The sequence below is a fragment of the Macaca nemestrina genome, chromosome 13, assembly GCF_043159975.1.
Source record: "Macaca nemestrina isolate mMacNem1 chromosome 13, mMacNem.hap1, whole genome shotgun sequence".
NCBI classification, from domain to species: Eukaryota; Metazoa; Chordata; class Mammalia; order Primates; family Cercopithecidae; genus Macaca; species Macaca nemestrina.
Genome location: NC_092137.1, coordinates 93,073,201 through 93,361,558, shown reverse-complemented (window position 1 = coordinate 93,361,558; position 288,358 = coordinate 93,073,201).

The window sequence follows — 288,358 nt, the reverse complement described above, 5'->3', positions numbered from 1 at the left end:
GCCCTACAGTCTTCCAAGGGATCCGAAATCTCTGTTCTCAGATTCCACAGAAATAAGGCTAGCAAAGAGATCCACGAAATACAGATGTAACTCTGTGAGTTGAATTAACAGAACACTAAGCAGTTTCTCAGAAAGCTTCTTTCCAGATTTCATCTGAGGATATTTCCTTTTTCACCATAGCTTTCTATGGGCTTCCAAATATCACTTTGCCAATTCCACAAGAACTGTCTTAGCGAACGGCTTCTTGAGGGGAAAGCTGTAACTCTGTGAGATGATTTCACAGAACACAAAGAAGTTTCTCAGAAAGCTTCTTTCTCTTTGTTATCGGAGGATATTTCCTTTGGCCCTATATTCTTCCAAGGGATCCGAAATATCTGTTCTCAGATTCCACAGAAATAAGGCTAGCAAAGAGATCCACGAAATACAGATGTAACTCTGTGAGATGAATTAACAGAACACTAAGCAGTTTCTCAGAAAGCTTCTTTCCGGATTTCAACTGAGGATATTTCCTTTTTCACCATAGCCCTCTACGGGCTTCCAAATATCACTTTGCCAATTCCACAAGAACTGTCTTAACGAAAGGCTTCTTGAGGGGAGAGCTGTAACACTGTGAGATGATTTCACAGAACACAAAGAAGTTTCTCAGAAAGCTTCTTTCTCTTTGTTATCGGAGGATATTTCTTTGACCCTACAGTCTTCCAAGGGATCCGAAATATCTGTTCTCAGATTCCACAGAAATAAGGCTAGCAAAGAGATCCACGAAATACAGATGTAACTCTGTGAGTTGAATTAACAGAACACTAAGCAGTTTCTCAGAAAGCTTCTTTCCAGATTTCATCTGAGGATATTTCCTTTTTCACCATAGCCCTCTATGGGCTTCCAAATATCACTTTGCCAATTCCACAAGAACTGTCTTAGCGAACGGCTTCTTGAGGGGAAAGCTGTAACTCTGTGAGATGATTTCACAGAACACAAAGAAGTTTCTCAGAAAGCTTCTTTCTCTTTGTTATCGGAGGATATTTCCTTTGGCCCTATAGTCTTCCAAGGGATCCGAAATATCTGTTCTCAGATTCCACAGAAATAAGGCTAGCAAAGAGATCCACGAAATACAGATGTAACTCTGTGAGATGAATTAACAGAACACTAAGCAGTTTCTCAGAAAGCTTCTTTCCGGATTTCAACTGAGGATACTTCCTTTTTCACCATAGCCCTCTATGGGCTTCCAAATATCACTTTGCCAATTCCACAAGAACTGTCTTAGCGAAAGGCTTCTTGAGGGGAGAGCTGTAACTCTGTGAGATGATTTCACAGAACACAAAGAAGTTTCTCAGAAAGCTTCTTTCTCTTTGTTATCGGAGGATATTTCTTTGGCCCTACAGTCTTCCAAGGGATCCGAAATATCTGTTCTCAGATTCCACAGAAATAAGGCTAGCAAAGAGATCCACGAAATACAGATGTAACTCTGTGAGATGAATTAACAGAACACTAAGCAGTTTCTCAGAAAGCTTCTTTCCGGATTTCAACTGAGGATGCTTCCTTTTTCACCATAGCCCTCTATGGGCTTCCAAATATCACTTTGCCAATTCCACAAGAACTGTCTTAGCGAAAGGCTTCTTGAGGGGAAAACTGTAACTCTGTGAGATGATTTCACAGAACACAAAGAAGTTTCTCAGAAAGCTTCTTTCTCTTTGTTATCGGAGGATATTTCCTTTGGCCCTATAGTCTTCCAAGGGATCCGAAATATCTGTTCTCAGATTTCACAGAAATAAGGCTAGCAAAGAGTTCCACGAAATACAGATGTAAATCTGTGAGATGAATTAACGGAACACTAAGCAGTTTCTCAGAAAGCTTCTTTCCAGATTTCATCTGAGGATATTTCGTTTTTCACCATAGCCCTCTATGGGCTTCCAAATATCACTTTGCCAATTCCACAAGAACTGTCATAGCGAAAGGCTTCTTGAGGGGAATGCTGTAACTCTGTGAGATGATTTCACAGAACACAAAGAAGTTTCTCAGAAAGCTTCTTTCTATTTGTTATCCGAGGATATTCCCTTTGGCCCTATAGTCTTCCAAGGGATCCGAAATATCTATTCTCAGATTCCACAGAAATAAGGCTAGCAAAGAGATCCACGAAATACAGATGTAACTCAGTGAGATGAATTAACAGAACACTAAGCAGTTTCTCAGAAAGCTTCTTTCCAGATTTCATCTGAGGATATTTCCTTTTTCACCATAGCTTTCTATGGGCTTCCAAATATCACTTTGCCAATTCCACAAGAACTGTCTTAGCGAACGGCTTCTTGAGGGGAAAGCTGTAACTCTGTGAGATGATTTCACAGAACACAAAGAAGTTTCTCAGAAAGCTTCTTTCTCTTTGTTATCGGAGGATATTTCCTTTGGCCCTATAGTCTTACAAGCCATCCGAAATATCTGTTCTCAGATTCCACAGAAATAAGGCTAGCAAAGAGATCCACGAAATACAGATGTAACTCTGTGAGATGAATTAACAGAACACTAAGCAGTTTCTCAGAAAGCTTCTTTCCGGATTTCAACTGAGGATATTTCCTTTTTCACCATAGCCCTCTATGGGCTTCCAAATATCACTTTGCCAATTCCACAAGAACTGTCTTAACGAAAGGCTTCTTGAGGGGAGAGCTGTAACACTGTGAGATGATTTCACAGAACACAAAGGAGTTTCTCAGAAAGCTTCTTTCTCTTTGTTATCGGAGGATATTTCTTTGGCCCTACAGTCTTCCAAGGGATCCGAAATATCTGTTCTCAGATTCCACAGAAATAAGGCTAGCAAAGAGATCCACGAAATACAGATGTAACTCTGTGAGTTGAATTAACAGAACACTAAGCAGTTTCTCAGAAAGATTCTTTCCAGATTTCATCTGAGGATATTTCCTTTTTCACCATAGCCCTCTATGGGCTTCCAAATATCACTTTGCCAATTCCACAAGAACTGTCTTAGCGAAAGGCTTCTTGAGGGGAACACTGTAACTCTGTGAGATGATTTCAAAGTACACAAAGAAGTTTCTCAGAAAGCTTCTTTCTCTTTGTTATCGGAGGATATTTCCTTTGGCCCTATAGTCTTCCAAGGGATCCGAAATATCTGTTCTCAGATTCCCCAGAAATAAGGCTAGCAAAGAGATCCACGAAATACAGATGTAACTCTGTGAGATGAATTAACAGAACACTAAGCAGTTTCTCAGAAAGCTTCTTTCCAGATTTCATCTGAGGATATTTCCTTTTTCACCATAGCCCTCTATGGGCTTCCAAGTATCACTTTGCCAATTCCACAAGAACTGTCTTAGCGAAAGGCTTCTTGAGGGGAAAGCTGTAACTCTGTGAGATGATTTCAGGGAACACAAAGAAGATTCTCAGAAAGCTTCTTTCTCTTTATTATCGGAGGATATTTCCTTTGGCCCTTAGTCTTCCAAGGGATCCGAAATATCTGTTCTCAGATTCCACAGAAATAAGGCTAGCAAAGAGATCCAAGAAATACACATGTAACTCTGTGAGATGAATTAACAGAACACTAAGCAGTTTCTCAGAAAGCTTCTTTCCGAATTTCATCTAAGGATATTTCCTTTTTCACCATAGCCATCTATGGGCTTCCAAATATCACTTTGCCAATTCCACAAGAACTGTCTTAGCGAAAGGCTTCTTGAGGGGAAAGCTGTAACTCTGTGAGATGATTTCACAGAACACAAAGAAGTTTCTCAGAAAGCTTCTTTCTCTTTGTTATCGGAGGATATTTCCTTTGGCCCTATATTCTTCCAAGGGATCCGAAATATCTGTTCTCAGATTCCACAGAAATGAGGCTAGCAAAGAGATCCAAGAAACACAGATGTAACTCTGTGAGATGAATTAACAGAACACTAAGCAGTTTGTCAGAAAGCTTCTTTCCAGATTTCATCTGAGTATATTTCCTTTTTCACCATAGCCCTCTATGGGCTTCCAAATAACTTTGCCAATTCCACAAGAACTGTCTTAGCGAAAGGCTTCTTGAGGGGAAAGTTGTAACTCTGTGAGATGATTTCACAGAACACAAAGAAGTTTCTCAGAAAGCTTCTTTCTCTTTGTTATCGGAGGATATTTCCTTTGGCCCTATAGTCTTCCAAGGGATCCGAAATATCTGTTCTCAGATTCCACAGAAATAAGGCTAGCAAAGAGATCCACGAAATACAGATGTAACTCTGTGAGATGAATTAACAGAACACTAAGCAGTTTCTCAGAAAGCTTCTTTCCGGATTTCAACTGAGGATATTTCCTTTTTCACCATAGCCCTCTATGGGCTTCCAAATATCACTTTGCCAATTCCACAAGAACTGTCTTAACGAAAGGTTTCTTGAGGAGAGAGCTGTAACTCTGTGAGATGATTTCACAGAACACAAAGAAGTTTCTCGGAAAGCTTCTTTCTCTTTGTTATCGGAGGATATTTCTTTGGCCCTACAGTCTTCCAAGGGATCCGAAATATCTGTTCTCAGATTCCACAGAAATAAGGCTAGCAAAGAGATCCACGAAATACAGATGTAACTCTGTGAGTTGAATTAACAGAACACTAAGCAGTTTCTCAGAAAGCTTCTTTCCAGATTTCATCTGAGGATATTTCGTTTTTCACCATAGCCCTCTCTGGGATTCCAAATATCACTTTGCCAATTCCACAAGAACTGTCTTAGCGAACGGCTTCTTGAGGGGAAAGCTGTAACTCTGTGAGATGATTTCACAGAACACAAAGAAGTTTCTCAGAAAGCTTCTTTCTCTTTGTTATCGGAGGATATTTCCTTTGGCCCTATAGTCTTCCAAGGGATCCGAAATATCTGTTCTCAGATTCCACAGAAATAAGGCTAGCAAAGAGATCCACGAAATACAGATGTAACTCTGTGAGATGAATTAACAGAACACTAAGCAGTTTCTCAGAAAGCTTCTTTCCGGATTTCAACTGAGGATACTTCCTTTTTCACCATAGCCCTCTATGGGCTTCCAAATATCACTTTGCCAATTCCACAAGAACTGTCTTAGCGAAAGGCTTCTTGAGGGGAGAGCTGTAACTCTGTGAGATGATTTCACAGAACACAAAGAAGTTTCTCAGAAAGCTTCTTTCTATTTGTTATCCGAGGATATTCCCTTTGGCCCTATAGTCTTCCAAGGGATCCGAAATATCTATTCTCAGATTCCACAGAAATAAGGCTAGCAAAGAGATCCACGAAATACAGATGTAACTCAGTGAGATGAATTAACAGAACACTAAGCAGTTTCTCAGAAAGCTTCTTTCCAGATTTCATCTGAGGATATTTCCTTTTTCACCATAGCTTTCTATGGGCTTCCAAATATCACTTTGCCAATTCCACAAGAACTGTCTTAGCGAACGGCTTCTTGAGGGGAAAGCTGTAACTCTGTGAGATGATTTCACAGAACACAAAGAAGTTTCTCAGAAAGCTTCTTTCTCTTTGTTATCGGAGGATATTTCCTTTGGCCCTATAGTCTTCCAAGGGATCCGAAATATCTGTTCTCAGATTCCACAGAAATAAGGCTAGCAAAGAGATCCACGAAATACAGATGTAACTCTGTGAGATGAATTAACAGAACACTAAGCAGTTTCTCAGAAAGCTTCTTTCCGGATTTCAACTGAGGATATTTCCTTTTTCACCATAGCCCACTATGGGCTTCCAAATATCACTTTGCCAATTCCACAAGAACTGTCTTAACGAAAAGCTTCTTGAGGGGAGAGCTGTAACACTGTGAGATGATTTCACAGAACACAAAGAAGTTTCTCAGAAAGCTTCTTTCTCTTTGTTATCAGAGGATATTTCTTTGGCCCTACAGTCTTCCAAGGGATCCGAAATATCTGTTCTCAGATTCCACAGAAATAAGGCTAGCAAAGAGATCCACGAAATACAGATGTAACTCTGTGAGTTGAATTAACAGAACACTAAGCAGTTTCTCAGAAAGCTTCTTTCCAGATTTCATCTGAGGATATTTCCTTTTTCACCATAGCCCTCTATGGGCTTCCAAATATCACTTTGCCAATTCCACAAGAACTGTCGTAGCGAACGGCTTCTTGAGGGGAAAGCTGTAACTCTGTGAGATGATTTCACAGAACACAAAGAAGTTTCTCAGAAAGCTTCTTTCTATTTGTTATCCGAGGATATTCCCTTTGGCCCTATAGTCTTCCAAGGGATCCGAAATATCTATTCTCAGATTCCACAGAAATAAGGCTAGCAAAGAGATCCACGAAATACAGATGTAACTCAGTGAGATGAATTAACAGAACACTAAGCAGTTTCTCAGAAAGCTTCTTTCCAGATTTCATCTGAGGATATTTCCTTTTTCACCATAGCTTTCTATGGGCTTCCAAATATCACTTTGCCAATTCCACAAGAACTGTCTTAGCGAACGGCTTCTTGAGGGGAAAGCTGTAACTCTGTGAGATGATTTCACAGAACACAAAGAAGTTTCTCAGAAAGCTTCTTTCTCTTTGTTATCGGAGGATATTTCCTTTGGCCCTATAGTCTTACAAGCCATCCGAAATATCTGTTCTCAGATTCCACAGAAATAAGGCTAGCAAAGAGATCCACGAAATACAGATGTAACTCTGTGAGATGAATTAACAGAACACTAAGCAGTTTCTCAGAAAGCTTCTTTCCGGATTTCAACTGAGGATATTTCCTTTTTCACCATAGCCCTCTATAGGCTTCCAAATATCACTTTGCCAATTCCACAAGAACTGTCTTAACGAAAGGCTTCTTGAGGGGAGAGCTGTAACACTGTGAGATGATTTCACAGAACACAAAGAAGTTTCTCAGAAAGCTTCTTTCTCTTTGTTATCGGAGGATATTTCTTTGGCCCTACAGTCTTCCAAGGGATCCGAAATATCTGTTCTCAGATTCCACAGAAATAAGGCTAGCAAAGAGATCCACGAAATACAGATGTAACTCTGTGAGTTGAATTAACAGAACACTAAGCAGTTTCTCAGAAAGATTCTTTCCAGATTTCATCTGAGGATATTTCCTTTTTCACCATAGCCCTCTATGGGCTTCCAAATATCACTTTGCCAATTCCACAAGAACTGTCTTAGCGAAAGGCTTCTTGAGGGGAACACTGTAACTCTGTGAGATGATTTCAAAGAACACAAAGAAGTTTCTCAGAAAGCTTCTTTCTCTTTGTTATCGGAGGATATTTCCTTTGGCCCTATAGTCTTCCAAGGGATCCGAAATATCTGTTCTCAGATTCCCCAGAAATAAGGCTAGCAAAGAGATCCACGAAATACAGATGTAACTCTGTGAGATGAATTAACAGAACACTAAGCAGTTTCTCAGAAAGCTTCTTTCCAGATTTCATCTGAGGATATTTCCTTTTTCACCATAGCCTTCTATGGGCTTCCAAGTATCACTTTGCCAATTCCACAAGAACTGTCTTAGCGAAAGGCTTCTTGAGGGGAAAGCTGTAACTCTGTGAGATGATTTCAGGGAACACAAAGAAGATTCTCAGAAAGCTTCTTTCTCTTTATTATCGGAGGATATTTCCTTTGGCCCTTAGTCTTCCAAGGGATCCGAAATATCTGTTCTCAGATTCCACAGAAATAAGGCTAGCAAGGAGATCCACGAAATACAGATGTAACTCTGTGAGATGAATTAACAGAACACTAAGCAGTTTCTCAGAAAGCTTCTTTCCGAATTTCATCTAAGGATATTTCCTTTTTCACCATAGCCATCTATGGGCTTCCAAATATCACTTTGCCAATTCCACAAGAACTGTCTTAGCGAAAGGCTTCTTGAGGGGAAAGCTGTAACTCTGTGAGATGATTTCACAGAACACAAAGAAGTTTCTCAGAAAGCTTCTTTCTCTTTGTTATCGGAGGATATTTCCTTTGGCCCTATAGTCTTCCAAGGGATCCGAAATATCTGTTCTCAGATTCCACAGAAATGAGGCTAGCAAAGAGATCCAAGAAACACAGATGTAACTCTGTGAGGTGAATTAACAGAACACTAAGCAGTTTGACAGAAAGCTTCTTTCCAGATTTCATCTGAGTATATTTCCTTTTTCAGCATAGCCCTCTATGGGCTTCCAAATAACTTTGCCAATTCCACAAGAACTGTCTTAGCGAAAGGCTTCTTGAGGGGAAAGTTGTAACTCTGTGAGATGATTTCACAGAACACAAAGAAGTTTCTCAGAAAGCTTCTTTCTCTTTGTTATCGGAGGATATTTCCTTTGGCCCTATAGTCAACCAAGGGATCCAAAATATCTGTTCTCAGATTCCACAGAAATAAGGCTAGCAAAGAGATCCACGAAATACAGATGTAACTCTGTGAGATGAATTAACAGAACACTAAGCAGTTTCTCAGAAAGCTTCTTTCCAGATTTCATCTGAGGATATTTCCTTTTTCACCATAGCCCTCTAAGGGCTTCCAAATATCAATTTGCCAATTCCACAAGAACTGTCTTAGCGAAAGGCTTCTTGAGGGGAAAGCTGTAACTCTGTGAGATGATTTCACAGAACACAAAGAAGTTTCTCAGAAAGCTTCTTTCTCTTTGTTATCGGAGGATATTTCCTTTAGCCCTATAGTCTTCCAAGGGATCCGAAATATCTGTTCTCAGATTCCACAGAAAAAAGGCTAGCAAAGAGATCCACGAAATACAGATGTAACTCTGTGAGATGAATTAACAGAACACTAAGCAGTTTCTCAGAAAGCTTCTTTCCAGATTTCATCTGAGGATATTTCCTTTTTCACCGTAGCCCTCTATGGGCTTCCAAATATCACTTTGCCAATTCCACAAGAACTGTCTTAGCGAAAGGCTTCTTGAGGGAAAAGCTGTAACTCTTTGAGATGATTTCACAGAACACAAAGAAGTTTCCCAGAAAGCTTCTTTCTCTTTGTTATCGGAGGATATTTCCTTTGGCCCTATAGTCTTCCAAAGGATCCGAAATATCTGTTCTCAGATTCCACAGAAATAAGGCTAGCAAAGAGATCCAAGAAATACAGATCTAACTCTGTGACGTGAATTAACAGAACACTAAGCAGTTTCTCAGAAAGCTTCTTTCCGAATTTCATTAGAGGATATTTCCTTTTTCACCATGGCCCTCTATGGGCTTCCAAATATCACTTTGCCAATTCCACAAGAACTGTCTTAGCGAAAGGCTTCTTGAGGGGAAAGCTGTAACTCTGTGAGATGATTTCACAGAACACAAAGAAGTTTCTCAGAAAGCTTCTTTCTCTTTGTTATCGGAGGATATTTCCTTTGGCCCTATAGTCTTCCAAGGGATCCGAAATATCTGTTCTCAGATTCCACAGAAAAAAGGCTAGCAAAGAGATCCACGAAATACAGATGTAACTCTGTGACGTGAATTAACAGAACACTAAGCAGTTTCTCAGAAATCTTCTTTCCAGATTTCATCTGAGGATATTTCGTTTTTCACCATAGCCCTCTACGGGCTTCCAAATATCACTTTGCCAATTCCAGAAGAACTGTCTTAGCGAAAGGCTTCTTGAGGGGAAAGCTGTAACTCTGTGAGATGATTTCACAGAACACAAAGAAGTTTCTCAGAAAGCTTCTTTCTCTTTGTTATCGGAGGATATTTCCTTTGGCCCTATAGTCTTCCAAGGGATCCGAAATATCTGTTCTCAGATTCCACAGAAATAAGGCTAGCAAAGAGATCCACGAAATACAGATGTAACTCTGTGAGATGAATTAACAGAACACTAAGCAGTTTCTCAGAAAGCTTCTTTCCGAATTTCATCTGAGGATATTTCGTTTTTCACCATAGCCCACTATGGGCTTCCAAATATCACTTTGCCAATTCCACAAGAACTGTCTTAGCGAAAGGCTTCTTGAGGGGAAAGCTGTAACTCAGTTTGATGATTTCACAGAACACAAAGATGTTTCTCAGAAAGCTTCTTTCTCTTTGTTATCGGAGGATATTTCCTTTGGCCCTATAGTCTTCCAAGGGATCCGAAATATCTGTTCTCAGATTCCACAGAAATAAGGCTAGCAAAGAGATCCACGAAATACAGATGTAACTCTGTGAGATGAATTAACAGAACACTAAGCAGTTTCTCAGAAAGCTTCTTTCCAGATTTCATCTGAGGATATTTCCTTTTTCACCATAGTTCTCTATGGGCTTCCAAATATCACTTTGCCAATTCCACAAGAACTGTCTTACCGAAAGGCTTCTTGAGGGGAAAACTGTAACTCTGTGAGATGATTTCACAAAACACAAAGAAGTTTCTCAGAATGCTTCTTTCTCTTTGTTATAGGAGGATATTTCCTTTGGCCCTATAGTCTTCCAAGGGATCCGAAATATCTGTTCTCAGATTCCACAGAAATAAGGCTAGCAAAGAGATCCACGAAATACAGATGTAACCCTGTGAGGTGAATTAACAGAACACTAAGCAGTTTCTCAGAAAGCTTCTTTCCAGATTTCATCTGAGGATATTTCCTTTTTCACCATAGCCCTCTATGGGCTTCCAAATATCACTTTGCCAATTCCACAAGAACTGTCTTAGCGAAAGGCTTCTTGAGTGGAAAACTGTAACTCTTTGAGATGATTTCACAGAACACAAAGAAGTTTCTCAGAAAGCTTCTTTCTCTTTGTTATCGGAGGATATTTCCTTTGGCCCTATAGTCTTCCAAGGTATCCGAAATATCTGTTCTCAGATTCCACAGAAATAAGGCTAGCAAAGAGATCCACGAAATACAGATGTAACTCTGTGAGATGAATTAACAGAACACTAAGCAGTTTCTAAGAAAGCTTCTTTCCAGATTTCATCTGAGGATATTTCCTTTTTCACCATAGCCCTCTATGGGCTTCCAAATGTCCCTTTGCCAATTCCACAAGAACTGTCTTGGCGAAAGTCTTCTTGAGGGCAAAGCTGTAACTCTGTGAAATGATTTCACAGAACACAAAGAAGTTTCTCAGAAAGCTTCTTTCTCTTTGTTATCGGAGGATATTTCCTTTGGCCCTATAGTCTTCCAAGGGATCCGAAATATCTGTTCTCAGATTCCACAGAAATAAGGCTAGCAAAGAGATCCACGAAATACAGATGTAACTCTGTGAGATGAATTAACAGAACACTAAGCAGTTTCTCAGAAAGCTTCTTTCCAGATTTCATCTGAGGATATTTCCTTTTTCACAATAGCCCTCTTTGGGCTTCCAAATATCACTTTGCCAATTCCACAAAAACTATCTTAGCGAAAGGCTTCTTGAGGGGAATGCTGTAACTCTGTGAGATGATTTCACAGAACACAAAGAAGTTTCTCAGGAAGCTTCTTTCTCTTTGTTATCAGAGGATATTTCCTTTGGCCCTATAGTCTTCCAAAGGATCCGAAATATCTGTTCTCAGATTCCACAGAAATAAGGCTAGCAAAGAGATCCACGAAATACAGATGTAACTCTGTGAGATGACTTAACAGAACACTAAGCAGTTTCTCAGAAAGCTTCTTTCCAGATTTCATCTGAGGATATTTCCTTTGTCACCATAGCCCTCTATGGGCTTCCAAATATCACTTTGCCAATTCCACAGCAACTGTCTTAGCGAAAGGCTTCTTGAGGGGAAAGCTGTAACTCTGTGAGATGGTTTCACAGAACACAAAGAAGTTTCTCAGAAAGCTTCTTTCTCTTTGTTATCGGAGGATATTTCCTTTGGCCCTAAAGTCTTCCAAGGGATCCGAAATATCTGTTCTCAGATTCCACTGAAATAAGGCTAGCAAAGAGATCCACGAAATACAGATGTAACTCTGTGAGATGAATTAACAGAACACTAAGCAGTTTCTCAGAAAGCTTCTTTCCAGATTTCATCTGAGGATATTTCCTTTTTCACCATAGCCCTCTATGGGCTTCCAAATATCACTTTGCCAATTCCACAAGAACTGTCTTAGCGAAAAGCTTCTTGAGGGGAATGCTGTAACACTGTGAGATGATTTCACAGAACACAAAGAAGTTTCTCAGAAAGCTTCTTTCTCTTTGTTATCGGAGGATATATCCTTTGGCCCTATAGCCTTCCAAGGGATCCGAAATATCTATTCTCAGATTCCACAGAAATAAGGCTAGCAAAGAGATCCACGAAATACAGATGTAACTCTGTGAGATGAATTAACAGAACACTAAGCAGTTTCTCAGAAAGCTTCTTTCCAGATTTCATCTGAGGATAATTCCTTTGTCACCATAGCCCTCTAAGGGCTTCCAAATATCACTTTGCCTATACCACAGCAACTGTCTTAGCGAAAGGCTTCTTGAGGGGAAAGCTGTAACTCTGTGAGATGATTTCACAGAACACAAAGAAGTTCTCAGAAAGCTTCTTTCTCTTTGTTATCGGAGGATATTTCCTTTGGCCCTATAGTCTTCCAAGGGATCCGAAATATCTGTTCTCAGATTCCACAGAAATAAGGCTAGCAAAGAGATCCACGAAATACAGATGTAACTCTGTGAGATGAATTAACAGAACACTAATCAGTTTCTAAGAAAGCTTCTTTCCAGATTTCATCTGAGGATATTTCCTTTTTCACCATAGCCCTTTATGGGCTTCCAAATGTCCCTTTGCTAATTCCACAAGAACTTCTTGGCGAAAGGCTTCTTGAGGGGAGAGCTGTAACTCTGTGAGATGATTTCACAGAACACAAAGAAGTTTCTCAGAAAGCTTCTTTCTCTTTGTTATCGGAGGATATTTCCTTTGGCCTTATAGTCTTCCAAGGGATCCGAAATATCTGTTCTCAGATTCCATAGAAATAAGGCTAGCAAAGAGATCCACGAAATACAGATGTAACTCTGTGAGATGAATTAACAGAACACTAAGCAGTTTCTCAGAAAGCTTCTTTCCAGATTTCATCTGAGGATATTTCCTTTTTCACCATAGCCCTCTATGGGCTTCCAAATGTCCCTTTGCCAATTCCACAAGAACTGTCTTAGCGAAAGGCTTCTTGAGGGGAGAGCCTTAACTCTGTGAGATGATTTCACAGAACACAAAGAAGTTTCTCAGAAAGCTTCTTTCTCTTTGTTATCGGAGGATATTTCCTTTGGCCCTATAGTCTTCCAAGGGATCCGAAATATCTGTTCTCAGATTCCACAGAAATAAGTCTAGCAAAGATATCCACGAAACACAGATGTAACTCTGTGAGATGAATTAAGAGAACACTAAGGAGTTTCTCAGAAAGCTTCTTTCCAGATTTCATCTGAGGATAATTCCTTTGTCACCATAGCCCTCTAAGGGCTTCCAAATATCACTTTGCCTATTCCACAGCAACTGTCTTAGCGAAAGGCTTCTTGAGGGGAAAGCTGTAACTCTGTGAGATGATTTCACAGAACACAAAGAAGTTCTCAGAAAGCTTCTTTCTCTTTGTTATCGGAGGATATTTCCTTTGGCCCTATAGTCTTCCAAGGGATCCGAAATATCTGTTCTCAGATTCCACAGAAATAAGGCTAGCAAAGAGATCCACGAAATACAGATGTAACTCAGTGAGATGAATTAACAGAACACTAATCAGTTTCTAAGAAACCTTCTTTCCAGATTTCATCTGAGGATATTTCCTTTTTCACCATAGCCCTTTATGTGCTTCCAAATGTCCCTTTGCTAATTCCACAAGAACTTCTTGGCGAAAGGCTTCTTGAGGGGAGAGCTGTAACTCTGTGAGATGATTTCACAGAACACAAAGAAGTTTCTCAGAAAGCTTCTTTCTCTTTGTTATCAGAGGATATTTCCTTTGGCCCTATAGTCTTCCAAGGGATCCGAAATATCTGTTCTCAGATTCCATAGAAATAAGGCTAGCAAAGAGATCCACGAAATACAGATGTAACTCTGTGAGATGAATTAACAGAACACTAAGCAGTTTCTCAGAAAGCTCCTTTCCAGATTTCATCTGAGGATATTTCCTTTTTCACCATAGCCCTCTATGGGCTTCCAAATATCACTTTTCCAATTCCACAAGAACTGTCTTAGCGAAAGGCTTCTTGAGGTGAATGCTGTAACTCCGTGAGATGATTTCACAGAACACAAAGAAGTTTCTCAGAAAGCTTCTTTCTCTTTGTTATCGGAGGATATTTCCTTTGGCCCTATAGTCTTCCAAGGGATCCGAAATATCTGTTCTCAGAATCCACAGAAATAAGGCTAGCAAAGATATTCACGAAACACAGATGTAACTCTGTGAGATGAATTAACAGAACACTAAGGAGTTTCTCAGAAAGCTTCTTTCCAGATTTCATCTGAGGATAATTCCTTTGTCACCATAGCCCTCTAAGGGCTTCCAAATATCACTTTGCCTATTCCACAGCAACTGTCTTAGCGAAAGGCTTCTTGAGGGGAAAGCTGTAACTCTGTGAGATGATTTCACAGAACACAAAGAAGTTCTCAGAAAGCTTCTTTCTCTTTGTTATCGGAGGATATTTCCTTTGGCCCTATAGTCTTCCAAGGGATCCGAAAAATCTGTTCTCAGATTCCACAGAAATAAGGCTAGCAAAGAGATCCACGAAATACAGATGTAACTCTGTGAGATGAATTAACAGAACCCTAAGCAGTTTCTCAGAAAGCTTCTTTCCAGATTTCATCTGAGGATATTTCCTTTTTCACCATAGCCCTCTATGGGCTTCCAAATATCACTTTGCCAATTCCACAAGAAATGTCTTAGCGAAAGGCTTCTTGAGAGGAAAACTGTAACTCTGTGAGATGATTTCACAGAACACAAAGAAGTTTCTCAGAAAGCTTCTTTCTCTTTGTTATCGGAGGATATTTCCTTTGGCCCTATAGTCTTCCATGGGATCCGAAATATCTGTTCTCAGATTCCACAGAAATAAGGCTAGCAAAGAGATCCACGAAATACAGATGTAACTCTGTGAGATGAATTAACAGAACACTAAGCAGTTTCTAAGAAAGCTTCTTTCCAGATTTCATCTGAGGATATTTCCTTTTTCACCATAGCCCTTTATGGGCTTCCAAATGTCCCTTTGCTAATTCCACAAGAACTTCTTGGCGAAAGGCTTCTTGAGGGGAGAGCTGTAACTCTGTGAGATGATTTCACAGAACACAAGGAAGTTTCTCAGAAAGCTTCTTTCTCTTTGTTCTCGGAGGATATTTCCTTTGGCCCTATAGTCTTCCAAGGGATCCGAAATATCTGTTCTCAGATTCCACAGAAATAAGGCTAGCAAAGAGATCCACGAAATACAGATGTAACTCTGTGAGATGAATTAACAGAACACTAAGCAGTTTCTAAGAAAGCTTCTTTCCAGATTTCATCTGAGGATATTTCCTTTTTCACCATAGCCCTCTATGGGCTTCCAAATGTCCCTTTGCCAATTCCACAAGAACTGTCTTAGCAGAAGGCTTCTTGTGGGGAGAGCTGTAACTCTGTGAGATGATTTCACAGAACACAAAGAAGTTTCTCAGAAAGCTTCTTTCTCTTTGTTATCGGAGGATATTTCCTTTGGCCCTATAGTCTTCCAAGGGATCCGAAATATCTGTTCTCAGATTCCACAGAAATAAGGCTAGCAAAGAGATCCACGAAATACAGATGTAACTCTGTGAGATGAATTAACAGAACACTAAGCAGTTTCTCAGAAAGCTTCTTTCCAGATTTCATCTGAGGATATTTCCTTTTTCACCATAGCCCTCTATGGGCTTCCAAATATCACTTTTCCAATTCCACAAGAACTGTCTTAGCGAAAGGCTTCTTGAGGGGAAAGCTGTAACTCCGTGAGATGATTTCACAGAACACAAAGAAGTTTCTCAGAAAGCTTCTTTCTCTTTGTTATCGGAGGATATTTCCTTTGGCCCTATAGTCTTCCAAGGGATCCGAATTATCTGTTCTCAGATTCCACAGAAATAAGGCTAGCAAAGAGATACACGAAATACAGATGTAACTCTGTGAGATGAATTAACAGAACACTAAGGAGTTTCTCAGGAAGCTTCTTTCCAGATTTCATCTGAGGATATTTCCTTTGTCACCATAGCCCTCTAAGGGCTTCCAAATATCACTTTGCCAATTCCACAGCAACTGTCTTAGCGAAAGGCTTCTTGAGGGGAGAGCCTTAACTCTGTGAGATGATTTCACAGAACACAAAGAAGTTTCTCAGAAAGCTTCTTTCTCTTTGTTATCGGAGGATATTTCCTTTGGCCCTATAGTCTTCCAAGGGATCCGAAATATCTGTTCTCAGATTCCACAGAAATAAGGCTAGCAAAGAGATCCACGAAATACAGATGTAACTCTGTGAGATGAATTAACAGAACACTAAGCAGTTTCTCAGAAAGCTCCTTTCCAGATTTCATCTGAGGATATTTCCTTTTTCACCATAGCCCTCTATGGGCTTCCAAATATCACTTTTCCAATTCCACAAGAACTGTCTTAGCGAAAGGCTTCTTGAGGGGAAAGCTGTAACTCCGTGAGATGATTTCACAGAACACAAAGAAGTTTCTCAGAAAGCTTCTTTCTCTTTGTTATCGGAGGATATTTCCTTTGGCCCTATAGTCTTCCAAGGGATCCGAAATATCTGTTCTCAGATTCCACAGAAATAAGGCTAGCAAAGATATCCACGAAACACAGATGTAACTCTGTGAGATGAATTAAGAGAACACTAAGGAGTTTCTCAGAAAGCTTCTTTCCAGATTTCATCTGAGGATAATTCCTTTGTCACCATAGCCCTCTAAGGGCTTCCAAATATCACTTTGCCTATACCACAGCAACTGTCTTAGCGAAAGGCTTCTTGAGGGGAAAGCTGTAACTCTGTGAGATGATTTCACAGAACACAAAGAAGTTCTCAGAAAGCTTCTTTCTCTTTGTTATCGGAGGATATTTCCTTTGGCCCTATAGTCTTCCAAGGGATCCGAAATATCTGTTCTCAGATTCCACAGAAATAAGGCTAGCAAAGAGATCCACGAAATACAGATGTAACTCTGTGAGATGAATTAACAGAACACTAATCAGTTTCTAAGAAAGCTTCTTTCCAGATTTCATCTGAGGATATTTCCTTTTTCACCATAGCCCTTTATGGCCTTCCAAATGTCCCTTTGCTAATTCCACAAGAACTTCTTGGCGAAAGGCTTCTTGAGGGGAGAGCTGTAACTCTGTGAGATGATTTCACAGAACACAAAGAAGTTTCTCAGAAAGCTTCTTTCTCTTTGTTATCGGAGGATATTTCCTTTGGCCCTATAGTCTTCCAAGGGATCCGAAATATCTGTTCTCAGATTCCATAGAAATAAGGCTAGCAAAGAGATCCACGAAATACAGATGTAACTCTGTGAGATGAATTAACAGAACACTAAGCAGTTTCTCAGAAAGCTTCTTTCCAGATTTCATCTGAGGATATTTCCTTTTTCACCATAGCCCTCTATGGGCTTCCAAATGTCCCTTTGCCAATTCCACAAGAACTGTCTTAGCGAAAGGCTTCTTGAGGGGAGAGCCTTAACTCTGTGAGATGATTTCACAGAACACAAAGAAGTTTCTCAGAAAGCTTCTTTCTCTTTGTTATCGGAGGATATTTCCTTTGGCCCTATAGTCTTCCAAGGGATCCGAAATATCTGTTCTCAGATTCCACAGAAATAAGGCTAGCAAAGAGATCCACGAAATACAGATGTAACTCTGTGAGATGAATTAACAGAACACTAAGCAGTTTCTCAGAAAGCTCCTTTCCAGATTTCATCTGAGGATATTTCCTTTTTCACCATAGCCCTCTATGGGCTTCCAAATATCACTTTTCCAATTCCACAAGAACTGTCTTAGCGAAAGGCTTCTTGAGGGGAAAGTTGTAACTCCGTGAGATGATTTCACAGAACACAAAGAAGTTTCTCAGAAAGCTTCTTTCTCTTTGTTATCGGAGGATATTTCCTTTGGCCCTATAGTCTTCCAAGGGATCCGAAATATCTGTTCTCAGATTCCACAGAAATAAGGCTAGCAAAGATATCCACGAAACACAGATGTAACTCTGTGAGATGAATTAAGAGAACACTAAGGAGTTTCTCAGAAAGCTTCTTTCCAGATTTCATCTGAGGATAATTCCTTTGTCACCATAGCCCTCTAAGGGCTTCCAAATATCACTTTGCCTATTCCACAGCAACTGTCTTACCGAAAGGCTTCTTGAGGGGAAAGCTGTAACTCTGTGAGATGATTTCACAGAACACAAAGAAGTTCTCAGAAAGCTTCTTTCTCTTTGTTATCGGAGGATATTTCCTTTGGCCCTATAGTCTTCCAAGGGATCCGAAATATCTGTTCTCAGATTCCACAGAAATAAGGCAAGCAAAGAGATCCACGAAATACAGATGTAACTCAGTGAGATGAATTAACAGAACACTAATCAGTTTCTAAGAAACCTTCTTTCCAGATTTCATCTGAGGATATTTCCTTTTTCACCATAGCCCTTTATGTGCTTCCAAATGTCCCTTTGCTAATTCCACAAGAACTTCTTGGCGAAAGGCTTCTTGAGGGGAGAGCTGTAACTCTGTGAGATGATTTCACAGAACACAAAGAAGTTTCTCAGAAAGCTTCTTTCTCTTTGTTATCAGAGGATATTTCCTTTGGCCCTATAGTCTTCCAAGGGATCCGAAATATCTGTTCTCAGATTCCATAGAAATAAGGCTAGCAAAGAGATCCACGAAATACAGATGTAACTCTGTGAGATGAATTAACAGAACACTAAGCAGTTTCTCAGAAAGCTCCTTTCCAGATTTCATCTGAGGATATTTCCTTTTTCACCATAGCCCTCTATGGGCTTCCAAATATCACTTTTCCAATTCCACAAGAACTGTCTTAGCGAAAGGCTTCTTGAGGTGAATGCTGTAACTCCGTGAGATGATTTCACAGAACACAAAGAAGTTTCTCAGAAAGCTTCTTTCTCTTTGTTATCGGAGGATACTTCCTTTGGCCCTATAGTCTTCCAAGGGATCCGAAATATCTGTTCTCAGAATCCACAGAAATAAGGCTAGCAAAGATATCCACGAAACACAGATGTAACTCTGTGAGATGAATTAACAGAACACTAAGGAGTTTCTCAGAAAGCTTCTTTCCAGATTTCATCTGAGGATAATTCCTTTGTCACCATAGCCCTCTAAGGGCTTCCAAATATCACTTTGCCTATTCCACAGCAACTGTCTTAGCGAAAGGCTTCTTGAGGGGAAAGCTGTAACTCTGTGAGATGATTTCACAGAACACAAAGAAGTTCTCAGAAAGCTTCTTTCTCTTTGTTATCGGAGGATATTTCCTTTGGCCCTATAGTCTTCCAAGGGATCCGAAAAATCTGTTCTCAGATTCCACAGAAATAAGGCTAGCAAAGAGATCCACGAAATACAGATGTAACTCTGTGAGATGAATTAACAGAACCCTAAGCAGTTTCTCAGAAAGCTTCTTTCCAGATTTCATCTGAGGATATTTCCTTTTTCACCATAGCCCTCTATGGGCTTCCAAATATCACTTTGCCAATTCCACAAGAAATGTCTTAGCGAAAGGCTTCTTGAGAGGAAAACTGTAACTCTGTGAGATGATTTCACAGAACACAAAGAAGTTTCTCAGAAAGCTTCTTTCTCTTTGTTATCGGAGGATATTTCCTTTGGCCCTATAGTCTTCCATGGGATCCGAAATATCTGTTCTCAGATTCCACAGAAATAAGGCTAGCAAAGAGATCCACGAAATACAGATGTAACTCTGTGAGATGAATTAACAGAACACTAAGCAGTTTCTCAGAAAGCTCCTTTCCAGATTTCATCTGAGGATATTTCCTTTTTCACCATAGCCCTCTATGGGCTTCCAAATATCACTTTTCCAATTCCACAAGAACTGTCTTAGCGAAAGGCTTCTTGAGGTGAATGCTGTAACTCCGTGAGATGATTTCACAGAACACAAAGAAGTTTCTCAGAAAGCTTCTTTCTCTTTGTTATCGGAGGATACTTCCTTTGGCCCTATAGTCTTCCAAGGGATCCGAAATATCTGTTCTCAGAATCCACAGAAATAAGGCTAGCAAAGATATCCACGAAACACAGATGTAACTCTGTGAGATGAATTAACAGAACACTAAGGAGTTTCTCAGAAAGCTTCTTTCCAGATTTCATCTGAGGATAATTCCTTTGTCACCATAGCCCTCTAAGGGCTTCCAAATATCACTTTGCCTATTCCACAGCAACTGTCTTAGCGAAAGGCTTCTTGAGGGGAAAGCTGTAACTCTGTGAGATGATTTCACAGAACACAAAGAAGTTCTCAGAAAGCTTCTTTCTCTTTGTTATCGGAGGATATTTCCTTTGGCCCTATAGTCTTCCAAGGGATCCGAAAAATCTGTTCTCAGATTCCACAGAAATAAGGCTAGCAAAGAGATCCACGAAATACAGATGTAACTCTGTGAGATGAATTAACAGAACCCTAAGCAGTTTCTCAGAAAGCTTCTTTCCAGATTTCATCTGAGGATATTTCCTTTTTCACCATAGCCCTCTATGGGCTTCCAAATATCACTTTGCCAATTCCACAAGAAATGTCTTAGCGAAAGGCTTCTTGAGAGGAAAACTGTAACTCTGTGAGATGATTTCACAGAACACAAAGAAGTTTCTCAGAAAGCTTCTTTCTCTTTGTTATCGGAGGATATTTCCTTTGGCCCTATAGTCTTCCATGGGATCCGAAATATCTGTTCTCAGATTCCACAGAAATAAGGCTAGCAAAGAGATCCACGAAATACAGATGTAACTCTGTGAGATGAATTAACAGAACACTAAGCAGTTTCTAAGAAAGCTTCTTTCCAGATTTCATCTGAGGATATTTCCTTTTTCACCATAGCCCTTTATGGGCTTCCAAATGTCCCTTTGCTAATTCCACAAGAACTTCTTGGCGAAAGGCTTCTTGAGGGGAGAGCTGTAACTCTGTGAGATGATTTCACAGAACACAAGGAAGTTTCTCAGAAAGCTTCTTTCTCTTTGTTCTCGGAGGATATTTCCTTTGGCCCTATAGTCTTCCAAGGGATCCGAAATATCTGTTCTCAGATTCCACAGAAATAAGGCTAGCAAAGAGATCCACGAAATACAGATGTAACTCTGTGAGATGAATTAACAGAACACTAAGCAGTTTCTAAGAAAGCTTCTTTCCAGATTTCATCTGAGGATATTTCCTTTTTCACCATAGCCCTCTATGGGCTTCCAAATGTCCCTTTGCCAATTCCACAAGAACTGTCTTAGCAGAAGGCTTCTTGTGGGGAGAGCTGTAACTCTGTGAGATGATTTCACAGAACACAAAGAAGTTTCTCAGAAAGCTTCTTTCTCTTTGTTATCGGAGGATATTTCCTTTGGCCCTATAGTCTTCCAAGGGATCCGAAATATCTGTTCTCAGATTCCACAGAAATAAGGCTAGCAAAGAGATCCACGAAATACAGATGTAACTCTGTGAGATGAATTAACAGAACACTAAGCAGTTTCTCAGAAAGCTTCTTTCCAGATTTCATCTGAGGATATTTCCTTTTTCACCATAGCCCTCTATGGGCTTCCAAATATCACTTTTCCAATTCCACAAGAACTGTCTTAGCGAAAGGCTTCTTGAGGGGAAAGCTGTAACTCCGTGAGATGATTTCACAGAACACAAAGAAGTTTCTCAGAAAGCTTCTTTCTCTTTGTTATCGGAGGATATTTCCTTTGGCCCTATAGTCTTCCAAGGGATCCGAATTATCTGTTCTCAGATTCCACAGAAATAAGGCTAGCAAAGAGATACACGAAATACAGATGTAACTCTGTGAGATGAATTAACAGAACACTAAGGAGTTTCTCAGGAAGCTTCTTTCCAGATTTCATCTGAGGATATTTCCTTTGTCACCATAGCCCTCTAAGGGCTTCCAAATATCACTTTGCCAATTCCACAGCAACTGTCTTAGCGAAAGGCTTCTTGAGGGGAGAGCCTTAACTCTGTGAGATGATTTCACAGAACACAAAGAAGTTTCTCAGAAAGCTTCTTTCTCTTTGTTATCGGAGGATATTTCCTTTGGCCCTATAGTCTTCCAAGGGATCCGAAATATCTGTTCTCAGATTCCACAGAAATAAGGCTAGCAAAGAGATCCACGAAATACAGATGTAACTCTGTGAGATGAATTAACAGAACACTAAGCAGTTTCTCAGAAAGCTCCTTTCCAGATTTCATCTGAGGATATTTCCTTTTTCACCATAGCCCTCTATGGGCTTCCAAATATCACTTTTCCAATTCCACAAGAACTGTCTTAGCGAAAGGCTTCTTGAGGGGAAAGCTGTAACTCCGTGAGATGATTTCACAGAACACAAAGAAGTTTCTCAGAAAGCTTCTTTCTCTTTGTTATCGGAGGATATTTCCTTTGGCCCTATAGTCTTCCAAGGGATCCGAAATATCTGTTCTCAGATTCCACAGAAATAAGGCTAGCAAAGATATCCACGAAACACAGATGTAACTCTGTGAGATGAATTAAGAGAACACTAAGGAGTTTCTCAGAAAGCTTCTTTCCAGATTTCATCTGAGGATAATTCCTTTGTCACCATAGCCCTCTAAGGGCTTCCAAATATCACTTTGCCTATACCACAGCAACTGTCTTAGCGAAAGGCTTCTTGAGGGGAAAGCTGTAACTCTGTGAGATGATTTCACAGAACACAAAGAAGTTCTCAGAAAGCTTCTTTCTCTTTGTTATCGGAGGATATTTCCTTTGGCCCTATAGTCTTCCAAGGGATCCGAAATATCTGTTCTCAGATTCCACAGAAATAAGGCTAGCAAAGAGATCCACGAAATACAGATGTAACTCTGTGAGATGAATTAACAGAACACTAATCAGTTTCTAAGAAAGCTTCTTTCCAGATTTCATCTGAGGATATTTCCTTTTTCACCATAGCCCTTTATGGCCTTCCAAATGTCCCTTTGCTAATTCCACAAGAACTTCTTGGCGAAAGGCTTCTTGAGGGGAGAGCTGTAACTCTGTGAGATGATTTCACAGAACACAAAGAAGTTTCTCAGAAAGCTTCTTTCTCTTTGTTATCGGAGGATATTTCCTTTGGCCCTATAGTCTTCCAAGGGATCCGAAATATCTGTTCTCAGATTCCATAGAAATAAGGCTAGCAAAGAGATCCACGAAATACAGATGTAACTCTGTGAGATGAATTAACAGAACACTAAGCAGTTTCTCAGAAAGCTTCTTTCCAGATTTCATCTGAGGATATTTCCTTTTTCACCATAGCCCTCTATGGGCTTCCAAATGTCCCTTTGCCAATTCCACAAGAACTGTCTTAGCGAAAGGCTTCTTGAGGGGAGAGCCTTAACTCTGTGAGATGATTTCACAGAACACAAAGAAGTTTCTCAGAAAGCTTCTTTCTCTTTGTTATCGGAGGATATTTCCTTTGGCCCTATAGTCTTCCAAGGGATCCGAAATATCTGTTCTCAGATTCCACAGAAATAAGGCTAGCAAAGAGATCCACGAAATACAGATGTAACTCTGTGAGATGAATTAACAGAACACTAAGCAGTTTCTCAGAAAGCTCCTTTCCAGATTTCATCTGAGGATATTTCCTTTTTCACCATAGCCCTCTACGGGCTTCCAAATATCACTTTTCCAATTCCACAAGAACTGTCTTAGCGAAAGGCTTCTTGAGGGGAAAGTTGTAACTCCGTGAGATGATTTCACAGAACACAAAGAAGTTTCTCAGAAAGCTTCTTTCTCTTTGTTATCGGAGGATATTTCCTTTGGCCCTATAGTCTTCCAAGGGATCCGAAATATCTGTTCTCAGATTCCACAGAAATAAGGCTAGCAAAGATATCCACGAAACACAGATGTAACTCTGTGAGATGAATTAAGAGAACACTAAGGAGTTTCTCAGAAAGCTTCTTTCCAGATTTCATCTGAGGATAATTCCTTTGTCACCATAGCCCTCTAAGGGCTTCCAAATATCACTTTGCCTATTCCACAGCAACTGTCTTACCGAAAGGCTTCTTGAGGGGAAAGCTGTAACTCTGTGAGATGATTTCACAGAACACAAAGAAGTTCTCAGAAAGCTTCTTTCTCTTTGTTATCGGAGGATATTTCCTTTGGCCCTATAGTCTTCCAAGGGATCCGAAATATCTGTTCTCAGATTCCACAGAAATAAGGCAAGCAAAGAGATCCACGAAATACAGATGTAACTCAGTGAGATGAATTAACAGAACACTAATCAGTTTCTAAGAAACCTTCTTTCCAGATTTCATCTGAGGATATTTCCTTTTTCACCATAGCCCTTTATGTGCTTCCAAATGTCCCTTTGCTAATTCCACAAGAACTTCTTGGCGAAAGGCTTCTTGAGGGGAGAGCTGTAACTCTGTGAGATGATTTCACAGAACACAAAGAAGTTTCTCAGAAAGCTTCTTTCTCTTTGTTATCAGAGGATATTTCCTTTGGCCCTATAGTCTTCCAAGGGATCCGAAATATCTGTTCTCAGATTCCATAGAAATAAGGCTAGCAAAGAGATCCACGAAATACAGATGTAACTCTGTGAGATGAATTAACAGAACACTAAGCAGTTTCTCAGAAAGCTCCTTTCCAGATTTCATCTGAGGATATTTCCTTTTTCACCATAGCCCTCTATGGGCTTCCAAATATCACTTTTCCAATTCCACAAGAACTGTCTTAGCGAAAGGCTTCTTGAGGTGAATGCTGTAACTCCGTGAGATGATTTCACAGAACACAAAGAAGTTTCTCAGAAAGCTTCTTTCTCTTTGTTATCGGAGGATACTTCCTTTGGCCCTATAGTCTTCCAAGGGATCCGAAATATCTGTTCTCAGAATCCACAGAAATAAGGCTAGCAAAGATATCCACGAAACACAGATGTAACTCTGTGAGATGAATTAACAGAACACTAAGGAGTTTCTCAGAAAGCTTCTTTCCAGATTTCATCTGAGGATAATTCCTTTGTCACCATAGCCCTCTAAGGGCTTCCAAATATCACTTTGCCTATTCCACAGCAACTGTCTTAGCGAAAGGCTTCTTGAGGGGAAAGCTGTAACTCTGTGAGATGATTTCACAGAACACAAAGAAGTTCTCAGAAAGCTTCTTTCTCTTTGTTATCGGAGGATATTTCCTTTGGCCCTATAGTCTTCCAAGGGATCCGAAAAATCTGTTCTCAGATTCCACAGAAATAAGGCTAGAAAAGAGATCCACGAAATACAGATGTAACTCTGTGAGATGAATTAACAGAACCCTAAGCAGTTTCTCAGAAAGCTTCTTTCCAGATTTCATCTGAGGATATTTCCTTTTTCACCATAGCCCTCTATGGGCTTCCAAATATCACTTTGCCAATTCCACAAGAAATGTCTTAGCGAAAGGCTTCTTGAGAGGAAAACTGTAACTCTGTGAGATGATTTCACAGAACACAAAGAAGTTTCTCAGAAAGCTTCTTTCTCTTTGTTATCGGAGGATATTTCCTTTGGCCCTATAGTCTTCCATGGGATCCGAAATATCTGTTCTCAGATTCCACAGAAATAAGGCTAGCAAAGAGATCCACGAAATACAGATGTAACTCTGTGAGATGAATTAACAGAACACTAAGCAGTTTCTCAGAAAGCTCCTTTCCAGATTTCATCTGAGGATATTTCCTTTTTCACCATAGCCCTCTATGGGCTTCCAAATATCACTTTTCCAATTCCACAAGAACTGTCTTAGCGAAAGGCTTCTTGAGGTGAATGCTGTAACTCCGTGAGATGATTTCACAGAACACAAAGAAGTTTCTCAGAAAGCTTCTTTCTCTTTGTTATCGGAGGATACTTCCTTTGGCCCTATAGTCTTCCAAGGGATCCGAAATATCTGTTCTCAGAATCCACAGAAATAAGGCTAGCAAAGATATCCACGAAACACAGATGTAACTCTGTGAGATGAATTAACAGAACACTAAGGAGTTTCTCAGAAAGCTTCTTTCCAGATTTCATCTGAGGATAATTCCTTTGTCACCATAGCCCTCTAAGGGCTTCCAAATATCACTTTGCCTATTCCACAGCAACTGTCTTAGCGAAAGGCTTCTTGAGGGGAAAGCTGTAACTCTGTGAGATGATTTCACAGAACACAAAGAAGTTCTCAGAAAGCTTCTTTCTCTTTGTTATCGGAGGATATTTCCTTTGGCCCTATAGTCTTCCAAGGGATCCGAAAAATCTGTTCTCAGATTCCACAGAAATAAGGCTAGCAAAGAGATCCACGAAATACAGATGTAACTCTGTGAGATGAATTAACAGAACCCTAAGCAGTTTCTCAGAAAGCTTCTTTCCAGATTTCATCTGAGGATATTTCCTTTTTCACCATAGCCCTCTATGGGCTTCCAAATATCACTTTGCCAATTCCACAAGAAATGTCTTAGCGAAAGGCTTCTTGAGAGGAAAACTGTAACTCTGTGAGATGATTTCACAGAACACAAAGAAGTTTCTCAGAAAGCTTCTTTCTCTTTGTTATCGGAGGATATTTCCTTTGGCCCTATAGTCTTCCATGGGATCCGAAATATCTGTTCTCAGATTCCACAGAAATAAGGCTAGCAAAGAGATCCACGAAATACAGATGTAACTCTGTGAGATGAATTAACAGAACACTAAGCAGTTTCTAAGAAAGCTTCTTTCCAGATTTCATCTGAGGATATTTCCTTTTTCACCATAGCACTTTATGGGCTTCCAAATGTCCCTTTGCTAATTCCACAAGAACTTCTTGGCGAAAGGCTTCCTGAGGGGAGAGCTGTAATTCTGTGAGATGATTTCACAGAACACAAAGAAGTTTCTCAGAGAGCTTCTTTCTCTTTGTTATCGGAGGATATTTCCTTTGGCCCTATAGTCTTCCAAGGGATCCGAAATATCTGTTCTCAGACTCCATAGAAATAAGGCTAGCAAAGAGATCCACGAAATACAGATGTAACTCTGTGAGATGAATTAACAGAACACTAAGCAGTTTCTAAGAAAGCTTCTTTCCAGATTTCATCTGAGGATATTTCCTTTTTCACCATAGCCCTCTATGGGCTTCCAAATGTCCCTTTGCCAATTCCACAAGAACTGTCTTAGCGAAAGGCTTCTTGAGGGGAGAGGTTTAACTCTGTGAGATGATTTCACAGAACACAAAGAAGTTTCTCAGAAAGCTTCTTTCTCTTTGTTATCGGAGGATATTTCCTTTGGCCCTATAGTCTTCCAAGGGATCCGAAATATCTGTTCTCAGATTCCACAGAAATAAGGCTAGCAAAGAGATCCACGAAATACAGATGTAACTCTGTGAGATGAATTAACAGAACACTAAGGAGTTTCTCAGAAAGCTTCTTTCCAGATTTCATCTGAGGTTATTTCCTTTGTCACCATAGCCCTCTAAGGGCTTCCAAATATCACTTTGCCAATACCACAGCAACTGTCTTAGCGAAAGGCTTCTTGAGGGGAAAGCTGTAACTCTGTGAGATGATTTCACAGAACACAAAGAAGTTCTCAGAAAGCTTCTTTCTCTTTGTTATCGGAGGATATTTCCTTTGGCCCTATAGTCTTCCAAGGGATCCGAAATATCTGTTCTCAGATTCCACAGAAATAAGGATAGCAAAGAGATCCACGAAATACAGATGTAACTCTGTGAGATGAATTAACAGAACACTGAGCAGTTTCTCAGAAAGCTTCTTTCCAGATTTCATCTGAGGATATATCCTTTCTCACCATAGCCCTCTGTGGGCTTCCAAATATCACTTTTCCAATTCCACAAGAACTGTCTTAGCGAAAGGCTTCTTGCGGGGAAAGCTGTAACTCCGTGAGATGATTTCACAGAACACAAAGAAGCTTCTCAGAAAGCTTCTTTCTCTTTGTTATCGGAGAATATTTCCTTTGGCCCTATAGTCTTCCAAGGGATCCGAAATATCTGTTCTCAGATTCCACAGAAATAAGGCTAGCAAAGATATCCACGAAATACAGATGTAACTCTGTGAGATGAATTAACTGAACACTAAGGAGTTTCTCAGAAAGCTTCTTTCCAGATTTCATCTGAGGATATTTCCTTTGTCACCATAGCCCTCTATGGGCTTCCAAATATCACTTTGCCAATTCCACAGCAACTGTCTTAGCGAAAGGCTTCTTGAGGCGAAAGCTGTAACTCTGGGAGATGATTTCACAGAACACAAAGAAGTTTCTCAGAAAGCTTCTTTCTCTTTGTTATCGGAGGATATTTCCTTTGGCCCTATAGTCTTCCAAGGGATCCGAGAAATCTGTTCTCAGATTCCACAGAAATAAGGCTAGCAAAGAGATTCACGAAATACAGATGTAACTCTGTGAGATGAATTAACAGAACACTAAGCAGTTTCTCAGAAAGCTTCTTTCCAGATTTCATCTGAGGATATTTCGTTTTTCACCATAGCCCTCTATGGGCTTCCAAATATCACTTTGCCAATTCCACAAGAACTGTCTTAGCGAAAGGCTTCTTGAGGGGAATGCTGTAATTCTGTGAGATGACTTCACAGAACACAAAGAAGTTTCTCAGAAAGCTTCTTTCTATTTTTTATCCGAGGATATTTCCTTTGGCCCAATAGTCTTCCAAGGGATCCGAAATATCTGATCTCAGATTCCACAGAAATAAGGCTAGCAAAGAGATCCACGAAATACAGATGTAACTCTGTGAGATGAATTAACAGAACACTAAGCAGTTTCTCAGAAAGCTTCTTTCCAGATTTCATCTGAGGATATTTCCTTTTTCACCATAGCCCTCTAAGGGCTTCCAAATATTACTTTGCCAATTCCACAAGAACTGTCTTAGCGAAAAGCTTCTTGAGGGGAATGCTGTAACTCTGTGAGATACTTTCACAGAACACAAAGAAGTTTCTCAGAAAGCTTCTTTCTCTTTGTTATCGGAGCATATTTCCTTTGGCCCTATACTCTTCCAAGGGATCCGAAATATCTGTACTCAGATTCCACAGAAATAAGGCTAGCAAAGAGATCCACGAAACACAGATGTAACTCTGTGAGATGAATTAACAGATCACTAAGCAGTTTCTCAGAAAGCTTCTTTCCAGATTTCATCTGGGGATATTTCGTGTTTCACCAAAGCCCTCTATGGGCTTCCAAATATCACTTTGCCAATTCCACACGAACTGTCTTAGCGAAAGGCTTCTTGACGGGAATGCTGTAACTCTGTGAGACGATTTCACAGAATACAAAGAAGTTTCTCAGAAAGCTTCTTTCTCTTTGTTATCGGAGCATATTTCCTTTGGCCCTATAGTCTTCCAAGGGATCCGAAATATCTGTTCTCAGATTCCTCAGAAATAAGGCTAGCAAAGAGATCCACGAAATACAGATGTAACTCTGTGAGATGAATTAACAGAACACTAAGCAGTTTCTCAGAAAGCTTCTTTCCAGATTTCATCTGAGGATATTTCCGTTTTCACCATAGCCCTCTATGGGCTTCCAAATATCACTTTGCCAATTCCACAAGAACTGTCTTAGCGAAAGGCTTCTTGAGGGGAAAGCTGTAACTCTGTGAGATGATTTCACAGAACACAAAGAAGTTTCTCAGAAAGCTTCTTTCTATTTGTTATCCGAGGATATTTCCTTTGGCCCTATACTCTTCCAGGGGATCCGAAATATCTGTTCTCAGATTCCACAGAAATAAGGCTAGTAAAGAGATCCACGAAATACAGATGTAACTCTGTAAGATGAATTAACAGAACACTAAGCAGTTTGTCAGAAAGCTTCTTTCCAGATTTCATCTGAGGATATTTCCTTTTCCACCATAGCCCTCTAAGGGCTTCCAAATATCACTTTGCCAATTCCACAAGAACTGTCTTAGCGAAAGGCTTCTTGAGGGGAAAGCTGTAACTCTGTGAGATGATTTCACAGAACACAAAGAAGTTTCTCAGAAAGCTTCTTTCTCTTTGTTATCGGAGGATATTTCCTTTGGCCCTATAGTCTTCCAAGGGATCCGAAATATTTGTTCTCCGATTCCACAGAAATAAGGCTAGCAAAGAGATCCACGAAATACAGATGTAACACTGTGAGGTGAATTAACAGAACACTAAGCAGTTTCTCAGAAAGCTTCTTTCCAGATTTCATCTGAGGATATTTCCTTTTTCACCATAGCCCTCTATGGGCTTCCAAATATCACTTTGCCAATTCCACAAGAACTGTCTTAGCGAAAGGCTTCTTGAGGGGAAAACTGTAACTCTGTTTGATGATTTCACCGAACACAAAGAAGTTTCTCAGAAAGCTTCTTTCTCTTTGTTATCGGAGGATATTTCCTTTGTCCCTATACTCTTCCAAGGGATCCGAAATATCTGTTCTCAGATTCCACAGAAATAAGGCTAGCAAAGAGATCCACGAAATACAGATGTAACTCTGTGAGATGAACTAATAGAACACTAAGCAGTTTCTCAGAAAGCTTCTTTCCAGATTTCATCTGGGGATATTTCGTTTTTCACCATAGCCCTCTATGGGCTTCCAAATATCACTTTGCCAATTCCACAAGAACTGTCTTAGCGAAAGGGTTCTTGAAGGGAATGCTGTAACTCTGTGAGATGATTTCACAGAACACAAAGAAGTTTCTCAGAAAGCTTCTTTCTCTTTGTTATCCGAGGGTATTTCCTTTGGCCCTATATTCTTCCAGGGGATCCGAAATATCTGTTCTCAGATTCCACAGAAATAAGTCTAGTAAAGAGATCCACGAAATACAGATGTAACTCTGTGAGATGAATTATAAGAACACTAAGCAGTTTCTCAGAAAGCTTCTTTCCAGATTTCATCTGAGGATATTTCCTTTTCCACCATAGACCTCTAAGGGCTTCCAAATATCACTTTGCCAGTTCCACAAGAACTGTCTTAGCGAAAGGCTTCTTGAGGGGAAAGCTCTAACTCTGTGAGATGATTCCACAGAACACAAAGTAGTTTCTCAGAAAGCTTCTTTCTGTTTGTTATCGGAGGATATTTCCTTTGGCCCTATAGTCTTCCAAGGCATCCGAAATATCTGTTCTCAGATTCCACAGAAATAAGGCTAGCAAAGAGATCCACGAAATACAGATGTAACTATGTGAGATGAATTAACAGAACACTAAGCAGTTTCTCAGAAAGCTTCTTTCCAGATTTCATCTGAGGATATTTCCTTTTTCACCATAGCCCTCAATGGGCTTCCAAATATCACTTTGCCAATTACACAAGAACTGTCTTGGCGAAAGGCTTCTTGAGGAGAAAGCTGTAACTCTGAGAGATGATTTCACAGAACACAAAGAAGTTTCTCAGAAAGCTTCTTTCTCTTTGTTATCGGAGGATATTTCCTTTGGCCCTATAGTCTTCCAAGGGATCCGAAATATCTGTTCTCAGATTCCACAGAAATAAGGCTAGCAATGAGATCCACGAAATACAGATGTAACTCTCTGAGGTGAATTAACAGAACACTAAGCAGTTTCTCAGAAAGCTTCTTTCCAGATTTCATCTGAGGATATTTCCTTTTTCACCATAGCCCTCTATGGGCTTCCAAATATCACTTTGCCAATTCCACATGAACTGTCTTAGCGAAAGTCTTCTTGAGGGGAAAGCTGTAACTCTGTGAGATGATTTCACAGAACACAAAGAAGTTTCTCAGAAAGCTTCTTTCTCTTTGTTATCGGAGGATATTTCCTTTGGCCCTATAGTCTTCCAAGGGATCCGAAATATCTGTTCTCAGATTCCACAGAAATAAGGCTAGCAAAGAGATCCACGAAATACAGATGTAATCTGTGAGATGAATTAACAGAACACTAAGCAGTTTCTCAGAAAGCTTCTTTCCAGATTTCATCTGTGGATATTTCCTTTTTCACCATAGCCCTCTATGGGCTTCCAAATATCACTTTGCCAATTCCACAAGAACTGTCTTAGCGAAAGGCTACTTGAGGGGAAAGCTGTAACTCTGTGAGATGATTTCACAGAACACAAAGAAGTTTCTCAGAAAGCTTCTTTCTCTTTGTTATCGGAGGATATTTCCTTTGGCCCTATAGTCTTCCAAGGGATCCGAAATATCTGTTCTCAGATTCCACAGAAATAAGGCTAGCAAAGAGATCCACGAAATACAGATGTAACTCTGTGAGATGAATTAACAGAACACTAAGCAGTTTCTCAGAAAGCTTCTTTCCAGGTTTCATCTGAGGATATTTCGTTTTTCACCATAGCCCTCTATGGGCTTCCAAATATCACTTTGCCAATTCCACAAGAACTCTCTTAGCGAAAGGCTTCTTGATGGGAATGCTGTAACTCTGTGAGATGATTTCACAGAACACAAAGAAGTTTCTCAGGAAGCTTCTTTCTATTTGTTATCCGAGGATATTTCCTTTGGCCCTATACTCTTCCAGGGGATCCGAAATATCTGTTCTCAGATTCCACAGAAATAAGGCTAGCAAAGAGATCCACGAAATACAGATGTAACTCTGTGAAATGAATTAACAGAACACTAAGCAGTTTCTCAGAAAGCTTCTTTCCAGATTTCATCTGAGGATATTTCCTTTTTCACCATAGCCCTCTATGGGCTTCCAAATATCACTTTGCCAATTCCACAAGAACTGTCTTAGCGAAAGGCTTCTTGAGGGGAAAGCTGTAACTCTGTTTGATGATTTCACAGAACACAAAGAAGTTTCTCAGAAAGCTTCTTTCTCTTTGTTATCGGAGGATATTTCCTTTGGCCCTATTGTCTTCCAAGGGATCCGAAATATCTGTTCTCAGATTCCACAGAAATAAGGCTAGCAAAGAGATCCACGAAATACAGATGTAACTCTGTGAGATGAATTAACAGAACACTAAGCAGTTTCTCAGAAAGCTTCTTTCCAGATTTCATCTGAGGATATTTCCTTATTCACCACAGTCCTCTATGGGCTTCCAAATATCACTTTGCCAATTCCACAAGAACTGTCTTAGCGAAAGGCTTCTTGAGGGGAAAACTGTAACTCTGTGAGATGACTTCACAGAACACAAAGAAGTTTCTCAGAAAGCTTCTTTCTCTTTGTTATAAGAGGATATTTCCTTTGGCCCTGTAGTCTTCCAAGGGATCCAAATATCTGTTCTCAGATTCCACAGAAATAAGGCTAGCAAAGAGATCCACGAAATACAGATGTAACCCTGTGAGGTCAATTAACAGAACACTAAGCAGTTTCTCAGAAAGCTTCTTTCCAGATTTCATCTGAGGATATTTCCTTTTTCACCATAGCCCTCTATGGGTTTCCAAATATCACTTTGCCAATTCCACAAGAACTGTCTTAGCGAAAGGCTTCTTGAGAGGAATACTGAAACTCTGTGAGATGAATTCACAGAACACCAAGAAGTTTCTCAGAAAGCTTCTTTCTCTTTGTTATCGGAGGATATTTCCTTTGGCCCTATAGTCTTCCAAGGGATCCGAAATATCTGTTCTCAGATTCCACAGAAATAAGGCTAGCAAAGAGATCCACGAAATACAGATGTAACTCTGTGAGATGAATTAACAGAACACTAAGCAGTTTCTAAGAAAGCTTCTTTACAGATTTCATCTGAGGATATTTCCTTTTTCACCATAGCCCTTTATGGGCTTCCAAATGTCCCTTTGCTAATTCCACAAGAACTTCTTGGCGAAAGGCTTCTTGAGGGGAGAGCTGTAACTCTGTGAGATGATTTCACAGAACACAAAGAAGTTTCTCAGAAAGCTTCTTTCTCTTTGTTATCGGAGGATATTTCCTTTGGCCCTATAGCCTTCCAAGGGATCCGAAATATCTGTTCTCAGATTCCACAGAAATAAGGCTAGCAAAGAGATCCACGAAATACAGATGTAACTCTGTGAGATGAATTAACAGAAAACTAAGCAGTTTCTCAGAAAGCTTCTTTCCAGATTTCATCTGAGGATATTTCCTTTTTCACCGTAGCCCTCTATGGGCTTCCAAATATCACTTTGCCAATTCCACAAGAACTGTCTTAGCGAAAGGCTTCTTGAGGGGAAACCTGTAACTCTGTGAGATGATTTCACAGAACACAAAGAAGTTTCTCAGAAAGCTTCTTTCTCTTTGTTATCGGAGGATATTTCCTTTGGCCCTATAGTCTTCCAAGGGATCCGAAATATCTGTTCTCAGATTCCACAGAAAAAAGGCTAGCAAAGAGATCCAGGAAATACAGATGTAACTCTGTGAGATGAATTAACAGAACACTAAGCAGTTTCTCAGAAAGCTTCTTTCCAGATTTCATCTGAGGATATTTCCTTTTTCACCATAGCCCTCTATGGGCTTCCAAATATCACTTTGCCAATTCCACAAGAACTGTCTTAGCGAAAGACTTCTTGAGGGGAAAGTTGTAACTCTGTGAGATGATTTCACAGAACACAAAGAAGTTTCTCAGAAAGCTTCTTTCTCTTTGTTATCGGAGGATATTTCCTTTGGCCCTATAGTCTTCCAAGGGATCCGAAATATATGTTCTCAGATTCCACAGAAATAAGGCTAGCAAAGAGATCCACGAAATACAGATGTAACTCTGTGAGATGAATTAACAGAACACTAAGCAGTTTCTCAGAAAGCTTCTTTCCAGATTTCATCTGAGGATATTTCCTTTTTCACCATAGCCCTCTATGGGCTTCCAAATATCACTTGGCCAATTCCACAAGAACTGTCTTGGCGAAAGGCTTCTTGAGGAGAAAGCTGTAACTCTGAGAGATGATTTCACAGAACACAAAGAAGTTTCTCAGAAAGCTTCTTTCTCTTTGTTATCGGAGGATATTTCCTTTGGCCCTATAGTCTTCCAAGGGATCCGAAATATCTGTTCTCAGATTCCACAGAAATAAGGCTAGCAAAGAGATCCACGAAATACAGATGTAACTCTCTGAGGTGAATTAACAGAACACTAAGCAGTTTCTCAGAAAGCTTCTTTCCAGATTTCATCTGAGGATATTTCCTTTTTCACCATAGCCCTCTATGGGCTTCCAAATATCACTTTGACAATTCCACAAGAACTGTCTTAGCGAAAGTCTTCTTGAGGGGAAAGCTGTAACTCTGTGAGATGATTTCACAGAACACAAAGAAGTTTCTCAGAAAGCTTCTTTCTCTTTGTTATCGGAGGATATTTCCTTTGGCCCTATAGTCTTCCAAGGGATCCGAAATATCTGTTCTCAGATTCCACAGAAATAAGGCTAGCAAAGAGATCCACGAAATACAGATGTAACACTGTGAGATGAATTAACAGAACACTAAGCAGTTTCTCAGAAATCTTCTTTCCAGATTTCATCTGAAGATATTTCCTTTTTCACCATAGCCCTCTATGGGCTTCCAAATATCACTTTGCCAATTCCACAAGAACTGTCTTAGCGAAAGGCTACTTGAGGGGAAAGCTGTAACTCTGTGAGATGATTTCACAGAACACAAAGAAGTTTCTCAGAAAGCTTCTTTCTCTTTGTTATCGGAGGATATTTCCTTTGGCCCTATAGTCTTCCAAGGGATCCGAAATATCTGTTCTCAGATTCCACAGAAATAAGGCTAGCAAAGAGATCCACGAAATACAGATGTAACTCTGTGAGATGAATTAACAGAACACTAAGCAGTTTCTCAGAAAGCTTCTTTCCAGGTTTCATCTGAGGATATTTCGTTTTTCACCATAGCCCTCTATGGGCTTCCAAATATCACTTTGCAAATTCCACAAGAACTCTCTTAGCGAAAGGCTTCTTGATGGGAATGTTGTAACTCTGTGAGATGATTTCACAGAACACAAAGAAGTTTCTCAGAAAGCTTCTTTCTATTTGTTATCCGAGGATATTTCCTTTGGCCCTGTACTCTTCCAGGGGATCCGAAATATCTGTTCTCAGATTCCACAGAAATAAGGCTAGCAAAGAGATCCACGAAATACAGATGTAACTCTGTGAAATGAATTAACAGAACACTAAGCAGTTTCTCAGAAAGCTTCTTTCCAGATTTCAACTGAGGATATTTCCTTTTTCACCATAGCCCTCTATGGGCTTCCAAATATCACTTTGCCAATTCCACAAGAACTGTCTTAGCGAAAGGCTTCTTGAGGGGAAAGCTGTAACTCTGTTTGATGATTTCACAGAACACAAAGAAGTTTCTCAGAAAGCTTCTTTCTCTTTGTTATCGGAGGATATTTCCTTTGGCCCTATAGTCTTCCAAGGGATCCGAAATATCTGTTCTCAGATTCCACAGAAATAAGGCTAGCAAAGAGATCCACGAAATACAGATGTAACTCTCTGAGTTGAATTAACAGAACACTAAGCAGTTTCTCAGAAAGCTTCTTTCCAGATTTCATCTGAGGATATTTCCTTTTTCACCGTAGCCCTCTATGGGCTTCCAAATATCACTTTGCCAATTCCACAAGAACTGTCTTAGCGAAAGGCTTCTTGAGGGGAAAGCTGTAACTCTGTGAGATGATTTCACAGAACACAAAGAAGTTTCTCAGAAAGCTTCTTTCTCTTTGTTATCGGAGGATATTTCCTTTGGCCCTATAGTCTTCCAAGGGATCCGAAATATCTGTTCTCAGATTCCACAGAAATAAGGCTAGCAAAGAGATCCCCGAAATACAGATGTAACTCTGTGAGATGAATTAACAGAACACTAAGCAGTTTCCCAGAAAGCTTCTTTCCAGATTTCATCTGTGGATATTTCCTTTTTCACCATAGCCCTCTATGGGCTTCCAAATATCACTTTGCCAATTCCACAAGAACTGTCTTAGCGAAAGGCTACTTGAGGGGAAAGCTGTAACTCTGTGAGATGATTTCACAGAACACAAAGAAGTTTCTCAGAAAGCTTCTTTCTCTTTGTTATCGGAGGATATTTCCTTTGGCCCTATAGTCTTCCAAGGGATCCGAAATATCTGTTCTCAGATTCCACAGAAATAAGGCTAGCAAAGAGATCCACGAAATACAGATGTAACACTGTGAGATGAATTAACAGAACACTAAGCAGTTTCTCAGAAAGCTTCTTTCCAGGTTTCATCTGAGGATATTTCGTTTTTCACCATAGCCCTCTATGGGCTTCCAAATATCACTTTGCCAATTCCACAAGAACTCTCTTAGCGAAAGGCTTCTTGATGGGAATGCTGTAACTCTGTGAGATGATTTCACAGAACACAAAGAAGTTTCTCAGAAAGCTTCTTTCTATTTGTTATCCGAGGATATTTCCTTTGGCCCTATACTCTTCCAGGGGATCCGAAATATCTGTTCTCAGATTCCACAGAAATAAGGCTAGCAAAGAGATCCACGAAATACAGATGTAACTCTGTGAAATGAATTAACAGAACACTAAGCAGTTTCTCAGAAAGCTTCTTTCCAGATTTCATCTGAGGATATTTCCTTTTTCACCATAGCCCTCTATGGGCTTCCAAATATCACTTTGCCAATTCCACAAGAACTGTCTTAGAGAAAGGCTTCTTGAGGGGAAAGCTTTAACTCTGTTTGATGATTTCACAGAACACAAAGAAGTTTCTCAGAAAGCTTCTTTCTCTTTGTTATCGGAGGATATTTCCTTTGGCCCTATAGTCTTCCAAGGGATCCGAAATATCTGTTCTCAGATTCCACAGAAATAAGGCTAGCAAAGAGATCCACGAAATACAGATGTAACTCTGTGAGATGAATTAACAGAACACTAAGCAGTTTCTAAGAAAGCTTCTTTCCAGATTTCATCTGAGGATATTTCCTTTTTCACCATAGCCCTTTATGGGCTTCCAAATGTGCCTTTGCTAATTCCACAAGAACTTCTTTGCGAAAGGCTTCTTGAGGGGAGAGCTGTAACTCTGTGAGATGATTTCACAGAACACAAAGAAGTTTCTCAGAAAGCTTCTTTCTCTTTGTTATCGGAGGATATTTCCTTTGGCCCTATAGTCTTCCAAGGGATCCGAAATATCTGTTCTCAGATTCCACAGAAATAAGGCTAGCAAAGAGATCCACGAAATACAGATGTAACTCTGTGAGATGAATTAACAGAACACTAAGCAGTTTCTCAGAAAGCTTCTTTCCAGATTTCATCTGGGGATACTTCGTTTTTCACCATAGCCCTCTATGGGCTTCCAAATATCACTTTGCCAATTCCACAAGAACTGTCTTAGCGAAAGGCTTCTTGAGGGGAATGCTGTAACTCTGTGAGATGATTTCACAGAACACAAAGAAGTTTCTCAGAAAGCTTCTTTCTATTTGTTATCCGAGGATATTTCCTTTGGCCCTATACTCTTCCAGGGGATCCGAAATATCTGTTCTCAGATTCCACAGAAATAAGGCTAGTAAAGAGATCCACGAAATACAGATGTAACTCTGTGAGATGAATTAACAGAACACTAAGCAGTTTGTCAGAAAGCTTCTTTCCAGATTTCATCTGAGGATATTTCCTTTTCCACCATAGCCCTCTAAGCGCTTCCAAATATCACTTTGCCAATTCCACAAGAACTGTCTTAGCGAAAGGCTTCTTGAGGGGAAAGCTGTAACTCTGTGAGATGATTTCACAGAACACAAAGAAGTTTCTCAGAAAGCTTCTTTCTCTTTGATATCGGAGGATATTTCCTTTGGCCCTATAGTCTTCCAAGGGATCCGAAATATCTGTTCTCCGATTCCACAGAAATAAGGCTAGCAAAGAGATCCACGAAATACAGATGTAACACTGTGAGGTGAATTAACAGAACACTAAGCAAATTCTCAGAAAGCTTCTTTTCAGATTTCATCTGAGGATATTTCCTTTTTCACCATAGCCCTCTATGGGCTTCCAAATATCACTTTGCCAATTCCACAAGAACTGTCTTAGCGAAAGGCTTCTTGAGGGGAAAACTGTAACTCTGTTTGATGATTTCACAGAACACAAAGAAGTTTCTCAGAAAGCTTCTTTCTCTTTGTTATCGGAGGATATTTCCTTTGTCCCTATACTCTTCCAAGGGATCCGAAATATCTGTTCTCAGATTAAACAGAAATAAGGCTAGCAAAGAGATCCACGAAATACAGATGTAACTCTGTGAGATGAATTAACAGAACACTAAGCAGTTTCTCAGAAAGCTTCTTTCCAGATTTCATCTGAGGATATTTCCTTTTTCACCATAGCCCTCTATGGGCTTCCAAATATCACTTTGCCAATTCCACAAGAACTGTCTTAGCGAAAGGGTTCTTGAGGGGAAAGCTGTAACTCTGTGAGATGATTTCACAGAACACAAAGAAGTTTCTCAGAAAGCTTCTTTCTCTTTGTTATCGGAGGATATTTCCTTTGGCCCTATAGTCTTCCAAGGGATCCGAAATATCTTTTCTCAGATTCCACAGAAATAAGGCTAGCAAAGAGATCCACGAAATACAGATGTAACTATGTGAGATGAATTAACAGAACACTAAGCAGTTTCTCAGAAAGCTTCTTTCCACATTTCATCTGAGGATATTTCCTTTTTCACCATAGCCCTCTATGGGCTTCCAAATATCACTTTGCCAATTCCACAAGAACTGTCTTAGCGAAAGGCTTCTTGAGGGGAATGCTGTAACTCTGTGGTATGATTTCACAGAACACAAAGTAGTTTCTCAGAAAGCTTCTTTCTCTTGTTATCGGAGGATATTTCCTTCGGCCCTATAGTCTTCCAAGGGATCCGAAATATCTGTTTTCAGATTCCACAGAAATAAGGCTAGCAAAGAGATCCACGAAATACTGATGTAACTCTGTGAGATGAATTAACAGAACACTAAGCAGTTTCTCAGAAAGCTTCTTTGCGAATTTCATCTGAGGATATTTCCTTTTTCACCATAGCCATCTATGGGCTTCCAAATATCACTTTGCCAATTCCACAAGAACTGTCTTAGCGAAAGGCTTCTTGAGGGGAAAGCTGTAACTCTGTGAGATGATTTCACAGAACACAAAGAAGTTTCTCAGAAAGCTTCTATCTCTTTGTCATCGTGGGATATTTCCTTTGGCCCTATAGTCTTCCAAGGGATCCGAAATATCTGTTCTCAGATTCCACAGAAATAAGGCTAGCGAAGAGATCCACGAAATACAGATGTAACCCTGTGAGGTCAATTAACAGAACACTAAGCAGTTTCTCAGAAATCTTCTTTCCAGATTTCATCTGAGGATATTTCCTTTTTCACCATAGCCCTCTATGGGTTTCCAAATATCACTTTGCCAATTTCACAAGAACTATCTTAGAGAAAGGCTTCTTGAGAGGAATGTTGTAACTCTGTGAGATGAATTCACAGAACACAAAGAAGTTTCTCAGAAAGCTTCTTTCTCTTTGTCATCGGAGGATATTTCCTTTGGCCCTATAGTCTTCCAAGGGATCCGAAATATCTGTTCTCAGATTCCACAGAAATAAGGCTAGCAAAGAGATCCACGAAATACAGATGTAACTCTGTGAGATGAATTAACAGAACACTAAGCATTTTCTAAGAAAGCTTCTTTCCAGATTTCATCTGAGGATATTTCCTTTTTCACCATAGCCCTTTATGGGCTTCCAAATGTCCCTTTGCTAATTCCACAAGAACTTCTTGGCGAAAGGCTTCTTGAAGGGAGAGCTGTAACTCTGTGAGATGATTTCACAGAACACAAAGAAGTTTCTCAGAAAGCTTCTTTCTCTTTGTTATCGGAGGATATTTCCTTTGGCCCTAAAGTCTTCCAAGGGATCCGAAATATCTGTTCTCAGATTCCACAGAAATAAGGCTAGCAAAGAGATCCACGAAATACAGATGTAACTCTGTGAGATGAATAAACAGAACACTAAGCAGTTTCTAAGAAAGCTTCTTTCCAGATTTCATCTGAGGATATTTCCTTTTTCACCATAGCCCTCTAGGGGCTTCCAAATGTCCCTTTGCCAATTCCACAAGAACAGTCTTAGCGAAAGGCTTCTTGAGGGGAGAGCTGTAACTCTGTGAGATGATTTCACAGAACACAAAGAAGTTTCTCAGAAAGCTTCTTTCTCTTTGTTATCGGAGGATATTTCCTTTGGCCCTATAGTCTTCCAAGGGATCCGAAATATCTGTTCTCAGATTCCACAGAAATAAGGCTAGCAAAGAGATCCACGAAATACAGATGTAACTCTGTGAGATGAATTAACAGAACACTAAGCAGTTTCTCAGAAAGCTTCTTTCCAGATTTCATCTGAGGATATTTCCTTTTTCACCATAGCCCTCTATGGGCTTCCAAATATCACTTTGCCAATTCCACAAGAACTGTCTTAGCGAAAGGCTTCTTGAGGGGAAAGCTGTAACTCCGTGAGATGATTTCACAGAACACAAAGAAGTTTCTCAGAAAGCTTCTTTCTCTTTGTTATCGGAGGATATTTCCTTTGGCTCTGTAGTCTTCCAAGGGATCAGAAATATCTGTTCTCAGATTCCACAGAAATAAGGCTAGCAAAGAGATCCACGAAATACAGATGTAACTCTGTGAGATGAATTAACAGAACACTAAGGAGTTTCTCAGAAAGCTTCTTTCCAGATTTCATCTGAGGATATTTCCTTTGTCACCATAGCCCTATAGCCTTCCAAATATCACTTTGCCAATTCCACAGCAACTGTCGTAGCGAAAGGCTTCTTGAGGGGAAAGCTGTAACTCTGTGAGATGATTTCACAGAACACAAAGAAGTTTCTCAGAAAGTTTCTTTCCCTTTCTTATCGGAGGATATTTCCTTTGGCCCTATAGTCTTCCAAGGGATAAGAAAAATCTGTTCTCAGATTCCACAGAAATAAGGCTAGCAAAGAGATCCACGAAATACAGATGTAACTCTGTGAGATGAATTAACAGAACACTAAGCAGTTTCTCAGAAAGCTTTATTCCAGATTTCATCTGAGGATATTTCCTTTTTCACCGTAGTCCTCTATGGGCTTCCAAATATCACTTTGCCAATTCCACAAGAACTGTCTTAGCGAAAGGCTTCTTGAGGGGAAAACTGTAACTCTGTGAGATGATTTCACAGAACACAAAGAAGTTTCTCAGAAAGCTTCTTTCTCTTTGTTATCAGAGGATATTTCCTTTGGCCCTGTAGTCTTCCAAGGGATCCAAATATCTGTTCTCAGATTCCACAGAAATAAGGCTAGCAAAGAGATCCACGAAATACAGATGTAACTCTCTGAGGTGAATTAACAGAACACTAAGCAGTTTCTCAGAAAGCTTCTTTCCAGATTTCATCTGAAGATATTTCCTTTTTCACCATAGCCCTCTATGGGCTTCCAAATGTCCCTTTGCCAATTCCACAAGAACTGTCTTAGCGAAAGGCTTCTTGAGGGCAGAGCTGTAACTCTGTGAGATGATTTCACAGAACACAAAGAAGTTTCTCAGAAAGCTTCTTTCTCTTTGTTATCGGAGGATATTTCCTTTGGCCCTATAGTCTTCCAAGGGATCCGAAATATCTGTTCTCAGATTCCACAGAAATAAGGCTAGCAAAGAGATCCACGAAATACAGATGTAACTCTGTGAGATGAATTAACAGAACACTAAGCAGTTTCTAAGAAAGCTTCTTTCCAGATTTCATCTGAGGATATTTCCTTTTTCACCATAGCCCTTTATGGGCTTCCAAATGTCCCTTTGCTAATTCCACAAGAACTTCTTGGCGAAAGGCTTCTTGAGGGGAGAGCTGTAACTCTGTGAGATGATTTCACAGAACACAAAGAAGTTTCTCAGAAAGCTTCTTTCTCTTTGTTATCGGAGGATATTTCCTTTGGCCCTATAATCTTCCAAGGGATCCGAAATATCTGTTCTCAGATTCCACAGAAATAAGGCTAGCAAAGAGATCCACGAAATACAGATGTAACTCTGTGAGATGAATTAACAGAACACTAAGCAGTTTCTAAGAAAGCTTCTTTCCAGATTTCATCTGAAGATATTTCCTTTTTCACCATAGCCCTCTAAGGGCTTCCAAATGTCCCTTTGCCAATTACACAAGAACTGTCTTAGCGAAAGGCTTCTTGAGGGGAGAGCTGTAACTCTGTGAGATGATTTCACAGAACACAAAGAAGTTTCTCAGAAAGCTTCTTTCTCTTTGTTATCGGAGGATATTTCCTTTGGCCCTATAGTCTTCCAAGGGATCCGAAATATCTGTTCTCAGATTCCACAGAAATAAGGCTAGCAAAGAGATCCACGAAATACAGATGTAACTCTGTGAGATGAATTAACAGAACACTAAGCAGTTTCTCAGAAAGCTTCTTTCCAGATTTCATCTGAGGATATTTCCTTTTTCACCATAGCCCTATATGGGCTTCCAAATATCACTTTTCCAATTCCACAAGAACTGTCTTAGCGAAAGGCTTCTTGAGGGGAAAGCTGTAACTCCGTGAGATGATTTCACAGAACACAAAGAAGTTTCTCAGAAAGCTTCTTTCTCTTTGTTATCGGAGGATATTTCCTTTGGCTCTATAGTCTTCCAAGGGATCCGAAATATCTGTTCTCAGATTCCACAGAAATAAGGCTAGCAAAGAGATCCACGAAATACAGATGTAACTCTGTGAGATGAATTAACAGAACACTAAGGAGTTTCTCAGAAAGCTTCTTTCCAGATTTCATCTGAGGATATTTCCTTTGTCACCATAGCCCTATAGGCTTCCAAATATCACTTTGCCAATTCCACAGCAACTGTCGTAGCGAAAGGCTTCTTGAGGGGAAAGCTGTAACTCTGTGAGATGATTTCACAGAACACAAAGAAGTTTCTCAGAAAGCTTCTTTCTCTTTGTTATCGGAGGATATTTCCTTTGGCCCTATAGTCTTCGAAGGGATAAGAAAAATCTGTTCTCAGATTCCACAGAAATAAGGCTAGCAAAGAGATCCACGAAATACAGATGTAACTCTGTGAGATGAATTAACAGAACACTAATCAGTTTCTCAGAAAGCTTTTTTCCAGATTTCATCTGGGGATATTTCCTTTTTCAACGTAGTCCTCTATGGGCTTCCAAATATCACTTTGCCAATTCCACAAGAACTGTCTTAGCGAAAGGCTTCTTGAGGGGAAAACTGTAACTCTGTGAGATGATTTCACAGAACACAAAGAAGTTTCTCAGAAAGCTTCTTTCTCTTTGTTATCAGAGGATATTTCCTTTGGCCCTGTAGTCTTCCAAGGGATCCAAATATCTGTTCTCAGATTCCACAGAAATAAGGCTAGCAAAGAGATCCACGAAATACAGATGTAACCCTGTGAGGTCAATTAACAGAACACTAAGCAGTTTCTCAGAAAGCTTCTTTCCAGATTTCATCTGAGGATATTTCCTTTTTCACCTTAGCCCTCTATGGGTTTCCAAATATCACTTTGCCAATTCCACAAGAACTGTCTTAGCGAAAGGCTTCTTGAGAGGAATACTGTAACTCTGTGAGATGAATTCACAGAACACAAAGAAGTTTCTCAGAAAGCTTCTTTCTCTTTGTTATCGGAGGATATTTCCTTTGGCCCTATAGTCTTTCAAGGGATCCAAAATATCTGTTCTCAGATTCCACAGAAATAAGGCTAGCAAAGAGATCCACGAAATACAGATGTAACTCTGTGAGGTGAATTAAAAGAACACTAAGCAGTTTCTAAGAAAGCTTCTTTCCAGATTTCATCTGAGGATATTTCCTTTTTCACCATAGCCCTTTATGTGCTTCCAAATGTCCCTTTGCTAATTCCACAAGAACTTCTTGGCGAAAGGCTTCTTGAGGGGAGAGCTGTAACTCTGTGAGATGATTTCACAGAACACAAAGAAGTTTCTCAGAAAGCTTCTTTCTCTTTGTTATCGGAGGATATTTCCTTTGGCCCTATAATCTTCCAAGGGATCCGAAATATCTGTTCTCAGATTCCACAGAAATAAGGCTAGCAAAGAGATCCACGAAATACAGATGTAACTCTGTGAGATGAATTAACAGAACACTAAGCAGTTTCTAAGAAAGCTTCTTTCCAGATTTCATCTGAAGATATTTCCTTTTTCACCATAGCCCTCTATGGGCTTCCAAATGTCCCTTTGCCAATTCCAGAAGAACTGTCTTAGCGAAAGGCTTCTTGAGGGGAGAGCTGTAACTCTGTGAGATGATTTCACAGAACACAAAGAAGTTTCTCAGAAAGCTTCTTTCTCTTTGTTATCGGAGGATATTTCCTTTGGCCCTATAGTCTTCCAAGGGATCCGAAATATCTGTTCTCAGATTCCACAGAAATAAGGCTAGCAAAGAGATCCACGAAATACAGATGTAACTCTGTGAGATGAATTAACAGAACACTAAGCAGTTTCTCAGAAAGCTTCTTTCCAGATTTCATCTGAGGATATTTCCTTTGTCACCATAGCCCTATAGGCTTCCAAATATCACTTTGCCAATTCCACAGCAACTGTCGTAGCGAAAGGCTTCTTGAGGGGAAAGCTGTAACTCTGTGAGATGATTTCACAGAACACAAAGAAGTTTCTCAGAAAGCTTCTTTCTCTTTGTTATCGGAGGATATTTCCTTTGGCCCTATAGTCTTCCAAGGGATAAGAAAAATCTGTTCTCAGATTCCACAGAAATAAGGCTAGCAAAGAGATCCACGAAATACAGATGTAACTCTGTGAGATGAATTAACAGAACACTAAGCAGTATCTCAGAAAGCTTCTTTCCAGATTTCATCTGAGGATATTTCGTTTTTCACCATAGCCCTCTATGGGCTTCCAAATATCACTTTGCCAATTCCACAAGAAGTGTCTTAGCGAAAGGCTTCTTGAGGGGAATGCTGTAACTCTGTGAGATGACTTCACAGAACACAAAGAAGTTTCTCAGAAAGCTTCTTTCTATTTGTTATCGGAGGATATTTCCTTTGGCCCAAAGTCTTCCAAGGGATCCGAAATATCTGTTCTCAGATTCCACAGAAATAAGTCTAGCAAAGAGATCCACGAAATACAGATGTACCTCTGTGAGATGAATTAACAGAACACTAAGCAGTTTCTCAGAAAGCTTCTTTCCAGATTTCATCTGAGGATATTTCCTTTTTCACCATAGCCCTCTATGGGCTTCCAAATATCACTTTGCCAATTCCACAAGAACTGTCTTAGCGAAAGGCTTCTTGAGGGGAAAGCTGTAACTCTGTGAGATGATTTCACAGAACACAAAGAAGTTTCTCAGAAAGCTTCTTTCTCTTTGTTATCGGAGGATATTTCCTTTGGCCCTATAGTCTTCCAAGGGATCCGAATTATCTGTTCTCCGATTCCACAGAAATAAGGCTAGCAAAGAGATCCACGAAATACAGATGTAACACTGTGAGGTGAATTAACAGAACACTAAGCAGTTTGTCAGAAAGCTTCTTTCCAGATTTCATCTGAGGATATTTCCTTTTCCACCATAGCCCTCTAAGCGCTTCCAAATATCACTTTGCCAATTCCACAAGAACTGTCTTAGCGAAAGGCTTCTTGAGGGGAAAGCTGTAACTCTGTGAGATGATTTCACAGAACACAAAGAAGTTTCTCAGAAAGCTTCTTTCTCTTTGTTATCGGAGGATATTTCCTTTGGCCCTATAGTCTTCCAAGGGATCCGAAATATCTGTTCTCCGATTCCACAGAAATAAGGCTAGCAAAGAGATCCACGAAATACAGATGTAACACTGTGAGGTGAATTAACAGAACACTAAGCAATTTCTCAGAAAGCTTCTTTCCAGATTTCATCTGAGGATATTTCCTTTTTCACCATAGCCCTCTATGGGCTTCCAAATATCACTTTGCCAATTCCACAAGAACTGTCTTAGCAAAAGGCTTCTTGAGGGGAAAACTGTAACTCTGTTTGGTGATTTCACAGAACACAAAGAAGTTTCTCAGAAAGCTTCTTTCTCTTTGTTATCGGAGGATATTTCCTTTGGCCCTATAGTCTTCCAAGGGATAAGAAAAATCTGTTCTCAGATTCCACAGAAATAAGGCTAGCAAAGAGATCCACGAAATACAGATGTTACTCTGTGAGATGAATTAACAGAACACTAAGCAGTTTCTCAGAAAGCTTCTTTCCAGATTTCATCTGGGGATATTTCGTTTTTCACCATAGCCCTCTATGGGCTTCCAAATATCACTTTGCCAATTCCACAAGAACTGTCTTAGCGAAAGGGTTCTTGAGGGGAATGCTGTAACTCTGTGAGATGATTTCACAGAACACAAAAAAGTTTCTCAGAAAGCTTCTTTCTCTTTGTTATCTGAGGATATTTCCTTTGGCCCTATACTCTTCCAGGGGATCCGAAATATCTGTTCTCAGATTCCACAGAAATAAGGCTAGTAAAGAGATCCACGAAATACAGATGTAACTCTGTGAGATGAATTAACAGAACACTAAGCAGTTTCTAAGAAAGCTTCTTTCCAGATTTCATCTGAAGATATTTCCTTTTTCACCATAGCCCTCTATGGGCTTCCAAATGTCCCTTTGCCAATTCCAGAAGAACTGTCTTAGCGAAAGGCTTCTTGAGGGGAGAGCTGTAACTCTGTGAGATGATTTCACAGAACACAAAGAAGTTTCTCAGAAAGCTTCTTTCTCTTTGTTATCGGAGGATATTTCCTTTGGCCCTATAGTCTTCCAAGGGATCCGAAATATCTGTTCTCAGATTCCACAGAAATAAGGCTAGCAAAGAGATCCACGAAATACAGATGTAACTCTGTGAGATGAATTAACAGAACACTAAGCAGTTTCTCAGAAAGCTTCTTTCCAGATTTCATCTGAGGATATTTCCTTTGTCACCATAGCCCTATAGGCTTCCAAATATCACTTTGCCAATTCCACAGCAACTGTCGTAGCGAAATGCTTCTTGAGGGGAAAGCTGTAACTCTGTGAGATGATTTCACAGAACACAAAGAAGTTTCTCAGAAAGCTTCTTTCTCTTTGTTATCGGAGGATATTTCCTTTGGCCCTATAGTCTTCCAAGGGATAAGAAAAATCTGTTCTCAGATTCCACAGAAATAAGGCTAGCAAAGAGATCCACGAAATACAGATGTAACTCTGTGAGATGAATTAACAGAACACTAAGCAGTTTCTCAGAAAGCTTCTTTCCAGATTTCATCTGAGGATATTTCGTTTTTCACCATAGCCCTCTATGGGCTTCCAAATATCACTTTGCCAATTCCACAAGAAGTGTCTTAGCGAAAGGCTTCTTGAGGGGAATGCTGTAACTCTGTGAGATGACTTCACAGAACACAAAGAAGTTTCTCAGAAAGCTTCTTTCTATTTGTTATCGGAGGATATTTCCTTTGGCCCAAAGTCTTCCAAGGGATCCGAAATATATGTTCTCAGATTCCACAGAAATAAGTCTAGCAAAGAGATCCACGAAATACAGATGTACCTCTGTGAGATGAATTAACAGAACACTAAGCAGTTTCTCAGAAAGCTTCTTTCCAGATTTCATCTGAGGATATTTCCTTTTTCACCATAGCCCTCTATGGGCTTCCAAATATCACTTTGCCAATTCCACAAGAACTGTCTTAGCGAAAGGCTTCTTGAGGGGAAAGCTGTAACTCTGTGAGATGATTTCACAGAACACAAAGAAGTTTCTCAGAAAGCTTCTTTCTCTTTGTTATCGGAGGATATTTCCTTTGGCCCTATAGTCTTCCAAGGGATCCGAAATATCTGTTCTCCGATTCCACAGAAATAAGGCTAGCAAAGAGATCTACGAAATACAGATGTAACACTGTGAGGTGAATTAACAGAACACTAAGCAGTTTGTCAGAAAGCTTCTTTCCAGATTTCATCTGAAGATATTTCCTTTTCCACCATAGCCCTCTAAGCGCTTCCAAATATCACTTTGCCAATTCCACAAGAACTGTCTTAGCGAAAGGCTTCTTGAGGGGAAAGCTGTAACTCTGTGAGATTATTTCACAGAACAGAAAGAAGTTTCTCAGAAAGCTTCTATCTCTTTGTCATCGTGGGATATTTCCTTTGGCCCTATAGTCTTCCAAGGGATCCGAAATATCTGTTCTCAGATTCCACAGAAATAAGGCTAGCAAAGAGATCCACGAAACACAGATGTAACTCTGTGAGATGAATTAACAGATCACTAAGCAGTTTCTCAGAAAGCTTCTTTCCAGATTTCATCTGGGGATATTTCGTTTTTCGCCATAGCCCTCTATGGGCTTCCAAATATCACTTTGCCAATTCCACAAGAACTGTCTTAGCGAAAGGCTTCTTGACGGGAATGCTGTAACTCTGTGAGATGATTTCACAGAATACAAAGAAGTTTCTCAGAAAGCTTCTTTCTCTTTGTTATCGGAGCATATTTCCTTTGGCCCTATAGTCTTCCAAGGGATCAGAAATATCTGTTCTCAGATTCCACAGAAATAAGGCTAGCAAAGAGATCCACGAAATACAGATGTAACTCTGTGAGATGAATTAACAGAACACTAAGCAGTTTCTCAGAAAGCTTCTTTCCAGATTTCATCTGAGGATATTTCGTTTTTCACCATAGCCCTCTATGGGCTTCCAAATATCACTTTGCCAATTCCACAAGAACTGTCTTAGCGAAAGGCTTCTTGAGGGGAATGCTGTAACTCTGTGAGATGACTTCACAGAACACAAAGAATTTTCTCAGAAAGCTTCTTTCTCTTTGTTATCCGAGGATATTTCCTTTGGCCCAAAGTCTTCCAAGGGATCCGAAATATCTGTTCTCAGATTCCACAGAAATAAGTCTAGCAAAGAGATCCACGAAATACAGATGTAACTCTGTGAGATGAATTAACAGAACACTAAGCAGTTTCTCAGAAAGCTTCTTTCCAGATTTCATCTGAGGATAATTCCTTTTTCACCATAGCCCTCTATGGGCTTCCAAATATCACTTTGCCAATTCCACAAGAACTGTCTTAGCGAAAGGCTTCTTGAGGGGAAAGCTGTAACTCTGTGAGATGATTTCACAGAACACAAAGAAGTTTCTCAGAAAGCTTCTTTCTCTTTGTTATCGGAGGATATTTCCTTTGGCCCTATAATCTTCCAAGGGATCCGAAATATCTGTTCTCAGATTCCACAGAAATAAGGCTAGCAAAGAGATCCACGAAATACAGATGTAACTCTGTGAGATGAATTAACAGAACACTAAGCAGTTTCTAAGAAAGCTTCTTTCCAGATTTCATCTGAAGATATTTCCTTTTTCACCATAGCCCTCTATGGGCTTCCAAATGTCCCTTTGCCAATTCCAGAAGAACTGTCTTAGCGAAAGGCTTCTTGAGGGGAGAGCTGTAACTCTGTGAGATGATTTCACAGAACACAAAGAAGTTTCTCAGAAAGCTTCTTTCTCTTTGTTATCGGAGGATATTTCCTTTGGCCCTATAGTCTTCCAAGGGATCCGAAATATCTGTTCTCAGATTCCACAGAAATAAGGCTAGCAAAGAGATCCACGAAATACAGATGTAACTCTGTGAGATGAATTAACAGAACACTAAGCAGTTTCTCAGAAAGCTTCTTTCCAGATTTCATCTGAGGATATTTCCTTTGTCACCATAGCCCTATAGGCTTCCAAATATCACTTTGCCAATTCCACAGCAACTGTCGTAGCGAAATGCTTCTTGAGGGGAAAGCTGTAACTCTGTGAGATGATTTCACAGAACACAAAGAAGTTTCTCAGAAAGCTTCTTTCTCTTTGTTATCGGAGGATATTTCCTTTGGCCCTATAGTCTTCCAAGGGATAAGAAAAATCTGTTCTCAGATTCCACAGAAATAAGGCTAGCAAAGAGATCCACGAAATACAGATGTAACTCTGTGAGATGAATTAACAGAACACTAAGCAGTTTCTCAGAAAGCTTCTTTCCAGATTTCATCTGAGGATATTTCGTTTTTCACCATAGCCCTCTATGGGCTTCCAAATATCACTTTGCCAATTCCACAAGAAGTGTCTTAGCGAAAGGCTTCTTGAGGGGAATGCTGTAACTCTGTGAGATGACTTCACAGAACACAAAGAAGTTTCTCAGAAAGCTTCTTTCTATTTGTTATCGGAGGATATTTCCTTTGGCCCAAAGTCTTCCAAGGGATCCGAAATATATGTTCTCAGATTCCACAGAAATAAGTCTAGCAAAGAGATCCACGAAATACAGATGTACCTCTGTGAGATGAATTAACAGAACACTAAGCAGTTTCTCAGAAAGCTTCTTTCCAGATTTCATCTGAGGATATTTCCTTTTTCACCATAGCCCTCTATGGGCTTCCAAATATCACTTTGCCAATTCCACAAGAACTGTCTTAGCGAAAGGCTTCTTGAGGGGAAAGCTGTAACTCTGTGAGATGATTTCACAGAACACAAAGAAGTTTCTCAGAAAGCTTCTTTCTCTTTGTTATCGGAGGATATTTCCTTTGGCCCTATAGTCTTCCAAGGGATCCGAAATATCTGTTCTCCGATTCCACAGAAATAAGGCTAGCAAAGAGATCTACGAAATACAGATGTAACACTGTGAGGTGAATTAACAGAACACTAAGCAGTTTGTCAGAAAGCTTCTTTCCAGATTTCATCTGAAGATATTTCCTTTTCCACCATAGCCCTCTAAGCGCTTCCAAATATCACTTTGCCAATTCCACAAGAACTGTCTTAGCGAAAGGCTTCTTGAGGGGAAAGCTGTAACTCTGTGAGATTATTTCACAGAACAGAAAGAAGTTTCTCAGAAAGCTTCTATCTCTTTGTCATCGTGGGATATTTCCTTTGGCCCTATAGTCTTCCAAGGGATCCGAAATATCTGTTCTCAGATTCCACAGAAATAAGGCTAGCAAAGAGATCCACGAAACACAGATGTAACTCTGTGAGATGAATTAACAGATCACTAAGCAGTTTCTCAGAAAGCTTCTTTCCAGATTTCATCTGGGGATATTTCGTTTTTCGCCATAGCCCTCTATGGGCTTCCAAATATCACTTTGCCAATTCCACAAGAACTGTCTTAGCGAAAGGCTTCTTGACGGGAATGCTGTAACTCTGTGAGATGATTTCACAGAATACAAAGAAGTTTCTCAGAAAGCTTCTTTCTCTTTGTTATCGGAGCATATTTCCTTTGGCCCTATAGTCTTCCAAGGGATCAGAAATATCTGTTCTCAGATTCCACAGAAATAAGGCTAGCAAAGAGATCCACGAAATACAGATGTAACTCTGAGAGATGAATTAACAGAACACTAAGCAGTTTCTCAGAAAGCTTCTTTCCAGATTTCATCTGAGGATATTTCCTTTTTCACCATAGCCCTCTATGGGCTTCCAAATATCACTTTGCCAATTCCACAAGAACTGTCTTAGCAAAAGGCTTCTTGAGGGGAAAACTGTAACTCTGTTTGGTGATTTCACAGAACACAAAGAAGTTTCTCAGAAAGCTTCTTTCTCTTTGTTATCGGAGGATATTTCCTTTGGCCCTATAGTCTTCCAAGGGATAAGAAAAATCTGTTCTCAGATTCCACAGAAATAAGGCTAGCAAAGAGATCCACGAAATACAGATGTTACTCTGTGAGATGAATTAACAGAACACTAAGCAGTTTCTCAGAAAGCTTCTTTCCAGATTTCATCTGGGGATATTTCGTTTTTCACCATAGCCCTCTATGGGCTTCCAAATATCACTTTGCCAATTCCACAAGAACTGTCTTAGCGAAAGGGTTCTTGAGGGGAATGCTGTAACTCTGTGAGATGATTTCACAGAACACAAAAAAGTTTCTCAGAAAGCTTCTTTCTCTTTGTTATCTGAGGATATTTCCTTTGGCCCTATACTCTTCCAGGGGATCCGAAATATCTGTTCTCAGATTCCACAGAAATAAGGCTAGTAAAGAGATCCACGAAATACAGATGTAACTCTGTGAGATGAATTAACAGAACACTAAGCAGTTTCTCAGAAAGCTTCTTTCTAGATTTCATCTGAGGATATTTCCTTTTCCACCATAGCCCTCTAAGGGCTTCCAAATATCACTTTGCCAATTCCACAAGAACTGTCTTAGCGAAAGACTTCTTGAGGGGAAAGCTGTAACTCTGTGAGATGATTTCACAGAACACAGAGAAGTTTCTCAGAAAGCTTCTTTCTCTTTGTTATCGGAGGATATTTCCTTTGGCCCTATAGTCTTCCAAGGGATCCGAAATATCTGTTCTCCGATTCCACAGAAATAAGGCTAGCAAAGAGATCCACGAAATACAGATGTAACACTGTGAGGTGAATTAACAGAACACTAAGCAGTTTCTCAGAAAGCTTCTTTCCAGCTTTCATCTGAGGATATTTCCTTTTTCACCATACCCCTCTATGGGCTTCCAAATATCACTTTGCCAATTCCACAAGAACTGTCTTAGCGAAAGGCTTCTTGAGGGGAATGCTGTAACTCTGTGAGATGACTTCACAGAACACAAAGAAGTTTCTCAGAAAGCTTCTTTCTCTTTGTTATCCGAGGATATTTCCTTTGGCCTAAAGTCTTCCAAGGGATCCGAAATATCTGTTCTCAGATTCCACAGAAATAAGTCTAGCAAAGAGATCCACGAAATACAGATGTAACTCTGTGAGATGAATTAACAGAACACTAAGCAGTTTCTCAGAAAGCTTCTTTCCAGATTTCATCTGAGGATATTTCCTTTTTCACCATAGCCCTCTATGGGCTTCCAAATATCACTTTGCCAATTCCACAAGAACTGTCTTAGCGAAAGGCTTCTTGAGGGGAATGCTGTAACTCTGTGAGATGATTTCACAGAACACAAAGAAGTTTCTCAGAAAGCTTCTTTCTCTTTGTTATCGGAGGATATTTCCTTTGGCCCTATAGTCTTCCAAGGGATCCGAAATATCTGTTCTCCGATTCCACAGAAATAAGGCTAGCAAAGAGATACACGAAGTAAAGATGTAACACTGTGAGGTGAATTAACAGAACACTAAGCAGTTTCTCAGAAAGCTTCTTTCCAGATTTCATCTGAGGATATTTCCTTTTTCACCATAGCCCTCTCTGGGCTTCCAAATATCACTTTGCCAATTCCACAAGAACTGTCTTAGCGAAAGGCTTCTTGAGGGGAAAACTGTAACTCTGTTTGATGATTTCACAGAACACAAAGAAGTTTCTCAGAAAGCTTCTTTCTCTTTGTTATCAGAGGATATTTCCTTTGTCCCTATACTCTTCCAAGGGATCCGAAATATCTGTTCTCAGATTCCACAGAAATAAGGCTAGCAAAGAGATCCACGAAATACAGATGTAACTCTGTGAGATGAATTAACAGAACACTAAGCAGTTTCTCAGAAAGCTTCTTTCCAGATTTCATCTGGGGATATTTCGTTTTTCACCATAGCCCTCTATGGGCTTCCAAATATCACTTTGCCAATTCCACAAGAACTGTCTTAGCGAAAGGGTTCTTGAGGGGAATGCTGTAACTCTGTGAGATGATTTCACAGAACCCAAAGAAGTTTCTCAGAAAGCTTCTTTCTCTTTGTTATCCGAGGATATTTCCTTTGGCCCTATACTCTTCCAGGGGATCCGAAATATCTGTTCTCAGATTCCACAGAAATAAGGCTAGTAAAGAGATCCACGAAATACAGATGTAACTCTGTGAGATGAATTAACAGAACACTAAGCAGTTTGTCAGAAAGCTTCTTTCCAGATCATCTGAGGATATTTCCTTTTCCACCATAGCCCTCTATGGGCTTCCAAATATCTCTTTGCCAATTCCACAAGAACTGTCTTAGAGAAAAGCTTCTTGAGGGGAAAGCTGTAACTCTGTGAGATGATTTCACAGAACACAAAGAAGTTTCTCAGAAAGCTTCTTTCTCTTTTTTATCGGAGGATATTTCCTTTGGCTCTATAGTCTTCCAAGGGATCCGAAATATCTGTTCTCCGATTCCACAGAAATAAGACTAGCAAAGAGATCCACGAACTACAGATGTAACACTGTGAGGTGAATTAACAGAACACTAAGGAGTTTCTCAGAAAGCTTCTTTCCAGATTTCATCTGAGGATATTTCCTTTTTCACCATAGCCCTCTATGGGCTTCCAAATATCACTTTGCCAATTCCACAAGAACTGTCTTAGCGAAAGGCTTCTTGAGGGAAAAACTGTAACTCTGTGAGATGATTTCACAGAACAAAAAGAAGTTTCTCAGAAAGCTTCTTTCTCTTTGTTATCGGAGGATATTTCCTTTGTCCCTATACTCTTCCAAGGGATCCGAAATATCTGTTCTCAGATTAAAAAGAAATAAGGCTAGCAAAGAGATCCACGAAATACAGATGTAACTCTGTGAGATGAATTAACAGAACACTAAGCAGTTTCTCAGAAAGCTTCTTTCCAGATTTCATCTGGGGATATTTCGTTTTTCACCATAGCCCTCTATGGGCTTCCAAATATCACTTTGCCAATTCCACAAGAACTGTCTTAGCGAAAGGCTTCTTGAGGGGAAAACTGTAACTCTGTTTGGTGATTTCACAGAACACAAAGAAGTTTCTCAGAAAGCTTCTTTCTCTTTGTTATCGGAGGATATTTCCTTTGGCCCTATAGTCTTCCAAGGGATAAGAAAAATCTGTTCTCAGATTCCACAGAAATAAGGCTAGCAAAGAGATCCACGAAATACAGATGTTACTCTGTGAGATGAATTAACAGAACACTAAGCAGTTTCTCAGAAAGCTTCTTTCCAGATTTCATCTGGGGATATTTCGTTTTTCACCATAGCCCTCTATGGGCTTCCAAATATCACTTTGCCAATTCCACAAGAACTGTCTTAGCGAAAGGGTTCTTGAGGGGAATGCTGTAACTCTGTGAGATGATTTCACAGAACACAAAAAAGTTTCTCAGAAAGCTTCTTTCTCTTTGTTATCTGAGGATATTTCCTTTGGCCCTATACTCTTCCAGGGGATCCGAAATATCTGTTCTCAGATTCCACAGAAATAAGGCTAGTAAAGAGATCCACGAAATACAGATGTAACTCTGTGAGATGAATTAACAGAACACTAAGCAGTTTCTCAGAAAGCTTCTTTCCAGATTTCATCTGAGGATATTTCCTTTTCCACCATAGCCCTCTAAGGGCTTCCAAATATCACTTTGCCAATTCCACAAGAACTGTCTTAGCGAAAGACTTCTTGAGGGGAAAGCTGTAACTCTGTGAGATGATTTCACAGAACACAGAGAAGTTTCTCAGAAAGCTTCTTTCTCTTTGTTATCGGAGGATATTTCCTTTGGCCCTATAGTCTTCCAAGGGATCCGAAATATCTGTTCTCCGATTCCACAGAAATAAGGCTAGCAAAGAGATCCACGAAATACAGATGTAACACTGTGAGGTGAATTAACAGAACACTAAGCAGTTTCTCAGAAAGCTTCTTTCCAGCTTTCATCTGAGGATATTTCCTTTTTCATCATACCCCTCTATGGGCTTCCAAATATCACTTTGCCAATTCCACAAGAACTGTCTTAGCGAAAGGCTTCTTGAGGGGAATGCTGTAACTCTGTGATATGATTTCACAGAACACAAAGTAGTTTCTCAGAAAGCTTCTTTCTCTTGTTATCGGAGGATATTTCCTTTGGCCCTATAGTCTTCCAAGGGATCCGAAATATCTGTTTTCAGATTCCACAGAAATAAGGCTAGCAAAGAGATCCACGAAATACAGATGTAACTCTGTGAGATGAATTAACAGAACACTAAGCAGTTTCTCAGAAAGCTTCTTTCCAGATTTCATCTGAGGATATTTCGTTTTTCACCATAGCCCTCAATGGGCTTCCAAATATCACGTTGCCAATTCCACAAGAACTGTCTTAGCGAAAGGCTTCTTGAGGGGAATGCTGTAACTCTGTGAGATGACTTCACAGAACACAAAGAATTTTCTCAGAAAGCTTCTTTCTCTTTGTTATCCGAGGATATTTCCTTTGGCCCAAAGACTTCCAAGGGATCCGAAATATCTGTTCTCAGATTCCACAGAAATAAGTCTAGCAAAGAGATCCACGAAATACAGATGTAACTCTGTGAGATGAATTAACAGAACACTAAGCAGTTTCTCAGAAAGCTTCTTTCCAGATTTCATCTGAGGATATTTCCTTTTTCACCATAGCCCTCTATGGGCTTCCAAATATCACTTTGCCAATTCCACAAGAACTGTCTTAGCGAAAGGCTTCTTGAGGGGAAAGCTGTAACTCTGTGAGATGATTTCACAGAACACAAAGAAGTTTCTCAGAAAGCTTCTTTCTCTTTGTTATCGGAGGATATTTCCTTTGGCCCTATAGTCTTCCAAGGGATCCGAAATATCTGTTCTCCGATTCCACAGAAATAAGGCTAGCAAAGAGATACACGAAGTAAAGATGTAACACTGTGAGGTGAATTAACAGAACACTAAGCAGTTTCTCAGAAAGCTTCTTTCCAGATTTCATCTGAGGATATTTCCTTTTTCACCATAGCCCTCTCTGGGCTTCCAAATATCACTTTGCCAATTCCACAAGAACTGTCTTAGCGAAAGGCTTCTTGAGGGGAAAACTGTAACTCTGTTTGATGATTTCACAGAACACAAAGAAGTTTCTCAGAAAGCTTCTTTCTCTTTGTTATCGTAGGATATTTCCTTTGTCCCTATACTCTTCCAAGGGATCCGAAATATCTGTTCTCAGATTCCACAGAAATAAGGCTAGCAAAGAGATCCACGAAATACAGATGTAACTCTGTGAGATGAATTAACAGAACACTAAGCAGTTTCTCAGAAAGCTTCTTTCCAGATTTCATCTGGGGATATTTCGTTTTTCACCATAGCCCTCTATGGGCTTCCAAATATCACTTTGCCAATTCCACAAGAACTGTCTTAGCGAAAGGGTTCTTGAGGGGAATGCTGTAACTCTGTGAGATGATTTCACAGAACACAAAGAAGTTTCTCAGAAAGCTTCTTTCTCTTTGTTACCCGAGGATATTTCCTTTGGCCCTATACTCTTCCAGGGGATCCGAAATATCTGTTCTCAGATTCCACAGAAATAAGGCTAGTAAAGAGATCCACGAAATACAGATGTAACTCTGTGAGATGAATTAACAGAACACTAAGCAGTTTGTCAGAAAGCTTCTTTCCAGATCATCTGAGGATATTTCCTTTTCCACCATAGCCCTCTATGGGCTTCCAAATATCACTTTGCCAATTCCACAAGAACTGTCTTAGAGAAAAGCTTCTTGAGGGGAAAGCTGTAACTCTGTGAGATGATTTCACAGAACACAAAGAAGTTTCTCAGAAAGCTTCTTTCTCTTTTTTATCGGAGGATATTTCCTTTGGCCCTATAGTCTTCCAAGGGATCCGAAATATCTGTTCTCCGATTCCATAGAAATAAGACTAGCAAAGAGATCCACGAACTACAGATGTAACACTGTGAGGTGAATTAACAGAACACTAAGGAGTTTCTCAGAAAGCTTCTTTCCAGATTTCATCTGAGGATATTTACTTTTCCACCACAGCCCTCTAAGGGCTTCCAAATATCACTTTTCCAATTCCACAAGAACTGTCTTAGCGAAAGGCTTCTTGAGGGGAAAGCTGTAACTCTGTGAGATGATTTCACAGAACACAAAGAAGTTTCTCAGAAAGCTTCTTTCTCTTTGTTATCGGAGGATATTTCCTTTGTCCCTATACTCTTCCAAGGGATCCGAAATATCTGTTCTCAGATTAAAAAGAAATAAGGCTAGCAAAGAGATCCACGAAATACAGATGTAACTCTGTGAGATGAATTAACAGAACACTAAGCAGTTTCTCAGAAAGCTTCTTTCCAGATTTCATCTGGGGATATTTCGTTTTTCACCATAGCCCTCTATGGGCTTCCAAATATCACTTTGCCAATTCCACAAGAACTGTCTTAGCGAAAGGCTTCTTGAGGGGAAAACTGTAACTCTGTTTGGTGATTTCACAGAACACAAAGAAGTTTCTCAGAAAGCTTCTTTCTCTTTGTTATCGGAGGATATTTCCTTTGGCCCTATAGTCTTCCAAGGGATAAGAAAAATCTGTTCTCAGATTCCACAGAAATAAGGCTAGCAAAGAGATCCACGAAATACAGATGTTACTCTGTGAGATGAATTAACAGAACACTAAGCAGTTTCTCAGAAAGCTTCTTTCCAGATTTCATCTGGGGATATTTCGTTTTTCACCATAGCCCTCTATGGGCTTCCAAATATCACTTTGCCAATTCCACAAGAACTCTCTTAGCGAAAGGGTTCTTGAGGGGAATGCTGTAACTCTGTGAGATGATTTCACAGAACACAAAAAAGTTTCTCAGAAAGCTTCTTTCTCTTTGTTATCTGAGGATATTTCCTTTGGCCCTATACTCTTCCAGGGGATCCGAAATATCTGTTCTCAGATTCCACAGAAATAAGGCTAGTAAAGAGATCCACGAAATACAGATGTAACTCTGTGAGATGAATTAACAGAACACTAAGCAGTTTCTCAGAAAGCTTCTTTCCAGATTTCATCTGAGGATATTTCCTTTTCCACCATAGCCCTCTAAGGGCTTCCAAATATCACTTTGCCAATTCCACAAGAACTGTCTTAGCGAAAGACTTCTTGAGGGGAAAGCTGTAACTCTGTGAGATGATTTCACAGAACACAGAGAAGTTTCTCAGAAAGCTTCTTTCTCTTTGTTATCGGAGGATATTTCCTTTGGCCCTATAGTCTTCCAAGGGATCCGAAATATCTGTTCTCCGATTCCACAGAAATAAGGCTAGCAAAGAGATCCACGAAATACAGATGTAACACTGTGAGGTGAATTAACAGAACACTAAGCAGTTTCTCAGAAAGCTTCTTTCCAGCTTTCATCTGAGGATATTTCCTTTTTCACCATACCCCTCTATGGGCTTCCAAATATCACTTTGCCAATTCCACAAGAACTGTTTTAGCGAAAGGCTTCTTGAGGGGAATGCTGTAACTCTGTGATATGATTTCACAGAACACAAAGTAGTTTCTCAGAAAACTTCTTTCTCTTGTTATCGGAGGATATTTCCTTTGGCCCTATAGTCTTCCAAGGGATCCGAAATATCTGTTTTCAGATTCCACAGAAATAAGGCTAGCAAAGAGATCCACGAAATACAGATGTAACTCTGTGAGATGAATTAACAGAACACTAAGCAGTTTCTCAGAAAGCTTCTTTCCAGATTTCATCTGAGGATATTTCGTTTTTCACCATAGCCCTCAATGGGCTTCCAAATATCACGTTGCCAATTCCACAAGAACTGTCTTAGCGAAAGGCTTCTTGAGGGGAATGCTGTAACTCTGTGAGATGACTTCACAGAACACAAAGAATTTTCTCAGAAAGCTTCTTTCTCTTTGTTATCCGAGGATATTTCCTTTGGCCCAAAGTCTTCCAAGGGATCCGAAATATCTGTTCTCAGATTCCACAGAAATAAGTCTAGCAAAGAGATCCACGAAATACAGATGTAACTCTGTGAGATGAATTAACAGAACACTAAGCAGTTTCTCAGAAAGCTTCTTTCCAGATTTCATCTGAGGATATTTCCTTTTTCACCATAGCCCTCTATGGGCTTCCAAATATCACTTTGCCAATTCCACAAGAACTGTCTTAGCGAAAGGCTTCTTGAGGGGAAAGCTGTAACTCTGTGAGATGATTTCACAGAACACAAAGAAGTTTCTCAGAAAGCTTCTTTCTCTTTGTTATCGGAGGATATTTCCTTTGGCCCTATAGTCTTCCAAGGGATCCGAAATATCTGTTCTCCGATTCCACAGAAATAAGGCTAGCAAAGAGATACACGAAGTAAAGATGTAACACTGTGAGGTGAATTAACAGAACACTAAGCAGTTTCTCAGAAAGCTTCTTTCCAGATTTCATCTGAGGATATTTCCTTTTTCACCATAGCCCTCTCTGGGCTTCCAAATATCACTTTGCCAATTCCACAAGAACTGTCTTAGCGAAAGGCTTCTTGAGGGGAAAACTGTAACTCTGTTTGATGATTTCACAGAACACAAAGAAGTTTCTCAGAAAGCTTCTTTCTCTTTGTTATCGTAGGATATTTCCTTTGTCCCTATACTCTTCCAAGGGATCCGAAATATCTGTTCTCAGATTCCACAGAAATAAGGCTAGCAAAGAGATCCACGAAATACAGATGTAACTCTGTGAGATGAATTAACAGAACACTAAGCAGTTTCTCAGAAAGCTTCTTTCCAGATTTCATCTGGGGATATTTCGTTTTTCACCATAGCCCTCTATGGGCTTCCAAATATCACTTTGCCAATTCCACAAGAACTGTCTTAGCGAAAGGGTTCTTGAGGGGAATGCTGTAACTCTGTGAGATGATTTCACAGAACACAAAGAAGTTTCTCAGAAAGCTTCTTTCTCTTTGTTATCCGAGGATATTTCCTTTGGCCCTATACTCTTCCAGGGGATCCGAAATATCTGTTCTCAGATTCCACAGAAATAAGGCTAGTAAAGAGATCCACGAAATACAGATGTAACTCTGTGAGATGAATTAACAGAACACTAAGCAGTTTGTCAGAAAGCTTCTTTCCAGATCATCTGAGGATATTTCCTTTTCCACCATAGCCCTCTATGGGCTTCCAAATATCACTTTGCCAATTCCACAAGAACTGTCTTAGAGAAAAGCTTCTTGAGGGGAAAGCTGTAACTCTGTGAGATGATTTCACAGAACACAAAGAAGTTTCTCAGAAAGCTTCTTTCTCTTTTTTATCGGAGGATATTTCCTTTGGCCCTATAGTCTTCCAAGGGATCCGAAATATCTGTTCTCCGATTCCATAGAAATAAGACTAGCAAAGAGATCCACGAACTACAGATGTAACACTGTGAGGTGAATTAACAGAACACTAAGGAGTTTCTCAGAAAGCTTCTTTCCAGATTTCATCTGAGGATATTTACTTTTCCACCACAGCCCTCTAAGGGCTTCCAAATATCACTTTTCCAATTCCACAAGAACTGTCTTAGCGAAAGGCTTCTTGAGGGGAAAGCTGTAACTCTGTGAGATGATTTCACAGAACACAAAGAAGTTTCTCAGAAAGCTTCTTTCTCTTTGTTATCGGAGGATATTTCCTTTGTCCCTATACTCTTCCAAGGGATCCGAAATATCTGTTCTCAGATTAAAAAGAAATAAGGCTAGCAAAGAGATCCACGAAATACAGATGTAACTCTGTGAGATGAATTAACAGAACACTAAGCAGTTTCTCAGAAAGCTTCTTTCCAGATTTCATCTGGGGATATTTCGTTTTTCACCATAGCCCTCTATGGGCTTCCAAATATCACTTTGCCAATTCCACAAGAACTGTCTTAGCGAAAGGCTTCTTGAGGGGAAAACTGTAACTCTGTTTGGTGATTTCACAGAACACAAAGAAGTTTCTCAGAAAGCTTCTTTCTCTTTGTTATCGGAGGATATTTCCTTTGGCCCTATAGTCTTCCAAGGGATAAGAAAAATCTGTTCTCAGATTCCACAGAAATAAGGCTAGCAAAGAGATCCACGAAATACAGATGTTACTCTGTGAGATGAATTAACAGAACACTAAGCAGTTTCTCAGAAAGCTTCTTTCCAGATTTCATCTGGGGATATTTCGTTTTTCACCATAGCCCTCTATGGGCTTCCAAATATCACTTTGACAATTCCACAAGAACTCTCTTAGCGAAAGGGTTCTTGAGGGGAATGCTGTAACTCTGTGAGATGATTTCACAGAACACAAAAAAGTTTCTCAGAAAGCTTCTTTCTCTTTGTTATCTGAGGATATTTCCTTTGGCCCTATACACTTCCAGGGGATCCGAAATATCTGTTCTCAGATTCCACAGAAATAAGGCTAGTAAAGAGATCCACGAAATACAGATGTAACTCTGTGAGATGAATTAACAGAACACTAAGCAGTTTCTCAGAAAGCTTCTTTCCAGATTTCATCTGAGGATATTTCCTTTTCCACCATAGTCCTCTAAGGGCTTCCAAATATCACTTTGCCAATTCCACAAGAACTGTCTTAGCGAAAGACTTCTTGAGGGGAAAGCTGTAACTCTGTGAGATGATTTCACAGAACACAGAGAAGTTTCTCAGAAAGCTTCTTTCTCTTTGTTATCGGAGGATATTTCCTTTGGCCCTATAGTCTTCCAAGGGATCCGAAATATCTGTTCTCCGATTCCACAGAAATAAGGCTAGCAAAGAGATCCACGAAATACAGATGTAACACTGTGAGGTGAATTAACAGAACACTAAGCAGTTTCTCAGAAAGCTTCTTTCCAGCTTTCATCTGAGGATATTTCCTTTTTCACCATACCCCTCTATGGGCTTCCAAATATCACTTTGCCAATTCCACAAGAACTGTCTTAGCGAAAGGCTTCTTGAGGGGAATGCTGTAACTCTGTGATATGATTTCACAGAACACAAAGTAGTTTCTCAGAAAGCTTCTTTCTCTTGTTATCGGAGGATATTTCCTTTGGCCCTATAGTCTTCCAAGGGATCCGAAATATCTGTTTTCAGATTCCACAGAAATAAGGCTAGCAAAGAGATCCACGAAATACAGATGTAACTCTGTGAGATGAATTAACAGAACACTAAGCAGTTTCTCAGAAAGCTTCTTTCCAGATTTCATCTGAGGATATTTCCTTTTTCACCATAGCCCTCTATGGGCTTCCAAATATCACTTTGCCAATTCCACAAGAACTGTCTTAGCGAAAGGCTTCTTGAGGGGAATGCTGTAACTCTGTGAGATGACTTCACAGAACACAAAGAATTTTCTCAGAAAGCTTCTTTCTCTTTGTTATCCGAGGATATTTCCTTTGGCCCAAAGTCTTCCAAGGGATCCGAAATATCTGTTCTCAGATTCCACAGAAATAAGTCTAGCAAAGAGATCCACGAAATACAGATGTAACTCTGTGAGATGAATTAACAGAACACTAAGCAGTTTCTCAGAAAGCTTCTTTCCAGATTTCATCTGAGGATATTTCCTTTTTCACCATAGCCCTCTATGGGCTTCCAAATATCACTTTGCCAATTCCACAAGAACTGTCTTAGCGAAAGGCTTCTTGAGGGGAAAGCTGTAACTCTGTGAGATGATTTCACAGAACACAAAGAAGTTTCTCAGAAAGCTTCTTTCTCTTTGTTATCGGAGGATATTTCCTTTGGCCCTATAGTCTTCCAAGGGATCCGAAATATCTGTTCTCCGATTCCACAGAAATAAGGCTAGCAAAGAGATACACGAAGTAAAGATGTAACACTGTGAGGTGAATTAACAGAACACTAAGCAGTTTCTCAGAAAGCTTCTTTCCAGATTTCATCTGAGGATATTTCCTTTTTCACCATAGCCCTCTCTGGGCTTCCAAATATCACTTTGCCAATTCCACAAGAACTGTCTTAGCGAAAGGCTTCTTGAGGGGAAAACTGTAACTCTGTTTGATGATTTCACAGAACACAAAGAAGTTTCTCAGAAAGCTTCTTTCTCTTTGTTATCGGAGGATATTTCCTTTGTCCCTATACTCTTCCAAGGGATCCGAAATATCTGTTCTCAGATTCCACAGAAATAAGGCTAGCAAAGAGATCCACGAAATACAGATGTAAATCTGTGATATGAATTAACAGAACACTAAACAGTTTCTCAGAAAGCTTCTTTCCAGATTTCATCTGGGGATATTTCGTTTTTCACCATAGCCCTCTATGGGCTTCCAAATATCACTTTGCCAATTCCACAAGAACTGTCTTAGCGAAAGGGTTCTTGAGGGGAATGCTGTAACTCTGTGAGATGATTTCACAGAACACAAAGAAATTTCTCAGAAAGCTTCTTTCTCTTTGTTATCCGAGGATATTTCCTTTGGCCCTATACTCTTCCAGGGGATCCGAAATATCTGTTCTCAGATTCCACAGAAATAAGGCTAGTAAAGAGATCCACGAAATACAGATGTAACTCTGTGAGATGAATTAACAGAACACTAAGCAGTTTGTCAGAAAGCTTCTTACCAGATCATCTGAGGATATTTCCTTTTCCACCATAGCCCTCTATGGGCTTCCAAATATCACTTTGCCAATTCCACAAGAACTGTCTTAGAGAAAAGCTTCTTGAGGGGAAAGCTGTAACTCTGTGAGATGATTTCACAGAACACAAAGAAGTTTCTCAGAAAGCTTCTTTCTCTTTTTTATCGGAGGATATTTCCTTTGGCCCTATAGTCTTCCAAGGGATCCGAAATATCTGTTCTCCGATTCCACAGAAATAAGACTAGCAAAGAGATCCACGAACTACAGATGTAACACTGTGAGGTGAATTAACAGAACACTAAGGAGTTTCTCAGAAAGCTTCTTTCCAGATTTCATCTGAGGATATTTCCTTTTTCACCATAGCCCTCTATGGGCTTCCAAATATCACTTTGCCAATTCCACAAGAACTGTCTTAGCGAAAGGCTTCTTGAGGGAAAAACTGTAACTCTGTTTGATGATTTCACAGAACAAAAAGAAGTTTCTCAGAAAGCTTCTTTCTCTTTGTTATCGGAGGATATTTCCTTTGTCCCTATACTCTTCCAAGGGATCCGAAATATCTGTTCTCAGATTAAAAAGAAATAAGGCTTGCAAAGAGATCCACGAAATACAGATGTAACACTGTGAGATGAATTAACAGAACACTAAGCAGTTTCTCAGAAAGCTTCTTTCCAGATTTCATCTGGGGATATTTCGTTTTTCACCATAGCCCTCTATGGGCTTCCAAATATCACTTTGCCAATTCCACAAGAACTGTCTTAGCGAAAGGGTTCTTGATGGGAATGCTGTAACTCTGTGAGATGATTTCACAGAACACAAAGAAGTTTCTCAGAAAGCTTCTTTCTATTTGTTATCCGAGGGTATTTCCTTTGGCCCTATACTCTTCCAGGGGATCCGAAATATCTGTTCTCAGATTCCACAGAAATAAGGCTAGAAAAGAGATCCACGAAATACAGATGTAACTCTGTGAGATGAATTAACAGAACACTAAGCAGTTTCTAAGAAAGCTTCTTTCCAGATTTCATCTGAGGATATTTCCTTTTCCACCACAGCCCTCTAAGGGCTTCCAAATATCACTTTTCCAATTCCACAAGAACTGTCTTAGCGAAAGGCTTCTTGAGGGGAAAGCTGTAACTCTGTGAGATGATTTCACAGAACACAAAGAAGTTTCTCAGAAAGCTTCTTTCTCTTTGTTATCGGAGGATATTTCCTTTGGCCCTATAGTCTTCCAAGGGATCCGAAATATCTGTTCTCAGATTCCACAGAAATAAGGCTAGCAAAGAGATCCACGAAACACAGATGTAACTCTGTGAGATGAATTAACAGATCACTAAGCAGTTTCTCAGAAAGCTTCTTTCCAGATTTCATCTGGGGATATTTCGCTTTTCACCATAGCCCTCTATGGGCTTCCAAATATCACTTTGCCAATTCCACAAGAACTGTCTTAGCGAAAGGCTTCTTGACGGGAATGCTGTAACTCTGTGAGATGATTTCACAGAATACAAAGAAGTTTCTCAGAAAGCTTCTTTCTCTTTTTTATCAGAGCATATTTCCTTTGGCCCTATAGTCTTCCAAGGGATCCGAAATATCTGTTCTCAGATTCCACAGAAATAAGGCTAGCAAAGAGATCCACGAAATACAGATGTAACTCTGAGAAATGAATTAAGAGAACACTAAGCAGTTTCTCAGAAAGCTTCTTTCCAGATTTCATCTGAGGATATTTCCTTTTTCACCGTAGCCCTCTATGGGCTTCCAAATATCACTTTGCCAATTCCACAAGAACTGCCTCAGCGAAAGGCTTCTTGAGGAGAAAGCTGTAACTTTGTGAGATGATTTCACAGAACACAAAGAAGTTTCTCAGAAATCTTCTTTCTCTTTGCTATCAGAGGATATTTCCTTTGGCCCTGTAGTCTTTCAAGGGATCCGAAATATCTGTTCTCAGATTCCACAGAAATAAGGCTAGCAAAGAGATCCACGAAATACAGTTGTAACTCTGTGAGATGAATTAACAGAACACTAAGCAGTTTCTCAGAAAGCTTCTTTCCAGATTTCATGTGAGGATATTTCGTTTTTCACCATGGCCCTCTAAGGGCTTCCAAATATCACTTTGCCAATTCCACAAGAACTGTCTTAGTGAAAGGCTTCTTGAGGGGAAAGCTGTAACTCTGTGAGATGATTTCACAGAACACAAAGAAGTTTCTCAGAAAGCTTCTTTCTATTTGTTATCCGAGGATATTTCCTTTGGCCCTATACTCTTCCAGGGGATCCGAAATATCTGTTCTCAGATTCCACAGAAATAAGGCTAGCAAAGAGATCCACGAAATACAGATGTAACTCTGTGAGATGAATTAACAGAACACTAAGCAGTTTGTCAGAAAGCTTCTTTCCAGATTTCATCTGAGGATATTTCCTTTTCCACCATAGCCCTCTAAGGGCTTCCAAATATCACTTTTCCAATTCCACAAGAACTGTCTTAGCGAAAGGCTTCTTGAGGGGAAAGCTGTAACTCTGTGAGATGATTTCACATAACACAAAGAAGTTTCTCAGAAAGCTTCTTTCTCTTTGTTATCGGAGGATATTTCCTTTGGCCCTATAGTCTTCCAAGGGATCCGAAATATCTGTTCTCAGATTCCACAGAAATAAGGCTAGCAAAGAGATCCACGAAATACAGATGTAACTATGTGAGATGAATTAACAGAACACTAAGCAGTTTCTCAGAAAGCTTCTTTCCAGATTTCATCTGAGGATATTTCCTTTTTCACCATAGCCCTCTATGGGCTTCCAAATATCACTTTGCCAATTCCACAAGAACTGTCTTAGCGAAAGGCTTCTTGAGGGGAATGCTGTAACTCTGTGATATGATTTCACAGAACACAAAGTACTTTCTCAGAAAGCTTCTTTCTCTTGTTATCGGAGGATATTTCCTTTGGCCCTATAGTCTTCCAAGGGATCCGAAATATCTGTTTTCAGATTCCACAGAAATAAGGCTAGCAAAGAGATCCACGAAATACAGATGTAACTCTGTGAGATGAATTAACAGAACACTAAGCAGTTTCTCAGAAAGCTTCTTTCCAGATTTCATCTGAGGATATTTCGTTTTTCACGATAGCCCTCTATGGGCTTCCAAATATCACTTTGCCAATTCCACAAGAACTGTCTTAGCGAAAGGCTTCTTGAGGGGAATGCTGTAACTCTGTGAGATGACTTCACAGAACACAAAGAAGTTTCTCAGAAAGCTTCTTTCTCTTTGTTATCCGAGGATATTTCCTTTGGCCCAAAGTCTTCCAAGGGATCCGAAATATCTGTTCTCAGATTCCACAGAAATAAGGCTAGCAAAGAGATCCACGAAATACAGATGTAACTCTGTGAGATGAATTAACAGAACACTAAGCAGTTTCTCAGAAAGCTTCTTTCCAGATTTCATCTGAGGATATTTCCTTTTCCACCATAGCCCTCTAAGGGCTTCCAAATATCACTTTGCCAATTCCACAAGAACTGTCTTAGCGAAAGGCTTCTTGAGGGGAAAGCTGTAACTCTGTGAGATGATTTCACAGAACACAAAGAAGTTTCTCAGAAAGCTTCTTTCTCTTTGTTATCGGAGGATATTTCCTTTGGCCCTATAGTCTTCCAAGGGATCCGAAATATCTGTTCTCCGATTCCACAGAAATAAGACTAGCAAAGAGATCCACGAAATACAGATGTAACACTGTGAGGTGAATTAACAGAACACTAAGCAGTTTCTCAGAAAGCTTCTTTCCAGATTTCATCTGAGGATATTTCCTTTTTTACCATAGCCCTCTATGGGCTTCCAAATATCACTTTGCCAATTCCACAAGAACTGTCTTAGCGAAAGGCTTCTTGAGGGGAAAACTGTAACTCTGTTTGATGATTTCACAGAACACAAAGAAGTTTCTCAGAAAGCTTCTTTCTCTTTGTTATCGGAGGATATTTCCTTTGGCCCTATACTCTTCCAGGGGATCCGAAATATCTGTTCTCAGATTCCACAGAAATAAGGCTAGTAAAGAGATCCACGAAATACAGATGTAACTCTGTGAGATGAATTAACAGAACACTAAGCAGTTTGTCAGAAAGCTTCTTTCCAGATTTCATCTGAGGATATTTCCTTTTCCACCATAGCCCTCTATGGGCTTCCAAATATCACTTTGCCAATTCCACAAGAACTGTCTTAGAGAAAGGCTTCTTGAGGGGAAAGCTGTAACTCTGTGAGATGATTTCACAGAACACAAAGAAGTTTCTCAGAAAGCTTCTTTCTCTTTGTTATCGGAGGATATTTCCTTTGGTCCTATAGTCTTCCAAGGGATCCGAAATATCTGTTCTCCGATTCCACAGAAATAAGACTAGCAAAGAGATCCACGAACTACAGATGTAACACTGTGAGGTGAATTAACAGAACACTAAGGAGTTTCTCAGAAAGCTTCTTTCCAGATTTCATCTGAGGATATTTCCTTTTTCACCATAGCCCTCTATGGGCTTCCAAATATCACTTTGCCAATTCCACAAGAACTGTCTTAGCGAAAGGCTTCTTGAGGGAAAAACTGTAACTCTGTTTGATGATTTCACAGAACAAAAAGAAGTTTCTCAGAAAGCTTCTTTCTCTTTGTTATCGGAGGATATTTCCTTTGTCCCTATACTCTTCCAAGGGATCCGAAATATCTGTTCTCAGATTAAAAAGAAATAAGGCTAGCAAAGAGATCCACGAAATACAGATGTAACACTGTGAGATGAATTAACAGAACACTAAGCAGTTTCTCAGAAAGCTTCTTTCCAGATTTCATCTGGGGATATTTCGTTTTTCACCATAGCCCTCTATGGGCTTCCTAATATCACTTTGCCAATTCCACAAGAACTGTCTTAGCGAAAGGGTTCTTGAGGGGAATGCTGTAACTCTGTGAGATGATTTCACAGAACACAAAGAAGTTTCTCAGAAAGCTTCTTTCTATTTGTTATCCGAGGGTATTTCCTTTGGCCCTATACTCTTCCAGGGGATCCGCAATATCTGTTCTCAGATTCCACAGAAATAAGGCTAGAAAAGAGATCCACGAAATACAGATATAACTCTGTGAGATGAATTAACAGAACACTAAGCAGTTTGTCAGAAAGCTTCTTTCCAGATTTCATCTGAGGATATTTCCTTTTCCACCATAGCCCTCTAAGGGCTTCAAAATATCACTTTGCCAATTCCACAAGAACTGTCTTAGCGAAAGTCTTCTTGAGGGGAAAGCTGTAACTCTGTGAGATGATTTCACAGAACACAAAGAAGTTTCACAGAAAGCTTCTTTCTCTTTGTTATCGGAGGATATTTCCTTTGGCCCTAAAGTCTTCCAAGGGATCCGAAATATCTGTTCTCTGATTCCACAGAAATAAGGCTAGCAAAGAGATCCACGAAATACAGATGTAACACTGTGAGGTGAATTAACAGAACACTAAGCAGTTTCTCAGAAAGCTTCTTTCCAGATTTCATCTGAGGATATTTCCTTTTTCACCATAGCCCTCTATGGGCTTCCAAATATCACTTTGCCAATTCCACAAGAACTGTCTTAGCGAAAGGCTTCTTGAGGGGAAAACTGTAACTCTGTTTGATGATTTCACAGAACACAAAGAAGTTTCTCAGAAAGCTTCTTTCTCTTTGTTATCGGAGGATATTTCCTTTGTCCCTATACTCTTCCAAGGGATCCGAAATATCTGTTCTCAGATTCCACAGAAATAAGGCTAGCAAAGAGATCCACGAAATACAGATGTAACTCTGTGAGATGAATTAACAGAACACTAAGCAGTTTCTAAGAAAGCTTCTTTCCAGATTTCATCTGAGGATATTTACTTTTCCACCACAGCCCTCTAAGGGCTTCCAAATATCACTTTTCCAATTCCACAAGAACTGTCTTAGCGAAAGGCTTCTTGAGGGGAAAGCTGTAACTCTGTGAGATGATTTCACAGAACACAAAGAAGTTTCTCAGAACGCTTCTTTCTCTTTGTTATCGGAGGATATTTCCTTTGGCCCTATAGTCTTCCAAGGGATCCGAAATATCTGTTCTCAGATTCCACAGAAATGAGGCTAGCAAAGAGATCCACGAAACACAGATGTAACTCTGTGAGATGAATTAACAGATCACTAAGCAGTTTCTCAGAAAGCTTCTTTCCAGATTTCATCTGGGGATATTTCGCTTTTCACCGTAGCCCTCTATGGGCTTCCAAATATCACTTTGCCAATTCCACAAGAACTGTCTTAGCGAAAGGCTTCTTGACGGGAATGCTGTAACTCTGTGAGATGATTTCACAGAATACAAAGAATTTTCTCAGAAAGCTTCTTTCTCTTTTTTATCGGAGCATATTTCCTTTGGCCCTATAGTCTTCCAAGGGAACCGAAATATCTGTTCTCAGATTCCACAGAAATAAGGCTAGCAAAAAGATCCAAGAAATACAGATGTAACTCTGAGAAATGAATTAAGAGAACACTAAGCAGTTTCTCAGAAAGCTTCTTTCCAGATTTCATCTGAGGATATTTCCTTTTTCACCGTAGCCCTCTATGGGCTTCCAAATATCACTTTGCCAATTCCACAAGAACTGCCTCAGCGAAAGGCTTCTTGAGGAGAAAGCTGTAACTTTGTGAGATGATTTCACAGAACACAAAGAAGTTTCTCAGAAAGCTTCTTTCTCTTTGCTATCAGAGGATATTTCCTTTGGCACTGTAGTCTTTCAAGGGATCCGAAATATCTGTTCTCAGATTCCACAGAAATAAGGCGAGCAAAGAGATCCACGAAATACAGATGTAACTCTGTGAGATGAATTAACAGAACACTAAGCAGTTTCTCAGAAAGCTTCTTTCCAGATTTCATATGAGGATATTTCGTTTTTCACCATAGCCCTCTAACGGCTTCCAAATATCACTTTGCCAATTCCACAAGAACTGTCTTAGTGAAAGGCTTCTTGAGGGGAAAGCTGTAACTCTGTGAGATGATTTCACAGAACACAAAGAAGTTTCTCAGAAAGCTTCTTTCTATTTGTTATCCGAGGATATTTCCTTTGGCCCTATACTCTTCCAGGGGATCCGAAATATCTGTTCTCAGATTCCACAGAAATAAGGCTAGCAAAGAGATCCACGAAATACAGATGTAACTCTGTGAGATGAATTAACAGAACACTAAGCAGTTTGTCAGAAAGCTTCTTTCCAGATTTCATCTGAGGATATTTCCTTTTCCACCATAGCCCTCTAAGGGCTTCCAAATATCACTTTTCCAATTCCACAAGAACTGTCTTAGCGAAAGGCTTCTTGAGGGGAAAGCTGTAACTCTGTGAGATGATTTCACAGAACACAAAGAAGTTTCTCAGAAAGCTTCTTTCTCTTTGTTATCGGAGGATATTTCCTTTGGCCCTATAGTCTTCCAAGGGATCCGAAATATCTGTTCTCAGATTCCACAGAAATAAGGCTAGCAAAGAGATCCACGAAATACAGATGTAACTATGTGAGATGAATTAACAGAACACTAAGCAGTTTCTCAGAAAGCTTCTTTCCAGATTTCATCTGATGATATTTCCTTTTTCACCATAGCCCTCTATGGGCTTCCAAATATCACTTTGCCAATTCCACAAGAACTGTCTTAGCGAAAGGCTTCTTGAGGGGAATGCTGTAACTCTGTGATATGATTTCACAGAACACAAAGTAGTTTCTCAGAAAGCTTCTTTCTCTTGTTATCGGAGGATATTTCCTTTGGCCCTATAGTCTTCCAAGGGATCCGAAATATCTGTTTTCAGATTCCACAGAAATAAGGCTAGCAAAGAGATCCACGAAATACAGATGAAACTCTGTGAGATGAATTAACAGAACACTAAGCAGTTTCTCAGAAAGCTTCTTTCCAGATTTCATCTGAGGATATTTCGTTTTTCACGATAGCCCTCTATGGGCTTCCAAATATCACTTTGCCAATTCCACAAGAACTGTCTTAGCGAAAGGCTTCTTGAGGGGAATGCTGTAACTCTGTGAGATGACTTCACAGAACACAAAGAAGTTTCTCAGAAAGCTTCTTTCTCTTTGTTATCCGAGGATATTTCCTTTGGCCCAAAGTCTTCCAAGGGATCCGAAATATCTGTTCTCAGATTCCACAGAAATAAGGCTAGCAAAGAGATCCACGAAATACAGATGTAACTCTGTGAGATGAATTAACAGAACACTAAGCAGTTTCTCAGACAGCTTCTTTCCAGATTTCATCTGAGGATATTTCCTTTTCCACCATAGCCCTCTAAGGGCTTCCAAATATCACTTTGCCAATTCCACAAGAACTGTCTTAGCGAAAGGCTTCTTGAGGGGAAAGCTGTAACTCTGTGAGATGATTTCACAGAACACAAAGAAGTTTCTCAGAAAGCTTCTTTCTCTTTGTTATCGGAGGATATTTCCTTTGGCCCTATAGTCTTCCAAGGGATCCGAAATATCTGTTCTCCGATTCCACAGAAATAAGACTAGCAAAGAGATCCACGAAATACAGATGTAACACTGTGAGGTGAATTAACAGAACACTAAGCAGTTTCTCAGAAAGCTTCTTTCCAGATTTCATCTGAGGATATTTCCTTTTTTACCATAGCCCTCTATGGGCTTCCAAATATCACTTTGCCAATTCCACAAGAACTGTCTTAGCGAAAGGCTTCTTGAGGGGAAAACTGTAACTCTGTTTGATGATTTCACAGAACACAAAGAAGTTTCTCAGAAAGCTTCTTTCTCTTTGTTATCGGAGGATATTTCCTTTGTCCCTATACTCTTCCAAGGGATCCGAAATATCTGTTCTCAGATTCCACAGAAATAAGGCTAGCAAAGAGATCCACGAAATACAGATGTAACTCTGTGAGATGAATTAACAGAACACTAAGCAGTTTCTCAGAAAGCTTCTTTCCAGATTTCATCTGTGGATATTTCGTTTTTCACCGTAGCCCTCTATGGGCTTCCAAATATCACTTTGCCAATTCCACAAGAACTGTCTTAGCGAAAGGGTTCTTGAGGGGAATGCTGTAACTCTGTGAGATGATTTCACAGAACACAAAGAAGTTTCTCAGAAAGCTTCTTTCTCTTTGTTATCCGAGGATATTTCCTTTGGCCCTATACTCTTCCAGGGGATCCGAAATATCTGTTCTCAGATTCCACAGAAATAAGGCTAGTAAAGAGATCCACGAAATACTGATGTAACTCTGTGAGATGAATTAACAGAACACTGAGCAGTTTGTCAGAAAGCTTCTTACCAGATTTCATCTGAGGATATTTCCTTTTCCACCATAGCCCTCTAAGGGCTTCCAAATATCACTTTGCCAATTCCACAAGAACTGTCTTAGCGAAAGGCTTCTTGAGGGGAAAGCTGTAACTCTGTGAGATGATTTCACAGAACACAAAGAAGTTTCTCAGAAATCTTCTTTCTCTTTGTTATCGGAGGATATTTCCTTTGGCCCTATAGTCTTCCAAGGGATCCGAAATATCTGTTCTCAGATTCCACAGAAATAAGGCTAGCAAAGAGATCCACGAAATACAGATGTAACTATGTGAGATGAATTAACAGAACACTAAGCAGTTTCTCAGAAAGCTTCTTTCCAGATTTCATCTGAGGATATTTCCTTTTTCACCATAGCCCTCTATGGGCTTCCAAATATCACTTTGCCAATTCCACAAGAACTGTCTTAGCGAAAGGCTTCTTGAGGGGAATGCTGTAACTCTGTGATATGATTTCACAGAACACAAAGTACTTTCTCAGAAAGCTTCTTTCTCTTGTTATCGGAGGATATTTCCTTTGGCCCTATAGTCTTCCAAGGGATCCGAAATATCTGTTTTCAGATTCCACAGAAATAAGGCTAGCAAAGAGATCCACGAAATACAGATGTAACTCTGTGAGATGAATTAACAGAACACTAAGCAGTTTCTCAGAAAGCTTCTTTCCAGATTTCATCTGAGGATATTTCGTTTTTCACGATAGCCCTCTATGGGCTTCCAAATATCACTTTGCCAATTCCACAAGAACTGTCTTAGCGAAAGGCTTCTTGAGGGGAATGCTGTAACTCTGTGAGATGACTTCACAGAACACAAAGAAGTTTCTCAGAAAGCTTCTTTCTCTTTGTTATCCGAGGATATTTCCTTTGGCCCAAAGTCTTCCAAGGGATCCGAAATATCTGTTCTCAGATTCCACAGAAATAAGGCTAGCAAAGAGATCCACGAAATACAGATGTAACTCTGTGAGATGAATTAACAGAACACTAAGCAGTTTCTCAGACAGCTTCTTTCCAGATTTCATCTGAGGATATTTCCTTTTCCACCATAGCCCTCTAAGGGCTTCCAAATATCACTTTGCCAATTCCACAAGAACTGTCTTAGCGAAAGGCTTCTTGAGGGGAAAGCTGTAACTCTGTGAGATGATTTCACAGAACACAAAGAAGTTTCTCAGAAAGCTTCTTTCTCTTTGTTATCGGAGGATATTTCCTTTGGCCCTATAGTCTTCCAAGGGATCCGAAATATCTGTTCTCCGATTCCACAGAAATAAGACTAGCAAAGAGATCCACGAAATACAGATGTAACACTGTGAGGTGAATTAACAGAACACTAAGCAGTTTCTCAGAAAGCTTCTTTCCAGATTTCATCTGAGGATATTTCCTTTTCCACCATAGCCCTCTAAGGGCTTCCAAATATCACTTTGCCAATTCCACAAGAACTGTCTTAGCGAAAGGCTTCTTGAGGGGAAAGCTGTAACTCTGTGAGATGATTTCACAGAACACAAAGAAGTTTCTCAGAAATCTTCTTTCTCTTTGTTATCGGAGGATATTTCCTTTGGCCCTATAGTCTTCCAAGGGATCCGAAATATCTGTTCTCAGATTCCACAGAAATAAGGCTAGCAAAGAGATCCACGAAATACAGATGTAACTATGTGAGATGAATTAACAGAACACTAAGCAGTTTCTCAGAAAGCTTCTTTCCAGATTTCATCTGAGGATATTTCCTTTTTCACCATAGCCCTCTATGGGCTTCCAAATATCACTTTGCCAATTCCACAAGAACTGTCTTAGCGAAAGGCTTCTTGAGGGGAATGCTGTAACTCTGTGAGATGACTTCACAGAACACAAAGAAGTTTCTCAGAAAGCTTCTTTCTCTTTGTTATCCGAGGATATTTCCTTTGGCCCAAAGTCTTCCAAGGGATCCGAAATATCTGTTCTCAGATTCCACAGAAATAAGGCTAGCAAAGGGATCCACGAAATACAGATGTAACTCTGTGAGATGAATTAACAGAACACTAAGCAGTTTCTCAGAAAGCTTCTTTCCAGATTTCATCTGAGGATATTTCCTTTTCCACCATAGCCCTCTAAGGGCTTCCAAATATCACTTTGCCAATTCCACAAGAACTGTCTTAGCGAAAGGCTTCTTGAGGGGAAAGCTGTAACTCTGTGAGATGATTTCACAGAACACAAAGAAGTTTCTCAGAAATCTTCTTTCTCTTTGTTATCGGAGGATATTTCCTTTGGCCCTATAGTCTTCCAAGGGATCCGAAATATCTGTTCTCAGATTCCACAGAAATAAGGCTAGCAAAGAGATTCACGAAATACAGATGTAACTATGTGAGATGAATTAACAGAACACTAAGCAGTTTCTCAGAAAGCTTCTTTCCAGATTTCATCTGAGGATATTTCCTTTTTCACCATAGCCCTCTATGGGCTTCCAAATATCACTTTGCCAATTCCACAAGAACTGTCTTAGCGAAAGGCTTCTTGAGGGGAATGCTGTAACTCTGTGATATGATTTCACAGAACACAAAGTACTTTCTCAGAAAGCTTCTTTCTCTTGTTATCGGAGGATATTTCCTTTGGCCCTATAGTCTTCCAAGGGATCCGAAATATCTGTTTTCAGATTCCACAGAAATAAGGCTAGCAAAGAGATCCACGAAATACAGATGTAACTCTGTGAGATGAATTAACAGAACACTAAGGAGTTTCTCAGAAAGCTTCTTTCCAGATTTCATCTGAGGATATTTCGTTTTTCACGATAGCCCTCTATGGGCTTCCAAATATCACTTTGCCAATTCCACAAGAACTGTCTTAGCGAAAGGCTTCTTGAGGGGAATGCTGTAACTCTGTGAGATGATTTCACAGAACACAAAGAAGTTTCTCAGAAAGCTTCTTTCTCTTTGTTATCCGAGGATATTTCCTTTGGCCCAAAGTCTTCCAAGGGATCCGAAATATCTGTTCTCAGATTCCACAGAAATAAGGCTAGCAAAGAGATCCACGAAATACAGATGTAACTCTGTGAGATGAATTAACAGAACACTAAGCAGTTTCTCAGAAAGCTTCTTTCCAGATTTCATCTGAGGATATTTCCTTTTTCACCATAGCCCTCTTTGGGCTTCCAAATATCACTTTGCCAATTCCACAAGAACTGTCTTAGCGAAAGGCTTCTTGAGGGGAAAGCTGTAACTCTGTGAGATGATTTCACAGAACACAAAGAAGTTTCTCAGAAAGCTTCTTTCTCTTTGTTATCGGAGGATATTTCCTTTGGCCCTATAGTCTTCCAAGGGATCCGAAATATCTGTTCTCCGATTCCACAGAAATAAGGCTAGCAAAGAGATCCACGAAATACAGATGTAACACTGTGAGGTGAATTAACAGAACACTAAGCAGTTTCTCAGAAAGCTTCTTTCCAGATTTCATCTGAGGATATTTCCTTTTTCACGATAGCCCTCTATGGGCTTCCAAATATCACTTTGCCAATTCCACAAGAACTGTCTTAGCGAAAGGCTTCTTGAGGGGAAAACTGTAACTCTGTTTGATGATTTCACAGAACACAAAGAAGTTTCTCAGAAAGCTTCTTTCTCTTTGTTATCGGAGGATATTTCCTTTGTCCCTATACTCTTCCAAGGGATCCGAAATATCTGTTCTCAGATTAAACAGAAATAAGGCTAGCAAAGAGATACACGAAATACAGATGTAACTCTGTGAGATGAATTAACAGAACACTAAGCAGTTTCTCAGAAAGCTTCTTTCTATATTTCATCTGGGGATATTTCGTTTTTCACCATAGCCCTCTATGGGCTTCCAAATATCACTTTGCCAATTCCACAAGAACTGTCTTAGCGAAAGGGTTCTTGAGGGGAATGCTGTAACTCTGTGAGATGATTTCACAGAACACAAAGAAGTTTCTCAGAAAGCTTCTTTCTATTTGTTATCCGAGGGTATTTTCTTTGGCCCTATACTCTTCCAGGGGATCCGAAATATCTGTTCTCAGATTCCACAGATATAAGGCTAGCAAAGAGATCCACGAAATACAGATGTAACTCTGTGAGATGAATTAACAGAACACTAAGCAGTTTGTCAGAAAGCTTCTTTCCAGATTTCATCTGAGGATATTTCCTTTTCCACCATAGCCCTCTAAGGGCTTCCAAATATCACTTTGCCAATTCCACAAGAACTGTCTTAGCGAAAGTCTTCTTGAGGGGAAAGCTATAACTCTGTGAGATGATTTCACAGAACACAAAGAAGTTTCTCAGAAAGCTTCTTTCTCTTTGTTATCGGAGGATATTTCCTTTGGCCCTATAGTCTTCCAAGGGATCCGAAATATCTGTTCTCCGATTCCACAGAAATAAGGCTAGCAAAGAGATCCACGAAATACAGATGTAACACTGTGAGGTGAATTAACAGAACACTAAGCAGTTTCTCAGAAAGCTTCTTTCCAGATTTCATCTGAGGATATTTCCTTTTTCAACATAGCCCTCTAAGGGCTTCCAAATATCACTTTGCCAATTCCACAAGAACTGTCTTAGCGAAAGGCTTCTTGAGGGGAAAACTGTAACTCTGTTTGATGATTTCACAGAACACAAAGAAGTTTCTCAGAAAGCTTCTTTCTCTTTGTTATCGGAGGATATTTCCTTTGTCCCTATACTCTTCCAAGGGATCCGAAATATCTGTTCTCAGATTCCAGAGAAATAAGGCTAGCAAAGAGATCCACGAAATACAGATGTAACTCTGTGAGATGAATTAACAGAACACTAAGCAGTTCCTCAGAAAGCTTCTTTCCATATTTCATCTGGGGATATTTCGTTTTTCACCATAGCCCTCTATGGGCTTCCAAATATCACTTTGCCAATTCCACAAGAACTGTCTTAGCGAAAGGGTTTTTGAGGGGAATGGTGTAACTCTGTGAGATGATTTCACAGAACACAAAGAAGTTTCTCAGAAAGCTTCTTTCTATTTGTTATCCGAGGGTATTTCCTTTGGCCCTATACTCTTCCAGGGGATCCGAAATATCTGTTCTCAGATTCCACAGAAATAAGGCTAGCAAAGAGATCCACGAAATACAGATGTAACTCTGTGAGATGAATTAACAGAACACTAAGCAGTTTCTCAGAAAGCTTCTTTCCAGATTTCATCTGAGGATATTTCCTTTTCCACCATAGCCCTCTAAGGGCTTCCAAATATCACTTTGCCAATTCCACAAGAACTGTCTTAGCGAAAGACTTCTTGAGGGGAAAGCTGTAACTCTGTGAGATGATTTCACAGAACACAGAGAAGTTTCTCAGAAAGCTTCTTTCTCTTTGTTATCGGAGGATATTTCCTTTGGCCCTATAGTCTTCCAAGGGATCCGAAATATCTGTTCTCCGATTCCACAGAAATAAGGCTAGCAAAGAGATCCACGAAATACAGATGTAACACTGTGAGGTGAATTAACAGAACACTAAGCAGTTTCTCAGAAAGCTTCTTTCCAGCTTTCATCTGAGGATATTTCCTTTTTCACCATACCCCTCTATGGGCTTCCAAATATCACTTTGCCAATTCCACAAGAACTGTCTTAGCGAAAGGCTTCTTGAGGGGAATGCTGTAACTCTGTGATATGATTTCACAGAACACAAAGTAGTTTCTCAGAAAGCTTCTTTCTCTTGTTATCGGAGGATATTTCCTTTGGCCCTATAGTCTTCCAAGGGATCCGAAATATCTGTTTTCAGATTCCACAGAAATAAGGCTAGCAAAGAGATCCACGAAATACAGATGTAACACTGTGAGATGAATTAACAGAACACTAAGCAGTTTCTCAGAAAGCTTCTTTCCAGATTTCATCTGAGGATATTTCGTTTTTCACCATAGCCCTCTATGGGCTTCCAAATATCACGTTGCCAATTCCACAAGAACTGTCTTAGCGAAAGGCTTCTTGAGGGGAATGCTGTAACTCTGTGAGATGACTTCACAGAACACAAAGAATTTTCTCAGAAAGCTTCTTTCTCTTTGTTATCCGAGGATATTTCCTTTGGCCCAAAGTCTTCCAAGGGATCCGAAATATCTGTTCTCAGATTCCACAGAAATAAGTCTAGCAAAGAGATCCACGAAATACAGATGTAACTCTGTGAGATGAATTAACAGAACACTAAGCAGTTTCTCAGAAAGCTTCTTTCCAGATTTCATCTGAGGATATTTCCTTTTTCACCATAGCCCTCTATGGGCTTCCAAATATCACTTTGCCAATTCCACAAGAACTGTCTTAGCGAAAGGCTTCTTGAGGGGAAAGCTGTAACTCTGTGAGATGATTTCACAGAACACAAAGAAGTTTCTCAGAAAGCTTCTTTCTCTTTGTTATCGGAGGATATTTCCTTTGGCCCTATAGTCTTCCAAGGGATCCGAAATATCTGTTCTCCGATTCCACAGAAATAAGGCTAGCAAAGAGATACACGAAGTAAAGATGTAACACTGTGAGGTGAATTAACAGAACACTAAGCAGTTTCTCAGAAAGCTTCTTTCCAGATTTCATCTGAGGATATTTCCTTTTTCACCATAGCCCTCTCTGGGCTTCCAAATATCACTTTGCCAATTCCACAAGAACTGTCTTAGCGAAAGCCTTCTTGAGGGGAAAACTGTAACTCTGTTTGATGATTTCACAGAACACAAAGAAGTTTCTCAGAAAGTTTCTTTCTCTTTGTTATCGTAGGATATTTCCTTTGTCCCTATACTCTTCCAAGGGATCCGAAATATCTGTTCTCAGATTCCACAGAAATAAGGCTAGCAAAGAGATCCACGAAATACAGATGTAACTCTGTGAGATGAATTAACAGAACACTAAGCAGTTTCTCAGAAAGCTTCTTTCCAGATTTCATCTGGGGATATTTCGTTTTTCACCATAGCCCTCTATGGGCTTCCAAATATCACTTTGCCAATTCCACAAGAACTGTCTTAGCGAAAGGGTTCTTGAGGGGAATGCTGTAACTCTGTGAGATGATTTCACAGAACACAAAGAAGTTTCTCAGAAAGCTTCTTTCTCTTTGTTATCCGAGGATATTTCCTTTGGCCCTATACTCTTCCAGGGGATCCGAAATATCTGTTCTCAGATTCCACAGAAATAAGGCTAGTAAAGAGATCCACGAAATACAGATGTAACTCTGTGAGATGAATTAACAGAACACTAAGCAGTTTCTCAGAAAGCTTCTTTCCAGATCATCTGAGGATATTTCCTTTTCCACCATAGCCCTCTATGGGCTTCCAAATATCACTTTGCCAATTCCACAAGAACTGTCTTAGAGAAAAGCTTCTTGAGGGGAAAGCTGTAACTCTGTGAGATGATTTCACAGAACACAAAGAAGTTTCTCAGAAAGCTTCTTTCTCTTTGTTATCGGAGGATATTTCCTTTGGCCCTATAGTCTTCCAAGGGATCCGAAATATCTGTTCTCCGATTCCACAGAAATAAGACTAGCAAAGAGATCCACGAACTACAGATATAACACTGTGAGGTGAATTAACAGAACACTAAGGAGTTTCTCAGAAAGCTTCTTTCCAGATTTCATCTGAGGATATTTACTTTTCCACCACAGCCCTCTAAGGGCTTCCAAATATCACTTTTCCAATTCCACAAGAACTGTCTTAGCGAAAGGCTTCTTGAGGGGAAAGCTGTAACTCTGTGAGATGATTTCACAGAACACAAAGAAGTTTCTCAGAAAGCTTCTTTCTCTTTGTTATCGGAGGATATTTCCTTTGTCCCTATACTCTTCCAAGGGATCCGAAATATCTGTTCTCAGATTAAAAAGAAATAAGGCTAGCAAAGAGATCCACGAAATACAGATGTAACTCTGTGAGATGAATTAACAGAACACTAAGCAGTTTCTCAGAAAGCTTCTTTCCATATTTCATCTGGGGATATTTCGTTTTTCACCATAGCCCTCTATGGGCTTCCAAATATCACTTTGCCAATTCCACAAGAACTGTCTTAGCGAAAGGCTTCTTGAGGGGAAAACTGTAACTCTGTTTGGTGATTTCACAGAACACAAAGAAGTTTCTCAGAAAGCTTCTTTCTCTTTGTTATCGGAGGATATTTCCTTTGGCCCTATAGTCTTCCAAGGGATAAGAAAAATCTGTTCTCAGATTCCACAGAAATAAGGCTAGCAAAGAGATCCACGAAATACAGATGTTACTCTGTGAGATGAATTAACAGAACACTAAGCAGTTTCTCAGAAAGCTTCTTTCCAGATTTCATCTGGGGATATTTCGTTTTTCACCATAGCCCTCTATGGGCTTCCAAATATCACTTTGCCAATTCCACAAGAACTGTCTTAGCGAAAGGGTTCTTGAGGGGAATGCTGTAACTCTGTGAGATGATTTCAAAGAACACAAAAAAGTTTCTCAGAAAGCTTCTTTCTCTTTGTTATCTGAGGATATTTCCTTTGGCCCTATACTCTTCCAGGGGATCCGAAATATCTGTTCTCAGATTCCACAGAAATAAGGCTAGTAAAGAGATCCACGAAATACAGATGTAACTCTGTGAGATGAATTAACAGAACACTAAGCAGTTTCTCAGAAAGCTTCTTTCCAGATTTCATCTGAGGATATTTCCTTTTCCACCATAGCCCTCTAAGGGCTTCCAAATATCACTTTGCCAATTCCACAAGAACTGTCTTAGCGAAAGACTTCTTGAGGGGAAAGCTGTAACTCTGTGAGATGATTTCACAGAACACAGAGAAGTTTCTCAGAAAGCTTCTTTCTCTTTGTTATCGGAGGATATTTCCTTTGGCCCTATAGTCTTCCAAGGGATCCGAAATATCTGTTCTCCGATTCCACAGAAATAAGGCTAGCAAAGAGATCCACGAAATACAGATGTAACTCTGTGAGATGAATTAACAGAACACTAAGCAGTTTCTCAGAAAGCTTCTTTCCAGATCATCTGAGGATATTTCCTTTTCCACCATAGCCCTCTATGGGCTTCCAAATATCACTTTGCCAATTCCACAAGAACTGTCTTAGAGAAAAGCTTCTTGAGGGGAAAGCTGTAACTCTGTGAGATGATTTCACAGAACACAAAGAAGTTTCTCAGAAAGCTTCTTTCTCTTTGTTATCGGAGGATATTTCCTTTGGCCCTATAGTCTTCCAAGGGATCCGAAATATCTGTTCTCCGATTCCACAGAAATAAGACTAGCAAAGAGATCCACGAACTACAGATATAACACTGTGAGGTGAATTAACAGAACACTAAGGAGTTTCTCAGAAAGCTTCTTTCCAGATTTCATCTGAGGATATTTACTTTTCCACCACAGCCCTCTAAGGGCTTCCAAATATCACTTTTCCAATTCCACAAGAACTGTCTTAGCGAAAGGCTTCTTGAGGGGAAAGCTGTAACTCTGTGAGATGATTTCACAGAACACAAAGAAGTTTCTCAGAAAGCTTCTTTCTCTTTGTTATCGGAGGATATTTCCTTTGTCCCTATACTCTTCCAAGGGATCCGAAATATCTGTTCTCAGATTAAAAAGAAATAAGGCTAGCAAAGAGATCCACGAAATACAGATGTAACTCTGTGAGATGAATTAACAGAACACTAAGCAGTTTCTCAGAAAGCTTCTTTCCATATTTCATCTGGGGATATTTCGTTTTTCACCATAGCCCTCTATGGGCTTCCAAATATCACTTTGCCAATTCCACAAGAACTGTCTTAGCGAAAGGCTTCTTGAGGGGAAAACTGTAACTCTGTTTGGTGATTTCACAGAACACAAAGAAGTTTCTCAGAAAGCTTCTTTCTCTTTGTTATCGGAGGATATTTCCTTTGGCCCTATAGTCTTCCAAGGGATAAGAAAAATCTGTTCTCAGATTCCACAGAAATAAGGCTAGCAAAGAGATCCACGAAATACAGATGTTACTCTGTGAGATGAATTAACAGAACACTAAGCAGTTTCTCAGAAAGCTTCTTTCCAGATTTCATCTGGGGATATTTCGTTTTTCACCATAGCCCTCTATGGGCTTCCAAATATCACTTTGCCAATTCCACAAGAACTGTCTTAGCGAAAGGGTTCTTGAGGGGAATGCTGTAACTCTGTGAGATGATTTCACAGAACACAAAAAAGTTTCTCAGAAAGCTTCTTTCTCTTTGTTATCTGAGGATATTTCCTTTGGCCCTATACTCTTCCAGGGGATCCGAAATATCTGTTCTCAGATTCCACAGAAATAAGGCTAGTAAAGAGATCCACGAAATACAGATGTAACTCTGTGAGATGAATTAACAGAACACTAAGCAGTTTCTCAGAAAGCTTCTTTCCAGATTTCATCTGAGGATATTTCCTTTTCCACCATAGCCCTCTAAGGGCTTCCAAATATCACTTTGCCAATTCCACAAGAACTGTCTTAGCGAAAGACTTCTTGAGGGGAAAGCTGTAACTCTGTGAGATGATTTCACAGAACACAGAGAAGTTTCTCAGAAAGCTTCTTTCTCTTTGTTATCGGAGGATATTTCCTTTGGCCCTATAGTCTTCCAAGGGATCCGAAATATCTGTTCTCCGATTCCACAGAAATAAGGCTAGCAAAGAGATCCACGAAATACAGATGTAACACTGTGAGGTGAATTAACAGAACACTAAGCAGTTTCTCAGAAAGCTTCTTTCCAGCTTTCATCTGAGGATATTTCCTTTTTCACCATACCCCTCTATGGGCTTCCAAATATCACTTTGCCAATTCCACAAGAACTGTCTTAGCGAAAGGCTTCTTGAGGGGAATGCTGTAACTCTGTGATATGATTTCACAGAACACAAAGTAGTTTCTCAGAAAGCTTCTTTCTCTTGTTATCGGAGGATATTTCCTTTGGCCCTATAGTCTTCCAAGGGATCCGAAATATCTGTTTTCAGATTCCACAGAAATAAGGCTAGCAAAGAGATCCACGAAATACAGATGTAACTCTGTGAGATGAATTAACAGAACACTAAGCAGTTTCTCAGAAAGCTTCTTTCCAGATTTCATCTGAGGATATTTCGTTTTTCACCATAGCCCTCTATGGGCTTCCAAATATCACTTTGCCAATTCCACAAGAACTGTCTTAGCGAAAGGCTTCTTGAGGGGAAAACTGTAACTCTGTTTGATGATTTCACAGAACACAAAGAAGTTTCTCAGAAAGCTTCTTTCTCTTTGTTATCGGAGGATATTTCCTTTGTCCCTATACTCTTCCAAGGGATCCGAAATATCTGTTCTCAGATTCCACAGAAATAAGGCTAGCAAAGAGATCCACGAAATACAGATGTAACTCTGTGAGATGAATTAACAGAACACTAAGCAGTTTCTCAGAAAGCTTCTTTCCAGATTTCATCTGGGGATATTTCGTTTTTCACCATAGCCCTCTATGGGCTTCCAAATATCACTTTGCCAATTCCACAAGAACTGTCTTAGCGAAAGGGTTCTTGAGGGGAATGCTGTAACTCGGTGAGATGATTTCACAGAACACAAAGAAGTTTCTCAGAAAGCTTCTTTCTCTTTGTTATCCGAGGATATTTCCTTTGGCCCTATACTCTTCCAGGGGATCCGAAATATCTGTTCTCAGATTCCACAGAAATAAGGCTAGTAAAGAGATCCACGAAATACAGATGTAACTCTGTGAGATGAATTAACAGAACACTAAGCAGTTTGTCAGAAAGCTTCTTACCAGATCATCTGAGGATATTTCCTTTTCCACCATAGCCCTCTATGGGCTTCCAAATATCACTTTGCCAATTCCACAAGAACTGTCTTAGAGAAAAGCTTCTTGAGGGGAAAGCTGTAACTCTGTGAGATGATTTCACAGAACACAAAGAAGTTTCTCAGAAAGCTTCTTTCTCTTTTTTATCGGAGGATATTTCCTTTGGCCCTATAGTCTTCCAAGGGATCCGAAATATCTGTTCTCCGATTCCACAGAAATAAGACTAGCAAAGAGATCCACGAACTACAGATGTAACACTGTGAGGTGAATTAACAGAACACTAAGGAGTTTCTCAGAAAGCTTCTTTCCAGATTTCATCTGAGGATATTTCCTTTTTCACCATAGCCCTCTATGGGCTTCCAAATATCACTTTGCCAATTCCACAAGAACTGTCTTAGCGAAAGGCTTCTTGAGGGAAAAACTGTAACTCTGTTTGATGATTTCACAGAACAAAAAGAGGTTTCTCAGAAAGCTTCTTTCTCTTTGTTATCGGAGGATATTTCCTTTGTCCCTATACTCTTCCAAGGGATCCGAAATATCTGTTCTCAGATTAAAAAGAAATAAGGCTTGCAAAGAGATCCACGAAATACAGATGTAACTCTGTGAGATGAATTAACAGAACACTAAGCAGTTTCTCAGAAAGCTTCTTTCCAGATTTCATCTGGGGATATTTCGTTTTTCACCATAGCCCTCTATGGGCTTCCAAATATCACTTTGCCAATTCCACAAGAACTGTCTTAGCGAAAGGGTTCTTGATGGGAATGCTGTAACTCTGTGAGATGATTTCACAGAACACAGAGAAGTTTCTCAGAAAGCTTCTTTCTATTTGTTATCCGAGGGTATTTCCTTTGGCCCTATACTCTTCCAGGGGATCCGAAATATCTGTTCTCAGATTCCACAGAAATAAGGCTAGAAAAGAGATCCACGAAATACAGATGTAACTCTGTGAGATGAATTAACAGAACACTAAGCAGTTTCTAAGAAAGCTTCTTTCCAGATTTCATCTGAGGATATTTACTTTTCCACCACAGCCCTCTAAGGGCTTCCAAATATCACTTTTCCAATTCCACAAGAACTGTCTTAGCGAAAGGCTTCTTGAGGGGAAAGCTGTAACTCTGTGAGATGATTTCACAGAATACAAAGAAGTTTCTCAGAAAGCTTCTTTCTCTTTTTTATCAGAGCATATTTCCTTTGGCCCTATAGTCTTCCAAGGGATCCGAAATATCTGTTCTCAGATTCCACAGAAATAAGGCTAGCAAAGAGATCCACGAAATACAGATGTAACTCTGAGAAATGAATTAAGAGAACACTAAGCAGTTTCTCAGAAAGCTTCTTTCCAGATTTCATCTGAGGATATTTCCTTTTTCACCGTAGCCCTCTATGGGCTTCCAAATATCACTTTGCCAATTCCACAAGAACTGCCTCAGCGAAAGGCTTCTTGAGGAGAAAGCTGTAACTTTGTGAGATGATTTCACAGAACACAAAGAAGTTTCTCAGAAATCTTCTTTCTCTTTGCTATCAGAGGATATTTCCTTTGGCCCTGTAGTCTTTCAAGGGATCCGAAATATCTGTTCTCAGATTCCACAGAAATAAGGCTAGCAAAGAGATCCACGAAATACAGTTGTAACTCTGTGAGATGAATTAACAGAACACTAAGCAGTTTCTCAGAAAGCTTCTTTCCAGATTTCATCTGAGGATATTTCGTTTTTCACCGTAGCCCTCTAAGGGCTTCCAAATATCACTTTGCCAATTCCACAAGAACTGTCTTAGTGAAAGGCTTCTTGAGGGGAAAGCTGTAACTCTGTGAGATGATTTCACAGAACACAAAGAAGTTTCTCAGAAAGCTTCTTTCTATTTGTTATCCGAGGATATTTCCTTTGGCCCTATACTCTTCCAGGGGATCCGAAATATCTGTTCTCAGATTCCACAGAAATAAGGCTAGCAAAGAGATCCACGAAATACAGATGTAACTCTGTGAGATGAATTAACAGAACACTAAGCAGTTTGTCAGAAAGCTTCTTTCCAGATTTCATCTGAGGATATTTCCTTTTCCACCATAGCCCTCTAAGGGCTTCCAAATATCACTTTTCCAATTCCACAAGAACTGTCTTAGCGAAAGGCTTCTTGAGGGGAATGCTGTAACTCTGTGAGATGATTTCACATAACACAAAGAAGTTTCTCAGAAAGCTTCTTTCTCTTTGTTATCGGAGGATATTTCCTTTGGCCCTATAGTCTTCCAAGGGATCCGAAATATCTGTTCTCAGATTCCACAGAAATAAGGCTAGCAAAGAGATCCACGAAATACAGATGTAACTATGTGAGATGAATTAACAGAACACTAAGCAGTTTCTCAGAAAGCTTCTTTCCAGATTTCATCTGAGGATATTTCCTTTTTCACCATAGCCCTCTATGGGCTTCCAAATATCACTTTGCCAATTCCACAAGAACTGTCTTAGCGAAAGGCTTCTTGAGGGGAATGCTGTAACTCTGTGATATGATTTCACAGAACACAAAGTACTTTCTCAGAAAGCTTCTTTCTCTTGTTATCGGAGGATATTTCCTTTGGCCCTATAGTCTTCCAAGGGATCCGAAATATCTGTTTTCAGATTCCACAGAAATAAGGCTAGCAAAGAGATCCACGAAATACAGATGTAACTCTGTGAGATGAATTAACAGAACACTAAGCAGTTTCTCAGAAAGCTTCTTTCCAGATTTCATCTGAGGATATTTCGTTTTTCACGATAGCCCTCTATGGGCTTCCAAATATCACTTTGCCAATTCCACAAGAACTGTCTTAGCGAAAGGCTTCTTGAGGGGAATGCTGTAACTCTGTGAGATGACTTCACAGAACACAAAGAAGTTTCTCAGAAAGCTTCTTTCTCTTTGTTATCCGAGGATATTTCCTTTGGCCCAAAGTCTTCCAAGGGATCCGAAATATCTGTTCTCAGATTCCACAGAAATAAGGCTAGCAAAGAGATCCACGAAATACAGATGTAACTCTGTGAGATGAATTAACAGAACACTAAGCAGTTTGTCAGAAAGCTTCTTTCCAGATTTCATCTGAGGATATTTCCTTTTTTACCATAGCCCTCTAGGGGCTTCCAAATATCACTTTGCCAATTCCACAAGAACTGTCTTAGCGAAAGGCTTCTTGAGGGGAAAACTGTAACTCTGTTTGATGATTTCACAGAACACAAAGAAGTTTCTCAGAAAGCTTCTTTCTCTTTGTTATCGGAGGATATTTCCTTTGTCCCTATACTCTTCCAAGGGATCCGAAATATCTGTTCTCAGATTCCACAGAAATAAGGCTAGCAAAGAGATCCACGAAATACAGATGTAACTCTGTGAGATGAATTAACAGAACACTAAGCAGTTTCTCAGAAAGCTTCTTTCCAGATTTCATCTGGGGATATTTCGTTTTTCACCATAGCCCTCTAAGGGCTTCCAAATATCACTTTGCCAATTCCACAAGAACTGTCTTAGCGAAAGGGTTCTTGAGGGGAATGCTGTAACTCTGTGAGATGATTTCACAGAACACAAAGAAGTTTCTCAGAAAGCTTCTTTCTCTTTGTTATCCGAGGATTTTTCCTTTGGCCCTATACTCTTCCAGGGGATCCGAAATATCTGTTCTCAGATTCCACAGAAATAAGGCTAGTAAAGAGATCCACGAAATACAGATGTAACTCTGTGAGATGAATTAACAGAACACTAAGCAGTTTGTCAGAAAGCTTCTTTCCAGATTTCATCTGAGGATATTTCCTTTTCCACCATAGCCCTCTATGGGCTTCCAAATATCACTTTGCCAATTCCACAAGAACTGTCTTAGAGAAAGGCTTCTTGAGGGGAAAGCTGTAACTCTGTGAGATGATTTCACAGAACACAAAGAAGTTTCTCAGAAAGCTTCTTTCTCTTTGTTATCGGAGGATATTTCCTTTGGTCCTATAGTCTTCCAAGGGATCCGAAATATCTGTTCTCCGATTCCACAGAAATAAGACTAGCAAAGAGATCCACGAACTACAGATGTAACACTGTGAGGTGAATTAACAGAACACTAAGGAGTTTCTCAGAAAGCTTCTTTCCAGATTTCATCTGAGGATATTTCCTTTTTCACCATAGCCCTCTATGGGCTTCCAAATATCACTTTGCCAATTCCACAAGAACTGTCTTAGCGAAAGGCTTCTTGAGGGAAAAACTGTAACTCTGTTTGATGATTTCACAGAACAAAAAGAAGTTTCTCAGAAAGCTTCTTTCTCTTTGTTATCGGAGGATATTTCCTTTGTCCCTATACTCTTCCAAGGGATCCGAAATATCTGTTCTCAGATTAAAAAGAAATAAGGCTAGCAAAGAGATCCACGAAATACAGATGTAACACTGTGAGATGAATTAACAGAACACTAAGCAGTTTCTCAGAAAGCTTCTTTCCAGATTTCATCTGGGGATATTTCGTTTTTCACCATAGCCCTCTATGGGCTTCCTAATATCACTTTGCCAATTCCACAAGAACTGTGTTAGCGAAAGGGTTCTTGAGGGGAATGCTGTAACTCTGTGAGATGATTTCACAGAACACAAAGAAGTTTCTCAGAAAGCTTCTTTCTATTTGTTATCCGAGGGTATTTCCTTTGGCCCTATACTCTTCCAGGGGATCCGAAATATCTGTTCTCAGATTCCACAGAAATAAGGCTAGAAAAGAGATCCACGAAATACAGATGTAACTCTGTGAGATGAATTAACAGAACACTAAGCAGTTTGTCAGAAAGCTTCTTTCCAGATTTCATCTGAGGATATTTCCTTTTCCACCATAGACCTCTAAGGGCTTCAAAATATCACTTTGCCAATTCCACAAGAACTGTCTTAGCGAAAGTCTTCTTGAGGGGAAAGCTGTAACTCTGTGAGATGATTTCACAGAACACAAAGAAGTTTCACAGAAAGCTTCTTTCTCTTTGTTATCGGAGGATATTTCCTTTGGCCCTATAGTCTTCCAAGGGATCCGAAATATCTGTTCTCTGATTCCACAGAAATAAGGCTAGCAAAGAGATCCACGAAATACAGATGTAACACTGTGAGGTGAATTAACAGAACACTAAGCAGTTTCTCAGAAAGCTTCTTTCCAGATTTCATCTGAGGATATTTCCTTTTTCACCATAGCCCTCTATGGGCTTCCAAATATCACTTTGCCAATTCCACAAGAACTGTCTTAGCGAAAGGCTTCTTGAGGGGAACACTGTAACTCTGTTTGATGATTTCACAGAACACAAAGAAGTTTCTCAGAAAGCTTCTTTCTCTTTGTTATCGGAGGATATTTCCTTTGTCCCTATACTCTTCCAAGGGATCCGAAATATCTGTTCTCAGATTCCACAGAAATAAGGCTAGCAAAGAGATCCACGAAATACAGATGTAACTCTGTGAGATGAATTAACAGAACACTAAGCAGTTTCTAAGAAAGCTTCTTTCCAGATTTCATCTGAGGATATTTACTTTTCCACCACAGCCCTCTAAGGGCTTCCAAATATCACTTTTCCAATTCCACAAGAACTGTCTTAGCGAAAGGCTTCTTGAGGGGAAAGCTGTAACTCTGTGAGATGATTTCACAGAACACAAAGAAGTTTCTCAGAAAGCTTCTTTCTCTTTGTTATCGGAGGATATTTCCTTTGGCCCTATAGTCTTCCAAGGGATCCGAAATATCTGTTCTCAGATTCCACAGAAATAAGGCTAGCAAAGAGATCCACGAAACACAGATGTAACTCTGTGAGATGAATTAACAGATCACTAAGCAGTTTCTCAGAAAGCTTCTTTCCAGATTTCATCTGGGGATATTTCGCTTTTCACCGTAGCCCTCTATGGGCTTCCAAATATCACTTTGCCAATTCCACAAGAACTGTCTTAGCGAAAGGCTTCTTGACGGGAATGCTGTAACTCTGTGAGATGATTTCACAGAATACAAAGAAGTTTCTCAGAAAGCTTCTTTCTCTTTTTTATCGGAGCATATTTCCTTTGGCCCTATAGTCTTCCAAGGGATCCGAAATATCTGTTCTCAGATTCCACAGAAATAAGGCTAGCAAAAAGATCCAAGAAATACAGATGTAACTCTGAGAAATGAATTAAGAGAACACTAAGCAGTTTCTCAGAAAGCTTCTTTCCAGATTTCATCTGAGGATATTTCCTTTTTCACCGTAGCCCTCTATGGGCTTCCAAATATCACTTTGCCAATTCCACAAGAACTGCCTCAGCGAAAGGCTTCTTGAGGAGAAAGCTGTAACTTTGTGAGATGATTTCACAGAACACAAAGAAGTTTCTCAGAAAGCTTCTTTCTCTTTGCTATCAGAGGATATTTCCTTTGGCACTGTAGTCTTTCAAGGGATCCGAAATATCTGTTCTCAGATTCCACAGAAATAAGGCGAGCAAAGAGATCCACGAAATACAGATGTAACTCTGTGAGATGAATTAACAGAACACTAAGCAGTTTCTCAGAAAGCTTCTTTCCAGATTTCATCTTTGGATATTTCGTTTTTCACCATAGCCCTCTAACGGCTTCCAAATATCACTTTGCCAATTCCACAAGAACTGTCTTAGTGAAAGGCTTCTTGAGGGGAAAGCTGTAACTCTGTGAGATGATTTCACAGAACACAAAGAAGTTTCTCAGAAAGCTTCTTTCTATTTGTTATCCGAGGATATTTCCTTTGGCCCTATACTCTTCCAGGGGATCCAAAATATCTGTTCTCAGATTCCACAGAAATAAGGCTAGCAAAGAGATCCACGAAATACAGATGTAACTCTGTGAGATGAATTAACAGAACACTAAGCAGTTTGTCAGAAAGCTTCTTTCCAGATTTCATCTGAGGATATTTCCTTTTCCACCATAGCCCTCTAAGGGCTTCCAAATATCACTTTTCCAATTCCACAAGAACTGTCTTAGCGAAAGGCTTCTTGAGGGGAAAGCTGTAACTCTGTGAGATGATTTCACAGAACACAAAGAAGTTTCTCAGAAAGCTTCTTTCTCTTTGTTATCGGAGGATATTTCCTTTGGCCCTATAGTCTTCCAAGGGATCCGAAATATCTGTTCTCAGATTCCACAGAAATAAGGCTAGCAAAGAGATCCACGAAATACAGATGTAACTATGTGAGATGAATTAACAGAACACTAAGCAGTTTCTCAGAAAGCTTCTTTCCAGATTTCATCTGATGATATTTCCTTTTTCACCATAGCCCTCTATGGGCTTCCAAATATCACTTTGCCAATTCCACAAGAACTGTCTTAGCGAAAGGCTTCTTGAGGGGAATGCTGTAACTCTGTGATATGATTTCACAGAACACAAAGTAGTTTCTCAGAAAGCTTCTTTCTCTTGTTATCGGAGGATATTTCCTTTGGCCCTATAGTCTTCCAAGGGATCCGAAATATCTGTTTTCAGATTCCACAGAAATAAGGCTAGCAAAGAGATCCACGAAATACAGATGTAACTCTGTGAGATGAATTAACAGAACACTAAGCAGTTTCTCAGAAAGCTTCTTTCCAGATTTCATCTGAGGATATTTCGTTTTTCACGATAGCCCTCTATGGGCTTCCAAATATCACTTTGCCAATTCCACAAGAACTGTCTTAGCGAAAGGCTTCTTGAGGGGAATGCTGTAACTCTGTGAGATGACTTCACAGAACACAAAGAAGTTTCTCAGAAAGCTTCTTTCTCTTTGTTATCCGAGGATATTTCCTTTGGCCCAAAGTCTTCCAAGGGATCCGAAATATCTGTTCTCAGATTCCACAGAAATAAGGCTAGCAAAGAGATCCACGAAATACAGATGTAACTCTGTGAGATGAATTAACAGAACACTAAGCAGTTTCTCAGAAAGCTTCTTTCCAGATTTCATCTGAGGATATTTCCTTTTCCACCATAGCCCTCTAAGGGCTTCCAAATATCACTTTGCCAATTCCACAAGAACTGTCTTAGCGAAAGGCTTCTTGAGGGGAAAGCTGTAACTCTGTGAGATGATTTCACAGAACACAAAGAAGTTTCTCAGAAAGCTTCTTTCTCTTTGTTATCGGAGGATATTTCCTTTGGCCCTATAGTCTTCCAAGGGATCCGAAATATCTGTTCTCCGATTCCACAGAAATAAGACTAGCAAAGAGATCCACGAAATACAGATGTAACACTGTGAGGTGAATTAACAGAACACTAAGCAGGTTCTCAGAAAGCTTCTTTCCAGATTTCATCTGAGGATATTTCCTTTTTTACCATAGCCCTCTATGGGCTTCCAAATATCACTTTGCCAATTCCACAAGAACTGTCTTAGCGAAAGGCTTCTTGAGGGGAAAACTGTAACTCTGTTTGATGATTTCACAGAACACAAAGAAGTTTCTCAGAAAGCTTCTTTCTCTTTGTTATCGGAGGATATTTCCTTTGTCCCTATACTCTTCCAAGGGATCCGAAATATCTGTTCTCAGATTCCACAGAAATAAGGCTAGCAAAGAGATCCACGAAATACAGATGTAACTCTGTGAGATGAATTAACAGAACACTAAGCAGTTTCTCAGAAAGCTTCTTTCCAGATTTCATCTTTGGATATTTCGTTTTTCACCGTAGCCCTCTATGGGCTTCCAAATATCACTTTGCCAATTCCACAAGAACTGTCTTAGCGAAAGGGTTCTTGAGGGGAATGCTGTAACTCTGTGAGATGATTTCACAGAACACAAAGAAGTTTCTCAGAAAGCTTCTTTCTCTTTGTTATCCGAGGATATTTCCTTTGGCCCTATACTCTTCCAGGGGATCCGAAATATCTGTTCTCAGATTCCACAGAAATAAGGGTAGTAAAGAGATCCACGAAATACTGATGTAACTCTGTGAGATGAATTAACAGAACACTAAGCAGTTTGTCAGAAAGCTTCTTTCCAGATTTCATCTGAGGATATTTCCTTTTCCACCATAGCCCTCTAAGGGCTTCCAAATATCACTTTGCCAATTCCACAAGAACTGTCTTAGCGAAAGGCTTCTTGAGGGGAAAGCTGTAACTCTGTGAGATGATTTCACAGAACACAAAGAAGTTTCTCAGAAATCTTCTTTCTCTTTGTTATCGGAGGATATTTCCTTTGGCCCTATAGTCTTCCAAGGGATCCGAAATATCTGTTCTCAGATTCCACAGAAATAAGGCTAGCAAAGAGATCCACGAAATACAGATGTAACTATGTGAGATGAATTAACAGAACACTAAGCAGTTTCTCAGAAAGCTTCTTTCCAGATTTCATCTGAGGATATTTCCTTTTTCACCATAGCCCTCTATGGGCTTCCAAATATCACTTTGCCAATTCCACAAGAACTGTCTTAGCGAAAGGCTTCTTGAGGGGAATGCTGTAACTCTGTGATATGATTTCACAGATCACAAAGTAGTTTCTCAGAAAGCTTCTTTCTCTTGTTATCGGAGGATATTTCCTTTGGCCCTATAGTCTTCCAAGGGATCCGAAATATCTGTTTTCAGATTCCACAGAAATAAGGCTAGCAAAGAGATCCACGAAATACAGATGTAACTCTGTGAGATGAATTAACAGAACACTAAGCAGTTTCTCAGAAAGCTTCTTTCCAGATTTCATCTGAGGATATTTCGTTTTTCACGATAGCCCTCTATGGGCTTCCAAATATCACTTTGCCAATTCCACAAGAACTGTCTTAGCGAAAGGCTTCTTGAGGGGAATGCTGTAACTCTGTGAGATGACTTCACAGAACACAAAGAAGTTTCTCAGAAAGCTTCTTTCTCTTTGTTATCCGAGGATATTTCCTTTGGCCCAAAGTCTTCCAAGGGATCCGAAATATCTGTTCTCAGATTCCACAGAAATAAGGCTAGCAAAGAGATCCACGAAATACAGATGTAACTCTGTGAGATGAATTAACAGAACACTAAGCAGTTTGTCAGAAAGCTTCTTTCCAGATTTCATCTGAGGATATTTCCTTTTCCACCATAGCCCTCTAAGGGCTTCCAAATATCACTTTGCCAATTCCACAAGAACTGTCTTAGCGAAAGGCTTCTTGAGGGGAAAGTTGTAACTCTGTGAGATGATTTCACAGAACACAAAGAAGTTTCTCAGAAAGCTTCTTTCTCTTTGTTATCGGAGGATATTTCCTTTGGCCCTATAGTCTTCCAAGGGATCCGAAATATCTGTTCTCAGATTCCACAGAAATAAGGCTAGCAAAGAGATCCACGAAATACAGATGTAACTATGGGAGATGAATTAACAGAACACTAAGCAGTTTCTCAGAAAGCTTCTTTCCAGATTTCATCTGAGGATATTTCCTTTTTCACCATAGCCCTCTATGGGCTTCCAAATATCACTTTGCCAATTCCACAAGAACTGTCTTAGCGAAAGGCTTCTTTAGGGGAATGCTGTAACTCTGTGATATGATTTCACAGAACACAAACAAGTTTCTCAGAAAGCTTCTTTCTCTTGTTATCGGAGGATATTTCCTTTGGCCCTATAGTCTTCCAAGGGATCCGAAATATCTGTTTTCAGATTCCACAGAAATAAGGCTAGCAAAGAGATCCACGAAATACAGATGTAACTCTGTGAGATGAATTAACAGAACACTAAGCAGTTTCTCAGAAAGCTTCTTTCCAGATTTCATCTGAGGATATTTCGTTTTTCACGATAGCCCTCTATGGGCTTCCAAATATCACTTTGCCAATTCCACAAGAACTGTCTTAGCGAAAGGCTTCTTGAGGGGAATGCTGTAACTTTGTGAGATGACTTCACAGAACACAAAGAAGTTTCTCAGAAAGCTTCTTTCTCTTTGTTATCCGAGGATATTTCCTTTGGCCCAAAGTCTTCCAAGGGATCCGAAATATCTGTTCTCAGATTCCACAGAAATAAGGCTAGCAAAGGGATCCACGAAATACAGATGTAACTCTGTGAGATGAATTAACAGAACACTAAGCAGTTTCTCAGAAAGCTTCTTTCCAGATTTCATCTGAGGATATTTCCTTTTCCACCATAGCCCTCTAAGGGCTTCCAAATATCACTTTGCCAATTCCACAAGAACTGTTTTAGCGAAAGGCTTCTTGAGGGGAAAGCTGTAACTCTGTGAGATGATTTCACAGAACACAAAGAAGTTTCTCAGAAATCTTCTTTCTCTTTGTTATCGGAGGATATTTCCTTTGGCCCTATAGTCTTCCAAGGGATCCGAAATATCTGTTCTCAGATTCCACAGAAATAAGGCTAGCAAAGAGATTCACGAAATACAGATGTAACTATGTGAGATGAATTAACAGAACACTAAGCAGTTTCTCAGAAAGCTTCTTTCCAGATTTCATCTGAGGATATTTCCTTTTTCACCATAGCCCTCTATGGGCTTCCAAATATCACTTTGCCAATTCCACAAGAACTGTCTTAGCGAAAGGCTTCTTGAGGGGAATGCTGTAACTCTGTGATATGATTTCACAGAACACAAAGTAGTTTCTCAGAAAGCTTCTTTCTCTTGTTATCGGAGGATATTTCCTTTGGCCCTATAGTCTTCCAAGGGATCCGAAATATCTGTTTTCAGATTCCACAGAAATAAGGCTAGCAAAGAGATCCACGAAATACAGATGTAACTCTGTGAGATGAATTAACAGAACACTAAGCAGTTTCTCAGAAAGCTTCTTTCCAGATTTCATCTGAGGATATTTCGTTTTTCACGATAGCCCTCTATGGGCTTCCAAATATCACTTTGCCAATTCCACAAGAACTGTCTTAGCGAAAGGCTTCTTGAGGGGAATGCTGTAACTCTGTGAGATGACTTCACAGAACACAAAGAAGTTTCTCAGAAAGCTTCTTTCTCTTTGTTATCCGAGGATATTTCCTTTGGCCCAAAGTCTTCCAAGGGATCCGAAATATCTGTTCTCAGATTCCACAGAAATAAGGCTAGCAAAGAGATCCACGAAATACAGATGTAACTCTGTGAGATGAATTAACAGAACACTAAGCAGTTTCTCAGAAAGCTTCTTTCCAGATTTCATCTGAGGATATTTACTTTTCCACCATAGCCCTCTAAGGGCTTCCAAATATCACTTTTCCAATTCCACAAGAACTGTCTTAGCGAAAGGCTTCCTGAGGGGAAAGCTGTAACTCTGTGAGATGATTTCACAGAACACAAAGAAGTTTCTCAGAAAGCTTCTTTCTCTTTGTTATCGGAGGATATTTCCTTTGGCCCTATAGTCTTCCAAGGGATCCGAAATATCTGTTCTCCGATTCCACAGAAATAAGGCTAGCAAAGAGATCCACGAAATACAGATGTAACACTGTGAGGTGAATTAACAGAACACTAAGCAGTTTCTCAGAAAGCTTCTTTCCAGATTTCATCTGAGGATATTTCCTTTTTCACCATAGCCCTCTATGGGCTTCCAAATATCACTTTGCCAATTCCACAAGAACTGTCTTAGCGAAAGGCTTCTTGAGGGGAAAACTGTAACTCTGTTTGATGATTTCACAGAACACAAAGAAGTTTCTCAGAAAGCTTCTTTCTCTTTGTTATCGGAGGATATTTCCTTTGTCCCTATACTCTTCCAAGGGATCCGAAATATCTGTTCTCAGATTCCACAGAAATAAGGCTAGCAAAGAGATCCACGAAATACAGATGTAACTCTGTGAGATGAATTAAAAGAACACTAAGCAGTTTCTAAGAAAGCTTCTTTCCAGATTTCATCTGAGGATATTTCCTTTTCCACCATAGCCCTCTAAGGGCTTCCAAATATCACTTTTCCAATTCCACAAGAACTGTCTTAGCGAAAGGCTTCTTGAGGGGAAAGCTGTAACTCTGTGAGATGATTTCACAGAACACAAAGAAGTTTCTCAGAAAGCTTCTTTCTCTTTGTTATCGGAGGATATTTCCTTTGGCCCTATAGTCTTCCAAGGGATCCGAAATATCTGTTCTCAGATTCCACAGAAATAAGGCTAGCAAAGAGATCCACGAAACACAGATGTAACTCTGTGACATGAATTAACAGATCGCTAAGCAGTTTCTCAGGAAGCTTCTTTCCAGATTTCATCTGGGGATATTTCATTTTTCACCATAGCCCTATATGGGCTTCCAAATATCACTTTGCCAATTCCACAAGAACTGTCTTAGCGAAAGGGTTCTTGAGGGGAATGCTGTAACTCTGTGAGATGATTTCACAGAACACAAAGAAGTTTCTCAGAAAGCTTCTTTCTATTTGTTATCCGAGGATATTTCCTTTGGCCCTATACTCTTCCAAGGGATCCGAAATATCTGTTCTCAGATTCCACAGAAATAAGGCTAGCAAAGAGATCCACGAAATACAGATGTAACTCTGTGAGATGAATTAACAGAACACTAAGCAGTTTTTCAGAAAGCTTCTTTCCAGATTTCATCTGATGATATTTCCTTTTCCACCATAGCCCTCTAAGGGCTTCCAAATATCACTTTTCCAATTCCACAAGAACTGTCTTAGCGAAAGGCTTCTTGAGGGGAAAGCTGTAACTCTGTGAGATGATTTCACAGAACACGAAGAAGTTTCTCAGAAAGCTTCTTTCTCTTTGTTATCGGAGGATATTTCCTTTGGCCCTATAGTCTTCCAAGGGATCCGAAATATCTGTTCTCAGATTCCACAGAAATAAGGCTAGCAAAGAGATCCACGAAATACAGATGTAACTATGTGAGATGAATTAACAGAACACTAAGCAGTTTCTCAGAAAGCTTCTTTCCAGATTTCATCTGAGGATATTTCCTTTTTCAACATAGCCCTCTATGGGCTTCCAAATATCACTTTGCCAATTCCACAAGAACTGTCTTAGCGAAAGGCTTCTTGAGGGGAATGCTGTAACTCTGTGATATAATTTCACAGAACACAAAGTAGTTTCTCAGAAAGCTTCTTTCTCTTGTTATCGGAGGATATTTCCTTTGGCCCTATAGTCTTCCAAGGGATTCGAAATATCGGTTTTCAGATTCCACAGAAATAAGGCTAGCAAAGAGATCCAAGAAATACAGATGTAACTCTGTGAGATGAATTAACAGAACACTAAGCAGTTTCTCAGAAAGCTTCTTTCCAGATTTCATCTGAGGATATTTCGTTTTTCACCATAGCCCTCTATGGGCTTCCAAATATCACTTTGCCAATTCCACAAGAACTGTCTTAGCGAAAGGCTTCTTGAGGGGAATGCTGTAACTCTGTGAGATGACTTCACAGAACACAAAGAAGTTTCTCAGAAAGCTTCTTTCTCTTTGTTATCCGAGGATATTTCCTTTGGCCCAAAGTCTTCCAAGGGATCCGAAATATCTGTTCTCAGATTCCACAGAAATAAGGCTAGCAAAGAGATCCACGAAATACAGATGTAACTCTGTGAGATGAATTAACAGAACACTAAGCAGTTTCTCAGAAAGCTTCTTTCCAGATTTCATCTGAGGATATTTCCTTTTTCACCATAGCCCTCTATGGGCTTCCAAATATCACTTTGCCAATTCCACAAGAACTGTCTTAGCGAAAGGCTTCTAGAGGGAAAAACTGTAACTCTGTTTGATGATTTCACAGAACACAAAGAAGTTTCTCAGAAAGCTTCTTTCTCTTTGTTATCGGAGGATATTTCCTTTGGCCCTATACTCTTCCAAGGGATCCGAAATATCTGTTCTCAGATTCCACAGAAATAAGGCTAGCAAAGAGATCCACGAAATACAGATGTAACTCTGTGAGATGAATTAACAGAACACTAAGCAGTTTCTAAGAAAGCTTCTTTCCAGATTTCATCTGAGGATATTTCCTTTTCCACCATAGCCCTCTAAGGGCTTCCAAATATCACTTTTCCAATTCCACAAGAACTGTCTTAGCGAAAGGCTTCTTGAGGGGAAAGCTGTAATTCTGGGAGCTGATTTCACAGAACACAAAGAAGTTTCTCAGAAAGCTTCTTTCTCTTTGTTATCGGAGGATATTTCCTTTGTCCCTATACTCTTCCAAGGGATCCGAAATATCTGTTCTCAGATTCCACAGAAATAAGGCTAGCAAAGAGATCCACGAAATACAGATGTAACTCTGTGAGATGAATTAACAGAACACTAAGCAGTTTCTCAGAAAGCTTCTTTCCAGATTTCATCTGAGGATATTTCCTTTTTCACCATAGCCCTCTATGGGCTTCCAAATATCACTTTGCCAATTCCACAAGAACTGTCTTAGCGAAAGGCTTCTTGAGGGGAATGCTGTAACTCTGTGATATGATTTCACAGAACACAAAGTAGTTTCTCAGAAAGCTTCTTTCTCTTCTTATCGGAGGATATTTCCTTTGGCCCTATAGTCTTCCAAGGGATCCGAAATATCTGTTTTCAGATTCCACAGAAATAAGGCTAGCAAAGAGATCCACGAAATACAGATGTAACTCTGTGAGATGAATTAACAGAACACTAAGCAGATTCTAAGAAAGCTTCTTTCCAGATTTCATCTGAGGATATTTCCTTTTCCACCATAGCCCTCTAAGGGCTTCCAAATATCACTTTTCCAATTCCACAAGAACTGTCTTAGCGAAAGGCTTCTTGAGGGGAAAGCTGTAACTCTGTGAGATGATTTCACAGAACACAAAGAAGTTTCTCAGAAAGCTTCTTTCTCTTTGTTATCGGAGGATATTTCCTTTGGCCCTATAGTCTTCCAAGGGATCCGAAATATCTGTTCTCAGATTCCACAGAAATAAGGCTAGCAAAGAGATCCACGAAACACAGATGTAACTCTGTGAGATGAATTAACAGATCACTAAGCAGTTTCTCAGGAAGCTTCTTTCCAGATTTCATCTGGGGATATTTCGTTTTTCACCATAGCCCTCTATGGGCTTCCAAATATCACTTTGCCAATTCCACAAGAACTGTCTTAGCGAAAGGGTTCTTGAGGGGAATGCTGTAACTCTGTGAGATGATTTCACAGAACACAAAGAAGTTTCTCAGAAAGCTTCTTTCTATTTGTTATCCGAGGATATTTCCTTTGGCCCTATAGTCTTCCAAAGGATCCGAAATATCTGTTCTCAGATTCCACAGAAATAAGGCTAGCAAAGAGATCCACGAAATACAGATGTAACTCTGTGAGATGAATTAACAGAACACTAAGCAGTTTGTCAGAAAGCTTCTTTCCAGATTTCATCTGATGATATTTCCTTTTCCACCATAGCCCTCTAAGGGCTTCCAAATATCACTTTTCCAATTCCACAAGAACTGTCTTAGCGAAAGGCTTCTTGAGGGGAAAGCTGTAACTCTGTGAGATGATTTCACAGAACGCAAAGAAGTTTCTCAGAAAGCTTCTTTCTCTTTGTTATCGGAGGATATTTCCTTTGGCCCTATAGTCTTCCAAGGGATCCGAAATATCTGTTCTCAGATTCCACAGAAATAAGGCTAGCAAAGAGATCCACGAAATACAGATGTAACACTGTGAGGTGAATTAACAGAACACTAAGCAGTTTTTCAGAAAGCTTCTTTCCAGATTTCATCTGAGGATATTTCCTTTTTCACCATAGCCCTCTATGGGCTTCCAAATATCACTTTGCCTATTCCACAAGAACTGTCTTAGCGAAAGGGTTCTTGAGGGGAATGCTGTAACTCTGTGAGATGATTTCACAGAACACAAAGAAGTTTCTCAGAAAGCTTCTTTCTATTTGTTATCCGAGGATATTTCCTTTGGCCCTATACTCTTCCAGGGGATCCGAAATATCTGTTCTCAGATTCCACAGAAATAAGGCTAGCAAAGAGATCCACGAAATACAGATGTAACTATGTGAGATGAATTAACAGAACACTAAGCAGTTTCTCAGAAAGCTTCTTTCCAGATTTCATCTGAGGATATTTCCTTTTTCACCATAGCCCTCTATGGGCTTCCAAATATCACTTTGCCAATTCCACAAGAACTGTCTTAGCGAAAGGCTTCTTGAGGGGAATGCTGTAACTCTGTGATATGATTTCACAGAACACAAAGTAGTTTCTCAGAAAGCTTCTTTCTCTTGTTATCGGAGGATATTTCCTTTGGCCCTATAGTCTTAAAAGGGATCCGAAATATCTGTTTTCAGATTCCACAGAAATAAGGCTAGCAAAGAGATCCACGAAATACAGATGTAACTCTGTGAGATGAATTAACAGAACACTAAGCAGTTTCTAAGAAAGCTTCTTTCCAGATTTCATCTGAGGATATTTCCTTTTCCACCATAGCCCTCTAAGGGCTTCCAAATATCACTTTTCCAATTCCACAAGAACTGTCTTAGCGAAAGGCTTCTTGAGGGGAAAGATGTAACTCTGTGAGATGATTTCACAGAACACAAAGAAGTTTCTCTGAAAGCTTCTTTCTCGTTGTTATCGGAGGATATTTCCTTTGGCCCTATAGTCTTCCAAGGGATCCGAAATATCTGTTCTCAGATTCCACAGAAATAAGGCTAGCAAAGAGATCCACGAAACACAGATGTAACTCTGTGAGATGAATTAACAGATCACTAAGCAGTTTCTCAGGAAGCTTCTTTCCAGATTTCATCTGGGGATATTTCGTTTTTCACCATAGCCCTCTATGGGCTTCCAAATATCACTTTGCCAATTCCACAAGAACTGTCTTAGCGAAAGGGTTCTTGAGGGGAATGCTGTAACTCTGTGAGATGATTTCACAGAACACAAAGAAGTTTCTCAGAAAGCTTCTTTCTATTTGTTATCCGAGGATATTTCCTTTGGCCCTATAGTCTTCCAAAGGATCCGAAATATCTGTTCTCAGATTCCACAGAAATAAGGCTAGCAAAGAGATCCACGAAATACAGATGTAACTCTGTGAGATGAATTAACAGAACACTAAGCAGTTTGTCAGAAAGCTTCTTTCCAGATTTCATCTGATGATATTTCCTTTTCCACCACAGCCCTCTAAGGGCTTCCAAATATCACTTTTCCAATTCCACAAGAACTGTCTTAGCGAAAGGCTTCTTGAGGGGAAAGCTGTAACTCTGTGAGATGATTTCACAGAACGCAAAGAAGTTTCTCAGAAAGCTTCTTTCTCTTTGTTATCGGAGGGTATTTCCTTTGGCCCTATAGTCTTCCAAGGGATCCGAAATATCTGTTCTCAGATTCCACAGAAATAAGGCTAGCAAAGAGATCCACGAAATACAGATGTAACTATGTGAGATGAATTAACAGAACACTAAGCAGTTTCTCAGAAAGCTTCTTTCCAGATTTCATCTGAGGATATTTCCTTTTTCAACATAGCCCTCTATGGGCTTCCAAATATCACTTTGCCAATTCCACAAGAACTGTCTTAGCGAAAGGCTTCTTGAGGGGAATGCTGTAACTCTGTGATATGATTTCACAGAACACAAAGTAGTTTCTCAGAAAGCTTCTTTCTCTTGTTATCGGAGGATATTTCCTTTGGCCCTATAGTCTTCCAAGGGTTCCGAAATATCTGTTTTCAGATTCCACAGAAATAAGGCTAGCAAAGAGATCCACGAAATACAGATGTAACTCTGTGAGATGAATTAACAGAACACTAAGCAGTTTCTCAGAAAGCTTCTTTCCAGATTTCATCTGAGGATATTTCGTTTTTCACCATAGCCCTCTATGGGCTTCCAAATATCACTTTGCCAATTCCACAAGAACTGTCTTAGCGAAAGGGTTCTTGAGGGGAATGCTGTAAATCTGTGAGATGACTTCACAGAACACAAAGAAGTTTCTCAGAAAGCTTCTTTCTCTTTGTTATCCGAGGATATTTCCTTTGGTCCAAAGTCTTCCAAAGGATCCGAAATATCTGTTCTCAGATTCCACAGAAATAAGGCTAGCAAAGAGATCCACGAAATACAGATGTAACTCTGTGAGATGAATTAACAGAACACTAAGCAGTTTCTCAGAAAGCTTCTTTCCAGATTTCATCTGAGGATATTTCCTTTTTCACCATAGCCCTCTATGGGCTTCCAAATATCACTTTGCCAATTCCACAAGAACTGTCTTAGCGAAAGGCTTCTTGAGGGGAAAGCTGTAACTCTGTGAGATGATTTCACAGAACACAAAGAAGTTTCTCAGAAAGCTTCTTTCTCTTTGTTATCGGAGGATATTTCCTTTGGCCCTATAGTCTTCCAAGGGATCTGAAATATCTGTTATCCGATTCCACAGAAATAAGGCTAGCAAAGAGATCCACGAAATACAGATGTAACACTGTGAGGTGAATTAACAGAACACTAAGCAGTTTCTCAGAAAGCTTCTTTCCAGATTTCATCTGAGGATATTTCCTTTTTCACCATAGCCCTCTATGGGCTTCCAAATATCACTTTGCCAATTCCACAAGAACTGTCTTAGCGAAAGGCTTCTTGAGGGGAAAACTGTAACTCTGTTTGATGATTTCACAGAACACAAAGAAGTTTCTCAGAAAGCTACTTTCTCTTTGTTATCGGAGGATATTTCCTTTGTCCCTATACTCTTCCAAGGGATCCGAAATATCTGTTCTCAGATTCCACAGAAATAAGGCTAGCAAAGAGATCCACGAAATACAGATGTAACTCTGTGAGATGAATTAACAGAAAACTAAGCAGTTTCTCAGAAAGCTTCTTTCCAGATTTCATCTGGGGATATTTCGTTTTTCACCATAGCCCTCTATGGGCTTCCAAATATCACTTTGCCAATTCCACAAGAACTGTCTTAGCGAAAGGGTTCTTGAGGGGAATGCTGTAACTCTGTGAGATGATTTCACAGAACACAAAGAAGTTTCTCAGAAAGCTTCTTTCTCTTTGTTATCCGAGGATATTTCCTTTGGCCCTATACTCTTCCAGGGGATCCGAAATATCTGTTCTCAGATTCCACAGAAATAAGGCTAGTAAAGAGATCCACGAAATACAGATGTAACTCTGTGAGATGAATTAACAGAACACTAAGCAGTTTGTCAGAAAGCTTCTTTCCAGATTTCATCTGAGGATATTTCCTTTTCCACCATAGCCCTCTAAGGGCTTCCAAATATCACTTTTCCAATTCCACAAGAACTGTCTTAGCGAAAGGCTTCTTGAGGGGAAAGCTGTAACTCTGTGAGATGATTTCACAGAACACAAAGAAGTTTCTCAGAAAGCTTCTTTCTCTTTGTTATCTTAGGATATTTCCATTGGCCCTATAGTCTTCCAAGTGATCCGAAATATCTGTTATCAGATTCCACAGAAATAAGGCTAGCAAAGAGATCCACGAAATACAGATGTAACTATGTGAGATGAATTAACATAACACTAAGCAGTTTCTCAGAAAGCTTCTTTCCAGATTTCATCTGAGGATATTTCCTTTTTCACCATAGCCCTCTATGGGCTTCCAAATATCACTTTGCCAATTCCACAAGAACTGTCTTAGCGAAAGGCTTCTTGAGGGGAATGCTGTAACTCTGTGATATGATTTCACAGAACACAAAGTAGTTTCTCAGAAAGCTTCTTTCTCTTGTTATCGGAGGATATTTCCTTTGGCCCTATAGTCTTCCAAGGGATCCGAAATATCTGTTTTCAGATTCCACAGAAATAAGGCTAGCAAAGAGATCCACGAAATACAGATGTAACTCTGTGAGATGAATTAACAGAACACTAAGCAGTTTCTAAGAAAGCTTCTTTCCAGATTTCATCTGAGGATATTTCCTTTTCCACCATAGCCCTCTAAGGGCTTCCAAATATCACTTTTCCAATTCCACAAGAACTGTCTTAGCGAAAGGCTTCTTGAGGGGAAAGATGTAACTCTGTGAGATGATTTCACAGAACACAAAGAAGTTTCTCAGAAAGCTTCTTTCTCTTTGTTATCGGAGGATATTTCCTTTGGCCCTATAGTCTTCCAAGGGATCCGAAATATCTGTTCTCAGATTCCACAGAAATAAGGCTAGCAAAGAGATCCACGAAACACAGATGTAACTCTGTGAGATGAATTAACAGATCACTAAGCAGTTTCTCAGGAAGCTTCTTTCCAGATTTCATCTGGGGATATTTCGTTTTTCACCATAGCCCTCTATGGGCTTCCAAATATCACTTTGCCAATTCCACAAGAACTGTCTTAGCGAAAGGCTTCTTGAGGGGAATGCTGTAACTCTGTGAGATGATTTCACAGAATACAAAGAAGTTTCTCAGAAAGCTTCTTTCTCTTTGTTATCCGAGGATATTTCCTTTGGCCCTATAGTCTTCCAAGGGATCCGAAATATCTGTTCTCCGATTCCACAGAAATAAGGCTAGCAAAGAGATCCACGAAATACAGATGTAACACTGTGAGTTGAATTAACAGAACACTAAGCAGTTTCTCAGAAAGCTTCTTTCCAGATTTCATCTGAGGATATTTCCTTTTTCACCATAGCCCTCTATGGGCTTCCAAATATCACTTTGCCAATTCCACAAGAACTGTCTTAGCGAAAGGCTTCTTGAGCGGAAAACTGTAACTCTGTTTGATGATTTCACAGAACACAAAGAAGTTTCTCAGAAAGCTTCTTTCTCTTTGTTATCGGAGGATATTTCCTTTGTCCCTATACTCTTCCAAGGGATCCGAAATATCTGTTCTCAGATTCCACAGAAATAAGGCTAGCAAAGAGATCCACGAAATACAGATGTAACTCTGTGAGATGAATTAACAGAACACTAAGCAGTTTCTCAGAAAGCTTCTTTCCAGATTTCATCTGGGGATATTTCGTTTTTCACCATAGCCCTCTACGGGCTTCCAAATATCACTTTGCCAATTCCACAAGAACTGTCTTAGCGAAAGGGTTCTTGAGGGGAATGCTGTAACTCTGTGAGATGATTTCACAGAACACAAAGAAGTTTCTCAGAAAGCTTCTTTCTATTTGTTATCTGAGGATAGTTCCTTTGGCCCTATACTCTTCCAGGGGATCCGAAATATCTGTTCTCAGATTCCACAGAAATAAGGCTAGTAAAGAGATCCACGAAATACAGATGTAACTCTGTGAGATGAATTAACAGAACACTAAGCAGTTTGTCAGAAAGCTTCTTTCCAGATTTCATCTGAGGATATTTCCTTTTCCACCATAGCCCTCTAAGGGCTTCCAAATATCACTTTGCCAATTCCACAAGAACTGTCTTAGCGAAAGGCTTCTTGAGGGGAAAGCTGTAACTCTGTGAGATGATTTCACAGAACACAAAGAAGTTTCTCAGAACGCTTCTTTCTCTTTGTTATCGGAGGATATTTCCTTTGGCCCTATAGTCTTCCTAGGGATCCGAAATATCTGTTCTCCGATTCCACAGAAATAAGGCTAGCAAAGAGATCCACGAAATACAGATGTAACACTGTGAGGTGAATTAACAGAACACTAAGCAGTTTCTCAGAAAGCTTCTTTCCAGATTTCATCTGAGGATATTTCCTTTTTCACGATAGCCCTCTATGGGCTTCCAAATATCTCTTTGCCAATTCCACAAGAACTGTCTTAGCGAAAGGCTTCTTGAGGGGAAAACTGTAACTCTGTTTGATGATTTTACAGAACACAAAGAAGTTTCTCAGAAAGCTTCTTTCTCTTTGTTATCGGAGGATATTTCCTTTGTCCCTATACTCTTCCAAGGGATCCGAAATATCTGTTCTCAGATTAAACAGAAATAAGGCTAGCAAAGAGATCCACGAAATACAGATGTAACTCTGTGAGATGAATTAACAGAACACTAAGCAGTTTCTCAGAGAGCTTCTTTCCATATTTCATCTGAGGATATTTCCTTTTTCACCATAGCCCTCTATGGGCTTCCAAATATCACTTTGCCAATTCCACAAGAACTGTCTTAGCGAAAGGCTTCTTGAGGGGAATGCTGTAACTCTGTGATATGATTTCACAGAACACAAAGTAGTTTCTCAGAAAGCTTCTTTCTCTTGTTATCGGAGGATATTTCCTTTGGCCCTATAGTCTTCCAAGGGATCCGAAATATCTGTTTTCAGATTCCACAGAAATAAGGCTAGCAAAGAGATCCACGAAATTCAGATGTAACTCTGTGAGATGAATTAACAGAACACTAAGCAGTTTCTCAGAAAGCTTCTTTCCAGATTTCATCTGAGGATATTTCGTTTTTCACCATAGCCCTCTATGGGCTTCCAAATATCACTTTGCCAATTCCACAAGAACTGTCTTAGCGAAAGGCTTCTTGAGGGGAATGCTGTAACTCTGTGAGATGACTTCACAGAACACAAAGAAGTTTCTCAGAAAGCTTCTTTCTATTTGTTATCCGAGGATATTTCCTTTGGCCCAAAGTCTTCCAAGGGATCCGAAATATCTGTTCTCAGATTCCACAGAAATAAGTCTAGCAAAGAGATCCACGAAATACAGATGTAACTCTGTGAGATGAATTAACAGAACACTAAGCAGTTTCTCAGAAAGCTTCTTTCCAGATTTCATCTGAGGATATTTCCTTTTTCACCATAGCCCTCTATGGGCTTCCAAATATCACTTTGCCAATTCCACAAGAACTGTCTTAGCGAAAGGCTTCTTGAGGGGAAAGCTGTAACTCTGTGAGATGATTTCACAGAACACAAAGAAGTTTCTCAGAAAGCTTCTTTCTCTTTGTTATCGGAGGATATTTCCTTTGGCCCTATAGTCTTCCAAGGGATCCGAAATATCTGTTCTCCGATTCCACAGAAATAAGGCTAGCAAAGAGATCCACGAAATACAGATGTAACACTGTGAGGTGAATTAACAGAACACTAAGCAGTTTCTCAGAAAGCTTCTTTCCAGATTTCATCTGAGGATATTTCCTTTTTCACCATAGCCCTCTATGGGCTTCCAAATATCACTTTGCCAATTCCACAAGAACTGTCTTAGCGAAATGCTTCTTGAGGGGAAAACTTTAACTCTGTTTGTTGATTTCACAGAACACAAAGAAGTTTCTCAGAAAGCTTCTTTCTCTTTGTTATCGGAGGATATTTCCTTTGTCCCTATACTCTTCCAAGGGATCCGAAATATCTGTTCTCAGATTCCACAGAAATAAGGCTAGCAAAGAGATACACGAAATACAGATGTAACTCTGTGAGATGAATTAACAGAACACTAAGAAGTTTCTCAGAAAGCTTCTTTTCAGATTTCATCTTGGGATATTTCGTTTTTCACCATAGCCCTCTATGGGCTTCCAAATATCACTTTGCCAATTCCACAAGAACTGTCTTAGCGAAAGGGTTCTTGAGGGGAATGCTGCAACTCTGTGAGATGATTTCACAGAACACAAAGAAGTTTCTCAGAAAGCTTCTTTCTATTTGTTATCCGAGGATATTTCCTTTGGCCCTATACTCTTCCAGGGGATCCGAAATATCTGTTCTCAGATTCCACAGAAATAAGGCTAGTAAAGAGATCCACGAAATACAGATGTAACTCTGTGAGATGAATTAACAGAACACTAAGCAGTTTCTCTGAAAGCTTCTTTCCAGATTTCATCTGAGGATATTTCCTTTTCCACCATAGCCCTCTAAGGGCTTCCAAATATCACTTTGCCAATTCCACAAGAACTGTCTTAGCGAAAGGCTTCTTGAGGGGAAAGCTGTAACTCTGTGAGATGATTTCACAGAACACAAAGAAGTTTCTCAGAAAGCTTCTTTCTCTTTGTTATCGGAGGATATTTCCTTTGGCCCTATAGTCTTCCAAGGGATCCGAAATATCTGTTCTCCGATTCCACAGAAATAAGGCTAGCAAAGAGATCCACGAAATACAGATGTAACTCTGTGAGATGAAATAACAGAACACTAAGCAGATTCTATGAAAGCTTCTTTCCAGATTTCATCTGAGGATATTTCCTTTTCCACCATAGCCCTCTAAGGGCTTCCAAATATCACTTTTCCAATTCCACAAGAACTGTCTTAGCGAAAGGCTTCTTGAGGGGAAAGCTGTAACTCTGTGAGATGATTTCACAGAACACAAAGAAGTTTCTCAGAAAGCTTCTTTCTCTTTGTTATCGGAGGATATTTCCTTTGGCCCTATAGTCTTCCAAGGGATCCGAAATATCTGTTCTCAGATTCCACAGAAATAAGGCTAGCAAAGAGATCCACGAAACACAGATGTAACTCTGTGAGATGAATTAACATATCACTAAGCAGTTTCTCAGGAAGCTTCTTTCCAGATTTCATCTGGGGATATTTCGTTTTTCACCATAGCCCTCTATGGGCTTCCAAATATCACTTTGCCAATTCCACAAGAACTGTCTTAGCGAAAGGGTTCTTGAGGGGAATGCTGTAACTCTCTGAGATGATTTCACAGAACACAAAGAAGTTTCTCAGAAAGCTTCTTTCTATTTGTTATCCGAGGATATTTCCTTTGGCCCTATAGTCTTCCAAAGGATCCGAAATATCTGTTCTCAGATTCCACAGAAATAAGGCTAGCAAAGAGATCCACGAAATACAGATGTAACTCTGTGAGATGAATTAACAGAACACTAAGCAGTTTGTCAGAAAGCTTCTTTCCAGATTTCATCTGATGATATTTCCTTTTCCACCATAGCGCTCTAAGGGCTTCCAAATATCACTTTTCCAATTCCACAAGAACTGTCTTAGCGAAAGGCTTCTTGAGGGGAAAGCTGTAACTCTGTGAGATGATTTCACAGAACGCAAAGAAGTTTCTCAGAAAGCTTCTTTCTCTTTGTTATCGGAGGATATTTCCTTTGGCCCTATAGTCTTCCAAGGGATCCGAAATATCTGTTCTCAGATTCCACAGAAATAAGGCTAGCAAAGAGATCCACAAAATACAGATGTAACTATGTGAGATGAATTAACAGAACACTAAGCAGTTTCTCAGAAAGCTTCTTTCCAGATTTCATCTGAGGATATTTCCTTTTTCAACATAGCCCTCTATGGGCTTCCAAATATCACTTTGCCAATTCCACAAGAACTGTCTTAGCGAAAGGCTTCTTGAGGGGAAAGCTGTAACTCTGTGATATGATTTCACAGAACACAAAGTAGTTTCTCAGAAAGCTTCTTTCTCTTGTTATCGGAGGATATTTCCTTTGGCCCTATAGTCTTCCAAGGGATCCGAAATATCTGTTTTCAGATTCCACAGAAATAAGGCTAGCAAAGAGATCCACGAAATACAGATGTAACTCTGTGAGATGAATTAACAGAACACTAAGCAGTTTCTCAGAAAGCTTCTTTCCAGATTTCATCTGAGGATATTTCGTTTTTCACCATAGCCCTCTATGGGCTTCCAAATATCACTTTGCCAATTCCACAAGAACTGTCTTAGCGAAAGGCTTCTTGAGGGGAATGCTGTAACTCTGTGAGATGACTTCACAGAACACAAAGAAGTTTCTCAGAAAGCTTCTTTCTCTTTGTTATCCGAGGATATTTCCTTTGGTCCAAAGTCTTCCAAGGGATCCGAAATATCTGTTCTCCGATTCCACAGAAATAAGGCTAGCAAAGAGATCCACGAAATACAGATGTAACACTGTGAGGTGAATTAACAGAACACTAAGCAGTTTTTCAGAAAGCTTCTTTCCAGATTTCATCTGAGGATATTTCCTTTTTCACCATAGCCCTCTATGGGCTTCCAAATATCACTTTGCCAATTCCACAAGAACTGTGTTAGCGAAAGGGTTCTTGAGGGGAATGCTGTAACTCTGTGAGATGATTTCACAGAACACAAAGAAGTTTCTCAGAAAGCTTCTTTCTATTTGTTATCCGAGGATATTTCCTTTGGCCCTATACTCTTCCAGGGGATCCGAAATATCTGTTCTCAGATTCCACAGAAATAAGGCTAGTAAAGAGATCCACGAAATAGAGATGTAACTCTGTGAGATGAATTAACAGAACACTAAGCAGTTTGTCAGAAAGCTTCTTTCCAGATTTCATCTGAGGATATTTCCTTTTCCACCATAGCCCTCTAAGGGCTTCCAAATATCACTTTGCCAATTCCACAAGAACTGTCTTAGCTAAAGGCTTCTTGAGGGGAAAGCTGTAACTCTGTGAGATGATTTCACAGAACACAAAGAAGTTTCTCAGAAAGCTTCTTTCTCTTTGTTATCGGAGGATATTTCCTTTGGCCCTATAGTCTTCCAAGGGATCCGAAATATCTGTTCTCCGATTCCACAGAAATAAGGCTAGCAAAGAGATCCACGAAATACAGATGTAACACTGTGAGGTGAATTAACAGAACACTAAGCAGTTTCTCAGAAAGCTTCTTTCAAGATTTCATCTGAGGATATTTCCTTTTTCACCATAGCCCTCTATGGGCTTCCAAATATCACTTTGCCAATTCCACAAGAACTGTCTTAGCGAAAGGCTTCTTGAGGGGAATGCTGTAACTCTGTGATATGATTTCACAGAACACAAAGTAGTTTCTCAGAAAGCTTCTTTCTCTTGTTATCGGAGGATATTTCCTTTGGCCCTATAGTCTTCCAAGGGATCCGAAATATCTGTTTTCAGATTCCACAGAAATAAGGCTAGCAAAGAGATCCACGAAATACAGATGTAACTCTGTGAGATGAATTAACAGAACACTAAGCAGTTTCTAAGAAAGCTTCTTTCCAGATTTCATCTGAGGATATTTCCTTTTCCACCATAGCCCTCTAAGGGCTTCCAAATATCACTTTTCCAATTCCACAAGAACTGTCTTAGCGAAAGGCTTCTTGAGGGGAAAGATGTAACTCTGTGAGATGATTTCACAGAACACAAAGAAGTTTCTCAGAAAGCTTCTTTCTCTTTGTTATCGGAGGATATTTCCTTTGGCCCTATAGTCTTCCAAGGGATCCGAAATATCTGTTCTCAGATTCCACAGAAATAAGGCTAGCAAAGAGATCCACGAAACACAGATGTAACTCTGTGAGATGAATTAACAGATCACTAAGCAGTTTCTCAGGAAGATTCTTTCCAGATTTCATCTGGGGATATTTCGTTTTTCACCATAGCCCTCTATGGGCTTCCAAATATCACTTTGCCAATTCCACAAGAACTGTCTTAGCGAAAGGGTTCTTGAGGGGAATGCTGTAACTCTGTGAGATGATTTCACAGAACACAAAGAAGTTTCTCAGAAAGCTTCTTTCTATTTGTTATCCGAGGATATTTCCTTTGGCCCTATAGTCTTCCAAAGGATCCGAAATATCTGTTCTCAGATTCCACAGAAATAAGGCTAGCAAAGAGATCCACGAAATACAGATGTAACTCTGTGAGATGAATTAACAGAACACTAAGCAGTTTGTCAGAAAGCTTCTTTCCAGATTTCATCTGATGATATTTCCTTTTCCACCACAGCCCTCTAAGGGCTTCCAAATATCACTTTTCCAATTCCACAAGAACTGTCTTAGCGAAAGGCTTCTTGAGGGGAAAGCTGTAACTCTGTGATATGATTTCACAGAACGCAAAGAAGTTTCTCAGAAAGCTTCTTTCTCTTTGTTATCGGAGGATATTTCCTTTGGCCCTATAGTCTTCCAAGGGATCCGAAATATCTGTTCTCAGATTCCACAGAAATAAGGCTAGCAAAGAGATCCACGAAATACAGATGTAACTATGTGAGATGAATTAACAGAACACTAAGCAGTTTCTCAGAAAGCTTCTTTCCAGATTTCATCTGAGGATATTTCCTTTTTCAACATAGCCCTCTATGGGCTTCCAAATATCACTTTGCCAATTCCACAAGAACTGTCTTAGCGAAAGGCTTCTTGAGGGGAATGCTGTAACTCTGTGAGATGATTTCACAGAACACAAAGTAGTTTCTCAGAAAGCTTCTTTCTCTTGTTATCGGAGGATATTTCCTTTGGCCCTATAGTCTTCCAAGGGATCCGAAATATCTGTTTTCAGATTCCACAGAAATAAGGCTAGCAAAGAGATCCACGACATACAGATGTAACTCTGTGAGATGAATTAACAGAACACTAAGCAGTTTGTCAGAAAGCTTCTTTCCAGATTTCATCTGATGATATTTCCTTTTCCACCACAGCCCTCTAAGGGCTTCCAAATATCACTTTTCCAATTCCACAAGAACTGTCTTAGCGAAAGGCTTCTTGAGGGGAAAGCTGTAACTCTGTGAGATGATTTCACAGAACGCAAAGAAGTTTCTCAGAAAGCTTCTTTCTCTTTGTTATCGGAGGGTATTTCCTTTGGCCCTATAGTCTTCCAAGGGATCCGAAATATCTGTTCTCAGATTCCACAGAAATAAGGCTAGCAAAGAGATCCACGAAATACAGATGTAACTATGTGAGATGAATTAACAGAACACTAAGCAGTTTCTCAGAAAGCTGCTTTCCAGATTTCATCTGAGGATATTTCCTTTTTCAACATAGCCCTCTATGGGCTTCCAAATATCACTTTGCCAATTCCACAAGAACTGTCTTAGCGAAAGGCTTCTTGAGGGGAATGCTGTAACTCTGTGATATGATTTCACAGAACACAAAGTAGTTTCTCAGAAAGCTTCTTTCTCTTGTTATCGGAGGATATTTCCTTTGGCCCTATAGTCTTCCAAGGGATCCGAAATATCTGTTTTCAGATTCCACAGAAATAAGGCTAGCAAAGAGATCCACGAAATACAGATGTAACTCTGTGAGATGAATTAACAGAACACTAAGCAGTTTCTCAGAAAGCTTCTTTCCAGATTTCATCTGAGGATATTTCGTTTTTCACCATAGCCCTCTATGGGCTTCCAAATATCACTTTGCCAATTCCACAAGAACTGTCTTAGCGAAAGGGTTCTTGAGGGGAATGCTGTAAATCTGTGAGATGACTTCACAGAACACAAAGAAGTTTCTCAGAAAGCTTCTTTCTCTTTGTTATCCGAGGATATTTCCTTTGGTCCAAAGTCTTCCAAGGGATCCGAAATATCTGTTCTCAGATTCCACAGAAATAAGGCTAGCAAAGAGATCCACGAAATACAGATGTAACTCTGTGAGATGAATTAACAGAACACTAAGCAGTTTCTCAGAAAGCTTCTTTCCAGATTTCATCTGAGGATATTTCCTTTTTCACCATAGCCCTCTATGGGCTTCCAAATATCACTTTGCCAATTCCACAAGAACTGTCTTAGCGAAAGGCTTCTTGAGGGGAAAGCTGTAACTCTGTGAGATGATTTCACAGAACACAAAGAAGTTTCTCAGAAAGCTTCTTTCTCTTTGTTATCGGAGGATTTTCCTTTGGCCCTATAGTCTTCCAAGGGATCCGAAATATCTGTTATCCGATTCCACAGAAATAAGGCTAGCAAAGAGATCCACGAAATACAGATGTAACACTGTGAGGTGAATTAACAGAACACTAAGCAGTTTCTCAGAAAGCTTCTTTCCAGATTTCATCTGAGGATATTTCCTTTTTCACCATAGCCCTCTATGGGCTTCCAAATATCACTTTGCCAATTCCACAAGAACTGTCTTAGCGAAAGGCTTCTTGAGGGGAAAACTGTAACTCTGTTTGATGATTTCACAGAACACAAAGAAGTTTCTCAGAAAGCTACTTTCTCTTTGTTATCGGAGGATATTTCCTTTGTCCCTATACTCTTCCAAGGGATCCGAAATATCTGTTCTCAGATTCCACAGAAATAAGGCTAGCAAAGAGATCCACGAAATACAGATGTAACTCTGTGAGATGAATTAACAGAAAACTAAGCAGTTTCTCAGAAAGCTTCTTTCCAGATTTCATCTGGGGATATTTCGTTTTTCACCATAGCCCTCTATGGGCTTCCAAATATCACTTTGCCAATTCCACAAGAACTGTCTTAGCGAAAGGGTTCTTGAGGGGAATGCTGTAACTCTGTGAGATGATTTCACAGAACACAAAGAAGTTTCTCAGAAAGCTTCTTTCTCTTTGTTATCCGAGGATATTTCCTTTGGCCCTATACTCTTCCAGGGGATCCGAAATATCTGTTCTCAGATTCCACAGAAATAAAGCTAGTAAAGAGATCCACGAAATACAGATGTAACTCTGTGAGATGAATTAACAGAACACTAAGCAGTTTGTCAGAAAGCTTCTTTCCAGATTTCATCTGAGGATATTTCCTTTTCCACCATAGCCCTCTAAGGGCTTCCAAATATCACTTTGCCAATTCCACAAGAACTGTCTTAGCGAAAGGCTTCTTGAGGGGAAAGCTGTAACTCTGTGAGATGATTTCACAGAACACAAAGAAGTTTCTCAGAAAGCTTCTTTCTCTTTGTTATCTTAGGATATTTCCGTTGGCCCTATAGTCTTCCAAGTGATCCGAAATATCTGTTCTCAGATTCCACAGAAATAAGGCTAGCAAAGAGATCCACGAAATACAGATGTAACTATGTGAGATGAATTAACATAACACTAAGCAGTTTCTCAGAAAGCTTCTTTCCAGATTTCATCTGAGGATATTTCCTTTTTCACCATAGCCCTCTATGGGCTTCCAAATATCACTTTGCCAATTCCACAAGAACTGTCTTAGCGAAAGGCTACTTGAGGGGAATGCTGTAACTCTGTGATATGATTTCACAGAACACAAAGTAGTTTCTCAGAAAGCTTCTTTCTCTTGTTATCGGAGGATATTTCCTTTGGCCCTATAGTCTTCCAAGGGATCCGAAATATCTGTTTTCAGATTCCACAGAAATAAGGCTAGCAAAGAGATCCACGAAATACAGATGTAACTCTGTGAGATGAATTAACAGAACACTAAGCAGTTTCTAAGAAAGCTTCTTTCCAGATTTCATCTGAGGATATTTCCTTTTCCACCATAGCCCTCTAAGGGCTTCCAAATATCACTTTTCCAATTCCACAAGAACTGTCTTAGCGAAAGGCTTCTTGAGGGGAAAGATGTAACTCTGTGAGATGATTTCACAGAACACAAAGAAGTTTCTCAGAAAGCTTCTTTCTCTTTGTTATCGGAGGATATTTCCTTTGGCCCTATAGTCTTCCAAGGGATCCGAAATATCTGTTCTCAGATTCCACAGAAATAAGGCTAGCAAAGAGATCCACGAAACACAGATGTAACTCTGTGAGATGAATTAACAGATCACTAAGCAGTTTCTCAGGAAGCTTCTTTCCAGATTTCATCTGGGGATATTTCGTTTTTCACCATAGCCCTCTATGGGCTTCCAAATATCACTTTGCCAATTCCACAAGAACTGTCTTAGCGAAAGGGTTCTTGAGGGGAATGCTGTAACTCTGTGAGATGATTTCACAGAACACAAAGAAGTTTCTCAGAAAGCTTCTTTCTATTTGTTATCCGAGGATATTTCCTTTGGCCCTATAGTCTTCCAAGGGATCCGAAATATCTGTTCTCCGATTCCACAGAAATAAGGCTAGCAAAGAGATCCACGAAATACAGATGTAACACTGTGAGTTGAATTAACAGAACACTAAGCAGTTTCTCAGAAAGCTTCTTTCCAGATTTCATCTGAGGATATTTCCTTTTTCACCATAGCCCTCTATGGGCTTCCAAATATCACTTTGCCAATTCCACAAGAACTGTCTTAGCGAAAGGCTTCTTGAGCGGAAAACTGTAACTCTGTTTGATGATTTCACAGAACACAAAGAAGTTTCTCAGAAAGCTTCTTTCTCTTTGTTATCGGAGGATATTTCCTTTGGCCCTATAGTCTTCCAAGGGATCCGAAATATCTGTTCTCAGATTCCACAGAAATAAGGCTAGCAAAGAGATCCACGAAATACAGATGTAACTCTGTGAGATGAATTAACAGAACACTAAGCAGTTTCTCAGAAAGCTTCTTTCCAGATTTCATCTGAGGATATTTCGTTTTTCACCATAGCCCTCTACGGGCTTCCAAATATCACTTTGCCAATTCCACAAGAACTGTCTTAGCGAAAGGGTTCTTGAGGGGAATGCTGTAACTCTGTGAGATGATTTCACAGAACACAAAGAAGTTTCTCAGAAAGCTTCTTTCTATTTGTTATCCGAGGATAGTTCCTTTGGCCCTATACTCTTCCAGGGGATCCGAAATATCTGTTCTCAGATTCCACAGAAATAAGGCTAGTAAAGAGATCCACGAAATACAGATGTAACTCTGTGAGATGAATTAACAGAACACTAAGCAGTTTGTCAGAAAGCTTCTTTCCAGATTTCATCTGAGGATATTTCCTTTTCCACCATAGCCCTCTAAGGGCTTCCAAATATCACTTTGCCCATTCCACAACAACTGTCTTAGCGAAAGGCTTCTTGAGGGGAAAGCTGTAACTCTGTGAGATGATTTCACAGAACACAAAGAAGTTTCTCAGAAAGCTTCTTTCTCTTTGTTATCGGAGGATATTCCCTTTGGCCCTATAGCCTTCCAAGGGATCCGAAATATCTGTTCTCAGATTCCACAGAAATAAGGCTAGCAAAGAGATCCACGAAATACAGATGTAACTCTCTGAGATGAATTAACAAAACACTAAGCAGTTTCTCAGAAAGCTTCTTTCCAGATTTCATCTGAGGATATTTCCTTTTTCAGCATAGCCCTCTATGGGCTTCCAAATATCACTTTTCCATTTCCACAAGAACTGTCTTAGCGAAAGGCTTCTTGAGGGGAAAGCTGTAACTCTGTGAGATGTTTTCACAGAACACAAAGAAGTTTCTCAGAAAGCTTCTTTCTCTTTGTTATCGGAGGATATTTCCTTTGGCCCTACAGTCTTCCAAGGGATCCGAAATATCTGTTCTCAGATTCCACAGAAATAAGGCTAGCAAAGAGATCCACGAAATACAGATGTAACTCTGTGAGATGAATTAACAGAACACTAAGCAGTTTCTCAGAAAGCTTCTTTCCAGATTTCATCTGAGGATATTTCCTTTTTCACCATAGCCCTCTATGGGCTTTCAAATATCACTTTGCCAATTCCACAAGAACTGTCTTAGCGAAAGGCTTCTTGAGGGGAAAGCTGTAACTCTGTGAGATGATTTCACAGAACACAAAGAAGTTTCTCAGAAAGCTTCTTTCTCCTTGTTATCGGAGGATATTTCCTTTGGCCCTATAGTCTTCCAAGGGATCCGAAATATCTGTTCTCTGATTCCACAGAAATAAGGCTAGCAAAGAGATCCACGAAATACAGATGTAACTCTGTGAGATGAATTAACAGAACACTAAGCAGTTTCTCAGAAAGCTTCTTTCCAGGTTTCATCTGAGGATATTTCCTTTTTCACCATAGTCCTCTATGGGCTTCCAAATATCACTTTGCCAATTCCACAAGAACTGTCTTAGCGAATGGCTTCTTGAGGCGAATGCTGTAACTCTGTGAGATGATTTCACAGAACACAAAGAAGTTTCTCAGAAAGCTTCTTTCTCTTTGTTATCGGAGGATATTTCCTTTGGCCCTATAGTCTTCCAAGGGATCCGAAATATCTGTTCTCAGATTCCACAGAAATAAGGCTAGCAAAGAGATCCACGAAATACAGATGTAACTCTGTGAGATGAATTAACAGAATACTAAGCAGTTTCTCAGAAAGCTTCTTTCCAGATTTCATCTGAGGATATTTCCTTTTTCACCATAGCCCTCTATGGGCTTCCAAATGTCACTTTGCCAATTCCACAAGAACTCTCTTGGGGAAAGGCTTCTTGACGGGAAAGCTGTAACTCTGTGAGATGATTTCACAGAACACAAAGAAGTTTCTCAGAAAGCTTCTTTCTCTTTGTTATCGGAGGATATTTCCATTGGCCCTATAGTCTTTCAAGGGATCCGAAATATCTGTTCTCAGATTCCACAGAAATAAGGCTAGCAAAGAGATCCACGAAATACAGATGTAACTCTGTGAGATGAATTAACAGAACACTAAGCAGTTTCTCAGAAAGCTTCTTTCCAGATTTCATCTTAGGATATTTGCTTTTTCAGCATAGCCCTCTATGGGATTCCAAATATCACTTTTCCAATTCCACAGGAACTGTCTTATCGAAAGGCTTCTTGGGGGGAAAGCTGTAACTCTGTGAGATGATTTAACAGAACACAAAGAAGTTTCTCAGAAAGCTTCTTTCTCTTTGTTATCGGAGGATATTTCCTTTGGCCCTATAGTCTTCCAAGGGATCCGAAATATCTGTTCTCAGATTCCACAGAAATAAGGCTAGCAAAGAGATTCGCGAAATACGGTTGTAACTCTGTGAGATGAATTAACAGAACACTAAGCAGTTTCTCAGAAAGCTTCTTTCCAGATTTCATGTGAGGATATTTCCTTTTTCACCATAGCCCTCTATGGGCTTCCAAATATCACTTTGCCAATTCCACAAGAACTGTCTTAGCGAAAGGCTTCTTGAGGGGAAAGCTGTAACTCTGTGAGATGATTTCACAGAACACAAAGAAGTTTCTCAGAAAGCTTCTTTCTGTTTGTTATCGGAGGATATTTCCTTTGGCCCTATAGTCTTCCAAGGGATCCGAAATATCTGTTCTCAGATTCCACAGAAATAAGGCTAGCAAAGAGATCCACGAAATACAGATGTAACTCTGTGAGATGAATTAACAGAACACTAAGCAGTTTCTCAGAAAGCTTCTTTCCACATTTCATCTGAGGATATTTCCTTTTTCACCATAGCCCTCTATGGGCTTCCAAATATCACTTTGCCAATTCCACAAGAACTGTCTTAGCGAAAGGCTTCTTGAGGGGAAAACTGTAACTCTGTGAGATGATTTCACAGAACACAAAGAACTTTCTCAGAAAGCTTCTTTCTCTTTGTTATCGGAGGATATTTCCTTTGGCCCTATAGTCTTCCAAGGGATCCGAAATATCTGTTCTCAGATTTCACAGAAATAAGGCTAGCAAAGAGTTCCACGAAATACAGATGTAAATCTGTGAGATGAATTAACGGAACACTAAGCAGTTTCTCAGAAAGCTTCTTTCCAGATTTCATCTGAGGATATTTCGTTTTTCACCTTAGCCCTCTATGGGCTTCCAAATATCACTTTGCCAATTCCACAAGAACTGTCTTAGCGAAAGGCTTCTTGAGGGGAATGCTGTAACTCTGTGAGATGATTTCACAGAACACAAAGAAGTTTCTCAGAAAGCTTCTTTCTATTTGTTATCCGAGGATATTCCCTTTGGCCCTATAGTCTTCCAAGGGATCCGAAATATCTATTCTCAGATTCCACAGAAATAAGGCTAGCAAAGAGATCCACGAAACACAGATGTAACTCAGTGAGATGAATTAACAGAACACTAAGCAGTTTCTCAGAAAGCTTCTTTCCAGATTTCATCTGAGGATATTTCCTTTTTCACCATAGCTTTCTATGGGCTTCCAAATATCACTTTGCCAATTCCACAAGAACTGTCTTAGCGAACGGCTTCTTGAGGGGAAAGCTGTAACTCTGTGAGATGATTTCACAGAACACAAAGAAGTTTCTCAGAAAGCTTCTTTCTCTTTTTTATCGGAGGATATTTCCTTTGGCCCTATAGTCTTCCAAGGGATCCGAAATATCTGTTCTCAGATTCCACAGAAATAAGGCTAGCAAAGAGATCCACGAAATACAGATGTAACTCTGTGAGATGAATTAACAGAACACTAAGCAGTTTCTCAGAAAGCTTCTTTCCGGATTTCAACTGAGGATATTTCCTTTTTCACCATAGCCCTCAACGGGCTTCCAAATATCACTTTGCCAATTCCACAAGAACTGTCTTAACGAAAGGCTTCTTGAGGGGAGAGCTGTAACACTGTGAGATGATTTCACAGAACACAAAGAAGTTTCTCAGAAAGCTTCTTTCTCTTTGTTATCGGAGGATATTTCTTTGGCCCTACAGTCTTCCAAGGGATCCGAAATCTCTGTTCTCAGATTCCACAGAAATAAGGCTAGCAAAGAGATCCACGAAATACAGATGTAACTCTGTGAGTTGAATTAACAGAACACTAAGCAGTTTCTCAGAAAGCTTCTTTCCAGATTTCATCTGAGGATATTTCCTTTTTCACCATAGCTTTCTATGGGCTTCCAAATATCACTTTGCCAATTCCACAAGAACTGTCTTAGCGAACGGCTTCTTGAGGGGAAAGCTGTAACTCTGTGAGATGATTTCACAGAACACAAAGAAGTTTCTCAGAAAGCTTCTTTCTCTTTGTTATCGGAGGATATTTCCTTTGGCCCTATATTCTTCCAAGGGATCCGAAATATCTGTTATCAGATTCCACAGAAATAAGGCTAGCAAAGAGATCCACGAAATACAGATGTAACTCTGTGAGATGAATTAACGGAACACTAAGCAGTTTCTCAGAAAGCTTCTTTCCAGATTTCATCTGAGGATATTTCCTTTTTCACCATAGCACTCTATGGGCTTCCAAATATCACTTTGCCAATTCCACAAGAACTGTCTTAGCGAAAGGCTTCTTGAGGGGAAAGCTGTAACTCTGTGAGATGATTTCACAGAACACAAAGAAGTTTCTCAGAAAGCTTCCTTCTCTTTGTTATCGGAGGATACTTCCTTTGGCCCTACAGTCTTCCTACGGATCCGAAATATCTGTTCTCAGATTCCACAGAAATAAGGCTAGCAAAGAGATCCACGAAATACAGATGTAACTCTGTGAGATGAATTAACAGAACACTAAGCAGTTTCTCAGAAAGATTCTTTCCAGATTTCATCTGAGGATATTTCCTTTTTCACCATAGCCCTATATGGGCTTCCAAATATCACTTTGCCAATTCCACAAGAACTGTCTTAGCGAAAGGCTTCTTGAGGGGAAACCTGTAACTCTGTGAGATGATTTCACAGAACACAAAGAAGTTTCTCAGAAAGCTTCTTTCTCTTTGTTATCGGAGGATATTTCCTTTGGCCCTATAGTTTTCCAAGGGATCCGAAATATCTGTTCTCAGATTTCACAGAAAGAAGGCTAGCAAAGAGTTCCACGAAATACAGATGTAAATCTGTGAGATAAATTAACGGAACACTAAGCAGTTTCTCAGAAAGCTTCTTTCCAGATTTCATCTGAGGATATTTCGTTTTTCACCATAGCCCTCTATGGGCTTCCAAATATCACTTTGCCAATTCCACAAGAACTGTCTTAGCGAAAGGCTTCTTGAGGGGAATGCTGTAACTCTGTGAGATGATTTCACAGAACACAAAGAAGTTTCTCAGAAAGCTTCTTTCTATTTGTTATCCGAGGATATTTCCTTTGGCCCTATAGTCTTCCAAGGGATCCGAAATATCTATTCTCAGATTCCACAGAAATAAGGCTAGCAAAGAGATACACGAAATACAGATGTAACTCAGTGAGATGAATTAACAGAACACTAAGCAGTTTCTCAGAAAGCTTCTTTCCAGATTTCATCTGAGGATATTTCCTTTTTCACCATAGCCCTCTATGGGCTTCCAAATATCACTTTGCCAATTCCACAAGAACTGTCTTAGCGAACGGCTTCTTGAGGGGAAAGCTGTTACTCTGTGAGATGATTTCACAGAACACAAAGAAGTTTCTCAGAAAGCTTCTTTCTCTTTGTTATCGGAGGATATTTCCTTTGGCCCTATACTCTTCCAAGGGATCCGAAATATCTGTTCTCAGATTCCACAGAAATAAGGCTAGCAAAGTGATCCACGAAATACAGATGTATCTCTGTGAGATGAATTAACAGAACACTAAGCAGTTTCTCAGAAAGCTTCTTTCCAGATTTCATCTGAGGATATTTCCTTTTTCACCATAGCCCTCTATGGGCTTCCAAATATCACTTTGCCAATTCCACAACAACTGTCTTAGCGAAAGGCTTCTTGAGGGAAAAGCTGTACCTCAGTGAGATGATTTCACAGAACACAAAGAAGTTTCTCAGAAAGTTTCTTTCTCTTTGTTATCGGGGGATATTTCCTTTGGCCCTATACTCTTCCAAGGGATCCGAAATATCTGTTCTCAGATTCCACAGAAATAAGGCGAGCAAAGAGATCCACGAAATACAGATGTAACTCTGTGAGATGAATTAACAGAACACTAAGCAGTTTCTCAGAAAGCTTCTTTCCAGATTTCATCTGAGGATTTTTCCTTTTTCAGCATAGTCCTCTATGGGCTTCCAAATATCACTTTGCCAATTCCACAAGAAATGTCTTAGCGAAAGGCTTCTTGAGGGGAAAGCTGTAACTCTCTTAGATGATTTCACAGAACACAAAGAAGTTTCTCAGAAAGCTTCTTTCTCTTTGTTATCGGAGGATATTTCCTTTGGCCCTATATTCTTCCAAGGATCCGAAATATCTGTTCTCAGATTCCACAGAAATAAGGCTAGCAAAGAGATCCACGAAATACAGATGTAACTCTGTGAGATGAATTAACAGAACACTAAGCAGTTTCTCAGAAAGCTTCTTTCCAGATTTCATCTGAGGATATTTCCTTTTTCACTTTAGCCCTCTATGGGCTTCCAAATATCACTTTGCCAATTCCACAAGAACTGTCTTAGCAAAAGGCTTCTTGAGGGGAAAGCTGTAACTCTGTGAGATGATTTCACAGAACACAAAGAAGTTTCTCAGAAAGCTTCTTTCTCTTTGTTATGGGAGGATATTTCCTTTGGCCCTATAGTCTTCCAAGGGATCCGAAATATCTGTTCTCAGATTCCACAGAAATAAGGCTAGCTAAGAGATCCAAGAAATACTGATGTAACTCTGTGAGATGAATTAACAGAACACTAAGCAGTTTCTCAGAAAGCTTCTTTCCAGATTTCATGTGAGGATATTTCCTTTTTCACCGTAGCCCTCTATGGGCTTCCAAATATCACTTTGCCAATTCCACAAGAACTGTCTTCGCGAAAGGCTTCTTGAGGGGAAAGCTGTAACTCTGTGAGATGATTTCACAGAAAACAAAGAAGTTTCTGAGAAAGCTTCTTTCTCTTTGTTATCGGAGGATATTTCCTTTGTCCCTATACTCTTCCAAGGAATCCGAAATATCTGTTCTCAGATTCCACAGAAATAAGGCTAGCAAAGAGATCCACGAAATACAGATGTAACTCTGTGAGATGAATTACCAGAACACTAAGCAGTTTCTCAGAAAGATTCTTTCCAGGTTTCATCTGTGGATATTTCTTTTTCACCATAGCCCTCTATGGGCTTCCAAATGTCACTTTGCCAATTTTACAAGAACTCTCTTAGCGAAAGGCTTCTTGAGTGGAAAGCTGTAAGTCTGTGAGATGATTTCAAAGAACACAAAGAAGAAGTTTCTCAGAAAGCTTCTTGCTCTTTTTCATCGGAGGATATTTCCTTTGGTCCCATAGTCTTCCAAGGGATCCGAAATATCTGTTCTCATATTACACAGAAATAAGGCTAGCAAAGAGATCCACGAAATCCAGATGTAACTCTGTGAGATGAATTAAAAGAACACTAAGCAGTTTCTCAGAAAGCTTCTTTCCAGATTTCATCTGAGGATATTTCCTTTTTCAGCATAGCCCTCTATGGGCTTCCAAATATCACTTTGCCAATGCCACAAGAACTGTCTTAGCGAAAGGCTTCCTGAGGGGAAAGCTGTAACTCTGTGAGATGATTTCACAGAACACAAAGAAGTTTCTCAGAAAGCTTCTTTCTCTTTGTTATGGGAGGATATTTCCTTTGGCCCTATCGTCTTCCAGGGGATCCGAAATATCTGTTCTCAGATTCCACAGAAATAAGGCTAGCAAAGAGATCCACGAAATACAGATGTAACTCTGTGAGATGAATTAACAGATCACTAAGCAGTTTCTCAGAAAGCGTCTATTCCAGATTTCATCTGAGGATATTTCCTTTTTCACCATAGCCCTCTATGGACTTCCAAATATCACTTTGACAATTCCACTAGAACTGTCTTACCGAAAGGCTTCTGGAGGGGAAAGCTGTAACTCTGTGAGATGATTTCACAGAACACAAAGAAGTTTCTCAGAAAGCTTCTTTCTCTTTGTTATCGGAGGATATTTACTTTGGCCCTATAGTCTTCCAAGGGATCCGAAATATCTGTTCTCAGATTCCACAGAAATAAGGCTAGCAAAGAGATCCACGAAATACAGATGTAACTCTGTGAGATGAATTAACAGAACACTAAGCAGTTTCTCAGAAAGCTTCTTTCCAGATTTCATCTGTGGATATTTCCTTTTCACCATAGCCCTCTATGGGCTTCCAAATATCACTTTGCCAATTCCACAAGAACTGTCTTAGCGAAAGGCTTCTTGAGTGGAAAGCTGTAACTCTGTGAGATGATTTCAAAGAACACAAAAAGAAGTTTCTCAGAAAGCTTCTTTCTCTTTGTTATCGGAGGATATTTCCTTTGGTCCCATAGTCTTCCAAGGGATCCGAAATATCTGTTCTCAGATTCCACAGAAATAAGGCTAGCAAAGAGATCCACGAAATACCGATGTAACTCTGTTAGATAAATTAAAAGAACACTAAGCAGTTTCTCAGAAAGCTTCTTTCCAGATTTCATCTGAGGATATTTCCTTTTTCACCATAGCCCTCTATGGGCTTCCAAATATCACTTTGACAATTCCACAAGAACTGTCTTAGCGAAAGGCTTCTTGAGGGGAAAGCTGTAACTCTGTGAGATGATTTCACAGAACACATAGAAGTTTCTCAGAAAGCTTCTTTCTCTTTGTTATCGGAGGATATTTCCTATGGCCCTATAGTCTTCCAAGGGATCCGAAATATCTGTTCTCAGATTCCACAGAAATAAGGCTAGCAAAGAGATCCACGAAATACAGATGTAACTCTGTGAGATGAATTAACAGAACACTAAGCAGTTTCTCAGAAAGCTTCTTTCCAGATTTCATCTGAGGATATTTCCTTTTTCACCATAGCCCTCTATGGGCTTCCAAATATCACTTTGCCAATTCCACAACAACTGTCTTAGCAAAAGGCTTCTTGAGGGGAAAGCTGTAACTCTGTGAGATGATTTCACAGAACACATAGAAGTTTCTCAGAAAGCTTCTTTCTCTTTGTTATGGGAGGATATTTCCTTTGGACCTATAGTCTTCCAAGGGATCCGAAATATCTGTTCTCAGATTCCACAAAATAAGGCTAGCAAAGAGATCCACGAAATACAGATGTAACTCTCTGAGATGAATTAACAGAACACTAAGCATTTTCTCAGAAAGCTTCTTTCCAGATTTCATCTGAGGATATTTCCTTTTTCACCATAGCCCTCTATGGGCTCCAAATGTCACTTTGCCAAATCCGCAAGAACTGTCTTGGCGAAACGCTTCTTGAGGGGAAAGCTGTAACTCTGTGAGATGTTTTTACAGAACACAAAGAAATTTCTCAGAAAGCTTCTTTCTCTTTGTTATCGGAGGATATTTCCTTTGGCCCTATAGTCTTCCAAGGGATCCGAAATATCTGTTCTCAGATTCCACAGAAATAAGGCTAGCAAAGAGATCCACGAAATACAGATGTAACTCTGTGAGATGAATTAACAGAACACTAAGCAGTTTCTCAGAAAGCTTCTTTCCAGATTTCATCTGAGGATATTTCCTTTTTCAGCATAGCCCTCTATGGGCTTCCAAATATCACCTTGCCAATTCCACCAGAAATGTCTTAGCGAAAGGCTTCTTGAGGGGAAAGCTGTAACTCTCTGAGATGATTTCACAGAACACAAAGAAGTTTCTCAGAAATCTTCTTTCTCTTTGTTATCGGAGGATATTTCCTTTGGCCCTATAGTCTTCCAAGGATCCGAAATATCTGTTCTCAGATTCCACAGAAATAAGGCTAGCAAAGAGATCCACGAAATACAGATGTAACTCTGTGAGATGAATTAACAGAACACTAAGAAGTTTCTCAGAAAGCTTCTTTCCAGATTTCATCTGAGGATATTTCCTTTTTCACCATAGCCCTCTATGGGCTTCCAAATATCACTTTGCCAATTCCACAAGAACTGTCTTACCAAAAGGCTTCTTGAGGGGAAAGCTGTAACTCTGTGAGATGATTTCACAGAACACAAAGAAGTTTCTCAGAAAACTTCTTTCTCTTTGTTATGGGAGGATATTTCCTTTGGCCCTATAGTCTTCCAAGGGATCCGAAATATCTGTTCTCAGATTCCACAGAAATAAGGCTAGCAAAGTGATCCACGAAATACAGATGTATCTCTGTGAGATGAATTAACAGAACACTAAGCAGTTTCTCAGAAAGCTTCTTTCCAGATTTCATCTGAGGATATTTCCTTTTTCACCATAGCCCTCTATGGGCTTCCAAATATCACTTTGCCAATTCCACAACAACTGTCTTAGCGAAAGGCTTCTTGAGGGAAAAGCTGTACCTCAGTGAGATGATTTCACAGAACACAAAGAAGTTTCTCAGAAAGTTTCTTTCTCTTTGTTATCGGGGGATATTTCCTTTGGCCCTATACTCTTCCAAGGGATCCGAAATATCTGTTCTCAGATTCCACAGAAATAAGGCTAGCAAAGAGATCCACGAAATACAGATGTAACTCTGTGAGATGAATTAACAGAACACTAAGCAGTTTCTCAGAAAGCTTCTTTCCAGATTTCATCTGAGGATTTTTCCTTTTTCAGCATAGCCCTCTATGGGCTTCCAAATATCACTTTGCCAATTCCACAAGAAATGTCTTAGCGAAAGGCTTCTTGAGGGGAAAGCTGTAACTCTCTTAGATGATTTCACAGAACACAAAGAAGTTTCTCAGAAAGCTTCTTTCTCTTTGTTATCGGAGGATATTTCCTTTGGCCCTATATTCTTCCAAGGATCCGAAATATCTGTTCTCAGATTCCACAAAATAAGGCTAGCAAAGAGATCCACGAAATACAGATGTAACTCTCTGAGATGAATTAACAGAACACTAAGCATTTTCTCAGAAAGCTTCTTTCCAGATTTCATCTGAGGATATTTCCTTTTTCACCATAGCCCTCTATGGGCTCCAAATGTCACTTTGCCAAATCCGCAAGAACTGTCTTGGCGAAACGCTTCTTGAGGGGAAAGCTGTAACTCTGTGAGATGTTTTTACAGAACACAAAGAAATTTCTCAGAAAGCTTCTTTCTCTTTGTTATCGGAGGATATTTCCTTTGGCCCTATAGTCTTCCAAGGGATCCGAAATATCTGTTCTCAGATTCCACAGAAATAAGGCTAGCAAAGAGATCCACGAAATACAGATGTAACTCTGTGAGATGAATTAACAGAACACTAAGCAGTTTCTCAGAAAGCTTCTTTCCAGATTTCATCTGAGGATATTTCCTTTTTCAGCATAGCCCTCTATGGGCTTCCAAATATCACCTTGCCAATTCCACCAGAAATGTCTTAGCGAAAGGCTTCTTGAGGGGAAAGCTGTAACTCTCTGAGATGATTTCACAGAACACAAAGAAGTTTCTCAGAAATCTTCTTTCTCTTTGTTATCGTAGGATATTTCCTTTGGCCCTATAGTCTTCCAAGGATCCGAAATATCTGTTCTCAGATTCCACAGAAATAAGGCTAGCAAAGAGATCCACGAAATACAGATGTAACTCTGTGAGATGAATTAACAGAACACTAAGAAGTTTCTCAGAAAGCTTCTTTCCAGATTTCATCTGAGGATATTTCCTTTTTCACCATAGCCCTCTATGGGCTTCCAAATATCACTTTGCCAATTCCACAAGAACTGTCTTACCAAAAGGCTTCTTGAGGGGAAAGCTGTAACTCTGTGAGATGATTTCACAGAACACAAAGAAGTTTCTCAGAAAACTTCTTTCTCTTTGTTATGGGAGGATATTTCCTTTGGCCCTATAGTCTTCCAAGGGATCCGAAATATCTGTTCTCAGATTCCACAGAAATAAGGCTAGCAAAGTGATCCACGAAATACAGATGTATCTCTGTGAGATGAATTAACAGAACACTAAGCAGTTTCTCAGAAAGCTTCTTTCCAGATTTCATCTGAGGATATTTCCTTTTTCACCATAGCCCTCTATGGGCTTCCAAATATCACTTTGCCAATTCCACAACAACTGTCTTAGCGAAAGGCTTCTTGAGGGAAAAGCTGTACCTCAGTGAGATGATTTCACAGAACACAAAGAAGTTTCTCAGAAAGTTTCTTTCTCTTTGTTATCGGGGGATATTTCCTTTGGCCCTATACTCTTCCAAGGGATCCGAAATATCTGTTCTCAGATTCCACAGAAATAAGGCTAGCAAAGAGATCCACGAAATACAGATGTAACTCTGTGAGATGAATTAACAGAACACTAAGCAGTTTCTCAGAAAGCTTCTTTCCAGATTTCATCTGAGGATTTTTCCTTTTTCAGCATAGCCCTCTATGGGCTTCCAAATATCACTTTGCCAATTCCACAAGAAATGTCTTAGCGAAAGGCTTCTTGAGGGGAAAGCTGTAACTCTCTTAGATGATTTCACAGAACACAAAGAAGTTTCTCAGAAAGCTTCTTTCTCTTTGTTATCGGAGGATATTTCCTTTGGCCCTATATTCTTCCAAGGATCCGAAATATCTGTTCTCAGATTCCACAGAAATAAGGCTAGCAAAGAGATCCACGAAATACAGATGTAACTCTGTGAGATGAATTAACAGAACACTAAGCAGTTTCTCAGAAAGCTTCTTTCCAGATTTCATCTGAGGATATTTCCTTTTTCACTTTAGCCCTCTATGGGCTTCCAAATATCACTTTGCCAATTCCACAAGAACTGTCTTAGCAAAAGGCTTCTTGAGGGGAAAGCTGTAACTCTGTGAGATGATTTCACAGAACACAAAGAAGTTTCTCAGAAAGCTTCTTTCTCTTTGTTATGGGAGGATATTTCCTTTGGCCCTATAGTCTTCCAAGGGATCCGAAATATCTGTTCTCAGATTCCACAGAAATAAGGCTAGCAAAGAGATCCACGAAATACAGGTGTAACTCTGTGAGATGAATTAACAGAACACTAAGCAGTTTCTCAGAAAGCTTCTTTCCAGATTTCATCTGAGGATATTTCCTTTTTCACCATAGCCCTTTATGGGCTTCCAAATGTCACTTTGCCAATTCCACAAGAACTCTCTTGGGGAAAGGCTTCTTGAGGGGAAAGCTGTAACTCTGTGAGATGATTTCACAGAACACAAAGAAGTTTTACAGAAAGCTTCTTTCTCTTTGTTATCGGAGGATATTTCCTTTGGCCCTATAGTCTTCCAAGGGATCCGAAATATCTGTTTTCATTCCACAGAAATAAGGCTAGGAATGAGATCCACGAAATACAGATGTAACTCTGTGAGATGAATTAACAAAACACTAAGCAGTTTCTCAGAAAGCTTCTTTCCAGATTTCATCTGAGGATATTTCCTTTTTCACCATACCCCTCTATGGGCTTCCAAATATCACTTGCCAATTCCACAAGAAATGTCTTAGCGAAAGGCTTACTGAGGGGAAAGGTGTACCTCTGTGAGATGATTTCACAGAACACAAAGAAGTTTCTCAGAAAGCTTCTTTCTCTTTGTTATCGGAAGATATTTCCTTTGGCCGTATAGTCTTCCAAGGGATCCGAAATATCTGTTCTCAGATTACACAGAAATAAGGCTAGCAAAGAGATCCACGAAATACAGATGTAACTCTGTGAGTTGAATTAACAGAACACTAAGCAGTTTCTCAGAAAGCTTCTTTCCAGATTTCACCTGAGGATATTTCCTTTTTCACCATAGCCCTCTATTGGCTTCCAAATATCACTTTGCCCATTCCACAACAACTGTCTTAGCGAAAGGCTTCTTGAGGGGAAAGCTGTAACTCTGTGAGATGATTTCACAGAACACAAAGAAGTTTCTCAGAAAGCTTCTTTCTCTTTGTTATCGGAGGATATTCCCTTTGGCCCTATAGCCTTCCAAGGGATCCGAAATATCTGTTCTCAGATTCCACAGAAATAAGGCTAGCAAAGAGATCCACGAAATACAGATGTAACTCTCTGAGATGAATTAACAAAACACTAAGCAGTTTCTCAGAAAGCTTCTTTCCAGATTTCATCTGAGGATATTTCCTTTTTCAGCATAGCCCTCTATGGGCTTCCAAATATCACTTTTCCATTTCCACAAGAACTGTCTTAGCGAAAGGCTTCTTGAGGGGAAAGCTGTAACTCTGTGAGATGTTTTCACAGAACACAAAGAAGTTTCTCAGAAAGCTTCTTTCTCTTTGTTATCGGAGGATATTTCCTTTGGCCCTACAGTCTTCCAAGGGATCCGAAATATCTGTTCTCAGATTCCACAGAAATAAGGCTAGCAAAGAGATCCACGAAATACAGATGTAACTCTGTGAGATGAATTAACAGAACACTAAGCAGTTTCTCAGAAAGCTTCTTTCCAGATTTCATCTGAGGATATTTCCTTTTTCACCATAGCCCTCTATGGGCTTTCAAATATCACTTTGCCAATTCCACAAGAACTGTCTTAGCGAAAGGCTTCTTGAGGGGAAAGCTGTAACTCTGTGAGATGATTTCACAGAACACAAAGAAGTTTCTCAGAAAGCTTCTTTCTCCTTGTTATCGGAGGATATTTCCTTTGGCCCTATAGTCTTCCAAGGGATCCGAAATATCTGTTCTCTGATTCCACAGAAATAAGGCTAGCAAAGAGATCCACGAAATACAGATGTAACTCTGTGAGATGAATTAACAGAACACTAAGCAGTTTCTCAGAAAGCTTCTTTCCAGGTTTCATCTGAGGATATTTCCTTTTTCACCATAGTCCTCTATGGGCTTCCAAATATCACTTTGCCAATTCCACAAGAACTGTCTTAGCGAATGGCTTCTTGAGGCGAATGCTGTAACTCTGTGAGATGATTTCACAGAACACAAAGAAGTTTCTCAGAAAGCTTCTTTCTCTTTGTTATCGGAGGATATTTCCTTTGGCCCTATAGTCTTCCAAGGGATCCGAAATATCTGTTCTCAGATTCCACAGAAATAAGGCTAGCAAAGAGATCCACGAAATACAGATGTAACTCTGTGAGATGAATTAACAGAATACTAAGCAGTTTCTCAGAAAGCTTCTTTCCAGATTTCATCTGAGGATATTTCCTTTTTCACCATAGCCCTCTATGGGCTTCCAAATGTCACTTTGCCAATTCCACAAGAACTCTCTTGGGGAAAGGCTTCTTGACGGGAAAGCTGTAACTCTGTGAGATGATTTCACAGAACACAAAGAAGTTTCTCAGAAAGCTTCTTTCTCTTTGTTATCGGAGGATATTTCCATTGGCCCTATAGTCTTCCAAGGGATCCGAAATATCTGTTCTCAGATTCCACAGAAATAAGGCTAGCAAAGAGATCCACGAAATACAGATGTAACTCTGTGAGTTGAATTAACAGAACACTAAGCAGTTTCTCAGAAAGATTCTTTCCAGATTTCATCTGAGGATATTTCGTTTTTAACCATAGCCCTCTATGGGCTTCCAAATATCACTTTGCCAATTCCACAAGAACTGACTTAGCGAAAGGCTTCTAGAGGGAAAAGCTGTAACTCTGTGAGATGATTTCACAGAACACAAAGAAATTTCTCAGAAAGCTTCTTTCTCTTTGTTATCGGAGGATATTTCCTTTGGCCCTATAGTCTTCCAAGGGATCCGAAATATCTGTTCTCAGATTCCACAGAAATAAGGCTAGCAAAGAGATCCACGAAATACAGATGTAACTCTGTGAGATGAATTAACAGAACACTAAGCAGTTTCTCAGAAAGCTTCTTTCCGGATTTCAACTGAGGATATTTCCTTTTTCACCATAGCCCTCTATGGGCTTCCAAATATCACTTTGCCAATTCCACAAGAACTGTCTTAGCGAAAGGCTTCTTGAGGGGAAAGCTGTAACTCTGTGAGATGATTTCACAGAACACAAAGAAGTTTCTCAGAAAGCTTCTTTCTCTTTGTTATCGGAGGATATTTCCCTTGGCCCTATAGTCTTCCAAGGGATCCGAAATATCTGTTCTCAGATTCCACAGAAATAAGGCTAGCAAAGAGATCCAAGAAATACAGATGTAACTCTGTGAGGTGAATTAACAGAACACTAAGCAGTTTCTCTGAAAGCTTCTTTCCAGATTTCATCTGAGGATATTTCCTTTTTCACCATAGCCCTCTATGGGCTTCCTAATATCACTTTGCCAATTCCACAAGAACTGTCTTAGCGAAAGTTTTCTTGAGGGGAATGCTGTAACTGTGTGAGATGATTTCACAGAACACAAAGAAGTTTCTAAGAAAGCTTCTTTCTATTTGTTATCCGAGGATATTTCCTTTGGCCCTATATTCTTCCAAGGGATCCGAAATATCTGTTCTCAGATTCCACAGAAATAAGGCTAGCAAAGAGATCCACGAAATACAGATGTAACTCTGTGAGATGAATTAACAGAACACTAAGCAGTTTCTCAGAAAGCTTCTTTCCAGATTTCATCTGAGGATATTTCCTTTTTCACCATAGCACTCTATGGGCTTCCAAATATCACTTTGCCAATTCCACAAGAACTGTCTTAGCGAAAGGCTTCTTGAGGGGAAAGCTGTAACTCTGTGAGATGATTTCACAGAACACAAAGAAGTTTCTCAAAAAGCTTATTTCTATTTGTTATCCGAGGATATTTCCTTTGGCCCTATAGTCTTCCAAGGGATCCGAAATATCTATTCTCAGATTCCACAGAAATAAGGCTAGCAAAGAGATACACGAAATACAGATGTAACTCAGTGAGATGAATTAACAGAACACTAAGCAGTTTCTCAGAAAGCTTCTTTCCAGATTTCATCTGAGGATATTTCCTTTTTCACCATAGCCCTCTATGGGCTTCCAAATATCACTTTGCCAATTCCACAAGAACTGTCTTAGCGAACGGCTTCTTGAGGGGAAAGCTGTAACTCTGTGAGATGATTTCACAGAACACAAAGAAGTTTCTCAGAAAGCTTCTTTCTCTTTGTTATCGGAGGATATTTCCTTTGGCCCTATAGTCTTCCAAGGGATCCGAAATATCTGTTCTCAGATTCCACAGAAATAAGGCTAGCAAAGAGATCCACGAAATACAGATGTAACTCTGTGAGGTGAATTAACAGAACACTAAGCAGTTTCTCAGAAAGCTTCTTTCCGGATTTCAACTGAGGATACTTCCTTTTTCACCATAGCCCTCTATGGGCTTCCAAATATCACTTTGCCAATTCCACAAGAACTGTCTTAGCGAAAGGCTTCTTGAGGGGAGAGCTGTAACTCTGTGAGATGATTTCACAGAACACAAAGAAGTTTCTCAGAAAGCTTCTTTCTCTTTCTTATCGGAGGATATTTCTTTGGCCCTACAGTTTTCCAAGGGATCCGAAATATCTGTTCTCAGATTCCACAGAAATAAGGCTAGCAAAGAGATCCACGAAATACAGATGTAACTCTGTGAGTTGAATTAACAGAACACTAAGCAGTTTCTCAGAAAGATTCTTTCCAGATTTCATCTGAGGATATTTCGTTTTTAACCATAGCCCTCTATGGGCTTCCAAATATCACTTTGCCAATTCCACAAGAACTGTCTTAGCGAAAGGCTTCTTGAGGGGAAAACTGTAACTCTGTGAGATGATTTCACAGAACACAAAGAAGTTTCTCAGAAAGCTTCTTTCTCTTTGTTATCGGAGGATATTTCCTTTGGCCCTATAGTCTTCCAAGGGATCCGAAATATCTGTTCTCAGATTTCACAGAAATAAGGCTAGCAAAGAGTTCCACGAAATACAGATGTAAATCTGTGAGATGAATTAACGGAACACTAAGCAGTTTCTCAGAAAGCTTCTTTCCAGATTTCATCTGAGGATATTTCGTTTTTCACCATAGCCCTCTATGGGCTTCCAAATATCACTTTGCCAATTCCACAAGAACTGTCTTAGCGAAAGGCTTCTTGAGGGGAATGCTGTAACTCTCTGAGATGATTTCACAGAACACAAAGAAGTTTCTCAGAAAGCTTCTTTCTATTTGTTATCCGAGGATATTCCCTTTGGCCCTATAGTCTTCCAAGGGATCCGAAATATCTATTCTCAGATTCCACAGAAATAAGGCTAGCAAAGAGATCCACGAAACACAGATGTAACTCAGTGAGATGAATTAACAGAACACTAAGCAGTTTCTCAGAAAGCTTCTTTCCAGATTTCATCTGAGGATATTTCCTTTTTCACCATAGCTTTCTATGGGCTTCCAAATATCACTTTGCCAATTCCACAAGAACTGTCTTAGCGAACGGCTTCTTGAGGGGAAAGCTGTAACTCTGTGAGATGATTTCACAGAACACAAAGAAGTTTCTCAGAAAGCTTCTTTCTCTTTTTTATCGGAGGATATTTCCTTTGGCCCTATAGTCTTCCAAGGGATCCGAAATATCTGTTCTCAGATTCCACAGAAATAAGGCTAGCAAAGAGATCCACGAAATACAGATGTAACTCTGTGAGATGAATTAACAGAACACTAAGCAGTTTCTCAGAAAGCTTCTTTCCGGATTTCAACTGAGGATATTTCCTTTTTCACCATAGCCCTCAACGGGCTTCCAAATATCACTTTGCCAATTCCACAAGAACTGTCTTAACGAAAGGCTTCTTGAGGGGAGAGCTGTAACACTGTGAGATGATTTCACAGAACACAAAGAAGTTTCTCAGAAAGCTTCTTTCTCTTTGTTATCGGAGGATATTTCTTTGGCCCTACAGTCTTCCAAGGGATCCGAAATATCTGTTCTCAGATTCCACAGAAATAAGGCTAGCAAAGAGATCCACGAAATACAGATGTAACTCTGTGAGTTGAATTAACAGAACACTAAGCAGTTTCTCAGAAAGCTTCTTTCCAGATTTCATCTGAGGATATTTCCTTTTTCACCATAGCTTTCTATGGGCTTCCAAATATCACTTTGCCAATTCCACAAGAACTGTCTTAGCGAACGGCTTCTTGAGGGGAAAGCTGTAACTCTGTGAGATGATTTCACAGAACACAAAGAAGTTTCTCAGAAAGCTTCTTTCTCTTTGTTATCGGAGGATATTTCCTTTGGCCCTGTAGTCTTCCAAGGGATCCGAAATATCTGTTCTCAGATTCCACAGAAATAAGGCTAGCAAAGAGATCCACGAAATACAGATGTAACGCTGTGAGATGAATTAACAGAACACTAAGCAGTTTCTCAGAAAGCTTCTTTCCGGATTTCAACTGAGGATATTTCCTTTTTCACCATAGCCCTCTACGGGCTTCCAAATATCACTTTGCCAATTCCACAAGAACTGTCTTAACGAAAGGCTTCTTGAGGGGAGAGCTGTAACACTGTGAGATGATTTCACAGAACACAAAGAAGTTTCTCAGAAAGCTTCTTTCTCTTTGTTATCGGAGGATATTTCCTTTGGCCCTATACTCTTCCAAGGGATCCGAAATATCTGTTCTCAGATTCCACAGAAATAAGGCTAGCAAAGAGATCCACGAAATACAGATGTAACTCTGTGAGATGAATTAACAGAACACTAAGCAGTTTCTCAGAAAGCTTCTTTCCGGATTTCAACTGAGGATGCTTCCTTTTTCACCATAGCCCTCTATGGGCTTCCAAATATCACTTTGCCAATTCCACAAGAACTGTCTTAGCGAAAGGCTTCTTGAGGGGAGAGCTGTAACTCTGTGAGATGATTTCACAGAACACAAAGAAGTTTCTCAGAAAGCTTCTTTCTCTTTGTTATCGGAGGATATTTCTTTGGCCCTACAGTCTTCCAAGGGATCCGAAATATCTGTTCTCAGATTTCACAGAAATAAGGCTAGCAAAGAGTTCCACGAAATACAGATGTAAATCTGTGAGATGAATTAACGGAACACTAAGCAGTTTCTCAGAAAGCTTCTTTCCAGATTTCATCTGAGGATATTTCGTTTTTCACCATAGCCCTCTATGGGCTTCCAAATATCACTTTGCCAATTCCACAAGAACTGTCTTAGCGAAAGGCTTCTTGAGGGGAATGCTGTAACTCTGTGAGATGATTTCACAGAACACAAAGAAGTTTCTCAGAAAGCTTCTTTCTATTTGTTATCCGAGGATATTCCCTTTGGTCCTATAGTCTTCCAAGGGATCCGAAATATCTATTCTCAGATTCCACAGAAATAAGGCTAGCAAAGAGATCCACGAAATACAGATGTACCTCTCTGAGATGAATTAACAGAACACTAAGCAGTTTCTCAGAAAGCTTCTTTACAGATTTCATCTGAGGATATTTCCTTTTTCACCATAGCTTTCTAAGGGCTTCCAAATATCACTTTGCCAATTCCACAAGAACTGTCTTAGCGAACGGCTTCTTGAGGGGAAAGCTGTAACTCTGTGAGATGATTTCACAGAACACAAAGAAGTTTCTCAGAAAGCTTCTTTCTCTTTGTTATCGGAGGATATTTCCTTTGGCCCTATAGTCTTCCAAGGGATCCGAAATATCTGTTCTCAGATTCCACAGAAATAAGGCTAGCAAAGAGATCCACGAAATACAGATGTAACTCTGTGAGATGAATTAACAGAACACTAAGCAGTTTCTCAGAAAGCTTCTTTCCGGATTTCAACTGAGGATATTTCCTTTTTCACCATAGCCCTCTATGGGCTTCCAAATATCACTTTGCCAATTCCACAAGAACTGTCTTAACGAAAGGCTTCTTGAGGGTAGAGCTGTAACACTGTGAGATGATTTCACAGAACACAAAGAAGTTTCTCAGAAAGCTTCTTTCTCTTTGTTATCGGAGGATATTTCTTTGGCCCTACAGTCTTCCAAGGGATCCGAAATATCTGTTCTCAGATTCCACAGAAATAAGGCTAGCAAAGAGATCCACGAAATACAGATGTAACTCTGTGAGTTGAATTAACAGAACACTAAGCAGTTTCTCAGAAAGCTTCTTTCCAGATTTCATCTGAGGATATTTCCTTTTTCACCATAGCCCTCTATGGGCTTCCAAATATCACTTTGGCAATTCCACAAGAACTGTCTTAGCGAACGGCTTCTTGAGGGGAAAGCTGTAACTCTGTGAGATGATTTCACAGAACACAAAGAAGTTTCTCAGAAAGCTTCTTTCTCTTTGTTATCGGAGGATATTTCCTTTGGCCCTATAGTCTTCCAAGGGATCCGAAATATCTGTTCTCAGATTCCACAGAAATAAGGCTAGCAAAGAGATCCACGAAATACAGATGTAACTCTGTGAGATGAATTAACAGAACACTAAGCAGTTTCTCAGAAAGCTTCTTTCCGGATTTCAACTGAGGATACTTCCTTTTTCACCATAGCCCTCTATGGGCATCAAATATAACTTTGCCAATTCCACAAGAACTGTCTTAGCGAAAGGCTTCTTGAGGGGAGAGCTGTAACTCTGTGAGATGATTTCACAGAACAAAAAGAAGTTTCTCAGAAAGCTTCTTTCTCTTTGTTATCGGAGGATATTTCCTTTGGCCCTATAGTCTTCCAAGGGATCCGAAATATCTGTTCTCAGATACCACAGAAATAAGGCTAGCAAAGAGATCCACGAAATACAGATGTAACTCTGTGAGATGAATTAACAGAACACTAAGCAGTTTCTCAGAAAGCTTCTTTCCAGATTTCATCTGGGGATATTTCGTTTATCACCATAGCCCTCTATGGGCTTCCAAATATCACTTTGCCAATTCCACAAGAACTGTCTTAGCGAAAGGCTTCTTTAGGGGAATGCTGTAACTCTGTGAGATGATTTCACAGAACACAAAGAAGTTTCTCAGAAAGCTTCTTTCTATTTGTTATCCGAGGTAATTTCCTTTGGCCCTATACTCTTCCAGGGGATCCGAAATATCTGTTCTCAGATTCCACAGAAAAAAGGCTAGCAAAGAGATCCACGAAATACAGATGTAACTCTGTGAGATGAATTAACAGAACACTATGCAGTTTCTCAGAAAGCTTCTTTCCAGATTTCATCTGGGGATATTTCGTTTTTCACCATAGACCTCTATGGGCTTCCAAATATCACTTTTCCAATTCCACAAGAACTGTCTTAGCAAAACGATTCTTGAGGGGAATGCTGTAACTCTGTGAGATGATTTCACAGAACACAAAGAAGTTTCTCAGAAAGCTTCTTTCTATTTGTTATCCGAGGATATTTCCTTTGGCCCTATAGTCTTCCAAGGGATCTGCAATATCTGTTCTCAGATTCCACAGAAATAAGGCTAGCAAAGAGATACACGAAATACAGTTGTAACTCTGTGAGATGAATTAACAGAACACTAAGCAGTTTCTCAGAAAGCTTCTTTCCGAATTTCATCTGAGGATATTTCCTTTTTCACCATAGCCCTCTATGGGCTTCCAAATATCACTTTGCCAATTCCACAAGAACTGTCTTAGCGAAAGGCTTCTTGAGGGGAAAGCTGTAACTCTGTGAGATGATTTCACAGAACACAAAGAAGTTTCTCAGAAAGCTTCTTTCTGTTTTTTATCGGAGGATATTTCCTTTGGCCCTATAATCTTCCAAGGGATCCGAAATATCTGTTCTCAGATTCCACAGAAATAAGCCTACCAAAGAGATCCACGAAATACAGATGTAATTCTGTGAGATGAATTAACGGATCACTAATCAGTTTCTCAGAAAGCTTCTTTCCAGATTTCATCTGGGGATATTTCGTTTTTCACCATAGCCCTCTATGGGCTTCCAAATATCACTTTGCCAATTCCACAAGAACTGTCTTAGCGAAAGGCTTCTTGAGGGGAAAGCTGTAACTCTGTGAGATGATTTCACAGAACACAAAGAAGTTTCTCAGAAAGCTTCCTTCTCTTTGTTATCGGAGGATACTTCCTTTGGCCCTACAGTCTTCCTACGGATCCGAAATATCTGTTCTCAGATTCCACAGAAATAAGGCTAGCAAAGAGATCCACGAAATACAGATGTAACTCTGTGAGATGAATTAACAGAACACTAAGCAGTTTCTCAGAAAGATTCTTTCCAGATTTCATCTGAGGATATTTCCTTTTTCACCATAGCCCTATATGGGCTTCCAAATATCACTTTGCCAATTCCACAAGAACTGTCTTAGCGAAAGGCTTCTTGAGGGGAAAGCTGTAACTCTGTGAGATGATTTCACAGAACACAAAGAAGTTTCTCAGAAAGCTTCTTTCTCTTTGTTATCGGAGGATATTTCCTTTGGCCCTATAGTCTTCCAAGGGATCCGAAATATCTGTTCTCAGATACCACAGAAATAAGGCTAGCAAAGAGATCCACGAAATACAGATGTAACTCTGTGAGATGAATTAACAGAACACTAAGCAGTTTCTCAGAAAGCTTCTTTCCAGATTTCATCTGGGGATATTTCGTTTATCACCATAGCCCTCTATGGGCTTCCAAATATCACTTTGCCAATTCCACAAGAACTGTCTTAGCGAAAGGCTTCTTTAGGGGAATGCTGTAACTCTGTGAGATGATTTCACAGAACACAAAGAAGTTTCTCAGAAAGCTTCTTTCTATTTGTTATCCGAGGTAATTTCCTTTGGCCCTATACTCTTCCAGGGGATCCGAAATATCTGTTCTCAGATTCCACAGAAAAAAGGCTAGCAAAGAGATCCACGAAATACAGATGTAACTCTGTGAGATGAATTAACAGAACACTATGCAGTTTCTCAGAAAGCTTCTTTCCAGATTTCATCTGGGGATATTTCGTTTTTCACCATAGACCTCTATGGGCTTCCAAATATCACTTTTCCAATTCCACAAGAACTGTCTTAGCAAAACGATTCTTGAGGGGAATGCTGTAACTCTGTGAGATGATTTCACAGAACACAAAGAAGTTTCTCAGAAAGCTTCTTTCTATTTGTTATCCGAGGATATTTCCTTTGGCCCTATAGTCTTCCAAGGGATCTGCAATATCTGTTCTCAGATTCCACAGAAATAAGGCTAGCAAAGAGATACACGAAATACAGTTGTAACTCTGTGAGATGAATTAACAGAACACTAAGCAGTTTCTCAGAAAGCTTCTTTCCGAATTTCATCTGAGGATATTTCCTTTTTCACCATAGCCCTCTATGGGCTTCCAAATATCACTTTGCCAATTCCACAAGAACTGTCTTAGCGAAAGGCTTCTTGAGGGGAAAACTGTAACTCTGTTTGATGATTTTACAGAACACAAAGAAGTTTCTCAGAAAGCTTCTTTCTCTTTGTTATCGGAGGATATTTCCTTTGTCCCTATACTCTTCCAAGGGATCCGAAATATCTGTTCTCAGATTAAACAGAAATAAGGCTAGCAAAGAGATCCACGAAATACAGATGTAACTCTGTGAGATGAATTAACAGAACACTAAGCAGTTTCTCAGAGAGATTCTTTCCATATTTCATCTGGGGATATTCCGTTTTTCACCATAGCCCTCTATGGGCTTCCAAATATCACTTTGCCAATTCCACAAGAACTGTCTTAGCGAAAGGGTTCTTGAGGGGAATGCTGTAACTCTGTGAGATGATTTCACAGAACACAAAGAAGTTTCTCAGAAAGCTTCTTTCTATTTGTTATCCGAGGGTATTTCCTTTGGCCCTATACTCTTCCAGGGGATCCGAAATATCTGTTCTCAGATTACACAGAAATAAGGCTAGCAAAGAGATCCACGAAATACAGATGTAACTCTGTGAGATGAATTAACAGAACACTAAGCAGTTTGTCAGAAAGCTTCTTTCCAGATTTCATCTGAGGATATTTCCTTTTCCACCATAGCCCTCTAAGGGCTTCCAAATATCACTTTGCCAATTCCACAAGAACTGTCTTAGCGAAAGGCTTCTTGAGGGGAAAGCTGTAACTCTGTGAGATGATTTCACAGAACACAAAGAAGTTTCTCAGAAAGCTTCTTTCTCTTTGTTATCGGAGGATATTTCCTTTGGCCCTATAGTATTCCAAGGGATGCGAAATATCTGTTCTCCCATTCCACAGAAATAAGGCTAGCAAAGAGATCCACGAAATACAGATGTAACTATGTGAGATGAATTAACAGAACACTAAGCAGTTTCTCAGAAAGCTTCTTTCCAGATTTCATCTGAGGATATTTCCTTTTTCACCATAGCCCTCTATGGGCTTCCAAATATCACTTTGCCAATTCCACAAGAACTGTCTTAGCGAAAGGCTTCTTGAGGGGAATGCTGTAACTCTGTGATATGATTTCACAGAACACAAAGTAGTTTCTCAGAAAGCTTCTTTCTCTTGTTATCGGAGGATATTTCCTTTGGCCCTATAGTCTTCCAAGGGATCCGAAATATCTGTTTTCAGATTCCACAGAAATAAGGCTAGCAAAGAGATCCACGAAATTCAGATGTAACTCTGTGAGATGAATTAACAGAACACTAAGAAGTTTCTCAGAAAGCTTCTTTCCAGATTTCATCTGAGGATATTTCGTTTTTCACCATAGCCCTCTATGGGCTTCCAAATATCACTTTGCCAATTCCACAAGAACTGTCTTAGCGAAAGGCTTCTTGAGGGGAATGCTGTAACTCTGTGAGATGACTTCACAGAACACAAAGAAGTTTTTCAGAAAGCTTCTTTCTATTTGTTATCCGAGGATATTTCCTTTGGCCCAAAGTCTTCCAAGGGATCCGAAATATCTGTTCTCAGATTCCACAGAAATAAGTCTAGCAAAGAGATCCACGAAATACAGATGTAACTCTGTGAGATGAATTAACAGAACACTAAGCAGTTTCTCAGAAAGCTTCTTTCCAGATTTCATCTGAGGATATTTCCTTTTTCACCATAGCCATCTATGGGCTTCCAAATATCACTTTGCCAATTCCACAAGAACTGTCTTAGCGAAAGGCTTCTTGAGGGGAAACTGTAACTCTGTTTGATGATTTTACAGAACACAAAGAAGTTTCTCAGAAAGCTTCTTTCTCTTTGTTATCGGAGGATATTTCCTTTGTCCCTATACTCTTCCAAGGGATCCGAAATATCTGTTCTCAGATTAAACAGAAATAAGGCTAGCAAAGAGATCCACGAAATACAGATGTAACTCTGTGAGATGAATTAACAGAACACTAAGCAGTTTCTCAGAGAGCTTCTTTCCATATTTCATCTGGGGATATTTCGTTTTTCACCATAGCCCTCTATGGGCTTCCAAATATCACTTTGCCAATTCCACAAGAACTGTCTTAGCGAAAGGGTTCTTGAGGGGAATGCTGTAACTCTCTGAGATGATTTCACAGAACACAAAGCAGTTTCTCAGAAAGCTTCTTTCTATTTGTTATCCGAGGGTATTTCCTTTGGCCCTATACTCTTCCAGGGGATCCGAAATATCTGTTCTCAGATTCCACAGAAATAAGGCTAGCAAAGAGATCCACGAAATACAGATGTAACTCTGTGAGATGAATTAACAGAACACTAAGCAGTTTGTCAGAAAGCTTCTTTCCAGATTTCATCTGAGGATATTTCCTTTTCCACCATAGCCCTCTAAGGGCTTCCAAATATCACTTTGCCAATTCCACAAGAACTGTCTTAGCGAAAGGCTTCTTGAGGGGAAAGCTGTAACTCTGTGAGATGATTTCACAGAACACAAAGAAGTTTCTCAGAAAGCTTCTTTCTCTTTGTTATCGGAGGATATTTCCTTTGGCCCTACAGTATTCCAAGGGATCCGAAATATCTGTTCTCCCATTCCACAGAAATAAGGCTAGCAAAGAGATCCACGAAATACAGATGTAACACTGTGAGGTGAATTAACAGAACACTAAGCAGTTTCCCAGAAAGCTTCTTTCCAGATTTCATCTGAGGATATTTCCTTTTTCACCATAGCCCTCTATGGGCTTCCAAATATCACTTTGCCAATTCCACAAGAACTGTCTTAGCGAAAGGCTTCTTGAGGGGAAAACTGGAACTCTGTTTGGTGATTTCACAGAACACAAAGAAGTTTCTCAGAAAGCTTCTTTCTCTTTGTTATCGGAGGATATTTCCTTTGTCCCTATACTCTTCCAAGGGATCCGAAATATCTGTTCTCAGATTCCACAGAAATAAGGCTAGCAAAGAGATCCACGAAATGCAGATGTAACTCTGTGAGATGAATTAACAGAACACTAAGCAGTTTCTAAGAAAGCTTCCTTCCAGATTTCATCTGAGGATATTTCCTTTTCCACCATAGCCCTCTAAGGGCTTCCAAATATCACTTTTCCAATTCCACAAGAACTGTCTTAGCGAAAGGCTTCTTGAGGGGAAAGCTGTAACTCTGTGAGATGATTTCACAGAACACAAAGAAGTTTCTCAGAAAGCTTCTTTCTCTTTGTTATCGGAGGATATTTCCTTTGGCCCTATAGTCTTCCAAGGGATCCGAAATATCTGTTCTCAGATTCCACAGAAATAAGGCTAGCAAAGAGATCCACGAAATACAGATGTAACTATGTGAGATGAATTAACAGAACACTAAGCAGTTTCTCAGAAAGCTTCTTTCCAGATTTCATCTGAGGATATTTCCTTTTTCACCATAGCCCTCTATGGGCTTCCAAATATCACTTTGCCAATTCCACAAGAACTGTCTTAGCGAAAGGCTTCTTGAGGGGAATGCTGTAACTCTGTGATATGATTTCACAGAACACAAAGAAGTTTCTCAGAAAGCTTCTTTCTCTTGTTATCAGAGGATATTTCCTTTGGCCCTATAGTCTTCCAAGGGATCCGAAATATCTGTTTTCAGATTCCACAGAAATAAGGCTAGAAAAGAGATCCACGAAATACAGATGTAACTCTGTGAGATGAATTAACAGAACACTAAGCAGTTTCTCAGAAAGCTTCTTTCCAGATTTCATCTGAGGATATTTCGTTTTTCACCATAGCCCTCTATGGGCTTCCAAATATCACTTTGCCAATTCCACAAGAACTGTCTTAGGGAAAGGCTTCTTGAGGGGAAAGTTGTAATTCTGTGAGATGATTTCACAGAACACAAAGAAGTTTCTCAGAAAGCTTCTTTCTCTTTGTTATCGGAGGATATTTCCTTTGGCCCTATAGTCTTCCAAGGGATCCGAAATATCTGTTCTCCGATTCCACAGAAATAAGGCTAGCAAAGAGATCCACGAAATACAGATGTAACACTGTGAGGTGAATTAACAGAACACTAAGCAGTTTCTCAGAAAGCTTCTTTCCAGATTTCATCTGAGGATATTTCCTTTTTCACCATAGCCCTCTATGGGCTTCCAAATATCACTTTGCCAATTCCACAAGAACTGTCTTAGCGAAAGGCTTCTTGAGGGGAAAACTGTAACTCTGTTTGATGATTTTACAGAACACAAAGAAGTTTCTCAGAAAGCTTCTTTCTCTTTGTTATCGGAGGATATTTCCTTTGTCCCTATACTCTTCCAAGGGATCCGAAATATCTGTTCTCAGATTAAACAGAAATAAGGCTAGCAAAGAGATCCACGAAATACAGATGTAACTCTGTGAGATGAATTAACAGAACACTAAGCAGTTTCTCAGAGAGCTTCTTTCCATATTTCATCTGGGGATATTTCGTTTTTCACCATAGCCCTCTATGGGCTTCCAAATATCACTTTGCCAATTCCACAAGAACTGTCTTAGCGAAAGGGTTCTTGAGGGGAATGCTGTAACTCTGTGAGATGATTTCACAGAACACAAAGAAGTTTCTCAGAAAGCTTCTTTCTATTTGTTATCCGAGGGTATTTCCTTTGGCCCTATACTCTTCCAGGGGATCCGAAATATCTGTTCTCAGATTCCACAGAAATAAGGCTAGCAAAGAGATCCACGAAATACAGATGTAACTCTGTGAGATGAATTAACAGAACACTAAGCAGTTTGTCAGAAAGCTTCTTTCCAGATTTCATCTGAGGATATTTCCTTTTCCACCATAGCCCTCTAAGGGCTTCCAAATATCACTTTGCCAATTCCACAAGAACTGTCTTAGCGAAAGGCTTCTTGAGGGGAAAGCTGTAACTCTGTGAGATGATTTCACAGAACACAAAGAAGTTTCTCAAAAAGCTTCTTTCTCTTTGTTATAGGAGGATATTTCCTTTGGCCCTATAGTCTTCCAAGGGATCCGAAATATCTGTTCTCCGATTCCACAGAAATAAGGCTAGCAAAGAGATCCACGAAATACAGATGTAACACTGTGAGGTGAATTAACAGAACACTAAGCAGTTTCTCAGAAAGCTTCTTTCCAGATTTCATCTGAGGATATTTCCTTTTTCACCATAGCCATCTATGGGCTTCCAAATATCACTTTGCCAATTCCACAAGAACTGTCTTAGCGAAAGGCTTCTTGAGGGGAAACTGTAACTCTGTTTGATGATTTTACAGAACACAAAGAAGTTTCTCAGAAAGCTTCTTTCTCTTTGTTATCGGAGGATATTTCCTTTGTCCCTATACTCTTCCAAGGGATCCGAAATATCTGTTCTCAGATTAAACAGAAATAAGGCTAGCAAAGAGATCCACGAAATACAGATGTAACTCTGTGAGATGAATTAACAGAACACTAAGCAGTTTCTCAGAGAGCTTCTTTCCATATTTCATCTGGGGATATTTCGTTTTTCACCATAGCCCTCTATGGGCTTCCAAATATCACTTTGCCAATTCCACAAGAACTGTCTTAGCGAAAGGGTTCTTGAGGGGAATGCTGTAACTCTCTGAGATGATTTCACAGAACACAAAGAAGTTTCTCAGAAAGCTTCTTTCTATTTGTTATCCGAGGGTATTTCCTTTGGCCCTATACTCTTCCAGGGGATCCGAAATATCTGTTCTCAGATTCCACAGAAATAAGGCTAGCAAAGAGATCCACGAAATACAGATGTAACTCTGTGAGATGAATTAACAGAACACTAAGCAGTTTGTCAGAAAGCTTCTTTCCAGATTTCATCTGAGGATATTTCCTTTTCCACCATAGCCCTCTAAGGGCTTCCAAATATCACTTTGCCAATTCCACAAGAACTGTCTTAGCGAAAGGCTTCTTGAGGGGAAAGCTGTAACTCTGTGAGATGATTTCACAGAACACAAAGAAGTTTCTCAGAAAGCTTCTTTCTCTTTGTTATCGGAGGATATTTCCTTTGGCCCTACAGTATTCCAAGGGATCCGAAATATCTGTTCTCCCATTCCACAGAAATAAGGCTAGCAAAGAGATCCACGAAATACAGATGTAACACTGTGAGGTGAATTAACAGAACACTAAGCAGTTTCCCAGAAAGCTTCTTTCCAGATTTCATCTGAGGATATTTCCTTTTTCACCATAGCCCTCTATGGGCTTCCAAATATCACTTTGCCAATTCCACAAGAACTGTCTTAGCGAAAGGCTTCTTGAGGGGAAAACTGGAACTCTGTTTGGTGATTTCACAGAACACAAAGAAGTTTCTCAGAAAGCTTCTTTCTCTTTGTTATCGGAGGATATTTCCTTTGTCCCTATACACTTCCAAGGGATCCGAAATATCTGTTCTCAGATTCCACAGAAATAAGGCTAGCAAAGAGATCCACGAAATGCAGATGTAACTCTGTGAGATGAATTAACAGAACACTAAGCAGATTCTAAGAAAGCTTCCTTCCAGATTTCATCTGAGGATATTTCCTTTTCCACCATAGCCCTCTAAGGGCTTCCAAATATCACTTTTCCAATTCCACAAGAACTGTCTTAGCGAAAGGCTTCTTGAGGGGAAAGCTGTAACTCTGTGAGATGATTTCACAGAACACAAAGAAGTTTCTCAGAAAGCTTCTTTCTCTTTGTTATCGGAGGATATTTCCTTTGGCCCTATAGTCTTCCAAGGGATCCGAAATATCTGTTCTCAGATTCCACAGAAATAAGGCTAGCAAAGAGATCCACGAAATACAGATGTAACTATGTGAGATGAATTAACAGAACACTAAGCAGTTTCTCAGAAAGCTTCTTTCCAGATTTCATCTGAGGATATTTCCTTTTTCACCATAGCCCTCTATGGGCTTCCAAATATCACTTTGCCAATTCCACAAGAACTGTCTTAGCGAAAGGCTTCTTGAGGGGAATGCTGTAACTCTGTGATATGATTTCACAGAACACAAAGAAGTTTCTCAGAAAGCTTCTTTCTCTTGTTATCAGAGGATATTTCCTTTGGCCCTATAGTCTTCCAAGGGATCCGAAATATCTGTTTTCAGATTCCACAGAAATAAGGCTAGAAAAGAGATCCACGAAATACAGATGTAACTCTGTGAGATGAATTAACAGAACACTAAGCAGTTTCTCAGAAAGCTTCTTTCCAGATTTCATCTGAGGATATTTCGTTTTTCACCATAGCCCTCTATGGGCTTCCAAATATCACTTTGCCAATTCCACAAGAACTGTCTTAGCGAAAGGCTTCTTGAGGGGAAAGTTGTAATTCTGTGAGATGATTTCACAGAACACAAAGAAGTTTCTCAGAAAGCTTCTTTCTCTTTGTTATCGGAGGATATTTCCTTTGGCCCTATAGTCTTCCAAGGGATCCGAAATATCTGTTCTCCGATTCCACAGAAATAAGGCTAGCAAAGAGATCCACGAAATACAGATGTAACACTGTGAGGTGAATTAACAGAACACTAAGCAGTTTCTCAGAAAGCTTCTTTCCAGATTTCATCTGAGGATATTTCCTTTTTCACCATAGCCCTCTATGGGCTTCCAAATATCACTTTGCCAATTCCACAAGAACTGTCTTAGCGAAAGGCTTCTTGAGGGGAAAACTGTAACTCTGTTTGATGATTTTACAGAACACAAAGAAGTTTCTCAGAAAGCTTCTTTCTCTTTGTTATCGGAGGATATTTCCTTTGTCCCTATACTCTTCCAAGGGATCCGAAATATCTGTTCTCAGATTAAACAGAAATAAGGCTAGCAAAGAGATCCACGAAATACAGATGTAACTCTGTGAGATGAATTAACAGAACACTAAGCAGTTTCTCAGAGAGCTTCTTTCCATATTTCATCTGGGGATATTTCGTTTTTCACCATAGCCCTCTATGGGCTTCCAAATATCACTTTGCCAATTCCACAAGAACTGTCTTAGCGAAAGGGTTCTTGAGGGGAATGCTGTAACTCTGTGAGATGATTTCACAGAACACAAAGAAGTTTCTCAGAAAGCTTCTTTCTATTTGTTATCCGAGGGTATTTCCTTTGGCCCTATACTCTTCCAGGGGATCCGAAATATCTGTTCTCAGATTCCACAGAAATAAGGCTAGCAAAGAGATCCACGAAATACAGATGTAACTCTGTGAGATGAATTAACAGAACACTAAGCAGTTTGTCAGAAAGCTTCTTTCCAGATTTCATCTGAGGATATTTCCTTTTCCACCATAGCCCTCTAAGGGCTTCCAAATATCACTTTGCCAATTCCACAAGAACTGTCTTAGCGAAAGGCTTCTTGAGGGGAAAGCTGTAACTCTGTGAGATGATTTCACAGAACACAAAGAAGTTTCTCAGAAAGCTTCTTTCTCTTTGTTATTGGAGGATATTTCCTTTGGCCCTATAGTATTCCAAGGGATCCGAAATATCTGTTCTCCCATTCCACAGAAATAAGGCTAGCAAAGAGATCCACGAAATACAGATGTAACACTGTGAGGTGAATTAACAGAACACTAAGCAGTTTCTCAGAAAGCTTCTTTCCAGATTTCATCTGAGGATATTTCCTTTTTCACCATAGCCCTCTATGGGCTTCCAAATATCACTTTGCCAATTCCACAAGAACTGTCTTAGCGAAAGGTTTCTTGAGGGGAATGCTGTAACTCTGTGAGATGATTTCACAGAACACAAAGAAGTTTCTCAGAAAGCTTCTTTCTATTTGTTATCCGAGGGTATTTCCTTTGGCCCTATACTCTTCCAGGGGATCCGAAATATCTGTTCTCAGATTCCACAGAAATAAGGCTAGCAAAGAGATCCACGAAATACACATGTAACTCTGTGAGATGAATTAACAGAACACTAAGCAGTTTGTCAGAAAGCTTCTTTCCAGATTTCATCTGAGGATATTTCCTTTTCCACCATAGCCCTCTAAGGGCTTCCAAATATCACTTTGCCAATTCCACAAGAACTGTCTTAGCGAAAGGCTTCTTGAGGGGAAAGCTGTAACTCTGTGAGATGATTTCAGAGAACACAAAGAAGTTTCTCAGAAAGCTTCTTTCTCTTTGTTATCGGAGGATATTTCCTTTGGCCCTATAGTATTCCAAGGGATCCGAAATATCTGTTCTCCCATTCCACAGAAATAAGGCTAGCAAAGAGATCCACGAAATACAGATGTAACACTGTGAGGTGAATTAACAGAACACTAAGCAGTTTCTCAGAAAGCTTCTTTCCAGATTTCATCTGAGGATATTTCCTTTTCCACCATAGCCCTCTAAGGGCTTCCAAATATCACTTTTCCAATTCCACAAGAACTGTCTTAGCGAAAGGCTTCTTGAGGGGAAAGCTGTAACTCTGTGAGATGATTTCACAGAACACAAAGAAGTTTCTCAGAAAGCTTCTTTCTCTTTGTTATCGGAGGATATTTCCTTTGGCCCTATAGTCTTCCAAGGGATCCGAAATATCTGTTCTCAGATTCCACAGAAATAAGGCTAGCAAAGAGATCCATGAAATACAGATGTAACTCTGTGAGATGAATTAACAGAACACTAAGCAGTTTGTCAGAAAGCTTCTTTCCAGATTTCATCTGAGGATATTTCCTTTTCCACCATAGCCCTCTAAGGGCTTCCAAATATCACTTTGCCAATTCCACAAGAACTGTCTTAGCGAAAGGCTTCTTGAGGGGAAAGCTGTAACTCTGTGAGATGATTTCACAGAACACAAAGAAGTTTCTCAGAAAGCTTCTTTCTCTTTGTTATCGGAGGATATTTCCTTTGGCCCTATAGTATTCCAAGGGATCCGAAATATCTGTTCTCCCATTCCACAGAAATAAGGCTAGCAAAGAGATCCACGAAATACAGATGTAACACTGTGAGATGAATTAACAGAACACTAAGCAGTTTCCCAGAAAGCTTCTTTCCAGATTTCATCTGAGGACATTTCCTTTTTCACCATAGCCCTCTATGGGCTTCCAAATATCACTTTGCCAATTCCACAAGAACTGTCTTAGCGAAAGGCTTCTTGAGGGGAAAACTGGAACTCAGTTTGGTGATTTCACAGAACACAAAGAAGTTTCTCAGAAAGCTTCTTTCTCTTTGTTATCGGAGGATATTTCCTTTGTCCCTATACTCTTCCAAGGGATCCGAAATATCTGTTCTCAGATTCCACAGAAATAAGGCTAGCAAAGAGATTCACGAAATACAGATGTAACTCTGTGAGATGAATTAACAGAACACTAAGCAGTTTCTAAGAAAGCTTCCTTCCAGATTTCATCTGAGGATATTTCCTTTTCCACCATAGCCCTCTAAGGGCTTCCAAATATCACTTTTCCAATTCCACAAGAACTGTCTTAGCGAAAGGCTTCTTGAGGGGAAAGCTGTAACTCTGTGAGATGATTTCACAGAACACAAAGAAGTTTCTCAGAAAGCTTCTTTCTCTTTGTTATCGGAGGATATTTCCTTTGGCCCTATAGTCTTCCAAGGGATCCGAAATATCTGTTCTCAGATTCCACAGAAATAAGGCTAGCAAAGAGATCCACGAAATACAGATGTAACTATGTGAGATGAATTAACAGAACACTAAGCAGTTTCTCAGAAAGCTTCTTTCCAGATTTCATCTGAGGATATTTCCTTTTTCACCATAGCCCTCTATGGGCTTCCAAATATCACTTTGCCAATTCCACAAGAACTGTCTTAGCGAAAGGCTTCTTGAGGGGAATGCTGTAACTCTGTGATATGATTTCACAGAACACAAAGAAGTTTCTCAGAAAGCTTCTTTCTCTTGTTATCAGAGGATATTTCCTTTGGCCCTATAGTCTTCCAAGGGATCCGAAATATCTGTTTTCAGATTCCACAGAAATAAGGCTAGAAAAGAGATCCACGAAATACAGATGTAACTCTGTGAGATGAATTAACAGAACACTAAGCAGTTTCTCAGAAAGCTTCTTTCCAGATTTCATCTGAGGATATTTCGTTTTTCACCATAGCCCTCTATGGGCTTCCAAATATCACTTTGCCAATTCCACAAGAACTGTCTTAGGGAAAGGCTTCTTGAGGGGAAAGTTGTAATTCTGTGAGATGATTTCACAGAACACAAAGAAGTTTCTCAGAAAGCTTCTTTCTCTTTGTTATCGGAGGATATTTCCTTTGGCCCTATAGTCTTCCAAGGGATCCGAAATATCTGTTCTCCGATTCCACAGAAATAAGGCTAGCAAAGAGATCCACGAAATACAGATGTAACACTGTGAGGTGAATTAACAGAACACTAAGCAGTTTCTCAGAAAGCTTCTTTCCAGATTTCATCTGAGGATATTTCCTTTTTCACCATAGCCCTCTATGGGCTTCCAAATATCACTTTGCCAATTCCACAAGAACTGTCTTAGCGAAAGGCTTCTTGAGGGGAAAACTGTAACTCTGTTTGATGATTTTACAGAACACAAAGAAGTTTCTCAGAAAGCTTCTTTCTCTTTGTTATCGGAGGATATTTCCTTTGTCCCTATACTCTTCCAAGGGATCCGAAATATCTGTTCTCAGATTAAACAGAAATAAGGCTAGCAAAGAGATCCACGAAATACAGATGTAACTCTGTGAGATGAATTAACAGAACACTAAGCAGTTTCTCAGAGAGCTTCTTTCCATATTTCATCTGGGGATGTTTCGTTTTTCACCATAGCCCTCTATGGGCTTCCAAATATCACTTTGCCAATTCCACAAGAACTGTCTTAGCGAAAGGGTTCTTGAGGGGAATGCTGTAACTCTGTGAGATGATTTCACAGAACACAAAGAAGTTTCTCAGAAAGCTTCTTTCTATTTGTTATCCGAGGGTATTTCCTTTGGCCCTATACTCTTCCAGGGGATCCGAAATATCTGTTCTCAGATTCCACAGAAATAAGGCTAGCAAAGAGATCCACGAAATACAGATGTAACTCTGTGAGATGAATTAACAGAACACTAAGCAGTTTGTCAGAAAGCTTCTTTCCAGATTTCATCTGAGGATATTTCCTTTTCCACCATAGCCCTCTAAGGGCTTCCAAATATCACTTTGCCAATTCCACAAGAACTGTCTTAGCGAAAGGCTTCTTGAGGGGAAAGGTGTAACTCTGTGAGATGATTTCACAGAACACAAAGAAGTTTCTCAGAAAGCTTCTTTCTCTTTGTTATCGGAGGATATTTCCTTTGGCCCTATAGTCTTCCAAGGGATCCGAAATATCTGTTCTCCGATTCCACAGAAATAAGGCTAGCAAAGAGATCCACGAAATACAGATGTAACACTGTGAGGTGAATTAAAAGAACACTAAGCAGTTTCTCAGAAAGCTTCTTTCCAGATTTCATCTGAGGATATTTCCTTTTTCACCATAGCCCTCTATGGGCTTCCAAATATCACTTTGCCAATTCCACAAGAACTGTCTTAGCGAAAGGCTTCTTGAGGGGAAAACTGGAACTCTGTTTGGTGATTTCACAGAACACAAAGAAGTTTCTCAGAAAGCTTCTTTCTCTTTGTTATCGGAGGATATTTCCTTTGTCCCTATACTCTTCCAAGGGATCCGAAATATCTGTTCTCAGATTCCACAGAAATAAGGCTAGCAAAGAGATCCACGAAATACAGATGTAACTCTGTGAGATGAATTAACAGAACACTAAGCAGTTTCTAAGAAAGCTTCCTTCCAGATTTCATCTGAGGATATTTCCTTTTCCACCATAGCCCTCTAAGGGCTTCCAAATATCACTTTTCCAATTCCACAAGAACTGTCTTAGCGAAAGGCTTCTTGAGGGGAAAGCTGTAACTCTGTGAGATGATTTCACAGAACACAAAGAAGTTTCTCAGAAAGCTTCTTTCTCTTTGTTATCGGAGGATATTTCCTTTGGCCCTATAGTCTTCCAAGGGATCCGAAATATCTGTTCTCAGATTCCACAGAAATAAGGCTAGCAAAGAGATCCACGAAATACAGATGTAACTATGTGAGATGAATTAATAGAAGACTAAGCAGTTTCTCAGAAAACTTCTTTCCAGATTTCATCTGAGGATATTTCCTTTTTCACCATAGCCCTCTATGGGCTTCCAAATATCACTTTGCCAATTCCACAAGAACTGTCTTAGCGAAAGGCTTCTTGAGGGGAATGCTGTAACTCTGTGAGATGATTTCACAGAACACAAAGTAGTTTCTCAGAAAGCTTCTTTCTCTTGTTATCAGAGGATATTTCCTTTGGCCCTATACTCTTCCAGGGGATCCGAAATATCTGTTCTCAGATTCCACAGAAATAAGGCTAGCAAAGAGATCCACGAAATACAGATGTAACTCTGTGAGATGAATTAACAGAACACTAAGCAGTTTCTCAGAAAGCTTCTTTCCAGATTTCATCTGAGGATATTTCGTTTTTCACCATAGCCCTCTATGGGCTTCCAAATATCACTTTGCCAATTCCACAAGAACTGTCTTAGCGAAAGGCTTCTTGAGGGGAATGCTGTAACTCTGTGAGATGACTTCACAGAACACAAAGAAGTTTCTCAGAAAGCTTCTTTCTATTTGTTATCCGAGGATATTTCCTTTGGCCCAAAGTCTTCCAAGGGATCCGAAATATCTGTTCTCAGATTCCACAGAAATAAGTCTAGCAAAGAGATCCACGAAATACAGATGTAACTCTGTGAGATGAATTAACAGAACACTAAGCAGTTTCTCAGAAAGCTTCTTTCCAGATTTCATCTGGGGATATTTCCTTTTTCACCATAGCCCTCTATGGGCTTCCAAATATCACTTTGCCAATTCCACAAGAACTGTCTTAGCGAAAGGCTTCTTGAGGGGAAAGCTGTAACTCTGTGAGATGATTTCACAGAACACAAAGAAGTTTCTCAGAAAGCTTCTTTCTCTTTGTTATCGGAGGATATTTCCTTTGGCCCTATAGTCTTCCAAGGGATCCGAAATATCTGTTCTCCGATTCCACAGAAATAAGGCTATCAAAGAGATCCACGAAATACAGATGTAACACTGTGAGGTGAATTAACAGAACACTAAGCAGTTTCTCAGAAAGCTTCTTTCCAGATTTCATCTGAGGATATTTCCTTTTTCACCATAGCCCTCTATGGGCTTCCAAATATCACTTTGCCAATTCCACAAGAACTGTCTTAGCGAAAGGCTTCTTGAGGGGAAAACTTTAACTCTGTTTGTTGATTTCACAGAACACAAAGAAGTTTCTCAGAAAGCTTCTTTCTCTTTGTTATCGGAGGATATTTCCTTTGTCCCTATACTCTTCCAAGGGATCCGAAATATCTGTTCTCAGATTCCACAGAAATAAGACTAGCAAAGAGATCCACGAAATACAGATGTAACTCTGTGAGATGAATTAACAGAACACTAAGAAGTTTCTCAGAAAGCTTCTTTCCAGATTTCATCTTGGGATATTTCGTTTTTCACCATAGCCCTCTATGGGCTTCCAAATATCACTTTGCCAATTCCACAAGAACTGTCTTAGCGAAAGGGTTCTTGAGGGGAATGCTGCAACTCTGTGAGATGATTTCACAGAACACAAAGAAGTTTCTCAGAAAGCTTCTTTCTATTTGTTATCCGAGGATATTTCCTTTGGCCCTATACTCTTTCAGGGGATCCGAAATATCTGTTCTCAGATTCCACAGAAATAAGGCTAGTAAAGAGATCCACGAAATACAGATGTAACTCTGTGAGATGAATTAACAGAACACTAAGCAGTTTGTCAGAAAGCTTCTTTGCAGATTTCATCTGAGGATATTTCCTTTTCCACCATAGCCCTCTAAGGGCTTCCAAATATCACTTTGCCAATTCCACAAGAACTGTCTTAGCGAAAGGCTTCTTGAGGGGAAAGTTGTAATTCTGTGAGATGATTTCACAGAACACAAAGAAGTTTCTCAGAAAGCTTCTTTCTCTTTGTTATCGGAGGATATTTCCTTTGGCCCTATAGTATTCCAAGGGATCCGAAATATCTGTTCTCCCATTCCACAGAAATAAGGCTAGCAAAGAGATCCACGAAATACAGATGTAACACTGTGAGGTGAATTAACAGAACACTAAGCAGTTTCTCAGAAAGCTTCTTTCCAGATTTCATCTGAGGATATTTCCTTTTTCACCATAGCCCTCTATGGGCTTCCAAATATCACTTTACCAATTCCAAAAGAACTGTCTTAGCGAAAGGCTTCTTGAGGGGAAAACTGGAACTCTGTTTGGTGATTTCACAGAACACAAAGAAGTTTCTCAGAAAGCTTCTTTCTCTTTGTTATCGGAGGATATTTCCTTTGTCCCTATACTCTTCCAAGGGATCCGAAATATCTGTTCTCAGATTCCACAGAAATAAGGCTAGCAAAGAGATCCACGAAATACAGATGTAACTCTGTGAGATGAATTAACAGAACACTAAGCAGTTTCTAAGAAAGCTTCCTTCCAGATTTCATCTGAGGATATTTCCTTTTCCACCATAGCCCTCTAAGGGCTTCCAAATATCACTTTTCCAATTCCACAAGAACTGTCTTAGCGAAAGGCTTCTTGAGGGGAAAGCTGTAACTCTGTGAGATGATTTCACAGAACACAAAGAAGTTTCTCAGAAAGCTTCTTTCTCTTTGTTATCGGAGGATATTTCCTTTGGCCCTATAGTCTTCCAAGGGATCCGAAATATCTGTTCTCAGATTCCACAGAAATAAGGCTAGCAAAGAGATCCACGAAATACAGATGTAACTATGTGAGATGAATTAACAGAACACTAAGCAGTTTCTCAGAAAGCTTCTTTCCAGATTTCATCTGAGGATATTTCCTTTTTCACCATAGCCCTCTATGGGCTTCCAAATATCACTTTGCCAATTCCAGAAGAACTGTCTTAGCGAAAGACTTCTTGAGGGGAATGCTGTAACTCTGTGATATGATTTCACAGAACACAAAGTAGTTTCTCAGAAAGCTTCTTTCTCTTGTTATCAGAGGATATTTCCTTTGGCCCTATAGTCTTCCAAGGGATCCGAAATATCTGTTTTCAGATTCCACAGAAATAAGGCTAGAAAAGAGATCCACGAAATACAGATGTAACTCTGTGAGATGAATTAAGAGAACACTAAGCAGTTTCTCAGAAAGCTTCCTTCCAGATTTCATCTGAGGATATTTCGTTTTTCACCATAGCCCTCTATGGGCTTCCAAATATCACTTTGCCAATTCCACAAGAACTGTCTTAGCGAAAGGCTTCTTGAGGGGAATGCTGTAACTCTGTGAGATGACTTCACAGAACACAAAGAAGTTTCTCAGAAAGCTTCTTTCTATTTGTTATCCGAGGATATTTCCTTTGGCCCAAAGTCTTCCAAGGGATCCGAAATATCTGTTCTCAGATTCCACAGAAATAAGTCTAGCAAAGAGATCCACGAAATACAGATGTAACTCTGTGAGATGAATTAACAGAACACTAAGCAGTTTCTCAGAAAGCTTCTTTCCAGATTTCATCTGAGGATATTTCCTTTTTCACCATAGCCCTCTATGGGCTTCCAAATATCACTTTGCCAATTCCACAAGAACTGTCTTAGCGAAAGGCTTCTTGAGGGGAATGCTGTAACTCTGTGAGATGACTTCACAGAACACAAAGAAGTTTCTCAGAAAGCTTCTTTCTATTTGTTATCCGAGGATATTTCCTTTGGCCCAAAGTCTTCCAAGGGATCCGAAATATCTGTTCTCAGATTCCACAGAAATAAGGCTAGCAAAGAGATCCACGAAATACAGATGTAACTCTGTGAGATGAATTAACAGAACACTAAGCAGTTTCTCAGAAAGCTTCTTTCCAGATTTCATCTGAGGATATTTCCTTTTTCACCATAGCCCTCTATGGGCTTCCAAATATCACTTTGCCAATTCCACAAGAACTGTCTTAGCGAAAGGCTTCTTGAGGGGAATGCTGTAACTCTGTGAGATGACTTCACAGAACACAAAGAAGTTTCTCAGAAAGCTTCTTTCTATTTGTTATCCGAGGATATTTCCTTTGGCCCAAAGTCTTCCAAGGGATCCGAAATATCTGTTCTCAGATTCCACAGAAATAAGGCTAGCAAAGAGATCCACGAAATACAGATGTAACTCTGTGAGATGAATTAACAGAACACTAAGAAGTTTCTCAGAAAGCTTCTTTCCAGATTTCATCTTGGGATATTTCGTTTTTCACCATAGCCCTCTATGGGCTTCCAAATATCACTTTGCCAATTCCACAAGAACTGTCTTAGCGAAAGGCTTCTTGAGGGGAATGCTGTAACTCTGTGAGATGATTTCACAGAACACAAAGAAGTTTCTCAGAAAGCTTCTTTCTCTTTGTTATCCGAAGATATTTCCTTTGGCCCTATACTCTTCCAGGGGATCCGAAATATCTGTTCTCAGATTCCACAGAAATAAGGCTAGTAAGGAGATCCACGAAATACAGATGTAACTCTGTGAGATGAATTAACAGAACACTAAGCAGTTTGTCAGAAAGCTTCTTTCCAGATTTCATCTGAGGATATTTCCTTTTCCACCATAGCCCTCTAAGGGCTTCCAAATATCACTTTTCCAATTCCACAAGAACTGTCTTAGCGAAAGGCTTCTTGAGGGGAAAGCTGTAACTCTGTGAGATGATTTCACAGAACACAAAGAAGTTTCTCAGAAAGCTTCTTTCTCTTTGTTATCGGAGGATATTTCCTTTGGCCCTATAGTCTTCCAAGGGATCCGAAATATCTGTTCTCCGATTCCACAGAAATAAGGCTAGCAAAGAGATCCACGAAATACAGATGTAACACTGTGAGGTGAATTAACAGAACACTAAGCAGTTTCTCAGAAAGCTTCTTTCCAGATTTCATCTGAGGATATTTCCTTTTTCACCATAGCCCTCTATGGGCTTCCAAATATCACTTTGCCAATTCCACAAGAACTGTCTTAGCGAAAGACATCTTGAGGGGAATGCTGTAACTCTGTGATATGATTTCACAGAACACAAAGTAGTTTCTCAGAAAGCTTCTTTCTCTTGTTATCAGAGGATATTTCCTTTGGTCCTATAGTCTTCCAAGGGATCCGAAATATCTGTTTTCAGATTCCACAGAAATAAGGCTAGAAAAGAGATCCACGAAATACAGATGTAACTCTGTGAGATGAATTAAGAGAACACTAAGCAGTTTCTCAGAAAGCTTCTTTCCAGATTTCATCTGAGGATATTTCGTTTTTCACCATAGCCCTCTATGGGCTTCCAAATATCACTTTGCCAATTCCACAAGAACTGTCTTAGCGAAAGGCTTCTTGAGGGGAATGCTGTAAATCTGTGAGATGACTTCACAGAACACAAAGAAGTTTCTCAGAAAGCTTCTTTCTATTTGTTATCCGAGGATATTTCCTTTGGCCCAAAGTCTTCCAAGGGATCCGAAATATCTGTTCTCAGATTCCAGAGAAATAAGTCTAGCAAAGAGATCCACGAAATACAGTTGTAACTCTGTGAGATGAATTAACAGAACACTAAGCAGTTTCTCAGAAAGCTTCTTTCCAGATTTCATCTGAGGATATTTCCTTTTTCACCATAGCCCTCTATGGGCTTCCAAATATCACTTTTCCAATTCCACAAGAACTGTCTTAGCGAAAGGCTTCTTGAGGGGAAAGCTGTAACTCTGTGAGATGATTTCACAGAACAAAAAGAAGTTTCTCAGAAAGCTTCTTTCTCTTTGTTATCGGAGGATATTTCCTTTGGCCCTATAGTCTTCCAAGGGATCCGAAATATCTGTTCTCCGATTCCACAGAAATAAGGCTAGCAAAGAGATCCACGAAATACAGATGTAACACTGTGAGGTGAATTAACAGAACACTAAGCAGTTTCTCAGAAAGCTTCTTTCCAGATTTCATCTGAGGATATTTCCTTTTTCACTATAGCCCTCTATGGGCTTCCAAATATCACTTTGCCAATTCCACAAGAACTGTCTTAGCTAAAGGCTTCTTGAGGGGAAAACTGTAACTCTGATTGATGATTTCACAGAACACAAAGAAGTTTCTCAGAAAGCTTCTTTCTCTTTGTTATCGGAGGATATTTCCTTTGTCCCTATACTCTTCCAAGGGATCCGAAATATCTGTTCTCAGATTCCATAGAAATAAGGCCAGCAAAGTGATCCACGAAATACAGATGTAACTCTGTGAGATGAATTAACAGAACACTAAGAAGTTTCTCAGAAAGCTTCTTTCCAGATTTCATCTTGGGATATTTCGTTTTTCACCATAGCCCTCTATGGGCTTCCAAATATCACTTTGCCAATTCCACAAGAACTGTCTTAGCGAAAGGGTTCTTGAGGGGAATGCTGTAACTCTGTGAGATGATTTCACAGAACACAAAGAAGTTTCTCAGAAAGCTTCTTTCTATTTGTTATCGGAGGATATTTCCTTTGTCCCTATACTCTTCCAAGGGATCCGAAATATCTGTTCTCAGATTCCACAGAAATAAGGCTAGCAAAGAGATCCACGAAATACAGATGTAACTCTGTGAGATGAATTAACAGAACACTAAGCAGTTTCTAAGAAAGCTTCCTTCCAGATTTCATCTGAGGATATTTCCTTTTCCACCATAGCCCTCTATGGGCTTCCAAATATCACGTTGCCAATTCCACAAAAACTGTCTTAGCGAAAGACTTCTTGAGGGGAATGCTGTAACTCTGTGATATGATTTCACAGAACACAAAGTAGTTTCTCAGAAAGCTTCTTTCTCTTGTTATCAGAGGATATTTCCTTTGGCCCTATAGTCTTCCAAGGGATCCGAAATATCTGTTTTCAGGTTCCACAGAAATAAGGCTAGCAAAGAGATCCACGAATACAGATGTAACTATGTGAGATGAATTAACAGAACACTAAGCAGTTTCTCAGAAAGCTTCTTTCCAGATTTCATCTGAGGATATTTCCTTTTTCACCATAGCCCTCTATGGGCTTCCAAATATCACTTTGCCAATTCCACAAGAACTGTCTTAGCGAAAGACTTCTTGAGGGGAATGCTGTAACTCTGTGATATGATTTCACAGAACACAAAGTAGTTTCTCAGAAAGCTTCTTTCTCTTGTTATCAGAGGATATTTCCTTTGGCCCTATAGTCTTCCAAGGGATCCGAAATATCTGTTTTCAGGTTCCACAGAAATAAGGCTAGAAAAGAGATCCACGAAATACAGATGTAACTCTGTGAGATAAATTAACAGAACACTAAGCAGTTTCTCAGAAAGCTTCTTTCCAGATTTCATCTGAGGATATTTCGTTTTTCACCATAGCCCTCCATGGGCTTCCAAATATCACTTTGCCAATTCCACAAGAACTGTCTTAGCGAAAGGCTTCTTGAGGGGAATGCTGTAACTCTGTGAGATGACTTCACCGAACACAAAGAAGTTTCTCAGAAAGCTTCTTTCTATTTGTTATCCGAGGATATTTCCTTTGGCCCAAAGTCTTCCAAGGGATCCGAAATATCTGTTCTCAGATTCCACAGAAATAAGTCTAGCAAAGAGATCCACGAAATACAGATGTAACTCTGTGAGATGAATTAACAGAACACTAAGCAGTTTCTCAGAAAGCTTCTTTCCAGATTTCATCTGAGGATATTTCCTTTTTCACCATAGCCCTCTATGGGCTTCCAAATATCACTTTGCCAATTCCACAAGAACTGTCTTAGCGAAAGGCTTCTTCAGGGGAAAGCTGTAACTCTGTGAGATGATTTCACAGAACAAAAAGAAGTTTCTCAGAAAGCTTCTTTCTCTTTGTTATCGGAGGATATTTCCTTTGTCCCTATAGTCTTCCAAGGGATCCGAAATATCTGTTCTCCGATTCCACAGAAATAAGGCTAGCAAAGGGATCCACGAAATACAGATGTAACACTGTGAGGTGAATTAACAGAACACTAAGCAGTTTCTCTGAAAGCTTCTTTCCAGATTTCATCTGAGGATATTTCCTTTTTCACCATAGCCCTCTATGGGCTTCCAAATATCACTTTGCCAATTCCACAAGAACTGTCTTAGCTAAAGGCTTCTTGAGGGGAAAACTGTAACTCTGTTTGATGATTTCACAGAACACAAAGAAGTTTCGCAGAAAGCTTCTTTCTCTTTGTTATCGGAGGATATTTCCTTTGTCCCTATACTCTTCCAAGGGATCCGAAATATCTGTTCTCAGATTCCACAGAAATAAGGCTAGCAAAGTGATCCACGAAATACAGATGTAACTCTGTGAGATGAATTAACAGAACACTAAGAAGTTTCTCAGAAAGCTTCTTTCCAGATTTCATCTTGGGATATTTCGTTTTTCACCATAGCCCTCTATGGGCTTCCAAATATCACTTTGCCAATTCCACAAGAACTGTCTTAGCGAAAGGGTTCTTGAGGGGAATGCTGTAACTCTGTGAGATGATTTCACAGAACACAAAGAAGTTTCTCAGAAAGCTTCTTTCTCTTTGTTATCGGAGGATATTTCCTTTGGCCCTATAGTCTTCCAAGGGATCCGAAGTATCTGTTCTCAGATTCCACAGAAATAAGGCTAGCAAAGAGATCCACGAAATACAGATGTAACTATGTGAGATGAATTAACAGAACACTAAGCAGTTTCTCAGAAAGCTTCTTTCCAGATTTCATCTGAGTATATTTCCTTTTTCACCATAGCCCTCTATGGGCTTCCAAATATCACTTTGCCAATTCCACAAGAACTGTCTTAGCGAAAGGCTTCTTGAGGGGAATGCTGTAACTCTGTGATATGATTTCACAGAACACAAAGTAGTTTCTCAGAAAGCTTCTTTCTCTTGTTATCGGAGGATATTTCCTTTGGCCCTATAGTCTTCCAAGGGATCCGAAATATCTGTTTTCGGATTCCACAGAAATAAGGCTAGCAAAGAGATCCACGTAATACAGATGTAACTCTGTGAGATGAATTAACAGAACACTAAGCAGTTTCTCAGAAAGCTTCTTTCCAGATTTCATCTGAGGATATTTCGTTTTTCACCATAGCCCTCTATGGGCTTCCAAATATCACTTTGCCAATTCCACAAGAACTGTCTTAGCGAAAGGGTTCTTGAGGGTAATGCTGTAACTCTGTGAGATGATTTCACAGAACACAAAGAAGTTTCTCAGAAAGCTTCTTTCTATTTGTTATCCGAGGATATTTCCTTTGGCCCTATAGTCTTCCAAGGGATCCGAAATATCTGTTCTCAGATTCCACAGAAATAAGGCTAGCAAAGAGATCCACGAAATACAGATGTAACTCTGTGAGATGAATTAACAGAACACTAAGCAGTTTCTCAGAAAGCTTCTTTCCAGATTTCATCTGAGGATATTTCCTTTTCCACCATAGCCCTCTAAGGGCTTCCAAATATCACTTTGCCAATTCCACAAGAACTGTCTTAGCGAAAGGGTTCTTGAGGGGAATGCTGTAACTCTGTGAGATGATTTCACCGAACACAAAGAAGTTTCTCAGAAAGCTTCTTTCTATTTGTTATCCGAGGATATTTCCTTTGGCCCTATACTCTTCCAGGGGATCCGAAATATCTGTTCTCAGATTCCACAGAAATAAGGCTAGTAAAGAGATCCACGAAATACAGATGTAACTCTGTGAGATGAATTAACAGAACACTAAGCAGTTTGTCAGAAAGCTTCTTTCCAGATTTCATCTGAGGATATTTCCTTTTCCACCATAGCCCTCTATGGGCTTCCAAATATCACTTTGCCAATTCCACAAGAACTGTCTTAGCGAAAGGCTTCTTGAGGGGAAAGCTGTAACTCTGTGAGATGATTTCACAGAACACAAAGAAGTTTCTCAGAAAGCTTCTTTCTCTTTGTTATCGGAGGATATTTCCTTTGGCCCTATAGTCTTCCAAGGGATCCGAAATATCTGTTCTCAGATTCCACAGAAATAAGGCTAGCAAAGAGATCCGCGAAATACAGATGTAACTCTCTGAGATGAATTAACAGAACACTAAGCAGTTTCTCAGAAAGCTTCTTTCCAGATTTCATCTGAGGATATTTCCTTTTTCACCATAGCCCTCTAAGGGCTTCCAAATATCACTTTGCCAATTCCACAAGAATTGTCTTAGCGAAAGGCTTCTTGAGGGAAAAACTGTAACTCTGTTTGATGATTTCACAGAACACAAAGAAGTTTCTCAGAAAGCTTCTTTCTCTTTGTTATCGGAGGATATTTCCTTTGTCCCTATACTCTTCCAAGGGATCCGAAATATCTGTTCTCAGATTAAAAAGAAATAAGGCTAGCAAAGAGATCCACGAAATACAGCTGTAACTCTGTGAGATGAATTAACAGAACACTAAGCAGTTTCTCAGAAAGCTTCTTTCCAGATTTCATCTGGGGATATTTCGTTTTTCACCATAGCCCTCTATGGGCTTCCAAATATCATTTTGCCAATTCCACAAGAACTGTCTTAGCGAAAGGCTTCTGGAGGGGAATGCTGTAACTCTGTGAGATGATTTCACAGAACACAAAGAAGTTTCTCAGAAAGCTTCTTTCTATTTGTTATCCGAGGGTATTTCCTTTGGCCCTATACTCTTCCAGGGGATCCGAAATATCTGTTCTCAGATTCCATAGAGATAATGCTAGCAAAGAGATCCTCGAAATACAGATGTAACTCTGTGAGATGAATTAACAGAACACTAAGCAGTTTGTCAGAAGGTTCTTTCCAGATTTCATCTGAGGATATTTCCTTTTCCACCATAGCCCTCTAAGGGCTTCCAAATATCACTTTGCCAATTCCACAAGAACTGTCTTAGCGAAAGGCTTCTTGAGGGAAATCTGTAACTCTGTGAGATGATTTCACAGAACACAAAGAAGTTTCTCAGAAAGCTTCTTTCTCTTTGTTATCGGAGGATATTTCCTTTGGCCCTATAGTCTTCCAAGGGATCCGAAATATCTGTTTTCAGATTCCAGAGAAATAAGGCTAGCAAAGAGATCCACGAAACACAGATGTAACTCTGTGAGATGAATTAACAGATTACTAAGCAGTTTCTCAAAAAGCTTCTTTCCAGATTTCATCTGGGGATATTTCGTTTTTCACCCTAGCCCTCTATGGGCTTCCAAATATCACTTTGCCAATTCCACAAGAACTGTCTTAGCGAAAGGGTTCTTGAGGGTAATGCTGTAACTCTGTGAGATGATTTCACAGAACACAAAGAAGTTTCTCAGAAAGCTTCTTTCTATTTGTTATCCGAGGATATTTCCTTTGGCCCTATAGTCTTCCAAGGGATCCGAAATATCTGTTCTCAGATTCCACAGAAATAAGGCTAGCAAAGAGATCCACGAAATACAGATGTAACTCTGAGATATGAATTAACAGAACACTAAGCAGTTTCTCAGAAAGCTTCTTTCCAGATTTCATCTGAGGATATTTCCTTTTTCACAGTAGCCCTCTATGGGCTTCCAAATATCACTTTGCCAATTCCACAAGAACTGCCTCAGCGAAAGGCTTCTTGAGGAGAAAGCTGTAACTTTGTGAGATGATTTCACAAAACACAAAGAAGTTTCTCAGAAAGCTTCTTTCTCTTTGCTATCGGAGGATATTTCCTTTGGCCCTATAGTCTTTCAAGGGATCCGAAATATCTGTTCTCAGATTCCACAGAAATAAGGCTAGCAAAGAGATCCACGAAATACAGATGTAACTCTGTGAGATGAATTAACAGAACACTAAGCAGTTTCTCAGAAAGCTTCTTTACAGATTTCATCTGAGGATATTTCGTTTTTCACCGTAGCCCTCTATGGGCTTCCAAATATCACTTTGCCAATTCCACAAGAACTGTCTTAGCGAAAGGCTTCTTGAGGGGAAAGCTGTAACTCTGTGAGATGATTTCACAGAACACAAAGAAGTTTCTCAGAAAGCTTCTTTCTCTTTGTTATCGGAGGATATTTCCTTTGGCCCTATAGTCTTCCTAGGGATCCGAAATATCCTTTCTCCGATTCCACAGAAATAAGGCTAGCAAAGAGATCCACGAAATACAGATGTAACATTGTGAGGTGAATTAACAGAACACTAAGCAGTTTCTCAGAAAGCTTCTTTCCAGATTTCATCTGAGGATATTTCCTTTTTCACCACAGCCCTCTATGGGCTTCCAAATATCACTTTGCCAATTCCACAAGAACTGTCTTAGCAAAAGTCTTCTTGAGGGGAAAACTGTAACTCTGTTTGATGATTTCACAGAACACAAAGAAGTTTCTAAGAAAGCTTCTTTCTCTTTGTTATCGGAGGATATTTCCTTTGGCCCTATAGTCTTCCAAGGGATCCGAAATATCTGTTCTCAGATTCCACAGAAATAAGGCTAGCAAAGAGATACACTAAATACAGATGTAACTCTGTGAGATGAATTAACAGAACACTAAGCAGTTTCTCAGAAAGCTTCTTTCCAGATTTCATCTGAGGATATTTCCTTTTTCACCATAGCCCTCTATGGGCTTCCAAATATCACTTTGCCAATTCCACAAGAACTGTCTTAGCGAAAGGCTTCTTGAGGGGAATGCTGTAACTCTGTGATATGATTTCACAGAACACAAAGTAGTTTCTCAGAAAGCTTCTTTCTCTTGTTATCGGAGGATATTTCCTTTGGCCCTATAGTCTTCCAAGGGATCCGAAATATCTGTTTTCAGATTCCACAGAAATAAGGCTAGCAAAGAGATCCACGAAATACAGATGTAACTCTGTGAGATGAATTAACAGTACACTAAGCAGTTTCTCAGAAAGCTTCTTTCCAGATTTCATCTGAGGATATTTCGTTTTTCACCATAGCCCTCTACGGGCTTCCAAATATTACTTTGCCAATTCCACAAGAACTGTCTTAGCGAAAGGGTTCTTGAGGGGAATGCTGTAACTCTCTGAGATGATTTCACAGAACACAAAGAAGTTTCTCAGAAAGCTTCTTTCTCTTTGTTATCGGAGGATATTTCCTTTGGCCCTATAGTCTTCCAAGGGATCCGAAATATCTGTTCTCCGATTCCACAGAAATAAGGCTAGCAAAGAGATCCACGAAATACAGATGTAACACTGTGAGGTGAATTAACAGAACACTAAGCAGTTTCTCAGAAAGCTTCTTTCCAGATTTCATCTGAGGATATTTCCTTTCTCACCATAGCCCTCTATGGGCTTCCAAATATCACTTTTCCAATTCCACAAGAACTGTCTTAGCGAAAGGCTTCTTGAGGGGAAAACTGTAACTCTGTTTGATGATTTCACAGAACACAAAGAAGTTTCTCAGAAAGCTTCTTTCTCTTTGTTATCGGAGGATATTTCCTTTGTCCCTATACTCTTCCAAGGGATCCGAAATATCTGTTCTCAGATTAAACAGAAATAAGGCTAGCAAAGAGATCCACGAAATACAGATGTAACTCTGTGAGATGAATTAACAGAACACTAAGCAGTTTCTCAGAAAGCTTCTTTCCAGATTTCATCTGGGGATATTTCCTTTTTCACCATAGCCCTCTATGGGCTTCCAAATATCACTTTGCCAATTCCACAAGAACTGTCTTAGCGAAAGGGTTCTTGAGGGGAATGCTGTAACTCTGTGAGATGATTTCACAGAACACAAAGAAGTTTCTCACAAAGCTTCTTTCTATTTGTTATCCGAGGGTATTTCCTTTGGCCCTATACTCTTCCAGGGGATCCGAAATATCTGTTCTCAGATTCCACAGAAATAAGGCTAGCAAAGAGATCCACGAAATACAGATGTAACTCTGTGAGATGAATTAACAGAACACTAAGCAGTTTGTCTGAAAGCTTCTTTCCAGATTCCATCTGAGGATATTTCCTTTTCCACCATAGCCCTCTAAGGGCTTCCAAATATCACTTTGCCAATTCCACAAGAACTGTCTTAGCGAAAGGCTTCTTGAGGGGAAAGCTGTAACTCTGTGAGATGATTTCACAGAACACAAAGAAGTTTCTCAGAAAGCTTCTTTCTGTTTGTTATCGGAGGATATTTCCTTTGGCCCTATAGTCTTCCAAGGGATCCGAAATATCTGTTCTCAGATTCCACAGAAATAAGGCTAGCAAAGAGATCCACGAAATACAGATGTAACTATGTGAGATGAATTAACAGAACACTAAGCAGTTTCTCAGAAAGCTTCTTTCCAGATTTCATCTGAGGATATTTCCTTTTTCACCATAGCCCTCTATGGGCTTCCAAATATCACTTTGCCAATTCCACAAGAACTGTCTTAGCGAAAGGCTTCTTGAGGGCAATGCTGTAACTCTGTGATATGATTTCACAGAACACAAAGTTGTTTCTCAGAAAGCTTCTTTCTCTTGTTATCGGAGGATATTTCCTTTGGCCCTATAGTCTTCCAAGGGATCCGAAATATCTGTTTTCAGATTCCACAGTAATAAGGCTAGCAAAGAGATCCACGAAATACAGATGTAACTCTGTGAGATGAATTAACAGAACACTAAGCAGTTTCTCAGAAAGCTTCTTTCCGAATTTCATCTGAGGATGTTTCCTTTTTCACCATAGCCATCTATGGGCTTCCAAATATCACTTTGCCAATTCCACAAGAACTGTCTTAGCGAAAGGCTTCTTGAGGGGAAAGCTGTAACTCTGTGAGATGATTTCACAGAACACAAGAAGTTTCTCAGAAAGCTTCTTTCTCTTTTTTATCGGAGCATATTTCCTTTGGCCCTATAGTCTTCCAAGGGATCCGAAATATCTGTTCTCAGATTCCACAGAAATAAGGCTAGCAAAGAGATCCACGAAATACAGATGTAACTCTGTGAGGTGAATTAACAGAACACTAAGCAGTTTCTCAGAAAGCTTCTTTCCAGATTTCATCTGAGGATATTTCCTTTTTCACCATAGCCCTCTATGGGCTTCCAAATATCACTTTGCCAATTCCACACGAACTGTCTTAGCGAAAGGCTTCTTGAGGGGAAAACTGTAACTCTTTAAGATGATTTCACAGAACACAAAGAAGTTTCTCAGAAAGCTTCTTTCTCTTTGTTATCGGAGGATATTTCCTTTGGCCCTATAGTCTTCCAAGGGATCTGAAATATCTGTTCTCAGATTCCACAGAAATAAGGCTAGCAAAGAGATCCACGAAATACAGATGTAACTCTGTGAGATGAATTAACAGAACACTAAGCAGTTTCTCAGAAAGCTTCTATCCAGATTTCATCTGAGGATATTTCCTTTTTCACCATAGCCCTCTATGGGCTTCCAAATATCACTTTGCCAATTCCACAAGAACTGTCTTAGCGAAAGGCTTCTTGAGGGGAAAGTTGTAACTCTGTGAGATGATTTCACAGAACACAAAGAAGTTTCTCAGAAAGCTTCTTTCTCTTTGTTATCGGAGGATATTTCCTTTGGCCCTATAGTCTTCCAAGGGATCCGAAATATCTGTTGTCAGATTCCACAGAAATAAGGCTAGCAAAGAGATCCGCGAAATACAGATGTAACTCTGTGAGACGAATTAACAGAACACTAAGCAGTTTCTCAGAAAGCTTCTTTCCAGATTTCATGTGAGGATATTTCCTTTTTAACCATAGCCCTCTATGGGCTTCCAAATGTCAGTTTGCCAATTCCACAAGAACTGTCTTGGCGAAAGGCTTTTTGAGGGGAAAGCTGTAACTCTGTGAGATGATTTCACAGAATAGAAAGAAGTTTCTCAGAAAGTTTCTTTCTCTTTGTTATCGGAGCATATTTCCTTTGGCCCTATAGTCTTCCTAGGGATCCGAAATATCTGTTCTCAGATTCCACAGAAATAAGGCTAACAAAGAGATCCACGAAATACAGATGTAACTCTGAGAGATGAATTAACAGAACGCTAAGCAGTTTCTCAGAAAGCTTATTTCCAGATTTCATCTGAGAATATTTCCTTTTTCACCGTAGCCCTCTATGGGTTTCCAAATATCACTTTGCCAATTCCACAAGAACTGTCTTAGCGAAAGGCTTCTTGAGGGGAAAGCTGTAACTCTGTGAGATGATTTCACAGAACACAAAGAAGTTTCTCAGAAAGCTTCTTTCTCTTTGTTATCGGAGAATATTTCCTTTGGCCCTATAGTCTTCCAAGGGATCCGAAATATCTGTTCTCAGATTCCACAGAAATAAGGCTAGCAAAGAGATCCACGAAATACAGATGTAACTCTGAGAGAAGAATTAACAGAACGCTAAGCAGTTTTTCAGAAAGCTTCTTTCCAGATTTCATCTGAGAATATTTCCTTTTTCACCATAGCCCTCTATGGGCTTCCAAATATCACTTTGCCAATTCCACAAGAACTGTCTTGGCGAAAGGCTTCTTGAGGAGAAAGCTGTAACTCTGAGAGATGATTTCACAGAACACAAAGAAGTTTCTCAGAAAGCTTCTTTCTCTTTGTTATCGGAGGATATTTCCTTTGGCCCTATAGTCTTCCAAGGGATCCGAAATATCTGTTCTCAGATTCCACAGAAATAAGGCTAGCAAGAGATCCACGAAATACAGATGTAACTCTCTGAGGTGAATAAACAGAACACTAAGCAGTTTCTCAGAAAGATTCTTTCCAGATTTCATCTGAGGATATTTCGTTTTTCACCATAGCCCTCTATGGGCTTCCAAATATCACTTTGCCAATTCCACAAGAACTGTCTTAGCGAAAGGCTTCTTGAGGGGAAAGCTGTAAATCTGTTTGATGATTTCACAGAACACAAAGAAGTTTCTCAGAAAGCTTCTTTCTCTTTGTTATCGGAGGATATTTCCTTTGGCCCTATAGTCTTCCAAGGGATCCGAAATATCTGTTCTCAGATTCCACAGAAAAAAGGCTAGCAAAGAGATCCACGAAATACAGATGTAACTCTGAGAGATGAATTAACAGAACACTAAGCAGTTTCTCAGAAAGCTTCTTTCCAGATTTCATCAGAGGATATTTCCTTTTTCACCATAGCCCTCTATGGGCTTCCAAATATCACTTTGCCAATTCCACACGAACTGTCTTAGCGAAAGGCTTCTTGAGGGGAAAGCTGTAAATCTGTTTGATGATTTCACAGAACACAAAGAAGTTTCTTAGAAAGCTTCTTTCTCTTTGTTATCGGAGGATATTTCCTTTGGCCCTATACTCTTCCAGGGGATCCGAAATATCTGTTCTCAGATTCCACAGAAATAAGGCTAGTAAAGAGATCCACGAAATACAGATGTAACTCTGTGAGATGAATTAACAGAACACTAAGCAGTTTGTCAGAAAGCTTCTTTCCAGATTTCATCTGAGGATATTTCCTTTTCCACCATAGCCCTCTAAGGGCTTCCAAATATCACTTTGCCAATTCCACAAGAACTGTCTTAGCGAAAGGCTTCTTGAGGGGAAAGCTGTAACTCTGTGAGATGATTTCACAGAACACAAAGAAGTTTCTCAGAAAGCTTCTTTCTCTTTGTTATCGGAGGATATTTCCTTTGGCCCTATAGTCTTCCAAGGGATCCGAAATATCTGTTCTCCGATTCCACAGAAATAAGGCTAGCAAAGAGATCCACGAAATACAGATGTAACACTGTGAGGTGAATTAACAGAACACTAAGCAGTTTCTCAGAAAGCTTCTTTCCAGATTTCATCTGAGGATATTTCCTTTTTCACCATAGCCCTCTATGGGCTTCCAAATATCACTTTGCCAATTCCACAAGAACTGTCTTAGCGAAAGGCTTCTTGAGGGGAAAACTGTAACTCTGTTTGATGATTTCACAGAACACAAAGAAGTTTCTCAGAAAGCTTCTTTCTCTTTGTTATCGGAGGATATTTCCTTTGTCCCTATACTCTTCCAAGGGATCCGAAATATCTGTTCTCAGATTAAACAGAAATAAGGCTAGCAAAGAGATCCACGAAATACAGATGTAACTCTGTGAGATGAATTAACAGAACACTAAGCAGTTTCTAAGAAAGCTTCTTTCCAGATTTCATCTGGGAATATTTCGTTTTTCACCATAGCCCTCTATGGGCTTCCAAATATCACTTTGCCAATTCCACAAGAACTGTCTTAGCGAAAGGGTTCTTGAGGGGAATGCTGTAACGCTGTGAGATGATTTCACAGAACACAAAGAAGTTTCTCACAAAGCTTCTTACTATTTGTTATCCGAGGGTATTTCCTTTGGCCCTATACTCTTCCAGGGGATCCGAAATATCTGTTCTCAGATTCCACAGAAATAAGGCTAGCAAAGAGATCCACGAAATACAGATGTAACTCTGTGAGATGAATTAACAGAACACTAAGCAGCTTGTCAGAAAGCTTCTTTCCAGATTCCATCTGAGGATATTTCCTTTTCCACCATAGCCCTCTAAGGGCTTCCAAATATCACTTTGCCAATTCCACAAGAACTGTCTTAGCGAAAGGCTTCTTGAGGGGAAAGCTGTAACTCTGTGAGATGATTTCACAGAACACAAAGAAGTTTCTCAGAAAGCTTCTTTCTGTTTGTTATCGGAGGATATTTCCTTTGGCCCTATAGTCTTCCAAGGGATCCGAAATATCTGTTCTCAGATTCCACAGAAATAAGGCTAGCAAAGAGATCCACGAAATACAGATGTAAGTATGTGAGATGAATTAACAGAACACTAAGCAGTTTCTCAGAAAGCTTCTTTCCAGATTTCATCTGAGGATATTTTCTTTTTCACCATAGCCCTCTATGGGCTTCCAAATATCACTTTGCCAATTCCACAAGAACTGTCTTAGCGAAAGGCTTCTTGAGGGGAATGCTGTAACTCTGTGATATGATTTCACAGAACACAAAGTAGTTTCTCAGAAAGCTTCTTTCTCTTGTTATCGGAGGATATTTCCTTTGGCCCTATAGTCTTCCAAGGGATCCGAAATATCTGTTTTCGGATTCCACAGAAATAAGGCTAGCAAAGAGATCCACGTAATACAGATGTAACTCTGTGAGATGAATTAAAAGAACACTAAGCAGTTTCTCAGAAAGCTTCTTTCCAGATTTCATCTGAGGATATTTCGTTTTTCACCATAGCCCTCTATGGGCTTCCAAATATCACTTTGCCAATTCCACAAGAACTGTCTTAGCGAAAGGGTTCTTGAGGGGAATGCTGTAACTCTGTGAGATGATTTCACCGAACACAAAGAAGTTTCTCAGAAAGCTTCTTTCTATTTTTTATCCGAGGATATTTCCTTTGGCCCTATACTCTTCCAGGGGATCCGAAATATCTGTTCTCAGATTCCACAGAAATAAGGCTAGTAAAGAGATCCACGAAATACAGATGTAACTCTGTGAGATGAATTAACAGAACACTAAGCAGTTTGTCAGAAAGCTTCTTTCCAGATTTCATCTGAGGATATTTCCTTTTCCACCATAGCCCTCTATGGGCTTCCAAATATCACTTTGCCAATTCCACAAGAACTGTCTTAGCGAAAGGCTTCTTGAGGGGAAAGCTGTAACTCTGTGAGATGATTTCACAGAACACAAAGAAGTTTCTCAGAAAGCTTCTTTCTCTTTGTTATCGGAGGATATTTCCTTTGGCCCTATAGTCTTCCAAGGGATCCGAAATATCTGTTCTCCGATTCCACAGAAATAAGGCTAGCAAAGAGATCCACGAAATACAGATGTAACACTGTGAGGTGAATTAACAGAACACTAAGGAGTTTCTCAGAAAGCTTCTTTCCAGATTTCATCTGAGGATATTTCCTTTTTCACCATAGCCCTCTAAGGGCTTCCAAATATCACTTTGCCAATTCCACAAGAACTGTCTTAGCGAAAGATTTCTTGAGGGAAAAACTGTAACTCTGTTTGATGATTTCACAGAACACAAAGAAGTTTCTCAGAAAGCTTCTTTCTCTTTGTTATCGGAGGATATTTCCTTTGTCCCTATACTCTTCCAAGGGATCCGAAATATCTGTTCTCAGATTAAAAAGAAATAAGGCTAGCAAAGAGATCCACGAAATACAGATGTAACTCTGTGAGATGAATTAACAGAACACTAAGCAGTTTCTCAGAAAGCTTCTTTCCAGATTTCATCTGGGGATATTTCGTTTTTCACCATAGCCCTCTATGGGCTTCCAAATATCACTTTGCCAATTCCACAAGAACTGTCTTAGCGAAAGGCTTCTTGAGGGGAATGCTGTAACTCTGTGAGATGATTTCACAGAACACAAAGAAGTTTCTCAGAAAGCTTCTTTCTATTTGTTATCCGAGGGTATTTCCTTTGGCCCTATACTCTTCCAGGGGATCCGAAATATCTGTTCTCAGATTCCACAGAGATAATGCTAGCAAAGAGATCCTCGAAATACAGATGTAACTCTGTGAGATGAATTAACAGAACACTAAGCAGTTTGTCAGAAGGTTCTTTCCAGATTTCATCTGAGGATATTTCCTTTTCCACCATAGCCCTCTAAGGGCTTCCAAATATCACTTTGCCAATTCCACAAGAACTGTCTTAGCGAAAGGCTTCTTGAGGGGAAAGCTGTAACTCTGTGAGATGATTTCACAGAACACAAAGAAGTTTCTCAGAAAGCTTCTTTCTCTTTGTTATCGGAGGATATTTCCTTTGGCCCTATAGTCTTCCAAGGGATCCGAAATATCTGTTCTCCGATTCCACAGAAATAAGGCTAGCAAAGAGTTCCACGAAATACAGATGTAACACTGTGAGGTGAATTAACAGAACACTAAGCAGTTTCTCAGAAAGCTTCTTTCCAGATTTCATCTGAGGATATTTCCTTTTTCACCATAGCCCTCTATGGGCTTCCAAATATCACTTTGCCAATTCCACAAGAACTGTCTTAGCGAAAGTCTTCTTGAGGGGAAAACTGTAACTCTGTGAGATGATTTCACAGAACACAAAGAAGTTTCTCAGAAAGCTTCTTTCTCTTTGTTATCGGAGGATATTTCCTTTGTCCCTATACTCTTCCAAGGGATCCGAAATATCTGTTCTCAGATTCCACAGAAATAAGGCTAGCAAAGAGATCCACGAAATACAGATGTAACTCTGTGAGTTGAATTAACAGAACACTAAGCAGTTTCTCAGAAAGCTTCTTTCCAGATTTCATCTGAGGATATTTCCTTTTCCACCATAGCCCTCTAAGGGCTTCCAAATATCACTTTTCCAATTCCAAAAGAACTGTCTTAGCGAAAGGCTTCTTGAGGGAAATCTGTAACTCTGTGAGATGATTTCACAGAACACAAAGAAGTTTCTCAGAAAGCTTCTTTCTCTTTGTTATCGGAGGATATTTCCTTTGGCCCTATAGTCTTCCAAGGGATCCGAAATATCTGTTTTCAGATTCCACAGAAATAAGGCTAGCAAAGAGATCCACGAAACACAGATGTAACTCTGTGAGATGAATTAACAGATCACTAAGCAGTTTCTCAAAAAGCTTCTTTCCAGATTTCATCTGGGGATATTTCGTTTTTCACCATAGCCCTCTATGGGCTTCCAAGTATCACTTTGCCAATTCCACAAGAACTGTCTTAGCGAAAGGGTTCTTGAGGGGAATGCTGTAACTCTGTGAGATGATTTCACAGAACACAAAGAAGTTTCTCAGAAAGCTTCTTTCTATTTGTTATCCGAGGATATTTCCTTTGGCCCTATAGTCTTCCAAGGGATCCGAAATATCTGTTCTCAGATTCCACAGAAATAAGGCTAGCAAAGAGATCCACGAAATACAGATGTAACTCTGAGATATGAATTAACAGAACACTAAGCAGTTTCTCAGAAAGCTTCTTTCCAGATTTCATCTGAGGATATTTCCTTTTTCACAGTAGCCCTCTATGGGCTTCCAAATATCACTTTGCCAATTCCACAAGAACTGCCTCAGCGAAAGGCTTCTTGAGGAGAAAGCTGTAACTTTGTGAGATGATTTCACAAAACACAAAGAAGTTTCTCAGAAAGCTTCTTTCTCTTTGCTATCGGAGGATATTTCCTTTGGCCCTATAGTCTTTCAAGGGATCCGAAATATCTGTTCTCAGATTCCACAGAAATAAGGCTAGCAAAGAGATCCACGAAATACAGATGAAACTCTGTGAGATGAATTAACAGAACACTAAGCAGTTTCTCAGAAAGCTTCTTTACAGATTTCATCTGAGGATATTTCGTTTTTCACCATAGCCCTCTATGGGCTTCCAAATATCACTTTGCCAATTCCACAAGAACTGTCTTAGCGAAAGGCTTCTTGAGGGGAAAGCTGTAACTCTGTGAGATGATTTCACAGAACACAAAGAAGTTTCTCAGAAAGCTTCTTTCTCTTTGTTATCGGAGGATATTTCCTTTGGCCCTATAGTCTTCCTAGGGATCCGAAATATCCTTTCTCCGATTCCACAGAAATAAGGCTAGCAAAGAGATCCACGAAATACAGATGTAACATTGTGAGGTGAATTAACAGAACACTAAGCAGTTTCTCAGAAAGCTTCTTTCCAGATTTCATCTGAGGATATTTCCTTTTTCACCACAGCCCTCTATGGGCTTCCAAATATCACTTTGCCAATTCCACAAGAACTGTCTTAGCAAAAGTCTTCTTGAGGGGAAAACTGTAACTCTGTTTGATGATTTCACAGAACACAAAGAAGTTTCTAAGAAAGCTTCTTTCTCTTTGTTATAGGAGGATATTTCCTTTGGCCCTATAGTCTTCCAAGGGATCCGAAATATCTGTTCTCAGATTCCACAGAAATAAGGCTAGCAAAGAGATACACTAAATACAGATGTAACTCTGTGAGATGAATTAACAGAACACTAAGCAGTTTCTCAGAAAGCTTCTTTCCAGATTTCATCTGAGGATATTTCCTTTTTCACCATAGCCCTCTATGGGCTTCCAAATATCACTTTGCCAATTCCACAAGAACTGTCTTAGCGAAAGCCTTCTTGAGGGGAATGCTGTAACTCTGTGATATGATTTCACAGAACACAAAGTAGTTTCTCAGAAAGCTTCTTTCTCTTGTTATCGGAGGATATTTCCTTTGGCCCTATAGTCTTCCAAGGGATCCGAAATATCTGTTTTCAGATTCCACAGAAATAAGGCTAGCAAAGAGATCCACGAAATACAGATGTAACTCTGTGAGATGAATTAACAGTACACTAAGCAGTTTCTCAGAAAGCTTCTTTCCAGATTTCATCTGAGGATATTTCGTTTTTCACCATAGCCCTCTACGGGCTTCCAAATATTACTTTGCCAATTCCACAAGAACTGTCTTAGCGAAAGGGTTCTTGAGGGGAATGCTGTAACTCTCTGAGATGATTTCACAGAACACAAAGAAGTTTCTCAGAAAGCTTCTTTCTCTTTGTTATCCGAGGATATTTCCTTTGGACCAAAGTCTTCCAAGGGATCCGAAATATCTGTTGTCAGATTCCACAGAAATAAGTCTAGCAAAGAGATCCACGAAATACAGATGTAACTCTGTGAGATGAATTAACAGAACACTAAGCAGTTTCTCAGAAAGCTTCTTTCCAGATTTCATATGAGGATATTTCCTTTTTCACCATAGCCCTCTATGGGCTTCCAAATATCACTTTGCCAATTCCACAAGAACTGTCTTAGCGAAAGGCTTCTTGAGAGGAAAGCTGTAACTCTGTGAGATGATTTCACAGAACACAAAGAAGTTTCTCAGAAAGCTTCTTTCTCTTTGTTATCGGAGGATATTTCCTTTGGCCCTATAGTCTTCCAAGGGATCCGAAATATCTGTTCTCCGATTCCACAGAAATAAGGCTAGCAAAGAGATCCACGAAATACAGATGTAACACTGTGAGGTGAATTAACAGAACACTAAGCAGTTTCTCAGAAAGCTTCTTTCCAGATTTCATCTGAGGATATTTCCTTTTTCACCATAGCCCTCTATGGGCTTCCAAATATCACTTTGCCAATTCCACAGGAACTGTCTTAGCGAAAGGCTTCTTGAGGGGAAAACTGTAACTCTGTTTGATGATTTCACAGAACACAAAGAAGTTTCTCAGAAAGCTTCTTTCTCTTTGTTATCGGAGGATATTTCCTTTGTCCCTATACTCTTCCAAGGGATCCGAAATATCTGTTCTCAGATTAAACAGAAATAAGGCTAGCAAAGAGATCCACGAAATACAGATGTAACACTGTGAGATGAATTAACAGAACACTAAGCAGTTTCTCAGAAAGCTTCTTTCCAGATTTCATCTGGGGATATTTCCTTTTTCACCATAGCCCTCTATGGGCTTCCAAATATCACTTTGCCAATTCCACAAGAACTGTCTTAGCGAAAGTGTTCTTGAGGGGAATGCTGTAACTCTGTGAGATGATTTCACAGAACACAAAGAAGTTTCTCACAAAGCTTCTTTCTATTTGTTATCCGAGGGTATTTCCTTTGGCCCTATACTCTTCCAGGGGATCCGAAATATCTGTTCTCAGATTCCACAGAAATAAGGCTAGCAAAGAGATCCACGAAATACAGATGTAACTCTGTGAGATGAATTAACAGAACACTAAGCAGTTTGTCTGAAAGCTTCTTTCCAGATTCCATCTGAGGATATTTCCTTTTCCACCATAGCCCTCTAAGGGCTTCCAAATATCACTTTGCCAATTCCACAAGAACTGTCTTAGCGAAAGGCTTCTTGAGGGGAAAGCTGTAACTCTGTGAGATGATTTCACAGAACACAAAGAAGTTTCTCAGAAAGCTTCTTTCTGTTTGTTATCGGAGGATATTTCCTTTGGCCCTATAGTCTTCCAAGGGATCCGAAATATCTGTTCTCAGATTCCACAGAAATAAGGCTAGCAAAGAGATCCACGAAATACAGATGTAACTATGTGAGATGAATTAACAGAACACTAAGCAGTTTCTCAGAAAGCTTCTTTCCAGATTTCATCTGAGGATATTTCCTTTTTCACCATAGCCCTCTATGGGCTTCCAAATATCACTTTGCCAATTCCACAAGAACTGTCTTAGCGAAAGGCTTCTTGAGGGGAAAGCTGTAAATCTGTTTGATGATTTCACAGAACACAAAGAAGTTTCTCAGAAAGCTTCTTTCTCTTTGTTATCGGAGGATATTTCCTTTGGCCCTATAGTCTTCCAAGGGATCCGAAATATCTGTTCTCAGATTCCACAGAAATAAGGCTAGCAAAGAGATCCACGAAATACAGATGTAACTCTGAGAGATGAATTAACAGAACACTAAGCAGTTTCTCAGAAAGCTTCTTTCCAGATTTCATCAGAGGATATTTCCTTTTTCACCATAGCCCTCTATGGGCTTCCAAATATCACTTTGCCAATTCCACACGAACTGTCTTAGCGAAAGGCTTCTTGAGGGGAAAGCTGTAAATCTGTTTGATGATTTCACAGAACACAAAGAAGTTTCTCAGAAAGCTTCTTTCTCTTTGTTATCGGAGGATATTTCCTTTGGCCCTATACTCTTCCAGGGGATCCGAAATATCTGTTCTCAGATTCCACAGAAATAAGGCTAGTAAAGAGATCCACGAAATTCAGATGTAACTCTGTGAGATGAATTAACAGAACACTAAGCAGTTTGTCAGAAAGCTTCTTTCCAGATTTCATCTGAGGATATTTCCTTTTCCACCATAGCCCTCTAAGGGCTTCCAAATATCACTTTGCCAATTCCACAAGAACTGTCTTAGCGAAAGGGTTCTTGAGGGGAATGCTGTAACTCTGTGAGATGATTTCACAGAACACAAAGAAGTTTCTCACAAAGCTTCTTTCTATTTGTTATCCGAGGGTATTTCCTTTGGCCCTATACTCTTCCAGGGGATCCGAAATATCTGTTCTCAGATTCCACAGAAATAAGGCTAGCAAAGAGATCCACGAAATACAGATGTAACTCTGTGAGATGAATTAACAGAACACTAAGCAGTTTGTCAGAAAGCTTCTTTCCAGATTCCATCTGAGGATATTTCCTTTTCCACCATAGCCCTCTAAGGGCTTCCAAATATCACTTTGCCAATTCCACAAGAACTGTCTTAGCGAAAGGCTTCTTGAGGGGAAAGCTGTAACTCTTTGAGATGATTTCACAGAACACAAAGAAGTTTCTCAGAAAGCTTCTTTCTGTTTGTTATCGGAGGATATTTCCTTTGGCCCTATAGTCTTCCAAGGGATCCGAAATATCTGTTCTCAGATTCCACAGAAATAAGGCTAGCAAAGAGATCCACGAAATACAGATGTAACTATGTGAGATGAATTAACAGAACACTAAGCAGTTTCTCAGAAAGCTTCTTTCCAGATTTCATCTGAGGATATTTCCTTTTTCACCATAGCCCTCTATGGGCTTCCAAATATCACTTTGCCAATTCCACAAGAACTGTCTTAGCGAAAGGCTTCTTGAGGGCAATGCTGTAACTCTGTGATATGATTTCACAGAACACAAAGTAGTTTCTCAGAAAGTTTCTTTCTCTTGTTATCGGAGGATATTTCCTTTGGCCCTATAGTCTTCCAAGGGATCCGAAATATCTGTTTTCAGATTCCACAGTAATAAGGCTAGCAAAGAGATCCACGAAATACAGATGTAACTCTGTGAGATGAATTAACAGAACACTAAGCAGTTTCTCAGAAAGCTTCTTTCCGAATTTCATCTGAGGATATTTCCTTTTTCACCATAGCCATCTATGGGCTTCCAAATATCACTTTGCCAATTCCACAAGAACTGTCTTAGCGAAAGGCTTCTTGAGGGGAAAGCTGTAACTCTGTGAGATGATTTCACAGAACACAAAGAAGTTTCTCAGAAAGCTTCTTTCTCTTTTTTATCGGAGCATATTTCCTTTGGCCCTATAGTCTTCCAAGGGATCCGAAATATCTGTTCTCAGATTCCACAGAAATAAGGCTAGCAAAGAGATCCACGAAATACAGATGTAACTCTGTGAGGTGAATTAACAGAACACTAAGCAGTTTCTCAGAAAGCTTCTTTCCAGATTTCATCTGAGGATATTTCCTTTTTCACCATAGCCCTCTATGGGCTTCCAAATATCACTTTGCCAATTCCACACGAACTGTCTTAGCGAAAGGCTTCTTGAGGGGAAAACTGTAACTCTTTAAGATGATTTCACAGAACACAAAGAAGTTTCTCAGAAAGCTTCTTTCTCTTTGTTATCGGAGGATATTTCCTTTGGCCCTATAGTCTTCCAAGGGATCTGAAATATCTGTTCTCAGATTCCACAGAAATAAGGCTAGCAAAGAGATCCACGGAATACAGATGTAACTCTGTGAGATGAATTAACAGAACACTAAGCAGTTTCTCAGAAAGCTTCTATCCAGATTTCATCTGAGGATATTTCCTTTTTCACCATAGCCCTCTATGGGCTTCCAATTATCACTTTGCCAATTCCACAAGAACTGTCTTAGCGAAAGGCTTCTTGAGGGGAAAGTTGTAACTCTGTGAGATGATTTCACAGAACACAAAGAAGTTTCTCAGAAAGCTTCTTTCTCTTTGTTATCGGAGGATATTTCCTTTGGCCCTATAGTCTTCCAAGGGATCCGAAATATCTGTTCTCAGATTCCACAGAAATAAGGCTAGCAAAGAGATCCGCGAAATACAGATGTAACTCTCTGAGATGAATTAACAGAACACTAAGCAGTTTGTCAGAAAGCTTCATTCCAGATTTCATGTGAGGATATTTCCTTTTCACCATAGCCCTCTATGGGCTTCCAAATATCACTTTGCCAATTCCACAAGAACTGTCTTGGCGAAAGGCTTCTTGAGGGGAAAGCTGTAACTCTGTGAGACCATTTCACAGAATACAAAGAAGTTTCTCAGAAAGCTTCTTTCTCTTTGTTATCGGAGCATATTTTCTTTGGCCCTATAGTCTTCCAAGGGATCCGAAATATCTGTTGTCAGATTCCACAGAAATAAGGCTAGCAAAGAGATCCACGAAATACAGATGTAACTCTGAGAGATGAATTAACAGAACACTAAGCAGTTTCTCAGAAAGCTTCTTTCCAGATTTCATGTGAGGATATTTCCTTTTTCACCATCGCCCTCTATGGGCTTCCAAATGTCAGTTTGCCAATTCCACAAGAACTGTCTTGGCGAAAGGCTTCTTGAGGGGAAAGCTGTAACTCTGTGGGATGATTTCACAGAACACAAAGAAGTTTCTCAGAAAGCTTCTTTCTCTTTGTTATCGGAGGATATTTCCTTTGGCCCTATAGTCTTCCAAGGGATCCGAAATATCTGTTCTCAGATTCCACAGAAATAAGGCTAGCAAAGAGATCCACGAAATACAGATGTAACTCTCTGAGGTGAATAAACAGAACACTAAGCAGTTTCTCAGAAAGCTTCTTTCCAGATTTCATCTGAGGATATTTCGTTTTTCACCATAGCCCTCTATGGTCTTCCAAATATCACTTTGCCAATTCCACAAGAACTCTCTTAGCGAAAGGCTTCTTGAGGGGAAAGCTGTAAATCTGTTTGATGATTTCACAAAACACAAAGAAGTTTCTCAGAAAGCTTCTTTCTCTTTGTTATCGGAGGATATTTCCTTTGGCCCTATAGTCTTCCAAGGGATCCGAAATATCTGTTCTCAGATTCCACAGAAATAAGGCTAGCAAAGAGATCCACGAAATACAGATGTAACTCTGAGAGATGAATTAACAGAACACTAAGCAGTTTCTCAGAAAGCTTCTTTCCAGATTTCATCAGAGGATATTTCCTTTTTCACCATAGCCCTCTATGGGCTTCCAAATATCACTTTGCCAATTCCACACGAACTGTCTTAGCGAAAGGCTTCTTGAGGGGAAAGCTGTAAATCTGTTTGATGATTTCACAGAACACAAAGAAGTTTCTCAGAAAGCTTCTTTCTCTTTGTTATCGGAGGATATTTCCTTTGGCCCTATAGTCTTCCAAGGGATCCGAAATATCTGTTCTCAGATTCCACAGAAATAAGGCTAGCAAAGAGATCCACGAAATACAGATGTAACTCAGTGAGGTGAATTAACAGAACACTAAGCAGTTTGTCAGAAAGCTTCTTTCCAGATTTCATCGGAGGATATTTCCTTTTTCACCATAGCCCTCTATGGGCTTCCAAATATCACTTTGCCAATTCCACACGAACTGTCTTAGCGAAAGGCTTCTTGAGGGGAAAGCTGTAAATCTGTTTGATGATTTCACAGAACACAAAGAAGTTTCTCAGAAAGCTTCTTTCTCTTTGTTATCGGAGGATATTTCCTTTGGCCCTATACTCTTCCAGGGGATCCGAAATATCTGTTCTCAGATTCCACAGAAATAAGGCTAGTAAAGAGATCCACGAAATACAGATGTAACTCTGTGAGATGAATTAACAGAACACTAAGCAGTTTGTCAGAAAGCTTCTTTCCAGATTTCATCTGAGGATATTTCCTTTTCCACCATAGCCCTCTAAGGGCTTCCAAATATCACTTTGCCAATTCCACAAGAACTGTCTTAGCGAAAGGCTTCTTGAGGGGAAAGCTGTAACTCTGTGAGATGATTTCACAGAACACAAAGAAGTTTCTCAGAAAGCTTCTTTCTCTTTGTTATCGGAGGATATTTCCTTTGGCCCTATAGTCTTCCAAGGGATCCGAAATATCTGTTCTCCGATTCCACAGAAATAAGGCTAGCAAAGAGATCCACGAAATACAGATGTAACACTGTGAGGTGAATTAACAGAACACTAAGCAGTTTCTCAGAAAGCTTCTTTCCAGATTTCATCTGAGGATATTTCCTTTTTCACCATAGCCCTCTATGGGCTTCCAAATATCACTTTGCCAATTCCACAAGAACTGTCTTAGCGAAAGGCTTCTTGAGGGGAAAACTGTAACTCTGTTTGATGATTTCACAGAACACAAAGAAGTTTCTCAGAAAGCTTCTTTCTCTTTGTTATCGGAGGATATTTCCTTTGTTCCTATACTCTTCCAAGGGATCCGAAATATCTGTTCTCAGATTAAACAGAAATAAGGCTAGCAAAGAGATCCACGAAATACAGATGTAACTCTGTGAGATGAATTAACAGAACACTAAGCAGTTTCTCAGAAAGCTTCTTTCCAGATTTCATCTGGGAATATTTCGTTTTTCACCATAGCCCTCTATGGGCTTCCAAATATCACTTTGCCAATTCCACAAGAACTGTCTTAGCGAAAGGGTTCTTGAGGGGAATGCTGTTACTCTGTGAGATGATTTCACAGAACACAAAGAAGTTTCTCACAAAGCTTCTTTCTATTTGTTATCCGAGGGTATTTCCTTTGGCCCTATACTCTTCCAGGGGATCCGAAATATCTGTTCTCAGATTCCACAGAAATAAGGCTAGCAAAGAGATCCACGAAATACAGATGTAACTCTGTGAGATGAATTAACAGAAAACTAAGCAGTTTGTCAGAAAGCTTCTTTCCAGATTCCATCTGAGGATATTTCCTTTTCCACCATAGCCCTCTAAGGGCTTCCAAATAAAACTTTGCCAATTCCACAAGAACTGTCTTAGCGAAAGGCTTCTTGAGGGGAAAGCTGTAACTCTGTGAGATGATTTCACAGAACACAAAGAAGTTTCTCAGAAAGCTTCTTTCTGTTTGTTATCGGAGGATATTTCCTTTGGCCCTATAGTCTTCCAAGGGATCCGAAATATCTGTTCTCAGATTCCACAGAAATAAGGCTACCAAAGAGATCCACGAAATACAGATGTAACTATGTGAGATGAATTAACAGAACACTAAGCAGTTTCTCAGAAAGCTTCTTTCCAGATTTCATCTGAGGATATTTCCTTTTTCACCATAGCCCTCTATGGGCTTCCAAATATCACTTTGCCAATTCCACAAGAACTGTCTTAGCGAAAGGCTTCTTGAGGGCAATGCTGTAACTCTGTGATATGATTTCACAGAACACAAAGTAGTTTCTCAGAAAGCTTCTTTCTCTTGTTATCGGAGGATATTTCCTTTGGCCCTATAGTCTTCCAAGGGATCCGAAATATCTGTTTTCAGATTCCACAGTAATAAGGCTAGCAAAGAGATCCACGAAATACAGATGTAACTCTGTGAGATGAATTAACAGAACACTAAGCAGTTTCTCAGAAAGCTTCTTTCCGAATTTCATCTGAGGATATTTCCTTTTTCACCATAGCCATCTATGGGCTTCCAAATATCACTTTGCCAATTCCACAAGAACTGTCTTAGCGAAAGGCTTCTTGAGGAGAAAGCTGTAACTCTGTGAGATGATTTCACAGAACACAAAGAAGTTTCTCAGAAAGCTTCTTTCTCTTTGTTATCGGAGGATATTTCCTTTGGCCCTATAGTCTTCCAAGGGATCCGAAATATCTGTTCTCAGATTCCACAGAAATAAGGCTAGCAAAGAGATCCACGAAATACAGATGTAACTCTGTGAGGTGAATTAACAGAACACTAAGCAGTTTCTCAGAAAGCTTCTTTCCAGATTTCATCTGAGGATATTTCCTTTTTCACCATAGCCCTCTATGGGCTTCCAAATATCACTTTGCCAATTCCACACGAACTGTCTTAGCGAAAGGCTTCTTGAGGGGAAAACTGTAACTCTTTAAGATGATTTCACAGAACACAAAGAAGTTTCTCAGAAAGCTTCTTTCTCTTTGTTATCGGAGGATATTTCCTTTGGCCCTATAGTCTTCCAAGGGATCTGAAATATCTGTTCTCAGATTCCACAGAAATAAGGCTAGCAAAGAGATCCACGAAATACAGATGTAACTCTGTGAGATGAATTAACAGAACACTAAGCAGTTTCTCAGAAAGCTTCTATCCAGATTTCATCTGAGGATATTTCCTTTTTCACCATAGCCCTCTAAGGGGTTCCAAATATCACTTTGCCAATTCCACAAGAACTGTCTTAGCGAAAGGCTTCTTGAGGGGAAAGTTGTAACTCTGTGAGATGATTTCACAGAACACAAAGAAGTTTCTCAGAAAGCTTCTTTCTCTTTGTTATCGGAGGATATTTCCTTTGGCCCTATAGTCTTCCAAGGGATCCGAAATATCTGTTCTCAGATTCCACAGAAATAAGGCTAGCAAAGAGATCCTCGAAATACAGATGTAACTCTCTGAAATGAATTAACAGAACACTAAGCAGTTTCTCAGAAAGCTTCATTCCAGATTTCATGTGAGGATATTTCCTTTTCACCATAGCCCTCTATGGGCTTCCAAATGTCACTTTGCCAATTCCACAAGAACTGTCTTGGCGAAAGGCTTCTTGAGGGGAAAGCTGTAACTCTGTGAGATCATTTCACAGAATACAAAGAAGTTTCTCAGAAAGCTTCTTTCTCTTTGTTATCGGAGCATATTTTCTTTGGCCCTATAGTCTTCCAAGGGATCCGAAATATCTGTTGTCAGATTCCACAGAAATAAGGCTAGCAAAGAGATCCACGAAATACAGATGTAACTCTGAGAGATGAATTAACAGAACACTAAGCAGTTTCTCAGAAAGCTTCTTTCCAGATTTCATGTGAGGATATTTCCTTTTTCACCATCGCCCTCTATGGGCTTCCAAATGTCAGTTTGCCAATTCCACAAGAACTGTCTTGGCGAAAGGCTTCTTGAGGGGAAAGCTGTAACTCTGTGAGATGATTTCACAGAATAGAAAGAAGTTTCTCAGAAAGTTTCTTTCTCTTTGTTATCGGAGCATATTTCCTTTGGCCCTATAGTCTTCCAAGGGATCCGAAATATCTGTTCTCAGATTCCACAGAAATAAGGCTACCAAAGAGATCCACGAAATACAGATGTAAATCTGAGAGATGAATTAACAGAACGCTAAGCAGTTTCTCAGAAAGCTTATTTCCAGATTTCATCTGAGAATATTTCCTTTTTCACCGTAGCCCTCTATGGGTTTCCAAATATCACTTTGCCAATTCCACAAGAACTGTCTTAGCGAAAGGCTTCTTGAGGGGAAAGCTGTAACTCTGTGAGATGATTTCACAGAACACAAAGAAGTTTCTCAGAAAGCTTCTTTCTCTTTGTTATCGGAGAATATTTCCTTTGTCCCTATAGTCTTCCAAGGGATCCGAAATATCTGTTCTCAGATTCCACAGAAATAAGGCTAGCAAAGAGATCCACGAAATACAGATGTAACTCTGAGAGAAGAATTAACAGAACGCTAAGCAGTTTTTCAGAAAGCTTCTTTCCAGATTTCATCAGAGGATATTTCCTTTTTCACCATAGCCCTCTATGGGCTTCCAAATATCACTTTGCCAATTCCACACGAACTGTCTTAGCGAAAGGCTTCTTGAGGGGAAAGCTGTAAATCTGTTTGATGATTTCACAGAACACAAAGAAGTTTCTCAGAAAGCTTCTTTCTCTTTGTTATCGGAGGATATTTCCTTTGGCCCTATAGTCTTCCAAGGGATCCGAAATATCTTTTCTCAGATTCCAGAGAAATAAGGCTAGCAAAGAGATCCACGAAATACAGATGTAACTCTGTGAGATGAATTAACAGAACACTAAGCAGTTTCTCAGAAAGCTTCTTTCCAGATTTCATCTGAGTATATTTCCTTTTTCACCATAGCCCTCTATGGGCTTCCAACTATCACTTTGCCAATTCCACACGAACTGTCTTAGCGAAAGGCTTCTTGAGGGGAAAACTGTAACTCTGTGAGATGATTTCACAGAACACAAAGAAGTTTCTCAGAAAGCTTCTTTCTCTTTGTTATCGGAGGATATTTCCTTTGGTCCTATAGTCTTCCAAGGGATCCGAAATATCTGTTCTCAGATTCCACAGAAATAAGGCTGGAAAAGAGATCCACGAAATACAGATGTAACTCTGTGAGGTGAATTAACAGAACACTAAGCAGTTTCTCAGAAAGCTTCTTTCCAGATTTCATCTGAGGATATTTCCTTTTTCACCATAGCCCTCTATGGGCTTCCAAATATCACTTTGCCAATTCCACTAGAACTGTCTTAGCGAAAGGCTTCTTGAGGGGAAAACTGTAACTCTTTGAGATGATTTCACAGAACACAAAGAAGTTTCTCAGAAAGCTTCTTTCTCTTTGTTATCGGAGGATATTTCCTTTGGCCCTATAGTCTTCCAAGGGATCTGAAATATCTGTTCTCAGATTCCACAGAAATAAGGCTAGCAAAGAGATCCACGAAATACAGATGTAACTCTATGGGATGAATTAACAGAACACTAAGCAGTTTCTCAGCAAGCTTCTTTCCAGATTTCATCTGAGGATATTTCCTTTTTCACCATAGCCCTCTATGGGCTTCCAAATATCACTTTGCCAATTCCACAAGAACTGTCTTAGCGAAAGGCTTCTTGAGGGGAAAGTTGTAACTCTGTGAGATGATTTCACAGAACACAAACAAGTTTCTCAGAAAGCTTCTTTCTCTTTGTTATCGGAGGATATTTCCTTTGGCCCTATAGTCTTCCAAGGGATCCGAAATATCTGTTCTCAGATTCCACAGAAATAAGGCTAGCAAAGAGATCCGCGAAATACAGATGTAACTCTCTGAGATGAATTAACAGAACACTAAGCAGTTTCTCAGAAAGCTTCTTTCTAGATTTCATGTGAGGATATTTCCTTTTCACCTTAGCCCTCTATGGGCTTCCAAATATCACTTTGCCAATTTCACAAGAACTGTCTTAGCGAAAGGCTTCTTGAGGGGAAAGCTGTAACTCTGTGAGATGATTTCACAGAACACAAAGAAGTTTCTCAGAAAGCTTCTTTCTCTTTGTTATCGGAGGATATTTCCTATGGCCCTATAATCTTCCAAGGGATCCGAAATATCTGTTCTCAGATACCATAGAAATAAGGCTAGCAAAGAGATCCACGAAATACAGATGTAACTCTGTGAGATGAATTAACAGAACACTAAGCAGTTTCTCAGAAAGCTTCTTTCCAGATTTCATGTGAGGATTTTTCCTTTTTCACCATAACCCTCTATGGGCTTCCAAATGTCAGTTTGCCAATTCCACAAGAACTGTCTTGGCGAAAGGCTTCTTGAGGGGAAAGCTGTAACTCTGTGAGATGATTTCACAGAATAGAAAGAAGTTTCTCAGAAAGTTTCTTTCTCTTTGTTATCGGAGCATATTTCCTTTGGCCCTATAGTCTTCCAAGGGATCCGAAATATCTGTTCTCAGATTCCACAGAAATAAGGCTACCAAAGAGATCCACGAAATACAGATGTAACTCTGAGAGATGAATTAACAGAACGCTAAGCAGTTTCTCAGAAAGCTTCTTTCCAGATTTCATCTGAGAATATTTCCTTTTTCACCGTAGCCCTCTATGGGTTTCCAAATATCACTTTGCCAATTCCACAAGAACTGTCTTAGCGAAAGGCTTCTTGAGGGGAAAGCTGTAACTCTGTGAGATGATTTCATAGAACACAAAGAAGTTTCTCAGAAAGCTTCTTTCTCTTTGTTATCGGAGAATATTTACTTTGGCCCTATAGTCTTCCAAGGGATCCGAAATATCTGTTCTCAGATTCCACAGAAATAAGGCTACCAAAGAGATCCACGAAATACAGATGTAACTCTGAGAGATGAATTAACAGAACGCTAAGCAGTTTTTCAGAAAGCTTCTTTCCAGATTTCATCTGAGAATATTTCCTTTTTCACCATAGCCCTCTATGGGCTTCCAAATATCACTTTGCCAATTCCACAAGAACTGTCTTGGCGAAAGGCTTCTTGAGGGGAAAACTGTAACTCTTTGAGATGATTTCACAGAACACAAAGAAGTTTCTCAGAAAGCTTCTTTCTCTTGGTTATCGGAGGATATTTCCTTTGGCCCTATAGTCTTCCAAGGGATCTGAAATATCTGTTCTCAGATTCCACAGAAATAAGGCTAGCAAAGAGATCCACGAAATACAGATGTAACTCTGTGGGATGAATTAACAGAACACTAAGCAGTTTCTCAGAAAGCTTCTTTCCAGATTTCATCTGAGGATATTTCGTTTTTCACCATAGCCCTCTATGGGCTTCCAAATATCACTTTGCCAATTCCACAAGAACTGTCTTAGCGAAAGGCTTCTTGAGGGGAAAGTTGTAACTCTGTGAGATGATTTCACAGAACACAAAGAAGTTTCTCAGAAAGCTTCTTTCTCTTTGTTATCGGAGGATATTTCCTTTGGCCCTATAGTCTTCCAAGGGATCCAAAATATCTGTTCTCAGATTCCACAGAAATAAGGCTAGCAAAGAGATCCGCGAAATACAGATGTAACTCTCTGAGATGAATTAACAGAACACTAAGCAGTTTCTCAGAAAGCTTCTTTCCAGATTTCATGTGAGGATATTTCCTTTTCACTATAGCCCTCTATGGGCTTCCAAATATCACTTTGCCAATTTCACAAGAACTGTCTTAGCGAAAGGCTTCTTGAGGGGAAAGCTGTAACTCTGTGAGATGATTTCACAGAACACAAAGAAGTTTCTCAGAAAGCTTCTTTCTCTTTGTTATCGGAGAATATTTCCTTTGGCCCTATAGTCTTCCAAGGGATCCGAAATATCTGTTCGCAGATTCCACAGAAATAAGGCTACCAAAGAGATCCACGAAATACAGATGTAACTCTGAGAGATGAATTAACAGAACGCTAAGCAGTTTTTCAGAAAGCTTCTTTCCAGATTTCATCTGAGAATATTTCCTTTTTCACCATAGCCCTCTATGGGCTTCCAAATATCACTTTGCCAATTCCACAAGAACTGTCTTGGCGAAAGGCTTCTTGAGGAGAAAGCTGTAACTCTGAGAGATGATTTCACAGAACACAAAGAAGTTTCTCAGAAAGCTTCTTTCTCTTTGTTATCGGAGGATATTTCCTTTGGCCCTATAGTCTTCCAAGGGATCCGAAATATCTGTTCTCAGATTCCACAGAAATAAGGCTAGCAAAGAGATCCACGAAATACAGATGTAACTCTCTGAGGTGAATTAACAGAACACTAAGCAGTTTCTCAGAAAGCTTCTTTCCAGATTTCATCGGAGGATATTTCGTTTTTCACCATAGCCCTCTATGGGCTTCCAAATATCACTTTGCCAATTCCACAAGAACTGTCTCAGCGAAAGGCTTCTTGAGGGGAAAGCTGTAACTCAGTTTGATGATTTCACAGAACACAAAGAAGTTTCTCAGAAAGCTTCTTTCTCTTTGTTATCGGAGGATATTTCCTTTGGCCCTATAGTCTTCCAAGGGATCCGAAATATCTGTTCTCAGATTCCACAGAAATAAGGCTAGCAAAGACATCCACGAAATACAGATGTAACTCTGTGAGATGAATTAACAGAACACTAAGCAGTTTCTAAGAAAACTTCTTTCCAGATTTCATCAGAGGATATTTCCTTTTTCACCATAGCCCTCTATGGGCTTCCAAATATCACTTTGCCAATTCCACACGAACTGTCTTAGCGAAAGGCTTCTTGAGGAGAAAGCTGTAAATCTGTTTGATGATTTCACAGAACACAAAGAAGTTTCTCAGAAAGCTTCTTTCTCTTTGTTATCGGAGGATATTTCCTTTGGCCCCATAGTCTTCCAAGGGATCCGAAATATCTGTTCTCAGATTCCACAGAAATAAGGCTAGCAAAGAGATACACGAAATACAGATTTAACTCTGTGAGATGAATTAACAGAACACTAAGCAGTTTCTCAGAAAGCTTCTTTCCAGATTTCATCTGAGGATATTTCCTTTTCCACCATAGCCCTCTATGGGCTTCCAACTATCACTTTGCCAATTCCACACGAACTGTCTTAGAGAAAGGCGTCTTGACGGGAAAACTGTAACTCTGTGAGATGATTTCACAGAACACAAAGAAGTTTCTCAGAAAGCTTCTTTCTCTTTGTTATCGGAGGATATTTCCTTTGGCCCTATAGTCTTCCAAGGGATCCGAAATATCTGTTCTCAGATTCCACAGAAATAAGGCTAGCCAAGAGATCCGCGAAATACAGATGTAACTCTCTGAGATGAATTAACAGAACACTAAGCAGTTTCTCAGAAAGCTTCTTTCCAGATTTCATGTGAGGATATTTCCTTTTCACCATAGCCCTCTATGGGCTTCCAAATGTCACTTTGCCAATTCCACAAGAACTGTCTTGGCGAAAGGCTTCTTGAGGGGAAAGCTGTAACTCTGTGAGATGGTTTCACAGAATAGAAAGAAGTTTCTCAGAAAGTTTCTTTCTCTTTGTTATCGGAGCATATTTCCTTTGGCCCTACAGTCTTCCAAGGGATCCGAAATATCTGTTCTCAGATTCCACAGAAATAAGGCTACCGAAGAGATCCACGAAATACAGATGTAACTCTGAGAGATGAATTAACAGAACGCTAAGCAGTTTCTCAGAAAGCTTCTTTCCAGATTTCATCTGAGAATATTTCCTTTTTCACCGTAGCCCTCTATGGGTTTCCAAATATCACTTTGCCAATTCCACAAGAACTGTCTTAGCGAAAGGCTTCATGAGGGGAAAGCTGTAACTCTGTGAGATGATTTCACAGAACACAAAGAAGTTTCTCAGAAAGCTTCTTTCTCTTTGTTATCGGAGAATATTTCCTTTGGCCCTATAGTCTTCCAAGGGATCCGAAATATCTGTTCTCAGATTCCACAGAAATAAGGCTAGCAAAGAGATCCACGAAATACAGATGTAACTCTGTGACGTGAATTAGCAGAACACTAAGCAGTTTCTCAGAAAGCTTCTTTCCAGATTTCATCTGAGGATATTTCCTTTTTCACCATAGCCCTCTGGGGCTTCCAAATATCACTTTGCCAATTCCACAAGAACTGTCTTAGCGAAAGGCTTCCTGAGGGGAAAGCTGTAACTCTGTGAGATGATTTCACAGAACACAAAGAAGTTTCTCAGAAAGCTTCTTTCTCTTTGTTATCGGAGGATATTTCCTTTGGCCCTATAGTCTTCCAAGGGATCCGAAATATCTGTTCTCAGATTCCAAAGAAATAAGGCTAGCAAAGAGATCCACGAAATACAGATGTAACTCTGTGAGATGAATTAACAGGACACTAAGCAGTTTGTCAGAAAGCTTCTTTCCAGATTTCATCTGAGGATATTTCCTTTTTCACCATAGCCCTCTGTGGGCTTCCAAATATCACTTTGCCAAGTCCACAAGAACTGTCTTAGCGAAAGGCTTCTTGAGGGGAAAACTGTAATTCTGTGAGATGATTTCACAGAACACAAAGAAGTTTCTCAGAAAGCTTCTTTCTCTTTGTTATCGGAGGATATTTCCTTTGGCCCATTAGTCTTCCAAGGGATCCGAAATATCTGTTCTCAGATTCCACAGAAATAAGGCTAGCAAAGAGATCCACGAAATACAGATGTAACTCTGTGAGATGAATTAACAGAACACTAAGCAGTTTCTCAGAAAGCTTCTTTCCAGATTTCATCTGAGGATATTTCCTTTTTCACCACAACCCTCTATGGGCTTGCAAATATCACTTTGCCAATTCCACAAGAACTGTCTTGGCGAAAGCCTTCTTGAGGAGAAAGCTGTAACTCTGAGAAATGATTTCACAGAACACAAAGAAGTTTCTCAGAAAGCTTCTTTCTCTTTGTTATCGGAGGATATTTCCTTTGGCCCTATATTCTTCCAGGGGATCCGAAATATCTGTTCTCAGATTCCACAGAAATAAGGCTAGCAAAGAGATCCACGAAATACAGATGTAACTCTCTGAGGTGAATTAACAGAACACTAAGCAGTTTGTCAGAAAGCTTCTTTCCAGATTTCATCTGAGGATATTTACTTTTTCACCATAGCCGTCTATGGGCTTCAAAATATCACTTTGCAAATTCCACAAGAACTGTCTTAGCGAAAAGCTTCTTGAGCGGAAAGCTGTAACTCTGTGAGTGGATTTCAAAGAACACAAGGAAGTTTCTCAGAAAGCTTCTTTCTCTTTGTTATTGGAGGATATTTTCTTTGGCCCTATAGTCTTCCAAGGGATCCGAAATATCTGTTGTCACATTCCACAGAAATAAGGCTAGCAAAGAGATCCACGAAATACAGATTTAACTCTGTGAGATGAATTAACAGAACACTAAGCAGTTTCTCAGAAAGCTTCTTTCCAGATTTCATCTGAGGATATTTCCTTTTCCACCATAGCCCTCTATGGGCTTCCAACTATCACTTTGCCAATTCCACACGAACTGTCTTAGAGAAAGGCGTCTTGACGGGAAAACTGTAACTCTGTGAGATGATTTCACAGAACACAAAGAAGTTTCTCAGAAAGCTTCTTTCTCTTTGTTATCGGAGGATATTTCCTTTGGCCCTATAGTCTTCCAAGGGATCCGAAATATCTGTTCTCAGATTCCACAGAAATAAGGCTAGCAAAGAGATCCACGAAATACAGATGTAACTCTGTGAGGTGAATTAACAGAACACTAAGCAGTTTCTCAGAAAGCTTCTTTCCAGATTTCATCTGAGGATATTTCCTTTTTCACCATAGCCCTCTATGGGCTTCCAAATATCACTTTGCCAATTCCACACGAACTGTCTTAGCGAAAGGCTTCTTGAGGGGAAAACTGTAACTCTTTGAGATGATTTCACAGAACACAAAGAAGTTTCTCAGAAAGCTTCTTTCTCTTTGTTATCGGAGGATATTTCCTTTGGCCCTATAGTCTTCCAAGGGATCTGAAATATCTGTTCTCAGATTCCACAGAAATAAGGCTAGCAAAGAGATCCACGAAATACAGATGTAACTCTGTGAGATGAATTAACAGAACACTAAGCAGTTTCTCAGAAAGCTTCTTTCCAGATTTCATCTGAGGATATTTCCTTTTTCACCATAGCCCTCTATGGGCTTCCAAATATCACGTTGCCAATTCCACAAGAACTGTCTTAGCGAAAGGCTTCTTGAAGGGAAAGTTGTAACTCTGTGAGATGATTTCACAGAACACAAAGAAGTTTCTCAGAAAGCTTCTTTCTCTTTGTTATCGGAGGATATTTCCTTTGGCCCTATAGTCTTCCAAGGGATCCGAAATATCTGTTCTCAGATTCCACAGAAATAAGGCTAGCCAAGAGATCCGCGAAATACAGATGTAACTCTCTGAGATGAATTAACAGAACACTAAGCAGTTTCTCAGAAAGCTTCTTTCCAGATTTCATGTGAGGATATTTCCTTTTCACCATAGCCCTCTATGGGCTTCCAAATGTCACTTTGCCAATTCCACAAGAACTGTTTTGGCGAAAGGCTTCTTGAGGGGAAAGCTGTAACTCTGTGAGATGGTTTCACAGAATAGAAAGAAGTTTCTCAGAAAGTTTCTTTCTCTTTGTTATCGGAGCATATTTCCTTTGGCCCTATAGTCTTCCAAGGGATCCGAAATATCTGTTCTCAGATTCCACAGAAATAAGGCTACCGAAGAGATCCACGAAATACAGATGTAACTCTGAGAGATGAATTAACAGAACGCTAAGCAGTTTCTCAGAAAGCTTCTTTCCAGATTTCATCTGAGAATATTTCCTTTTTCACCGTAGCCCTCTATGGGTTTCCAAATATCACTTTGCCAATTCCACAAGAACTGTCTTAGCGAAAGGCTTCATGAGGGGAAAGCTGTAACTCTGTGAGATGATTTCACAGAACACAAAGAAGTTTCTCAGAAAGCTTCTTTCTCTTTGTTATCGGAGAATATTTCCTTTGGCCCTATAGTCTTCCAAGGGATCCGAAATATCTGTTCTCAGATTCCACAGAAATAAGGCTAGCAAAGAGATCCACGAAATACAGATGTAACTCTGTGACGTGAATTAGCAGAACACTAAGCAGTTTCTCAGAAAGCTTCTTTCCAGATTTCATCTGAGGATATTTCCTTTTTCACCATAGCCCTCTGGGGCTTCCAAATATCACTTTGCCAATTCCACAAGAACTGTCTTAGCGAAAGGCTTCCTGAGGGGAAAGCTGTAACTCTGTGAGATGATTTCACAGAACACAAAGAAGTTTCTCAGAAAGCTTCTTTCTCTTTGTTATCGGAGGATATTTCCTTTGGCCCTATAGTCTTCCAAGGGATCCGAAATATCTGTTCTCAGATTCCAAAGAAATAAGGCTAGCAAAGAGATCCACGAAATACAGATGTAACTCTGTGAGATGAATTAACAGGACACTAAGCAGTTTGTCAGAAAGCTTCTTTCCAGATTTCATCTGAGGATATTTCCTTTTTCACCATAGCCCTCTGTGGGCTTCCAAATATCACTTTGCCAAGTCCACAAGAACTGTCTTAGCGAAAGGCTTCTTGAGGGGAAAACTGTAATTCTGTGAGATGATTTCACAGAACACAAAGAAGTTTCTCAGAAAGCTTCTTTCTCTTTGTTATCGGAGGATATTTCCTTTGGCCCATTAGTCTTCCAAGGGATCCGAAATATCTGTTCTCAGATTCCACAGAAATAAGGCTAGCAAAGAGATCCACGAAATACAGATGTAACTCTGTGAGATGAATTAACAGAACACTAAGCAGTTTCTCAGAAAGCTTCTTTCCAGATTTCATCTGAGGATATTTCCTTTTTCACCACAACCCTCTATGGGCTTGCAAATATCACTTTGCCAATTCCACAAGAACTGTCTTGGCGAAAGCCTTCTTGAGGAGAAAGCTGTAACTCTGAGAAATGATTTCACAGAACACAAAGAAGTTTCTCAGAAAGCTTCTTTCTCTTTGTTATCGGAGGATATTTCCTTTGGCCCTATATTCTTCCAGGGGATCCGAAATATCTGTTCTCAGATTCCACAGAAATAAGGCTAGCAAAGAGATCCACGAAATACAGATGTAACTCTCTGAGGTGAATTAACAGAACACTAAGCAGTTTGTCAGAAAGCTTCTTTCCAGATTTCATCTGAGGATATTTACTTTTTCACCATAGCCGTCTATGGGCTTCAAAATATCACTTTGCAAATTCCACAAGAACCGTCTTAGCGAAAAGCTTCTTGAGCGGAAAGCTGTAACTCTGTGAGTGGATTTCAAAGAACACAAGGAAGTTTCTCAGAAAGCTTCTTTCTCTTTGTTATTGGAGGATATTTTCTTTGGCCCTATAGTCTTCCAAGGGATCCGAAATATCTGTTGTCACATTCCACAGAAATAAGGCTAGCAAAGAGATCCACGAAATACAGATGTAACTCTGTGAGATGAATTAACAGAACACTAAGCAGTTTCTCAGAAAGCTTCTTTCCAGATTTCATCTGAGGATATTTCCTTTTTCACCATAGCCCTCTATGGGCTTCCAAATATCACTTTGCCAATTCCACAAGAACTGTCTTAGAGAAAGGCTTCTTGAGGGGAAAATTGTAACTCTGTGAGATGATTTCACAGAACACAAAGAAGTTTCTCATAAAGCTTCTTTCTCTTTGTTATCGGAGGATATTTCCTTTGGCCCTATAGTCTTCCAAGGGATCCGAAATATCTGTTCTCAGATTCCACAGAAATAAGGCTAGCAAAGAGATCCGCGAAATACAGATGTACCTCTCTGATATGAATTAACAGAACACTAAGCAGTTTCTCAGAAAGCTTCTTTCCAGATTTCATGTGAGGATATTTCCTTTTTCACCATAGCCCTCTAAGGGCTTCCAAATATCACTTTGCCAATTCCACAACAACTGTCTTAGCGAAAGGCTTCTTGAGGGGAAAGCTGTAACTCTGTGAGATGTTTTCAGGGAACACAAGGAAGTTTCTCAGAAAGCTTCTTTCTCTTTGTTATCGGAGGATATTTCCTTTGGCCCTATAGTCTTCCAAGGGATCCGAAATATCTGTTCTCAGATTCCACAGAATTAAGGCTAGCAAAGAGATCCACAAAATACAGATGTAACTCTGTGAGATGAATTAACAGAACACTAAGCAGTTTCTCAGAAAGCTTCTTTCTAGATTTCATCTGAGGATATTTCCTTTTTCACCGTAGCCCTCTATGGGCTTCCAAATATCACTTTGCCAATTCCACAAGAACTGTCTTAGCGAAAGGCTTCTTGTTGGGAATGCTGTAACTCTGTGAGATGATTTCACAGAACACAAAGAAGTTTCTCAGAAAGCTTGTTTCTATTTGTTATCCGAGGATATTTCCTTTGGCCCTACACTCTTCCAGGGTATCCGAAATATCTGTTCTCAGATTCCACAGAAATAAGGCTAGGAAAGAGATCCACGAAATGCAGATGTAACTCTGTGAGATGAATTAATAGAACACTAAGCAGTTTCTCAGAAAGCTTCTTTCCAGATTTCATCTGAGGATATTTCCTTTTTCACCATAGCCCTCTATGGGCTTCCAAATATCACTTTGCCAATTCCACAAGAACTGTCTTAGCGAAAGGCTTCTTGAGGGGAAAGCTGTAACTCTGTGAGATGATTTCACAGAACACAAAGAAGTTTCTCAGAAAGCTTCTTTCTCTTTGTTATCCGAGGATATTTCCTTTGGCCCTATAGTCTTCCAAGGGATCCGAAATATCTGTTCTCAGATTCCACAGAAATAAGGCTAGCAAAGAGATACACGAAATACAGATGTAACTCTGTGAGATGAATTAACAGAACACTAAGCAGTTTCTCAGAAAGCTTCTTGCCAGATTTCATGTGAGGATATTTCCTTTTTCACCATAGCCCTCTATGGGCTTCCAAATATCACTTTGCCCATTCCACAAGAACTGTCTTAGCGAAAGGCTTCTTGAAGGGAAAGCTGTAACTCTGTGAGATGATTTCACAGAACACAAAGAAGTTTCTCAGAAAGCTTCTTTCTCTTTGTTATCGGAGGATATTTCCTTTGGCACTATACTCTTCCAAGGGATCCGAAATATCTGTTCTCAGATTCCACAGAAATAAGGCTAGCAAAGAGATCCACGAAATACAGATGTAACTCTGTGAGATGAATTAACAGAACACTAAGCAGTTTCTCAGAAAGCTTCTTTCCAGATTGAATCTGAGGATATTTCCTTTTTTCACCATAGCCCTCTATGGGCTTCCAAATATCACTTTGCCAATTCCACAAGAGCTGTCTTAGCGAAAGGCTTCTTGAGGGGAAAGCTGTAACTCTGTGAGATGATTTCACAGAACACAAAGAAGTTTCTCAGAAAGCTTCTTTCTCTTTGTTATCGGAGGATATTTCCTTTGGCCCTGTAGTCTTCCAAGGGATCCGAAATATCTGTTCTCAGATTCCACAGAAATAAGGCTAGCAAAGAGATCCACGAAACACAAATTTAATTCTGTGAGATGAATTAACAGAACACTAAGCAGTTTCTCAGAAAGCTTCTTTCCACATTTCATCTGAGGATATTTCGTTTTTCACCATAGCCCTCTATGGGCTTCCAAATATCACTTTGCCAATTCCACAACAACTGTCTTAGCGGAAGGATTCTTGAGGGGAAAGCTGTAACTCTGTGAGATGATTTCACAGAACACAAAGAAGTTTCTCAGAAAGCTTATTTCTCTTTGTTATCGGAGGATATTTCCTTTGGCCCTATAGTCTTCCAAGGGATCCGAAATATCTGTTCTCAGATTCCACAGAAATAAGGCTACCAAAGAGATCCACGAAATACAAATTTAATTCTGTGAAATGAATTAAGAGAACACTAAGCAGTTTCTCAGAAAGCTTCTTTCCAGATTTCATCTGAGGATATTTCCTTTTTCACCATAGCCCTCTATGGGCTTCCAAATGTCACTTTGCCAATTCCACAAGAACTCTCTTGGGGAAAGCCTTCTTGAGGGGAAAGCTGTAACTCTGTGAGATGATTTCACAGAACACAAAGAAGTTTCTCAGAAAGCTTCTTTCTGTTTGTTATCGGAGGATATTTCCTATGGCCCTATAGTCTTCCAAGGGATCCGAAATATCTGTTCTCAGATACCAAGAAATAAGGCTAGCAAAGAGATCCACGAAATACAGATGTAACTCTGTGAGATGAATTAACAGAACACTAAGCAGTTTCTCAGAAAGCTTCTTTCCAGGTTTCATCTGAGGATATTTCGTTTTTCACCATAGGCCTCTATGGGCTTCCAAATATCACTTTGCCAATTCCACAAGAACTGTCTTAGCCAAAGGCTTCTTGAGGGGAAAGCTGTAACTCTGTGAGATGATTTCAGAGAACCCAAAGAAGTTTCTCAAAAAGCTTCTTTCTCTTTGTTATCGGAGGATATTTCCTTTGGCCCTAAGTCTCCAAAGGGATCCGAAATATCTGTTCTCAGATTCCACAGAAATAAGGCTAGCAAAGAGATCCAGGAAATACAGATGTAACTCTGTGAGATGAATTAAGAGAACACTAAGCAGTTTCTCAGAAAGCTTCTTTCCGGATATCCTCTGAGGATATTTCCTTTTTCACCATAGCCGTCTATGGGCTTCAAAATATCACTTTGCAAATTCCACAAGAACTGTCTTAGCGAAAAGCTTCTTGAGCGGAAAGCTGTAACTCTGTGAGTGGATTTCACAGAACACAAAGAAGTTTCTCAGAAAGCTTCTTTCTCTTTGTTATTGGAGTATATTTCCTTTGGCCCTATAGTCTTCAAAGGGATCCGAAATATCTGTTGTCAGATTCCACAGAAATAAGGCTAGCAAAGAGATCCACGAAATACAGATGTAACTCTGTGAGATGAATTAACAGAACACTAAGCAGTTTGTCAGAAAGCTTCTTTCCAGATTTCATCTGAGGATATTTCCTTTTTCATCATAGCCCTCTATGGGCTTCCAAATATCACTTTGCCAAGTCCACAAGAACTGTCTTAGCGAAAGGCTTCTTGAGGGGAAAACTGTAATTCTGTGAGATGATTTCACAGAACACAAAGAAGTTTCTCAGAAAGCTTCTTTCTCTTTGTTATCGGAGGATATTTCCTTTGGCGTATACTCTTCCAAGGGATCCGAAATATCAGTTCTCAGATTCCACAGAAATAAGGCTAGCAAAGAGATCCACGAAATACAGATGTAACTCTCTGAGGTGAATTAACAGAACACTAAGCAGTTTCTCAGAAAGCTTCTTTCCAGATTTCATCTGAGGATATTTCCTTTTTCACCATAGCCCTCTATGGGCTTCCAAATATCACTTTGCAAATTCCACAACAACTGTCTTAGCGGAAGGATTCTTGAGGGGAAAGCTGTAACTCTGTGAGATGATTTCACAGAACACAAAGAAGTTTCTCAGAAAGCTTCTTTCTCTTTGTTATCGGAGGATATTTCCTTTGGCCCTATAGTCTTCCAAGGGATCCAAAATATCTGTTCTCAGATTCCACAGAAATAAGGCTAGCAAAGAGATCCGCGAAATACAGATGTACCTCTCTGATATGAATTAACAGAACAATAAGCAGTTTCTCAGAAAGCTTCTTTCCAGATTTCATGTGAGGATATATCCTTTTTCACCATAGCCCTCTATGGGCTTCCAAATGTCACTTTGCCAATTCCACAAGAACTGTCTTGGCGAAAGGCTTCTTGAGGCGAAAGCTGTAACTCTGTGAGATCATTTCACAGAATACAAAGAAGTTTCTCAGAAAGCTTCTTTCTCTTTGTTATCGGAGCATATTTCCTTTGGCCCTATAGTCTTCCAAAGGATCCGAAATATCTGTTCTCAGATTCCACAGAAATAAGGCTAGCAAAGAGATCCACGAAATACAGATGTAACTCTGTGAGATGAATTAAGAGAACACTAAGCAGTTTCTCAGAAAGCTTCTTTCCAGATTTCATCTGAGGATATTTCCTTTTTCACCATACCCCTCTATGGGCTTCCAAATATCACTTTGCAAATTCCACAAGAACTGTCTTATCGAAAAGCTTCTTGAGGGGAATGCTGTAACTCTGTGAGATGATTTCACACACCACAAAGAAGTTTCTCAGAAAGCTTCTTTCTCTTTGTTATCGGAGGATATTTCCTTTGGCCCTATAGCCTTCCAAGGGATCCGAAATATCTGTTCTCAGATTCCACAGAAATAAGGCTAGCAAAGAGATCCACGAAATACAGATGTAACTCTGTGAGATGAATTAACAGAACACTAAGCAGTTTCTCAGAAAGCTTCTTTCCAGATTTCATCTGAGGATATTTCCTTTTTCACCATAGCCCTCTATGGGCTTCCAAATATCACTTTGACAATTCCACAAGAACTGTCTTAGCGAAAGGCTTCTTGAGGGGAAAGCTGTAACTCTGTGAGATGATTTCACAGAACACAAAGGAGTTTCTCAGAAAGATTCTTTCTCTTTGTTATCGGAGGATATTTCCTTTGGCCCTATAGTCTTCCAAGGGATCCGAAATATCTGTTCTCAGATTCCACAGAAATAAGGCTAGCAAAGAGATCCACGAAATACAGATGTAACTCTGTGAGATGAGTTAACGGAACACTAAGCAGTTTCTCAGAAAGCTTCTTTCCAGATTTCATCTGAGGATATTTCCTTTTTCACCGTACCCCTCTATCTTCTTCCAAATAGCACTTTGCCAATTCCACAAGAACTGCCTTAGCGAAAGGCTTCTTGAGGAGAAAGGTGTAACTCTGTGAGATGATTTCACAGAACACAAAGAAGTTTCTCAGAAATCTTCTTTCTCTTTATTATCGGAGGATATTTCCTTTGGCCCTATAGTCTTCCAAGGGATCCGAAATATCTGTTCTCAGATTCCACAGAAATAAGGCTAGCAAAGAGATCCACGAAATACAGATGTAACTCTGTGAGATGAATTAACAGAACACTAAGCAGTTTGTCAGAAAGCTTCTTTCCAGATTTCATCTGAGGATATTTCCTTTTTCACCATAGCCCTCTATGGGCTTCCAAATATCACTTTGCCAATTCCAAAAGAACTGTCTTAGCGAAAGGCTTCCTGAGGAGAAAGCTGTAACTCTGTGAGATGATTTCATAGAACACAAGGAAGTTTCTCAGAAATCTTCTTTCTCTTTGTTATCGGAGGATATTTCCTTTGGCCCTATAGTCTTCCAAGGGATCCGAAATATCTGTTCTCAGATTCCACAGAAATAAGGCTAGCAAAGAGATCCACGAAATACAGATGTAACTCTGTGAGATGAATTAACAGAACACTAAGCAGTTTCTCAGAAAGCTTCTTTCCAGATTTCATCTGAGGATATTTCCTTTTTCACCATAGCCCTCTATGGGCTTCCAAATATCACTCAGCCAATTCCACAAGAACTGTCTTAGAAAAAGGCTTCTTGAGGGGAAAGCTGTAACTCTGTGAGATGATTTCACAGAACACAAAGAAGTTTCTCAGAAAGCTTGTTTCTATTTGTTATCCGAGGATATTTCCTTTGGCCCTACACTCTTCCAGGGGATCCGAAATATCTGTTCTCAGATTCCACAGAAATAAGGCTAGCAAAGAGATCCACGAAATGCAGATGTAACTCTGTGAGATGAATTAACAGAACACTAAGCGGTTTCTCAGAAAGCTTCTTTCCAGATTTCATCTGAGGATATTTCCTTTTTCACCATAGCCCTCTATGGGCTTCCAAATATCACTTTGCCAATTCCACAAGAACTGTCTTAGAGAAAGGCTTCTTCAGGGGAAAGCTGTAACTCTGTGAGATGATTTCACAGAACCCAAAGAAGTTTCTCAGACAGCTTCTTTCTCTTTGTTATCGGAGGATATTTCCTTTGGCCCTATAGTCTTCCAAGGGATCCGAAATATCTGTTCTCAGATTCCACAGAAATAAGGCTAGCAAAGAGATACACGAAATACAGATGTAACTCTGTGAGATGAATTAACAGAACACTAAGCAGTTTCTCAGAAAGCTTCTTTCCAGATTTCATCTGAGGATATTTCCTTTTTCACCATAGCCCTCTATGGGCTTCCAAATATCACTTTGCCAATTCCACAAGAACTGTCTTAGCGAAAGGCTTCTTGAGGGGAAAGCTGTAACTCTGTGAGATGATTTCACAGAACACAAAGAAGTTTCTCAGAAAGCTTCTTTCTCTTTGTTATCGGAGGATATTTCCTTTGGCCCTATAGTCTTCCAAGGGATCCGAAATATCTGTTCTCAGATTCCACAGAAATAAGGCTAGCAAAGAGATCCACGAAATACAGATGTAACTCTGTGAGATGAATTAACAGAACACTAAGCAGTTTCTCAGAAAGCTTCTTTCCAGATTTCATCTGAGGATATTTCCTTTTTCACCATAGCCCTCTATGGGCTTCCAAATGTCACTTTGCCAATTCCACAAGAACTCTCTTGGGGAAAGCCTTCTTGAGGGGAAAGCTGTAACTCTGTGAGATGATTTCACAGAACACGAAGAAGTTTCTCAGAAAGCTTCTTTCTCTTTGTTATCGGAGGATATTTCCTTTGGCCCTATAGTCTTCCAAGGGATCCGAAATATCTGTTCTGAGATTCCACAGAAATAAGTCTAGCAAAGAGATCCACGATATACAGATGTAACCCTGTGAGATGAATTAACAGAACACTAAGCAGTTTCTCAGTAAGCTTCTTTCCAGATTTCATCTGAGGATATTTCGTTTTTCACCATAGCCCTCTATGGGCTTCCAAATATCACTTTGCCAATTCCACAAGAACTGTCTTGGCGAAAGGCTTGTTGAGGGGAATGCTGTAACTCTGTGAGATGATTTCACAGAACACAAAGAAGTTTCTCAGAAAGCTTCTTTCTCTTTGTTATCGGAGGATATTTCGTTTGGCCCTATAATCTTCCAAGGGATCCGAAATGTCTGTTCTCAGATTCCACAGAAATAAGGCTCGAAAAGAGATCCACGAAATAGAGATGTAACTCTGTTAGATGAATTAACAGAACACTAAGCAGTTTTTCAGAAAGCTTCTTTCCAGATTTCATCTGAGGATATTTCCTTTTTCACCAAAGCCCTCTATGGGCTTTCAAATATCACTTTGCCAATTCCACAAGAACTGTCTTAGCGAAAGGCTTCTTGAGGGGAAAGCTGTAACTGTGTGAGATGATTTCACAGAACCCAAAGGAGTTTCTCAGAAAGATTCTTTCTCTTTGTTATCGGAGGATATTTCCTTTGGCCCTATACTCTTCCAAGGGATCCGAAATATCTGTTCTCAGATTCCACAGAAATAAGGCTAGCAAAGAGATCCACGAAATACAGATGTAACTCTGTGAGATGAATTAACAGAACACTAAGCAGTTTCTCAGAAAGCTTCTTTCCAGATTGAATCTGAGGATATTTCCTTTTTTCACCATAGCCCTCTATGGGCTTCCAAATATCACTTTGCCAATTCCACAAGAACTGTCTTAGCGAAAGGCTTCTTGAGGGGAAAGCTGTAACTCTGTGAGATGATTTCACAGAACACAAAGAAGTTTCTCAAAAAGCTTCTTTCTCTTTGTTATCGGAGGATATTTCCTTTGGCCCTGTAGTCTTCCAAGGGATCCGAAATATCTGTTCTCAGATTCCACAGAAATAAGGCTAGCAAAGAGATCCACGAAACACAAATTTAATTCTGTGAGATGAATTAACAGAACACTAAGCAGTTTCTCAGAAAGCTTCTTTCCAGATTTCATCTGAGGATATTTCGTTTTTCACCATAGCCCTCTATGGGCTTCCAAATATCACTTTGCCAATTCCACAACAACTGTCTTAGCGGAAGGATTCTTGAGGAGAAAGCTGTAACTCTGTGAGATGATTTCACAGAACACAAAGAAGTTTCTCAGAAAGCTTATTTCTCTTTGTTATCGGAGGATATTTCCTTTGGCCCTATAGTCTTCCAAGGGATCCGAAATATCTGTTCTCAGATTCCACAGAAATAAGGCTAGCAAAGAGATCCACGAAATACAAATTTAATTCTGTGAGATGAATTAAGAGAACACTAAGCAGTTTCTCAGAAAGCTTCTTTCCAGATTTCATCTGAGGATATTTCCTTTTTCACCATAGCCCTCTATGGGCTTCCAAATGTCACTTTGCCAATTCCACAAGAACTCTCTTGGGGAAAGCCTTCTTGAGGGGAAAGCTGTAACTCTGTGAGATGATTTCACAGAACACAAAGAAGTTTCTCAGAAAGCTTCTTTCTGTTTGTTATCGGAGGATATTTCCTATGGCTCTATAGTCTTCCAAGGGATCCGAAATATCTGTTCTCAGATACCAAGAAATAAGGCTAGCAAAGAGATCCACGAAATACAGATGTAACTCTGTGAGATGAATTAACAGAACACTAAGCAGTTTCTCAGAAAGCTTCTTTCCAGGTTTCATCTGAGGATATTTCGTTTTTCACCATAGCCCTCTATGGGCTTCCAAATATCACTTTGCCAATTCCACAAGAACTGTCTTAGCCAAAGGCTTCTTGAGGGGAAAGCTGTAACTCTGTGAGATGATTTCAGAGAACCCAAAGAAGTTTCTCAAAAAGCTTCTTTCTCTTTGTTATCGGAGGATATTTCCTTTGGCCCTATAGTCTCCAAAGGGATCCGAAATATCTGTTCTCAGATTCCACAGAAATAAGGCTAGCAAAGAGATCCAGGAAATACAGATGTAACTCTGTGAGATGAATTAAGAGAACACTAAGCAGTTTCTCAGAAAGCTTCTTTCCGGATATCCTCTGAGGATATTTCCTTTTTCACCATAGCCGTCTATGGGCTTCAAAATATCACTTTGCAAATTCCACAAGAACTGTCTTAGCGAAAAGCTTCTTGAGCGGAAAGCTGTAACTCTGTGAGTGGATTTCACAGAACACAAAGAAGTTTCTCAGAAAGCTTCTTTCTCTTTGTTATTGGAGTATATTTCCTTTGGCCCTATAGTCTTCAAAGGGATCCGAAATATCTGTTGTCAGATTCCACAGAAATAAGGCTAGCAAAGAGATCCACGAAATACAGATGTAACTCTGTGAGATGAATTAACAGAACACTAAGCAGTTTGTCAGAAAGCTTCTTTCCAGATTTCATCTGAGGATATTTCCTTTTTCACCATAGCCCTCTATGGGCTTCCAAATATCACTTTGCCAAGTCCACAAGAACTGTCTTAGCGAAAGGCTTCTTGAGGGGAAAACTGTAATTCTGTGAGATGATTTCACAGAACACAAAGAAGTTTCTCAGAAAGCTTCTTTCTCTTTGTTATCGGAGGATATTTCCTTTGGCCCTATACTCTTCCAAGGGATCAGAAATATCAGTTCTCAGATTCCACAGAAATAAGGCTAGCAAAGAGATCCACGAAATACAGATGTAACTCTCTGAGGTGAATTAACAGAACACTAAGCAGTTTCTCAGAAAGCTTCTTTCCAGATTTCATCTGAAGATATTTCCTTTTTCACCATAGCCCTCTATGGGCTTCCAAATATCACTTTGCAAATTCCACAACAACTGTCTTAGCGGAAGGATTCTTGAGGGGAAAGCTGTAACTGTGTGAGATGATTTCACAGAACACAAAGAAGTTTCTCAGAAAGCTTCTTTCTCTTTGTTATCGGAGGATATTTCCTTTGGCCCTATAGTCTTCCAAGGGATCCGAAATATCTGTTCTCAGATTCCACAGAAATAAGGCTAGCAAAGAGATCCGCGAAATACAGATGTACCTCTCTGATATGAATTAACAGAACACTAAGCAGTTTCTCAGAAAGCTTCTTTCCAGATTTCATGTGAGGATATATCCTTTTTCACCATAGCCCTCTATGGGCTTCCAAATGTCACTTTGCCAATTCCACAAGAACTGTCTTGGCGAAAGGCTTCTTGAGGGGAAAGCTGTAACTCTGTGAGATCATTTCACAGAATACAAAGAAGTTTCTCAGAAAGCTTCTTTCTCTTTGTTATCGGAGCATATTTCCTTTGGCCCTATAGTCTTCCAAAGGATCCGAAATATCTGTTCTCAGATTCCACAGAAATAAGGCTAGCAAAGAGATCCACGAAATACAGATGTAACTCTGTGAGATGAATTAACAGAACACTAAGCAGTTTCTCAGAAAGCTTCTTTCCAGATTTCATCTGGGGATATTTCCTTTTTCACCATAGCCCACTATGGGCTTCCAAATATCACTTTGCCAATTCCAAAAGAACTGTCTTAGCGAAAGGCTTCTTGAGGGGAATGCTGTAACTCTGTGAGATGACTTCACAGAACACAAAGAAGTTTCTCAGAAGGCTTCTTTCTATTTTTTATCCGAGGATATTTCCATTGGCTCTATAGTCCTCCAAGGGATCCGAAATATCTGTTCTCAGATTCCACAGAAATAAGGCTAGCAAAGAGTTCCACGAAATACAGATGTAACTCTGTGAGATGAATTAACAGAACACTAAGCAGTTTCTCAGAAAGCTTCTTTCCAGATTTCATCTGAGGATATTTCCTTTTTCACCATACCCCTCTATGGGCTTCCAAATATCACTTTGCCAATTCCACAAGAACTGTCTTATCGAAAAGCTTCTTGAGGGGAATGCTGTAACTCTGTGAGATGATTTCACACACCACAAAGATGTTTCTCAGAAAGCTTCTTTCTCTTTGTTATCGGAGGATATTTCGTTTGGCCCTATAATCTTCCAAGGGATCCGAAATGTCTGTTCTCAGATTCCACAGAAATAAGGCTCGAAAAGAGATCCACGAAATAGAGATGTAACTCTGTTAGATGAATTAACAGAACACTAAGCAGTTTTTCAGAAAGCTTCTTTCCAGATTTCATCTGAGGATATTTCCTTTTTCACCAAAGCCCTCTATGGGCTTTCAAATATCACTTTGCCAATTCCACAAGAACTGTCTTAGCGAAAGGCTTCTTGAGGGGAAAGCTGTAACTGTGTGAGATGATTTCACAGAACCCAAAGGAGTTTCTCAGAAAGATTCTTTCTCTTTGTTATCGGAGGATATTTCCTTTGGCCCTATAGTCTTCCAAGGGATCCGAAATATCTGTTCTCAGATTCCACAGAAATAAGGCTAGCAAAGAGATCCACGAAATACAGATGTAACTCTGTGAGATGAATTAACAGAACACTAAGCAGTTTCTCAGAAAGCTTCTTTCCAGATTGAATCTGAGGATATTTCCTTTTTCCACCATAGCCCTCTATGGGCTTCCAAATATCACTTTGCCAATTCCACAAGAACTGTCTTAGCGAAAGGCTTCTTGAGGGGAAAGCTGTAACTCTGTGAGATGATTTCACAGAACACAAAGAAGTTTCTCAGAAAGCTTCTTTCTCTTTGTTATCGGAGGATATTTCCTTTGGCCCTGTAGTCTTCCAAGGGATCCGAAATATCTGTTCTCAGATTCCACAGAAATAAGGCTAGCAAAGAGATCCACGAAACACAAATTTAATTCTGTGAGATGAATTAACAGAACACTAAGCAGTTTCTCAGAAAGCTTCTTTCCAGATTTCATCTGAGGATATTTCGTTTTTCACCATAGCCCTCTATGGGCTTCCAAATATCACTTTGCCAATTCCACAACAACTGTCTTAGCGGAAGGATTCTTGAGGAGAAAGCTGTAACTCTGTGAGATGATTTCACAGAACACAAAGAAGTTTCTCAGAAAGCTTATTTCTCTTTGTTATCGGAGGATATTTCCTTTGGCCCTATAGTCTTCCAAGGGATCCGAAATATCTGTTCTCAGATTCCACAGAAATAAGGCTAGCAAAGAGATCCACGAAATACAAATTTAATTCTGTGAGATGAATTAAGAGAACACTAAGCAGTTTCTCAGAAAGCTTCTTTCCAGATTTCATCTGAGGATATTTCCTTTTTCACCATAGCCCTCTATGGGCTTCCAAATGTCACTTTGCCAATTCCACAAGAACTCTCTTGGGGAAAGCCTTCTTGAGGGGAAAGCTGTAACTCTGTGAGATGATTTCACAGAACACAAAGAAGTTTCTCAGAAAGCTTCTTTCTGTTTGTTATCGGAGGATATTTCCTATGGCTCTATAGTCTTCCAAGGGATCCGAAATATCTGTTCTCAGATACCAAGAAATAAGGCTAGCAAAGAGATCCACGAAATACAGATGTAACTCTGTGAGATGAATTAACAGAACACTAAGCAGTTTCTCAGAAAGCTTCTTTCCAGGTTTCATCTGAGGATATTTCGTTTTTCACCATAGCCCTCTATGGGCTTCCAAATATCACTTTGCCAATTCCACAAGAACTGTCTTAGCCAAAGGCTTCTTGAGGGGAAAGCTGTAACTCTGTGAGATGATTTCAGAGAACCCAAAGAAGTTTCTCAAAAAGCTTCTTTCTCTTTGTTATCGGAGGATATTTCCTTTGGCCCTATAGTCTCCAAAGGGATCCGAAATATCTGTTCTCAGATTCCACAGAAATAAGGCTAGCAAAGAGATCCAGGAAATACAGATGTAACTCTGTGAGATGAATTAAGAGAACACTAAGCAGTTTCTCAGAAAGCTTCTTTCCGGATATCCTCTGAGGATATTTCCTTTTTCACCATAGCCGTCTATGGGCTTCAAAATATCACTTTGCAAATTCCACAAGAACTGTCTTAGCGAAAAGCTTCTTGAGCGGAAAGCTGTAACTCTGTGAGTGGATTTCACAGAACACAAAGAAGTTTCTCAGAAAGCTTCTTTCTCTTTGTTATTGGAGTATATTTCCTTTGGCCCTATAGTCTTCAAAGGGATCCGAAATATCTGTTGTCAGATTCCACAGAAATAAGGCTAGCAAAGAGATCCACGAAATACAGATGTAACTCTGTGAGATGAATTAACAGAACACTAAGCAGTTTGTCAGAAAGCTTCTTTCCAGATTTCATCTGAGGATATTTCCTTTTTCACCATAGCCCTCTATGGGCTTCCAAATATCACTTTGCCAAGTCCACAAGAACTGTCTTAGCGAAAGGCTTCTTGAGGGGAAAACTGTAATTCTGTGAGATGATTTCACAGAACACAAAGAAGTTTCTCAGAAAGCTTCTTTCTCTTTGTTATCGGAGGATATTTCCTTTGGCCCTATACTCTTCCAAGGGATCCGAAATATCAGTTCTCAGATTCCACAGAAATAAGGCTAGCAAAGAGATCCACGAAATACAGATGTAACTCTCTGAGGTGAATTAACAGAACACTAAGCAGTTTCTCAGAAAGCTTCTTTCCAGATTTCATCTGAAGATATTTCCTTTTTCACCATAGCCCTCTATGGGCTTCCAAATATCACTTTGCAAATTCCACAACAACTGTCTTAGCGGAAGGATTCTTGAGGGGAAAGCTGTAACTGTGTGAGATGATTTCACAGAACACAAAGAAGTTTCTCAGAAAGCTTCTTTCTCTTTGTTATCGGAGGATATTTCCTTTGGCCCTATAGTCTTCCAAGGGATCCGAAATATCTGTTCTCAGATTCCACAGAAATAAGGCTAGCAAAGAGATCCGCGAAATACAGATGTAACTCTGTGAGATGAATTAACAGAACACTAAGCAGTTTCTCAGAAAGCTTCTTTCCAGATTTCATCTGGGGATATTTCCTTTTTCACCATAGCCCACTATGGGCTTCCAAATATCACTTTGCCAATTCCAAAAGAACTGTCTTAGCGAAAGGCTTCTTGAGGGGAATGCTGTAACTCTGTGAGATGACTTCACAGAACACAAAGAAGTTTCTCAGAAGGCTTCTTTCTATTTTTTATCCGAGGATATTTCCATTGGCTCTATAGTCCTCCAAGGGATCCGAAATATCTGTTCTCAGATTCCACAGAAATAAGGCTAGCAAAGAGTTCCACGAAATACAGATGTAACTCTGTGAGATGAATTAACAGAACACTAAGCAGTTTCTCAGAAAGCTTCTTTCCAGATTTCATCTGAGGATATTTCCTTTTTCACCATACCCCTCTATGGGCTTCCAAATATCACTTTGCAAATTCCACAAGAACTGTCTTATCGAAAAGCTTCTTGAGGGGAATGCTGTAACTCTGTGAGATGATTTCACACACCACAAAGATGTTTCTCAGAAAGCTTCTTTCTCTTTGTTATCGGAGGATATTTCCTTTGGCCCTATAGCCTTCCAAGGGATCCGAAATATCTGTTCTCAGATTCCACAGAAATAAGGCTAGCAAAGAGATCCACGAAATACAGATGTAACTCTGTGAGATGAATTAACAGAACACTAAGCAGTTTCTCAGAAAGCTTCTTTCCAGATTTCATCTGAGGATATTTCCTTTTTCACCATAGCCCTCTATGGGCTTCCAAATATCACTCAGCCAATTCCACAAGAACTGTCTTAGAAAAAGGCTTCTTGAGGGGAAAGCTGTAACTATGTGAGATGATTTCACAGAACACAAAGAAGTTTCTCAGAAAGCTTGTTTGTATTTGTTATCCGAGGATATTTCCTTTGGCCCTACACTCTTCCAGGGGATCCGAAATATCTGTTCTCAGATTCCACAGAAATAAGGCTAGGAAAGAGATCCACGAAATGCAGATGTAACTCTGTGAGATGAATTAACAGAACACTAAGCAGTTTCTCAGAAAGCTTCTTTCCAGATTTCATCTGAGGATATTTCCTTTTTCACCATAGCCCTCTATGGGCTTCCAAATATCACTTTGCCAATTCCACAAGAACTGTCTTAGCGAAAGGCTTCTTGAGGGGAAAGCTGTAACTCTGTGAGATGATTTCACAGAACACAAAGAAGTTTCTCAGAAAGCTTCTTTCTCTTTGTTATCGGAGGATATTTCCTTTGGCCCTATAGTCTTCCAAGGGATCCGAAATATCTGTTCTCAGATTCCACAGAAATAAGGCTAGCAAAGAGATACACGAAATACAGATGTAACTCTGTGAGATGAATTAACAGAACACTAAGCAGTTTCTCAGAAAGCTTCTTTCCAGATTTCATCTGAGGATATTTCCTTTTTCACCATAGCCCTCTATGGGCTTCCAAATATCACTTTGCCAATTCCACAAGAACCTTCTTAGCGAAAGGCTTACTGAGGGGAAAGCTGTAACTCTGTGAGATGATTTCACAGAACACAAAGAAGTTTCTCAGAAAGCTTCTTTCTCTTTGTTATCGGAGGATATTTCCTTTGGCCCTATAGTCTTCCAAGGGATCCGAAATATCTGTTCTCAGATACCACAGAAATAAGGCTAGCAAAGAGATCCGCGAAATACAGATGTAACTCTGTGAGATGAATTAACAGAACACTAAGCAGTTTCTCAGAAAGCTTCTTTCCAGATTTCATCTGAGGATATTTCCTTTTTACACCATAGCCCTCTATGGGCTTCCAAATATCACTTTGCCAATTCCACAAGAACTGTCTTAGCGAAAGGCTTCTTGATGGGAAAGCTGTAACTCTGTGAGATGATTTCACAGAACACAAAGAAGTTTCTCAGAAAGCTTCTTTCCCTTTGTTATCGGAGGATATTTCCTTTGGCCCTGTAGTCTTCCAAGGGATCCGAAATATCTGTTCTCAGATTCCACAGAAATAAGGCTAGCAAAGAGATCCACGAAACACAAATTTAATTCTGTGAGATGAATTAACAGAACACTAAGCAGTTTCTCAGAAAGCTTCTTTCCAGATTTCATCTGAGGATATTTCCTTTTTCACCATAGCCCTCTATGGGCTTCCAAATATCACTTTGCAAATTCCACAACAACTGTCTTAGCGGAAGGATTCTTGAGGGGAAAGCTGTAACTCTGTGAGATGATTTCACAGAACACAAAGAAGTTTCTCAGAAAGCTTCTTTCTCTTTGTTATCGGAGGATATTTCCTTTGGCCCTATAGTCTTCCAAGGGATCCGAAATATCTGTTCTCAGATTCCACAGAAATAAGGCTAGCAAAGAGATCCACGAAATACAGATGTAACTCTGTGAGATGTATTAACAGAACACTAAGCAGTTTCTCAGAAAGCTTCTTTCCAGATTTCATCTGAGGATATTTCCTTTTTCACCATAGCCCTCTATGGGCTTCCAAATGTCACTTTGCCAATTCCACAAGAACTCTCTTGGGGAAAGCCTTCTTGAGGGGAAAGCTGTAACTCTGTGAGATGATTTCACAGAACACGAAGAAGTTTCTCAGAAAGCTTCTTTCTCTTTGTTATCGGAGGATATTTCCTTTGGCCCTATAGTCTTCCAAGGGATCCGAAATATCTGTTCTCAGATTCCACAGAAATAAGGCTAGCAAAGAGATCCACGAAATACAGATGTAACTCTGTGAGATGAGTTAACGGAACACTAAGCAGTTTCTCAGAAAGCTTCTTTCCAGATTTCATCTGAGGATATTTCCTTTTTCACCGTAGCCCTCTATCTTCTTCCAAATAGCACTTTGCCAATTCCACAAGAACTGCCTTAGCGAAAGGCTTCTTGAGGAGAAAGGTGTAACTCTGTGAGATGATTTCACAGAACACAAAGAAGTTTCTCAGAAATCTTCTTTCTCTTTATTATCGGAGGATATTTCCTTTGGCCCTATAGTCTTCCAAGGGATCCGAAATATCTGTTCTCAGATTCCACAGAAATAAGGCTAGCAAAGAGATCCACGAAATACAGATGTAACTCTGTGAGATGAATTAACAGAACACTAAGCAGTTTCTCAGAAGGCTTCTTTCCAGATTTCATCTGAGGATATTTCCTTTTTCACCATAGCCCTCTATGGGCTTCCAAATATCACTTTGCCAATTCCACAAGAAATGTCTTAGCGAAAGGCTTCTTGAGGGGAAAGCTGTAACTCTGTGAGATGATTTCACAGAACACAAAGAAGTTTCTCAGAAAGCTTCTTTCTCTTTGTTATCGGAGGATATTTCCTTTGTCCCTATAGTCTTCCAAGGGATCCGCAATATCTGTTCTCAGATTCCACAGAAATAAGGCTAGCAAAGAGATCCACGAAATACAGATGTAACTCTGTGAGATGAATTAACAGAACACTAAGCAGTTTCTCAGAAAGCTTCTTTCCAGATTTCATCTGAGGATATTTCCTTTTTCACCATAGCCCTCTATGGGCTTCCAAATATCACTTTGCCAATTCCAAAAGAACTGTCTTAGCGAAAGGCTTCCTGAGGAGAAAGCTGTAACTCTGTGAGATGATTTCACAGAACACAAGGAAGTTTCTCAGAAATCTTCTTTCTCTTTGTTATCGGAGGATATTTCCTTTGGCCCTATAGTCTTCCAAGGGATCCGAAATATCTGTTCTCAGATTCCACAGAAATAAGGCTAGCAAAGAGATCCACGAAATACAGATGTAACTCTGTGAGATGAATTAACAGAACACTAAGCAGTTTCTCAGAAAGCTTCTTTCCAGATTTCATCTGAGGATATTTCCTTTTTCACCATAGCCCTCTAAGGGCTTCCAAATATCACTTTGCCAATTCCACAAGAACTGTCTTAGGGAAAGGCTTCTTCAGGGGAAAGCTGTAACTCTGTGAGATGATTACAAAGAACACAAAGAAGTTTCTCAGAAAGCTTCTTTCTCTTTGTTAGCGGAGGATATTTCCTTTGGCCCTATAGTCTTCCAAGGGTTCCGAAATATCTATTCTCAGATTCCACAGAAATAAGGCTAGCAAAGAGATCGAAGAAATACAGATGTAACTCTGTGAGATGAATCAAGAGAACACTAAGAAGTTTCTCAGAAAGCTTCTTTCCAGATTTCATCTGAGGATATTTCCTTTTTCACCATAGCGCTCTGTGGGCTTCCAAATGTCACTTTGCCAATTCCACAAGAACTGTCTTAGCGAAAGGCTTCTTGAGAGGAAAGCTGTAACTCTGTGAGATGATTTCACAGAACACAAAGAAGTTTCTCTGAAAGCTTCTTTCTCTTTGTTATCGGAGGATATTACCTTTGTCCCTATAGTCTTCCAAGGAATCCGAAATATCTGTTCTCAGATTCCACAGAAATAAGGCTAGCAAAGAGATCCACGAAATACAGATGTAACTCTGTGAGATAAATTAACAGAACACTAAGCAGTTTCTCAGAAATCTTCTTTCCAGATTTCATCTGAGGATATTTCCTTTTTCACCATAGACCTCTATGGGCTTCGAAATATCACTTTGCCAATTCCACAAGAACTGTATTAGCGAAAGGCTTCTTGAGGGGAAAGCTGTAACTCTGTAAGATGATTTCACAGATCACAAAGAAGTTTCTCAGAAAGCTTCTTTCTCTTTGTTATCGGAGCATATCTCCTTTGGCCCTATAGTCTTCCAAGGGATCCGAAATATCTGTTCTCAGATTCCACAGAAATAAGGCAAGCAAAGAGATCCACGAAATACAGATGTAACTCTGTGAGATGAATTAACAGAACACTAAGCAGTTTCTGAGAAAGCTTCTTTCCAGATTTCATCTGAGGATATTTCCTTTTTCACCATAGCCCTCTAAGGGCTCCAAATGCCACTTTGCCAATTCCACAAGAACTGTCTTGGCGAAACGCTTCTTGAGGAGAAATCTGTAACTCTGTGAGATGATTTCACAGAACACAAAGAAGTTCCTCAGAAAGCTTCTTTCTCTTTGTTATCGGAGGATATTTCCTTTGGCCCTATAGTCTTCCAAGGGATCCGAAATATCTGTTCTCAGATTCCACAGAAATAAGGCAAGCAGAGAGATCCACGAAATACAGATGTAACTCTGTGAGATGAATTAACAGAACACTAAGCAGTTTCTCAGAAAGCTTCTTTGAGGATATTTCCTTTTTCACCAAAGCCCTCTATGGGCTTCCAAATATCACTTTGTCAATTCCACAAGAACTGTCTTAGCGAAAGGCTTCTTGAGGAGAAAGCTGTAACTCTGTGAGATGATTTCGCAGAACACAAAGAAGTTTCTCAGAAAGCTTCTTTCTCTTTGTTATCGGAGGATATTTCCTTTGGCCCTATAGTCTTCCAAGGGATCCGAAATATCTGTTCTCAGATTCCACAGAAATAAGGCTAGCAAAGAGATCCACGAAATACTGATATAACTCTGTGAGATGAATTAACAGAACACTAAGCAGTTTCTCAGAAAGCTTCTTACCAGATTTCATCTGAGGATATTTCCTTTTTCACCGTAGCCCTCTATGGGCTTCAAATGTCACTTTGCCAATTCCACAAGAACTGTCTTGGCGAAACGCTTCTTGAGGGGAAAGCTGTAACTCTGTGAGATGATTTCACAGAACACAAAGAAGTTTCTCAGAAAGCTTCTTTCTCTTTGTTATCGGAGGATATTTCCTTTGGCCCTATAGTCTTCCAAGGGATCCGAAATATCTGTTCTCAGATTCCACAGAAATAAGGCTAGCAAAGAGATCCACGAAATACAGATGTAACTCTGTGAGATGAATTAACAGAACACTAAGCAGTTTCTCAGAAAGATTCTTTCCAGATTTCATCTGAGGATATTTCCTTTTTCACCGTAGCCCTCTACGGGCTTCCAAATATCACTTTGCCAATTCCACAAGAACTGTCTTAGCGAAAGTCTTCTTGATGGGAATGCTGTAACTCTGTGAGATGATTTCACAGAACACAAAGAAGTTTCTCAGAAAGCTTCTTTCTATTTGTTATCCGAGGATATTTCTTTTGGCCCTACACTCTTCCAGGGGATCCGAAATATCTGTTCTCAGATTCCACAGAAATAAGGCTAGGAAAGAGATCCACGAAATACAGATGTAAGTCTGTGAGATGAATTAACAGAACACTAAGCAGTTTCTCAGAAAGCTTCTTTCCAGATTTCATCTGAGGATATTTCCTTTTTCACCATAGCCCTCTATGGGCTTCCAAATATCACTTTGCCAATTCCACAAGAACTGTCTTAGCGAAAGGCTTCTTGAGGGGAAAGCTGTAACTCTGTGAGATGATTTCACAGAACACAAAGAAGTTTCTCAGAAAGCTTCTTTCTCTTTGTTATCGGAGGATATTTCCTTTGGCCCTATACTCATCCAAGGGATCCGAAATATCTGTTCTCAGATTCCACAGAAATAAGGCTAGCAAAGAGATACACGAAATACAGATGTAACTCTGTGAGATGAATTAACAGATCACTAAGCAGTTTCTCAGAAAGCTTCTTTCCAGATTTCATGTCAGGATATTTCCTTTTTCACCATAGCCCTCTATGGGCTTCCAAATATCAGTTTGCCAATTCCACAAGAACTGTCTTAGCGAAAGGCTTCTTGTGCGGAAAGCTGTAACTCTGTGAGATGATTTCACAGAACACAAAGAAGTTTCTCAGAAAGCTTCTTTCTCTTTGTTATCGGAGGATATTTCCTTTGGCCCTATACTCTTCCAAGGGATCCGAAATATCTGTTCTCAGATTCCACAGAAATAAGGCTAGCAAAGAGATCCACGAAATACAGATGTAACTCTGTGAGATGAATTAACAGAACACTAAGTAGTTTCTCATTAAGCTTCTTTCCAGATTTCATCTGAGGATATTTCGTTTTTCACCATAGCCCTCTATGGGCTTCCAAATATCACTTTGCCATGTCCACAGGAACTGTCTTAGCGAAAGGCTTTTTGAGGGGAATGCTGTAACTCTGTGAGATGATTTCACAGAATACAAAGAAGTTTCTCAGAAAGCTTCTTTCTCTTTGTTATCGGAGGATATTTCGTTTGGCCCTATAATCTTCCAAGGGATCCGAAATGTCTGTTCTCAGATTCCACAGAAATAAGTCTAGCAAAGAGATCCACGAAATAGAGATGTAACTCTGTGAGATGAATTAACAGAACACTAAGCAGTTTCTCAGAAAGCTTCTTTCCAGATTTCATCTGAGGATATTTCCTTTTTCACCAAAGCCCTCTATGGGCTTTCAAATATCACTTTGCCAATTCCACAAGAACTGTCTTAGCGAAAGGCTTCTTGAGGGGAAAGCTGTAACTCTGTGAGATGATTTCACAGAACACAAAGGAGTTTCTCAAAAAGCTTCTTTCTCTTTGTTATCGGAGGATATTTCCTGTGGCCCTATAGTCTTCCAAGGGATCCGAAATATCTGTTCTCAGATTCCACAGAAATAAGGCTAGCAAAGAGATCCACGAAATACAGATGTAACTCTGTGAGATGAGTTAACGGAACACTAAGCAGTTTCTCAGAAAGCTTCTTTCCAGATTTCATCTGAGGATATTTCCTTTTTCACCGTAGCCCTCTATCTTCTTCCAAATAGCACTTTGCCATTTCCACAAGAACTGCCTTAGCGAAAGGCTTCATGAGGACAAAGGTGTAACTCTGTGAGATGATTTCACAGAACACAAAGAAGTTTCTCAGAAAGCTTCTTTCTCTTTGTTATCGGAGGATATTTCCTTTGGCCCTATACTCTTCCAAGGGATCCGAAATATCTGTTCTCAGATTCCACAGAAATAAGGCTAGCAAAGAGATACACGAAATACAGATGTAACTCTGTGAGATGAATTAACAGAACACTAAGCAGTTTGTCAGAAAGCTTCTTTCCAGATTTCATCTGAGGATATTTCCTTTTTCACCATAGCCCTCTATGGGCTTCCAAATATCACTTTGCCAATTCCACAAGAAATGTCTTAGCGAAAGGCTTCTTGAGGGGAAAGCTGTAACTCTGTGAGATGATTTCACAGAACACAAAGAAGTTTCTCAGAAAGCTTCTTTCTCTTTGTTATCGGAGGATATTTCCTTTGTCCCTATAGTCTTCCAAGGGATCCGCAATATCTGTTCTCAGATTCCACAGAAATAAGGCTAGCAAAGAGATCCACGAAATACAGATGTAACTCTGTGAGATGAATTAACAGAACACTAAGCAGTTTGTCAGAAAGCTTCTTTCCAGATTTCATCTGAGGATATTTCCTTTTTCACCATAGCCCTCTATGGGCTTCCAAATATCACTTTGCCAATTCCAAAAGAACTGTCTTAGCGAAAGGCTTCCTGAGGAGAAAGCTGTAACTCTGTGAGATGATTTCACAGAACACAAAGAAGTTTCTCAGAAATCTTCTTTCTCTTTGTTATCGGAGGATATTTCCTTTGGCCCTATAGTCTTCCAAAGGATCCGAAATATCTGTTCTCAGATTCCACAGAAATAAGGCTAGCAAAGAGATCCACGAAATACAGATGTAACTCAGTGACATGAATTAACAGAACACTAAGCAGTTTCTCAGAAAGCTTCTTTCCAGATTTCATCTGAGGATATTTCCTTTTTCACCATAGCCCTCTATGGGCTTCCAAATATCACTTTGCCCATTCCACAAGACTTGTTTCAGCGAAAGACTTCTTGAGGGGAAAGCTGTAACTCTGTGAGATGATTTCAAAGAACACAAAGAAGTTTCTCAGAAAGCTTCTTTCTCTTAGTTATCGGAGGATATTTCCTTTGGCCCTATAGTTTTCCAAGGGATCCGAAATATCTGTTCTCAGATTCCACAGAAATAAGGCTAGCAAAGAGATCCACGAAATACAGATGTAACTCAGTGACATGAATTAACAGAACACTAAGCAGTTTCTCAGAAAGCTTCTTTCCAGATTTCATCTGAGGATATTTCCTTTTTCACCATAGACCACTATGGGCTTCCAAATATCACTTTGCCAATTCCACAAGAACTGTCTTAGCGAAAGGCTTCTTGAGGGGAAAGCTGTAACTCTGAGAGATGATTTCACAGAACACAAAGAAGTTTCTCAGAAAGCTTCTTTCTCTTTGTTATCGGAGGATATTTCCTTTGGCCCTATACTCTTCCAAGGGATCCGAAATATCTGTTCTCAGATTCCACAGAAATAAGGCTAGCAAAGAGATCGAAGAAATACGGATGTAACTCTGTGAGATGAATTAACAGAACACTAAGCAGTTTCTCAGAAAGCTTCTTTCCAGATTTCATCTGAGGATATTTCCTTTTTCACCATAGCCCTCTATGGGCTTCCTAATATCACTTTGCCAATTCCACAAGACTTGTTTCAGCGAAAGACTTCTTGAGGGGAAAGCTGTAACTCTGTGAGATGATTTCACAGAACACAAAGAAGTTTCTCAGAAAGCTTGTTTCTCTTTGTTATCGGAGGATATTTCCTTTGGCCCTATAGTCTTCCAAGGGATCCGAAATATCTGTTCTCAGATTCCACAGAAATAAGGCTAGCAAAGAGATCCACGAAATACAGATGTAACTCTGTGAGATGAATTAAGAGAACACTAAGCAGTTTCACAGAAAGATTCTTTCCAGACTTCATCTGAGGATATTTCCTTTTTCACCATAGCCCTCTATGGGCTTCCAAATGTCACTTTGCCAGTTCCACAACAACTGTCTTGGCGAAAGGCTTCTTGAGGGGAAAGCTGTAACTCTGTGAGATGATTTCACAGAATACAAAGAAGTTTTTCAGAAAGCTTCTTTCTCCTTGTTATCGGAGCATATTTCCTTTGGCCGTAGAGTCTTCCAAGGGATCCGAAATATCTGTTCTCAGATTCCACAGAAATAAGGCTAGCAAAGAGATACACAAAATACAGATGTATCGCTGTGAGTTGAATTAACAAAACACTAAGTAGTTTCTCAGAAATCTTCTTTCCACATTTCATCTGAAGATATTTCGTTTTTCATCATAGCACTCAATGGGCTTCCAAATGTCACTTTGCCAATTCCACAAGAACTGTCTTGGCGAAAGGCTTCTTGAGGGGAAAGCTGTAACTCTGTGAGATGATTTCACAGAATACAAAGAAGTTTCTCAGAAAGCTTCTTTCTCTTGGTTATCGGAGCATAATTCCTTTGGTCCTATAGTCTTCCAAGGGATCCGAAATATCTGTTCTGAGATTCCACAGAAATAAGTCTAGCAAAGAGATCCACTAAATACAGATGTAACTCTGTGAAATGTATTAACAGACCACTAAGCAGTTTCTCAGAAAGCTTCTTTCCAGATTTCATCTGAGGATATTTCCTTTTTCACCATAGCCCTCTAAGGGCTTCCAAATATCACTTTGCCAATTCCACAAGAACTGTCTTAGCGAAAGACTTCTTGAGGGGAAAGCTGTAACTCTGTGAGATGATTTCACAGAACACAAAGAAGTTTCTCAGAAAGCTTCTTTCTCTTTGTTATCGGAGGATATTTCCTTTGGCCCTATAGTCTTCCAAGGGATCCGAAATATCTGTTCTCAGATTCCACAGAAATAAGGCTAGCAAAGAGATCCAAGAAATGCAGAAGTAACTCTGTGAGATGAATTAACAGAACACTAAGCAGTTTCTTAGAAAGCTTCTTTCCACGTTTCATCTGAGGATATTTCCTTTTTCAACGTAGCCCTCTATGGGCTTCCAAATATCACTTTGCCAATTCCACAAGAACTGTCTTAGCGAAAGGCTTCTTGAGGGGAATGCTGTAACTCTGTGAGATGATTTCACAGAACACTAAGAAGTTTCTCAGAAAGCTTCTTTCTCTTTGTTATCGGACGATATTTCCTTTGGCCCTATAGTCTTCCAAGGGATCCGAAGTATCTGTTCTCAGATTCCACAGAAATAAGGCTAGCAAAGAGATCCGCGAATACAGATGTAACTCTGTGAGATGAATTAACAAAACACTAAGCAGTTTCTCAGAAAGCTTCTTTCCAGATTTCATCTGAGGATATTTCCTTTTTCACCATAGCCCTCTATGGGCTTCCAAATATCACTTTGCCCATTCCACAACAACTGTCTTAGCGAAAGTCTTCTTGAGGGGAAAGCTGTAACTCTGTGAGATGATTTCACAGAACACAAAGAAGTTTCTCAGAAAACTTCTTTCTATTTGTTATCGGAGGCTATTTCTTTTGGCCCTATAGTCTTCCAAGGGATCCGATATATCTGTTCTCAGATTCCACAGAAATAAGACTAGTAAAGAGATCCACGAAATACAGATGTAACTCTGTGAGATGAATTAACAGAACACTAAGCAGTTTCTCAGAGCTTCTTTCCAGATTTCATCTGAGGATATTTCCTTTTTCACCATAGCCCTCTAAGTGCTCCAAATGTCACTTTGCCAATTCCACAAGAACTGTCTTGGCGAAAGGCTTCTTGAGGGGAAAGCTGTAACTCTGTGAGATGATTTCACAGAACACAAAGAAATTTCTCAGAAAGCTTCTTTCTCTTTGTTATCGGAGGATATTTCCTTTGGCCCTATAGTCTTCCAAGGGATCCGAAATATCTGTTCTCAGATTCCACAGAAATAATGCTAGCAAAGAGATCCACGAAATACAGATGTAACTCTGTGAGATGAATTAACAGAACACTAAGCAGTTTCTCAGAAAGCTTCTTTGAGGATATTTCCTTTTTCACCATAGCCCTCTATGGGCTTCCAAATATCACTTTGCCAATTCCACAAGAACTGTCTTAGCGAAAGGCTTCTTGAGGGGAAAGCTGTAACTCTGTGAGATGATTTCAGAGAACACAAAGAAGTTTCTCAGAAAGCTTCTTTCTCTATGTTATCGGAGGATATTTCCTTTGGCCCTATAGTCTTCCAAGGGATCCGAAATATCTGTTCTCAGATTCCACAGAAATAAGGCTAGCAAAGAGATCCACGAAATACTGATGTAACTCTGTGAGATGAATTGACAGAACACTAAGCAGTTTCTCAGAAAGCTTCTTTCCAGATTTCATCTGAGGATATTTCCTTTTTCACCATAGCACTCTATGGGCTTCCAAACATCACTTTGCAAATTACAGAAGAACTGTCTTGGCGAAAGGCTTCTTGAGGGGAAAGCTGTAACTCTGTGAGAAGATTTCACAAAACACAAAGAAGTTTCTCAGAAAGCTTCTTTCTTTTTGTTATCGGAGCATATTTCCTTTGGCCCTACAGTCTTCCAAGGGATCCGAAATATCTGTTCTCAGATTCCACAGAAATAAGGCTAGCAAAGAGATCTACGAAATACAGATGTAACTCTGTGAGATGAATTAACGGAACACTAAGCAGTTTCTCAGAGCTTCTTTCCAGATTTCATCTGAGGATATTTCCTTTTTCACCATAGCCCTTTAAGTGCTCCAAATGTCACTTTGCCAATTCCACAAGAACTGTCTTGGCGAAAGGCTTCTTGAGGGGAAAGCTGTAACTCTGTGAGATGATTTCACAGAACACAAAGAAGTTTCTCAGAAAGCTTCTTTCTCTTTGTTATCGGAGGATATTTCCTTTGGCCCTATAGTCTTCCAAGGGATCCGAAATATCTGTTCTCAGATTCCACAGAAATAATGCTAGCAAAGAGATCCACGAAATACAGATGAAACTCTGTGAGATGAATTAACAGAACACTAAGCAGTTTCTCAGAAAGCTTCTTTGAGGATATTTCCTTTTTCACCATAGCCCTCTATGGGCTTCCAAATATCACTTTGCCAATTCCACAAGAACTGTCTTAGCGAAAGGCTTCTTGAGGGGAAAGCTGTAACTCTGTGAGATGATTTCAGAGAACACAAAGAAGTTTCTCAGAAAGCTTCTTTCTCTATGTTATCGGAGGATATTTCCTTTGGCCCTATAGTCTTCCCAGTGATCCGAAATATCTGTTCTCAGATTCCACAGAAATAAGGCTAGCAAAGAGATCCACGAAATACTGATGTAACTCTGTGAGATGAATTGACAGAACACTAAGCAGTTTCTCAGAAAGCTTCTTTCCAGATTTCATCTGAGGATATTTCCTTTTTCACCATTGCCCTCTAAGGGCTTCCAAATATCACTTAGCCAATTCCACAAGAACTGTTTTAGCGAAAGGCTTCTTGAGGGGAAAGCTGTAACTCTCTGAGATGATTTCACAGAACACAAAGAAGTTTCTCAGAAAGCTTCTTTCTCTTTGTTATCGGAGGATATTTCCTTTGGCCCTATAGTCTTCCAAGGGATCCGAAATATCTGTTCTCAGATTCCACAGAAATAAGGCTAGCAAAGAGATCCAAGAAATGCAGATGTAACTCTGTGAGATGAATTAACAGAACACTAAGCAGTTTCTTAGAAAGCTTCTTTCCACGTTTCATCTGAGGATATTTCCTTTTTCAACGTAGCCCTCTATGGGCTTCCAAATATCACTTTGCCAATTCCACAAGAACTGTCTTAGCGAAAGGCTTCTTGAGGGGAATGCTGTAACTCTGTGAGATGATTTCACAGAACACTAAGAAGTTTCTCAGAAAGCTTCTTTCTCTTTGTTATCGGACGATATTTCCTTTGGCCCTATAGTCTTCCAAGGGATCCGAAATATCTGTTCTCAGATTTCACAGAAATAAGGCTAGCAAAGAGATCCACGAATACAGATGTAACTCTGTGAGATGAATTAACAAAACACTAAGCAGTTTCTCAGAAAGCTTCTTTCCAGATTTCATCTGAGGATATTTCCTTTTTCACCATAGCCCTCTATGGGCTTCCAAATATCACTTTGCCCATTCCACAACAACTGTCTTAGCGAAAGTCTTCTTGAGGGGAAAGCTGTAACTCTGTGAGATGATTTCACAGAACACAAAGAAGTTTCTCAGAAAACTTCTTTCTATTTGTTATCGGAGGCTATTTCTTTTGGCCCTATAGTCTTCCAAGGGATCCGATATATCTGTTCTCAGATTCCACAGAAATAAGACTAGCAAAGAGATCCACGAAATACAGATATAACTCTGTGAGATGAATTAACAGAACACTAAGCAGTTTCTCAGAAAGCTTCTTTCCAGATTTCATCTGAGGATATTTCCTTTTTCTCCATAGCCCTCTATGGGCTTCCAAATATCACTTTGCCCATTCCACAACAACTGCCTTAGCGAAAGGCTTCTTGAGGGGAAAGCTGTAACTCTATGAGATGATTTCACAGAACACAAAGAAGTTTCTCAGAAAGCTTCTTTCTCTTTGTTATCGGAGGATATTTCCTTTGGCCTTGTAGTCTTCCAAGGGATCAGAAATATCTGTTCTCAGATTCCACAGAAATAAGTCTAGCAAAGAGATCCACGAAATACAGATGTAACTCTGTGAGATGAATTAACAGAACACTAAGCAGTTTCTCAGAAAGCTTCTTTGAGGATATTTCCTTTTTCACCATAGCCCTCTATGGGCTTCCAAATATCACTTTGCCAATTCCAAAAGAACTGTCTTAGCGAAAGGCTTCTTGAGGAGAAAGCTGTAACTCTGTGAGATGATTTCACAGAACACAAAGAAGTTTCTCAGAAAGCTTCTTTCGTTTTGTTATCGGAGGATATTTCCTTTGGCCCTATAGTCTTCCAAGGGATCCGAAATATCTGTTCTCAGATTCCACAGAAATAAGGCTAGCAAAGAGATCCAAGAAATACTGATGTAACTCTGTGAGATGAATTGACAGAACACTAAGCAGTTTCTCAGAAAGCTTCTTTCCAGATTTCATCTGAGGATATTTCCTTTTTCACCATAGCACTCTATGGGCTTCCAAATATCACTTTGCAAATTACAGAAGAACTGTCTTGGCGAAAGGCTTCTTGAGGGGAAAGCTGTAACTCTGTGAGAAGATTTCACAGAACACAAAGAAGTTTCTCAGAAAGCTTCTTTCTTTTTGTTATCGGAGCATATTTCCTTTGGCCCTACAGTCTTCCAAGGGATCCGAAATATCTGTTCTCAGATTCCACAGAAATAAGGCTAGCAAAGAGATCTACGAAATACAGATGTAACTCTGTGAGATGAATTAACGGAACACTAAGCAGTTTCTCAGAGCTTTTTTCCAGATTTCATCTGAGGATATTTCCTTTTTCACCATAGCCCTTTAAGTGCTCCAAATGTCACTTTGCCAATTCCACAAGAACTGTCTTGGCGAAAGGCTTCTTCAGGGGAAAGCTGTAACTCTGTGAGATGATTTCACAGAACACAAAGAAGTTTCTCAGAAAGCTTCTTTCTCTTTGTTATCGGAGGATATTTCCTTTGGCCCTATAGTCTTCCAAGGGATCCGAAATATCTGTTCTCAGATTCCACAGAAATAATGCTAGCAAAGAGATCCACGAAATACAGATGAAACTCTGTGAGATGAATTAACAGAACACTAAGCAGTTTCTCAGAAAGCTTCTTTGAGGATATTTCCTTTTTCACCATAGCCCTCTATGGGCTTCCAAATATCACTTTGCCAATTCCACAAGAACTGTCTTAGCGAAAGGCTTCTTGAGGGGAAAGCTGTAACTCTGTGAGATGATTTCAGAGAACACAAAGAAGTTTCTCAGAAAGCTTATTTCTCTATGTTATCGGAGGATATTTCCTTTGGCCCTATAGTCTTCCAAGTGATCCGAAATATCTGTTCTCAGATTCCACAGAAATAAGGCTAGCAAAGAGATCCACGAAATACTGATGTAACTCTGTGAGATGAATTGACAGAACACTAAGCAGTTTCTCAGAAAGCTTCTTTCCAGATTTCATCTGAGGATATTTCCTTTTTCACCATTGCCCTCTAAGGGCTTCCAAATATCACTTAGCCAATTCCACAAGAACTGTTTTAGCGAAAGGCTTCTTGAGGGGAAAGCTGTAACTCTCTGAGATGATTTCACAGAACACAAAGAAGTTTCTCAGAAAGCTTCTTTCTCTTTGTTATCGGAGGATATTTCCTTTGGCCCTATAGTCTTCCAAGGGATCCGAAATATCTGTTCTCAGATTCCACAGAAATAAGGCTAGCAAAGAGATCCAAGAAATGCAGATGTAACTCTGTGAGATGAATTAACAGAACACTAAGCAGTTTCTTAGAAAGCTTCTTTCCACGTTTCATCTGAGGATATTTCCTTTTTCAACGTAGCCCTCTATGGGCTTCCAAATATCACTTTGCCAATTCCACAAGAACTGTCTTAGCGAAAGGCTTCTTGAGGGGAATGCTGTAACTCTGTGAGATGATTTCACAGAACACTAAGAAGTTTCTCAGAAAGCTTCTTTCTCTTTGTTATCGGACGATATTTCCTTTGGCCCTATAGTCTTCCAAGGGATCCGAAATATCTGTTCTCAGATTTCACAGAAATAAGGCTAGCAAAGAGATCCATGAATACAGATGTAACTCTGTGAGATGAATTAACAAAACACTAAGCAGTTTCTCAGAAAGCTTCTTTCCAGATTTCATCTGAGGATATTTCCTTTTTCACCATAGCCCTCTATGGGCTTCCAAATATCACTTTGCCCATTCCACAACAACTGTCTTAGCGAAAGTCTTCTTGAGGGGAAAGCTGTAACTCTGTGAGATGATTTCACAGAACACAAAGAAGTTTCTCAGAAAACTTCTTTCTATTTGTTATCGGAGGCTATTTCTTTTGGCCCTATAGTCTTCCAAGGGATCCGATATATCTGTTCTCAGATTCCACAGAAATAAGACTAGCAAAGAGATCCACGAAATACAGATATAACTCTGTGAGATGAATTAACAGAACACTAAGCAGTTTCTCAGAAAGCTTCTTTCCAGATTTCATCTGAGGATATTTCCTTTTTCTCCATAGCCCTCTATGGGCTTCCAAATATCACTTTGCCCATTCCACAACAACTGCCTTAGCGAAAGGCTTCTTGAGGGGAAAGCTGTAACTCTATGAGATGATTTCACAGAACACAAAGAAGTTTCTCAGAAAGCTTCTTTCTCTTTGTTATCGGAGGATATTTCCTTTGGCCTTGTAGTCTTCCAAGGGATCAGAAATATCTGTTCTCAGATTCCACAGAAATAAGTCTAGCAAAGAGATCCACGAAATACAGATGTAACTCTGTGAGATGAATTAACAGAACACTAAGCAGTTTCTCAGAAAGCTTCTTTGAGGATATTTCCTTTTTCACCATAGCCCTCTATGGGCTTCCAAATATCACTTTGCCAATTCCAAAAGAACTGTCTTAGCGAAAGGCTTCTTGAGGAGAAAGCTGTAACTCTGTGAGATGATTTCACAGAACACAAAGAAGTTTCTCAGAAAGCTTCTTTCTTTTTGTTATCGGAGGATATTTCCTTTGGCCCTATAGTCTTCCAAAGGATCCGAAATATCTGTTCTCAGATTCCACAGAAATAAGGCTAGTAAAGAGATCCACGAAATACAGATGTAACTCTGTGAGATGAATTAACAGAACACTAAGCAGTTTCTCAGAGCTTCTTTCCAGATTTCATCTGAGGATATTTCCTTTTTCACCATAGCCCTCTAAGTGCTCCAAATGTCACTTTGCCAATTCCACAAGAACTGTCTTGGCGAAAGGCTTCTTGAGGGGAAAGCTGTAACTCTGTGAGATGATTTCACAGAACACAAAGAAATTTCTCAGAAAGCTTCTTTCTCTTTGTTATCGGAGGATATTTCCTTTGGCCCTATAGTCTTCCAAGGGATCCGAAATATCTGTTCTCAGATTCCACAGAAATAATGCTAGCAAAGAGATCCACGAAATACAGATGTAACTCTGTGAGATGAATTAACAGAACACTAAGCAGTTTCTCAGAAAGCTTCTTTGAGGATATTTCCTTTTTCACCATAGCCCTCTATGGGCTTCCAAATATCACTTTTCCAATTCCACAAGAACTGTCTTAGCCAAAGGCTTCTTGAGGGGAAAGCTGTAACTCTGTGAGATGATTTCAGAGAACACAAAGAAGTTTCTCAGAAAGCTTCTTTCTCTATGTTATCGGAGGATATTTCCTTTGGCCCTATAGTCTTCCAAGGGATCCGAAATATCTGTTCTCAGATTCCACAGAAATAAGGCTAGCAAAGAGATCCACGAAATACTGATGTAACTCTGTGAGATGAATTGACAGAACACTAAGCAGTTTCTCAGAAAGCTTCTTTCCAGATTTCATCTGAGGATATTTCCTTTTTCACCATAGCACTCTATGGGCTTCCAAATATCACTTTGCCAATTACAGAAGAACTGTCTTGGCGAAAGGCTTCTTGAGGGGAAAGCTGTAACTCTGTGAGAAGATTTCACAGAACACAAAGAAGTTTCTCAGAAAGCTTCTTTCTTTTTGTTATCGGAGCATATTTCCTTTGGCCCTACAGTCTTCCAAGGGATCCGAAATATCTGTTCTCAGATTCCACAGAAATAAGGCTAGCAAAGAGATCCACGAAATACAGATGTAACTCTGTGAGATGAATTAACAGAACACTAAGCAGTTTCTCAGAGCTTCTTTCCAGATTTCATCTGAGGATATTTCCTTTTTCACCATAGCCCTCTAAGTGCTCCAAATGTCACTTTGCCAATTCCACAAGAACTGTCTTGGCGAAAGGCTTCTTGAGGGGAAAGCTGTAACTCTGTGAGATGATTTCACAGAACACAAAGAAGTTTCTCAGAAAGCTTCTTTCTCTTTGTTATCGGAGGATATTTCCTTTGGCCCTATAGTCTTCCAAGGGATCCGAAATATCTGTTCTCAGATTCCACAGAAATAATGCTAGCAAAGAGATCCACGAAATACAGATGAAACTCTGTGAGATGAATTAACAGAACACTAAGCAGTTTCTCAGAAAGCTTCTTTGAGGATATTTCCTTTTTCACCATAGCCCTCTATGGGCTTCCAAATATCACTTTGCCAATTCCACAAGAACTGTCTTAGCGAAAGGCTTCTTGAGGGGAAAGCTGTAACTCTGTGAGATGATTTCAGAGAACACAAAGAAGTTTCTCAGAAAGCTTCTTTCTCTATGTTATCGGAGGATATTTCCTTTGGCCCTATAGTCTTCCAAGTGATCCGAAATATCTGTTCTCAGATTCCACAGAAATAAGGCTAGCAAAGAGATCCACGAAATACTGATGTAACTCTGTGAGATGAATTGACAGAACACTAAGCAGTTTCTCAGAAAGCTTCTTTCCAGATTTCATCTGAGGATATTTCCTTTTTCACCATAGCGCTCTATGGGCTTCCAAATGTCACTTTGCCAATTCCACAAGAACTGACTTAGCGAAAGGCTTCTTGAGGGGAAAGCTGTAACTCTGTGAGATGATTTCACAGAACACAAAGAAGTTTCTCTGAATGCTTCTTTCTCTTTGTTATCGGAGGATATTTCCTTTGTCCCTATAGTCTTCCAAGGGATCCGAAATACCTGTTCTCAGATTCCATAGAAATAAGGCTAGCAAAGAGATCCACGAAATACAGATGTAACTCTGTAAGATGAATTAACAGAACACTAAGCAGTTTCTCAGAAAGCTTCTTTCCAGATTTCATCTGAGGATATTTCCTTTTTCTCCATAGCCCTCTATGGGCTTCCAAATATCACTTTGCCCATTCCACAACAACTGCCTTAGCGAAAGGCTTCTTGAGGGGAAAGCTGTAACTCTATGAGATGATTTCACAGAACACAAAGAAGTTTCTCAGAAAGCTTCTTTCTCTTTGTTATCGGAGGATATTTCCTTTGGCCTTGTAGTCTTCCAAGGGATCAGAAATATCTGTTCTCAGATTCCACAGAAATAAGTCTAGCAAAGAGATCCACGAAATACAGATGTAACTCTGTGAGATGAATTAACAGAACACTAAGCAGTTTCTCAGAAAGCTTCTTTGAGGATATTTCCTTTTTCACCATAGCCCTCTATGGGCTTCCAAATATCACTTTGCCAATTCCAAAAGAACTGTCTTAGCGAAAGGCTTCTTGAGGAGAAAGCTGTAACTCTGTGAGATGATTTCACAGAACACAAAGAAGTTTCTCAGAAAGCTTCTTTCTTTTTGTTATCGGAGGATATTTCCTTTGGCCCTATAGTCTTCCAAGGGATCCGAAATATCTGTTCTCAGATTCCACAGAAATAAGGCTAGTAAAGAGATCCACGAAATGCAGATGTAATTCTGTGAGATGAATTAACAGAACACTAAGCAGTTTCTCAGAGCTTCTTTCCAGATTTCATCTGAGGATATTTCCTTTTTCACCATAGCCCTCTAAGTGCTCCAAATGTCACTTTGCCAATTCCACAAGAACTGTCTTGGCGAAAGGCTTCTTGAGGGGAAAGCTGTAACTCTGTGAGATGATTTCACAGAACACAAAGAAATTTCTCAGAAAGCTTCTTTCTCTTTGTTATCGGAGGATATTTCCTTTGGCCCTATAGTCTTCCAAGGGATCCGAAATATCTGTTCTCAGATTCCACAGAAATAAGGCTAGCAAAGAGATCCACGAAATACTGATGTAACTCTGTGAGATGAATTGACAGAACACTAAGCAGTTTCTCAGAAAGCTTCTTTCCAGATTTCATCTGAGGATATTTCCTTTTTCACCATAGCACTCTATGGGCTTCCAAATATCACTTTGCCAATTACAGAAGAACTGTCTTGGCGAAAGGCTTCTTGAGGGGAAAGCTGTAACTCTGTGAGAAGATTTCACAGAACACAAAGAAGTTTCTCAGAAAGCTTCTTTCTTTTTGTTATCGGAGCATATTTCCTTTGGCCCTACAGTCTTCCAAGGGATCCGAAATATCTGTTCTCAGATTCCACAGAAATAAGGCTAGCAAAGAGATCCACGAAATACAGATGTAACTCTGTGAGATGAATTAACAGAACACTAAGCAGTTTCTCAGAGCTTCTTTCCAGATTTCATCTGAGGATATTTCCTTTTTCACCATAGCCCTCTAAGTGCTCCAAATGTCACTTTGCCAATTCCACAAGAACTGACTTAGCGAAAGGCTTCTTGAGGGGAAAGCTGTAACTCTGTGAGATGATTTCACAGAACACAAAGAAGTTTCTCTGAATGCTTCTTTCTCTTTGTTATCGGAGGATATTTCCTTTGTCCCTATAGTCTTCCAAGGGATCCGAAATATCTGTTCTCAGATTCCATAGAAATAAGGCTAGCAAAGAGATCCACGAAATACAGATGTAACTCTGTAAGATGAATTAACAGAACACTAAGCAGTTTCTCAGAAAGCTTCTTTGAGGATATTTCCTTTTTCACCATAGCCCTCTATGGGCTTCCAAATATCACTTTGCCAATTCCAAAAGAACTGTCTTAGCGAAAGACTTCTTGAGGTGAAAGCTGTAACTCTGTGAGATGATTTCACAGAACACAGAGAAGTTTCTCAGAAAGCTTCTTTCTCTTTGTTATCGGAGGATATTTCCTTTGGCCCTATAGTCTTCCAAGGGATCCGAAATATCTATTCTCAGATTCCACAGAAATAAGGCTAGCAAAGAGATCCACGAAATACAGATGTAACTCTGTGAGATGAATTGACAGAACACTAAGCAGTTTCTCAGAAAGCTTCTTTCCAGATTTCATCTGAGGATATTTCGTTTTTCTCCGTAGCCCTCTATGGGCTTCCAAATATCACTTTGCCAATTCCACAAGAACTGTTTTAGCGAAAGGCTTCTTGAGGGGAATGCTGTAACTCTGTGAGATGATTTCACAGAACACTAAGAAGTTTCTCAGAAAGCTTCTTTCTCTTTGTTATCGGACGATATTTCCTTTGGCCCTATAGTCTTCCAAGGGATCCGAAATATCTGTTCTCAGATTTCACAGAAATAAGGCTAGCAAAGAGATCCACGAATACAGATGTAACTCTGTGAGATGAATTAACAAAACACTAAGCAGTTTCTCAGAAAGCTTCTTTCCAGATTTCATCTGAGGATATTTCCTTTTTCACCATAGCCCTCTATGGGCTTCCAAATATCACTTTGCCCATTCCACAACAACTGTCTTAGCGAAAGTCTTCTTGAGGGGAAAGCTGTAACTCTGTGAGATGATTTCACAGAACACAAAGAAGTTTCTCAGAAAACTTCTTTCTATTTGTTATCGGAGGCTATTTCTTTTGGCCCTATAGTCTTCCAAAGGATCCGATATATCTGTTCTCAGATTCCACAGAAATAAGACTAGCAAAGAGATCCACGAAATACAGATATAACTCTGTGAGATGAATTAACAGAACACTAAGCAGTTTCTCAGAAAGCTTCTTTCCAGATTTCATCTGAGGATATTTCCTTTTTCTCCATAGCGCTCTATGGGCTTCCAAATATCACTTTGCCCATTCCACAACAACTGCCTTAGCGAAAGGCTTCTTGAGGGGAAAGCTGTAACTCTATGAGATGATTTCACAGAACACAAAGAAGTTTCTCAGAAAGCTTCTTTCTCTTTGTTATCGGAGGATATTTCCTTTGGCCTTGTAGTCTTCCAAGGGATCAGAAATATCTGTTCTCAGATTCCACAGAAATAAGTCTAGCAAAGAGATCCACGAAATACAGATGTAACTCTGTGAGATGAATTAACAGAACACTAAGCAGTTTCTCAGAAAACTTCTTTGAGGATATTTCCTTTTTCACCATAGCCCTCTATGGGCTTCCAAATATCACTTTGCCAATTCCAAAAGAACTGTCTTAGCGAAAGGCTTCTTGAGGAGAAAGCTGTAACTCTGTGAGATGATTTCACAGAACACAAAGAAGTTTCTCAGAAAGCTTCTTTCTTTTTGTTATCGGAGGATATTTCCTTTGGCCCTATAGTCTTCCAAGGGATCCGAAATATCTGTTCTCAGATTCCACAGAAATAAGGCTAGTAAAGAGATCCACGAAATACAGATGTAACTCTGTGAGATGAATTAACAGAACACTAAGCAGTTTCTCAGAGCTTCTTTCCACATTTCATCTGAGGATATTTCCTTTTTTACCATAGCCCTCTAAGTGCTCCAAATGTCACTTTGCCAATTCCACAAGAACTGTCTTGGCGAAAGGCTTCTTGAGGGGAAAGCTGTAACTCTGTGAGATGATTTCACAGAACACAAAGAAATTTCTCAGAAAGCTTCTTTCTCTTTGTTATCGGAGGATATTTCCTTTGGCCCTATAGTCTTCCAAGGGATCCGAAATATCTGTTCTCAGATTCCACAGAAATAATGCTAGCAAAGAGATCCACGAAATACAGATGTAACTCTGTGAGATGAATTAACAGAACACTAAGCAGTTTCTCAGAAAGCTTCTTTGAGGATATTTCCTTTTTCACCATAGCCCTCTATGGGCTTCCAAATATCACTTTTCCAATTCCACAAGAACTGTCTTAGCGAAAGGCTTCTTGAGGGGAAAGCTGTAACTCTGTGAGATGATTTCAGAGAACACAAAGAAGTTTCTCAGAAAGCTTCTTTCTCTATGTTATCGGAGGATATTTCCTTTGGCCCTATAGTCTTCAAAGGGATCCGAAATATCTGTTCTCAGATTCCACAGAAATAAGGCTAGCAAAGAGATCCACGAAATACTGATGTAACTCTGTGAGATGAATTGACAGAACACTAAGCAGTTTCTCAGAAAGCTTCTTTCCAGATTTCATCTGAGGATATTTCCTTTTTCACCATAGCACTCTATGGGCTTCCAAATATCACTTTGCCAATTACAGAAGAACTGTCTTGGCGAAAGGCTTCTTGAGGGGAAAGCTGTAACTCTGTGAGAAGATTTCACAGAACACAAAGAAGTTTCTCAGAAAGCTTCTTTCTTTTTGTTATCGGAGCATATTTCCTTTGGCCCTACAGTCTTCCAAGGGATCCGAAATATCTGTTCTCAGATTCCACAGAAATAAGGCTAGCAAAGAGATCCACGAAATACAGATGTAACTCTGTGAGATGAATTAACAGAACACTAAGCAGTTTCTCAGAGCTTCTTTCCAGATTTCATCTGAGGATATTTCCTTTTTCACCATAGCCCTCTAAGTTCTCCAAATGTCACTTTGCCAATTCCACAAGAACTGTCTTGGCGAAAGGCTTCTTGAGGGGAAAGCTGTAACTCTGTGAGATGATTTCACAGAACACAAAGAAGTTTCTCAGAAAGCTTCTTTCTCTTTGTTATCGGAGGATATTTCCTTTGGCCCTATAGTCTTCCAAGGGATCCGAAATATCTGTTCTCAGATTCCACAGAAATAATGCTAGCAAAGAGATCCACGAAATACAGATGAAACTCTGTGAGATGAATTAACAGAACACTAAGCAGTTTCTCAGAAAGCTTCTTTGAGGATATTTCCTTTTTCACCATAGCCCTCTATGGGCTTCCAAATATCACTTTGCCAATTCCACAAGAACTGTCTTAGCGAAAGGCTTCTTGAGGGGAAAGCTGTAACTCTGTGAGATGATTTCAGAGAACACAAAGAAGTTTCTCAGAAAGCTTCTTTCTCTATGTTATCGGAGGATATTTCCTTTGGCCCTATAGTCTTCCAAGTGATCCGAAATATCTGTTCTCAGATTCCACAGAAATAAGGCTAGCAAAGAGATCCACGAAATACTGATGTAACTCTGTGAGATGAATTGACAGAACACTAAGCAGTTTCTCAGAAAGCTTCTTTCCAGATTTCATCTGAGGATATTTCCTTTTTCACCATTGCCCTCTAAGGGCTTCCAAATATCACTTAGCCAATTCCACAAGAACTGTTTTAGCGAAAGGCTTCTTGAGGGGAAAGCTGTAACTCTCTGAGATGATTTCACAGAACACAAAGAAGTTTCTCAGAAAGCTTCTTTCTCTTTGTTATCGGAGGATATTTCCTTTGGCCCTATAGTCTTCCAAGGGATCCGAAATATCTGTTCTCAGATTCCACAGAAATAAGGCTAGCAAAGAGATCGACGAAATACAGATGTAACTCTGTGAGATGAATTAACAGAACACTAAGTAGTTTCTCAGAAAGCTTTTTTCCAGATTTCATCTGAGGATATTTCCTTTTTCACCATAGCCCTCAATGGGCTTCCAAATATCACTTTGCCAATTCCACAAGACTTGTTTCAGCGAAAGACTTCTTGAGGGGAAAGCTGTAACTCTGTGAGATGTTTTCACAGAACACAAAGAAGTTTCTCAGAAAGCTTCTTTCTCTTTGTTATCGGAGCATATTTCCTTTGGCCCTAGAGTCTTCCAAGGGATCCGAAATATCTGTTCTCAGATTCCACAGAAATAATGCTAGCAAAGAGATCCACGAAATACAGATGTAACTCTGTGAGATGAATTAACAGAACACTAAGCAGTTTCTCAGAAAGCTTCTTTCCAGATTTCATCTGAGGATATTTCCTTTTTCACCATAGCCCTCTATGGGCTCCAAATGTCACTTTGCCAATTCCACAAGAACTGTCTTGGCGAAACGCTTCTTGAGGGGAAAGCTGTAACTCTGTGAGATGATTTCACAGAACACAAAGAAGTTTCTCAGAAAGCTTCTTTCTCTTTGTTATCGGAGCATATTTCCTTTGGCCCTACAGTCTTCCAAGGGATCCGAAATATCTGTTCTCAGATTCCACAGAAATAAGGCTAGCAAAGAGATCCACGAATATAGATGTAACTCTGTGAGATGAATTAACAGAACACTAAGCAGTTTCTCAGAAAGCTTCTTTCCAGATTTCATCTGAGGATATTTCCTTTTTCACCATAGCGCTCTATGGGCTTCCAAATGTCACTTTGCCAATTCCACAAGAACTGACTTAGCGAAAGGCTTCTTGAGGGGAAAGCTGTAACTCTGTGAGATGATTTCACAGAACACAAAGAAGTTTCTCTGAATGCTTCTTTCTCTTTGTTATCGGAGGATATTTCCTTTGTCCCTATAGTCTTCCAAGGGATCCGAAATATCTGTTCTCAGATTCCATAGAAATAAGGCTAGCAAAGAGATCCACGAAATACAGATGTAACTCTGTAAGATGAATTAACAGAACACTAAGCAGTTTCTCAGAAAGCTTCTTTGAGGATATTTCCTTTTTCACCATAGCCCTCTATGGGCTTCCAAATATCACTTTGCCAATTCCAAAAGAACTGTCTTAGCGAAAGGCTTCTTGAGGAGAAAGCTGTAACTCTGTGAGATGATTTCACAGAACACAGAGAAGTTTCTCAGAAAGCTTCTTTCTCTTTGTTATCGGAGGATATTTCCTTTGGCCCTATAGTCTTCCAAGGGATCCGAAATATCTATTCTCAGATTCCACAGAAATAAGGCTAGCAAAGAGATCCACGAAATACAGATGTAACTCTGTGAGATGAATTAACAGAACACTAAGCAGTTTCTCAGAAAGCTTCTTTCCAGATTTCATCTGAGGATATTTCGTTTTTCTCCGTAGACCTCTATGGGCTTCCAAATATCACTTTGCCAATTACACAAGAACTGTCTTAGCAAAAGGCTTCTTGAGGGGAAAACTGTAACTCTGTGAGATGATTTCACAGAACACAAAGAAGTTTCTCTGAAAACTTCTTTCTCTTTGTTATCGGAGGATATTTCCTTTGGCCCTATAGTCTTCCATGGGATCCGAAATATCTGTTCTCAGATTCCACAGAAATAAGGCTAGCAAAGAGATCCACGAAATACAGATGTAAGTCTGTGAGATGAATTAACAGAACACTAAGCAGTTTCTCAGAAAGCTTCTTTTCAGATTTCATCTGAGGATATTTCCTTTTTCACCATAGCACTCTATAGTCTCCAAATGTCACTTTGCCAATTCCACAAGAACTCTCTTGGGGAAAGGATTCTTGAGGGGAAAGCTGTAACTCTGTGAGATGATTTCACAGAACACAAAGAAGTTTCTCAGAAAGCTTCTTTCTCTTTGTTATCGGAGGATATTTCCTTTGGCCCTATAGTCTTCCAAGGGATCCGAAATATCTGTTCTCAGATTCCACAGAAATAAGGCTAGGAAAGAGATCCACGACATACAGATGTAACTCTGTCAGACGAATTAACACAACACTAAGCAGTTTCTCAGAAAGCTTCTTTCCAGATTTCATCTGAGGATATTTCCTTTTTCACCATAGCCCTCTATGGGCTTCCAAATATCACTTTGCCAATTCCACAAGAACTGTCTTAGCGAAAGGCTTCTTGAGGAGAAAGCTGTAACTATGTGAGATGATTTCACAGAACACAAAGAAGTTTCTCAGAAAGCTTCTTTCTCTTTGTTATCGGAGGATATTTCCTTTGGCCCTATAGTCTTCCAAGGTATCCGAAATCTGTTCTCAGATTCCACAGAAATAAGGCTAGCAAAGAGATCCACGAAATACAGATGTAACTCTGTGAGATGAATTAACAGAACACTAAGCAGTTTCTCAGAAAGCTTCTTTCCAGATTTCATCTGAGGATATTTCCTTTTTCACCATAGCCCTCTATGGGCTTCCAAATATCACTTTGCCAATTCCACAAGAACTGTATTAGCGAAAGGCTTCTTGAGGGGAAAGCTGTAACTCTGTGAGATGATTTCACAGAACACAAAGAAGTTTCTCAGAAATCTTCTTTCTTTTTGTTATCGGAGCATATTTCCTTTGGCCCTACAGTCTTCCAAGGGATCTGAAATATCTGTTCTCAGATTCCACGGAAAAAAGGCTAGCAAAGAGATCCACGAAATACAGATGTAACTCTGTGAGATGAATTAACAGAACACTAAGCAGTTTCTCAGAGCTTCTTTCCAGATTTCATCTGAGGATATTTCCTTTTTCACCATAGCCCTCTAAGGGCTCCAAATGTCACTTTGCCAATTCCACAAGAACTGTCTTGGCGAAAGGCTTCTTGAGGGGAAAGCTGTAAATCTGTGAGATGATTTCACAGAACACAAAGAAGTTTCTCATAAAGCTTCTTTCTCTTTGTTGTCGGAGGATATTTCCTTTGGCCCTGTAGTCTTCCAAGGGATCCGAAATATCTGTTCTCAGATTCCACAGAAATAAGGCTAGCAAAGAGATCCACGAAATACAGATGTAACTCTGTGAGATGAATTAACAGAATACTAAGCAGTTTCTCAGAAAGCTTCTTTCCAGATTTCATCTGAGGATATTTCCTTTTTCACCAAAGCCCTCTATGGGCTTCCAAATATCACTTTGCCAATTCCACAAGAACTGTTTTAGCGAAAGGCTTCTTGAGGGGAAAGCTGTAACTCTATCAGATAATTTCACAGAACACAAAGAAGTTTCTCAGAAAGCTTCTTTCTCTTTGTTGTCGCAGGATATTTCCTTTGGCCCTATAGTCTTCCAAGGGATCCGAAATATCTGTTCTCAGATTCCACAGAAATAAGGCTAGCAAAGCGATCCACGAAATACAGATGTAACTCTGTGAGATGAATTAACAGAACACTAAGCAGTTTCTCAGAAAGCTTCTTTCCAGTATTCATCTGAGGATATTTCCTTTTTCACCATAGCCCTCTATGGGCTCCAAATGTCACTTTGCCAATTCCACAAGAACTGTCTTCGCGAAATGCTTCTTGAGGGAAAGCTGTAACTCTGTGAGATGATTTCACAGAACACAAAGAAGTTTCTCAGAACGCTTCTTTCTCTTTGTCATCGGAGGATATTTCCTTTGGCCCTATAGTCTTCCAAGGGATCCGAAATATCTGTTCTCAGATTCCACAGAAATAAGGCTAGCAAAGAGATCCACGAAATACAGATATTACTCTGTGAGATGAATTAACAGAACACTAAGCAGTTTCTCAGAAAGCTTCTTTGAGGATATTTCCTTTTTCACCACAGCCCTCTATGGGCTTCCAAATATCACTTTGCCCATTACACAACAACTGTCTTAGCGAAAGGCTTCTTGAGGAGAAAGCTGTAACTCTGTGAGATGATTTCACAGAACACAAAGAAGTTTCTCAGAAAGCTTCTTTCTCTTTGTTATCGGAGGTTATTTCCTTTGGCCCTATAGTCTTCCAAGTGATCCGAAATATCTGTTCTCAGATTCCACAGAAATAAGGCTAGCAAAGAGATCCACGAAATACTGATGTAACTCTGTGAGATGAATTAACAGAACACTAAGCAGTTTCTCAGAAAGCTTCTTTCCAGATTTCATCTGAGGGTATTTCCTTTTTCACCATAGCCCTCTAAGGGCTTCCTAATATCACTTTGCCAATTCCACAAGACTTGTTTCAGCGAAAGACTTCTTGAGGTGAAAGCTGTAACTCTGTGAGATGATTTCAAAGAACACAAAGAAGTTTCTCAGAAAGCTTCTTTCTCTTAGTTATCGGAGGATATTTCCTTTGGCCCTATAGTCTTCCAAGGGATCCGAAATACCTCTTTTCAGATTCCACAGAAATAAGGCTAGCAAAGAGATCCACGAAATACAGATGTAACTCTGTGAGATGAATTAACAGAACACTAAGCAGTTTCTCAGAAAGCTTCTTTCCAGATTTCATCTGAGGATATTTCCTTTTTCACCATAGCCCTCTATGGGCTTCCAATTATCACTTTGCCGATTCCAGAAGAACTGTCTTAGCGAAATGCTTCTTGAGGGGAAAGCTGTAACTCTGTGAGATGATTTCAAAAAACACAAAGAAGTTTCTCAGAAAGCTTCTTTCTCTTTGTTACCAGAGGATATTTCCTTTGGTCTTATAGTCTTCCAAGGGATCCGAAATATCTGTTCTCAGATTCCACAAAAATAAGGCTAGCAAAGAGATCCACGAAATACAGATGTAATTCTGTTAGATGAATTAACAGAACACTAAGCAGTTTCTTAGAAAGCTTCTTTCCAGATTTCATCTGAGGATATTTCCTTTTTCACCATAGCCCTCTATGGGCTTCCAAATATCACTTTGCCAATTCCACAAGAACTGTCTTAGCGAAAGGCTTCTTGAGGGGAAAGCTGTAACTCTCTGAGATGATTTCACAGAACACAAATAAGTTTCTCAGAAAGCTTCTATCTCTTTGTTATCGGAGGATAATTCCTTTGGCCCTATACTCTTCCAAGGTATCCGAAATATCTGTTCTCAGATTCCACAGAAATAAGCTAGCAAAGAGATCCACGAAATACAGATGTAACTCTGTCAGACGAATTAACAGAACACTAAGCAGTTTCTCAGAAAGCTTCTTTCCAGATTTCATCTGAGGATATTTCCTTTTTCACCATATCCCTCTATGGGCTTCCAAATATCACTTGGCCAATTCCACAAGAACTGTTTTAGCGAAAGGCTTCTTGAGGGGAAAGCTGTAACTTGGTGAGATGATTTCAAAGAATACAAAGAAGTTTCTCAGAAAGCTTCTTTCTCTTTGTTATCAGAGGATATTTCCTTTGGCCCTATAGTCTTGCAAGGGATCCGGAATATCTGTTCTCAGATTCCACAGAAATAAGGCTAGCAAAGAGATCCACGAAATACAGATATAACTCTGTGAGATGAAATAACAGAACACTAAGCTGTTTCTCAGAAAGCTTCTTTCCAGATTTCATCTGAGGATATTTCCTTTTTCACCATAGTCCTCTATGGGCTTCCAAATATCACTTTGCCAATTCCACGAGAACTGTCTTAGCGAAAGGCTTCTTGACGGGAAAGCTGTAACTCTGTGAGTTGATTTCACAGAACACAAAGAAGTTTCTCAGAAAGCTTCTTTCTCTTTGTTATCGGAGGATATTTTCTTTGGCCCTATATACTTCCAAGGGATCCGAAATATCTGTTCTCAGATTCCACAGAAATAAGGCTAGCAAACAGATGCACGAAATACAGATGGAACTTTTTGAAATGAATTAACAGAACACTAAGCAGTTTCTCAGAAAGCTTCTTTCCAGATTTCATCTGAGAATATTTCCTTTTTCACCAAAGCCCTCTATGGGCTTCCAAATGTCACTTTGCCAATTCCACAAGAACTGTCTTGGCGAAAGTCTTCTTGAGGGGAAAGCTGTAAATCTGTGAGATGATTTCACAGAACACAAAGAAGTTTCTCAGAAAGCTTCTTTCTCTTTGTTATCGGAGGATAATTCCTTTGGCCCTATAGTCTTCCAAGGGATCCGAAATACCTCTTTTCAGATTCCACAGAAATAAGGCTAGCAAAGAGATCCACGAAATACAGATGTAACTCTGTGAGATGAATTAACAGAACACTAAGCAGTTTCTCAGAAAGCTTCTTTCCAGATTTCCTCTGAGGATATTTCCTTTTTCACCATAGCCCTCTAGGGACTTCCAAATATCACTTTGCCAATTCCACAAGAACTGTCTTAGCGAAATGCTTCTTGAATGGAAAGCTGTAACTCTGTGAGATGATTTCAAAAAACACAAAGAAGTTTCTCAGAAAGCTTCTTTCTCTTTGTTATCAGAGGATATTTCCTTCGGCCTTATAGTCTTCCAAGGGATCCGAAATATCTGTTCTCAGATTCCACAAAAATAAGGCTAGCAAAGAGATCCACGAAATACAGATGTAACTCTGTAAGATGAATAAACAGAACACTAAGCAGTTTCTTAGAAAGCTTCTTTCCAGATTTCATCTGAGGATATTTCCTTTTTCACCATAGCCCTCTATGGGCTTCCAAATATCACTTTGCCCATTCCACAAGAACTGTCTTAGCGAAAGGCTTCTTGAGGGGAAAGCTGTAACTCTGTGAGATGATTTCACAGAACACAAAGAAGTTTCTCAGAAAGCTTCTTTCTCTTTGTTATCGGAGGATATTTCCTTTGGCACCATAGTCTTCCAAGGGATCCGAAATATCTGTTCTCAGATACCACAGAAATAAGCTAGCAAAGAGATCCACGAAATACAGATGTAACTCTGTCAGGCGAATTAACAGGACACTAGGCAGTTTCTCAGAAAGCTTCTTTCCAGATTTCATCTGAGGATATTTCCTTTTTCACCATAGCCCTCTATGGGCTTCCAAATATCACTTTCCCAATTTCACAAGAACTGTCTTAGCGAAAGGCTTCCTGAGTGGAAAGATGTAACTCTGTGAGATGATTTCACAGAACACAAAGAAGTTTCTCAGAAAGCTTCTGTCTCTTTGTTATCGGAGGATATTTCCTTTGGCCCTATAGTCTTCCAAGGGATTCGGAATATCTGTTCTCAGATTCCACAGAAATAAGGCTAGCAAAGTGATCCACGAAATACAGATGTAACTCTGTGAGATGAATTAACAGAACACTAAGCAGTTTCTCAGAAAGCTTCTTTCCACATTTCATCTGAGGATATTTCCTTTTTCACCATAGCCCTCTATGGGCTTCCAAATATCACTTTGCCATTTCCACAAGAACTATCTTGGCGAAAGGCTTCTTGAGGGGAAAGCTGTAAATCTGGGAGATGATTTCACAGAACACAAAGAAGTTTATCAGAAAGCTTCTTTCTCTTTGTTAGCGGAGGATATTTCCTTTGGCCCTATAGTCTTCCAAGGGATCCGAAATATCTGTTCTCAGATTCCACAGAAATAAGGCTAGCAAAGAGATCCACGAAATACAGATGTAACTCTGTGAGGTGAATTAACAGAACACTGGGCAGTTTCTCAGAAAGCTTCTTTCCAGATTTCATCTGAGGATATTTCCTTTTTCACCATAGCCCTCTATGGGCTTCCAAATATCACTTTGCCAATTCCACAAGAACTGTCTTAGCGAAAGGCTTCTTGAGGGGAAAGCTGTAACTCTATGAGATGATTTCACAGAACACAAAGAAGTTTCTCAGAAAGGTTCTTTCTCTTTGTTATCGGAGGATATTTCCTTTGGCCCTACAGTCTTCCAAGGGATCCGAAATATCTGTTCTCAGATTCCACAGAAATAAGGCTAGCAAAGAGATCCACAACATACAGATGTAACTCTGTGAGATGAATTAACAGAACACTAAGCAGTTTCTCAGAAAGCTTCTTTCCAGATTTCATCTGAGGATATTTCCTTTTTCACCGTAGCCCTCTATGGGCTTCCAAATGTCACTTTGCCAATTCCACAAGAACTGTCTGGGCGAAAGACTTCTAGAGGGTAAAGCTGTAACTCTGTGAGATGATTTCAAAGAACACAAAGAAGTTTCTCAGAAAGCTTCTTTCTCTTTGTTATCGGAGGATATTTCCTTTGGCCCTATAGTCTTCCAAGGGATCCGAAATATCTCTTTTCAGATTCCACAGAAATAAGGTTAGCAAAGAGATCCAAGAAATACAGATGTAACTCTGTCAGACGAATTAACACAACACTAAGCAGTTTCTCAGAAAGCTTCTTTCTCTTTGTTATCGGAGGATATTTCCTTTGACCCTATAGTCTTCTAAGGGATCCGAAATATCTGTTCTCAGATTCCACAGAAATAAGGCTAGCAAAGAGATCCACGAAATACAGATGTAACTCTGTCAGACGAATTAAGAGAACACTAAGCAGTTTCTCAGAAAGCTTCTTTCCAGATTTCATCTGAGGATATTTCCTTTTTCACCATAGCCCTTTATCGGCTTCCAAATATCACTGTGCCAATTCCACAAGAACTGTCTTAGGCAAAGGCTTCTTGAGGGGAATGCTGTAATTCTGTGAGATGATTTCACAGAACACAAAGAAGTTTTTCAGAAAGCTTCTTTCTCTTTGTTATCCGAGGATATTTCTCTTGGCCCTAAGGTCTTCCAAGGGATCCGAAATATCTCTTTTCAGATTCCACAGAAATAAGGTTAGCAAAGAGATCCACGAAATACAGATGTAACTCTGTCAGACGAATTAACACAACACTTAGCAGTTTCTCAGAAAGCTTCCTTCCAGATTTCATCTGAGGATATTTCCTTTTTCACCATAGCCCTCTAAGGGCTTCCAAATATCACTTTGCCAATTGCACAAGAACTGTCTTAGCGAAAGGCTTCTTGAGGGGAAAGCTGTAACTCTATGAGATGATTTCACAGAACACAAAGAAGTTTCTCAGAAAGCTTCTTTCTCTTTTTTATCAGAGCATATTTCCTTTGGCCCTAGTGTCTTCCAAGGGATCCGAAATATCTGTTCTCAGATTCCACAGAAATAAGGCTAGCAAAGAGATCCACGAAATACAGATGTAACTCTTTGAGATGAATTAACAGAATACTAAGCAGTTTCTCAGAAATCTTCTTTCCAGATTTCTTGTGAGAATATTTCGTTTTTCACCTTAACCCTCTATTGGATTCCAAATGTCACTTTGCCAATTCCACAAGAACTGTCTTGGCGAAAGGCATCTTGAGGGGAAAGCTGTAACTTTGTGAGATGATTTAACAGAACACAAAGAAGTTTCTCAGAAAGCTTCTTTCTCTTTGTTATCGGAGGATATTTCCTTTGGCCCTATAGTCTTCCAAGGGATCCGAAATATCTCCTCTCACATTCCACAGAAATAAGGCTAGCAAAGAGATCCACGAAATACAGATGTAACTCTGTGAGATGAATTAACAGAACACTAAGCAGTTTCTCAGAAAGCTTCTTTCCAGATTTCTTCTGTGTATATTTCCTTTTTCACCATAGCCCTCTATGGGCTTCCAAATGTCACTTTTCCAATTCTACAAGAACTGTCTTGGCGAAAGGCTTCTTGAGGGGAAAGCTGTAACTGTGTGAGATGATTTCACAGAACACAAAGAAGTTTCTCAGAAAGCTTCTTTCTCTTTGTTATCGGAGGATATTTCCTTTGGCCCTATAGTCTTCCAAGTGATCCGAAATATCTGATCGCAGATTCCAGAGAAATAAGTCTAGCAAAGAGATCCACGAAATACAGATGTAACTCTGTGAGATGAATTAACAGAACACTAAGCAGTTTCTCAGAAAGCTTCTTTCCAGATTTCATCTGAGGATATTTCCTTTTTCACCGTAGCCCTCTATGGGCTTCCAAATATCACTTTGCCAATTCCACAAGAACTGTCTTGGCGAAAGGCTTCTTGAGGGGAAAGCTGTAACTCTGTGAGATGATTTCACAGAACACAAAGAAGTTTCTCAGAAAGCTTCTTTCTCTTTGTTATCGGAGCATATTTCCTTTGACCCTATAGTCTTCCAAGGGATTCGAAATATCTGTTCTCAGATTCCACAGAAATAAGGCTAGCAAAGAGATCCACGACATACAGATGTAACTCTGTGAGGTAAATTAACAGAACACTAAACCGTTTCTCAGAAAGCTTCTTTCCAGATTTCATCTGAGGATATTTCCTTTTTCACCCTAGCCATCCATGGGCTTCCAAATATCTCTTTGCCAATTCCACAAGAACTGTCTTAGCGAAAGGCTTCTTGAGGGGAAAGCTGTAACTCTGTGAGATGATTTCACAGAACACAAAGAAGTTTCTCAGAAAGCTTCTTTCTCTTTGTTATCATTGGATATTTCCTTTGGCCCTATAGTCTTCCACGGGATCCGAAATATCTGTTCTTAGATTCCACAGAAATAAGGCTAGCAAAGAGATCGACGAAATACAGATTTAACTCGGTGAGATGAATTAACAGAACACTAAGCAGTTTCTCAGACAGCCTCTTTCCAGATTTCATCTGAGGATATTTCCTTTTTCACCATAGCCCTCTATGGGCTTCCAAATATCACTTTGCCCATTCCACAAGAACTGTCTTAGCGAAAGGCTTCTTGAGGGGAAAGCTGTAACTCTGTGAGATGATTTCACAGAATACAAAGAAGTCTCTCAGAAAGCTTCTTTCTCTTTGTTATCGGAGCATATTTCCTTTGGCCCTATAGTCTTCCAAGGGATCCGAAATATCTGTTCTCAGATTCCACAGAAATAAGGCTAGCAAAGAGATCCACGAAATACAGATGTAACTCTGTGAGATGAATTAACAGAACACTAAGCAGTTTCTCAGGAAGCTTCTTTCCAGATTTCATCTTAGGATATTTCCTTTTTCACCGTAGCCCTCTATGGGCTTCCAAATATCACTTTGCCAATTCCACAAGAACTGTCTTAGCGAAAGGCTTCTTGAAGGGAAAGCTGTAACTCTGTGAGATGATTTCACAGAACACAAAGAAGTTTCTCAGAAAGCTTCTTTCTCTTTGTTATCGGAGGAAATTTCCTTTGTCCCCATAGTCTTCCAAGGGATCCGAAATATCTGTTCTCAGATTCCACAGAAATAAGGCTAGCAAAGAGATCCACGAAATACAGATGTAACTCTGTGAGATGTATTAACAGAACACTAAGCAGTTTCTCAGAAAGCTTCCTTCCAGATTTCATCTGAGGATATTTCCTTTTTCACCATAGCCCTCTAAGGGCTTCCAAATACCACTTTGCCAATTGCACAAGAACTGTCTTAGCGAAAGGCTTCTTGAGGGGAATGCTGTAACTCTGTGAGATAATTTCACAGAACACAAAGAAGTTTCTCAGAAAGCTTCTTTCTCTTTGTTATCGGAGGATATTTCCTTTGGCCCTGTAGTCTTCCAAGGGATCCGAAATATCTGTTCTCAGATTCCACAGAAGTAGCTAGCAAAGAGATGCACGAAATGCAGATGTAACTCTGTCAGACGAATTAACAGAACACTAAGCACTTTCTCAGAAAGCTTCTTTCCAGATTTCATCTGAGGATATTTCCTTTTTCACCATAGCCCTCTATGGGCTTCCAAATATCACTTTGCCAATTCCACAAGAACTGTCTTAGCGAAAGGCTTCTTGAGGGGAATGCTGTAATTCTGTGAGATGATTTCACAGAACACAAAGAAGTTTCTCAGAAAGCTTCTTTCTCTTTGTTATCGGAGGATATTTCCTTTGGCCCTATAGTCTTCCAAGGGATCCGAAATATCTGTTCTCAGATTCCACAGAAATAAGGCTAGCAAAGAGATCCACGAAATACAGATGTATCTCTGTGAGATGAATTAACAGAACACTAAGCAGTTTCTCAGAAAGCTTCTTTCCAGATTTCATCTGAGGATATTTCCTTTTTCACCATAGCCCTCTAAGGGCTTCCAAATACCACTTTGCCAATTGCACAACAACTGTCTTAGCGAAAGGCTTCTTGAGGGGAAAGCTGTAACTCTGTGAGATGATTTCACAGAACACAAAGAAGTCTCTCAGAAAGCTTCTTTCTCTTTGTTATCGGAGGATATTTCCTTTGGCCCTATAGTCTTCCAAGGGATCCGAAATATCTGTTCTCAGATTCCGCTGAAATAAGGCTAGCAAAGACATCCACGAAATACAGATGTAATTCTGTGAGATGAATTAACAGAACACTAAGCAGTTTCTCAAAAATCTTCTTTCCAGATTTCATCTGAGGATATTTCGTTTTTCACCATAGCCCTCCATGGGCTTCCAAATGTCACTTTGCCAATTCCACAAGAACTGTCTTAGCGAAAGGCTTCTTGAAGGGAAAGCTGTAACTCTGTGAGATGATTTCACAGAACACAAAGAAGTTTCTCAGAAAGCTTCTTTCTCTTTGTTATCGGAGGATATTTCCTTTGGCCCTATAGTCTTCCAAGGGATCCAAAATATCTGTTCTCAGATTCCACAGAAATAAGGCTAGCAAAGAGATCCACGACATACAGATGTAACTCTGTGAGATGAATTAACAGAAAACTAAGCAGTTTCTCAGAAAGCTTCTTTCCAGATTTCATCTGAGGATATTTCCTTTTTCACCATAGCCCTCTATGGGCTTCCAAATATCACTTTACCCATTCCACAAGAACTGTCTTAGCGAAAGGCTTCTTGAGGGGAAAGCTGTATCTCTGTGAGATGATTTCACAGAATACAAAGAAGTTTCTCAGAAAGCTTCTTTCTCTTTGTTATCGGAGCATATTTCCTTTGGCCCTATAGTCTTCCAAGGGATCCGACATATCTGTTCTCAGTATCCACAGAAATAAGGCTAGCAAAGAGATCCACGAAATACAGATGTAACTCTGTGACATGAATTAACAGAACACTAAGCAGTTTCTCAGGAAGCTTCTTTCCAGATTTCACCTGAGGATATTTCCTTTTTCACCATAGCCCTCTATGGGCTTCCAAATATCACTTTGCCAATTCCACAAGAACTGTCTTAGCGAAAGGCTTCTTGAGGGGAAAGCTGTAACTCTGTGAGATGATTTCACAGAACACAAAGAAGTTTCTCAGAAAGCTTCTTTCTCTTTGTTATCCGAGGATATTTCCTTTGGCCCTATAGTCTTCCAAGGGATCCGAAATATCTGTTCTCAGATTCCACAGAAATAAGGCTAGCAAAGAGATCCACGAAATACAGATGTAACTCTGTGAGATGTATTAACAGAACACTAAGCAGTTTCTCAGAAAGCTTCTTTCCAGATTTCATCTGAAGATATTTCCTTTTTCACCATAGCCTTCTATCGGCTTCCAAATATCACTTTGCCAATTCCACAAGAACTGTCTTGGCGAAACGCTTCTTGAGGGGAATGCTGTAATTCTGTGAGATGATTTCACAGAACACAAAGAAGTTTCTCAGAAAGCTTCGTTCTCTTTGTTATCGGAGGATATTTCCTTTGGCCCTTTAGTCTTCCAAGGGATCCGAAATATCTGTTCTCAGATTCCACAGAAATAAGGCTAGCAAAGAGATCGACGAAATACAGATGTAACTCTGTGAGATGAATGAACAGAACACTAAGCAGTTTCTCAGAAAGCTTCTTTCCAGATTTCATGTGAGGATATTTCCTTTTTCACCATAGCCCTCTATGGGCTTCCAAATGTCACTTTGCCAATTCCACAAGAACTGTCTTAGCGAAAGGCTTCTTGAGGGTAAAGCTGTAACTCTGTGAGATGATTTCACCGAACACAAAGAAGTTTCTCAGAAAACTTCTTTCTCTTTGTTATCGGAGGATATTTCCTTTGGCCCTATAGTCTTCCAAGGGATCCGAAATATCTGTTCTCAGATTCCACAGAAATAAGGCTAGCAAAGAGATCCACGAAATACAGATGTAACTCTGTGAGATGAATTAACAGAACACTAAGCAGTTTCTCAGAAAGCTTCTTTCCAGATTTCATCTGAGGATATTTCCTTTTTCACCATAGCCCTCTCTGGGCTTCCAAATATCACTATGCCAATTCCACAAGAACTGTCCTAGCGAAAGGTTTCTTGAGGAGAATGCTGTAACTCTGTGAGATGATTTCACAGAACACAAAGAAGTTTCTCAGAAAGCTTCTTTCTCTTTGTTATCAGAGGATATTTCCTGTTGCCCTATATTCTTCCAAGGGATCCGAAGTATCTGTTCTCAGATTCCACAGAAATAAGGCTAGCAAAGAGATCCACGAAATACAGATGTAACTCTGTGAGATGAATTAACAGAACACTAAGCAGTTTCTCAGAAAGCTTCTTTCCTGATTTCATCTGAGGATATTTCCTTTTTCACCATAGCCCTCATTGGGCTTCAAAATATCACTTTGCCAATTCCACAAGAACTGTCTTAGCGAAAGGCTTCTTGAGGGGAAAGCTGTAACTCTGTGAGATGATTTCACAAAACACAAAGAAGTTTCTCAGAAAGCTCCTTTCTCTTTGTTTTCGGAGGATATTTCCTTTGGCCCTATAGTCTTCCAAGGGATCCGAAATATCTGTTCTCAGATTCCACAGAAATACGGCTAGCAAAGAGATCCACGAAATACAGATGTAGCTCTGTGAGATGAATTAACAGAAGACTAAGTAGTTTCTCAGAAAGCTTCTTTCCAGATTTCATCTGAGGATATTTCCTTTTTCACCATAGCCCTCTATGGGCTTCCAAATGTCACTTTGCCAATTCCAAAAGAACTGTCTTGGGGAAAGGCTTCTTGAGGGGAAAGCTGTAACTCTGTGAGATGATTTCAGAGAACACAAAGAAGTTTCTCAGAAAGCTTCTTTCTCTTTGTTATCGGAGGATATTTCCTTTGGCCATATAGTCTTGCAAGGGATCCGAAATATCTGATCTCAGATTCCACAGAAATAAGGCTAGCAAAGAGATCGACGAAATAGAAATGTAACTCTGTGAGATGAATTAAGAGAACACTAAGCAGTTTCTCAGAAAGCTTCTTTCCAGATTTCATCTGAGGATATTTCCTTTTTCACCATAGCCCTCTATGGGCTTCCAAATATCACTTTGCCAATTCCTCAAGAACTGTCTTAGCGAAAGGCTTCTTGAGGGGAAAGCTGTAACTCTGTGAGATGATTTCAAAGAATACAAAGAAGTTTCTCATACAGCTTCTTTCTCTTTGTTACCGGAGGATATTTCCTTTGGCCCTTTAGTCTTCCAAGGGATCCGAAATATCTGTTCTCAGATTCCACAGAAATAAGGCTAGCAAAGAGATCCACGAAATACAGATGTAACTCTGTGAGATGAATTAACAGAACACTAAGCAGTTTCTCAGAAAGCTTCTTTCCAGATTTCATCTGAGGATATTTCCTCTTTCACGGTAGCCCTCTATGGGCTTCCAAATATCACCTTAACAATTCCACAAGAACTGTCTAAGCGAAAGGCTACTTGATGGGAAAGCTGTAACTCTGTGAGATGATTTCACAGAACACAAAGAAGTTTCTCAGAAAGCTTCTTTGTCTTTGTTATCGTGGGATATGTCCTTTCGCCCTATAGTCTTCCAAGGGATCCGAAATATCTGTTCTCAGGTTCCACAGAAATAAGGCTAGCAAAGACATCGACGAAATACCGATGTAACTCTGTGAGATGAATTAACAGAACACTAAGCAGTTTCTCAGAAAGCTTCTTTCCAGATTTCATCTGAGGATATTACCTTTTTCACCATAGCCCTCTATGGGCTTCCAAATATCACTTGGCCCATTCCACAACAACTGTCTTAGCGAAAGGCTTCTTGAGGGGAAAGCTGTATCTCTGTGAGATGATTTAACAGAACACAAAGAAGTTTCTCAGAAAGCTTCTTTCTCTTTGTTACCGGAGGATATTTCCTTTGTCCTATAGTCTTCCAAGGGATCCGAAATATCTGTTCTCAGATTCCACAGAAATAAGGCTAGCAAAGAGATCGAAGAAATACAGATGTAACTCTGTGAGATGAATTAACAGAACACTAAGCAGTTTCTCAGAAAGCTTCCTTCCAGATTTCATCTGAGGATATTTCCTTTTTCACCATAGCCGTCTATGGGCTTCCAAATATCACTTTGCCAATTCCACAAGAACTGTCTTAGCGAAAGGCTTCTTGAGGGGAAAGCTGTAACTCTGTGAGATGACTTCACAGAAAACAAAGAAGTTTCTCAGAAAGCTTCTTTCTCTTTGTTATCCGAGGATATTTCCTTTGGCCCTATAGTCTTCCAAGGGATCCGAAATATCTGTTATTAGATTCCACAGAAAAAAGACTAGCAAAGAGATCGACGAAATACAGATTTAACTCTGTGAGATGAGTTAACAGAACACTAAGCAGTTTCTCAGAAAGCCTCTTTCCAGATTTCATCTGAGGATATTCCCTTTTTCACCATAGCCCTTTAAGGGCTTCCAAATATCACTTTGCCCATTCCACAGGAACTGTCTTAGCGAAAGGCTTCTTGAGGGGAAACTTGTAACTCTGTGAGATGATTTCACAGAACACAAAGAAGTTTCTCAGAAAGCTTCTTTCTCTTTGTTATCGGAGGATATTTCCTTTGGCCCTATAGTCTTCCAAGGGATCCGAAATATCTGTTCTCAGATTCCACAGAAATAAGGCTAGCAAAGAGATCCACGAAATACAGATGTAACTCTGTGAGATGTATTAACAGAACACTAAGCAGTTTCTCAGAAAGCTTCTTTTCAGATTTCATCTGAAGATATTTCCTTTTTCACCATAGCCTTCTATCGGCTTCCAAATATCACTTTGCCAATTCCACAAGAACTGTCTTGGCGAAACGCTTCTTGAGGGGAATGCTGTAATTCTGTGAGATGATTTCACAGAACACAAAGAAGTTTCTCAGAAAGCTTCTTTCTCTTTGTTATCGGAGGATATTTCCTTTGGCCCTATAGTCTTCCAAGGGATCCGAAATATCTGTTCTCAGATTCCACAGAAATAAGGCTAGCAAAGAGATCCACGAAATACAGATGTAACTCTGTGAGATGAATTAACAGAACACTAAGCAGTTTCTCAGAAAGCTTCTTTCCAGATTTCATCTGAGGATATTTCCTTTTTCACCATAGCCCTCTATGGGCTTCCAAATATCACGTTGCCAATTCCACAAAAACTGTCTTAGCGAAAGGCTTCTTGAGGGGAAAGCTGTAACTCTGTGAGATGATTTCACAGAACACAAAGAAGTTTCTCAGAAAGCTTCTTTCTCTTTGTTATCGGAGGATATTTCCTTTGGCCCTTTAGTCTTCCAAGGGATCCGAAATATCTGTTCTCAGATTCCACAGAAATAAGGCTAGCAAAGAGATCGACGAAATACCGATTTAACTCTGTGAGATGAATTAACAGAACACTAAGCAGTTTCTCAGAAAGCTTCTTTCCAGATTTCATCTGAGGATATTTCCTTTTTCACCATAGCCCTCTATGGGCTTCCAAATGTCACTTTGCCAATTCCAAAAGAACTGTCTTGGGGAAAGGCTTCTTGAGGGGAAAGCTGTAACTCTGTGAGATGATTTCAGAGAACACAAAGAAGTTTCTCAGAAAGCTTCTTTCTCTTTGTTATCGTAGGATATTTCCTTTGGCCCTATAGTCTTGCAAGGGATCCGAAATATCTGTTCTCAGATTCCACAGAAATAAGGCTAGCAAAGAGATCGACGAAATAGAAATGTAACTCTGTGAGATGAATTAAGAGAACACTAAGCAGTTTCTCAGAAAGCTTCTTTCCAGATTTCATCTGAGGATATTTCCTTTTTCACCATAGCCCTCTATGGGCTTCCAAATATCACTTTGCCAATTCCTCAAGAACTGTCTTAGCGAAAGGCTTCTTGAGGGGAAAGCTGTAACTCTGTGAGATGATTTCAAAGAATACAAAGAAGTTTCTCATACAGCTTCTTTCTCTTTGTTACCGGAGGATATTTCCTTTGGCCCTTTAGTCTTCCAAGGGATCCGAAATATCTGTTCTCAGATTCCACAGAAATAAGGCTAGCAAAGAGATCCACGAAATACAGATGTAACTCTGTGAGATGAATTAACAGAACACTAAGCAGTTTCTCAGAAAGCTTCTTTCCAGATTTCATCTGAGGATATTTCCTCTTTCACGGTAGCCCTCTATGGGCTTCCAAATATCACTTTGCCAATTCCACAAGAACTGTCTAAGCGAAAGGCTACTTGATGGGAAAGCTGTAACTCTGTGAGATGATTTCACAGAACACAAAGAAGTTTCTCAGAAAGCTTCTTTGTCTTTGTTATCGTGGGATATGTCCTTTCGCCCTATAGTCTTCCAAGGGATCCGAAATATCTGTTCTCAGATTCCACAGAAATAAGGCTAGCAAAGACATCGACGACATACCGATGTAACTCTGTGAGATGAATTAACAGAACACTAAGCAGTTTCTCAGAAAGCTTCTTTCCAGATTTCATCTGAGGATATTACCTTTTTCACCATAGCCCTCTATGGGCTTCCAAATATCACTTGGCCCATTCCACAACAACTGTCTTAGCGAAAGGCTTCTTGAGGGGAAAGCTGTATCTCTGTGAGATGATTTAACAGAACACAAAGAAGTTTCTCAGAAAGCTTCTTTCTCTTTGTTACCGGAGGATATTTCCTTTGTCCTATAGTCTTCCAAGGGATCCGAAATATCTGTTCTCAGATTCCACAGAAATAAGGCTAGCAAAGAGATCGAAGAAATACAGATGTAACTCTGTGAGATGAATTAACAGAACACTAAGCAGTTTCTCAGAAAGCTTCTTTCCAGATTTCATCTGAGGATATTTCCTTTTTCACCATAGCCCTCTAAGGGCTTCCAAATATCACTATGCCAATTCCACAAGAACTGTCCTAGCGAAAGGCTTCTTGAGGGGAATGCTGTAACTCTGTGAGATGATTTCACAGAACACAAAGAAGTTTCTCAGAAAGCTTCTTTCTATTTGTTATCCGAGGATATTTCCTTTGGCCCTATAGTCTTCCAAGGTTCCGAAATATCTGTTCTCAGATTCCACAGAAATAAGGCTAGCAAAGACATCGACGAAATACCGATGTAACTTTGTGAGATGAATTAACAGAACACTAAGCAGTTTCTCAGAAAGCTTCTTTCCAGATTTCATCTGAGGATATTACCTTTTTCACCATAGCCCTCTACGGGCTTCCAAATATCACTTGGCCCATTCCAAAACAACTGTCTTAGCGAAAGGCTTCTTGAGGGGAAAGCTGTATCTCTGTGAGATGATTTAACAGAACACAAAGAAGTTTCTCAGAAAGCTTCTTTCTCTTTTTTATCTGAGGATATTTCCTTTGGCCGTATAGTCTTCCAAGGGATCCGAAATATCTGTTTTCAGATTCCACAGAAATAACGCTCCAAAGAGATCCACGAAATACAGATGTAACTCTGTGAGATGAATTAACAGAACACTAAGCAGTTTCTCAGAAAGCTTCTTTCCAGATTTCATCTGAGGATATTTCCTTTTTCACCATAGTACTCTAAGGGCTTCCAAATATCACTTTGCCAATTCCACAAGAACTGTTTTTGCGAAAGGCTTCTTGAGGAGAAAGCTCTAACTCTGTGAGATGATTTCAAAGAACACAAAGAAGTTTCTCAGAAAGCTTCTTTCTCTTTGTTACCGGAGGATATTTCCTTTGCCCTATAGTCTTCCAAGGGATACGAAATATCTGTTCTCAGATTCCACAGAAATAAGGCTAGCAAAGATATCCACGAAATACAGATGTAACTCTGTGAGATGAATTAACAGAACACTAAGCAGTTTCTCAGAAAGCTTCCTTCCAGATTTCATCTGAGGATATTTCCTTTTTCACCATAGCCGTCTATGGGCTTCCAAATATCACTTTGCCAATTCCACAAGAACTGTCTTAGCGAAAGGCTTATTGAGCGGAAAGCTGTAACTCTGTGAGATGACTTCACAGAAAACAAAGAAGTTTCTCAGAAAGCTTCTTTCTCTTTGTTATCCGAGGATATTTCCTTTGGCCCTATAGTCTTCCAAGGGATCCGAAATATCTGTTATTAGATTCCACAGAAAAAAGGCTAGCAAAGAGATCGACGAAATACAGATTTAACTCTGTGAGATGAGTTAAGAGAACACTAAGCAGTTTCTCAGAAAGCCTCTTTCCAGATTTCATCTGAGGATATTCCCTTTTTCACCATAGCCCTTTAAGGGCTTCCAAATATCACTTTGCCCATTCCACAGGAACTGTCTTAGCGAAAGGCTTCTTGAGGGGAAACTTGTAACTCTGTGAGATGATTTCACAGAACACAAAGAAGTTTCTCAGAAAGCTTCTTTCTCTTTGTTATCGGAGGATATTTCCTTTGGCCCTATAGTCTTCCAAGGGATCCGAAATATCTGTTCTCAGATTCCACAGAAATAAGGCTAGCAAAGAGATCCACGAAATACAGATGTAACTCTGTGAGATGTATTAACAGAACACTAAGCAGTTTCTCAGAAAGCTTCTTTCCAGATTTCATCTGAAGATATTTCCTTTTTCACCATAGCCTTCTATCGGCTTCCAAATATCACTTTGCCAATTCCACAAGAACTGTCTTGGCGAAACGCTTCTTGAGGGGAATGCTGTAATTCTGTGAGATGATTTCACAGAACACAAAGAAGTTTCTCAGAAAGCTTCTTTCTCTTTGTTATCGGAGGATATTTCCATTGGCCCTATAGTCTTCCAAGGTATCCGAAATATCTGTTCTCAGATTCCACAGAAATAAGGCTAGCAAAGAGATCCACGAAATACAGATGTAACTCTGTGAGATGAATTAACAGAACACTAAGCAGTTTCTCAGAAAGCTTCTTTCCAGATTTCATCTGAGGATATTTCCTTTTTCACCATAGCCCTCAATGGGCTTCCAAATATCACGTTGCCAATTCCACAAAAACTGTCTTAGCGAAAGGCTTCTTGAGGGGAAAGCTGTAACTCTGTGAGATGATTTCACAGAACACAAAGAAGTTTCTCAGAAAGCTTCTTTCTCTTTGTTATCGGAGGATATTTCCTTTGGCCCTTTAGTCTTCCAAGGGATCCGAAATATCTGTTCTCAGATTCCACAGAAATAGGGCTAGCAAAGAGATCGACGAAATACAGATTTAACTCTGTGAGATGAATGAACAGAACACTAAGCAGTTTCTCAGAAAGCTTCTTTCCAGATTTCATCTGAGGATATTTCCTTTTTCACCATAGCCCTCTATGGGCTTCCAAATGTCACTTTGCCAATTCCACAAGAACTGTCTTAGCGAAAGGCTTCTTGAGGGTAAAGCTGTAACTCTGTGAGATGATTTCACCGAACACAAAGAAGTTTCTCAGAAAGCTTCTTTCTCTTTGTTATCGGAGGATATTTCCTTTGGCCCTATAGTCTTCCAAAGGGATCCGAAATATCTGTTCTCAGATTCCACAGAAATAAGGCTAGCAAAGAGATCCACGAAATACAGATGTAACTCTGTGAGATGAATTAACAGAACACTAAGCAGTTTCTCAGAAAGCTTCTTTCCAGATTTCATCTAGGATATTTCCTTTTTCACCATAGCCCTCTCTGGGCTTCCAAATATCACTTTGCCAATTCCACAAGAACTGTCCTAGCGAAAGGCTTCTTGAGGGGAATGCTGTAACTCTGTGAGATGATTTCACAGAACACAAAGAAGTTTCTCAGAAAGCTTCTTTCTATTTGTTATCCGAGGATATTTCCTTTGGCCCTATAATCTTCCAAGGTTCCGAAATATCTGTTCTCAGATTCCACAGAAATCGGCTAGCAAAGAGATCCACGAAATACTGATGTAACTCTGTGAGATGAATGAACAGAACACTAAGCAGTTTCAAAGAAAGCTTCTTTCCAGATTTCATCTGAGGATATTTCCTTTTTCACCATAGCCCTCTATGGGCTCCGAATGTCACTTTGCCAAATCCACAAGAACTGTCTTGGCGAAACGCTTCTTGAGGGGAAAGCTGTAACTCTGTGAGATGATTTCACAGAACACAAAGAAGTTTCTCAGAAAGCTTCTTTCTCTTTGTTATCGGAGGATATTTCCTTTGGCCCTATAGTCTTCCAAGGGATCCAAAATATCTGTTCTCAGATTCCACAGAAATAAGGCTAGCAAAGAGATCCACGAAATACAGATGTAACTCTGTGAGATGAATTAACAGAACACTAAGCAGTTTCTCAGAAAGCTTCTTTCCAGATTTCATCTGAGGATATTTCCTTTTTCACCATAGCCCTCTATGGGCTTCCAAATATCACTTTGCCAATTCCACAAGAACTGTCTTAGCGAAAGGCTTCTTGAGGGGAATGCTGTAACTCTGTGAGATGATTTCACAGAACACAAAGAAGTTTCTCAGAAAGCTTCTTTCTATTTGTTATCCGAGGATATTTCCTTTGGCCCTATAGTCTTCCAAGGTTCCGAAATATCTGTTCTCAGATTCCACAGAAATAAGGCTAGCAAAGACATCGACGAAATACCGATGTAACTCTGTGAGATGAATTAACAGAACACTAAGCAGTTTCTCAGAAAGCTTCTTTCCAGATTTCATCTGAGGATATTACCTTTTTCACCATAGCCCTCTATGGGCTTCCAAATATCCCTTTGCCCATTCCACAACAACTGTCTTAGCGAAAGGCTTATTGAGGGGCAAGCTGTAACTCTGTGAGATGATTTCACAGAACACAAAGAAGTTTCTCAGAAAGCTTCTTTCTCTTTGTTATCAGAGGATATTTCCTTTGGCCCTATAGTCTTCCAAGGGATCCGAAATATCTGTTCTCAGATTCCACAGAAATAAGGCTAGCAAAGAGATCCACGAAATACTGATGTAACTCTGTGAGATGAATTAACAGAACACTAAGCAGTTTCTCAGAAATCTTCTTTCCAGATTTCATCTGAGGATATTTCCTTTTTCACCATAGCCCTCTATGGGCTTCCAAATATCACTTTGCCAATTCCACAAGAACTGTCTTAGCGAAAGGCTTCTTGAGGGGAAAGCTGTAACTCTGTGAGATGATTTCAAAGAACACAAAGAAGTTTCTCAGAAAGCTTCTCTCTCTTTGTTATCGGAGGATATTTCCTTTGGCCCTATTGTCTTCCAAGGGATCCGAAATATCTGTTCTCAGATTCCACAGAAATAAGGCTAGCAAAGAAATCCACGAAATACAGATGTAACTCTGTGAGGTGAATTAACAGAACACTAAGCAGTTTCTCAGAAAGCTTCTTTCCAGATTTCATCTGAGGATATTTCCTTTTTCACCATAGCCCTCTATGGGCTCCGAATGTCACTTTGCCAATTCCACAAGAACTGTCTTGGAGAAACGCTTCTTGAGGGGAAAGCTGTAACTCTGTGAGATGATTTCACAGAACACAAAGAAGTTTCTCAGAAAGCTTCTTTCTCTTTGTTATCGGAGGATATTTCCTTTGGCCCTATAGTCTTCCAAGGTATCCGAAATATCTGTTCTCAGATTCCACAGAAGTAAGGCTAGCAAAGAGATCCACGAAATACAGATGTAACGCTGTGAGATGAATTAAAAGAACACTAAGCAGTTTCTCAGAAAGCTTCTTTCCAGATTTCATCTGAGGATATTTCCTTTTTCACCATAGCCCTCTATGGGCTTCCAAATATCACTTTGCCAATTCCACAATAACTGTCTTAGGGAAAGGCTTCTTGAGGGGAAAGCTGTAACTCTGTGAGATGATTTCACAGAACACAGAGAAGTTTCTCAGAAAGCTTCTTTCTCTTTGTTATCGGAGGATATTTCCTTTGGCCCTATAGTCTTCCAAGGGATCCGAAATATCTGTTCTCAGATTCCACAGAAATAAGGCTACCAAAGAGATTCACGAAATACTGATGTAACTCTGTGAGATGAATTAACAGAACACTAAGCAGTTTCTCAGAAAGCTTCTTTCCACATTTCATCTGAGGATATTTCCTTTTTCACCATAGCGCACTATGGGCTTCCAAATATCACTTTGCCAATTCCAGAAGAACTGTCTTAGCGAAAGACTTCTGGAGGGGAAAGCTGTAACTCTGTGAAATGATTTCAAAGAACACAAAGAAGTTTCTCATAAAGATTCTTTCTCTTTGTTACCGGAGGATATTTCCTTTGGCCCTATAGTCTTCCAAGGGATCCGAAATATCTGTTCTCAGATTCCACAGAAATAAGGCTAGCAAAGAGATCCACGAAATACAGATGTAACTCTGTGAGATGAATTAACAGAACACTAAGCAGATTCTCAGAAAGCTTCTTTCCAGATTTCATCTGAGGATATTTTCTTTTTCACCACAGCCCTTTATGGGCTCTAAATGTCACTTTGCCAATTCCACAAGAACTGATTTGGCGAAACGCTTCTTGATGGGAAAGCGGTAACTCTGTGAGATGATTTCACAGAACACAAAGAAGTTTCTCAGAAAGCTTCTTTCTCTTTGTTATTGGAGATTATTTCCTTTGGCCCTATAGTCTTCCAAGGGATCCGAAATATCTGTTCTCAGATTCCACAGAAATAAGGCTAGCAAAGAGATCCACGAAATACAGATGTAATTCTGTGAGATGAATTAACAGAACACTAAGCAGTTTCTCAGAAAGCTTCTTTCCAGATTTCATCGAAGGATATTTCGTTTTTCACCATAGTCCTCTATGGGCTTCCAAGTATCACTTTGCCAATTCCACAAGAACTGTCTTAGCGAAAGGCTTCTTGAGGGGAAAGCTGTAACTCTGTGAGATGATTTCACAGAACACAAAGAAGTTTCTCAGAAAGCTTCTTTCTCTTTGTTATCCGAGGATATTTCCTTTGGCCCTATAGTCTTCCAAGGGATCCGAAATATCTGTTCTCAGATTCCACAGAAATAAGACTAGCAAAGAGATCCACGAAATACTGATGTAACTCTGTGAGATGAATTAACAGAACACTAAGCAGTTTCTCAGAAAGCTTCTTTCCAGATTTCATCTGAGGATATTTCCTTTTTCACCATAGCCCTCTATGGGCTTCCAAATATCACTCTGCCATTTCCACAAGAACTGTCTTAGCGAAAGGCTTCTTGAGGGGAAAGCTGTAACTCTGTGAGATGATTTCAAAGAACACAAAGAAGGTTCTCAGAAAGCTTCTTTCTCTTTGTTATCGGAGGATATTTCCTTTGGCCCTATAGTCTTCCAAGGGATCCGAAATATCTGTTCTCAGATTCCACAGAAATAAGGCTAGCAAAGAGATCCACGAAATACAGATGTAACTCTGTGAGATGTATTAACAGAACACTAAGCAGTTTCTCAGAAAGCTTCTTTCCAGATTTCATCTGAGGATATTTCCTTTTTCACCATAGCCCTCTAGGGGCTCCGAATGTCACTTTGCCAATTCCACAAGAACTGTCTTGGCGAAACGCTTCTTGAGGGGAAAGCTGTAACTCTGTGAGATGATTTCACAGAACACAAAGAAGTTTCTCAGAAAGCTTCTTTCTCTTTGTTATCGGAGGATATTTCCTTTGGCCCTATAGTATTCCAAGGGATCCGAAATATCTGTTCTCAGATTCCGCAGAAATAAGGCTAGCAAAGAGATCCACGAAATACAGATGTAACTCTGTGAGATGAATTAACAGAACACTAAGCAGTTTCTCAGAAAGCTTCTTTCCAGATTTCATCTGAGGATATTTCCTTTTTCACCTTAGCCCTCTATGGGCTCCAAATGTCACTTTGCCAAATCCACAAGAACTGTCTTGGAGAAACGCTTCTTGAGGGGAAAGCTGTAACTCTGTGAGATGATTTCACAGAACACAAAGAAGTTTCTCAGAAAGCTTCTTTCTCTTTGTTATCGGAGGATATTTCCTTTGACCTTATAGTCTTCCAAGGGATCCGAAATATCTGTTCTCAGATTCAACAGAAATAAGGCTAGCAAAGAGATCCACGAAATACAGATGTAGCTCTGTGAGATGAATTAACAGAAGACTAAGTAGTTTCTCAGAAACCTTCTTTCCAGATTTCATCTGAGGATATTTCCTTTTTCACCATAGCCCTCTATGGGCTTCCAAATGTCACTTTGCCAATTCCAAAAGAACTGTCTTGGGGAAAGGCTTCTTGAGGGGAAAGCTGTAACTCTGTGAGATGATTTCACAGAACACAAAGAAGTTTCTCAGAAAGCTTCTTTCTCTTTGTTATCGGAGGATATTTCCTTTGGCCCTATAGTCTTCCAAGTGATCCGAAATATCTGTTCTCAGATTCCACAGAAATAAGGCTAGCAAAGAGATCCACGAAATACTGATGTAACTCTGTGAGATGAATTAACAGAATACTAAGCAGTTTCTCAGAAAGCTTCTTTCCTGATTTCATCTGAGGATATTTCCTTTTTCACCAGAGCGGTCTATGGGCTTCCAAATATCAGTTTGCCAATTCCACAAGAACTGTCTTAGCGAAAGGCTTCTTGAGGGGAAAGCTGTAACTCTGTGAGATGATTTCACAGAACACAAAGAAGTTTCTCAGAAAGCTTCTTTCTCTTTGTTATCGGAGGATATTTCCTTTGGCCCTATAGTCTTCCAAGGGATCCGAAGTATCTGTTCTCAGATTCCACAGAAATAAGGCTAGCAAAGAGATCCTCGAAATACAGATTTAACTCTGTGAAATGAATTAACAGAACACTAAGCAGTTTCTCAGAAAGCTTCTTTCCAGATTTCATCTGAGGATATTTCCTTTTTCACCATAGCCCTCATTGGGCTTCAAAATATCACTTTGCCAATTCCACAAGAACTGTCTTAGCGAAAGGATTCTTGAGGGGAAAGCTGTAACTCTGTGAGATGATTTCACAAAACACAAAGAAGTTTCTCAGAAAGCTTCTTTCTCTTTGTTTTCGGAGGATATTTCCTTTGTCCCTATAGTCTTCCAAGGGATCCGAAATATCTGTTCTCAGATTCCACAGAAATAGGGCTAGCAAAGAGATCCACGAAATACAGATGTAGCTCTGTGAGATGAATTAACAGAAGACTAAGTAGTTTCTCAGAAAGCTTCTTTCCAGATTTCATCTGAGGATATTTCCTTTTTCACCATAGCCCTCTATGGGCTTCCAAATGTCACTTTGCCAATTCCACAAGAACTGTCTTGGGGAAAGGCTTCTTGAGGGGAAAGCTGTAACTCTGTGAGATGATTTCACAGAACACAAAGAAGTTTCTCAGAAACCTTCTTTCTCTTTGTTATCGGAGGATATTTCCTTTGGCCCTATAGTCTTGCAAGGGATCCGAAATATATGTTCTCAGATTCCACAGAAATAAGGCTAGCAAAGATCGACGAAATACAGATGTAACTCTGTGAGATGAATTAAGAGAACACTAAGCAGTTTCTCAGAAAGCTTCTTTCCAGATTTCATCTGAGGATATTTCCTTTTTCACCATAGCCCCCTATGGGCTTCCAAATATCACTTTGCCAATTCCTCAAGAACTGTCTTAGCGAAAGGCTTCTTGAGGGGAAAGCTGTATCTCTGTGAGATGATTTCAAAGAACACAAAGAAGTTTCTCATACAGCTTCTTTCTCTTTGTTACCGGAGGATATTTCCTTTGGCCCTTTAGTCTTCCAAGGGATCCGAAATATCTGTTCTCAGATTCCACAGAAATTAGGCTAGCAAAGAGATCCACGAAATACAGATGTAACTCTGTGAGATGAATTAACAGAACACTAAGCAGTTTCTCAGAAAGCTTCTTTCCCTATTTCATCTGAGGATATTTCCTCTTTCACGGTAGCCCTCTATGAGCTTCCAAATATCACTTTGCCAATTCCACAAGAACTGTCTTAGCGAAAGGCTACTTGAGGGGAAAGCTGTAACTCTGTGAGATGATTTCACAGAACACAAAGAAGTTTCTCAGAAAGCTTCTTTCTCTTTGTTATCGTGGGATATTTCCTTTCGCCCTATAGTCTTCCAAGGGATCCGAAATATCTGTTCTCAGATTCCACAGAAATAAGGCTAGCAAAGACATCGACGAAATACCGATGTAACTCTGTGAGATGCATTAACAGAACACTAAGCAGTTTCTCAGAAAGCTTCTTTCCAGATTTCATCTGAGGATATTACCTTTTTCACCATAGCCCTCTAAGGGCTTCCAAATATCACTTTGCCAATTCCACAAGAACTGTTTTAGCGAAAGGATTCTTGAGGGGAAAGCTGTAACTCTGTGAGATGATTTCAAAGAACACAAAGAAGTTTCTCAGAAAGCTTCTTTCTCTTTGTTACCGGAGGATATTTCCTTTGCCCTATAGTCTTCCAAGGGATCCGAAATATCTGTTCTCAGATTCCACAGAAATAAGGCTAGCAAAGAGATCCACGAAATACAGATGTAACTCTGTGAGATGAATTAACAGAACACTAAGCAGTTTCTCAGAAAGCTTCCTTCCAGATTTCATGTGAGGATATTTCCTTTTTCACCATAGCCGTCTATGGGCTTCCAAATATCACTTTGCCAATTGCACAAGAACTGTCTTACCGAAAGGCTTCTTGAGGGGAAAGCTGTAACTCTGTGAGATGATTTCACAGAACACAAAGAAGTTTCTCAGAAAGCTTCTTTCTCTTTGTTATCGGAGGATATTTCCTTTGGCCCTATAGTCTTCCAATGGATCCGAAATATCTGTTCTCAGATTCCACATAAATAAGGCTAGCAAAGAGATCCACGAAATACAGATGTAACTCTGTGAGATCAATTAACAGAACACTAAGCAGTTTCTCAGAAAGCTTCTTTCCAGATTTCATCTGAGGATATTTCCTTTTTCACCATAGCCCTCTAAGGGCTTCCAAATATCACTTTGCCAATTCCACAAGAACTGTCTTAGCGAAAGGCTTCTAGAGGGGAAAGCTGTAACTCTGTGAGATGATTTCAAAGAACACAAAGAAGTTTCTCAGAAAGCTTCTTTCTCTTTTTTATCGGAGGATATTTCCTTTGGTCCTATAGTCTTCCATGGGATCCGAAATATCTGTTCTCAGATTCCACAGAAATAAGGCTAGCAAAGAGATCCACGAAATACAGATGTAACTCTGTGAGATGAATTAACAGAACACTAAGGAGTTTCTCAGAAAGCTTCCTTCCAGATTTCATCTGAGGATATTTCCTTTTTCACCATAGCCGTCTATGGGCTTCCAAATATCACTTTGCCAATTGCACAAGAACTGTCTTAGCGAAAGGCTTCTTGAGGGGAAAGCTGTAACTCTGTGAGATGATTTCACAGAACACAAAGAAGTTTCTCAGAAAGCTTCTTTCTCTTTGTTATCGGAGGATATTTCCTTTGGCCCTATAGTCTTCCAATGGATCCGAAATATCTGTTCTCAGATTCCACATAAATAAGGCTAGCAAAGAGATCCACGAAATACAGATGTAACTCTGTGAGATCAATTAACAGAACACTAAGCAGTTTCTCAGAAAGCTTCTTTCCAGATTTCATCTGAGGATATTTCCTTTTTCACCAAAGCCCTCAAAGGGCTTCGAAATATCACTTTGCCAATTCCACAAGAACTGTCTTAGCGAAAGGCTTCTTGAGGGGAAAGCTGTAACTCTGTGAGATGATTTCAAAGAACACAAAGAAGTTTCTCAGAAAGCTTCTTTCTCTTTGTTATCGGAGGATATTTCCTTTGGCCCTGTAGTCTTCCAAGGGATCCGAAATATCTGTTCTCAGATAACACAGAAATAAGGCTAGCAAAGAGATCCACGAAATACAGATGTAACTCTGTGAGATGAATTAACAGAACACTAAGCAGTTTCTCAGAAAGCTTCTTTCCAGATTTCATCTGAGGATATTTCCTTTTTCACCATAGCCCTCTATGGGCTTCCAAATATCACTTTGCCAATTCCACAAGAACTGTCTTAGCGAAAGGCTTCTTGAGGGGAAAGCTGTAACTCTGTGAGATGATTTCACAGAACACAAAGAAGTTTCTCAGAAAGCTTCTTTCTCTTTGTTTTCGGAGGATATTTCCTTTGGCCCTAGATTCTTCCAAGGGATCCGAAATATCTGTTCTCAGATTCCACAGAAATAGGGCTAGCAAAGAGATCCACGAAATACAGATGTAGCTCTGTGAGATGAATTAACAGAAGACTAAGTAGTTTCTCAGAAAGCTTCTTTCCAGATTTCATCTGAGGACATTTCCTTTTTCACCATAGCCCTCTATGGGCTTCCAAATGTCACTTTGCCAATTCCACAAGAACTGTCTTGTCGAAACGCTTCTTGAGGGGAAAGCTGAAACTCTGTGAGATGATTTCACAGAACACAAAGAAGTTTCTCCGAAACCTTCTTTCTCTTTGTTATCGGAGGATATTTCCTTTGGCCCTATACTCTTCCAAATGATCCGAAATATCTGTTCTCAGATTCCACAGAAATAAGGCTAGCAAAGAGATCCACGAAATACAGATGTAACTCTGTGAGATGAATTAACAGAACACTAAGCAGTTTCTCAGAAAGCTTCTTTCCAGATTTCATCTGAGGATATTTCCTTTTTCACCATAGCCCTTTATGGGCTTCCAAATATTACTTTGCCAATTCCACAACAACTGTCTAGCGAAAGGCTTCTTGAGGGGAAAGCTGTAACTCTGTGAGATGATTTCACAGAATACAAAGAAGTTTCTCAGAAAGTTTCTTTTTCTTTGTTATCGGAGGATATTTCCATTGGCCCTATAGTCTTGTAAGGGATCCGAAATATCTGTTTCTCAGATTCCACAGAAATAAGGCTAGCAAAGAGATCCACGAAATACAGATGTAACTCTGTGTGATGAATTAAAAGAACACTAAGCAGTTTCTCAGAAAACTTCTTTCCAGATTTCATCTGAGGATATTTCCTTTTTCACCATAGCCCTCTATGGGCTTCCAAATGTCACTTTGCCAAATCCACAAGAACTGTCTTGGCGAAAGGCTTCTTGAGGGGAAAGCTGTAACTCTGTGAGATGATTTCACAGAATACAAAGAAGTTTCTCCGAAAGGTTCTTTCTCTTTGTTATCGGAGCATATTTCCTTTGGCCCTATAGTCTTTCAAGGGATCCGAAATATCTGTTCTCAGATTCCACAGAAATAAGGCTAGCAAAGAGATGCACGAAATACAGATGTAACTCTGTGAGATGAATTAACAGAACACTAAGCAGTTTCTCAGAAAGCTTCTTTCCAGATTTCATCTGAGGATATTTCCTTTTTCACCATAGCCCTCTATGGGCTGCCTAATATCACTTTGCCAATTCCTGAAGAACTGTCTTGGCGAAAGTCTTCTTGAGGGGAAAGCTGTAACTCTGTGAGATGATTTCACAGAACACAAAGAAGTTTCTCAGAAAGCTTCTATCTCTTTGTTATCGGAGGATATTTCCATTGGCCCTATAGTCTTGCAAGGGATCCGAAATATCTGTTCTCAGATTCCACAGAAATAAGGCTAGCAAATAGATCGACGAAATACAGATGTAACTCTGTGAGATGAATTAACAGAACATTAAGCAGATTCTCAGAAAGCTTCTTTCCAGATTTCATCTGAGGATATTTCCTTTTTCACCATAGCCCTCTATGGGCTTCCAAATGTCACTTTGCCAATTCCACAAGAACTGTCTTGTCGAAACGCTTCTTGAGGGGAAAACTGAAACTCTGTGAGATGATTTCACAGAACACAAAGAAGTTTCTCAGAAACCTTCTTTCTCTTTGTTATCGGAGGATATTTCCTTTGGCCCTATAGTCTTGCAAGGGATCCGAAATATCTGTTCTCAGATTCCACAGAAATAAGGCTAGCAAAGAGATCCACGAAATACAGATGTAACTCTGTGAGATGAATTAACAGAACACTAAGCAGTTTCTCAGAAAGCTTCTTTCCAGATTTCATCTGAGGATATTTCCTTTTTCACCATAGCCCTCTATGGGCTTCCAAATATTACTTTGCCAATTCCACAACAACTGTCTTAGCGAAAGGCTTCTTGAGGGGAAAGCTGTAACTCTGTGAGTTGATTTCACAGAACACAAAGAAGTTTCTCAGAAAGCTTCTTTCTCTTTGTTATCGGAGGATATTTCCTTTGGCCCTATAGTCTTCCAAGGGATCCGAAATATCTGTTCTCAGATTCCACAGAAATAAGGCTAGCAAAGAGATCCACGAAATACAGATGTAACTCTGTGCGATGAATTAACAGAACACTAAGCAGTTTCTCAGAAAGCTTCTTTCCAGATTTCATCTGAGGATATTTCCTTTTTCACCGTAGCCCTCTATGGGCTTCAAAATATCACGTTGCCAATTCCACAAGAACTGTCTTAGCGAAAGGCTTCTGGAGGGGAAAGCTGTAACTCTGTGAGATGATTTCAAAGAACACAAGGAAGTTTCTCATAAAGCTTCTTTCTCTTTGTTACCGGAGGATATTTCCTTTGGCCCTATAGTCTTCCAAGGGATCCGAAATATCTGTTCTCAGATTCCACAGAAATAAGGCTAGCAAAGAGATCCACGAAATACAGATGTAACTCTGTGAGATGAATTAACAGAACACTAAGCAGTTTCTCAGAAACCTTCTTTCCAGATTTCATCTGAGGATATTTCCTTTTTCACCATAGCCCTCTATGGGCTTCCAAATATCACTTTGCAAATTCCACAAGAACTGTCTTAGCGAAAGGGTTCTTGAGGGAAAAGCTGTAACTCTGTGAGATGATTTCACAGAACACAAAGAAGTTTCTCAGAAAGCTTCTTTCTCTTTGTTATCGGAGGATATTTCCTTTGGCCCTATAGTCTTCCAATGGATCCGAAATATCTGTTCTCAGATTCCACATAAATAAGGCTAGCAAAGAGATCCACGAAATACAGATGTACCTCTGTGAGATGAATTAACAGAACACTAAGCAGTTTCTCAGAAAGCTTCTTTCCAGATTTCATCTGAGGATATTTCCTTTTTCACCATAGCCCTCTAAGGGCTTCCAAATATCACTTTGCCAATTCCACAAGAACTGTCTTAGCGAAAGGCTTCTAGAGGGGAAAGCTGTAACTCTGTGAGATGATTTCAAAGAACACAAAGAAGTTTCTCAGAAAGCTTCTTTCTCTTTTTTATCGGAGGATATTTCCTTTGGCCCTATAGTCTTCCATGGGATCCGAAATATCTGTTCTCAGATTCCACAGAAATAAGGCTAGCAAAGAGATCCACGAAATACAGATGTAACTCTGTGAGATGAATTAACAGAACACTAAGCAGTTTCTCAGAAAGCTTCCTTCCAGATTTCATCTGAGGATATTTCCTTTTTCACCATAGCCGTCTATGGGCTTCCAAATATCACTTTTCCAATTGCACAAGAACTGTCTTAGCGAAAGGCTTCTTGAGGGGAAAGCTGTAACTCTGTGAGATGATTTCACAGAACACAAAGAAGTTTCTCAGAAAGCTTCTTTCTCTTTGTTATCGGAGGATATTTCCTTTGGCCCTATAGTCTTCCAATGGATCCGAAATATCTGTTCTCAGATTCCACATAAATAAGGCTAGCAAAGAGATCCACGAAATACAGATGTAACTCTGTGAGATCAATTAACGGAACACTAAGCAGTTTCTCAGAAAGCTTCTTTCCAGATTTCATCTGAGGATATTTCCTTTTTCACCAAAGCCCTCAAAGGGCTTCGAAATATCACTTTGCCAATTCCACAAGAACTGTCTTAGCGAAAGGCTTCTTGAGGGGAAAGCTGTAACTCTGTGAGATGATTTCACAGAACACAAAGAAGTTTCTCAGAAAGCTTCTATCTCTTTGTTATCGGAGGATATTTCCATTGGCCCTATAGTCTTGCAAGGGATCCGAAATATCTGTTCTCAGATTCCACAGAAATAAGGCTAGCAAATAGATCGACGAAATACAGATGTAACTCTGTGAGATGAATTAACAGAACATTAAGCAGTTTCTCAGAAAGCTTCTTTCCAGATTTCATCTGAGGATATTTCCTTTTTCACCATAGCCCTCTATGGGCTTCCAAATGTCACTTTGCCAATTCCACAAGAACTGTCTTGTCGAAACGCTTCTTGAGGGGAAAACTGAAACTCTGTGAGATGATTTCACAGAACACAAAGAAGTTTCTCAGAAACCTTCTTTCTCTTTGTTATCGGAGGATATTTCCTTTGGCCCTATAGTCTTGCAAGGGATCCGAAATATCTGTTCTCAGATTCCACAGAAATAAGGCTAGCAAAGAGATCCACGAAATACAGATGTAACTCTGTGAGATGAATTAACAGAACACTAAGGAGTTTCTCAGAAAGCTTCCTTCCAGATTTCATCTGAGGATATTTCCTTTTTCACCATAGCCGTCTATGGGCTTCCAAATATCACTTTGCCAATTGCACAAGAACTGTCTTAGCGAAAGGCTTCTTGAGGGGAAAGCTGTAACTCTGTGAGATGATTTCACAGAACACAAAGAAGTTTCTCAGAAAGCTTCTTTCTCTTTGTTGTCGGAGGATATTTCCTTTGGCCCTATAGTCTTCCAATGGATCCGAAATATCTGTTCTCAGATTCCACATAAATAAGGCTAGCAAAGAGATCCACGAAATACAGATGTAACTCTGTGAGATCAATTAACGGAACACTAAGCAGTTTCTCAGAAAGCTTCTTTCCAGATTTCATCTGAGGATATTTCCTTTTTCACCAAAGCCCTCAAAGGGCTTCGAAATATCACTTTGCCAATTCCACAAGAACTGTCTTAGCGAAAGGCTTCTTGAGGGGAAAGCTGTAACTCTGTGAGATGATTTCAAAGAACACAAAGAAGTTTCTCAGAAAGCTTCTTTCTCTTTGTTATCGGAGGATATTTCCTTTGGCCCTGTAGTCTTCCAAGGGATCCGAAATATCTGTTCTCAGATAACACAGAAATAAGGCTAGCAAAGAGATCCACGAAATACAGATGTAACTCTGTGAGATGAATTAACAGAACACTAAGCAGTTTCTCAGAAAGCTTCTTTCCAGATTTCATCTGAGGATATTTCCTTTTTCACCATAGCCCTCTATGGGCTTCCAAATATCACTTTGCCAATTCCACAAGAACTGTCTTAGCGAAAGGCTTCTTGAGGGGAAAGCTGTAACTCTGTGAGATGATTTCACAGAACACAAAGAAGTTTCTCAGAAAGCTTCTTTCTCTTTGTTTTCGGAGGATATTTCCTTTGGCCCTAGATTCTTCCAAGGGATCCGAAATATCTGTTCTCAGATTCCACAGAAATAGGGCTAGCAAAGAGATCCACGAAATACAGATGTAGCTCTGTGAGATGAATTAACAGAAGACTAAGTAGTTTCTCAGAAAGCTTCTTTCCAGATTTCATCTGAGGACATTTCCTTTTTCACCATAGCCCTCTATGGGCTTCGAAATGTCACTTTGCCAATTCCACAAGAACTGTCTTGTCGAAACGCTTCTTGAGGGGAAAGCTGAAACTCTGTGAGATGATTTCACAGAACACAAAGAAGTTTCTCCGAAACCTTCTTTCTCTTTGTTATCGGAGGATATTTCCTTTGGCCCTATACTCTTCCAAATGATCCGAAATATCTGTTCTCAGATTCCACAGAAATAAGGCTAGCAAAGAGATCCACGAAATACAGATGTAACTCTGTGAGATGAATTAACAGAACACTAAGCAGTTTCTCAGAAAGCTTCTTTCCAGATTTCATCTGAGGATATTTCCTTTTTCACCATAGCCCTTTATGGGCTTCCAAATATTACTTTGCCAATTCCACAACAACTGTCTAGCGAAAGGCTTCTTGAGGGGAAAGCTGTAACTCTGTGAGATGATTTCACAGAATACAAAGAAGTTTCTCAGAAAGTTTCTTTTTCTTTGTTATCGGAGGATATTTCCATTGGCCCTATAGTCTTGTAAGGGATCCGAAATATCTGTTTCTCAGATTCCACAGAAATAAGGCTAGCAAAGAGATCCACGAAATACAGATGTAACTCTGTGAGATGAATTAACAGAACACTAAGCAGTTTCTCAGAAAACTTCTTTCCAGATTTCATCTGAGGATATTTCCTTTTTCACCATAGCCCTCTATGGGCTTCCAAATGTCACTTTGCCAAATCCACAAGAACTGTCTTGGCGAAAGGCTTCTTGAGGGGAAAGCTGTAACTCTGTGAGATGATATCACAGAATACAAAGAAGTTTCTCCGAAAGGTTCTTTCTCTTTGTTATCGGAGCATATTTCCTTTGGCCCTATAGTCTTTCAAGGGATCCGAAATATCTGTTCTCAGATTCCACAGAAATAAGGCTAGCAAAGAGATGCACGAAATACAGATGTAACTCTGTGAGATGAATTAACAGAACACTAAGCAGTTTCTCAGAAAGCTTCTTTCCAGATTTCATCTGAGGATATTTCCTTTTTCACCATAGCCCTCTATGGGCTGCCTAATATCACTTTGCCAATTCCTGAAGAACTGTCTTGGCGAAAGTCTTCTTGAGGGGAAAGCTGTAACTCTGTGAGATGATTTCACAGAACACAAAGAAGTTTCTCAGAAAGCTTCTATCTCTTTGTTATCGGAGGATATTTCCATTGGCCCTATAGTCTTGCAAGGGATCCGAAATATCTGTTCTCAGATTCCACAGAAATAAGGCTAGCAAATAGATCGACGAAATACAGATGTAACTCTGTGAGATGAATTAACAGAACATTAAGCAGTTTCTCAGAAAGCTTCTTTCCAGATTTCATCTGAGGATATTTCCTTTTTCACCATAGCCCTCTATGGGCTTCCAAATGTCACTTTGCCAATTCCACAAGAACTGTCTTGTCGAAACGCTTCTTGAGGGGAAAACTGAAACTCTGTGAGATGATTTCACAGAACACAAAGAAGTTTCTCAGAAACCTTCTTTCTCTTTGTTATCGGAGGATATTTCCTTTGGCCCTATAGTCTTGCAAGGGATCCGAAATATCTGTTCTCAGATTCCACAGAAATAAGGCTAGCAAAGAGATCCACGAAATACAGATGTAACTCTGTGAGATGAATTAACAGAACACTAAGCAGTTTCTCAGAAAGCTTCTTTCCAGATTTCATCTGAGGATATTTCCTTTTTCACCATAGCCCTCTATGGGCTTCCAAATATTACTTTGCCAATTCCACAACAACTGTCTTAGCGAAAGGCTTCTTGAGGGGAAAGCTGTAACTCTGTGAGTTGATTTCACAGAACACAAAGAAGTTTCTCAGAAAGCTTCTTTCTCTTTGTTATCGGAGGATATTTCCTTTGGCCCTATAGTCTTCCAAGGGATCCGAAATATCTGTTCTCAGATTCCACAGAAATAAGGCTAGCAAAGAGATCCACGAAATACAGATGTAACTCTGTGCGATGAATTAACAGAACACTAAGCAGTTTCTCAGAAAGCTTCTTTCCAGATTTCATCTGAGGATATTTCCTTTTTCACCGTAGCCCTCTATGGGCTTCAAAATATCACGTTGCCAATTCCACAAGAACTGTCTTAGCGAAAGGCTTCTGGAGGGGAAAGCTGTAACTCTGTGAGATGATTTCAAAGAACACAAGGAAGTTTCTCATAAAGCTTCTTTCTCTTTGTTACCGGAGGATATATCCTTTGGCCCTATAGTCTTCCAAGGGATCCGAAATATCTGTTCTCAGATTCCACAGAAATAAGGCTAGCAAAGAGATCCACGAAATACAGATGTAACTCTGTGAGATGAATTAACAGAACACTAAGCAGTTTCTCAGAAACCTTCTTTCCAGATTTCATCTGAGGATATTTCCTATTTCACCATAGCCCTCTATGGGCTTCCAAATATCACTTTGCAAATTCCACAAGAACTGTCTTAGCGAAAGGGTTCTTGAGGGAAAAGCTGTAACTCTGTGAGATGATTTCACAGAACACAAAGAAGTTTCTCAGAAAGCTTCTTTCTCTTTGTTATCGGAGGATATTTCCTTTGGCCCTATTGTCTTCCAATGGATCCGAAATATCTGTTCTCAGATTCCACATAAATAAGGCTAGCAAAGAGATCTACGAAATACAGATGTAACTCTGTGAGATGAATTAACAGAACACTAAGCAGTTTCTCAGAAAGCTTCTTTCCAGATTTCATCTGAGGATATTTCCTTTTTCACCATAGCCCTCTATGGGCTTCCAAATATTACTTTGCCAATTCCACAACAACTGTCTAGCGAAAAGCTTCTTGAGGGGAAAGCTGTAACTCTGTGAGAAGATTTCACAGAACACAAAGAAGTTTCTCAGAAAGCTTCTTTCTCTTTGTTATCGGAGCATATTTCCTTTGGCCCTATAGTCTTTCAAAGGATCCGAAATATCTGTTCTCAGATTCCACAGAAATAAGGCTAGCAAAGAGATCCACGAAATACAGATATAACTCTGTGAGATGAATTAACAGAACACTAAGCAGTTTCTCAGAAAGCTTCTTTCCAGACTTCATCTGAGGATATTTCCTTTTTCACCATAGCAATCCATGGGCTTCCAAATATCACTTTGCCAATTCCTCAAGAACTGTCTTAGCGAAAGGCTTCTTGAGGGGAAAGCTGTAAACCTGTGAGATGATTTCACAGAACAAAAAGAAGTTTCTCAGAAAGCTTCTATCTCTTTGTTATCGGAGGATATTTCCTTTGGCCCAATAGTCTTGCAAGGGATCCGAAATATCTGTTCTCAGATTCCACAGAAATAAGGCTAGCAAAGAGATCGACGAAATACAGATGTAACTCTGTGAGATGAATTAACAGAACATTAAGCAGTTTCTCAGAAAGCTTCTTTCCAGATTTCATCTGAGGATATTTCCTTTTTCACCATAGCCCTCTTTGGGCTTCCAAATGTCACTTTGCCAATTCCACAAGAACTGTCTTGTCGAAACGCTTCTTGAGGGGAAAGCTGAAACTCTGTGAGATGATTTCACAGAACACAAAGAAGTTTCTCAGAAAGCTTCTTTCTCTTTGTTATCGGAGGATATTTCCTTTGGCCCTATAGTCTTCCAAGTGATCCGAAATATCTGTTCTCAGATTCTACAGAAATAAGGCTAGCAAAGAGATCCACGAAATACTGATGTAACTCTGTGAGATGAATTAACAGAATACTAAGCAGTTTCTCAGAAAGCTTCTTTCCTGATTTCATCTGAGGATATTTCCTTTTTCACCAGAGCGGTCTATGGGCTTCCAAATATCAGTTTGCCAATTCCACAAGAACTGTCTTAGCGAAAGGCTTCTTGAGGGGAAAGCTGTAACTCTGTGAGATGATTTCACAGAACACAAAGAAGTTTCTCAGAAAGCTTCTTTCTCTTTGTTATCGGAGGATATTTCCTTTGGCCCTATAGTCTTCCAAGGGATCCGAAGTATCTGTTCTCAGATTCCACAGAAATAAGGCTAGCAAAGAGATCCTCGAAATACAGATGTAACTCTGTGAAATGAATTAACAGAACACTAAGCAGTTTCTCAGAAAGCTTCTTTCCAGATTTCATCTGAGGATATTTCCTTTTTCACCATAGCCCTCATTGGGCTTCAAAATATCACTTTGCCAATTCCACAAGAACTGTCTTAGCGAAAGGATTCTTGAGGGGAAAGCTGTAACTCTGTGAGATGATTTCACAAAACACAAAGAAGTTTCTCAGAAAGCTTCTTTCTCTTTGTTTTCGGAGGATATTTCCTTTGTCCCTATAGTCTTCCAAGGGATCCGAAATATCTGTTCTCAGATTCCACAGAAATAGGGCTAGCAAAGAGATCCACGAAATACAGATGTAGCTCTGTGAGATGAATTAACAGAAGACTAAGTAGTTTCTCAGAAACCTTCTTTCCAGATTTCATCTGAGGATATTTCCTTTTTCACCATAGCCCTCTATGGGCTTCCAAATGTCACTTTGCCAATTCCACAAGAACTGTCTTGGGGAAAGGCTTCTTGAGGGGAAAGCTGTAACTCTGTGAGATGATTTCACAGAACACAAAGAAGTTTCTCAGAAACCTTCTTTCTCTTTGTTATCGGAGGATATTTCCTTTGGCCCTATAGTCTTGCAAGGGATCCGAAATATATGTTCTCAGATTCCACAGAAATAAGGCTAGCAAAGATCGACGAAATACAGATGTAACTCTGTGAGATGAATTAAGAGAACACTAAGCAGTTTCTCAGAAAGCTTCTTTCCAGATTTCATCTGAGGATATTTCCTTTTTCACCATAGCCCCCTATGGGCTTCCAAATATCACTTTGCCAATTCCTCAAGAACTGTCTTAGCGAAAGGCTTCTTGAGGGGAAAGCTGTATCTCTGTGAGATGATTTCAAAGAACACAAAGAAGTTTCTCATACAGCTTCTTTCTCTTTGTTACCGGAGGATATTTCCTTTGGCCCTTTAGTCTTCCAAGGGATCCGAAATATCTGTTCTCAGATTCCACAGAAATTAGGCTAGCAAAGAGATCCACGAAATACAGATGTAACTCTGTGAGATGAATTAACAGAACACTAAGCAGTTTCTCAGAAAGCTTCTTTCCCTATTTCATCTGAGGATATTTCCTCTTTCACGGTAGCCCTCTATGAGCTTCCAAATATCACTTTGCCAATTCCACAAGAACTGTCTTAGCGAAAGGCTACTTGAGGGGAAAGCTGTAACTCTGTGAGATGATTTCACAGAACACAAAGAAGTTTCTCAGAAAGCTTCTTTCTCTTTGTTATCGTGGGATATTTCCTTTCGCCCTATAGTCTTCCAAGGGATCCGAAATATCTGTTCTCAGATTCCACAGAAATAAGGCTAGCAAAGACATCGACGAAATACCGATGTAACTCTGTGAGATGCATTAACAGAACACTAAGCAGTTTCTCAGAAAGCTTCTTTCCAGATTTCATCTGAGGATATTACCTTTTTCACCATAGCCCTCTAAGGGCTTCCAAATATCACTTTGCCAATTCCACAAGAACTGTTTTAGCGAAAGGATTCTTGAGGGGAAAGCTGTAACTCTGTGAGATGATTTCAAAGAACACAAAGAAGTTTCTCAGAAAGCTTCTTTCTCTTTGTTACCGGAGGATATTTCCTTTGCCCTATAGTCTTCCAAGGGATCCGAAATATCTGTTCTCAGATTCCACAGAAATAAGGCTAGCAAAGAGATCCACGAAATACAGATGTAACTCTGTGAGATGAATTAACAGAACACTAAGCAGTTTCTCAGAAAGCTTCCTTCCAGATTTCATGTGAGGATATTTCCTTTTTCACCATAGCCGTCTATGGGCTTCCAAATATCACTTTGCCAATTGCACAAGAACTGTCTTACCGAAAGGCTTCTTGAGGGGAAAGCTGTAACTCTGTGAGATGATTTCACAGAACACAAAGAAGTTTCTCAGAAAGCTTCTTTCTCTTTGTTATCGGAGGATACTTCCTTTGGCCCTATAGTCTTCCAATGGATCCGAAATATCTGTTCTCAGATTGCACATAAATAAGGCTAGCAAAGAGATCCACGAAATACAGATGTAACTCTGTGAGATCAATTAATAGAACACTAAGCAGTTTCTCAGAAAGCTTCTTTCCAGATTTCATCTGAGGATATTTCCTTTTTCACCATAGCCCTCTAAGGGCTTCCAAATATCACTTTGCCAATTCCACAAGAACTGTCTTAGCGAAAGGCTTCTAGAGGGAAAAGCTGTAACTCTGTGAGATGATTTCAAAGAACACAAAGAAGTTTCTCAGAAAGCTTCTTTCTCTTTTTTATCGGAGGATATTTCCTTTGGTCCTATAGTCTTCCATGGGATCCGAAATATCTGTTCTCAGATTCCACAGAAATAAGGCTAGCAAAGAGATCCACGAAATACAGATGTAACTCTGTGAGATGAATTAACAGAACACTAAGGAGTTTCTCAGAAAGCTTCCTTCCAGATTTCATCTGAGGATATTTCCTTTTTCATCATAGCCGTCTATGGGCTTCCAAATATCACTTTGCCAATTGCACAAGAACTGTCTTAGCGAAAGGCTTCTTGAGGGGAAAGCTGTAACTCTGTGAGATGATTTCAAAGAACACAAGGAAGTTTCTCATAAAGCTTCTTTCTCTTTGTTACCGGAGGATATTTCCTTTGGCCCTATAGTCTTCCAAGGGATCCGAAATATCTGTTCTCAGATTCCACAGAAATAAGGCTAGCAAAGAGATCCACGAAATACAGATGTAACTCTGTGAGATGAATTAACAGAACACTAAGCAGTTTCTCAGAAACCTTCTTTCCAGATTTCATCTGAGGATATTTCCTTTTTCACCATAGCCCTCTATGGGCTTCCAAATATCACTTTGCAAATTCCACAAGAACTGTCTTAGCGAAAGGGTTCTTGAGGGAAAAGCTGTAACTCTGTGAGATGATTTCAAAGAACACAAAGAAGTTTCTCAGAAAGCTTCTTTCTCTTTGTTATCGGAGGATATTTCCTTTGGCCCTATAGTCTTCCAATGGATCCGAAATATCTGTTCTCAGATTCCACATAAATAAGGCTAGCAAAGAGATCCACGAAATACAGATGTACCTCTGTGAGATGAATTAACAGAACACTAAGCAGTTTCTCAGAAAGCTTCTTTCCAGATTTCATCTGAGGATATTTCCTTTTTCACCATAGCCCTCTAAGGGCTTCCAAATATCACTTTGCCAATTCCACAAGAACTGTCTTAGCGAAAGGCTTCTAGAGGGGAAAGCTGTAACTCTGTGAGATGATTTCAAAGAACACAAAGAAGTTTCTCAGAAAGCTTCTTTCTCTTTTTTATCGGAGGATATTTCCTTTGGCCCTATAGTCTTCCATGGGATCCGAAATATCTGTTCTCAGATTCCACAGAAATAAGGCTAGCAAAGAGATCCACGAAATACAGATGTAACTCTGTGAGATGAATTAACAGAACACTAAGCAGTTTCTCAGAAAGCTTCCTTCCAGATTTCATCTGAGGATATTTCCTTTTTCACCATAGCCGTCTATGGGCTTCCAAATATCACTTTGCCAATTGCACAAGAACTGTCTTAGCGAAAGGCTTCTTGAGGGGAAAGCTGTAACTCTGTGAGATGATTTCACAGAACACAAAGAAGTTTCTCAGAAAGCTTCTTTCTCTTTGTTATCGGAGGATATTTCCTTTGGCCCTATAGTCTTCCAATGGATCCGAAATATCTGTTCTCAGATTCCACATAAATAAGGCTAGCAAAGAGATCCACGAAATACAGATGTAACTCTGTGAGATCAATTAACGGAACACTAAGCAGTTTCTCAGAAAGCTTCTTTCCAGATTTCATCTGAGGATATTTCCTTTTTCACCAAAGCCCTCAAAGGGCTTCGAAATATCACTTTGCCAATTCCACAAGAACTGTCTTAGCGAAAGGCTTCTTGAGGGGAAAGCTGTAACTCTGTGAGATGATTTCACAGAACACAAAGAAGTTTCTCAGAAAGCTTCTATCTCTATGTTATCGGAGGATATTTCCATTGGCCCTATAGTCTTGCAAGGGATCCGAAATATCTGTTCTCAGATTCCACAGAAATAAGGCTAGCAAATAGATCGACGAAATACAGATGTAACTCTGTGAGATGAATTAACAGAACATTAAGCAGTTTCTCAGAAAGCTTCTTTCCAGATTTCATCTGAGGATATTTCCTTTTTCACCATAGCCCTCTATGGGCTTCCAAATGTCACTTTGCCAATTCCACAAGAACTGTCTTGTCGAAACGCTTCTTGAGGGGAAAACTGAAACTCTGTGAGATGATTTCACAGAACACAAAGAAGTTTCTCAGAAACCTTCTTTCTCTTTGTTATCGGAGGATATTTCCTTTGGCCCTATAGTCTTGCAAGGGATCCGAAATATCTGTTCTCAGATTCCACAGAAATAAGGCTAGCAAAGAGATCCACGAAATACAGATGTAACTCTGTGAGATGAATTAACAGAACACTAAGCAGTTTCTCAGAAAGCTTCTTTCCAGATTTCATCTGAGGATATTTCCTTTTTCACCATAGCCCTCTATGGGCTTCCAAATATTACTTTGCCAATTCCACAACAACTGTCTTAGCGAAAGGCTTCTTGAGGGGAAAGCTGTAACTCTGTGAGTTGATTTCACAGAACACAAAGAAGTTTCTCAGAAAGCTTCTTTCTCTTTGTTATCGGAGGATATTTCCTTTGGCCCTATAGTCTTCCAAGGGATCCGAAATATCTGTTCTCAGATTCCACAGAAATAAGGCTAGCAAAGAGATCCACGAAATACAGATGTAACTCTGTGCGATGAATTAACAGAACACTAAGCAGTTTCTCAGAAAGCTTCTTTCCAGATTTCATCTGAGGATATTTCCTTTTTCACCGTAGCCCTCTATGGGCTTCAAAATATCACGTTGCCAATTCCACAAGAACTGTCTTAGCGAAAGGCTTCTGGAGGGGAAAGCTGTAACTCTGTGAGATGATTTCAAAGAACACAAGGAAGTTTCTCATAAAGCTTCTTTCTCTTTGTTACCGGAGGATATTTCCTTTGGCCCTATAGTCTTCCAAGGGATCCGAAATATCTGTTCTCAGATTCCACAGAAATAAGGCTAGCAAAGAGATCCACGAAATACAGATGTAACTCTGTGAGATGAATTAACAGAACACTAAGCAGTTTCTCAGAAACCTTCTTTCCAGATTTCATCTGAGGATATTTCCTTTTTCACCATAGCCCTCTATGGGCTTCCAAATATCACTTTGCAAATTCCACAAGAACTGTCTTAGCGAAAGGGTTCTTGAGGGAAAAGCTGTAACTCTGTGAGATGATTTCACAGAACACAAAGAAGTTTCTCAGAAAGCTTCTTTCTCTTTGTTATCGGAGGATATTTCCTTTGGCCCTATAGTCTTCCAATGGATCCGAAATATCTGTTCTCAGATTCCACATAAATAAGGCTAGCAAAGAGATCCACGAAATACAGATGTACCTCTGTGAGATGAATTAACAGAACACTAAGCAGTTTCTCAGAAAGCTTCTTTCCAGATTTCATCTGAGGATATTTCCTTTTTCACCATAGCCCTCTAAGGGCTTCCAAATATCACTTTGCCAATTCCACAAGAACTGTCTTAGCGAAAGGCTTCTAGAGGGGAAAGCTGTAACTCTGTGAGATGATTTCAAAGAACACAAAGAAGTTTCTCAGAAAGCTTCTTTCTCTTTTTTATCGGAGGATATTTCCTTTGGCCCTATAGTCTTCCATGGGATCCGAAATATCTGTTCTCAGATTCCACAGAAATAAGGCTAGCAAAGAGATCCACGAAATACAGATGTAACTCTGTGAGATGAATTAACAGAACACTAAGCAGTTTCTCAGAAAGCTTCCTTCCAGATTTCATCTGAGGATATTTCCTTTTTCACCATAGCCGTCTATGGGCTTCCAAATATCACTTTGCCAATTGCACAAGAACTGTCTTAGCGAAAGGCTTCTTGAGGGGAAAGCTGTAACTCTGTGAGATGATTTCACAGAACACAAAGAAGTTTCTCAGAAAGCTTCTTTCTCTTTGTTATCGGAGGATATTTCCTTTGGCCCTATAGTCTTCCAATGGATCCGAAATATCTGTTCTCAGATTCCACATAAATAAGGCTAGCAAAGAGATCCACGAAATACAGATGTAACTCTGTGAGATCAATTAACGGAACACTAAGCAGTTTCTCAGAAAGCTTCTTTCCAGATTTCATCTGAGGATATTTCCTTTTTCACCAAAGCCCTCAAAGGGCTTCGAAATATCACTTTGCCAATTCCACAAGAACTGTCTTAGCGAAAGGCTTCTTGAGGGGAAAGCTGTAACTCTGTGAGATGATTTCACAGAACACAAAGAAGTTTCTCAGAAAGCTTCTATCTCTTTGTTATCGGAGGATATTTCCATTGGCCCTATAGTCTTGCAAGGGATCCGAAATATCTGTTCTCAGATTCCACAGAAATAAGGCTAGCAAATAGATCGACGAAATACAGATGTAACTCTGTGAGATGAATTAACAGAACATTAAGCAGTTTCTCAGAAAGCTTCTTTCCAGATTTCATCTGAGGATATTTCCTTTTTCACCATAGCCCTCTATGGGCTTCCAAATGTCACTTTGCCAATTCCACAAGAACTGTCTTGTCGAAACGCTTCTTGAGGGGAAAACTGAAACTCTGTGAGATGATTTCACAGAACACAAAGAAGTTTCTCAGAAACCTTCTTTCTCTTTGTTATCGGAGGATATTTCCTTTGGCCCTATAGTCTTGCAAGGGATCCGAAATATCTGTTCTCAGATTCCACAGAAATAAGGCTAGCAAAGAGATCCACGAAATACAGATGTAACTCTGTGAGATGAATTAACAGAACACTAAGCAGTTTCTCAGAAAGCTTCTTTCCAGATTTCATCTGAGGATATTTCCTTTTTCACCATAGCCCTCTATGGGCTTCCAAATATTACTTTGCCAATTCCACAACAACTGTCTTAGCGAAAGGCTTCTTGAGGGGAAAGCTGTAACTCTGTGAGTTGATTTCACAGAACACAAAGAAGTTTCTCAGAAAGCTTCTTTCTCTTTGTTATCGGAGGATATTTCCTTTGGCCCTATAGTCTTCCAAGGGATCCGAAATATCTGTTCTCAGATTCCACAGAAATAAGGCTAGCAAAGAGATCCACGAAATACAGATGTAACTCTGTGCGATGAATTAACAGAACACTAAGCAGTTTCTCAGAAAGCTTCTTTCCAGATTTCATCTGAGGATATTTCCTTTTTCACCGTAGCCCTCTATGGGCTTCAAAATATCACGTTGCCAATTCCACAAGAACTGTCTTAGCGAAAGGCTTCTGGAGGGGAAAGCTGTAACTCTGTGAGATGATTTCAAAGAACACAAGGAAGTTTCTCATAAAGCTTCTTTCTCTTTGTTACCGGAGGATATTTCCTTTGGCCCTATAGTCTTCCAAGGGATCCGAAATATCTGTTCTCAGATTCCACAGAAATAAGGCTAGCAAAGAGATCCACGAAATACAGATGTAACTCTGTGAGATGAATTAACAGAACACTAAGCAGTTTCTCAGAAACCTTCTTTCCAGATTTCATCTGAGGATATTTCCTTTTTCACCATAGCCCTCTATGGGCTTCCAAATATCACTTTGCAAATTCCACAAGAACTGTCTTAGCGAAAGGGTTCTTGAGGGAAAAGCTGTAACTCTGTGAGATGATTTCACAGAACACAAAGAAGTTTCTCAGAAAGCTTCTTTCTCTTTGTTATCGGAGGATATTTCCTTTGGCCCTATAGTCTTCCAATGGATCCGAAATATCTGTTCTCAGATTCCACATAAATAAGGCTAGCAAAGAGATCCACGAAATACAGATGTACCTCTGTGAGATGAATTAACAGAACACTAAGCAGTTTCTCAGAAAGCTTCTTTCCAGATTTCATCTGAGGATATTTCCTTTTTCACCATAGCCCTCTAAGGGCTTCCAAATATCACTTTGCCAATTCCACAAGAACTGTCTTAGCGAAAGGCTTCTAGAGGGGAAAGCTGTAACTCTGTGAGATGATTTCAAAGAACACAAAGAAGTTTCTCAGAAAGCTTCTTTCTCTTTTTTATCGGAGGATATTTCCTTTGGCCCTATAGTCTTCCATGGGATCCGAAATATCTGTTCTCAGATTCCACAGAAATAAGGCTAGCAAAGAGATCCACGAAATACAGATGTAACTCTGTGAGATGAATTAACAGAACACTAAGCAGTTTCTCAGAAAGCTTCCTTCCAGATTTCATCTGAGGATATTTCCTTTTTCACCATAGCCGTCTATGGGCTTCCAAATATCACTTTGCCAATTGCACAAGAACTGTCTTAGCGAAAGGCTTCTTGAGGGGAAAGCTGTAACTCTGTGAGATGATTTCACAGAACACAAAGAAGTTTCTCAGAAAGCTTCTTTCTCTTTGTTATCGGAGGATATTTCCTTTGGCCCCATAGTCTTCCAATGGATCCGAAATATCTGTTCTCAGATTCCACATAAATAAGGCTAGCAAAGAGATCCACGAAATACAGATGTAACTCTGTGAGATCAATTAACGGAACACTAAGCAGTTTCTCAGAAAGCTTCTTTCCAGATTTCATCTGAGGATATTTCCTTTTTCACCAAAGCCCTCAAAGGGCTTCGAAATATCACTTTGCCAATTCCACAAGAACTGTCTTAGCGAAAGGCTTCTTGAGGGGAAAGCTGTAACTCTGTGAGATGATTTCAAAGAACACAAAGAAGTTTCTCAGAAAGCTTCTTTCTCTTTGTTATCGGAGGATATTTCCTTTGGCCCTGTAGTCTTCCAAGGGATCCGAAATATCTGTTCTCAGATAACACAGAAATAAGGCTAGCAAAGAGATCCACGAAATACAGATGTAACTCTGTGAGATGAATTAACAGAACACTAAGCAGTTTCTCAGAAAGCTTCTTTCCAGATTTCATCTGAGGATATTTCCTTTTTCACCATAGCCCTCTATGGGCTTCCAAATATCACTTTGCCAATTCCACAAGAACTGTCTTAGCGAAAGGCTTCTTGAGGGGAAAGCTGTAACTCTGTGAGATGATTTCACAGAACACAAAGAAGTTTCTCAGAAAGCTTCTTTCTCTTTGTTTTCGGAGGATATTTCCTTTGGCCCTAGATTCTTCCAAGGGATCCGAAATATCTGTTCTCAGATTCCACAGAAATAGGGCTAGCAAAGAGATCCACGAAATACAGATGTAGCTCTGTGAGATGAATTAACAGAAGACTAAGTAGTTTCTCAGAAAGCTTCTTTCCAGATTTCATCTGAGGACATTTCCTTTTTCACCATAGCCCTTTATGGGCTTCCAAATATTACTTTGCCAAATCCACAAGAACTGTCTTAGCGAAAGGCTTCTTGAGGGGAAAGCTGTAACTCTGTGAGATGATTTCACAGAATACAAAGAAGTTTCTCCGAAAGGTTCTTTCTCTTTGTTATCGGAGCATATTTCCTTTGGCCCTATAGTCTTTCAAGGGATCCGAAATATCTGTTCTCAGATTCCACAGAAATAAGGCTAGCAAAGAGATGCACGAAATACAGATGTAACTCTGTGAGATGAATTAACAGAACACTAAGCAGTTTCTCAGAAAGCTTCTTTCCAGATTTCATCTGAGGATATTTCCTTTTTCACCATAGCCCTCTATGGGCTGCCTAATATCACTTTGCCAATTCCTGAAGAACTGTCTTGGCGAAAGTCTTCTTGAGGGGAAAGCTGTAACTCTGTGAGATGATTTCACAGAACACAAAGAAGTTTCTCAGAAAGCTTCTATCTCTTTGTTATCGGAGGATATTTCCATTGGCCCTATAGTCTTGCAAGGGATCCGAAATATCTGTTCTCAGATTCCACAGAAATAAGGCTAGCAAATAGATCGACGAAATACAGATGTAACTCTGTGAGATGAATTAACAGAACATTAAGCAGTTTCTCAGAAAGCTTCTTTCCAGATTTCATCTGAGGATATTTCCTTTTTCACCATAGCCCTCTATGGGCTTCCAAATGTCACTTTGCCAATTCCACAAGAACTGTCTTGTCGAAACGCTTCTTGAGGGGAAAACTGAAACTCTGTGAGATGATTTCACAGAACACAAAGAAGTTTCCCAGAAACCTTCTTTCTCTTTGTTATCGGAGGATATTTCCTTTGGCCCTATAGTCTTGCAAGGGATCCGAAATATCTGTTCTCAGATTCCACAGAAATAAGGCTAGCAAAGAGATCCACGAAATACAGATGTAACTCTGTGAGATGAATTAACAGAACACTAAGCAGTTTCTCAGAAAGCTTCTTTCCAGATTTCATCTGAGGATATTTCCTTTTTCACCATAGCCCTCTATGGGCTTCCAAATATTACTTTGCCAATTCCACAACAACTGTCTTAGCGAAAGGCTTCTTGAGGGGAAAGCTGTAACTCTGTGAGTTGATTTCACAGAACACAAAGAAGTTTCTCAGAAAGCTTCTTTCTCTTTGTTATCGGAGGATATTTCCTTTGGCCCTATAGTCTTCCAAGGGATCCGAAATATCTGTTCTCAGATTCCACAGAAATAAGGCTAGCAAAGAGATCCACGAAATACAGATGTAACTCTGTGCGATGAATTAACAGAACACTAAGCAGTTTCTCAGAAAGCTTCTTTCCAGATTTCATCTGAGGATATTTCCTTTTTCACCGTAGCCCTCTATGGGCTTCAAAATATCACGTTGCCAATTCCACAAGAACTGTCTTAGCGAAAGGCTTCTGGAGGGGAAAGCTGTAACTCTGTGAGATGATTTCAAAGAACACAAGGAAGTTTCTCATAAAGCTTCTTTCTCTTTGTTACCGGAGGATATATCCTTTGGCCCTATAGTCTTCCAAGGGATCCGAAATATCTGTTCTCAGATTCCACAGAAATAAGGCTAGCAAAGAGATCCACGAAATACAGATGTAACTCTGTGAGATGAATTAACAGAACACTAAGCAGTTTCTCAGAAACCTTCTTTCCAGATTTCATCTGAGGATATTTCCTTTTTCACCATAGCCCTCTATGGGCTTCCAAATATCACTTTGCAAATTCCACAAGAACTGTCTTAGCGAAAGGGTTCTTGAGGGAAAAGCTGTAACTCTGTGAGATGATTTCACAGAACACAAAGAAGTTTCTCAGAAAGCTTCTTTCTCTTTGTTATCGGAGGATATTTCCTTTGGCCCTATTGTCTTCCAATGGATCCGAAATATCTGTTCTCAGATTCCACATAAATAAGGCTAGCAAAGAGATCTACGAAATACAGATGTAACTCTGTGAGATGAATTAACAGAACACTAAGCAGTTTCTCAGAAAGCTTCTTTCCAGATTTCATCTGAGGATATTTCCTTTTTCACCATAGCCCTCTATGGGCTTCCAAATATTACTTTGCCAATTCCACAACAACTGTCTAGCGAAAAGCTTCTTGAGGGGAAAGCTGTAACTCTGTGAGAAGATTTCACAGAACACAAAGAAGTTTCTCAGAAAGCTTCTTTCTCTTTGTTATCGGAGCATATTTCCTTTGGCCCTATAGTCTTTCAAAGGATCCGAAATATCTGTTCTCAGATTCCACAGAAATAAGGCTAGCAAAGAGATCCACGAAATACAGATATAACTCTGTGAGATGAATTAACAGAACACTAAGCAGTTTCTCAGAAAGCTTCTTTCCAGACTTCATCTGAGGATATTTCCTTTTTCACCATAGCAATCCATGGGCTTCCAAATATCACTTTGCCAATTCCTCAAGAACTGTCTTAGCGAAAGGCTTCTTGAGGGGAAAGCTGTAAACCTGTGAGATGATTTCACAGAACAAAAAGAAGTTTCTCAGAAAGCTTCTATCTCTTTGTTATCGGAGGATATTTCCTTTGGCCCAATAGTCTTGCAAGGGATCCGAAATATCTGTTCTCAGATTCCACAGAAATAAGGCTAGCAAAGAGATCGACGAAATACAGATGTAACTCTGTGAGATGAATTAACAGAACATTAAGCAGTTTCTCAGAAAGCTTCTTTCCAGATTTCATCTGAGGATATTTCCTTTTTCACCATAGCCCTCTTTGGGCTTCCAAATGTCACTTTGCCAATTCCACAAGAACTGTCTTGTCGAAACGCTTCTTGAGGGGAAAGCTGAAACTCTGTGAGATGATTTCACAGAACACAAAGAAGTTTCTCAGAAACCTTCTTTTTCCTTGTTATCGGAGGATATTTCCATTGGCCCTATAGTCCTGTAAGGGATCCGAAATATCTGTTTCTCAGATTCCACAGAAATAAGGCTAGCAAAGAGATCCACGAAATACAGATGTAACTCTGTGTGATGAATTAAAAGGACACTAAGCAGTTTCTCAGAAAGCTTCTTTCCAGATTTCATCTGAGG